At 40.7% G+C, this 234,232-nt stretch overlaps 5 protein-coding genes and 2 pseudogenes across 36 annotated transcripts; 4 read left to right on the top strand and 3 right to left on the bottom strand.

Annotated features, from left to right (window-relative positions):
* Positions 1-34,721: 34,721 nt before the first annotated feature.
* Positions 34,722-35,534, bottom strand: LOC147363479 (large ribosomal subunit protein uL30 pseudogene; annotated as a pseudogene).
* Positions 35,535-44,585: 9,051 nt separating this feature from the next.
* Positions 44,586-97,006, top strand: GALM (galactose mutarotase). 4 transcript variants are annotated; one of them, XR_015137198.1, is made up of 9 exons: positions 44,586-44,825; positions 53,333-53,487; positions 57,809-58,015; positions 63,631-63,712; positions 82,883-83,045; positions 84,653-88,754; positions 93,406-93,547; positions 95,010-95,184; positions 95,815-97,006. XR_015137198.1 is itself a non-coding variant. In XM_086327385.1 (8 exons), the coding sequence occupies exons 1-8, from the start codon at positions 44,636-44,638 to the stop codon at positions 95,890-95,892; spliced, it is 1,071 nt and encodes a 356-aa protein (XP_086183511.1). In that variant the 5' UTR covers positions 44,586-44,635; the 3' UTR covers positions 95,893-96,998. The 4 variants fall into 4 exon arrangements, 2 of the variants coding, with proteins under 2 accessions (XP_086183511.1, XP_086183510.1); XR_015137197.1 differs by lacking the exon at positions 84,653-88,754; XM_086327385.1 differs by lacking the exons at positions 82,883-83,045; positions 84,653-88,754 and adding an exon at positions 77,796-77,837 and having other exon boundaries at positions 95,815-96,998.
* A 10,295-nt stretch (positions 97,007-107,301) lies between these two features.
* On the bottom strand, positions 107,302-112,757 carry SRSF7 (serine and arginine rich splicing factor 7). 7 transcript variants are annotated; one of them, XR_015137200.1, is made up of 9 exons: positions 112,626-112,757; positions 111,405-111,585; positions 110,986-111,162; positions 110,698-110,804; positions 110,039-110,113; positions 109,842-109,952; positions 108,504-108,557; positions 107,921-107,956; positions 107,302-107,601 (listed from the first exon to the last, which is right to left on the bottom strand). XR_015137200.1 is itself a non-coding variant. In XM_086327386.1 (8 exons), the coding sequence occupies exons 1-8, from the start codon at positions 112,651-112,653 to the stop codon at positions 107,547-107,549; spliced, it is 717 nt and encodes a 238-aa protein (XP_086183512.1). In that variant the 5' UTR covers positions 112,654-112,757; the 3' UTR covers positions 107,302-107,546. The 7 variants fall into 7 exon arrangements, 4 of the variants coding, with proteins under 4 accessions (XP_086183512.1, XP_086183513.1, XP_086183514.1 ...); XR_015137201.1 differs by having other exon boundaries at positions 109,851-109,952; XR_015137202.1 differs by having other exon boundaries at positions 109,875-109,952.
* A 76-nt stretch (positions 112,758-112,833) lies between these two features.
* LOC147363476 (tetratricopeptide repeat protein 39B pseudogene) lies at positions 112,834-134,283 on the top strand (annotated as a pseudogene). Of its 3 annotated transcripts, none has more exons than XR_015137195.1 (3): positions 112,834-112,952; positions 113,116-113,238; positions 132,142-134,283. The product of XR_015137195.1 is annotated as a tetratricopeptide repeat protein 39B pseudogene, transcript variant X2 (transcript). The 3 variants fall into 3 exon arrangements; XR_015137196.1 differs by having other exon boundaries at positions 112,840-112,952; positions 113,116-113,260; XR_015137194.1 differs by having other exon boundaries at positions 112,840-113,238.
* Positions 134,284-148,720: 14,437 nt separating this feature from the next.
* Positions 148,721-152,585, top strand: GEMIN6 (gem nuclear organelle associated protein 6). 2 transcript variants are annotated; one of them, XM_086327390.1, is made up of 4 exons: positions 148,721-148,812; positions 149,047-149,149; positions 149,364-149,507; positions 151,936-152,585. In XM_086327390.1, exons 3-4 carry the CDS (start codon positions 149,383-149,385, stop codon positions 152,309-152,311), a joined length of 501 nt encoding a protein of 166 aa, XP_086183516.1. In that variant the 5' UTR covers positions 148,721-148,812; positions 149,047-149,149; positions 149,364-149,382; the 3' UTR covers positions 152,312-152,585. The 2 variants fall into 2 exon arrangements, with proteins under 2 accessions (XP_086183516.1, XP_086183517.1); XM_086327391.1 differs by lacking the exon at positions 149,047-149,149.
* Positions 152,586-165,379: 12,794 nt separating this feature from the next.
* DHX57 (DExH-box helicase 57) lies at positions 165,380-225,664 on the bottom strand. Of its 19 annotated transcripts, none has more exons than XR_015137188.1 (25): positions 225,636-225,664; positions 218,638-218,855; positions 212,987-213,145; positions 212,043-212,228; positions 210,131-210,969; positions 208,393-208,571; positions 206,799-206,920; positions 205,525-205,720; positions 204,857-204,981; positions 197,230-197,363; positions 196,275-196,329; positions 192,936-193,141; positions 189,248-189,364; positions 184,958-185,054; positions 183,733-183,906; positions 182,958-183,158; positions 181,540-181,816; positions 179,092-179,150; positions 177,519-177,614; positions 177,350-177,433; positions 174,761-174,898; positions 174,044-174,118; positions 172,068-172,202; positions 167,607-167,807; positions 165,380-166,013 (listed from the first exon to the last, which is right to left on the bottom strand). XR_015137188.1 is itself a non-coding variant. In XM_086327379.1 (24 exons), the coding sequence occupies exons 9-24, from the start codon at positions 204,882-204,884 to the stop codon at positions 165,870-165,872; spliced, it is 2,184 nt and encodes a 727-aa protein (XP_086183505.1). In that variant the 5' UTR covers positions 204,885-204,981; positions 205,525-205,720; positions 206,799-206,920; positions 208,393-208,571; positions 210,131-210,969; positions 212,043-212,228; positions 212,987-213,145; positions 218,638-218,855; positions 225,375-225,664; the 3' UTR covers positions 165,380-165,869. The 19 variants fall into 19 exon arrangements, 12 of the variants coding, with proteins under 12 accessions (XP_086183505.1, XP_086183497.1, XP_086183499.1 ...); XR_015137189.1 differs by having other exon boundaries at positions 165,534-166,013; positions 167,607-169,336; XR_015137187.1 differs by lacking the exon at positions 179,092-179,150 and having other exon boundaries at positions 167,607-169,336.
* MORN2 (MORN repeat containing 2) lies at positions 220,835-233,760 on the top strand. Its single transcript, XM_086328385.1, has 7 exons — positions 220,835-220,909; positions 222,414-222,528; positions 225,480-225,869; positions 230,136-230,186; positions 230,618-230,724; positions 231,730-231,866; positions 233,530-233,760. The coding sequence occupies exons 1-7, from the start codon at positions 220,835-220,837 to the stop codon at positions 233,630-233,632; spliced, it is 978 nt and encodes a 325-aa protein (XP_086184511.1). The 3' UTR covers positions 233,633-233,760.
* Positions 233,761-234,232: the final 472 nt, after the last annotated feature.

Here is a 234,232-nt window from a genome sequence, read left to right as displayed (position 1 = left end):
CAGTTCAGTTCAGTTCAGTTCAGTCGCTCAGTCATGTCTGACTCTTTTCGAACCCATGAATTGCAGCACGCCAGGCCTCCCTGTCCATCACCAACTCCTGGAGTTCACTCAAACTCATGTCCATTGAGTCGGTGATGCCATCCAACCATCTCATCCTCTGTCGTCACCTTCTCCTCCTGCCCCCAATCCCTCCCAGCATCAGAGTCTTTTCCAATGAGTCAACTCTTCGAATGAGGTGGCCAAAGTACTGGAGTTTCAGCTTTAGCGTCATTCCTTCCAAAGAACACCCAGAACTGATCTCCTTTAGAATGAATTGGTTGGATCTCCTTGCAGTCCAAGGGACTCTCAAGAGTCTTCTCCAACACCACAGTTCAAAAGTATCAATTCTTCGGCACTCAGCTTTCTTCACAGTCCAACTCTCACATCCGTACATGACTACTGGATAAACCATCAGATCAGATCAGATTAGTCGCTCAGTCGTGTCCGACTCTTTGCAACCCCATGAATCGCAGCATGCCAGGCCTCCCTGTCCATCACCAACTCCTGGAGTTCACTCAGACTCATGTCCATCGAGTCAGTGATGCCATCCAGCCATCTCATCCTCTGTCGTCCCCTTCTCCTCCTGCCCCCAATCCCTCCCAGCATCAGAGTCTTTTCCAATGAGTCAACTCTTCGCATGAGGTGGCCAAAGTACTGGAGTTTCAGCTTTAGCATCATTCCTTCCAAAGAAATCCCAGGGCTGATCTCCTTCAGAATGGACTGGTTGGATCTCCTTGCAGTCCAAGGGACTCTCAAGAGTCTTCTCCAACACCACAGTTCAAAAGCATCAATTCTTCAGCGCTCAGCCTTCTTCACAGTCCAACTCTCACATCCATACATGACCACTGGAAAAACCATAGCCTTGACTAGACGAACATTTGTTGGCATACTAATGTCTCTGCTTTTGAATATGGTCTCTAGGTTGGTCATAACTTTCCTTCCAAGGAGTAAGCATCTTTTAATTTCATGGCTGCAGTCACCATCTATAGTGATTTTGGAGCCCAGAAAAATAAAGTCTGACACTGTTTCCACTGTTTCCCCATCTATTTCCCATGAAGTGCTGGGACCAGATGCCATGATCTTCATTTTCTGAATGTTGAGCTTTAAGCCAACTTTTTCACTCTCCACTTTCACTTTCATCAAGAGGCTTTTGAGTTCCTCTTCACTTTCTGCCATAACTGCATATCTGAGGTTATTGATATTTCTCCCGGCAATCTTGATTCCAGCTTGTGTTTCTCCCAGTCCAGCATTTCTCATGATGTACTCTGCATATAAGTTAAATAAGCAGGGTGACAATATACAGCCTTGACGTACTCCTTTTCCTATTTGGAACCAGTCTATTGTTCCGTGTCCAGTTCTAACTGTTGCTTCCTGACCTGCATACAAATTTCTCAAGAGGCAGATCAGGTGGTCTGGTATTCCCATCTCTTTCAGAATTTTCCACAGTTGATTGTGATCCACACAGTCAAAGGCTTTGGCATAGTCACTAAAGCAGAAATAGATGTTTTTCTGGAACTCTCTTGCTTTTTCCATGATCCAGCGGATGTTGGCAATTGGATCTCTGGTTCCTCTGCCTTTTCTAAAACCAGCTTGAACATCAGGAAGTTCACGGTTCACATATTGCTGAAGCCTGGCTTGGAGAATTTTGAGCATTACTTTACTTGCATGTGAGATGAGTGCAATTGTGCAGTAGTTTGAGCATTCTTTGGCACTGCCTTTCTTTGGGATTGGAATGAAAACTGACCTTTTCCAGTCCTGTGGCCACTGCTGAGTTTTCCAAATTTGCTGGCATATTGAGTGCAGCACTTTCACAGCATCGTCTTTCAGGATTTGGAATAGCTCAACTGGAATTCCATCACCTCCACTAGCTTTGTTCGTAGTGATGCTTTCTAAGGCCCACTTGACTTCACATTCCAGGATGTCTGGCTCTAGGTCAGTGATCACACCATCGTGATTATCTGGGTCATGAAGATCTTTTTCATACAGTTCTTCTGTGTATTCTTGCCATCTCTGCTTCTGTTAGGTCCATACCATTTCTGTCCTTTATCGAGCTCATCTTTGCATGAAATGTTCCTTTGGTATCTCTGATTTTCTTGAAGAGATCCCTAGTCTTTCCCATTCTGTTGTTTTCCTCTATTTCTTTGCATTGATTGCTGAAGAAGGCTTTCTTATCTCTTCTTGCTATTTTTTGGAACTCTGCATTCAGATGTTTATATCTTTCCTTTTCTCCTTTGCTTTTCGCTTCTCTTCTTTTCACAACTATTTGTAAGGCCTCCCCAGACAGCCATTTTGCTTTTTTGCATTTCTTTTCTATGGAAATGGTCTTGATCCCTGTCTCCTGTACAATGTCATGAACCTCATTCCATAGTTCATCAGGCACTCTATCTATCAGATCTAGGCCCTTAAATCTATTTCTCACTTCCACTGTATAATCATAAGGGATTTGATTTAGGTCATACCTGAATGGTCTAGTGGTTTTCCCTACTTTCTTCAATTTAAGTCTGAATTTAGCAATAAGGAGTTCATGGTCTGAGCTACAGTCAGCTCCTGGTCTTGTTTTTGCTGACTGTATAGAGCTTCTCCATCTTTGGCTGCAAAGAATATAATCAATCTGATTTCGGTGTTGACCATCTGGTGATGTTCATGTATCGAGTCTTCTCTTGTGTTGTTGGAAGAGGGTGTTTGTTATGACCAGTGCATTTTCTTGGCAAAACTCTATTAGTCTTTGCCTTGCTTCATTCCGTATTCCAAGGCCAAATATGCGTTATTCCAGGTGTTTCTTGACTTCCTACTTTTGCATTCCAGTCCCCTATAATGAAAAGGACATCTTTTTTGGGTGTTAGTTCTAAAAGGTCTTGTAGGTCTTCACAGAACCGTTCAACTTCAGCTTCTTCAGCGTTACTGGTTGGGGCATAGAGCCTTGACTAGACGGACCTTTGTTGACAAAGTAATGTCTCTGCTTTTGAATATGCTATCTGGGTTGGTCATAACTTTCCTTCCAAGGAGTAAGTGTTTTTTAATTTCATGGCTGCAATCACCATCTGCAGTGATTTTGGAGCTCAGAAAAATAAAGTCTGACGCTGTTTCCACTGTTTCCCCATCTACTTCCCATGAAGTGATGGGACCAGATGCCATGATCTTCGTTTTCTAAATGTTGAGCCTTAAGCCAACTTTTTCACTCTCCACTTTCATTTTCATCAAGAGGCTTTTGAGTTCCTCTTTACTTTCTGCCAAAAGGGTTGTGTCATCTGCATATCTGAAGTTATTGATATTTCTCCCAGCAATCTTGATTCCAGCTTTTGCTTCTTCCAGCCCAGCATTTCTCATGATGTACTCTGCATATAAGTTAAATAAGCAGGGTGACAATATACAGCCTTGACGTACTCCTTTTCCTATTTGGAACCAGTCTGTTGTTCCATGTCCAGTTCTAACTGTTGCTTCTTGAACTGCATATAGGTTTCTCAAGAGGCAGGTCAGGTGGTCTGATATGCCCATCTCTTTCAGAATTTTCCACGGTTTACTGTGATCCACACAGTCAATTAATCTCTGAATTAATCTCCTGAGAATCTGAGAATTCTGTAAGGTCCCACAGAACACTGCCAGCTTTACATGGTCATAGGAACTTTTTTTTTTTTTTAAACAATTTGAGAGTGTTTTATGTATTATATATAACATGAAATACTGTTTAAAATCATTGTTACACCTTTGGAAAAATGATGTGTTCAGCTTACAAAATTATACAAAAATCAGTTGCCTTTCTATATACCAACAACAGAATATCTGAAAAAGAAATGAAAGAAATCTCATTTCTAAAAGCATTAAAAACAATAAAATAGTTAATAATACATTTAACTGAAGAGGTGAAAGATCTGTACACTGAAAACTATAAGACTTTGATGAAAGAAATTGAAAGACACAATTAAATGGAAAGATAATCTGTGTTCATGGATCAAAAAATTAATATTATTAAAATGTCCATACTACCCAAAGCCATATATAGCTTCAATGCAATCTCCATCAAAATTTCATTGATGTTTTTCATAGAAATAGAACAAATAATCAAAAATTTGTATGAACCACAAAATATCTTCAAAAGCCAAAGCAATCCTGGAAAGAAGAACAAAGCTGGAGAAATCACACATCCTTATTTCAAATGATATCACAAAGTTATAGTAATCAAAACAGTGTGGTACTACCATAAAAATGGACAACGGAACAGAATCAAGAGCCCCCTTCCCCACAAAATCATACATATATGGTCAACTAATGGGCTTCCCATGGGCTAGTGGTAACAAACCTGCCTGCCAATGAGGGAGAAATAAGGGATGCTGGTTTGATCCCTGAGTTGGGAAGATTCCCTGGACGTGGACATGGCAACCCACTCCAGTATTCTTGCCTGGAGAATCCCATGGACAGAGGAGCCTGGCAGGCTGCAGTTAATGTGGTGACAAAGAGTCAGATATGACTGAGGTGACTTAGCAAGCACATACCCACCAGCAACTAATAATTTACAAGGGAGCCAAGAATACTCAATGGGGAAAGGATAGTCTCTTCAGTAAATGGTGTTGGAAAACTGGATGCATGTGTGCTAAGTCACTTCAGTTGTGTCTGACTCTGTAACCCTATGGACTATAGTCTGCCAGGCTCCTCTGTCCACGGGATTCTCCAGACAAGAATACTGGAGTGGGTTGCCATGCCCTCCTCCAGGGGATCTTCCAAACCCAGGGATCAAACCTGCATCTCTATCTCTCCTGCATTGGCAGGCCAGTTCTTTACCACTACTGCTACCTGGGAAGCCCAGAAAACTGGATAATCTCATCCAAAGAATGAAGTTGGATTTGTATCTTCCACCAGTCACAAAATTAACTTGAAATAAATTAAAGACTTCCTGGAGAAAGGAATGGCTATGCAGATTAAAGACTTAAAGACAAGACCTGAAACCATAAAACTTCTAGAAGAAAACATAAGGACAAAGCTCTTTAACATTGGTCTTGGCAACGATTTTTTAGGTATGACACCAAAAGCACAAGCAACAGAAGCAAAAATAAACAAGTGGTACTACATCAAACTAAAAAGTTTTTGCACAGCAAAAGAAGCAATCAACAAAATGAAAAGGCAATTTATAGAGAAAATATCTGCAAACCATCTATCTAATAAGGGGTTAATATCCAAAAAATAAAAGGAACTAACACAACTCAATAGCCTATCCAAAAATTGTTTTAAATGGGCAGGAGATCTGAATAGACATTAAAAAAAAAAACATGCAAATAACCAACAAATACATGAAAAGATGCTGAACATCATCAGAGAAATGCAAATCAAAACCACAGTGAGATACCATACCTATTAGAATGATTATCAAAATGACAAGAGATTACAAGTAGGGACAAGGATATGGAGAAGAGAATCCTTATGCACTGTTGGTAGGAATGTAAACTAAAAAAGAAAGAAAGAAAAAAAAAAAAAAAAGCCACTATGGAAACCAGTAAGATTTGAGCTAAATAAAACTCCCCCTCCTACACAAAAAGGAAATTTAAGAACAGAGGGTTGTTAACAGGGACCCAAGAGTCAGGAAATAACATCAGGCATCAAGATGGACTTGAATCAAGAAATGGAAATCTGTTAGAGGCAGTACAAATGCCTGGAATTCATATGAGGGTATTTTTATGGTTAGTGCATCCCCATCTCTCTCTCTTCCTTAATATCATCTTCCTTCCTCAAGGTTTCTTGCTTCTTTCTCTGCATATCTTCTTCCTCTGTCTCATTCTTTTGTATGCCCCAGGCATTTGCTCTGCTTCTCCATGTGTGCATGGCCAAGTATAGTTGCCCCCTAGCCTGCAAATTTACTTGTTCTAAATTCAAGTGGTCATAATTCTAAACATTGGAAGAGGAAATCCAATTAACCTTGTCTTCTTCTCCTCTGATCCAATAGAATATGTCGTCAGGCAGTCACGTAATGCAAACATGAGTACAGGGCACACTCCTAGGGGAAGTTCTCAGAGAAGGCGGCTTGTGGTCTGGGCAGACTTCCCAAAAGGTTTATTCTCCAGCCCTTGAGGTTAGAGTAGAGCCATGGTCTTTCTGACTCTAGAGCCAGAATTAACTACCATGTTAATCTGAAAGAACGAAACAATATCTACTGGATTTCTACATTGTTAAAGTCACAGCAGGGGCTTCCCTTGTGGCTCACTGCTAAAGAATCCACCTGCCAATGCAGGAAACACGGGTTTGATCCTTGATTCAGGAGGAATTCCATATGCCTCAAAGCAGCTAAGCCCATGTGCCACAACTATTAAACCTGTGCTCTAGAGACCAGGAGCTGACTGTGGCTCAGACCATGAACTCCTTATTGCCAAATTCAGACTTAAATTGAAGAAAGTAGGGAAAACCACTAGACCATTCAGGTATGACCTAAATCAAATCCCTTATGATTATACAGTGGAAGTGAGAAATAGTTTTAAGGGCCTAGATCTGATAGATAGAGTGCCTGATGAACTATGGAATGAGGTTCATGACATTGTACAGGAGACAGGGATCAAGACCATTTCCATAGAAAAGAAATGCAAAAAAGCAAAATGGCTGTCTGGGGAGGCCTTACAAATAGTTGTGAAAAGAAGAGAAGCGAAAAGCAAAGGAGAAAAGGAAAGATATAAACATCTGAATGCAGAGTTCCAAAAAATAGCAAGAAGAGATAAGAAAGCCTTCTTCAGCAATCAATGCAAAGAAATAGAGGAAAACAACAGAATGGGAAAGACTAGGGATCTCTTCAAGAAAATCAGAGATACCAAAGGAACATTTCATGCAAAGATGAGCTCGATAAAGGACAGAAATGGTATGGACCTAACAGAAGCAGAGATGGCAAGAATACACAGAAGAACTGTATGAAAAAGATCTTCATGACCCAGATAATCACGATGGTGTGATCACTGACCTAGAGCCAGACATCCTGGAATGTGAAGTCAAGTGGGCCTTAGAAAGCATCACTACGAACAAAGCTAGTGGAGGTGATGGAATTCCAGTTGAGCTATTCCAAATCCTGAAAGACGATGCTGTGAAAGTGCTGCACTCAATATGCCAGCAAATTTGGAAAACTCAGCAGTGGCCACAGGACTGGAAAAGGTCAGTTTTCATTCCAATCCCAAAGAAAGGCAGTGCCAAAGAATGCTCAAACTACTGCACAATTGCACTCATCTCACATGCAAGTAAAGTAATGCTCAAAATTCTCCAAGCCAGGCTTCAGCAATATGTGAACCGTGAACTTCCTGATGTTCAAGCTGGTTTTAGAAAAGGCAGAGGAACCAGCGATCCAATTGCCAACATCCGCTGGATCATGGAAAAAGCAAGAGAGTTCCAGAAAAACATCTATGTCTGCTTTAGTGACTATGCCAAAGCCTTTGACTGTGTGGATCACAATCAACTGTGGAAAATTCTGAAAGAGATGGGAATACCAGACCACCTGATCTGCCTCTTGAGAAATTTGTATGCAGGTCAGGAAGCAACAGTTAGAACTGGACATGGAACAACAGACTGGTTCCAAATAGGAAAAGGAGTTTGTCAAGGCTGTATATTGTCACCCTGTTTATTTAACTTATATGCAGAGTACATCATGAGAAATGCTGGACTGGAAGAAACACAAGCTGTAATCAAGATTGCCAGGAGAAATACCAATAACCTCAGATATGCAGATGACACCACCCTTATAGCAGAAAGTCTTGAAGAGGAACTCAAAAGCCTCTTGATGACAGTGAGAGAGGAGAGTGAAAAAGTTGGCTTAAAGCTCAACATTCAGAAAATGAAGATCATGGCATCTGGTCCCATCACTTCATGGGAAATAGATGGGGAAACAGTGGAAACAGTGTCAGACTTTATTTTTCTGGGCTCCAAAATCACTGCAGATGGTGACTGCAGCCATGAAATTAAAAGACGCTTACTCCTTGGAAGGAAAGTTATGACCAACCTAGAGACCATATTCAAAAGCAGAGACATTACTCTGTCAACAGAGGTTCGTCTAGTCAAGGCTATGGTTTTTCCAGTGGTCATGTATGGATGTGAGAGTTGGACTGTGAAGAAGGCTGAGTGCCGAAGAATTGATGCTTTTGAACTGTGGTGTTGGAGAAGACTCTTGAGAGTCCCTTGGACTGCAAGGAGATCCAACCTTGAGTCCATTCTGAAGGAGATCAGCCCTGGGATTTCTTTGGAAGTAATGATGCTAAAGCTGAAACTCCAGTACTTTGGCAACCTCATGAGAAGAGTTGACTCATTGGAAAAGACTCTGATGCTGGGAGGGATTGGGGGCAGGAGGAGAAGGGGACGACAGAGGATGAGATGGCTGGATGGCATCACTGACTCGATGGACGTGAGTCTCAGTGAACTCTAGGAGTTGGTGATGGACAGGGGGGCCTGGTGTGCTGCGATTCACGGGGTCACAAAGAGTTGGACACGACTGAGCGACTGATCTGATCTGATCTGATCTGGAGCCCAGGAGCCGCAACTACTGGGCCCATGTGCCACAACTACTGAAGCCCCTGAACCCTGTAGACTGTGCTCTGCAGCAGAAGCCACTGCAATGAGAAGCCTGTGCACCATAATGAGAGGGCAGCCCCCACTCTCCACAGTCAGAGAAGGCCTACCAGCAGCAACAGAGACATGGCTTCGCTGGTGGCTCAGATGGTAAAGTGTCTGCCCTCAATGCAGGAGACCTGGGTTCAATCCCTGGATTGGAAAGATCTCCTGGAGGAAGAAATGACCCAGAGCAGCCAGAAATAAAATAGATAAGTAGAAGTTTTAAAAAAGATTTATTGTAAAGTTTTATGGTGTTAACTCAGGAACAAATAGACCAACAGAATAGATTAGGTAACACAGAAATAGATTTACACATGGAAATCTAATATATAATAGAACTGACATTGTAACAAGTTATAGAAATATGCATACAGTATGACTACATTGATAAAAAGAAGTTGAAAATAGACAAAATCAAGCAGTATATTATTTAGGGATTACCTGGTAAAACAATTTTAAAAAGTAAGAACCAAGATTCAAACTTTGACAATGCCAGGGCTTAGGAAGGATACGACTGGAGAGTTTCACACAGGTGTCATAAAAAATATTCTGTTTCTCAAATTGAATGAGGATACAGAGGTGTTCAATTTATTACAAAGTTTTATATTATAAAAATGTGCAACATATATTCTTTTGTTTGAGTATCTTTATATTTTTAATTTAGAAGGTCATCTGATCCTTTTTTTCTGAGTTCATTTTAAAAATCATTAGGTTAAAATTTGAAAATGCATAAATAATAAGGTTAAAGCATCAGTATTATATAAAATTCATATAAATTAATCAGATAAATATTGTGTTGGAAAAGGACAAGTCAAGAATAGACAAATTCAAACAAGAAGAGATATAAATAGCAGTTAAACACATGGGGTTAAAAAAAGAAAACAACTTCCATCAAACTAAATAGTAAAAAAAAAAACAACCCTAAAATTGGATATTTAAATACTATCATCTCTCAAAACAGTTTAAAAGTGTTTATACTCTTTGGTTAAATAATACCATCTACAGGAAGCTGTTCTATAGAAGTAATTCTTATATATCCACAAATATTTTCATTACAAAATGAATAATATTTACTGACTATTTATGCCATGTGCCAAGTATGGTGCTAAACCATATGAAACAGATAGTGTTATAATCCCCATCACAAACAGCTGAGTTGGGCTAAATCACTACTCAGATTACTCAGCCTGGAGGTACATGGGCCAGGATCCAAACCCAGGCAGTGTGCTTTTAGGGCCCATATTTTTAAGTGCCATGTTATACTATAGTATTGTTTCTAATTGTCAAAACAAAATATTTTTAATGATTCAATAACAGAGTGAGACAATTATTCATGGGGAAAAAAAGGAAAGAAAAAACTGAAAGCAACCTAACTGTCTAGTGAAAATTAAATAGCGAAAAAAAAAAAAAATCCAGTGAAAGTCAAATAGCAAAGTAAAGTATGGTATATTTATATGCAATAGGAGAAGGGAATTACTCAATTCAGAAATTTTCATACATGGAAAAAATGCATCTTAGAATGGAAGAAATGTGGTCTCATGATTCAGGCTAACTGTATCACTGTTAAACTAAAAATAGAATTCATACTAATGGTGAATTGATAATGTATAAACAAAGGATAGCACATTCTTATTTCTATTTTAATGTTAATAATATATTCACATTGTCCAAACATCAAACAAGTATAAAAATGTACACAGTAGAAAGTCTCACTCCCACTCAGTCCCAGATCTTTGGTTCCAATCCTTAACCATAGCACAAGTCATTGATTTTGGAAGTTTCTTGTTTAGACTTACAAAGAATTGTTTAGGGTAGAAGACAATGAGTATTCTTTGTCCTCTTACATTGTTTACATGAATAATAAAATACTATACACATTTTCCCAGCAACTTGATTTTTTCATTTAATGTATCTTGAAGATCTTTCTAAATCAATACAAAAAGCATGTACTCATTCTTTTTAATAACTGTGTAATATTCCAAAGTGTAATTATCTATTATTTAACAAGGCTTATACTAATTGACATTTATGCTGTTTCCAATTTTTCACTATTGCCCAAAAAGAATGTTGCATTGAATATTATTTCTTAGACACTATTTCTAGAATCATTATTAAAAATAGAATGCTGGATCCAAATGTATACCCACTTACAATTTTGAAGGATACTGCCAGTCCCTAATGGGCTAACATCATCATGCCTGTAAGTCTTTCTACCCAAGAACACAGTCTACCTTTCCATTTGTCCCAGGCCTCTTTTATGAAGGACAACAAATCTCAAACCCTTTACCTCTCAAAAAGCAGTATATACACAAAACTGTATACATTTCAGTTATCAAAAAAAAAAAAAAGAAGCAGCTTATGTCAACATTGATTAATCTATCAATGCAGATGAGATTATGGTTTATATGGGTTACCACTATATTCTTCTTAATCCTTTTCTGCATTTTTCAGTTCTTTATTTTGTTTTGTTACAATGAGCGTGACTTTTTTTTTTTTTTTTTTCTGGCTGTACCCTGAAGCTTGTGGGATCTTAGTTTCACAACCAGGGATTAAACCTGGGCCCTGGGAGTGAAAGTGCCAATCCTAACTACTGGGCCACCAGGGAATTCCCATGCTTACTTTTTGTTTGTTTGTTTTAATCTTTTGGTGGAGTCACACAGCATGTTGGATCTTAATTCTCCTTTCAGGGACCAAACCTCCAGCCTCTGCATTAGCAGTTCAGAGTCTTAACCACTGGACCACCAGGAAAATCCACTCATGATTACTTTTAAAATAGAAGTTTTATTAACCATCATCTGGCCCAGCTTTTGACCTTATGTCTGCCAAGATGAGACAAGTCAAGCAAAGAGTTTAAACGACAAGTCTGGGGTCATATTAAAGTATTCATCTTTGCTGGATGAAAGTTCAAATATTCTGCTTCCTAGTATGGGATTCCCCCCCACCCCCCACCCGGCCAGTTTCCATATCTTGCTGCTTCATTTGGCAACAATGAAGCTTTTAGTTACTTTCTAAAGTTTGGGAAAGGGCTTCCCTGGTGGCTTAGTGGTAAAATAATCCACCTGACAATACAAGAGACATCAATTTGATCTCTGGGGGGGAAGATTTCTCCTGGAGAAGGAAATGGCAACCCATTCCAGTATTCTTGTGTGGGAAATCCCATGAGCAAAGGAGCCTGGCGGGCTACGGTCCATGAGGTCCCAAAGAGTTGGACAGAACTTAGCAACTGAACACAAGCAAGGTTTGGGAAAGTGAGTTTCATACATTTAATTCAGCCATAAAGGACTGTTTTTAAGCTTGACTTAGTGCTGAATTTCTATACAACCTCAGGCAATATTTTAAACAGGCGGTCACCACATCCCAAGGACAAATGTCTCCCAAGAAGCCCTATTCATTACCATAATATTCCTGAAGATTAAGCTGAAGGCAGTTTAATCTGGCCAACTCCCACTCTTCTATCCTACATCTTCACTGCCCAAACATCTACTTGGATCTTCAAAATTAGTATCTAATCTGTACTACCAAAAGAAATAATTTTTAGGGCTTTTGCTTGGTGAAATCTGGCTCAATTTTGTGACCAATAAATACATTAGACATTGTTTGATAGAAAAGGTGAGGCATAGTAGAAGATACATAGTTTTCCAGAGGCCCAGAAAGGAAACACAAATTTTTAGTTATTTTAAATTTTTTTAATTAAAAAAATCTGAGTAGTCAATAACTTATCAAAATAATAAGATTTAGCATCAATCTTCAGGAAAAAGCATGATAAATCCAAGAATAATTGGCTCAGAACATTAGGCACTTGGAGATGAAATTGTAAAGTATCTAGATTAAGCAAATTTCCCCTTTGTCCTTACTGTGTAATAAATAGGTGACAAGTTCATGAACGATAACTTGTCATGAATGATAAGTAAGGAAAAAGCTATACCCTTGCTCTAAGCTTGACCTTTCTCAAAGCAGAATGTGGTTTTGCTAAAATAAGAGCAGAATCTATCAAAGTCATGCTATACTTGGTTGTTATCTTACAAAATGTGGCAGAAGCTTGGCCCTAAACCTATCAGCAGTGCTGACAATTCCACAGAAGAATTTGTTTAAGCACCATCACTACTGATGCATAATCTCATTTTAGGAAGCTTTATGGTCTTGGGAAACCACAGTTTAGACATGTATAATTTAATTTTCTATGGAACAGTTTAAACAATTTATGAAGAGAAAAATTCTAATATAGAAACTCATTGAAGAAAAAAATTTGCTGAAAGTTTCCTTTACGGGAAATTTCCTGTGTGGTGTAAATGATTTTACTCCCTTTGGTCTATTCTTACAAGATCTCTGTCTTTTTTTTTTTTTTAAAGACCAAAACCTTTTGAACTTTATATTTGGGGAAGAAAGGAAGAAAAGTCTTAAAATTTTAGCAGAAATAAGAAAGGACTATTCTCAATTTTGCTAGGGCTCATCCTAGGGAGAATTAAAAGCAGTTTTCTCTCCTGCTTTATAACTCTCTGTATCCTCTCCAAACTTAATTTGTTTTATACTTGTTCATATTGTTCTCCCTAGCCAAATTTCAAACACGGAAGCTTATAAATTCATAAGATGGTTTTCTTTTCCAAGGGATATTCACATTTTAAAAAACTTTCTAAAGACCAAAAGGAACATAACTCTTAATACTGGTGATTTAGAGACTGTAAGAGCCTGGTGTGGAAACAGCAGAGGCCCATAGCATTCCTGGCCATACATGCAGATTGGTTACATACACCACCTACTTAAGGTTAGTTCCAGATCCCCAAAATGCCCTAGGAAAAGAATCTTCATTACTTCTACCTCAAAACAGAGGGAGAAGGAAAATATTTAAGTGGATAGCATAAAGGTTTTATTTTTGGTCTTCAAAGAAAAAGATATTTTCAAACCATGGCTCCAAATCATGTTTCATTTAGAATTTCATTTAATACATTCAAAAATCTAACTATTAAAGGAAATGTATAAATTATTCATAAAAGTAAAAAAGGACATCTACCACACCTAATGTGTATCTCAGTACAAGAAATAATTAATCTTTCTAAATATAAATTTTCTTTTGAGGCAACCTGTCAGATCACTCAGTTTTCCTGGATCAGAAATAATGAAAACTTCTGCCTGCTACAACAGATTGTTAGAGTTTTATTCTCCCGATTTAAAACAATGAGGTGCATCTTGGACAGTTTTGTAAACTCCTCAGAGTAAAAAATGTACAAATAAAGAACATTAAGACAAAAGGTGGGACTTTCCTGCTTGAGTCCCGTGGTTAAGACTTCACCTTCCAAAGCAGCAGGTACAGGTTTGATTCCTGGTCAGGAACTAAGATCCCACATGTTTTGTGGTCAAAAAATCAAAACATGAAACATAAACAATATTGTAACAAATTCAATAATAAAGAATTATTTAATAAAGAATTTAATAAATAATTATTAAAAAATGGTCCACAATAAACTCTTGAATAAGTAAATAGGATATTTTTAGAAAAAGACAGAAGATAAATGAAGATTAGAAAATAAAGCCATAATGTGGTTAACACATAAAAGCCATGCCACAAAGCCAACTTTCCTGTTAATATGAGTGTACTGTATTGTTGGATTTGAGCTTCTGGCAGCCAAACAAGAGGAAACTTAAATCAGTTAGAAAACCAAAAGCCAAGTTAAAGTTCTAGTCACAGAGCCCAAGAAAACAGGACACAAATGTGGTCAGGTAGAACATCATATGTTTATTTGAGCTCTTCTATGAATCTGTTATCAAGGACCAAGATGTAGAATTGTAGCAGGGAGAATTCAGGATATACCTAGGAGAGAGCATGCCCTCAACTAAATCTGGTGGCTGGAGGAGATTCACAGACCATAGTCAGCAAGGGCTGGCCTCTGGGAGATACAATTGCGTCCTGGTTCATCCCCATCTAGCAGGAAAAACTGGATGTTCTAAGACCAAGGGCAATACCAGGAGTTCCTTACAAAAAAAAAAATGAATGAAAACATTTACGATACAGAATAAAGAAGACAGTGGAAAATATGAAAAGTGAACTTAAAGGATTCACGGCAAGTTTATGGTTGATAAGCACAGAGGGTGAGGCAGAGATGGAATGTGATGATGGGTGGGGATCCAAGGTACTAACTGTATTGGGGAATATTTTATTATTTACACAAAAATATACATAAAGACTAAAAACAAATATGTAAAAAATGCCAACCACTCTCAATTCTGGGAGGTGAGAAAACTTTATATTTATCTGTATTTTTAACTCAGCTTTGTGTTTTTCTTTTTCTTTTTTTTTTTTCTAATAGAAGAGATTGCAGTAGAGTGGTACATTGGTAAAGAATTCTTGGATAAAATGTTTTGAGGCAAACTGTAAAAAATGGACTCTAGAAGGCCTCAAGGGAGAATTGTCAGGGTCGAAGACTGAGGAGCTTTCTGTTTGGAAATAGTCCCTGTTCTTGAGAAGCTAGTTAGGGAGTTGTTTGGGGGGGGTGGTTTTGGTGAAAGTCACTCAATCATGTCCGACTCTTCGGGACCCCATGGACTATTCAGTCCATGGAATTTTCCAGGCCAGAATACTGGAGTGGGTAGCCTTTCCCTTCTACGGGGATCTTCCCAACACAGAGATAGAACCCAGGTCTCCCACATTGCAGGTGGATTCTTTACCAGCTGAGCCACAGAGGAAGCCCAAGAATACTAGAGTGGTAGTCTATCCCTTCTCCAGGGGATCTTCCCAACCCAGGAATTGAACTGGGGTCTCCTGCATTGCAAGCAGATTCTTTACCAACTGAGCTATGAGGGAAGCCCAATTAGGGGCATAAGAATTATCTATGTGAAACACCCAGACACCAAAACAGAGTCACACAGACTTAAAATTATATCACTTATTACTAATAAAAGAAAGCAAGAAGAAAGAAAGAAGGAAAGAAGGTGGGAGGAAGGGAGGATGGAAGAGAAAGAAAGAAAAGAAGAGAGGAAAGAGGAAGGAAGGAGAAAAGAAGAAAGGAAGGAAGAGAGAGGGGGGAGGAGAAGGAGGCAGGGAAAGAGGGAGACTGAAGAGAGAGCAGAGAAAAGGGAGATCAACATTTGTCCAGGTAACTCACTACTGGGCAGGATTATTATTCATCCTAGAACAGAAAGAAAAAAGAACAAGTCCACAACAGATGTTCCACATATCATCTTTCCAATATCATCTTTGAAAATAAGTTTTGTATTTTGAGGGACTTCTGCCCCGTAACGGTTGCCCTAGAAGGATACATGGCAAGTCTCTCACCCTGTAATTAAAATATACCTGAACACTTCCGGCTCTTTGGAGTGTCTATTTTTATGAGTACCTAGTTACAACAAAGGGGATCTCCCCCAATGGCTCAGTGGGTAAAGAATCTACCTGCAAATGCAGGAGACACAGGAGAGGGAGGTTCAATCCTTGGGTCAGGAAGACCCAAGATCCTGGAGAGGGAAATGGCAACCCACTCTCATATTTGTGCCTGGGAAATCCCATGGATAGAGGAACATGGTGGGCTACGATCAGGCCAAAGGGTCGCAAAGAGTTGGTACATAACTTAGTGAATAAGCAACAGTTATAACAAAAGTCCTCCCCATCATGTTCCTTAATCCTATTTGTATCAGCTCAAGTTCTTGATGTCATTTTTGTGTTGAGTCCTTTGCTTTTTAAGGATACTTTATTATCTTGATATCTTTGGGAACCATGTTATCGATTAGCAGCATGACACAGACACGTGGCAATAAATTCTGTTACCATAGCTGCAGAACTCATCTATGCTATAAAACTGCATTTAAAATTTTGTCTTTTCGAGTTTGAATGAACTATGATTCCATTATGATGGTAAAAAGCAAATCTATAAGGTAAGTATTCCCAAACACTCCCTCTATGATAAGATGGCCTCTTTTCCCCCTGAACTGTTGAGGACTGAGATCTGTTACCTGGTTTAAAACAACCTTAATGTGAGGTCAGAGTCAAATGCTGTAAGTCCTACAGATCAAAAAGCATAAAACCAAGCTGACCATATTCTTTGGGGGAAAAAAATATGCATATTTTCACTATAATTACTGTGTCTTAGTCCTTAATGAGATATGCCTTTTGCAGAGAAAATTTAAAAAGAAATGCTGATGCAGATAAAATGTTTACATGAAGAGGGAGAGAGGGAACTGGGGACCCTGACTCTGAAACTAAATAATGGTAAGTTGTAAGAGCTTCCAACAATTACTTAGTTCTTATGGAAAGTATTTACCATGGCAACCATGGCATCGAATTGTTCTTAAATAGTCCTGAGCTGTATACAATAAAAAAGGAAGCAGGAAAAAATTTGTCTACTAGACCTATGTTTGTTCAGTTTAGAGGCAGGTAGCCTACAGTAACCTGATAATACATGCATATTATTTGTGCACCATGCTTTCCTCTTTAAACAACACCTCATATATACCATTTTATAGATGTGCTTACGATGGTGCAATCAGTTTAATTATCCTGATCTCCTTTCTGACATTTCAGAAAGGACTCCCTGACTATTTAATTGTGAAATAATAGGTCTTTAGCAAACGGTAATGGAAGGGTCCCTCCTCTCGTAGGATTACTGAAAACGTTAAATTCTTGAAGCCCCTTCCATAACCACATGGCTTCTTCCAAATTTGATTTCATATTATAAATGAAAATATACATATTCTTAAGGAAATAATTTGAGGTATGGACAAAGATATCAGAACAAAGATATACAGTGCAGCACTAAAATAACCTGGATATTAGAGCAGGCCCTGGCTCTTTTATTCTTATTAGGGCAAGATAAGAATAAAGGAGTAAGGGCATGGACTCTGGAGCCAAATTGCCTGGTTTTAAATCCAGGCTATACCACTTCAAACTACCGCACAATTGCACTCATCTCACATGCTAGCAAAGTAATGCTCAAAATTCTCCAAGCCAGGCATCAACAGTACATGAACCGTAAACTTCCAGATGTTCAGGTTGGGTTGAGAAAAGGCAGAGGAACCAGAAAGCAAATTGCCAACATCCACTGGATCATCGAAAAAGCAAAAGGGTTCCAGAAAAACATCTACTTTATTGACTATGCCAGAGCCTTTGACTGTGTGGATCATAGCAAGCTGTGGAAAAGTCTTAAAGAAATAGGAAAACCAGACATCTGACCTGCCTCCTGAGAAATCTATGCAGGTCAAGAAGCAAATTAGAACTGGACATGGAACAACAGACTGGTTCCAAATTGGGAAAGGAGTACGTCAAGGCTGTATACTGTCACACTGCTTATTTAACTTATATGCAGAGTACATCATGTGAAATGCTGGGCTGGAAGAAGCACAGGCTGGAATCAAGATTGCTGGGAGAAATACCAATAACCTCAGACATGCAGATGACACCACCCTGATGGCAGAAAGCAAAGAAGAACTAAAGAGCCTCTTGATGAAAGTGAAAGAGGAGAGTGAAAAGTTGACTTAAAACTCAACATTCAGAAAACTAAGATCATGGCATCAGGTCCCATCACTTCATGGCAAACAGATGGGGAAACAATGGAAACACTGAGAGACTTTTTTGGGAGGTGGCTCCAAAATCACTGCAGATGGTGACTGCAGCCATGAAATTAAAAGACGCTTGCTCCTTGAAAGAAAAGCTGTGACCAACCTAGATAGCATATTAAAAAGCAGAAACATTACTTTACCAACAACAGTCTAGTCAAAGCTATGGTTTTTCCAGTAGTCATGTATGGATGTGAGAGTTGGACTATAAAGAAAGCTGCATGCTGAAGAATTGATGCTTTTGAACTGTGGTGTTGGAGAAGACTCTTAAGAGTCCCGTGGACTGCAAGGAAATCAGACCAGTCCATCCTAAAGGAAATCAGTCCTGAATATCCATTGGAAGGACTGATGCTGAAGCTGAAACTCCAATACTTTGGCCACCTGATGAGAAGAACTGACTCATTTGAAAAGGCCCTGATGTTGGGAAAGATTGAAGGCGGGAGGAGAAGGGGACGACAGAGGACAAGATGGTTGGATGGCATCACCAATGCAATGGACATGAGTTTGAGCAAGCTCTGGGAGTTGGTAATGGACAGGGAAGCCTGGTGTGCTGTAGTCCATGGGGTCGCAAAGAGTCGGACACGACTGAGTGACTGAACTGAAATGAACTGATACCACTTCCAGATGCTGTTTTGCTCCTATAGTCACTGATCTACCTATGTGTAATACTAAGATCTTTTTAGCTAAGGTCAGTAGAAAAGCAGGGTATTTGGGGATTATCTAATTTTTCTCTAATACTTTTTTCTTTTCTTCATATACTTTATATTTTTACTATGTCTGAACCAAAAATGACTTATTATAGATGCTATACATGATTTTGGAGCTTTCCCCTTTTGGTAAAATTTTGAGTTGGCAAAATTGACATTCCACTTTAAATTTATCTTCACAAAAAGAAGAAATTTCCCAAATGGCACTTTCTTGAATAATTCATGATATAAACAGAATTTCAAATAGCTCTTAAAGATTATTCTATTTAATCCATTTAATAATTTATTTAATTATTTTATTTAATAATTGCACAATTATTAAAATTATAATATAATCTCTCTTATTCTGACTTTTATTATTTTCATAAGGATTTACATTTATTCACTCAACAAAAATCTATTGTTCTTCCTACAAGTATCTAGCAAATGCACCCTTAATAGTTGTGTTAACTGTCCATCTGTTTCCCTATTCATTTAACTCCTGAAAAGTTCTTAATAATTCTCATGGAAAATGAATCTTGTACAATCATCATGAATTATTCTGGCATATTCCTCTTGCAATAATAAATACATTTTTTTATTTCAAAGACTGATAGAATTCCAATGTACAAAAACACACAAAGAGGTTTTTCACCCCAACTTATATCCACAAAGCTAAATTATATTTGAAAAGGAATTTCCAGATATTAAGAATAAATCCAAATTGCATGTCTTGTTCAAATAATTTGAATAGCTGCACTGATTAACTATAAAGTTAACTATAAGAGTATGTGAGCACTGATCACTCCTTGACCCCTGAACTGGGTGCCAGGAATGATCTGGAAGCAGGATTCAGCTCATTGGCCTTCCCCAAAACAAAGCTTATGCCAGTATTGTAGCTCTTCTTTCACTTTGAAAAGTTTAAAATATGCAGAAAACCTGATTTTGTTTAGGGATATTTGAGAACAAAATTCAACTGAATACATTTTAAAGATATTATCGGCTGTATTCAATAATTCACAAATCAGGCAGTATCCATGCTAGCAGATAGAAAGCAGCTCCAAGATGTTCCACAAAATGATTTTTATAGGCAGAAGGAAGCAAGAACAAGGAAGTTGTACTTGGCAAAAAGGCAGATTGGTTATTGAAAGGTTACTTTCTTTTCAGAGATGACAGGGGTCTCAGGTCATCTAACTAGTGCTGAGGGGATTCTTAATTGACTGATTTAAGATTTCATTTCAGGAGGAACTAAGTCTCATTTCAGAGACTGAGGCCTTAGCTTAATGACTCCACTTTGGGCCTGTTGTCTTGTTTTTAACAGGAATTACATGAATATGTATCACAATTACAAAGGCATGTCTGAGAGTAATAACCAAGTTCAAGTATGAATTTAGTTCTTTTGTGGGAAAAGTGAGGAAAGCAGTAGGTGAAAGATACACAGAAGCACCAGTCATATTTGTAGTATTTCATTTCTTAAACAAGATTTGAAACTTGATTTTTTATTATATTTTTCTCTACTTTTGGCATGCCTCAAAAATTTAATATTAATAAACAAAAGAAAAAAGTAGAGAATTAAAAAGTGTGCTTATCAAGAAGCCCATGTACAATTCTAGAAAGTGGCTCAGATGGTCGAGAATCTGCCTGCAACGTGGGAGTTTCAATCACTGGGTTGAAGGTCCCCTGGAGAAGGGAATGGCTACCCACTTCAGTATTCTTGCCTGGAGAATTCCATGGATAGAGGAGCCTGGTGGCCTTATTACATGGGATCACAAAGAGTCGGACATGACTGAACGACTAACACTTTCACTTTTTCAGGTACAGTTCTAGAAACCAGAAATATTACTTTCCTACTTATGAACTTTTTTCTGGCTTTGCCATGTGGCATGCAGGCTCCCCCATGCTTGGCTCCCCCATCAGGGATCTGAGCCCTTGCCGCCTGCAGTGGAAGTGCAGAATCTTAACAACTGGACCAGCAGAGAAGTCCTATGAACTTTTCAAACTGGAAAAAGATTTTTAAATTGGGATTTAACTTTCCTTCAGAGATGAAATTATTAGTTATTAAAGCATCCACTTAGCTGTTAATTTATTTAAGTCTCAAAAAAAATAAGACAAAAATAAACAGAAAGCTAACTTTTTAAATAGCAAACTGGTACAAAATGCCTTTCTGCTATAATGACAGGAATGCCTAAAGGGAAAAAGAAGCTAAGAGGAAGAGAAACGTGATAGCTTGATTGTGTCAGGGGTAAGTTCTCTACTTTCAGTGTAACATGACCCAATATCAAAAGCTGTCTCATTGAAATGTTTCCTCACTTTTGTTCAGGCAGTTTTTCATTTCTCAGTACTAACTGTCACAAATTTTCCGTTTCTCTCCACGGTTCCTCAAACCTCTGATCAGAAAGCCCTGGCCTAGAACATTTAGGTGATAGTTGTTTGCTCAGTACCTGCTTCATTTCCTGTTTTTTTCTCTCATCTAGATACACCAGGTACTAAGCAGAGCAGGATATGACAGTTAGAGGGAATGCTACAAACAATAATGAAAGCAGTTACTCCGAGTCTTAGGCCCATTTGCTCATTTTCATTTCAGCAGGTAAATGATATTATCTCTTGCAAATAACAAAAACAGGGACATGGGCTGTACCATGTCAGGGGACAAGAAAAGGCACCTGGCTCAGTTAGTACTTCCAGCCAGCAAATGTTTGGCCCCCCAAAGCCTTAGGGTTTGGTTTGGTTTTGTTTTTCTAATTAAACTCTTCCCACTACTGAGATTTTGCATTTGCATTATGAGTTTTGTAACTTTATATCTAATTTATATCTTTCTAAATCTCATCTTTATTTAAAAAAAAGGCTGAAATATAAGAAAGATAAGATTTAGAAAACAGTATGATTCTTTAGGACAAAATGAGAAAAGAGATGAGGTGCTTAAAAGTTCTGCTTCAACTGAGTGCAATACCGCATCAGTTCACACACACACACAACACACACACACACACACACACACACACACACAACTCTACTGTAGCAGATTAATTGGCTTGTGACATATTTAAATCAAATTACCTACCCCAAAGCTCGTTTTTACAGTGTTCCTACTGACTTTACAGCAGAAAATCACTCTTTAAAAATTTTTTGCTCTAAGAAAATTAGTGGTTGCCTAGGCCTGGGGGTGGAAATAAGAGTAAATGCTGCTGGGTAGGGGGTACTTTCTTTGATAGTAAAAATGTTCTGAGCTTAGATTTGGGTGGTGGTTGCACAACTCTGTGAATATACAACACCATCGAATTGTACACTTTAAATGGATGAACTTTATGGTTTTGAATTATCTCAATAAAGATTTTTTTTTTTAATCTGTTCTTGAGGAAGAATCTGGAAGAGAGAAGAGTGCCATAAAAAGAAGTTGCTTGGATATGAGTAATCTCTTTGCTAAAGCTTTAAGGCCAGGAAACAAAGGCCAGATCTGAGGTTTTTGATCCAATATATCCTAATATTTCACCATTTTCTTTCCCCATTTTTCAGCAAGATCCTTCTTCATAATTTATCATATGAATAATCTAACCCAATGGAGCCCTGTGATAGACTTTGGGGACTGACAGCCCATCAGCCAGTCAGAATGTCCTCTCCTCCTGCCCTTTTCCAATATAGGGGCTAGACAGCAAAATAAAATTGACTTTCTGTATTATGGGTTCTGTATCTGTGGATTCAGCATCCATGGATTCAACCAACCTCAGATTGGAAATATTCAAAACTGAAAAAGATTCTAGAAAGTCCCAGAAAGCAAAACTTGAATTTGGCACATGTTGCCAACTACTTACATAGCATTTACATTGTATGGACAACTGTTAACATAGCATTTACATGTATTAGGTATTATGAGTCATCTAGAGATGATTTAAAGTATCAGGGAGGATGTGAGTAGATTACGTGCCAGTATTACACCATTTTGTATAAGGGATTCAAGCATCCACAGATTTTGGTATCCAAAGAAGTCCTGGAACTAATCCCCCAATGACTATATTTCTTTTTCCATTTTTGCTGCTAGAAGCAACTACGTGACTTTGATCCAGTCAATACAGTGTAAGCAGAACTCTCTCATTTGAGATTTCCGGAGTTTTAGTTCCACATGAAAAGGGATAATTACAATTGGCAGAGCCCTTTTTTCTCTTCCTTCTTCTTCCTACCTAGAAAGCAGGCATGAGACCTGGGGATGCAACAGCCAGTTGGGGACATGAGGGGACAAGCATGAGAAAAAAACCCCATAAGCTAAGGAAGGTAGAGCAGAAACATTTGGTCCTTGTCAACGTTTGTCAGCCGCTGTACCAGTGCTGGATTGCTCAGCTCTGGATTTCTCATTATGTAAGAAAAAAAAAACCTGTTTTTTGTTCACCTACTATTACTTGTTGTTGCAAACAAGTAGTTTGTTGCTGTTGCTGTTCAGTCGCTTTTTAAAGGCACTTTTAAAAGTATAGTTTTCATTTATTTATTTTTGGCTGTGCTGGGTCTTCTCTGCTGTGTGGGCTCTTCTCTGGCTGTGGTAAGCGGGAGCTCCTGTCTAGTTGCAGTGCATGAGCTTCTTGTTGAGGTGGCTTCTCTTGTCGCGGGGCATGGGCTCTAGGGCACACAAGCTTCAGTCGTTGTGGCACACGAGCCTTGGTTGCCCCGGGGCATGTGGGATCTTCTTGGACCAGGGATCAAATCCGTGTCCCCTGCATTGGCAGGTGGATTCTTATCCACAGTACCACCAGAGAAGTCCCAAAATCACTTTAAACAAGTCAATTATTAGACTTTTCATATTTAAAAATTATCTAAATATTTCAGTCTCAAAGTGAGTTTATTTTAATGTCCAGGGGCTGCTTCTTGTACACAAAGAAGTCCATTTATAGTTAATCTGGGCTTAAATTCTTATACACTTTAATGAATTATACAAATTGGTATATACTTTATTGAATTACACAAAATTGTACAATTTTCCTTAAGCGTTTAAGTTTAATTCAAAATATTTTATCTTCCTTAAAAAGCTATTATGTGCCATACTACAGATCTATGCAAAAATAAAGAAAAAGAAAAGTTGTTTTACAGAGACACATTTGAGCTAGGTCTTAATGAAAGAAGAGAAAGTAAAATTCTATACAGAAGAATACATAAACTCAGAGGCATGAAAGCGTATGATGCGTTAGATGGGCGTGGGAAGCCAGAGCAAAGATGAGGCTAAAAAGCTAACTGAAGTCAAATTGTTCACTTTCATGTATCAGACAAAGCACACTAAAGTTTAAACTTTATCCTGCAGCAAACCGGAAGCTCTTAGAAGTTTTGAAGGGAGTAATGTGATTATGTGTGTATTTCAGAAAGAGAAAAAGCTTGGAGAAGGCCATAGAAGGCTAGTTGAAGACTATTGCACTATAACAAATGAGAGAGGATAAAGGTGATTAAAAACAACAAGAACAACAACAACAAAAAACCCTGTGCAGATCCTGCAGGAGATCCCAGGGCAGGAGGCCAATGGAGGATGAAGCAGAGGCTCAGTTGGGAGGAACTGAGAGGAGGCCAGGTCTGCAAGGGAGAGGGTCAGCGTTCCTAGGGAGCATTGCCTGGTCTGTTACGAGCCACGTTTTAACTATCTGAGAGTTTTGTTTTGTTTTTTTTGTTTGTTTGGTTTGTTTTAATAAAGAGAAACTGAACATACCTGTTAAATTAATTCAATGAGGCCATTACACTGAGGTGGCTCTAATGCCATGGGGCCCTATGTAAGCAAACTGAAATCTAAGCCTGTCAATGCCTCAATGTTAGGAAATTGAAACCTACAGGCAACCAATCACAAATAGCCAACTAGGTTTTGAGATATAGCCTATCAGGACCCTGGCGGACTGGTGGTTAAGGCTCCACGCCTTCATTGTGCAGGGCTTGGGTTTGATCCCAGGTCAGAGAATCAAGGCCTCAAAAGCTTCATGACACAGCCAAAATATGTGTGTGCATGTGTATATATATCCAATCAATAATTTCCTTACTTTGCTTCCACTTTTTTCTATAAAAGTATCTCTTCAGGCTCCTATTGGTGGAGTGTTCCTGACTATTTCTGATTTGGTGCTGCCCAATGGCAATCCTGGTGGCTCAGAGGTTAAAGTGTCTGCCTGCAATGCGGGAGACCTGGGTTTGATCCCTGGGTCGGGAAGATCCCCTGGAGAAGGAAATGGAAACCCACTCCAGTATTCTTGCCTGGAGAATCCCATGTATGGAGGAGCCTGGTGGGCTACAGTCCATGGGGTCATAAAGAGTTGGACACGACTGAGCGACTTTACCTTAATGGCAATCCATTTTTGCTCTAACAAACTCTTAAAAAGTTTTAAATGCTTCAGTTTCTATTTTAACATACCTGAAAGGTTTATTAAATTATTGGCATTGTTGTGCTTTAAACCAGATGGGATATTTAATTTATCATCACCACTACCAATAACTAACCAGTAGGTGGGAGCTCTAGAGAAGACCGCATCAGTAATGGACAAAATAGTAGGAAAAATCCATTTTATCTGCGTGACAAAGTTGAATTATACAACTCTGAATCAGAAGCCCACAAAAAAAGTCAAGTCAAAACTACAAATATTTGCTGTTTATGTGCTACACCACCCTGAATCTGTGGGACATCAGCAATTCGGTCATCAGAGGAAACTCCCACTTACGAAGCAAGTACATTTTGGGAGGGCTAGCCCTGACCCAAACTCTCCAGCTTTCTGCTCCAATCCATGCTTATCAAATGGTCCTTGATTATTAATCCATCATAAAGTTAGTCCATTCTAGAGACTGGCAGCGGAAAAGCATAACCTCCTTTTGAGGAAACAGCATGGGCTTTTGTTTTACACATCAGTGTCTTAACAGTGTAGCTGGTATTAGTCACCCTAAGCAGGATTCATCCTGGGGCTCTCAGTTCAGTTCAGTTCATTCGCTCAGTCATGTCTGACTCTTTGTGACCCCACGAACCACAGCACGCCAGGCCTCCCTGTCCATCACCAACTCCCGGAGTCTGCACAAACCCATGTCCGTTGAGTCAGTGATGCCATCCAACCATCTCATCCTCTGTCGTTCCCTTCTCCTCTTGCCCTCAATCTTTCCCAGCATCAGGGTCTTTTCAAATGACTCAACTCTTCGCATCAGGTGGCCAAAGTAGTGGAGTTTCAGCATCAACATCAGTCCTTCCAATGAACACCCAGGACTGATCTTTAGGATGGACTGGTTGGATCTCCTTGCAGTCCAAGGGACTCTCAAGAGTCCTCTCCAACACCACAGTTCAAAAGCATCAATTCTTCGACGCTCAGCTTTCTTCACAGTCCAACTCTCACATCCATACATGACCACTGGAAAAACCATAGCCTTGACTAGACGGACCTTTGTTGGCAAAGTAATGTCTCTGCTTTTCAATATGCTGTCTAGGTTGGTCATGACTTTCCTTCCAAGGAATAAGTGTCTTTTAATTTCATGGCTGCAATCACCATCTGCAGTGATTTTGGAGCCTAGAAAAATAAAGTCAGCCATTGTTTCCACTGTTTCCACTGTTTCCCCATCCATTTGTCATGAAGTGATGGGACCGAATGCCATGATCTTAGTTTTCTGAATGTTGAGCTTTAAGCCAACTTTTTCACTCTCCTCTTTCACTTTCATCAAAAGGCTCTTTAGTTCTTCTTCACTTTCTGCCATAAGGGTGATGTCATCTGCATATCTGAGGTTATTGATATTTCTCCCGGCAATCTTGATTCCAGCTTGTGCTTCCTCCAGCCCAGCGTTTCTCATGATGTACACTGCATATAAGTTAAATAAGCAGGGTGACAATATACAGCCTTGACGTACTCCTTTTCCTATTTGGAACCAGTCTGTTGTTTGTCCAGTTCTAACTGTTGCTTCCTGACCTCCATACAGGTTTCTCAAGAGGCAGGTCAGATGGTCTGGTATTCCCATCTCTTTCAGAATTTTCCACAGTTTATTGTGATTCACACTTCCATAGCATCATCTTTTAGGATTTGCCTGGGGCTCTAACGAGATGGATTTTCCTTAACACAACATTGTCATTCAACTGTCCTTCAATAGAGAGTTCCCTGGTGGCCTAGAGGTTAGGATTCAGGGCTTTCAACTGACAACGCCAGGTTCAATATCTGGTCAGGAAACTGAGATCCCACAAGCTGTGTGGCAAAGTAAACAAACAAACAAACAACAACAACAAAAACCTATACTTTAATTAGGAAAAAAAAGACTGAGTCTCTTGCCTGAAAGGCTGAGGACCAGACCTTGGACTCATGGGTGAATCCACACTCTGGTAACCACTTGTCCAGTTTCTCCTGGTGACACCACTGTTTCCCTGCCTTGCCCCTTCATCAATGTCATGTCACAGTGGGGATTCCCACTTGAGATGGAGAAGGACCTACACGGAAGTAGAACAGAGTCTGGCCAGATGTACATTTCCTCTAAGGTCCTGCACCTGTCCCACAACACACTCCAGGAGTGGTGGCCAAGCTGGCCACCCAGTCTCTCATCCCCAGTCTACTTCCTTCTGACCAACTCTTAAAAGTTCTGGCTGCTGACATTTAAACTCCTTCTCCTGCTTATATCCCCAACTGCTCCCCTTGGATTTGAACTTGGCTGACTCGAAAAGCCTTGGGTGACTCCCTAGCCTGTCTCCCTCTACCTCAACCATGAACTGAAGGGCTAGTCTCCCACTAGGCCTATTCTGGCTTTGCTGACAGGACTTAGATGCACAGAACTCTCCAGGACACACTCCTGGAACAACCTGGACTCAACCACGCTAGATGCAGCAAGAGATGTAACAATCCCAGCAATTTCCAGAACCCTTGGCTGGGCTCTTCTACCTCAGGGATTTGAGTTCAGCAAAAAGACAGGGAAACACTCATCAGGACTGGTGATTTCCCAGAGAGGTTCTGAGAAGGTAGCTATTCAGTTAGTAACATTTATAGGCAAAAGCGTTTCCTACTTGGCAGTCCAGGGCTGCTGTGTCAGCGTTGCCGCTTCCATAGCAATGATTATGGAGTGACTGACACTCGGTACTGTAGCGGCAACTCCAGCTCACAACTAAGTCACACCGGCTCAGCATGTTCCCTTTTAATTACTTACTATTCTGAGGTAGGACTTTCTTGGTGGCTCAGCCAGTAAAATCAATCCTAAAGGAAATCAATGGCACCCCACTCCAGTACTTTTGCCTAGAAAATCCCATGGACGGAGGAGCCTCATAGGCTGCAGTCCATGGGGTTTCGAAGAGTCGGACACGACTGAGCAACCTCACTTTCACTTTTCACGTTCATGCATTGGAGAAGGAAATGGCAACCCACTCCAGTGTTCTTGCCTGGAGAATCCCAGGGACGGGGGAGCCTGGTGGGCTGCCGTCTATGGGGTCGCACAGAGTTGGACACGACTGAAGCGACTTAGCAGCAGCAGCAGCAGCAAAGGAAATCAACCCTGCATATTTATTGGAAGGACTGGTGCTGAAGCTGAAGCTCAATGCTTTGGCCGACTGTTGCAAAGAGCTGACTCACTGGAAAAGACCTTGATTCTGAGGAAGGTGGAAGGCAGGAGGAGAAGAGGACAACAGAAGATGAGATGGTTGGATGGCATCACCGGCTCAATGGACATGAGTCTGAGCAAACTCTGGGAGATGATGAAGGACAGGGAAGCCTGGTGTGCTGCAGGCCATGGGGTCTCAAAGAGACACGACTTAGCAACTGAAGAACAACAAAGTCTGAGGTAGAAAGTGGGGCCAGGCAGGGCTGAGTTTGAGTACTAGCCATACATACTTGGCTGCATCTTCTCAAGTCTTGGTTTTCTCAGCCATGAAATTACATTACACTTCCCTCACAGGTAAACCACCTGAGAATGCCTAGCATGCACATACCTGACACAGCAGACACTGACCGATGTTAATTCTGATTCCTTTTTCTGAGATTCTGATTCTAGTCTGAGGCAGAATCTCCAGGATCCTAAAGATCAGCTTCACCTGAGAGTCCTTTGTACTCAGTTGTAATTCTTCCTTGTCTTTAAGTCAGGGGAAGGTGGTAACCTACAGTCAGACTTGGGGCTCTGACTGGACAGGCTTCTAGAAAGGAGTAGTGTTGGGGTTGGGGGTAAGACTAAAGGAAATGCTTACTCCCTGGCTTTCAAACTTCAGTGAGCGTGGGAATCATTTAGGGAGTTTATTAAAATACAGGGACTTCCCTGGTTAGGTCAATGGCTAAGATTCTGAGCCTCCACCTCAGGGGGCACAAGTTTGACCCCTGCTTGGGGAACTAAGGTCCTGCATGCACCAAAAAAAAAAAAAAAGAATAAATAAAAATACAGATACTCTGGTCCCTCCCTCAGTGACTGAGAGTCACTGAGAGTCAGATCCAGGAATCTACATTTTTAATACATTTCCCAGAATATTCTAACATGCACCAAAGTATGAGAATCACTGCCCTGTCTGGAAATTTCTCTTGTCTCCTTCTTGACCTAGTTATTCTGATAGACAGAGTGGGTGCTGGGGTCCAGTTGAGGGCCATGGTATTTAAAAAAAAAAAAAAATTGGTCTTTATCTCCAGTTCCTGGCACAAAGCTCCCAAATCCTTGGAATTTGAGTGATGAGTTTCTTGAGTAAGGAGTGTCTTGACTGATAAAGGTCTTATGCTAATAGTGATTAGTCTTATGCTAATAAGATAACCCTTGGAGGGGTTTGGTGGGGGGCTAGACAGCTTCAGGATGGGAACTGGTCACAAGAAAAATCAACCAAGTGATTAAAAGGGCTAGACTTTCCACCTCAGCCCCTGACTTCCTCTGGGAGGCAAAAGGGGTGGAGACTGAGTTCAGTCACCAATGGCCAGTAATCATGCCTAGCTAATATAACCTTGATTAAAAACCTAAAAAATAAGTTCCGTGAGCTTCCAGGTTGGTGAACACACTCATGTGGTGGGAAGACAGCATAACAGGAGAGAGCGTGAAAGTTCTGCACCAATCCCCACTCCTCAGCCCTATCCCCTATAACTTGCCCTGTGCATCTGTAGGGGAACCCAGTTGTCTCTTTGGCATGCAGAGTATATTGAACTGAAAACTATCAAGATCCAAGAGACCCAGGAAGAACTTTTGACCTTCCCCCTAACTGCCTAAGAATATATATAGAGGACTTGCTCCCGGAAGGGCACTATCACCACAGACACCTATAGTATAAAACTAGGTATGGTTGACAATAGCAAAGTCTGTCAAAACTCCTCCCTGGGTCCTAGTGCCTCTGCCTGGCCCAGCAAACATTTGTTTACTAACAAACATTGCTTGTCCACCTCCTGTCAGTTGTCTTCCTCCCTTTTGAAGTCCCAAACCACTAGCCCCAACATCCTCTTTTGTCTTGAACTGAAGATGGTGTGTAAGGTGAGGACTCTGGCCATTTTGGTGAGTTACTCAGCTTTCCTGGGTCTCTTCCAGGTATACATGTTATTACTTTTTGTTTCATTTTGTTCTGTTAATCTGTCTCAAGTCAATTTAATTCTTAGACTAATCAGAAGAACCTAGAAAGGTAAAGGAAATTTTTTTCCTTCTCTGACACATCTTTTTGGCGGTCCCTCATTTATATTCTTTGTAAGGAACTGGTAGACATAAGTTGAGGAGTTTTATGTCATTCTAGAATATTAACAATGCTGAGGGGAGCCCATGGGGACTCCCAGATTTGTAGTTAGCCAGCCAGAAGAGTGGGTTTCTCAGGTATCCCATTTGTAGCTGGTTTGAAGTAAGGGCAGTCACATGAGACTGAGCCCCTTAACTCATGGGATCTGACCCTAATTCTTGGTAGATAGGGTGGGAATTGAATTGCTGAGGACCCAATTAGTGTCATAGAATTGGTTGGCATGTGGAAAAACAACATACATTTAGTGCCAAAAGGGGTGTCAGAAAAAACCACTACATACATTCTGTCTCCTCCTGACTTCACCTGGCCCTTGCTTAACCACACTTCTTTACAGAATGTGCTTGAGCCCAGAAGAAACAGTCAATTCCGCTGCAATTCTCTGACCTAAATTCAGTGTTAACCTTTTGAAGAGGGTAAGAAGCGGGGCTAAAATTTTCTCTGTTCAAGCCTACCCAAAAGGAGGGCAGAATTTGCCTATCAGCTTCTGACGTAGACTGTAATCAGTAGCACACCCAGAAGACAGTCTCCAACAAGCCAGGGAGCAAAGGGCCTGCTCTACAACAGGGTACAAGCTCATTTACTGGAATCATCCATGGACTAGCTGACTGCCTTAACTCTGGCTGGACCCCACCTGAGCTGCTTCAAAACCTTTTGAACCTGGTCATTTGTGTCTGCCAGACCTCTTCCCTCTAACTAGATTCTCTGCCGCTGTTCCTTCTGGCTATTTTTCAGTGGTCAAGCCTTTCCTCAGGCCTCAAAGTTGCTGCAATAAACTTACTCAGCTATGTCCACTAGAATGTGCCCCAGGAGACCAGGTAAAGTCTTTTCTGATAAGCCTTCCTATCTTGGCCTCACCTCTGAAAGGCCTCCTGTGCTCCCAGAGTTTGATGTTAGAATGCTGTCCCCTCACTTCCTTGCCTTCTCTTCTCTCTTCCTCTTCCTGGAGAATCCACATAGTTTTATCAATCGATGCTACACCTCTTGGTACACCTGGTGGCATACCTGAAATCATTCAAAGGGGGCTCATTCCTAGTTTTTTTTTTTTTTTTTTTTAATATGTGATAATTTTTGACAAGGATTTCTTCTGCTATAACCCTGCTCAGGACAAAATTAACCTGGTCAATAATTGTCTTACCCACCTGTAGGGAGAGGGACACAGTCAATTTTGTAAGGGAGCTGATGGAGGCCTAATGTGCTGAAGTCCAAGTCGTATGAACTGGCCAAGTGCTTCTACTTTGAGCAGAGGCTCAAGTCTTCCGTGAAGGAGAAGCTTCCCTGGGACTAGAAGATTATACTCCAGAGTCACCATTATCTAGAGAAAAACACCTGCCAAATGCACAGTCATCCCAGGAACCTCAACTGAGTGTTACTAAGGAGAGTGCCAGGCAACTCCTAGTCAGCCTTAGGAAATTCTTTATTGTAACTATATTGGGTCAACACTGACTCTTGGAAATCTTTCCCTCCAACTTGGTTCTGTCTCCTCTTCCATGACAGAAATAGCCCTTGTCTGGGCCAACTGACTTGGAGTTTTCAATGTCTTTTATGGGAGACACTTATATGAGGGTTGGGGGGAAATTCTGTGTGGTTTGGGCTCTTCCTCAATCAATGAACACATCACCATCAAAATGGTTCCCAAACCTGTACCACCCACCTCTGGGCATAATAAACTTCTCCAGCTAGAACTCCTTCAGACCTTGCCACACTGATCCTATCCTTGGAGCCTCCAGAACCTTAATCACAAACATACCATTATCTAGAGTAAATTCTCTATCTTCTTCCAGACCCCTGAAAGTCATATGATTCCTTTGTCTTCTCACTTTGGGCAATGCCTTCAAAGTATGGGACTTGTAGTTTGTACTCATAGATTTCTGGCTGTGACCAGTACACACCCAAGCCACAGGCTCAGGTTATTATTATGAAGAAACAGTGGGAGGACTTCCCAGGTATCTTAGTGGTAAAGAATTGGCCAAGCAGGAGATCTGGGTTCCATCTCTGGGTTCACTCCAGTATTCTTGCCTGAGAAATTCCGTAGACAGAGGAGCCTGGCAGGCTACAGTCCACGGGGTCGCGAAGAGTCAGATACAACTTAGGGACTAAACCACATACACCACAATAGAATATCTAGAATAAAGTCTATACATTTCCCAACATATCCTAAAGTTTGATATGATTATATGAATGCATTCTGGCCAATGGGAGATGAAGGGAAGTGAAGTATACAACATTTAGTATGTGTCCTTAAAGGGAGGTGGCTCCCTTTTCTCCAGCAGTCCCTATCTCCTCTTCTCTACCCCAGTCCTCTATATGGGGACAAGGAAGCATACCTCATTAGCTAAGTGGACGTTAGGCCACACCCTACAGATGAAGCAACAGGTTAGAGGGAACCTAGGTCCCAGATGACCACATCAAGCAGAACTGCCATCCTAACCTTGGATGACCTGTTGAGACAAGCAATTGTGAGCCTGAGCATCCCTGAACACCCCTTTTGGGTATGCCAGCAGTGCAAGACTTGACTGCTCTTTAGCCAACCATTTTCTGAGTTGAATTTGCAATGAGCAGGCTCAAGAGATAAGGTATTATCTTCTCTCAAACAAAAAGCAGGCTTGCTCTCCCTCACTGTAAAAGTGGTAGATTCCAGTTGACTCTCAAACCCACTGGTCCTTTCATGCTGCCTCCATGGGTTTTGAAGGGCATGAGGAACCAATACCAACATAATGCCCATTCTGCTTGAATGCGGTAAGTAGCTAAATCTTTTGTCTCAGACCTAGGAATCTTGTATCTTCAACCAGCATCTGTGAAACAGTAATTCATTAACTTGCAAACAAAGTAAAATCCTAGAATCTCACTTACCTCCCTCAGGACTGTTTTTAGGAAAGAAGTCAATTTGTATCTCTTTTAAGCCACTATTGTTACATCTTGTTAGAAATTTATTATTTAAGCTGAGCCAAACATGATCTATCCAAAAGCAAGAAACTGTAATAGTGTTGGGACCTCTTGAACAAGTGGTATAGCAGATAGGAATTAAGAAAATGACACTATGTTTCCCGTGATGAGAAGATATGAAAGGGACTGAATCCAAGCTTACTGAATCAGCCTGGCAAAATCATGAGAGTGGATTTTCCACATTTTTTTGAGTAAGATAATCTTAAAAAAAAATTTTTTTTTTTTGGGCTGTGCCGCACAGCATCATAGTCCCCTCCCCACCATCAGGAATGAGGCCTGCACCTCCTGCAGTGGGAGGGTGGAGTCTTAACCACGGGACCACCAGAGAAATCCCTTAAAATGTTTTTTGAAAGCTATTTTATGCCAAGAATTATATACACCTGTGAGTTTTGACATAAGATTCCATGTCATGAGAAATGGAGTTCAGATAAACTTGGAGAGCAATTCCCTGATCTGACAAGGCAAGGATTAATATCCATCAGGCTAGACTGAATCTGAGCTAGCATTCTCTCTAGGATGTTCAGGGGTTCTCAACCTGTTAGGAACCAGGCCATACAGCAGGAGGTCAGTAGCAAGCTAAGTTTTGTCTGTATTTACAGTCGTTCCCCATCGCCCCCAGATGGGACCGTCTAGTTGCAGGAAAAGAAACTCAGGGCTCCCACTGATTCTGCAATATGGTGAGTTGCATAATTATTTCATTATATATTATAACATAATAACAGAAATAAAGAGCACAATAAATGTAAAGCTCTCAAATAATCTGTAAACCATTTTCCACTGCACCCCATTGGACTGTGAAAAAATTGTCTTCCAGAAAATTGTCTTCCACCAGTCCCTGGTGCTTTAAAATGTTGATAGCTCTTGTCCTTTGAATAGCAGCAGAGTAATTGACAATGTTGAGAAAGGTTCAAGCAGGGTTGCATCAATACCACATTAGTCAAGAGAAAAGGCAAAGATGAAACAAGAATAGATGTGAGGATGTGGCAACACCTGCTACTGAAACCACTGACAAAATGTTGAAAGTTCTTTTTTTTTTTTTTTATTTCTGCAACATTTTTAATCTGTAAACTGAACTTTTTATCATGCACAAAAGTCTGTGACATAGGCTTTCTTAGATTAGACCCAGTTTGGCCAACTGAAAATGGAAAGTCAGGATTGTTTTTTGTACAGGAAAATTTTCAATAAACCCAAGGAATGTTTTTCACAAGACACAGGCTGGACCGTAAGTTTTGCATCCAAGAAGCTAGGCTGTTGATTTGACTTAATCTTCTCGCACCAAGATTTGCAAAGGAAAGATAAAAGTCAACCAAGACAGTACATTTCAATTTGTTTCGATTGTTTATTAACCAGATTACAATAATAATCCTGGTAGATACCTTAGTTCATCCTTCTAATAAGCCTGTTGATCTGGTCTTCCCTATTGCCAGCATCTCCACCTTCTACAAAATGGGTGGTCTTTTTCTTCATTCCACCTCGTGGAGAAGACAATTTAAAGGGCCACAGGAAGTTGTTTGCTTCTTTGAAACGTTTTCCAACGGTATAGATCTCATGAATCAGATCCTCCATGCAGATGATTCCATATTTCCCAAGAGATCGAGCAATCAATGCGTTGTCTGTCAGGGCAATTCGCTTTTTGTCGATTTTGCCGTAACCACGCTTGTAAATCAATTCATTTACAGACTTCAGATTTGGGTACCCCCATGCAATGTATGGCTCCACAATTCTCAGCATGTTAATTGATGTCTTGTTGAGCTTCACAAAGGTGCCGTTGAAGATCTGCCGGAGGCGAAGGAGCTGCAGCACCTTTCGAACCTTTGGGCTCACACCATTGATACCTCTGATCCTGATGACAAACGCCAATTTGGGTTCCGCGGGTACATAGAAGTTACCGGCTTTTCGGCCATCCTAGCCATTCGAATTTCAGTTCTGTACATCTGCCTGTATTCCTTGTGGTAATGCTTAGCTTTTTCATAGATAAGCTTCCTCCTTGCCTTTCGAAGCATCTTTTGGGCAAACTTCTTTCTCAGTCGCTTGATCTTAAGCTCTGCGAAATTCTTCCGCTTTTTCTTAAGGGTTTCTGGCACAGCAGGAACCTTCTTTTTCTTCTCTTCTGCACCCTCCATGGTTCCAGCCGGGAAAGAGCAAAATGTCGAAAGTTCTTCATGAGAGACATGTATTCTTTTTTTTTTTTTTTAACTTTTCCTTTTTTTTTTTTAATTTTATTTTATTTTTAAACTTTACAATATTGTATTGGTTCTGCCATATATTGAAATGAATCCACCACAGGCATACACGTGTTCCCCATCCTGAACCCACCTCCATCCTCCCACCATCCCTCTGGCTCATCCCAGTGCACCAGCCCCAAGCATCCAGTATCATGCATCGAACCTGGACTGGCGACTCGTTTCATATATGATATTATACATATTTCAATGCCATTCTCCCAAATCATCTCACCCTCTCCCTCTCCCACAGAGTCCGAAAGACTGTTCTATACATCAGTGTCTCTTTTGCTGTCTCGTACACAGGGTTCTTGTTACCATCTTTCTAAATTCCATATATATGCATTACTATACTGTATTGGTGTTTTTCTTTCTGGCTTACTTCACTCTGTATAATAGGCTCCAGTTTCATCCACCTCATTAGAACTGATTCAAATGTATTCTTTTTAATGGCTGAGTAATACTCCATTGTGTATATGTACCACAGCTTTCTTATCCATTCATCTGTGATGGACATCTAGGTTGTTTCCATGTCCTGGCTATTATAAACAGTGCTGCAATGAACATTGGGGTACATGTGTCTCTTTCCCTTCTGGTTTCCTCAGTGTGTATGCCCAGCAGTGGGATTGCTGGATCATAAGGCAGTTCTATTTCCAGTTTTTTAAGGAATATCCACACTGTTTTCCATAGGAGACACGTATTTTGGTGTGTCAAAATATTCTAAATGCTTGAACTCTCTACAAGGACTCCCTATGTAGCTATTTTTTATTTCTAATTTCTAATACCCTAATGACATTACTCTTTTTGGTGAGGACATGTTGTTTTTGCCTGATCAGTATCCATTTTCTCTTTGGAAATAACATCCAGATTTTCCCTTAGGGAATAACCCCTCCCCACTCTCACAGTCCATATTCTTGGGTGAGCCTGACTCCACCTACCAACTACCAGTTAATCAGTTCAGAAGAGCACGTGACTGAGTGCGATTCAATACTGGGACTTTTGTTGATATTATTGGGAATGTGAAGTTTGCTTTATTCTAAGATTGTTGTGTGGGCTTCCCAGGTCACACTAGTGGTAAAGAACCTGTCTGCCAATGCAGGAGATGGAAGAGATGCGGGTTCGATCCCTGGGTCAGGAAGATCCCCTGGAGGAGGGCATGGCAACCCACTCCAGTATTCTTGCTTGGAGAATCCCACAGACAGATGGGCTACAGCTCATAGGGTCGAAAAGAGTCAGACATGACTGAATCAACTTCGCACACACGCAAGATTGGAATATAGGATGATATAAGCCTGGGGATACTAGAAATCATAGATAGAAAAGGAATGCTGAGACAAGGGCCAACATTGTGGAAAACAGAAACAAGAGGAAGAGAAATACCAGGTCCTAATGACGTAGTTTTAGTCCAGATCCAGCCATGCCTGAACATGCCTGAACATCTTTAGAGTTTTTGCTGTTAGTCAATAAATTCCCTTTTTTGCCTAAGCCAAGCTTGAGTTGGTTTATACTTTTCAGAAATAAAAAACATTCTGACTTTTGAGAGTATTGCTATCACAAAAGATTCCTAGAAGTAGCTACTTAGTCTGTATAAAAGAAAATAATGTGTTCAGGCTAGCTGTGGCCCCAGAATTTATATAAATAGGTGTTGTAGTTAAATCAGAGGGAATGGATGAGGGACTTGTTTTAAAGCTGCTTTACATAATTTGCTTAAACTTCTATTAGTCATATCAAAGAATGGGAGGAAGAAAAGACCCAACCAACCCTCCAGGCCAGTCCCTTGGCACCACCACTGACTCAAACTAAAGTGAAAGTGAAGTTGCTCAGTCGTGTCCAACTCTTTGCAACCCCACGGACTGTAGCCTAACAGGCTCCTCCGTCCATGGGATTTTCCGAGTAAAGATCAATCACCAAAGTTTACAGAGCACTATAGGGTTTAATCCATATCTGACTATCAGTGTTTACCAGGGGCATTTTGATAGAGTGCTCTGGATTCAAATCCTAGCTGTACAATTTACCAACCTAAATGACTCTAGACTAATGTCTTGAATGCTGGGATATCTAGTGTGCTTTATAAAATTTTGCATTTGACATAAATGATATGGGCTTCCCTGGTAGCTCAGTGGTAATGAATTCACCTGCCAATGCAGTAAAAGCCAGTTCAATCCCTGGATCAGAAAGATCCTCTAGAGAAGGAAATGGCAACCTACTCGAGTGTTCTTGCCTGGGAAATCCCATGGATAGAGGAATCTGGCAGGCTACAATCTACGGGATTGCAAAGAGTCAGACATGATTTAGCAACTAAACAACAACAATAAGTGATGTATCTGTATCCTTCTGCCACTGATCTTTTTCTCCCTTAAGTATCATAATTATGAAATACATGCTTGAGGTCCTGCGGAGCCTGTTATGCTTCATTTCCTTTTATGCTATATTCCATTATGGAATATGGATCTACCACAATATTTTTATTCCTTTGTCAATTGACAGACCTTACGTTGTTTCCAAATTCTCATTCTTTTGGGGCTTCCCTGGTGGTATAGTGGTTAAGACTTTGCCTTTCAATGCAGTGGGTGCAGGTTCTATTCCTGCTAAGATCCCACATACCGAATGGCCAAAAAAAAAAAACACATAAAACAGAAGCAATATTGTAACAAATTCAATAAAGACTTTATAAATTGTCCACATTAAAAAAAAAATCTTTAAAAAAAACAACAAAAATAAATTTTCACTTTTTTAGCAAATTTTCACTTTTATGCATACTACGGCCATAAATATTTTTGTGCCTATATGCAAAAGATCATCTATGGTATATTACAAGGAATATAATTGTTGGGTTATGGACCATTGATGAGTTATATGCAATTTGATTTTACTAGATATTGATGAGTTGTCCTCAAGAGTGGTTATATGAATTGAGACTTTCACCAGCTTTGTATTGATATAAGAGATGTTTCTCATCCTTTCTGGCACTCAAACATTCACTCAGCAAATATTTTTTAGTTATCTGCTAATCTGTCCTAGGTACTGGGATTTCCTGCTCTCTTGGAGCTTCATTTTCTTGGCAGGAGACATAATAACAAATAAAAAATGAATATATAAAGGGTCCAGAAGTGATGAGTGTCTTGTTTCCAAGGTCTTTGGGTGCCAAGGACTAGTTCTTCTCCTTGGGCCCTTCTTTAACTACAGTAAGTGAATACAATGCCATCTTGAACCTACTTTCAGAAACTGATTTTTTAAAACTTGTAATTACCATAAAATTAGAAGATGACTAGTTTATATTGATGTAATGTTTTAGAGTTCAGTTGGTGCTTTGGAATCCATGTTATCAGTTAACCATAATACTAGCAGCATATAAGGAAGTGGCCAAATGCCCCTATCTCTGTAGTCAAGCTGCCCAGGATCAAATCTTGGTTTCCTGGCTTATAATCACATGATCTTGCACAAGTTACTTTATCTCTCTAAGCCTCAATTTCTGTTTGAGATGATAGTGTTGACTCATAGGGGTGCTTAATGTGGTGCTCAGTAAATTTTTAACACTTTATTTACTATGCTATGCTATGCTAAGTCACTTCAGTCGTGTCTGACTCTGTGTGATCCCATAGACGGCAGCCCACCAGGCTCCCCCATCCCTGGGATTCTCCAGGCAAGAACACTGGAGTGGGTTGCCATTTCCTTCTCCAATGCATGAAAGTGAAAAGTGAAAGCGAAGTCGCTCAGTCGTGTCTGACTCTTAGAGACCCCATGGACTGCAGCTTACCAGGCTCCTCCATCCATGGGATTTTCCAGGCAAGAGTACTGGAGTGGGGTGCCATTGCCTTCTCTGACTTTATTTACTAGTGATCGATTAATAATTGGATGGGTCAATCATGTGATATTCCCATTTTATAGATGAGAAAACTGAGGCCCAGAGTGGCTGAATAAACTGCCCAGACAGTAAGTGCTGGTGCCTCATGAACTCAGGTTTTCTGGCACCAGCATGATAAAGAATGCACCTGCAATGCGTGAGACCTGGGTTGGATCCCTGGGTTGGGAAGATCCCCTGGAAGAGGGCATGGCAACCCACTCCAGTATTCTTGCCTGGAGAATCCCCATGGACAGAGGAGCCTGGCAGGCTACATCCATGTGGTAGCAAAGAGTCAGACACGACTGAGTGACAAAGCATAGCATATATGTATGTATATCAGGTATTCATTCAATAGTTATTTATTGAGCAGCTAAAATTGCCTGTCATTGGGCTTGGAGGCAGGAAATTCTAAAATATTCCCACTATGGTGGATCATCTTTGGGCAGGCCTGATCACAGCTATCTGAGGCCAGTCTCAGGACTTTGTTTCATCTGGCATTGACTAAATTCATGAATTGAATTTTGAAGATTTTTACTTACGTTTTTATGGAGGATAGAGATGAACATCACCTGACTTTAGATTGTAAATATCTTGAAAGCAAGGGTCATATTTTACCTACCAATGTACAATCAGCACTTAGCACAGTGCCCGGTATATATTCATTGACTATTTGATAAATGAACATGTCATACAGCAAAGTTTAATCTATCTTCCTCAACAACTTACCAGTCTCCATAATACATTCCCCAGCAGCTATTTCAAAATCGTTGATGAAATGGAGAGGAATTGAACTGTGAAGAAGCCTACCTCTCTTGAGCTTGATGCCATTCTCCCAGGTATGTGTGGCTTCCAGATTCAAGTAGTTTTCATCTGAAACCAAATATAGTGTTGTTTGGGTTACAAATATATATATATAAGTCAAAAATTGAAAAAAATGTTGCTCAGTCGTGTCCAACTCTTTGCAACTCCATGGACTGTATGTAGCCTACCAGGTTCCTTTGTCCATGGGGTTTTCCAGGAAAGAATACTGGAGTGGGTTGCCATTTCCTTCTCCAGGAAATCTTCCTGACCCAGGGATCGAACTCACGTCTCCTGCAATGTAGGCAGATGCTTTACCATCTGATCTACCAGGGAAGTCCCAAAAAATTGACTCAGGGAGCTAATAGTTGAGTAAAAAGTAACAACAACAAAATGTATTCATGGAGAGATAAGGAATGATCGAAGATAGTACATACTGAGTGTCTGATGAAAAGAAATGATAATAAACATTATTGGAATTCTGAGCAAGGAGAAAGGAAATAGGAGGGTGGTAATGTATCAGTCTGACTGAAAAGCTATTCTAGGTCTCCTTATTGACAAACTGTGAGGTATTGTGAGTTGGTTTTATTACTACATCGCAGAGAGTTTACTATCATATTTTTTTTTTCTTATTGGCCATGCTGCCCAACTTGTGGGATCTTGGCTCCTTGCCAGGGATCGAACCCAGGCTGTGTGAATGAAAGTGCAGAATCTTAACCACTGGATCACCAGGACTTTGGGGAGTTTGCTCTGCGTAGCAGCCTGTCAACAGCTTAAGGTTTTGGAGCCTTGATCTTCATGGGCTTAGGGTCTGATGGGCCCACTTCAGACCACCACTTCTACACTTCTGTGTAGAAGGAGGAGGTGGGGCCCAGAGACCAAGATTCCTCATTCCTGACCTCCTAGCACTCAGCTTTGGGGACTAACCTCCATCTGTGAAGAAAAACAGACCTTATACTTGACCTATTCTCCCTATACCTCACTCTCTGGTGGAAAGAAAAGGTATTCTCTGTAACTCCTCTTTGACATAACTATCACAATTCTTACACTCTTTGTCTCATAACCAAACCCTTAGCCTCTACCCTCCAAGTAAAAATAAATATCCCCTAAAACTTGACAGTGCTTCACTCTCAAAATTACTACTTTGTTTTTAACTCAATCCAACATTTGGGACGGAGAAGGCAATGGCAGCCCACTCCAGTACTCTTGCCTGGAAAATCCCATGGACGGAGGAGCCTGGTAGGCTGCAGTCCATGAGGTCGCTGAGAGTCGGACACGACTGAGCGACTTCACTTTCACTTTTCACTTTCATGCATTGGAGAAGGAAATGGCAACCCACTCCAGTGTTCTTGCCTGGAGAATTCCAGGGACGGGGGAGCCTGGTGGGCTGCCGTCTATGGGGTCGCACAGAGTCGGACACGACTGATGCGACTTAGCAGCAGCAGCAGCATTTGGGATGGAGAATATTTCTTTAGATTTAAATGGCTTCCTCTTCTTTTTAAGTTCACAGATATTCCTATAAAGTATTACTGTAGGACTAGGAAAATAAGACACTTTGGTAAGAAAAAATCAAGATTTGTGCCTGACAGCTGACTTAGCACAAAGTGGGACACTATGTTAAACCGTTCAAACCTAAAGGAAAATTGAGGCTGTTAGAGAGGCATCATGGTATGTTTCATTTTCTACCAAGCCAAGTTACAAGACACCCACAGTGATACTTGGCTTTGGCCATCCAAATGCATTTGTTTATTTCTGTGACAACATGAGCTTGGCAGAACATTGAGAACCGGTGGCTGAGAAAAGAAAATTTGGTCTTCTTGCTCACAGAAGAGATTCTAAGTCATCCTTGCTAATACAGCATTGCCAAAAGGGCTTATGTATGAATCAGACAAAAATGTTAAGTGGGCTGATGAGGGTGGCAGAGTTTATGAGAATTTCTGATGGAGCAGCACTAAGAGTGCCTAGCCATTATTGTGTAAGTGCAGTACAGTCTATAATTTGACTTGTTTGGGTCTTTTTGTTATTATATGTTATGCTTCACTGAAGCTTGTTGCAAGTTCTCTTTTTCCCTTTTCTATCAGAACTCCCTTGATTCATGAATGAGAATTGAGGCTTTGTGACAAGAATGTTAAATATTCCTTCAAACTACACAGACATGACTGAGAGACAGTTTTGTTTTATTAGCACTTGATTCCCAGAGCGTGATCCCAATTCTCCCAATTCCCTAGACATAGGTGTATTTTGGCCTTCACCATAGTCTAGCTGGCCTCCTAGGCTGCTGCTGCTGCTGCTGCTAACTCGCTTCAGTCGTGTCCGACTCTGTGTGACCCCATAGATGGCAGTCCACGAGGCTCCCCGGTTCATGGGATTCTCCAGGCAAGAACACTGGAGTGGGTTGCCATTTCCTTCTCCAATGCATGAAAGTGAAAAGTGAAAGTGAAGTCTCTCAGTTGTGTCCGACTCTTCGCAACCCCGTGGACTGCAGCCTACCAGGCTCCTCCGTCCTTGGGATTTTCCAGGCAAGAGTACTGGAGTGGGTTGCCATTGCCTTCTCCGAACTCAGTAGTAAAGAATCTGCCTGCCAAGCAGGAGACCCAGTTTCGGGAAGATACCCGGGAGAAGGAAATGGCAACCCGCTCCAGTATTCTTGCCTGAAGAATCACATGGACAGAGGAGCCTGGCAGGTCCTGGCAGCTACAGTCCATGGGGCCACAAAGAGCTGGACATGATTAAACAACTGATCACACATTGTCTAGCTGGATCCCCTCTGAAGTATCTAGAAACCAAAACAAAATCAGTATCAAGCAAAGATGAGATGAGTATATAGACAGTCAAGTAAAACATGTTGTTAGGATTCCAGAATCCTTCCCCTTCCTAGGCCCAGTACTGTCTGGACAGATTTAGCAAAGAAATACCAGGCCCCTGTATTTTATCTGACAATCCTAATAAGGCGTTTCATATCTCTATTCTAGTCCTCTGACATCAGTGGGGGAAGAAAAACCAAAACCATCTGAGATTAGTCATCAAAACCTGGAGCAATATTTCTCAAGGTCTGGTTCCAGATAGACTGCATTAAAATACCATGAGGAATCTGTGAGAAAAGGAGATTCCTGAGTTTCACCCTAGACTCACAGAATCAGAAACTCCAGGTATGGGCCTGGGGATATGTATTTTTTTAAATCTCTATAGATAATTCTGAGGCACATCAAAGCCTAACAATTATCCATGACCTCTGTCTCTTTTCAAGCAGTATATACTTAAAACATTTTTCTGCTTACGGAAAGGAGATAATAAAAGTACTGCGTGTTCACTCACTCAATTGGGTCTGATTTTTTTCAACCCTATGGACTGTAGTCCACCAGGCTCCTCTGTCCATGGAATTTTCCAGGCAACAATACTGGAGTAGGTTGCCATTTCCTTTTCCAAGGCATCTTTCTGACCCAAGGAACCTGCCTCTCCTTCATTGGCAGGCGGATTCTTTACCACTGAGTCACCTGGGAAGCAATCAAAGTACAGTATCTGACATTTATTAGGACCTTAATAAATATTCATCCTTAATCCCTTTTTAAAGGAACTTTGGATTTTAGGAATAAGAGTGGGTATATACCCAAGGTCCTTTCCCAGTTCCCTGAGGAAAAGAAAGTCAGAGACTGCCTCTATATAAACTATGTCCTAATCTCTACATGGGACCCTGTGCAGGCTGCTACTCCAGGCTGGTAGTCTGGAGAGCCTCTCCGCAGTGGCTCCAGCAGAAACACCTCAGAGTTGTTTGTGTGGGACAAACAGAATGGATCCTCAGTCAGTGTCCAGAGAAACCTGCAGTTATTTACCCCTTTTCTAAATTAGCTTTGTACTTCTTTCCCACTGGGTCAAAGAGTTAAAAATCAAAATTTCCCCCAAGATCTCCTCCCTTCACTATTCCTAATTCTCATCTCTTCATTTTTCAGCGTCTTATCTGAAAGTCAGCCACCATTAACGGATGTCTTTGCTTGTTGAGAACCTCGTGCCGGAAAAACGGTAGAACACTGCAGATTCAGGATTTCGGTTTAGAAGGACTACAGGCCCCAAAATGCAATTTCACATTCCAAAAACTACCATTCCCAACATGCAGTGCAGTCAGGGTTCCAAAAGAAAAGAACTGACTGGAAGTTGCCAGCCTAGCTGGAAACTTTGCCTTCCCTCAGGCAGAGGAATGATTTAGAGAAGTCCCAGAGGATATTTTTTGCAGGAGTGGTCACTCCCTAAATCCAGGCAAGAAAGGGGAGGAGTGTGAGCCGCGTCCCGCCCCTTCTCCAGTAAATTTCTGCGGCTACAGGTTTAGCGGCGGGAGTTCGAAGGACTTGGAGCAGCTGCACACCCTGAGCTCAGGATGGTTTCGGTGACCAGAGCCGTGTTTGGAGACCTGCCCCTGGGAGCAGGGACAGTGGAGAAGTTCCAGCTGCAGTCAGACCAGCTGAGAGTGGACATCATCTCCTGGGGCTGCACCATCACAGCCCTGGAGGTCAAAGACAGGCAGGGCAGAGCCTCAGATGTGGTGCTCGGCTTTGACGAGTTGGAAGGTGGGTTGAATTCCGCCCCGGGCTGCCGACGGGCAGTGCCGCGCACACTGCCCCACACCAGCAGCCAGGGATGCGGGGACCGAGAGGAAGTACCGAGCTTGTGACCGCTTGGATCCGGCTGACTCAGTGTGTTGTGATCCAGTGTTTGGGAAAAGACAAAGTGAATAGAAACTGCGTAGAACTTAGCTTCCGGTTATACATTCAGGCTTTGCCCTAATTAAAAAGTCAGTTGAGGGAAAGATAAAACTTCAGCAACCCTGGAGCGATCTTTGAACTGCCTGATCTCAGAGGGCGGGAAAGGAGACCTACAGGCTGGAGGGGGTGTGGCTCCCAGCTCTTTCTCTTGCCATTTCTGAAGAAGGGGAAAAAAAATCAAAGACGTGCGTCTTCTACTTACTTTCTGCTTAATCAGGTTCTCTTTGAGGTCTGGTTGTTTCAGAAATGCTCAGTAAGGTAAGCTCAGCGGGTGCAGAAGCTTATCTGCTTTAACTATGTACTGAAAGAACATGGAAGACCAACTTACTGTCAAGAAATGAGTCTCCTTATAACTGGGATGGATTTTATTTTGCAGGAATCCATGACAGCTAAGAACGTGTATTAATTCATGCATTCAATCATTGTTGATTCAGTTATCTCATTCCAGGAGACAGGTCCCCGCCCTCATGCAGCCTGCAGTTTAGATGTGGAGATATACCTTAGTCAAATAATGGCATAAACAAATAATTAAAACTGCAATTTCACTGGGGCAAAGGAAAATGTACATAGTGCTTGCTGTCTCTTGGCACACTGAATAGCTAGAGAGAAAAAGAGATCAAAATAAAGTTAGCAAAGGGCAACTGCTTGAGAATTAATTCTCTGCTCGGTGGTAAACGTGTGGACAAAATCTGTTAGAGAGGAGGTTTGAGGTTTTCCTTTAGGTGTGTGTCTTTCTGTCTGTTTGCTTCTTTAGCAACATAGCCCAGGATAGGAGGTCAACAGAAAACAGAATTGGTTTTCCCTTAGCAGACTGAAATTGGCTCTTCATTTCCTTAACAAAAATGTTTTCTAAATATTCCTGAGGATTCTATTCCTTGCCCTCTGGTTGGTTGTCTTTAACTACCTTGGAGCCTCCACAGCTTGGCTTGGAGAAGGTGTAGGTAACATTCAGCAGAATTTCTTTGGTAATTTCAGCAAGCCTATTATAGGAGACTCTGGTAGGAAGGTACAGGGACTGGGATAATCAGCTCCACTTTCCCCTTACTCTCTACATCCCTTTCAGTTTCTGGATATTCCTATCTCCTGTCTTCAGAGTCAGAAGGCAAGAGAGTTGACAAGTGGCAAAAGAGAATGCTTTAGACTCACTTTTGCTGAGTCATCTCTCTGTTAGCATAACCATTTGCTCAGTGGAAACAGAATCACAGAGATTACTTAACTGGTGCAAAATTGCCCGTGAGTCCAAGGAGAATTGGATACACACACTCATTTCTTACTAGTTTTAATTATTTTTTTAATTAATAATATTTATTTGCTTGTTTTACTGGGTCCTAGTTGTGGCACTCAGGATCTTCGATCTCTGTTGCAGCATGCAAACTCTTAGTTGCGTCATGTGGGGTGTATTTCCCGACCAGGGATCAAACCTGGGCCCCCTGTATTGGGAGCGTGGCGTCTTAGCCACTGGACCACCAGGAAAGTTCCTAATTTTAGTTCTGATATAAGAGTCACATGGATCTTAAAACAAAAGGCATCTTTGCACAGTTCATACGAAAAGTGTGCCATGATGATGATGTGGCACCTGGGAAGCACCAGATTCTTAGTAGGCATAGTGATAGTGAAGTCGCTCAGTCGTGTCCAGCTCTTTGCGACCCCATGGACAGTAGCCAACCAAGCTCCTCCGTCCATGGGGTTTTCCAGGCAAGAATACTGGAGTGGGTTCCCATTTCCTTCTCCAGGGGATCTTCCCGACCCAGGGATTGAACCTGGGTCTCCCGCATTGTAGGCAGATGAATTTTGTGAGTGCAGTAATGTTGAATACGTTATCTCTGTGAGTCTGAGTTTTGTGGGAGTCTAGGTGAAAGAAATCCACCCCAGGACTCTTGCCTGGAAAATCCCGTGGGCGGAGGAGCCTGGTAGGCTGCAGTCCATGGGGTCACTAAGAGTTGGACACGACAGAGTGACTTCACTCTGACTTTTCACTTTCATGCATTGGAGAAGTAAATGGCAACCCACTCCAGTGTTCTTGCCTGGAGAATCCCAAGGATGGGGGAGCCTGGTGGGCTGCCATCTATGGGGTCGCACAGAGTTGCACACGACTGAAGCGACTTAGCAGCAGCAGCAGCAGGAGGTGAAATAAAGTATTATCCCCAAATGTTCTTAAAAGGGAGAAAAAAAATAGATCCCCTTGGATTACAGTGATCTAGCTTTTATTGACTGTATTGCCCCCCACCCCATGTTATTAACATATCTTGAGAAAGTTAAATGGCATTCTTTTGTCGGCATCCATGACTGGGGCCACAAAATGCCAGGTCGAATTAAAGCATCTAAGGTATATTCTGCTGCTGCTGCTGCTAAGTTGCTTTAGTTGTGTCCAACTCTCTGCGACCCCATAGACGGCAGCCCACCAGGCTCCCCCGTCCCTGGGATTCTCCAGGCAAGAACACTGGAGTGGGTTGCCATTTCCTTCTCCAATGCATGAAAGTGAAAAGTGAAAGTGAGGTTGCTCAGTCGTGTCCGACTCTTCGCAACCCCATGGACTGCAGCCTACCAGGCTCCTCCATCCATGGGATTTTCCAGGCAAGAGTACTGGAGTGGGGTGCCATTGCCTTCTCCGAAAGTATATTCTAGATACTGAGAATTCCCTGGTGGTCCAGTAGTTAGGACTCCGAGCTTCTGTTCCACTGGAAGGGGCACAGATTCCATCCCTGGTCGGGGAACTAAGATCCTGCAAGCTGTGTGGCACATCAAAAAAAATAGTGAAGTATTCCAGGTGCTAGATTGAGAGAGACATTTTCAACCTTATGCTATAATTTAGATAATTTAATGGTTTATTTAAAAAGGAAAGCAAGCTATTTTCAAAAGACAAAGAAGTGTTTAGAATATCAAGTAAGACATTCTGTTATGTTCAGCCATCTTCAGGGATGAACTTCATATATGTCATTACAGGAAGGTTTCTGATATGTTTAGCCATCTTCAGGGTTGAACTTCATATATGTCGTTATGAGAGTTCAGTTCAGTTCAGTCACTCAGTCTTGTCCAACTCTGCGGCCCCAGGGACTGCAGCACACCAGGCTTCCCTGTCCATCACCAACTCCCAGAACCTACTCAAACTCATGTCCATTGAGTCGGTGATGCCATCCAACCATCTCATCCTCTATCGTCCCCTTCTCTCGCCTTCAATCTTTCCCAGCATCAGAGTCTTTTCCAGTGAGTCGGTCTTCTCATCAGGTGGCCAAAGTATTGGAGTTTCAGTTCCAGCATCAGTCCTTCCAATGAATATTCAGGACTGATCTCCTTTAGGATGGACTGGTTGGATCTCCTTGTAGTCCAAGGGACTCTCAAGAGTCTTCCCCAATGCTGCAGTTCTAAAGCATTAATTCTTCGGCACTCAGCTTTCTTTATGGTCCAACTCTCACATCCATACATGACTACTGGAAAAACCATAGCTTTGACTAGATGGACCTTTGTTGGAAAAGTAATGTCTCTGCTTTTTTTTTTTCTGCTTTTTAATATGCTGTTTTGGTCATAGCTTTTCTTCCAAGGAGCAAGCGTCTTTTAATTTCATGGCTGCAGTCACCATCTGCAGTGATTTTGGAGCACCCCCGCCCACCACTGCCCCCGACAAATAAAAGTCTCTCACTGTTTCCATGAAGTGATGGGACCAAATGCCATGATCTTAGTTTTCTGAATCTTGAGTTTTAAGCCAACTTTTTCATTCTCCTCTTTCACTTTCATCAAGAGGCTCTTTAGTTCTTCTTCACTTTCTGCCATAAGGGTGGTGTCATCTGCATATCTGACATTATTGATATTTCTCCTGGTAATCTTGATTCCAGCCTGTGCTTCATCCAGCCTGGCATTTCGCATGATGTACTCTGCATATAAGTTAAATAAGCAGGGTGACAATGTACATCCTTGACGTACTCCTTTTCCTATTTGGAACCATTCTGTTGTTCCATGTCCAGTTCTAACTGTTGCTTCTTGATCTGCATACAGATTTCTAAGAGGGCAGGTCAGGTGGTCTGGTATTCCCATATCTCTAAGAATTTTCCAAAGTTTGTGGTGATCCACACAGTCAAAGGCTTTGGTGTAGTCAATAAAGCAAAAGTAGATGTTTTTCTGGAACTCTTCCTTTTTCGATGATCCAGCAGATGTTGGCAATTTGATCTCTGGTTCCTCTGCCTTTTCTCAATCCAGCTTGAACATTTGCAAGTTCACGGTTCATGTGTTGTTGAAGCCTGGCTTGGAGAATTTTGAGCATTACTTTGCTAGCATGTGAGATGAGTGCAATTGTGCGGTAGTTTGAGCATTCTTTGGCATTGCCTTTCTTTGGGATTGGAATGAAAACTGACCTTTTCCAGTCCTGTGGCCACTGCTGAGTTTTCCAAATTTGCTGGCATACTGAGTGCAGCACTTTCCCAGCATCATCTTTTGGGATTTGAAAGAGCTCAACTGGAATTCCATCACCTCCACTAACTTTTTTCATAGTGATGCTTTCTAAGGCCCACTTGACTTGACATTCCAGGATGTCTGGCTCTAGGTCAGTGATCACATCATCATAATTATCTGGGTCATGAAGATCTCTTTTGTACAGTTCTGTGTATTCTTGCCACCTCTTCTTAATATCTTCTGCTTCTGTTAGGTTCATACCATTCTGTCCTTTATTGATCCCATCTTTGCATGAAATATTCCCTTGGTATCTCTCATTTTCTTGAAGAGATCTCTAGTCTTTCCCATTCTTTTGTTTCCCCCTATTTCTTTGCACTGATCACTGAGGAAGGCTTTCTTATCTCTCCATGGTATTCTTTGGAACTTTGCTTTCAAATGCGTATATCTTTGCTTTTCTCCTTTGCTTTTGGCATCTCGTCTTTTCACAACTATTTGTAAGGCCTCCTCAGACAGCTATTTTGCTTTTTTGCATTTCTTTTTCTTGGGGACGATCTTGGTCCCTACTCCTGTGCAGTGTCACAAACCTCCGTCCATAGTTCATCAGGCACTCTAACAGATCTAATTCCTTAAATCTATTTCTCACTTCCACTGTATAATCATAAGGGATTTGATTTAGGTCATACCTGAATGGTCTAGTGGTTTTCCCTACTTTCTTCAATTTAAGTCTGAATTTGGCAATAAGCAGTTCATGATCTGAACACAGTCAGCTCCTGGTCTTGTTTTTGCTGATTGTATAGAGCTTCTCCATTTTGGGTGCAAAGAATATAATCAATCTGATTTCGGTGTTGGCCATCTGGTGATGTCCATGTGTAGAGTCTTCTCTTGTATTGTTTGAAGAAGGTGTTTCACCACTTCCAATTTGCCTTGATTCATGGACCTAACATTCCAGGTTCTTATGCAATATTGCTCTTTACAGCATCGGACCTTGCTTCCATCACCAGTCACATCCACAACTGGGTGTTGGTTTTGCTTTGGCTCCATGTCTTCATTCTTTCTGGAGTTATTTCTCCACTGATCTCCAGTAGCATGTTGGGCACCTACTGATCTGGGGAGTTCGTCTTTCACTGTTCTATGTTTTTGCCTTTTCATACTGTTCATGGGGTTCTCAAAGCAAGAATACTGAAGTGGTTTGCCATTCCCTTCTCCAGTGAACCACATTTTGTCAGAACGCTCCACTATGACCGATCCATCTTGGGGGACCCTGCGTGGCATGGCTTATAGTTTCATCGAGTTAGACAAGGCTGTGGTCCATGTCATTAGATTGGTTAGTTTTCTGTGACTGTGGTTTTCAGTCTGTCTGCCCTCTGATGGGGGAGCCTGGTGGGCTGCCGTCTATGGGGTCGCACAGAGTCGGACATGACTGAAGTGACTTAGCAGCAGCAGCCCTCTGATGGAGAAGGATAAGAGGCTTATGGAAGCTTCCTAATGGGAGAGACTGACTGAGGAAACTGGGTCTTGTTCTGATGGGCGGGGCCACGCTCAGTAAATCTTTAATCCAATTTTCCGTTGATGGGTGCAGCTGTGTTCCCTCCCTGCTGTTTTCCTGGGGCCAAACTACTTAAGTTACTGACTAGATTAAACCAGCATTCTTGGCTTGACCTAGAAACTACCCTTTTTCATGGAAAATAGTATTTTCTGCATTTCAAAAACAATCTTCTTAGCCCTATTCAGACTTTGGGGGACTGTCACTTTCTGTCATTTTGATTTATTTAAAAGCTTAGTAATAAGGACTTACGATGTGGTCCAGTGGTTAAGAATCCACCTTCCAATGCATGAGACTCCGGTTCCATACGTGGTCAGGGAGCTAAGATCCCACATGCCACGGGGCAACTAAGCCCGAGCACCTCAAGGAGAGGCTCTTGTGCCGCAACTAGAGAAAGCCTGTGTGCTCCAACAAAAAGCTGCCATGCCACAACGAAGACACAATGCAGCTGGGAAAAAAAAAAAAAAAAACAACTTAGTAACATAAGAAAATAATATAAAATCCATTTGTTCTGAAGAGTTTCTCAGAGACAGTTAGGAGCAGTCATTTCTGCTATCCTTACCATTTAATCCTTAAAAACTTTTCATCTAAACCAAGGGTTGAACAGTGCTTCTTACTGGTGGGCTTATTAATTGTTGCCAGAAAGTGGTCCCTTCTGAGAGAATTCTTGCAAGTCCATGATGCAGCTTACTGTTGAATTTATCCTTGTCTCCAATGCCAAGCATGTGGCTGGCAACGAGTAGGGGCTTGGTGTACACCAGTTGAATGAATCAAGGTAGGAGTCAAAAGGAGATGTAGCTAAATGATTTTTGAACAGAAGTCCTGCTTTTCACATTTTCGAGATCCTGGAAAGCAAATGAAATTTGTTCCACGTTATATGTCATCAGGGAAAGGGAAATTTAAACAACGTTGAGACCTATTAGAATGGCCAAAGTCCAGAACAGTGACAGCACCAGATGCTGGCAAGCACATGGAGCAACAGGAACTCTCATTCGTTGCTGGGAATACAAAATGGTATAGCTACTTTGGGAGATAGTTGGCAGTTTCTTGCAAGATTAAACATACTCTTATCATATGATCCAGCAGTCACATTCCTTGGTATTTACTTAAACATACTCTTATCATATGATCCAGCAGTCACATTCCTTGGTATTTTACTCAAGGGAGTTAAAAATATATCTCCATACAAAAACCTCCATATGAATATTTGTAGTAGTTTTATCCATAATTGCCCAAACTTGGAAGCAACCAAGATGCCCTTCAATAGGTGAATGGATAAGTAAACTGTGGTACATCCAGACAACAGAATATTATGCTGTGCTAGAAAAAATCAGTCCACAAAAATATATGGAGCAACCTTAAATGCATGTTTCTAAGTGAAAGAAACCCATTTGAAAAGCATATGCACATATATACTCAAATATTAAAGGGAATACGCAGATCTACATAGGAGGGAATGCCCTGGCATTCCAGTGGTTAGGACTGTGAGTTTCCACTGCAGGAGGCACTCAGTTGATCCTAGGTCAAGGAACTGGTGGGGCTTCCCTTGTAGCTCAGTTAGTAAAGAATCTGCCTGCAATGCAAGAGACCCGAGTTCAGTTCCTCGGTTGGGAAAAATCCCCTGGAGAAGGAAATGGCAACCCACTCCAGTATTCTTGCCTGGAGAATCCCATGGACAGAGGAGCTTGGCAGGCTACAGTTCATGGGGTCTCAAGAGTCGGACACAACTTAGTGACTAAACCACCACCACCACCACCAGGGAGCTGGGATCCTGCAAGCCATGTTACGTGGCCAAAACAACAAGCAAAAGAAATAAACAATATAGATATACATAAGAATATAAATGGTGCACTTTCTGGTGGTCCAGTGGTTAAGAATCTGCCTGCCAGTGAAGGGGACATAGGTTGAGTTCTTCATCTGGGAAGGTTCCACATGCTGTGGGACAACTAAATCAGAGCACCACAGCTGCTGAAGCCTGCATGCCCTAGAGCCCAGCACCCATGCTCCTCAGCAAGGGAGGCCACTGCCATGAGAAGCTTGTGCACAGCAACCAGAGAGTAGCTCATGTGCAGCAACAAAGACCCAGTGCAGCCAAAAAAAACCCAATATTAACAGTCAGTGGTTCTCTCTAGTGATAAGATCAGGATGATTTAAGTTTCTTCTTTGTGCTTTAGTTTTTTAAAATGTTTGTAAAGAATATGAATTACTTTTGGAAAGGGGAAGGGTGGTGTGTAAAGAACACCAATTTTCCCTGCTTCCATGCACATGTGGTATGCCCATGTTGTTAATACTTACAGCTGCCCTTAGAAGGAAGTGGTGGGCAGCAGTGTGAGCCTCATCTTTAGCTTGAAGGTTTTAAAATCGCTGTCATCCCATATCCTTGCAGGGTACCTCCAAAAGCAGCCCTACTTTGGAGCTGTGGTTGGCAGGGTGGCCAACCGAATTGCCAAAGGAACGTTCACGTTGGATGGGAAGGAGTATAAACTAGCCATTAACAACGGGCCCAACAGCCTGCATGGAGGAGTCAAAGGGTTTGACAAGGTGAGTTGAAGTCATTGCACAGTGTCCTCACCTGGCACACCTCACTAAGTCCCTTCAAGCATGCCTTTGCAAGGCACAGCCCTAGGCCCTAGAGTCAATGCATGGTAAGGTGATCCAGGAAAGAGGCTGCTCTCATGAAGGAGATTGCTGGCTGTGTTCCAGGACCCACCTTTCTCTAGCCCATCTGACTATAGTAGGCAGGGGAGCCCCTGAGTGAAAGGATGACAACCTTTGACTTAGGAAAGACAGGGAATGAACGCCTGTCTCACAGTTTTGGGATCAGAGAGTTGACTTTAGGCAGAACAGAAAAGTGGATTAAAGACAATATGTACCACTTCCTGCACAAAGCATTTGCATATATTACCTCCCACCCTTATTAGAACCCCATATTATCACCAGATGAGAAATCTGAGGCCCTGAAAGGCCACACAACTCCTAAGTTGGGCTGCCTGACCCAAAGCCCTCATTCCTATATATACTACAATTGCTGGTGTCTGCCACAGCCACCTGCGTACCCCCAACCCAACACCCCGCTAGTATTGGTCTATGAGCTCTTCCCCCCGACCTTGACAGGCAGGTATCATGCTGCCCCATCCAGGCTACCCTTCCAGTGAAGGGGCTCACACCTCAAAATGACGTCAGATTCTCTCCAGTTCCCCCTTTCCACGTTAACTTCCATCCTGTAAATGAACCCCTGGAAAACCAGGTTAGGAAAATAAACTGATCAGACAGCTTCTCCCTGAGGTGGGAATGCCTGGCTTCCTGTTCTTTCCTAGCTGTGTGGGAGTCTGCAGGTTAACCTCAGCGATTGTCTTACTAGTCTAATTTTAGAGAGGTAATTTTGGTAGTTAGCTTTCCTTTAAATTGTACCACCCAGGTTATTTCCTAGAGAAAAGCCAGAGAAGACAGGAACATTTATGGCATGTTAAGAATCACAATTTCTTCTTTTCTACCTCCTAATCGCCACGTATCCTGCCGAAGGAAGTTGGTCACCCTGTTCTATCAGCATCCTGTCTGTGGCTTAGAGCCAGACAGCCCCATTACTTCCCCTTTCCTCCATGATGAAACTCCTCATGCCAGAGATGGCTGAAGGCAGAGGATGGCTTCTGTCCTGGCAGTATTAGGGCAGAGGGTCTCTGGAATACGCCAGGTCCATGGGCAAACCCCAACCAGAGGAAGTTAGGTTCAGCTCTGTTTGGCCAGGAGTCTTCAGAGGAGCCTCAGCACCTTGTTCTAGCTTCTTCCTGCTGCCACAGAGGTGTTACTTACAGGGTACTCCGTGTAGGAACAAACACAGAAAGATAGTGAGTGTTTATATCCTTCTCTGCCGTGTGTTTACTGAGCCTCTTCTGTGAACCAGGGAGCATAATAGGATGGGGGTTCCTGATACTCCAGTATAGTGAGCATCATGTAGTAAGTTACAAGAATAACAGTTATAGGCAACGAGCCACATGGTATAGATGCCAGAGGTGTGCTACAGGAACTGGTATTAATGGCAGCTAGGGAGGTTGGAGTTGAACTGTTCTTCAAGAAAATATAGCATGTCATTTAATAAGTGGATATTTGAGAGAGTGGCTGTGCAACAGCCCGCAGAGGGTGGGGAAAGACTCGGAATATAATCATGAAGCCATTGAAATTTTAGGACATGAGGTTTTCATGGAGCAACATGAGCAGTATCACATGAACTTTGCTTTCAGTTGTGTTTGATCTCAACAATTACTGCATAATTGTCGGTTTGCGGGTAATTGTTTTCTTATTTATACCAACACATTTTTTTAAAGATGAAATTTGAATAACCTGACAGGATTAGAAATGGTGTAAGTAGGCCTAGAGAAACAAATTTGGAAGTTTTCAGGAAAATTTGGAAACTACTGAGTCAGGGAAATTCTCCTGTGAATAAGACTTTCCACTTTATCTGATGATATTGACTTACACGAAAATCTTTCCATCGTGTCCTTTCTCTAAAGGAGAAAAACAAGGTAGCAAGTTAAGACCATTTTATTTCAAATATTTTATTTATAAAATTTCCCATTTGGGGGATTCCTTTTTCTTTCAGTTCAGTTCAGTTCAGTTCAGTCGCTCAGTAGTATCTGACATTTTGCGACCCAATGGACTGCAGCACGCCAGGCTTCCCTGTCCATCACCAACTCCCGGAGCTTGCTCAAACTCATGTCCATTGAGTCTGTGATGCCATCCAAACATCTCATCCTCTGTTGTCCCCTTCTCCTGCCTTGAATCTTTCCCAGCATTAGAGTCTTTTCCAATGTGTCAGTTCTTCACATCAGGTGCCCAAAGTATTGGAGTTTCAATTTCAGCATCAGTCCTTCCAATAAATATTCAGGACTGATTTCCTTTAGGATTGACTTTAATTGACCTTTTTCTTTAATCACACATATACCGGGTTTTATATTTCAAGTGTCTCAAAAGTTCACCATTTCCAGGAGATAATTAGGGTGTAAAATTAATTTTTTACCGAGGTCACTGAATTTGTTTCAAATACCAGCTGCTTTCACTGTAGGTGAAGGCAGAGACCTCCCTTCCTACCGGGCTCCACTTCCTGGCAAATGTAGTGTCAGTGAGAGATGCAGGCCATGTCAGGAGTGGGTAGGCAGAGCCTGGGCGCATGGGCCACTCTTATGGCCCACACAGGTTGCTGTCTTCCAAGTCTATTTGGAATGACAGTGTTTGGTCTCAACTCCGCCGTTGAAAACGAAGATTGGAATAAAACATTCACTGAAAGTAAGGCTGTGGAATAGTGTAGACTCTCAGGCTGTTTGAATCCTAGCTCTGTCACTCATTACATGTATGACTTTAAACAAGATATTTTTCCCTTTAAGTAACTGCATTAAGTGTGAAAGGGTTCTACTCCATCCTATAGAATGTGGGAGGCAGAGTTAACACCTCCCACATTAAGGCCAAGTTAACACCACTGTACTCAGTTTGTTTATCTGTAAAATGTGGGTAATAATATTAGTTGTACCCATATGAAATTGCCAGTGGGGGAAAAAAAAAATTGCCAGTGCACAACTGTTTTGACCTACAAAAATGGTAATTTTAGTTGGTTCAGCCAAATCCTTTTCAAATGGTTTATGTAAAGCACCAGGTCAGTGGCTAATGAGCACCCAACAAATGAAGGTCTCATGTCAGCAAAGATTCCCTTTACTAGTGATCCCAGGGCTCCCCAAAGGGACTGGAGGTCTCTGGCTACCTCATCCTCTGATGGTGTATGATAAGGAGGCAGGCTCTAGGATTAGATCACTTGATTCAATTCCAGCATTTTACTAGCTGTGTGGCCTGGAACAAGCAGTTTATCCTTTCTGAGCCTCTGCTCTCTCATCTTTAAATGAGGATAATGGTACCCACTTTAAGTCAGTCCTGAGACAGAAAAGATTGTGTGACGTTTCTAGCAAGTCCCTGGGCTCATAATGGGCACTTGATAAGGCATAGAAGATTATGTACACATTTCAGGTGTATAACATCGTGGTTCACAAGTTTTAAAGATTATATTCCATTTAAAGTTATTATAGGGTCTTCCCTGATGGTTCAGTAGTAAAGAATCCGCCTGCCAATGCAGGAGACCCAGGTTCAATCCCTGGTGCTGAAATATCCCACATGCTGCAGAGCTACTAAGCCCATGTGCCACAGCTACTGAGCTTGTGCTCTAGAGCCTGGGAACCACAGCTACTGAAGCCCGCATGCCTAGAGCCCATGCTCTGCGGCAAGAGAAGCCACCACAGTGAGAAGCCTACACTGTGCAACTAGAGAGTAGCCCCTACTCGCTGCAACTATAGAAAAGCCCATGCAACAATGAAGACCCAGTGCAGCCAAAAAAAAATTAACCTCTTCTCTAAATAAATAAAGTTACTATAAGTGAAAGTGAAAGTCACTCAGTCATGTCCAACTCTTTGTGACCCCATGGACTATACAGTCCATGGAATTCTCCAGGCCAGAATACTGGAGTAGGGAGCCTTCCCTTTCTCCAGGGGATCTTCCCAATTCGGGGATCAAACCCAGGTCTCCCACATTGCAGGCGGATTCTTTACCAGCTGAGCCACAAGGGAAGCTATTGGCTATATTCCCCATGCTGTATAATATATCCTTGTAGTTTATTTATTTTATACATAGATGTTTGTATGTTTAATCCTCTATCCTTACAGAAACCCCATTGGTAACACTAGTTTTTTCTATCTGTGAGTCTGCTTCTGTTTTGTTATCCTCACTAGTTTTATTTTTAAGGTTCTAAGCTGTCCTTAAATATTGCAATGTGGCATTTAGCTCGGCACTAGAGTGACTAAATAGCTTTGAAAACACTTTCTTCCAGGTCCTCTGGACCCCTCGGGTGCTGTCAAATGGTGTCGAGTTCTCACGGGTCAGTCCAGACGGTGAGGAAGGCTACCCTGGAGAGTTAAAAGTCTGGGTGACGTACACGCTGGATGGCGGCGAGCTTGTGGTCAACTATCGAGCACAGGCCAGTCAGACCACCCCAGTCAATCTGACCAATCATTCTTACTTCAACCTGGCAGGCCAGGTAAGTGAACTTGCCTCTGCTTACCTGCTGTAGTGTAAAGTGTCAGTTGCCTCTTCTCTCTTGCAATGAGCTTTGTGGATTGACCTGGGGGTGGTGGGGCTGTGACTGAAGAGACTAACCCACTAGGGAATTACTCTGGAGATGGGGTCGCCCTTGGAGTGAGGAACAGCACCCAGCAAAGCATCTGACTCGTAGTAGCTGCTCAACAAATGGAAATTATAGGGAAGGGAGTACATTAAATAGCTTGGCTGCCCACATGCTCAGACAGGTAAAACTAGCTATTTCAAGAACTCCCTCTCATCTGGGACTTCCCAGGTGGTCCAGTGGCTAAGACTCTTGAACTCCCAAAGCAGGGGTCCCAGGTTCGATCCCTGGTCAGGGAATTAGATCCCACATGCCAAAACTAAGAGTTCACATGCTGCAACTAAGAGTTTGCATGCCACAACTGAAGATCCTCCAGGCTTAGCCAAATAAATAAATAAAAATATTAAAAAAAAAAAAATACTCCCTCTCCTCTAACTGTGACAAGGGCTTACATTTGCTTCCCCTATTCCACTCCTCCCCCTCCCCTAAAAATTACTTCTAAGTAAGGCATTTTCTATATTGGATCCTTGGAAATGTACTTAGCCCAGCCCCTTTTAGGAAATGCTGCCAGTATTGGGGTGCTCCCACTGTACAAACCACCTAAGAGTGGTGGGAAGACACTGAGAGCCCCTCTTAGGTAATTATCCTTCTAAACTACCTCATTCCCCCCTACTGGTAATATTTTAGCTTATTGAGGAAGTTATTACATGACACAGAATAAAAGACTTAGCTAAACTCTAGATTCCGTCTATGACTTTCTCTTCATCTGAGAAGCTCATCATTGTTCACTATACTTGAATCACTTTGGCATGATTTCCTACCACAAAATGATGTTCACAGCCAGCTAGTAATACCTTGCATTTTTATACTTTTTAGGAGTTTGCTGATGGTCCTGCTGATTTTTTTCTAGAATCTTTTCAAATAGCATGAGCTACTTTGTTCTTACATAATTTCCAAAGCTCTTCCTTTGAAAATAAGAAAGGTGGTTCTTCACTTGCTCATTCCTTATGTTGAAGAACCATCCTTCTTGAGATCTTAAAGACAGACCAAAAAAAAAAAAAGACAAACATGCACAAGCCATAAAAGACTCTGCAGTCATAAGCATAAAACCCCACTTTCAAAAATAAGTTCAGAAGGAAACTTCACAGAAATAACACAAAATATTAATGGTATTATGTGGGTGGCAGATCATGGTGATTTTTCACTATTTTCCACATTTTTTTAACCAAGGGGGTGGTCTAAAGGAATAGATTCAGAAATAGAGAAATTCGGTGTGAAGTATTACATCTGCCTGTGTGTTCCAATGAAGGACACAAAATGGTTGTGTAAGGTTCACTAAGGCTCTTTCTGTTTACCCGAGAGGAGGACCCTCCTGACCAGAATTTTCCTACAAGGACTTGGAGGGACAGGTATTTCTAAATTTTTTTTTTTCCAGAGGCTGGATTGTTTCCCAGATCACAGATCCCACACAGAAAAGTGGTCAGGGCGAACTCCCTTGTGTGTGCTGTCTTAGTAAGTACAGCTCAGATCCACAGCCAGTAGCTCCAGGGGTGGGGGCCACCAGCCTTTGGAGCAGACACGTAAGAGTTGCTGGGCAGTTAATCAGCCTGGGGTCAAGGGGTCTCTGAATTTTCAGAACATCTCTTGCCCCACCAGAAAAGCATTATTGTGTGTTTTAAACCCTCCCCAGGAAAAATAGCTCAAAACTTAATATTTAAAGTAATCAACTCATCATATATATTTTCTTTTTGTTTGTCTTTTAAATTTAATTAGCAAACTTTTGTCCTACTTGGGGGGGTCAAGCTTTGACTCATCACTTCTAAGTTTGAGTGTTGAAGGCCTAGAGACAGGAAAGCATGGTGTTTTTCAAAGAATGGAAAAGGTATGTAGGTTGTAGATTAGTTGAGGTTTTTTTTTTTTTCTTTTGGCTGTTCCTTTCTTATCTAATGCAAAAGTGGGTGAACTTTAAAAAAACAAAACAAAACTGAAACTTTGCCTTAAGAGCTATGAAAGCAGGCCTGGGGCAATTTGAGATGAAAAGCAATAGTTATGGTTCTGGTATGTCTGTGTAGGTATGTGATCAAGGACCCAAATTCTTCCGTCATTCCATTCTGCTTTTTCAGTGTTACGGTTTTTGTCTTCAGGCTTATCCCCTCATAATTACAAAATGGTTGCCACAGCTCCATGAGTCACCTTTTCATATAGTCACATCCAGAGATTTTAAAAAATGGACCTCCTCTTTTTTTTCCATCTCTAATGTTCCATTTTTAAGAAGAAGCAAAACTTTTTCCAGAAGCTCCTCAACAGACTTTGCTCACATTTTGTTGGCCAGAGTGTGTCCTATGCTCTGCTTAACCTAATCACCAGCGAGGGAATTAGACAGTTTGCTCTCTGGGGCCCAGGTCGGGGTCCTATCCCTGAATATATCCTCATATAGGATGAATCAACTAGTCAGTGTTCTGCCAGGGGGAAAGGAGGGTGTTTGCTAATAATGGAGTTGAGATGGCTTTGGGTAGGAACCAACAGTGTCTATTTTGCTAGAGGTGATTAGAGCTGAATTAAGGTGGTGGTCATGGCAATGCACATAAAGGTCTTTAATGCCCCATCCAAGCCATAGTCAGCTCTCAATGATTAACATTATTAATACAAATAGTAGCAACCAAAGTTAATGAAAGCAAACACTGAACTCAGAGATGGGCCTCAGTTCTGTTTGTGAATCAGCATTCCTTGCCAAGTTTTCATCAGCCTGGAAAAGAAAATAATCCAACAGTAATAATCCACGAGAGGAGACATTGCATTATTCCAAGTAAGAGAGCCATAAACTGAAAAGCATGCTTTCTTTACTGAAGGAATGTTACTGCTGTTTAGTGACTCAACAATTAAGAGAGTGGGTGCTTAGTCAGTGTTCCTTTCTTTCTCCTCCCAGACTTCTTCTTAACATCTTGGACTCAGTTTATTGGTTTGTGATTTTCATATGGAATCATTTTCTTCCTGCCCTAGTATTTAAAAAAAAAAAGAAATAAAGGAATAAAAAATTAAAAAAATAAAATAAAAATAAAGAACAAACATGGATGAATAATTTTTAATTAAAAAAAAAAAAAAAGTAAAAGGAAATTCCCAAGACACTCTATTCAGAATAGTAAAAAAAAACTTCTGAAGCAACCCAAAAGTCTGTTAACAGGAGAACAGATAAACAAGTGGTATATTCATACAGTGGAATACTACTCAACCTTGAGGTGAGCATCAGACAAATAATTCGAGCCAAAGAAAGAGTCCCAAATTCTCTTCCTCAGTCCCAGGCACCTCTTCGGTGCTCTCGGTAGCCTGAGGCATGAGATGATGCCACAGGGAGAGTCACATGGGAGAGAGACCCTTCTAGGCTGTAACAGCTGTAGGCAGCCATGCAGGCCACTGCCATCTTGGACCTGCCTTCCCAGGTCAGATCAGGGTCGAAAGATGTGGCTAAGAAGGTGTGGGCAGAGGCCTCTGCTCCAGCCTTGTCTCCCACCCACTCCTACCCCCGACCGCTGGGACAAGCCAAGTGGATCCTAGTTCCTCAGAAACAGAACCTCTTGGTAGTGTAAATAAACTGGTGTCTGTCATGTGTAGACATCAATTCTCATGGCCTCTAAAATCTTGGCCTTTCTCCTCAGGATGACTCCATTTGATTGTGCGGCTGAGGCCATCTCACCATAGAGTCTGTTTTCAGTTTGTACCCAGAGCGCACACCTCTCTCTGCCTACGTCTCAGGAAACTGCAGAGCCTTCAATTTACCTCAGCTCAGGGTTTCTCGGCCTCAACACTGTTGACATTTTGGGCCAGATAATTCCTCGTTGTGGGGGTGGGGAGGCTGTCCTGGGCGCGGTCGGCTGTTTGACAGAATCCATGGCCTCTTCCAAGAACTGCTTCCCCAGGAGCATGACTGTCCCTGGTCGTGACAATTGAACATGTCTCAGGACAGCTGTGGGGCAAAATCATCCCCATTTGGAAACTACCGGTGTAGTTTATTTTGAGCATTCACTCAGCAAAGCCCTCAGCTGCTTTCCATCCCACATCTTTTGCTGCTGCTGCTGCTGCTAGCTAAGTCGCTTCAGTCGTGTCCAACTCTTTGCAACCCCATAGACGGCAGCCCACCAGGCTCCCCCGTCCCTGGGCTTCTCCAGGCAAGAACACTGGAGTGGCTTGCAGTTTCCTTCTCCAATGCATGAAAGTGAAAAGTGAAAGTGAAGTCACTCAGTCGTGTCCGACTTCTAGTGACCCCATGGACTGCAGCCTACCAGGCTCCTCCGTCAATGGGATTTTCCAGGCAAGAGTACTGGAGTGGGATGCCATTGCCTTCTCCGACATCTTTTGCTGGGAAGCTCTAAAACACTGCTCTTAGGGCTTCCCTGGTGCTCAGTGGTCAAGAATCTGCCTGCCAGTGCGTCAGACACAGGTTAGATCCCTGATCCGGAAAGATCCCACATGGTGCAGAGGAACTGAGCCTGTGCACCACAGCTGTTGAGCTTGTACTTTAGAGCCTCGGAACCACAGTACTGAGCTTGTGGGCCACAACTACTGAAGCCCGTGCACCCTAGAGCCTGTACTCTGCAACAAGAGAAGCCACAGCAGTGAGAAGCCCTTGTACTGCAACTAAAGAGTAGCCCCAACTCTGTGAAACTAGAGAAAAGCCCGTGCAGCAGTAAAGACCCAGCACAGCCATAAATAAATAAATAAATTTTTTAATTAACTAAAAATACTGCTGTTAAAATATAACCCTTCTTGTTAGAAGCACATATGTGTATTTTCCAGTTTGCGAGCACATTTGACTAAACTGTTCCCCATGAGAACCCTGGAGAGAATGGGTGCATCAGCCCAGTCTTATGCTGAAGGAAGTGAGATTCCAGGAGGTTTAGTGACTTCCCTGGGCCACTCACTGGGAGCCAGGATTAGACCCCAGGCCTTTCTGACCACCAACTAACACTTAATGTACCAGCCTTGGACTCTGCCAGGAGGGCAGGCTGTCTTTATGGAGGAGCTGGGACCCCAGTTCTGACTCCCAGTCTTCTGCTATGTGGCAGGGGGTGGGGGACTTCTGGGTGGGAACTAGGCCAGAGAAGTGGTGACATGGCCCACCCCGAGCGAGCCTACAGGCGATGCTTTGAACACCCAGCACCTGTGTGTTACAGGTCGCTGACCCTTGCTCTTCTCTTTGCCTGGCATGTGAAGAGTAGAAGAAACCCCTCTGCTAATAAGTGTAAACCCTAAAGGCTTTCAAACCACCATTGTCTCTCTGACTTTTCACTTTCATCATTCCATTCAGAAAAGTCATGCTGGGATCATCCTTGGAATCTTCTTTCAGATGTACCGGCTACTATTCTGAGCCCCTACCTACCTAACTTAAATGAACACATTAGTCATCCTCATCAGTCAAATGAGATTTCTGAAGTTTTCATCAATACTTGAAATCATTTCTGCAAGAGAAGTTGTAAAGCAAATATATAAGACTGAGCATTAAATCTTCATTTCTTTCTCTACTTTTTCTCTCCCAGGGTTCCCCAAATATATATGACCATGAAGTCACTATAGAAGCTGATGCTTTTTTGCCTGTGGATGAAGTCCTGATTCCTACAGGTTGGTGAATTTAAACCTTTTATAGGAATGCAGAACTGGGGTGCAGTGTGAGAAACATTAAAACTTCATTTCCCTAAATATATTTCCCCTGTTGGCCTGACACAGTGCTCATAGTTACCATAATTAGTCATTTATTTTGGGTAAGGTTGGGAGACCATGTAGTTAGATGCTCAAACCATGACAATATTGAGAGGGAAAGGGAATGCTGTTAATAATTAAGCCAGGCAACAGGCATACGCTGAGATAGTCCCAAACAACTGGGTCAGATGGTCATCCCAGCTGAGCTTTAGACTTCAGAAGGTCCCCACTAAACTGTTAATCTGTTATTTCTTAGCATCTTAGCAGAGGGGAATTTACCTAAGCATTACCCTACAAATGCAGAACCCTGATAGAACATGTCATGGTTTTTGACAGAGGAGGAAAAAGGTGGGATGGCTTGCATCTTGAGTAAGACAAATGCAGGTATATCACCTCTGAAATACAGGGGAATGGTATGGAAGGAGTCCTGATACTAGAAGGGAAGGTGAGGTGTTGCCAGAGAGGTATTTCATGGGTGTGTGTGTGTGTGTGTATCTGTGTGTTTGTGTGTGTCCTGGGTTAACTGAATTGAGGTCACTTTGGTTATTATTATTATTTGGGATCAAAAGTACCTTCGTTCAATAGGCAAATCCATAGAGACAGAAAGTCAATTAGTGGTTTCCCAGGGGCTGGGGACAGAGGAGAATGGGGAGTGATAATGAGTATGAGATTTCTTTGGGGGTGAAAGATTCTGGAATTGGATAGTGCTGATGGTTGCACAACCTTGTAAATATACTGATCATTGCTGAACTGTGCACTTTGAAATGATATATGAGTTACCTCAGTTTAAAAAAAGAAAGAAGAAACCTTGGTTCGTGTGTTATCTCCAGGATTGATGAGTGTAATTTTGTACTGGATCATATGTGTACCCCCATTTGGCTCCAGGGGACAGATGGATGACAACAAGATGACCTGCAGGGGTACTATTATCTGTGGCAGGTTATAGAAATTAACTTGGAGTAATCACCTCCAAAGCGATAGGTACATATTCTTACTGGGATTTTGTTAAAATCAGAGATAAGCTGAATGTTAAAAGCATCATCAAAGAAAGCTAAAATAAACAAAAGTAGAGGATGAAGGGAAGGCAGAGCAGAAGTCTAGAAAGACAAATGCTTTCTTCATCAGCTCCTCTGATTACAATTTTTTGGCATCACAGAGTTGAATGTTTTCCTGGCTCCAGGGTTTTTTTATATTTACCTTGGTCTGATCACATGTGTTATCTGATAAGGACGTGGCTTAATAGGTAGGCTTGAGGAAGCTGGCTCATCTTGTCCTAGAGGCAGAATTATTGCATTGGAACTCTTATATTGTGAGCTGCAAGGGAAAAATAGTGGCAGCTACTGTTTTGTGACTGATAAGTAAGAAAATGAGCTAAGTAGCTTATGAGCGAGGTGATGAAATAAGGGCATATTTCTTTCTGTATATTTGTAAAATTTTATGTTATCCTACTGAGTTTTGATCAGATGAAAATCACACACAAAAATGCATAATTCATGCCAGGTAAAGATTATTTGTCATGATTGTAAGAGATAATTGTGGCAAAGCACAATACAACTTAACGTGTAATCTAATTGACCACATAAAACTCATGTTCATCACAGTTCTGCACTGTAAGTAGCTTTAGGTCAAATTCTCCCCTCTGTACTAATCCTGGACGCCTGTGAAGCTGAGTAGGCTGTAAGAGCTCTGAACTTTCAGGAGGCAAGAGCCCAGGTTCCAGTCTTGGCTTGGCTATTGACTGGCTACGGGACCTTCAGTGCGTGTATAATGCTTTAATATTTAACCTCTTCAGACTCCTTTTTTTTTTTTTTTTTGCAAATAGGATGTTGAACTCAATCAGGGTTCATAAATTTTTATAAATCATACCCATAAATTTTATTTTAAAAAATTAGGGAAATTTATCTCAGGTTGCTCAGCTTTTCATTTTGCCAAGCTAGAAAGCTATTACAAATACAGAGCTATTAAAATTAATTGGGAATATATGCATATTATATTTTGATTTAAAAAATTTAACTGATTGGGATAATAATAAGAAGCAGAGTTAAATAGGCTACATTAAAAAAAAAAACTACCATTCATAGTCACCATTTTTCATAAAAGAAAATATATTAACACTACAAAAATGGGAAAAATTTAATCTTGGAATAAAGAAGGACCTTTTAAATTGAATTTGTCTTACTTTGTAAAAAAATGTGACAACTGATTATCCAAATCTATCTTAGTTTTCTGTGGAACAGTGGAAATTGTACCATGTATTCGTGATTGCCTGTGTACTCAGTTGCTTCAGTGTGTCTAACTCTTTGCAACCCCATGGACTGTAGCCCACCAGGCTCCTCTGTCCATGGGAATTTCCTAGCAAGAATACTGGAGTGGGTTGCCATGCCTTCCTCCAGGGGATCTTTCCTACCCAGGGATCAAACTTGTGTCTCCTGCATTGGCAGCCAGATTCTTTACCGCTGAGCCACCGAGGAAGCACCATACTCATGATTAAGAACCAACAATATGTCTATAAAGTCACTTGTAACTGTTACATTCTGTAATTCTATAAGGCTCTTAGTATAACATTTTACTACCATCTTCACCATCCTTCAAATTCATTAGAACTCTAGTACGTAAATAAGTTGCAACAACTTCAGAGCTCATGAAAAATTTGTAATTTTTTTTTACATAATCATACTTTAGCTGGTCCCTCATAGATTATATCTGTTTGCCCAGTGGCACTTAAACTGAAATTAAGGGATGTTTTCTTCCTTCTTTCTCAGAAATGCTTAAGAAACAACTATTGTTCCTTTGGAACTTCCTCCAAAAAGGGTGGTAACTTCTATTCTCCCCTTCAGTGATGTAAGATTTCACATGTCTGGCCCACTTTCAGCCAAGAAGAAATCTGTAGGAGCTCAGATTACATTTCTTTTTTAAACTTTTTATTTTATATTAGAGTATATCCAATTAACAATGTCGTGATAGTTTCAGGTGGACAGCAAAGTAACTCAGAATACATATAAATGTATCCATTCTCCCTTATCTGACTCTTAATATTGACCAAAAGCCCACAGGCAAGTGGCTTAAATGAGGCCAGTCCAAAGTCATTTGGTCATTCAGAAATGCCTCCCCAATTTTGGTAATGATGGTGGATTTTGAGGCTCTGTTTACCTGGCTCTGAAGATGATGGACTTCTAAGGATGAAGATTAAAAATTTCATGATAGTTTTTGTTTCTGTTCTGGGAGTGTTATATGGTTTAAACATTCACTGAAATATGTTTCTTCTTAGAAATAAATTTTTCTTGCCCAATATGTGCTTTTATTGCAACATGAAAAAAAAAAAAATGCCTCCCCAGTGTAGCTGGGCTCACCAGGAATTGACTGGTGGAGGAGTCAAGCCAGAATATTATCCACTAACCTGGAAAATAATGTCAAGATAGATATAATCCCTATGATAGAAGAGATGAGAATGAAATAAATCTTGGAAGGGCAAGTAGAATTTTGCCAGGTAGTGAGAAGGAGAAAGATGTTTTGGATGGAGATGGACAAGAATGGGCAGTGCAGGAAACAGCAAGACTGTCCCCGGGGCAGTGCTGGGCTTCTGAAGCATTCAGCACATGCTTTTGGTGGCAGAAAATTATGGATGGATCAATAGAGGTTTGTGGGGGCCAGGTCAGATCTGCACCAGGCTCTGCTATGGCTGCAGTCCTGGGTTGGCCTTGGATGACCCTAGGCTTGCCTGGGGTTCAAGGCCAATCCACCCAGGACAGACTCACAGGTGTACCAGGTATTCAGCCAGAACTGGGCTGCACTGAACCCCAAGCCCACTTCCTTGAGACATACTACAAGAAACCTGTGAGACCAGCCGCACTCATTAAGAGTTCTGGGAACTGATATACAGTAAGTAGAGACTGCAGTCGTGTTAAATTGAGGCAAAGGAAGATACTGTTTACCTGAGAGATGAGGTGAGGGTTTATAATAATCATGGCTGGCATTTCAGAGAGCACTTTATAAATAAAGAATCCATACCACAACCCTATAACCAGGTTCTGCTCATTTTTCTTATTTAATGGAGGTGGGAACTGTAACACAAGGAGTTTGAGTCATGTACCGAGGAGCACTCAGTTAAAGAGCAGTGGAAAGCTGGGGTTCAAACCCAGGCAGTCTGGTGTTAAAACTGAGGCAGGCTCTTAACTCGACCTGTATCCTACAAATGGTCAGATGTCAAAAAACATTCTGGGAGATTGGAAAGGAAGACAAGAGAGGGTGAAAAAAAGAAAAGTAAATTAATTTCTTGACTATATAGATAGCCAGGATCACCATATAGCCAAGAAACAGAAAGCTAGGAACTAAATAAATACAGCTTTGGATGGTTGTCAGTTCTCATTCTTCTGCCACCTTTTATACAGGTGGCCTTCCCGCTTCTCTCACCATTTTCCTTCCCGTTTCTCCTTTTTCTCAGTTTATTCTGTTTTTCTGCAAAGAAAACCAAAGACAAGTATTTGCACAAAATATCTACAAAGAAAAAAAAGGAGAGAGACAAAGATAGAGGCCAAGTCTCCATCTTTTGTGGCTGTTAATTTATATTTGTTTTTCAACTCCTTCATAAAGGCTGTAACCTGAGCTCTTAAGGGAAATGCTGATGCAGATCTAGACTTTGAGGGTGTTTTACCTTGGTTATAGACCCTCAATAAGTAACTTCTCAGGTAGTAGGAAAACCCATTGTATAGAAAGTAACACCTCTTACTGTACAGAAGTTGTAATACTATGGCTGAGCTACTCAGCAAAAAGGAACCTTCCCCCCGTGTATGTTTGGGGTAGAAGTAAAGTCCTGTCCTCCATTTTGTTCTTCTCAGTCTTACTGATGGGAGAAGGCAATGGCACCCCAGTCTAGGACTGTTGTCTGGAAAATCCCATGGATGGAGGAGCCTGGTAGGCTGAAGTCCATGGGGTCGCACAGAGTTGGACACGACTGAAGCGACTTAGCAGCAGCAGTCGCAGCAGTCTTACTGATTGGGTGTTATTACAGAGAGAGGAAAGGAATACCCTGACAGAGAATTTCAGGGAACCAAAGCAAGCATAATATGATGAGATCCCCTCATCTTAAACTTATAGCCACGTTTATTATTTTTCTCTAATTTTATTTTTGGCTCCACTGGGTTTCATTGCTGCATGAGGGCTTTATTCTAGCTGCAGAGCGTGTGCGTCTCATTGCAATGGCTTCTCTCGTTGCAGAGCAAGAGCTCTAGGGCACGAGGGCTTCAGTAGTTGTTGCGCACAGGCTTAGCTGCCCCACGACATGTGGAATCTTCCTAGACCAGAGATCAAACCCGTGTCCCTTGCATTGGCAGGTGGATTCTTAACCACTGGACCACCAGGGAAGTCCTATAGCTGCCTTTAGATCTCTACTACAGGCAGGGCATGAGGACCTCCAGCAGCCTTGGGTACCTGTTTTACTCCTGCCTTTCTTCCTGTTGACAGCTGAGGACATATAAAATGTCTTCAGCCCTTTCTGTCAGTAAAGCATGGAAGACAAGAGCCTGCCCTATGTGGCCTCTTCATTCTTCCCCTTTCTCTGCTCTGGTAGAAGGCTGTTCTTTTCCTCAAAGCCCACCAGAAATGCCCCAGCAAGTGTGAGGCCTGGTCCTTGCTCATAGGCACCTCTCTCCTGCACCAATACGTTTCTGCAAGGCTGAGAGCTCATTTCACCTGTAGACCAGGAGCAAAGCTGCAGCTCAGCTGTCAAAGCTGGGTTTGCATGTCAGCAGTAAGTGGAGCTTAGCTTCTTCTGATCAACTGCTTTTCTCCACTTCAAAAAAAAAAAAAGTGCAGCCCATATAGCATTTGCTACTGCTTAGGATGGGTGCATACTCTGTTACCTGAGGCATCTTCAGCTATTCTTGAGAATGTTTTTGATGTTGTTGTCAGGGCTGTCCCTGCAGTTTCCCAGAGGTGAAACTCCTAGAAGCTATTTACCAGGAAGAACAGGTGGAAGTCCACAAAGACCCAGCACTGACAGGTCAGATATTTAGCTTCAAGGCTTGAATCTGGTGTCCTGCCCTGTGGCAACAGGAAGAAACCGGTCCTTGGTGCCCTGCTTAGGTTCTGAGCCAGCTGAATGTGAGCAGGTGAGAAAATTCAGTCCTTCTTTTCTTCAGGGATTAATTCATTCCCAGGGTTGTAAATATTATATTTCATCCTTTTGCCTTACAGAACTGTGAGACTTGGAGGCGATCTGGGCCACTTGCCCAGCATGACTTTATGATGCATACAACCCAGTGCAGAACTAAGCATGTGTCTTTACAGGCATTTAAAGCACACAGCTTTTTTTTTTTTTTCTTCTAGTTTTGCTATTCTTTACTCGTAGTTGTAGATAAGGAATTAAATTAACAAAGTGAATGATTTGATTTGCCTCTTAAAGTAACATTAGTAAAGTCTCATCTTATTCTCTTCCTTGAGATGGATACTTTTCATTTTTATAAAATGAAATCCACCCTGTCCCCCAGCCCATCTGCGTTCACTTGCGGTTCTCGCTGCTCTCCATTTTTGAAAGCTCCTTCTAAAATTACATGAAAGCAACCCCATTTTGACAAAATTAGAACTGGTAGGAAAGGCTTACCACGAGGCTGCGGAGAGAAGCTCAGCAAGACGTTTGTATTTTATTTCAACCTCTCTGGGTTCAACCTACAATTCAGTTGATTTTATAATTACTTCCCTAGGGCAGGTCTGAGTCTCTGACCTGGAGAAATAACAAATCCCAAAGTAGTCTCCTGGTTCAAAGATAGTGCAAATGAAGACTGTTTTGATCTACGTGTTTTAATCTTTGCAGAGCTTCTTACAGAAAAATCCTTTGGACTTTATATAATTCTAAAGTAATGGGTATAGTATTAGTTTCAACCCTCCATCAATAGGTTTCCTCTTACTTTTTCATCCCACCTCCCTACCCCACTCAATATCATTGTCAGGTCCTACTGATTTTTTTTTTTTTTTAATAAGCTTAATCTTTTTTAGAGAAGTTTTATGTTCACAGCAAAATTGAACAGAAAGTACAGATATTTTCCATACTTTCTACTCCCATATATGCATGTTGCTGTTGTTTAGTCGCTAAGTTGTGTCCAACTTATTCAGTCCTGAATATTCATTGAAAGGATTGATGCTGAGGCTGAAACTCCAATGCTTTGGCCACCTGATGTGAAGAACTGACTCCTTGGAAAAGACCCTAATGCTGGGAAAGATTGAAGGCAGGAGGAGAAGGGGACGACAGAGGATGAGATGGTTGAATGGCATCACTGACTTGATGGACATGAGTTTGAGCAAGCTCTGGGAGTTGGTGATGGACAGGGAAGGCTCGCATGCTGCAGTCCTTGGGGTCACAAAGAGTCAGACACGACTGAGCAACTGAACTATGTCTGACTCTTTTGCGACCCCATGGACTGTAATCTGCCAGGTTCCCCTGTCCATAGGATTTCCCAGGCAAGAATACTGGAGCAGGTTGCCATTTCCTTCTTCAGGGAGTCTTCCTGACCCAGGGGTCAAACCTGTGTCTCCTACATTGGTAGGTGGATTCTTTACCACTGAGCCACCAGAGAAGCCCCACATAGGCATAGCCTCCCCGTTATCAACATCCTCCACCAGGATGGTGCATTTATTATAATTGATAAACCTAAACTGACACATCTTTATCACCCAACGTTCACAATTTACATCAGGGTTCATTTTTTTTTTTTGGCTGTGCCATGCATCTTGCAGGATCTTAGTTCCTGCAGTGGAAGCAGAGTCCTAACCACTGAACCACCAGGGAATTCCCTAGGGTTCACTCTTCGTGTGGTGTATTCAGTGGGTTTGGACAAGTGTATAATGACACGTATCCCTCATTATGGTATCATACAGGGTATACTCTAAAAATCCTCTGGACATAGTATTAGTTCCAACCATTCATCAGTATGCTTCCTCTTTCCTTTTCAGTCCCTCCTCCCACCTATCCCCATATTGTTAGTCACTAGGTCCTAATGATTTTTTAAAAATTGTATTCATTTATGGTTGTGCTGAGTCTTCATTGCTCCACACTGGCTTTCTCTAGTTGCCGAGAGGGGGCTACTCTCTCGCTGCAGTGTGCAGGCCTCTCGTTACAGTGGCTTCTCTTGCTGTGGAGTGTGGGCTAGGGCATGAGGGCTTTGGTGGTTGTGGCTCATGGGCTCAGTATTTGTAGGACATGGGCTTAGTCGCCTTGCTGCATGTGGGATCTTCCTGGACCAGGGATCAAACTCATTTCCCCTGCATTGGCCCGCCAGGGAAGTTCCAAGGTCTTGATGATTTTTAACAACAAAGTATTTCTTGAATCTGTCTCCTCAATATGTATTGTTGAGTCCTGGTGTAGGCTATCTTTTCTTCTCTAGATCAGTGCCTGGCTTGTATTACAAACTTCATAAATTGGGATCAGTGAAAGACCAAATGAATGCGGACAACAGTTCTCTAATCAGGGGGTGAAAAATCTCTCTAGATTTGTCCTCCATCTTGTTGCTAAAGTTATCTAACCAAAATGCAAATCTTACTTTATAATACTTTTCAGTTTAAAAAAAAGTTTTACGTGGCTCTCAGGCCAGACACCAGCTGCTTCCCCGGCGCATCGCCCACTGTGGCTCACTCATGCCCCTGTTTCAGAACCTCCCTCCCAACCACAGGGACCACCTTATAACCCCTCCTTGCTGCACAGACCCCCACTCTCTTCGAGCCCCACACTTCCTCCTTAGAAATATTTCCCCTACTTCCTGGAAACAGAGGATTCTTTGTTGCTCTGGGGGTTTTGTAATGACATAATCTGTTTCAGAGTTTGTGTGCCCAGGCTCCCTTATCTTCCTCTCCGTTAAGCCTACGTCTACCTCAGATGTTCTATCAGGATTTAGTAATAGATCCAAAGTAGGGAGCTAGAAGGGAGTTTCAGGCTGGGTTTCTTTGGCCTGAAGCTAGAAAACTTATCTATGCTAAACAGAAAAGTGAAACCAAGAAGTAGCCACCCTGCACATGCTGTCAATTACTGCTTCCCTTCCCCATCCCTGAGGCTCAGATGGTAAAGAATCTGCCTGCAATGCGGTGGACCTGGGTTCGATCCTTGGGTCAGGAAGATCGCCTGGAGAAGGGATAGACTACCACTCCAGTATTCTTGGGCCTCCCTGTAAGCGGAAAGCCAGAGCATGGTGTTCTGCTTGTTACCCTCAGCTATGCAATTCTGGAGACTAGCCCCTCCAGGTCCAAGTCTGGCCCCCAAGTTTCTCCTCCCATGCCCTGACACCAGATGATATCATGTACTAGGTGCCAGGTACAATACAGCCCCGGGGAAGGTAGAAGGCTGAGCAAATTAGGTATACCCAGGCTGTATGGAGAACATACAGCCATGGACATAGCACAGGGCGCATCCCCAAAGAAGTAAAGTGAAAGTGAAGTCACTCAGTCATGGTCAGTTCTTTGCAATCCCATGGACTGTAGCCTACCAGGCTCCTCTGTCTATGGAATTTTCCAGGCAAGAGTACTGGAGTGGGTTGCCATTTCTTTCTCCAGACTATCTTCCCCACCCAGGGATCGAATTCAGGTTTCCGGCATTTCAGGCAGACGCTTTACTATCAGAGTCACCAGGGAAGCCCCTAAATAAGGCTACAGTTTTATTTACCCTAGAGCTGTTTTGTCTATGACAGATCCCTCCTAGATGGTACTCAATGAAGTTCAACAACAGAAACTCCAAGGACCTCTCCTGGCAGCAACAATACCCCCGAGGGGATGTGTTACTGAAACCCACTCTATAAAATGGCCCCGGGAACAACTTTATGAGATCCAGAATAACTCCCAAAGCTACTCGTGTTCCCTACTAGAAAATATCACTGCTATAAGATTGGCAAGCATGAGCCAGCATGCTGAAAATTTGGCAGGAAGAAAGCTCAGAAATAGTGCTTGGCCAGACATTGTATAACTCCTCTGGAAAGTTCAGACTAACATCAAGTTAATTTGTCAGAAGGGGAGTCGTTTGCTAAAACTCTGACTACCACCCTTTGAAAGCTGATGGTTTAACAGCCACCCCTCTGCCCTCAGAGGTCTGGACAGAGGCCTGGCTCGAGTTTATACCTGGCACATAGCAGTCCTTAGAGGTCATTCTGAAGCAGATGAGAGGTAGCTGTGGGTCTGAGGCTAACTCAAGCGAGTTCTGAGAGCAGGCTTGTATTCAGTTCAGCTAACATTGGTAGACGGAGAAGGCAATGGCACCCCACTCCAGTACTCTTGCCTAGAAAATCCCATGGACAGAGGAGTCTGGTGGGCTACGGTCCATGGGTCACTAAGAGTCAGACATGACTGATCGACTTCACTTTCACTTTTCACTTTCATGCATTGGAGAAGGAAATGGCAACCCACTCCAGTGTCCTTGCCTGGAGAATCCCAGGGATAGGGGAGCCTGGTGGGCTACAGTCCATGCGGTCGCTAAGAGTCAGACACGACTGAGCGACTTCACTTTCACTTTTCACTTTCATGCATTGGAGAAGGAAATGGCAACCCACTCCAGTGTTCTTGCCTGGAGAATCCCAGGGACAGGGGAGCCTGGTGGGCCGCCGTCTGTGGGGTCGCACAGAGTTGGACACAACTGAAGCGACTTAGCAGCAACATTGGTAGAACACCTGCTGATTGCTGCTGATCAGCACCAGCTGATTCTCAGCTAGCCAGAGAAACACTGTGTGTGCTCTTGAGAAGCTCACAGGGAGTGGAGACTGATGTAGTCAGGGCAGTGGTAGCGGTGATGCCCATGGAACGAAGGGACCATAGAGGCAGGATTGGAAGAGGCGTTCTTGATATCACTCTGAGCTTTGAGAGGTGTGTCTGTGAGGGTCTGGCAACAAGGAGAGTAAGAGTACTAAGCACAAAAGGTGGGAGTGGGGGTGGACTGTTAAGTCAAAAGCTACAGAGACAGTTGGGCAGGGTGGAGGCTAGGGTGAGGCAATTTTATGGTGCAAAATGTAAGGCAGCACTCATTCTCAGGGCCATGAAGGTGCAAGGTCAGCACCCAAGAATGAGTGTCTCCTTAAGTTTTGAACCCTGGGTCCCTGATTGCATCACCCTGGTCCCAGCCTGGTATTTGAGTATAGTCATCATGGGCATTCTGTGCCATCCTAAGGAGCTAGGATTTTATCTTTCAATCCTGGAAGACTTTGAAGCATTTAAGTCAGGGGATGGACCTAGCAAGACTGGCATTTTACAAATATCACCCCAGCCACTGTCAGGGGTGGGGCTTGACTAGAGACAGAGTCTGATGAAGAGTCTATTTCAGTAGACCAAGCAAGAAATAAGGATGACCGCAACAAGTCAGATGGAAGAAGTGTAGTCTTACAATATTTAAGAGGTAAAACTTAGGAAGCCTGAATGACATGTAGTAAATGAGGAAGCAGGAAGGCTATAGGATGGCGTCTGGGTTTCTAGGGCAGCTCCCGGGCAGCAGAAATGGAGATATTAAGAGATATTAAGTAGCACAGGATAGAGGAGGAGGAGCTGGCACAGGGCTGGAATGAAGAAGGGGAAGGGCTGGGGGAACTGTGGATTTGGTCTCAGGGATATTTGAGGTTAAGATGCCTGGGGGGCAACCAGGTGGGGATGTCCAGCAAGGAGTTGGACGAATGGATACATTACGAGAGAAATGAGAGCAGGAATGTAATTCAGCATGTGTTTTGTAGATTAAGCCATACGGATTTCCCAGGGAGGAACCATAGACTGAGATGGTCAAGGGGTCTGAGGGCTGAACCCAGGGGAACTGGAGGCCACCACCAAACTTATTTAAAGTGCAAGAAAGACTCACACTAATGGCACTGAGAAGATGGTCAGAGGAAGAAGGCGAAAAAAAGAGAAAAGGTATCCATCTGTCTTGGACTGACCAGCCACATCAGTTTCCAGAGAAATGGGAACCTGGGCAGCATGCCTGGGCTGTAGTGGCTGTCACTGCTGCCCCTTTCTCAGATGTGAGGAGAGAAGCCAGACTGACAACTGGTGAGTAACTGGGAATGAGATGAGAGGGTCAGGGAATGTAGGCCAGCGAGTGGTTCCCAGCTAAGGCAATGTCTAGATACGGCATCTCGGGACCGCCCTAGAGATTCTTATTCATTTGCTCAAATGTAGAGCTGTAAATGCTGCCTAAGTGATCTCAGGAAGCCCCTGGTGTTGAATCTGCGTTCAAACAACTTGAAAAGAGGGAAGAGGGTGCTTCCCTAAGATGGAAATGCAGGATCAAGGAAGAGGAGGGTTTTGGTGGGAGAGGAGCAGAGCTGACTGAAGAGAAGTGAAATGTTTGCAAGTGCTGCTGAGAATCCAGGAGAGGACAGAGACTGTGAAATTGTGGTGGCCGCAGTTGGTTCTGGGGGTTCTCTCCATTTCTCTCGGTAGCTGGAGTCAGAAGCAGAGAAAGTGGACTGTGGGATGATCCCTCGGTGCATTTTGTCAGGAAGGAGGAGCAGGAGGAGGGGACAGGGCGTAAGGCTGGACAGCGAGGGTGTTACTGACCAAGTGGCTCAGGTCATAGACAGTGGGCCCGGGCAGGTGACAAAGGATGTGAGCGCCCTGACGGACACCCTGAAGACCAGGGGAACATGGCGGTGCTCAGGAGGAGAGCGGGTCTAGCAGGAAGGCAGTGGGTGAACTTCAGCGCAAATCCCGGATACCATCTGGATGGAAGTCTGGGGTGGAAAAATCCTCTGCATGAACAGGCCTCGCATGGGCCCATCTGTGGAGTGTAAAATTGCCTTCTCACCTGAAAACGTCATGTGATGGTGTTCGGCATTTTCTGCTTCAGATGGCATGGAATATCCAGAAGTAGTGCCCTCCTCCACTGTAAGTCAAGATCAAAAAGTTCTCAGTGGGGAAAAAAGAAAAAAACAGCAGTAGAATAAAGCTGTAAACTCAAAGCAATGGCAAAGGAAAGAGGAAAAAACCTGCAGCAGAGACAAGCTTTGAGGTTGTGTGATCTATGAAAATTTATAGAAATGTTACCTTAAAAAAAAAAATCCCAAGGTGCTTTGACTTGCCAACCACTGGAATGAAGTCCAAATTCACTCCGAGGCTGTTACTTTTAATTATCATTCTCTTTGTGTCATTTCCTAAAATAATAACGGGCATTCTAGAGATGATTTTGTCAAGATGGCTTAATTAGGTGTCAGATGAGTAGCTGTGCCCACAGGCCCCATTACAGCTGGCTTCCTTATGCAGATTTGACTGACTCTTCTGAACCCGACGGAAGACACAGACATCACTGGAGCAGCTTGGGCTGGAAGGCACAGCTGGGCCATCCCCATGGAGATCAGACTCCAGGTCTTCCTCCGGCCCCACCTTTTTTTTCTTTTTCTTTTGGAGACGAAAGCACAGCACACGTGAGCCTGGGTCTGTCTTAGATGGTTTCCACATCACTGTCTTTCACCTTTAAAGTGCACACGAGTCGCCTGGTGGACTTGGCAATGACTCTGACTTGGTGTGGGTGGAGCCTGTTTCTAACAAGCACCAGGCGATGCCTGCGCGGATGCTCCCTGGTCCATGCTTTGAGTAGCTGTTGAAAAGGCTCTACACCACTCTGTGTAACCTCCTGTAACTTTTGTTGCTTTCCTCACTTTGGGCACCTTTTTCTGCCCATTGACTCCTCTCCTTAACAATCCTGAGTCCTCCTGCTACCCCTTAGCTACCTCTATACCCCACTCTGCTCCAGGACTTCCCACGTCAATGCTTTTTTTTTTTTTTTTTTTTGGCTGCGCTGGGTCTTCATTGCTGCCCGCAGGCTCTCTCTAGTTGTGGTGAGCAGGGCCTACCTCTAGCTGCGATGCATGGTGCCTTCTTCTGTTGAGGGGCATGGGCTCTAGAGCACGCAGGCTTCAGTAGTTCTGGTGTGTGGGCTTTGCTGCCCTGCAGCGTGTGGAATCTTCCTGGACCAGGGGTCCCGCATTGCAGGGTGAATTCTCAACCACTGGACCACCAGGGAAGACCCTGGGCCTCTCTTACAAAAATCTTTTCTTTGTAGCTCATTCTGGAAAGAACTGCTCTCCGTCAATGGCTTCCTTAGGTAAGACAAGCTGAGATTTTTATTTAAAAAAAGAGGAAAGAGTTAACCAGAAATCACAGGGAGCCCCCGAAGGGAACAACTTTCTGCATTGTGTTTGTCTCATGGGCCATTGTACCTATAGCCCTGGGATGTCTCAGCTGGACAGGACCTTATCTTCTCCAACCACCACTCACCTGTCGAGTATTTGAATCTCAGAACCATAGGTTTTGCTGACACTGGGCAGGATGCTCACTGCCCATCCTGGACCAGCATGTCAGAAAGGCCTTCCTGATATTGAGCTGAAATCTGTCTACCTAGCGCTGACCCCCACCTGGCTTAGTCCTGGGCCTTGGGTCCCTAAAGAGCAGCCTCGTAACTTTAGCAGGCAGCTGTCCTGTCACCTCAAAGTCATTTCTTCTTGAGGCAGAACATCCTCAGGTCATCCTGTGATGCCTCTGCTGCAAATAGTAACAAGAACTGTCAACAACCTCATTACAGTCTTTACGTAACTTCCATTGAACTGACTGCCAACCACATCCTTAAAGTCATTTTCACACCTACTGTGGCTTAGCTACATCTCTTCTTGGTTGATAGTTCAGTCGCTAAGTCGTGTCCGACTCTTTGCAACCCAATGGACTGTAGCCCGCCAGGCTTCTCTGTCAATGGGATTCCCCAGGCAAGAATACTGGAGTGGGTTGCTGTTTCCTTCTCCAGGGGATCTTCACGACCCAGGGATCAAACCCATGTCTCCTGCATCACAAGCAGATTCTTTACTGCTGAGCTACCAGGGCAGCCCACATCTCTCCCTTAGTTGGTAATAATTGTACTAACTAGATTTAAGCTTTATGAGAGTTACTATAATATGATGGTTAAGAACCACCTGCTCTGGAACCGTACTGCCTGGCTATGAAGCACTGTACAAAGAACCATCTACATGTTACCTGTTACCATCACAACCATCATCACATCACTGTGCTGAGCACTTTCCCTGTATTAACTGTTCTTAATCCTCATGACAACTTCATGAGGGAGGGGCCACAGTGTCCCAGTTTCACTAGTGAGGAAATAGAACTTCAGATTGTTTTGTACCTAGGATTAAGAGTTGTAATCTAAATCTAGGTGGTATCCTTTGGTTTGGGTTTTTATTTTTCAGACACATGCAGGACTCACACATCTGTTCTTGTCCATAAATTTCATCCTGTCATCAGTGCTTTACCCCCCACTTTATACTTTCTTTTGGATTCCTGGTTCTGTTATCCCAAGCATATCTGCCTTCCAGCTTCATGCTCTCTGTCATCGTTTGAGAAAAACCTCCTGTATCTTCATCTAGATTAGCCACAGATCAGAGGCTGTTTGATGACTCCCTGCAGATTCTGCTCACTGAAGCCCGGATGCTTCATCCCTCCAAGCTCCCTGAGCCACAGGCCATGTGACCCAATTTGAGAAGCCAGTGGTTTATATTTGAATGCAACTGCATTTGGTTCCTGGGGAGCGTGCTTCCTCTTTCCTTTTATGTCTCCATTCTAGAATTCTTCCCAGGACAGAGAACTGCTCCCACATTTGTAGCATGTGAGGTTATCCTTGTGGGCAGGGACAGGTGCAAAGACAAGTAGAACTCCGGGTATGTAGGGCACTCTGTTGCAGAGAAGATAATGACCACCTCTTGCAGGTAGTGAGACTGGAGCGGCTGGCCCTGTGTTTCAAGGCTGCCTGCCTCGCTCCACTAGTACAAACACAGAACTGTGTTCAAACTAAGCCAAAGGAGGCTGAGCAGCTATAAGGGAACCAACATTTCTGTGTCAGGGGAGCTTGGGGCAGCAGATTCAGGATGAGGGAGACAGGCGTGTGCCTTGAAGCTTAGATGGTATATTTGTGTGGGGTGATTTGTGAGAAGGTGAAGCACTGATGGAGATCAGAGGGGCTAAATCCATTTCTTGTCATAAATGTCATAAAGCCATTTCTTGTCACAGCCACTGGGTCACCTGACCAGAAAGACTGGACTGGTTTCTCCCCGCCCCTTCACAGGTTCTGTTCTCTGACCTAGGCTGTTAACATAATTTAGCTCTCTGTGTTTAGTGACTATGTTTTCCATGGTGTAAGGACATCAGCCCACCTGTCCCTGCTGATCTTTTTGGGTTCCTGTGAACCATGACTGTGGAAGCCTTGTGACTCTTGGGGGAGAGCAGAAGGCCAGGGTTTTCCTGTGAGCCTGGGCTTCCTGGTCCCCCTTTGTAGTTGGAGCTTCTGAAGCAGCAAAACAAACATGCAGGAAAATTCTTCTGTCCCAATGTGTTCACCTTTTGAAATCCTCAAGCAAACCCCAAACACTGTATCTCTGTGTGGTCAGGTAGAAGGGCTGTCCCTCTCATGCCAGAGTAGTTAAGTGCCAAAGTCCATTGGATGCAGGAGGGTTTGGGAAGGTGGTCTTGACCTTCCTTTCAAGACCACCTTCCCAAACCCTCCTGGATCAATGTCCTCTGACCCTGGAAATGCACCTGCTCCTGGGCAGTAGGTCCCCCACCATGGGCCTGAAACGTACGGGGCAGGCAAAGGAGCCCCAGCCAGAGAAATGGACTCAATTCACTGGCCTTAGTGAATTGAGTCCTTGGTATGACCATGAATGGCTATTTAAAAGGGCTGGTTTTGACTCATCACAATCAGAAAAACACAGTAGTTAACACAGACTCAAACCTTGACTGCTTAGGCTTCAATTCTCACCAGCTCTGTGATGCTGAACAATGTATTTTACCTCTGCGGGCCTTATGTGTAAAGTGGAGGTAATAACTGGACCTACCTCATTGGTTGTGAAGATTTAATGAGGTAATATGTGTGAAGTGCATAGAACAGTTCCTGGAATTTAGTTAAGAGCTTAGTAAGTATTAGCTATTATTATGACCACCATCGGGAGAAGGCAATGGCACCCCACTCCAGTACTCTTGCCTAGGAAATCCCATGGACGGAGGAGCCTGGTACGCTACAGTCCATGGGGTCGTGAAGAGTCGGACACGACTGAGCGACTTCACTTTCAGTTTTCATTTTCATGCACTGGAGAAGGAAATGACAACCCACTCCCGTATTCTTGCCTGGAGAATCCCAGGGACAGAGGAGCCTGGTGGGCTGCCATCTATGGGGTCGCACAGAGTCGGACATGACTGACGTGACTTAGCAGCAGCAGCAGCATGACCACCATTGCCGGGGTCCAGCCCCGGCTGATCCAGGGTATTCGAAGGAGAGACGGCCTAGGCGACTATTTATATGCTAATTAGAGATATAAAGAATAATAGAATGAGGATAGCTCAGTAGGAAAATTCAGTGGAGAAAAGAGGCTGAGTAGCTTGGTTTACGCGGGAGACCAATAAAACTTCAAGACAAGAAGTTTGCACCACTTACGTAGGCCGCAGGCGCCCTCTCAAATAGCGGAAGGTGCCTCACCCTAGACACCTTCTCGAGTGGGTATTAGAAGCCCAGGCATAATTAGTAAGCATGGTGGGTTCCGCTCTCCAGATGGAGACTTCAGCCAGAATGTGAAAAGAATGTCATGGGGAGACCAAGCGTTGGTGAGCAAGGCCCGTAGCTTTATTTTCAACAGGGGTTTTTATACCCTAAGTTACACATAGAGGATAATAGGGGATGCAAAGTCAGCAGTCTTTGATTCTTATCAAAAACCAGGGTTTCTTTCCTGCAAATTTATCGTATACAAATGGTTTAGGTGATTTACATCATCTTCTGGCCAGAAGGCCTACTAACATTTTATGACTCTTGACAAGGACTTATCAACAAAGACTTATTTTCTCTAAGAGTAATTATTTTAAGGTTTGGTGCCATCTTCCGAAGATAAAACTGCATTCCTATAGGGCGGGTGTGTAATGGGTTTACAACAAAGGAAAGAATTTATTACCTTAAGGGTCTAAAGTTACTAACACCAAGGCCACTACTTATTTTTTCTACATACCAACTATTAATTAATACACATTCAAGGATACAATTCAGGGGATGTGAAAACTTGGCAACAAACATTGACTCATCAATGAAATCCCTTACTAGTCTTATTCTGACAGTTTCTAACTCTCTGAAAGGCTCTAAGCTATTTGAATATCTTAAGCTTCCCATGCCTCTCGAGGCTGGGAGACTGTAAACAATCGTATGCATAGCTGTAGGAGTCCGGGTAAACTTGTCAGGCGAGTTAGAGAGCCATCTGAGGGGTTTGGATTTAAACACTCCTAGTTGCCCAGGAACTTTATTAATTGGAGCTGTAAGTTAACTCTTTGACAGAGAGAGCGAGATGGTGGTAGGGGACAGCCCCCAGTAAAGTCAGAGGTGAGAGCACAAAGCAATAAAGTAGGCAGACTCTGGTTTTTTGGGGGAAAATGCTCGAGAATATCCGGGCGGACTCCTGAGGCTCGATCCCGCCTTTGCGTATGCCGAGCCTCCTTCCTCATGACCTTTGTCATGAGTGGAATGCCTCACTGGCTCCCGGCACACCATCATCATCATCATTGTCACCATTTACTGTGTGTTTAATATGTACCAGACACTCAGCTAAGCATATATACATACCTTAGCTCATTGAATTACCCTTTGAAATAGGTGTTATGCTTCAGTTAAGCCTCGTTTGGAAAAAATGGGCATTTGGAGAGGTCAGGTAACCTGCACAAAGTTAAACAGGTAAGTCATTGGTGGAGTCAACGTTTCTAGCAAGTTTCCCTAACTCCAAAGTCTATGCTGTTATGCTATGGTCCTATGCTACGGTCCCTAATAGCAACTATATTACTATTCCACCATTTTTTATAGCAAAGAAAGCTGGGATTTAAATCCAGGACTTTCTGACTCTAAAATCCATTCTGACATCTATTGAGTTTTCCCAGCAAGTGAACAGGATGCTCCTGAAGCCGGTAATAATAATTGGTGATGACTTTTGATATATCCTGTGACCAAGAGGACAGTTTGCTTAATCAGCTGTCATGGGGGCAATTTGCACTTTCTCAGATACATTATTTTCCTGCAGTTTCTCTGTGCTGTTGACTCGCTCAGATTAAGGCTAGCTTCTGTGTCCTTTCACATACTAGCTGTCCACGCTGCAAGAATATGGAGGAGTCATAAGCAGTCTGGAAGGAGGCCTGGTGTATTGCGCAAGACCTTTACGACGCTGCTACAGGAATCTGCCAGGAGACACTCAGGCTGCGTTTCTTGACTAAACACCTCAGGTTATGGGACTGCAACATTCCAAAGGTGCATTTTAGCGTCAGAGGGCAGCTTGTTTTGTGACAAGTAGTGGGATAGGCAGAAAATACTCACCAGGCTATATAGATCAGAGATTCTTAACCAGGCATGTATCACTGAACTTTGGAGGTTTTAGGAACATTGTGTGTGTGTGTGTGTGTGTGTGTGCATTTTCTTGCAGAGAGAGCCCATAACTTTTAGAATATTCTCAAAGGAGCCCATGATTCAGAGACACTTTAAAAAACCATTGTTTTAGACTAAAAAATCACTAAGAGAGAAAGTTTCAAAAAAGAGAAATCTTTTTTAATGAAAATGTCAGTGCTCTTTGGAGGAAGTAGTGTACTTTTCCTGTAGTATTAATAACTTAAAGACCATAATGAATAATTGTTCTGTTCTCTGTATTTCTGGAGTGTGTATGTGTGACAGACAGAGAGAGCACTGACTATATGCCAGGTGCTGGCCAAGAGGCACAACCCCCTTCATAGCATTCCCTCAGTTAAACGCCACAGTGCCGGGGACTTCCCTGCCAGCCAGTGTTAGGGCTCTGTGCTTTCACTGCCGAGGGCATGGGTTTGATCCCTGATTGGGGAACTGAGATCCTGCAATCTGCATGGTTCAGACAAAAACAAACAAACAAAAAGAAGAACAAAAAAAATCACAGTATCTGTATTTTGTAGATAACACTATTAGCTCCAATCTTATAAGTGGGGAAATTGAATTTTACAGAGGCAAAGAAATTTATGAAGGTCAGTTGGTAAGTCTGTCTAAATCCTAAGACATCTTACATAGATTCATAAGTCAATGTATAGGACAAATCATAGAAAATAATTTTTGAATAACATACTTAATTTTTTTTTACTCTTTATTTTTCAAAGGAGAAAAAATTATTAGAGAAAATTTCTTCCCACCTACCCTCCCCCCGCAAATTTTTCTAGATTTTCTTTTCTATTTTCTCAAAATGGTTTTTAATTGTTATTATAAACAGGAGTTACTTGTGCTGAGGACTGTCTGGAGGGATTCTGGTTTTCATTGTGCACTTATGTTACTGGGTTGTGTGAGATAAGCTAGAAAGGGGACCTGCCAAAAAGGAGAGGGCTAAAAAATGAATAAACATGAAGACCCAGTGACTCCTGCAGTGACCATCTGTTTATCTTCTCAGAGTCAGGCACTAGGGCCACCAGGAAGCAAAAAGAGTTATTTCAGATGATGGGAAGTTAAAAGCATGGAATTAAAATTCACCCCAGGTGAATTTTCTCAGTCAGGTACTGAGAAGAGCGTCCATGTCCAGATGTTATGCAGAACATCATTTCAGTAGTCAGCGTTCAGCCAGGAGCTCATGAGGACTAATTTACCTTCTGCTCTGTTTCTTAAGACTTTTGCCCCCAAAATTGTCAGAGCCAGGAGCCCATAGGATATGCATAACATAACTGTCTTGCCTTCACCCCAAATATGGACAACAAGAGTCCATTCCTGTGACAGATTTAATGCCTTGTGACAGAGATCTGCAATGTTAGAGAATCTTGTTTCCAATAATCAGATATACATCATCTTCTTGCAAGAATGGGGAGCGGTAGTTGCCAGAGTGACACTCGCGTGACCACTCTTGTCCTTCACAGGTGATGGTAGTCCTACGCCTTTGTCAAGTTAGCCAGTTCCGACTTACCTTTCAGGATCAGTCTTGGGACACATCTTTGGAAAACCTCTCCCAACCTCGCTGGCTGCACTAGCTGCTGCCGCTTCCTGCTCCATCAGGGTCCTCTGAACACCATACTCACTGCATCTGTCATACTCTCCTGTGAGTTTTTATCGTCCATCTCTTTCACCAGATTCTAAGTCCCATGAGGTCAGTTGTGGTTTTGTTTTAGTTTAATTAATTCATTAATTTGGCTGCCTTGGGTCTTAGTTGAAGCACTCGAGATGTTCATTGGGTCACGCGAGATCTTCTGTGGCTCTCAGACTCTCTGACTGTGGCATGTGGGCTCAGTGGTTTCAGCGTGCAGACTTAGTTGCTCCGCAGCATCTGGGATCTTAGTTCCCTAACCAGGGATCGAACCCACACATTATGAGGTAGATTCTTAACCACTGGACCACCAGGGAAGACCCCCTGAGGTCAGATTAATGCCTGGTACATAAAAGATACTCAAAAAAGAGTGAGCTAACAAATTTATATTTGCTTCTTCCCTATGCAAAAGTAATTGCAAGGGTTAGTGTTCTTAAGGCAGAATCATCTAAAGGGACTTCTGACTATGTAAAAATAGCAGGGAGGGATAAATTCACTTCCTGTCAGGACTTGTCAAGTGCCAAGAGGTGAAAACATCCCAAGGCGGTACACTAGTTATCTATTGCTCTATAACACTTTATGATCTCTCACTGCGGTCAGGAATTTAGACAGGGCATATCTTGTCTCTGCATATTGATGTCTAGGACCTCTGTTGGAAGATGAGAGAGCCAGGATGGGAATCATCAGAAGGCTCATTCACTTGCCTGTCTGGCAGTTGATGCTGACTGTTGGTTGGAGGCTGTCAGCCAAAATACCCCTTTTGACATGGCTTTTTGATGCAACTTGAGTTTCCTTAAAACTTGGCAGCCAGGCTCAAGAGCAGATGTTCTGAGGCAGACAGGACCAAGCCAAAGCCACTCTGTATTTAGAACCTGGCCTCAGAAATCACATAGCAGCACTTGTGCCACGTTCTATTGGTTAAGGCAGTTACAAAGGTCCATCCAGGCTTAAGGGAGGAAACAAGACTCCACCTCTCGGTGAAGGAGTGTCAGCATCACATTGTAAGTAGAGCCTGTGGGATGGATCTATCCTGGAGTGGCCATCTTTGAAAAATGCAGTATGCCACAGGCAGTCATGGGGAAAAGGCCAACTTCCTATAAGAATCACTCATTTGAGAGAAGAGATATGAATCAGACAGATGAGTTTCATGAAGGGTGACTTTTTCCTTTACTTCCAGAGAGCCGGCAATTATAACTCTATCAGGAATGCAGTAGAGGAAGATTTAAGGCCTTGTGACGGAGATCTGGAATGTTAGAGAGTCCTATTTCCACTGCTCAGGTCCACATTATCTTCTTGCAAGAATAAGGCAGCCATAGCTGCTACAGTGACACCCCCATGAGCTCTCTTTGTTGAGCTACTCCATAGACTTGACCTTATTCCTGGCTCACTGTCACTCCAACAACACTTGTCATAATTCTTAATTATTTTATTATCCGTATTGATGATACCATGACCTTTCAGCTTCTTGACATCCTCTTGCAATGATCTTGTCCTCCAAGCTTTGCAGCTACTCACTCCTGTGGTCTGTGGGTCATACCCCCGACTTTGTTACTACCTCTTATCGCTGCCTTCTATTATCATAATGTAAGATGTCTGTTTCAGCTTCACTAATTCTTCAGTGCTACAAGAACCTGTAGCACTGATCCCACCACCCTGTCACTGTTCCTCACCTCCTTCCCTACTAAGATCAAAAGTCCATTATTCGGATCACCCCTTTTCATATGCTCTCAATGCCCTTCCCCTCTCTTTGTGTTCTTGTGTTCTCCTAACAAAGCCCAACCCTGACTAGTCCTACCCCTCCATACTCTCTACCGTTGCCACCAAAAAGCTACTGTCTCACTCAGAATTCATGACAGCAACCTCAAGTGGGTCCTTAGTTGGGCTTGCAATCAGACTTTCCCTGAAATGGGGAAACAGAAGTACTGCCTCAGGCCACTCCCCTGTCCCAGAGCTATAACGCCATATCTTTGGGTCAGAGCCCGGCATCTGCCAGGCATTGCTGCTCAGACCTTAGCACACATCCAGCCTTATTCAGGATGGTAAGAAATCCTTATCAGAAAGCAGCTTCTTGGGGACTTTCCTGGTGGTCCAGTGGTTAAGATTTCATGCTTCAAATGCAGGGCACGCAGGTTCAGTCCCTGGTTGGGGCCCTAAGATCCCACATGCCTTTGGAGTGTGGCCCAAAGAAAAAGAAAACAGCTTCTCTCTGCTGACACCATAGCTTTCTGGTGGCTTCAAAACCGAAGTCTGGTGATGTGACATCCTCTCTGAAGGCACCCTTTTCATTTCCGCTTCATTTTATGTACACTCAGCGTTGCTGAGAGAGCTATTTTCATATCTCCTTCTACTCTTAGCACCAGAGCAGGAACTCACGTATGCGGATAAACAGAAATGAAAACAACTGCACATTCATTTTCCAAATTCTTAGAAAAAGCAAGAGTATTTGGGGATTAAGGGTGGGAGGGGCTGCAGCCAAGTCCATCCAAGGGGAGGTGAAAAGTGCCTGAGTAGCGGCCTGGAGACTCTGACACGATGGAGACGCGTCACCTTGGGCAGGTCCCTTTAGCTGTCTGGGTCCCAACCTCATCTGCAAAGCGAGGGGACTAGATGAGGTAATTCCTAAGGTTCTTTCTAAATCTTTCATTCTGACTTTGTCACAGGATGCTACAACATTCACAGTTGCCCGTTTTTTTATCTGTTTACTTGATTCATTCATCAGGTTTTCAATCAAGTAAAGACTCTGCTTAATGCTCAGAAGATACAAAAATCAGTAGGACACATACAGTCCCTGCTCTTTAGAGGCTCACATTCCCTATAGATATATAGCTTGATATAATCCTAGAGTTATGCCTTAATGTGATGAATGTTTGGGGGAAAGTATGTTCAAAGCAGGATGAACAAAGTCAAAAAGGGGGTTAGTTCTAGCTGTGGATGATATATTCCCTCACAGAGGAAATAGCATTGGAGAATAAGCATTCTTAAATACCCTAGTGGACTTTGCCAGAATGGTGTGGGGGGCCAGAAAGCTCATTCCAGTTATAAGAAAGAGTCCAAAGACATAGTGAATCTGGGAGACAAATACAAAAGTTTTCATATGCCTGACCACCAAGCACATGAGGGAGTGTGTCAGGGCATAAGGCTGGGAAAGATTCAATTAGAACCTTCTCTTTTTCTTCTTATTTAGCAAAAATCTCATTTTAGGATTATCCCCATTGTCTAATTTTTGAGTCAGGACTTCTCTGCTGTTCTTGAATTCTTACCCTCTCTAAGCTCTGCTTGTGTTATATATATATGTATTTCCTGAAATTTGGCCCATTTATTTATGCCATCTTCCTGAAAATGTTCAGGCATATCATTTATCAAATATTTCCATGTAATGTGGAGGGCAACAAATAATAGCAGCTTTGTTTTACAGAGAGAAAAACTAAAGTAAACACTGATTTGTAGATTGCACAGCATCAGGTTAATAGACATGAAAGGTGCCCTGGGGTGCTTCCTTCATGAAAATTCCATGACTTTCTTTTTTCTTTAAACTCAAGAAAAGTAAATAATCTTGACTGACCCAGGCAATCGTATGAGGACTATCTTAAAAGGGTTAGATTTTGAGTCAAATATGGCTTTAAGAAAGCACTAAATATTGTGAGCACCATTTAAAGTTAGGAAAGAAAGCAAAACATAAATGATCACTTGGAATATGTGTTGGTAAGATTAAAATCTTGTTGAACCCATGAAAACAGCTGCTTTTTTCCAGTCTAACTGTTGTCTTTTTTAAAGTTTGTGCGGGAGATGGTTGGTCACCCAGACTTCAGAGGACAGTCGTTACAGCCCGGTGGGGTCACTACCACCCAGGATTTGATGTTAGAGATCTGACAAGTTCAGCCCTCAGAACTGCTCAGGGTTTAGAGGACTTGACTGAACTCCATGTGGATGTCTGTACAGTAAGCTCTTTATATTGTGTCTCTAGCACCATCTACTGGGAAAAGAAGTGCCATTATTAGAATTACATTAGAAAGTGTCAGAAACCCAACTCAGGAAGCAGAGGAGAAAAGGGGAGGAAGGAGTTCAGAAGATTCTAAGAAACGGAGAATTGGATATATTATATTGAAGTTTCTTGTATACAGATGTAACCACTAAAACAAAAATACAAAGTTTCTAAATTATTAGGAACACACAAACACAGACCATATTGTAAAAGATTTTTTTTTAAAAAAAGCAACTAGAATTCATAAACACGCACCATAAAATACAGTGACAAACAAAGAACACTTAGAATATACATATGTCTTCTTAATGCATGCGTGCTAAGTTGCTTTAGTCGTGTCCAGGTCTTTGTGACCCTATGGACTGTAGCCCTACCAGGCTCCTCAGTCCATGGAATTCTCCAGGCAAGAATATTGGAGTGAGTTGCCATGCCTTCCTCCAGGGGATCTTACGTCCAATCCAAGTCGCTTATGTCTCTTATGTCTCCTGCATTGTCAGACAGCTTCTCTACCACCAGTGCCATCCAGGAAGTCCGTGCTGTCTTAATAGCCCCTATTAAACAGTCTCAGATTAAATCACACAAAAAACCCCAACAGAATGCCATGTACAAACCAAGTGATTAACTTGGTTTGAAAGGTTCAAAATATGAGCACTCAAAAGCAAACCAAGCAAGTGAAAGCCCAAGTAGCAGAGGGTCTCAATCTGAATATCAGAAAAGACTGATTTCAGGACAGAAAGCATTCGATTACATGAAGGAAGACACTTGGAAATGATAAAGGATGCAGTTCACAATGAAAGTTCACCCCAAAATGACTGTATCTAAGATCATGAAGAAAACCTCTAGCAGTTTCACAAAATACAATGCAGCCAATATTGACTTAGAAATGTTTTAACTCTTAATAATTCTTGGATCAAAAGAGAAGTCAAGGGACTTCTCCACACTTCAAATTCAAGAGCTGCAGGTTAGATCCCTGGTCAGGTAACTAAGATCCCATGTGCCAAGTGGTGTGGCGAAAAAAAAAAAAGGAAATAAAAAAAAATTTTTTTTTAAGGAAGCCAAACCCCAGAACTAGGGATATCAGAAAAATAATTATGTATAATGGAAATGTATACATAATATATAGGACTATATAGTAAATAAATAGTATAATATAAAATTATCTATAATGAAAATGCCTACATGTGCTATAATTAAAGTAATAGAAAATTTTAGCACTACTTATATGTTAATTAAAACTTGTGAAATTAAATGAATTATGCATCTAATACAAGATATTTGAAAAAAATTAAAAAATAAATACAAGAGAGCAAAAGAAAAATTAACAAAAATAAAAGAAATTATAATTTTGAAAAGAATCAGAAAAGGTAGTACATAAATCCAAGAGCCACTTCACTGAGGGGGAAAATAACCCCAAAAATAAATATAACAGTAGATAACCTATTCAGTCCACAGAATTAGATATGAGCAGAGGCAAATAATGACAGATGGATGGAACCGAAAGGATCATAAATTATTTCTTTCCTCAACTCTTCACAAATCAACATGAGAGTAATATAGATGAAATGGATAATTTTCTAGGAAAATATATAAATTTGTGATTGTGAGCCCCAAAAGAAACTTTAAATCGATTATCAGAGAAAGATGGAGAAAACTACAAGTGCAGTGGAGTTGTCTAATGAAATACGGGCGAACGTTCAGCAACAACCTCCGAGATAAATTGAGTGAAAAGTTCGGGGTGGAAACAGGCTGTGTTTTATGGATATGCACTTAGATGCTTGGGTATTCTTGTAGCATCTCTAGAAGGTACGTGAAAAACAAGTGACAGTGGTTGCTTCTGTTGAAAGAAGCTGGGTCTGTGGGGAACGGAAAAGAGGGAACTTCTTTGCACTACAGGGTATTACTTTGTACCTTTTACATCTGTCATCTTTTAAACTGATTACATGTGTACATATTACCTACTCAAGAATTTTTTTTGGAAAAGTAGAACCAAGACAAAGGAAATAAATGCTTTTAAAGGCTGTTTTCAAGAATACTACTTAACTTTTCCTAAAGCTGACTCTGGTAAGAAAAAGATTCTCTTGGTTGAACATGGACCCGAGACTCCGGAATGGTCTTGGCCAGGCCTCCCTGTCTCTCTCAGGTGCTTTGGACGCCAGGCCCCCTTGCAGCTCTGTGTGAACTCAAAGACCCTATTCCTCACACATCAGGAAGAATATATTTCTGAGCAGAAGCTCTGAGTTAAAAAAAAAAAAACCCTCTTTTTGCCCAAAGGCAGGACATCCCTGTTACTTGGTATTTAGGAACTCACAAAAGCGGAACCAAATGCTTTAAATGGCTAAAAGTCAGTTCTCTTTTTACCTATTTCATTTTTTTTAATGGTTAAGATACAAGTTCCTAATTTTTCTTAGCCTCTAAGATTCTAGCTCCACTTTGCATGGTATGTCTCTCAAAAAACAGACGAAACCAAGTTCCTAAAACATCTCCATCTGACCACATGAAAAGAAAAATGACAAGAAAAATGACTCACATCCTGAAAGAATATGTTAGACATCTAAAGTCTGTACTTACCTATAAAATATATTATAAAGTTCTGGGACAATACAAAACTTTTAAAAGGACTAAACTGTATCATTGTGTAAGGCTCTATCCCTTTCCGCTTTCCCTCTCAAGAAAGATTGGCCAGATTGCTTGGCCTGCTGCAGAGGAACCTAGGATTCCTTGTATTTGGGGAAAGAGCCTAGGGCCAGGGGCTTCTCACTGTTGAGCCATACTTCTAGGGTAAGATGGCAAAGACCTCTGCTGTTATCTGTTCCCAGGGTTTTCTAGCTGAGCTGCTCAGAGCCTGTACTGGCTTCACTCTAGCTTATATATATTTGTATTTGTAAATTTTTATTTACTTATTTTTGGTTGTGCTGGGTCTTCGTTGCTGCACACAGGCTTTCTCTAGTTGTGGCCTTGCATTGGCAGGTGGATTCTTAACCACTGGACCACCAGGGAAGTCCCTATATATATATATATATATATATATGTATTTTATGTTGTGTACAGTTGACCTTTGAACAATGAAGAGGTTAGGGGCACTAACCCTCCATGCAGTCGAAAATCCACCTATCACTTAACAGTTGGCCTTCCAAATCCAAGTATTCGACCAGTCAAGGACAGTGTGGTACTGTAATATTACTGAAAAAAATCCACATATAAGTCAACAAAAAACATTTCAAACCCATGTTTTTCAAGGGTCAACTATATATTTATTTTATGTCTGTGTGTGTTTATTGAACTCCCCTCTGAATATTAACAATAAATTCTGCAGGAATGGGGTAGGGGTTGAAAGTCAGTGATTTAGTCCAATTTATTCATTGCACTGATGAAAAACCCCAGGCCCAGAGAAGTGATTTCAGCTAATTTGGCTTAATCTCTTTCCTTATCTGAGGCAGGTTCTACCCTACTACTACTACTATTACTACTACTGCTTTTGCTGCTATTACTGATATGATAAACACACACAAATCACCTTGTACTTAAGCCGTTTTTCTCCATATCAGTTATTCTTCAAACTTCTTCACCCATTCAGCCTACTATGACCTCACCTAAAGTCTCAGCTCAACTGCTAAACTTTTATCCATGAAATCTCCCCAGTCTGCCACATCTAAGCCAACCCATTCACACCGCCTGTCTTCCTTCTTATAGCTGTGCCTCTGCTGGAACACTCTACACACTATGGTTATGAACTGCTTATATGTCCATTTCCTCCTTCAGGCTGCAAGCAGCTTAAAAAATATGTTCCATGTCTCATCTACGTGGCATCTCTGCCCATTAGAGTGCCTGGCATACAGTAGGTGTTGAATAAGTGTTGATCAATCAAAAGAGTGACTGAGTGAATGGCACCTAGTCCACTGCTTTGGCTTTGACACATTCCAGGAACATGCCTATGGGGGGAAGTTTCCCGCACATTCCCTGAGCTTTCTTAATGGAGCTAACTTCAAAATATTTGTGTACCTTGTTTGATGGCTTGGCCTAACATCTAAAGAACAGACCTGGAAGTTGGGGAAAGAATGAAAGTAATAAAGCAAAATGGCACAATATTCAGAAGAATGTAAAATCCATGTTACAGTCTTTTGGCAAACCCTGTCTAGAGGATTGTCTATTGAGAACTTCACTCTTTCCCTTGGATCTCTAGAAAATTCACCCACAAGATAATTCTGATTCCTCTTTTTACCCTTGAAGCCCAGACTTCTCCTTAGTGGTTTTAGTAGAGCAGAAGATATGAGCCCTGGGGTATCTCAGAACTAAAGCAAGAAATGTCAACAAGGTAACTGACTCAACAGTTAGGACAGCCTTTATCCACCTTATCCTTTAATGAAAATTAAGTGCTTCCTTGATTTTTGTACTTTTTTCCACACTTGAATGATTCTGAATTTTATCGTCTTGCAGTCAGTAACACCTTACAATTAAGGAAATCTAATAATTTATTCTTCTTAAGATCTGACTCCCACCTCCTTTACAAATTGAAATTAAGGCTGGGAGGGTAGAACCAGTAGGGTCTTCAGGGTATAAAGATTTTATTCAGGCATTTATCACTCTTTTTTTCTGCTTCTTCCCACCAGGAGAAATTGCTTCAGTGCAAGGAACGGCATTTGACCTGAGGAAGCCAGTGGAGCTTGGAAAACACCTGCAGGAGTTCCACGTGAATGGCTTTGACCACAATTTCTGTCTGAAGGGATCTAAAGAAAAGCGTTTCTGTGCACAGTAGGTACTTTTCATTTGCTGCCTCTGTTGGGAAGAGATCCCAACTCCTATTCGAGGAGCTTTTCCTCTGGCCCTATTAATGCCAGTTACTATGCTGCAGGGGACTGTCTCCCACAACTCAAGTGTCTTTTCAAAGCTCCTGTTCCACGGGTGACTTCATCCCCACCCTTCATCTGCCTTTATCCCTGCCTGGCATTCTGTCTCTTTGTCTCTTCTCTCCCCATCTCTCAGGCCTTTTTTTTCCCACTAGAAGTGCCAGTTTCTCCTGACTAAAGTCACCTCTGCTTTCCTTGAACTTCCAGAGTCCTTTGTCCTTTCTTGACTCATGATGTATGCTCTGCTTCCTTGCATGGAAGGCTGGAGGTTACGTTTCCCCTATAGCGCTCACCACCTCCAGCCTGTCTGATAGGCATCTGTGTCCACACTCTCCTTCTCACTAAATTCCGAGTACTTCACATCATCTCATCCTTGTGAATCCCTCCCTCTACCTTGACACCTAACACCATGCTTGGCACTAGCACATAATCAATATGTTTGTAGAACGGACGGACCTTAAATAAAGCAGAGAAAATGACTGAAGCTCTAATAGCAACAGAAAGAACTTCAAAAGCCTTCTCTCCCTCACAGCCCCAGCACCAACCCCAGGCGTGTTCCTCTAGCTCCTGCCCACTCTCCTCTGTGCCTCCTATTCACATCCCTCTCCAGACGGCCTCCACCTGAGGAGACCTCTCACCACTCCTGCCTTCTCTGGCTGTTCAGTCCCTGGCCTTTCTCTTTCTAAACATCTTTCCCTGAACCTCATTGTGGGATGTTTTACCTTGGTAAGGCTATGAGAGACCTAGCCTTATGTATATCCCTTTGACCCCAAATATAAGACCAAGTAGGTACTCTCTCCTCTGTAGAGGCTTTTCTTTTTTCAAAAAAAGGGAACAGTCTAGCAGCCTATTCTGGGGGGATAGCTGACTAAGGAGCCCCCTGCCTGCTCTAGCCCCAGGGCGGCAGGTAGTTTAACTTAGAAAAGCATCTCTTCTCTTTCAAAAGACATAACTGGTTGTCTTGTCAGACCAAGCAGAGAGCTCCAACTCCTTATGGGAAATTATTCCAGTCTCCCCCCAGAGCCCTAAAACTGCCTCTGTCCAGCCTGGCTCCCCTGACACACACAAACATATCTGACTAGGGTGAGTCGCTTTTGCCTTCCCCAGGGAAGCCAAGCTCAGAGTGGGAAGGTGCTATGGCGAATCCTCAAAACCACCTACTTAAAAAAAGAAAGCAAACCACCTACTTACACCTCCCCTGAGAGGCTGCGAGAATCTCCTACCATGCTGTTCTCATCTTTGTCTCTTCCATATCCTGCCTGGCTGTGTGGCTGGGTCTGACTCCTATCTCAAAGCTGCTTCCCAGCTTCTTCCTGTCTGCTTTTTCACCCTGGACCTCCGTATACGTGCTCTGGCTTTATCTCTAGGGTCCATCATGCTGGAAGCGGGCGGGTACTGGAAGTGTACACCACCCAACCTGGGGTCCAGTTTTACACGGGCAACTTCCTGGATGGCACGCTGAAGGGCAAGAGTGGAGCAGGCTACCCCAAGCACTCCGGATTCTGCCTTGAGACTCAGAGCTGGCCTGATGCAGTCAATCAGGTAAGTCCACAAGCCAGCTTGTTAGAGTGGTGGTATGTCCAAGGTCATACCAGATGACAGAGATCACAACACTCAAATCAGATCTGAATGATTCAAAAGTCTGTGTGTTCTCTTCTCCAAGTCAAGGTAAACATAGGAAATTCTTAGCCATGTTACTAACATGGCATTCATATGTTAAAAAAAAACTGTATTTTGTACCTTCAAAGCCTTTATTCAGTTTAACCTTTCTCCTTATGAATATTTACTCATTTTATACAACCACACTGTTAAGATGATCCTCCAAATCTTTTCATCCTTTCGCTTCCTCCTTTCTTTTCCAGCTATTGCCTAGAGTAATGCTCCTCAAAGTTCAAGCCCATTAATAAGACACTTGCAGCCTGCACCAGAATGTAAATCAACCCCTCTTCTTTCATTAAGAAAGTCTTGCTGTGACAAAGTGTGTTTCGTGATGTGGTTGATTTTTATCCTGGTTCGAGTTCATCTAATTGCAAACCAATAATAAATGGTTCTTACCCTGGCAACTGGTTCACATTAGAACTGGTCTGGAGACCAGTCCAGAAGCCATCCTGAGTGGTTAAGGGTGCAACCTGGGTTGGCAAGGTGTAACCTGTATTGTTTTCCTCTTCACAGCCTCACTTTCCGCCTGTGTTGCTGAAGCCTGGTGAGGAGTATGACCACACCACTTGGTTCAAGTTTTCTGTGGCCTAAGGAAATGTAAAGATATGTCCTGCTCCAAGGTCAGGCTGGGAGCCCCTTTAGCAGCCTGACTCTCCTATAAAGAGATGAGTTGAAGATTTAGAGGCTTTCAAAGTGATCCTGTGATTTAAAATCATACAAATGGTAGCAGTCAGGGTAGTCAGGTCTGAATATTGATTTCCTTCCCAAAGACTGGCTCTAGGCCAGGTCTAATGACCAGCTCTCCTCTCTGTGAAGTGAAGGGGACTCAACCACCAATGTCACCCATCATCTCAGCCTTGATCCTAGCCCAGAAGTGGCACCTGGGCTCCATGTGTTGGCTCCATCTGTCCATTCTGCCCCTTTCTTTTCTACTTTCCACCCTTTCTTTCTTTAATCCTACTCAATCCTTTTTTTCCCCCTCCTTCTCTAGCTCACATCACCTTGCCCTATGCATCCTATGGAGTTTTCAGGTCGCTTAGCTCATTCAGCCTGCTGGCAGAGGGAGCCTGTCTGCCTCAATAAGGCAACAGATGATGGAGACATGAGTCAGCTGAAGCTTACAGGGGATAAATGACTCACCTAAAGACACTGAACTAGGAAAAATTTTAACCAAGACTCTAAGTCGGGTTATTTGCATGAAAAACGTGCAAATTCAAGTCCCCTTCTTTGCCTCCACTCCAGTCTTCAGGAGCATCCCTAGCATCAACTGATGGGCACAGAGGAGTCTAACCCTTACTGTTAGCTAGCCTTTCTTCCCAAATTCAGTTTTATAAAAAGATGCGCGAGTCTGTTTGAGCTTTACAGGTAATGTGATTTAAGGTGCAAGATCAAAATGTCCAGAAAGAATCTGTAAATTTGATTCTCTGCCTTCACAGTTAACTGAGAAGGCCAGTTCAGCCAAGGCATAGGAAGGAAGTCACTGGAGACAGGAGCTATGTTAGTGTGAGGAGAGGGCCTTAACTGAGAGAACTACAAATTGCACTGGAGAGCACATGTGTTATGTAGACCAGCCTGGGCTTCCCACCTTTCCTAATTGAATCGTCAGTGATGGGTTTGGGTTGGTGGCTTTTAAAGAAATGTATCTTATACTATTATACACTAATAATCAGTTTAAATAAAATCAAAATCTGCACCTTCAAAAAAACTCCGTTTCTTCATTCTGTCAGGTGTGAACCTTTGGGAAATGGATCAAATATAAACCATGTGTTCTGGACTCTACTATGCTCTCCAGTCCCAGCCCTAGCTGGGAATACCATCTAACCAGCAGCCTGTGGAGCTTCCTCTATACTTCCCTTTCTCTTTGTTGTTCAGTTGCTAAGCTGAGTTTGACTCTCTGGGCCCATGGACTGTAGCACACCAAGCTACAGTATCCTCTCTAAGAGTACAGTATCCTCTACTATCTCCTGGAGTTTGCTCAAATTCATGTCCATTGAGTCGGTGATGCTATCTAATCACCTCATTCTCTGCCACCCCTTGAAAATACGGTTTATTTTTTAATTCACTTTGACATGAATTTTCTGAGCACTTTACAGTTCTCTCCTGCGTCTTTTAAGCAGTTCAAGAGGTGATGTCCAAGATGTAGTATGTTCCTTAGGAACATCACAAATCTCTTTGGGGAAAACAAGACTAACAGGAACAACTAGATGATGTAGAATTGCACCATGACAGAGCTGGGAGCCCTGACCACTGACTTTGCTCCTGCTTTTACTACATGGGCAGTCTAATTTCACTAGGCCTGTTTTCTCACCTCTGAGGCAAAGAGAATAGACTGTAATTATCTGGAGGATGAGTATAAGTCTGCAGGCAGAAACTAAAGCTGGCCACTAGTACAATTAATGTGAGGTGGTGAAAACAAACCATGGTATTATTTGGTATGGAAAATACCATATATTATAGAATTATTAAAAACTTGTTGAAAATGTAAGTATCTACTCAGATGCAACCCCCACCAAGAGTAAGTCTCCAGGTCCCCACAAGTCCATGCCTTCTTTACCATACAGCCCCCCCGCACCCACCCACGACCAAACTAGTGCTGTATTATTCTGAGTTCTGGTCTTTCATAGGTGAGCATAGTATTGACTTCAGTTCAATGATCTATGGATTCCTTTGTTTCAAATTCATGACACAAGTTCTTATCGCTGACTGAGATTTTCATTTTTCCAGTTCCCACCCATTTTGCCTAACAAGGTAAGATTTAACATTAAATAATTTGCACGATCATTGCTATAGTCTAAGATGCACGCTATGGACGTTGAACTGTTGTGACTGTTAGGTGACCAATGACAAGTTCAATCTCCAAAGACTAAAGGAAAGTAGCTAGCATTAATGAATAAATGGATCATTTGCAAAAAGTAGAACATGAAAAACTACCGCAGAAAACAGAAAGCACAGCATATACCCTGTTCCCTAGCCAGTTCCCATCACCAGTTACAACTGATAGCTGTTTAAAATGAAACAATGGAATCAGAAGTTTGCAATGGGCTTTTTAAAAACTATTTATTTGGTTGCTCCAGGTCTTGGTTGCATGTGGCATGTGGGATCTTTGATCTTTGTTGTGGCATGTGAACTCCTAGTTGTGGCATGTGGGATCCAGCTCCCTGGGCTATTTGGAGAGTTTGGACAGGACTGCAATCCTTTTCCAATCAAGGAATTTTTATCTTCTTTTAAGTTCCAGCTTCTTGAATTCAATTACTCAAATCATAATGTCTCAGATGATCTGGGTAGCACTGCCAGCTGTGGCTAAGTGAAGTCAGCAAACTCTCTCCTCAAAAAAAGCAACTATAATGTAGAAAACAACTGAGACAAAACAAGTTTGTCACTCTGGCAACTAACCCAAAACATACAAGGCATGTTTGTTTGAAAAACTGCTGAACTTTGAGTAGAAACTGTAAGATTTTGGCATCCTTGCCTGGGGCTGCTCCCATTCCCTTTACTTCCCCAGCTCACTTGCAGCGGAGCTTCTGCCAGGACGAAACAGAGCATGAAGACCAGGAGACTGCTACTGCTATGGTTTCGGGGATGGGAGGGTTCTCTCAGTTTGGAGTGGTAGGTGATATCCACACCCAACTGCTTTGTTAATAAAAATAGTGATCTTGGTGCTCTATAAGCAGGGAGGCTGATGGCTCTACTAGCCTGAGGTTGCAACTGTGGTTGGAACAAGCACACTTCTGGGTGATCAGAGGCTACACGTGCATAGCAAAGACCAGAGGGGGTCAAGCTATTCACACACACACTCCTGGCCAACTCTGATGCAGCAGGTACATGCAAAGGAAATTAAAAGGACTTAGCAAAAAGCAAAAACAAGAGTTGAAAAAATGTCTAAACACTGAATCCACTCCCTGCCTTCACACAGACCCATCAGCAGAGCACAGTAACCTGAGCTGAAACGTGTGAGCACTACTGCCCGGTTGCTGACCACTGAGCCAGCTATGCAGACGCAGGGCAACCCTACAAAGCTGAGCTTCAAAATACACACAAGAGTGTTCTTTTAGAAATAGCCAAAATGCAGAATAGAGATTATAAAAAAAGAACCAAGCAAAATTCTGAGGTTGAAAGGTATAATAACCAATGACAGTTCCAACTACAGAGGATCAGAAGCAGATTAAAAACGGCAGGGAACAAAGATAAATGAACCTGAAGACAGAAAAAATTTGAAAGCAAGAGGAAAAACATCTCGTCACTACAGGAGACCACCAATACAATTAACATCAGACTTTTTGCCTGCAACAGAGGGCAGGAGGCAGTAAAGGGCACAGTCAATGTGCTTAAACCCCCAAATTACCCTTCAAATGCAAAAGTGGGTTAAAAACATTTCCAGATAAAAAATCAGAAAACTCACTTCTAGCAAAACTACTTACAAGAAATACTAGAGGAAGTCTTCCTTTAATGCTGCAAGGGAATTAAGACAGTAACTCAATTCCATGGAAAAAAAGGAAAAATACCAGAAACGGTAATTTTTCTCATCTTTTCTTTAAAAGACAGAAGGTTGTATGAGGCAATACTTAAACACCATGCTTCTGAGTTTGTAACACATAATATAGCAAAAGGAGGGAAGTTTGGGAAAAGAAAATATACTGCAGCAAATTTCTGACTATTTGCTGACTATTAATCTGAAGGAGATTGTGATAAATTAAGATCCAGCTGTATAGTCAAAGCTATGGTTTTTCCAGTAGTCATGTATGGATGTGAGTTGGACCATAAAGCAAGCTGAGCGCTGAAGAATTGATGCTTTTGAACTATGGTGTTGGAGAAGACTCTAGAGAGTCCCTTGGACTGCATGGAGATCCAACCAGTCCATCCTAAAGGAAATCAGTCTTGAATATTCCTTAGAAGGACTCATGCTAAAGCTGAAACTCCAATACTTTGGCCACCTGATTTGAAGAACTGACTCACTGGAAAAGACCCTGATGCTGGAAAGATTGAAGGCGGGAAGAGAAGGGAACAACAGAGGATGAGATGGTTAGACGGCATCACTAACTTGATGGACCTGAGTTTGAGCAAGATCCAGGAGATGGTGAAGGACAGGGAAGCCTGGTGTGCTGCAGTTCATGGGGTCACAAAGAGTCGGACACAACTGTGTGACTGAACAGTAACAAGATATAACCACGTAGAAGATAACTAAAAAATGCAGTTTTAAAAAATCAAGAGGAATTTGAATAATACGCTAAAAAAATATTTAATACAAAATGGTAAAAAGATAGGAGACATACAGCAAACAACAAACCCCAAACATAAACCCAACCATACTAATAACAAGATCTAGAAACTAACTACAGTTGACCTTTGAAGTACCCCACCACCATGACAACCAAGTCAAAAATCCACATGTAACTACAGCCATCTGCATCTGTGGTTCTACATCTGCAAATCGTGTAGGTATACAGAATCTATTGAAAAAAATCTATTTTTTCAATAGATTCTGTATACCTACATGATTTGTGTAAGTGGGCCATGCTGGTCAAACGTTAGTCACTCAGTCGTGTCTGAGTCTTTGTGACTCCATGCACTGTAGGCCCACCAGACTCCTCTGTCCATGGAATTCTCCAGGCAAAAATACTGGAGTGGGTTGCCATTTCCTTCTCCAAGGGATCTTCCTGACCCAGGGATTGAACCTGGGTCTCCCGCATTGCAGGCAGATTCTTTACTGACTGAGCCATCAGGGAAGACCATGCTGGTGAAACCTGTGCTATTTAAGGGTCAACTGTATATGCACCAATAAGCTCAAAGTAAATAGATGAAAAAGATATACCATAAAAACAGTAACCATAAAATAGGTAGAGTGGCTATATTAATATCAGAAAAAAACTGATTTTTAAACAAGCAATATTTCTAGAGATATTTAACAATAAAACAATTAACACATCATGAAGCTATAACAATTATAAATGTATATGCATTAGAGCCTTAGATGCTTTGAAGGAATTATTGTGACCAGGGGCCATGTTTGGAGTTCAGTTAGTGTTGGACAAAACCCAAACACTTCTGATAAATAGCCCTTCAAATTTCTTGAACAGAATGTTACATTTTAAAAAAATGAGTATTTCTCTTGAGCACAGTGACCTCTAGTGGTACTAATATAAACTCCTTTTTCATAGAAAGGTTCCATTCCATAGGGTCAGTTGGTTAAAGGATCCTGCTGCTGCTAAGTCGCTTCAGTCGTGTCCAACTCTGTGGGACTCCATAGACGGCAGCCCACCAGGCTCCTCTGTCCCTGGGATTCTCCAGGCAAGAACACTGGAGTGGGTTGCCATTTCCTTCTCCAGTAAAGGATCCTAGAGGATGTATTGTAGAATCCTCCTTTGAATCACGTGTGCTGCTAACTTTGTTATGATAATAGCAGTAAGCCAGGCCAGTCTGTCTAATAATGTTATAGTGAAGTAGGAGCTGGCTAAAACTAACCCCTTCAGCAGTAGTTTTCAATTGTGGCATACAAGGGAGATTTTTTAGAATATTAGTGCTCAAGCTACCCTCAGCAATTTTGATTTCATTACACTGTTTTTAAAGCTCCCTGGGTGATCCTGATTTGTAACTAGGGATGAGAACCACTGGCCCTAGCATAAAGTAAAAGCTTTCCTTAGTAACGAGTCTCCACATTTGCTAATATTTTAAGTGCATTAGTGTGTTTAGCTAGAATTTACTCTCTAGCTTCAGGAAGCACTTCAAGATTGAGTCAGAGAAAACAATCTTCCCAGACCAAAAGTATGTCTTAAGACCCCAGAAACCAGACTGACAATCCTGGCACCATTATGTTGAAGACTAAATAGTTAAGAGAGATGTTGGGGTAAGATCTCGCAGGCCTTGTATCATGGCCAAAAAAAACCAAGAGGTAAGTGTAAATCAGGGATTTCCAAGTATTTTTGTAAAGGGCAAGAGATGAAATTAAGCTTTGTGGCACTTAATCTGTTGCAATTACTCAGCTCAGCCACTGTAACACAAAATGTCACAGGGTATCCATTCTTAGGCAAAGAACTCCTAACTTGTTGTAGGGGCCCAGGTACTCTGGTGATGGTCCTCTGGACAATGACCAAGACAAACAGACCTATCTCCCTTTACCTCTGCCACATCAATTATGTTTCTTTACAGCTAGATTTTTTGATCCTTGGCAGTGAAAAGGATTCACTTTCTAGAACCCAGATTTCTTGAAGGTATGTTATTAACCAAGATAAAAAGTCTTTTAATAGGATCACATCCAGCCTTCTTCAAGCTTCAGTCATAGATCCCAGGGAATCTAGAGGTGGATAAGACATAAACTTAGGCATCTGACTGTCATAAGAAATGGATGATTTGACCTTCCTTATGCAGGTTAGGCTGACTCACCTGGGTTCACCAGTTCTTGAAGAGGAGAGGAAATAAATTTGAACCTTTCCTAGCAGAGAATTTTCTGTACAGAAAATTTCTCTTTCTGACCAGAACTCTTAGCCTCTCAGTGTTAATCCAGGTTTGAGGCACAAACCTTGCATTAGAATTGCAGAGTAGAGCTGGGCATTCTAACAGCAGCCTAAGGATCTACATCCCCTGCAAGCAGATGCACACCGAAGTCTGACAGGCTACTAAACTGAAAGTATGGGCTTTTAATTGAAATGGTGATTAATTATAAAGACAGTTCTAATTTTAACAGATTACAATTCATTCACTCATCCATGAATTCATTCATCAGATATTTAAGTGTTAATAAGCACTAGGCAGTGAAGAAACAGAACAAGCTACCTGCTGTCACAAAGTGCCTTGCAATAGCATACGTGCAGAGAAGTAAACAGGCAATTCCAGTGTTCTACTATAGAGGTCAGTGTGTTGAGAGCAAGGGAACCTAAACCAGACTTGAATACATGACAATTTACAGAAGTTGGGGGAAAAACATGTATTTTACCGCAAAATTAAACTATGTTGAGATACCATGTTTCAACACAAGATTGGTAAAAATCAACGTTGACGGCCCATCATGTTGCTACACCATGTGTACCAAATGGGCAATGTTAGAGAGAAATAGGCTCTCCTATACATTTCCACCAGGGCAAACAGTACCAGCAAAAATATAAATGCACAGACCCTCTGACCCAGCAATTCAACTTCTAGGAATTACCCTAGATACATACACAGGGTTACACGTGTGACATACTGAGTAAAGTTATTCACTGCAGCACTGTAACAGTAATCAGAAACAACTCACATCCATGAATAGAAAACTGATTAAATTGCTATTACTTGTAGCTCAAAAACTCTCCAAGGAAAACAGGGAGTCCCTTCCAAGGCATACAAAGTCCTACACGATCTATAATCCTTCATCCTCCTTCCTAAACCATCTCTTCCTTCTATTCACTGCCTCTTGGCCTCCTAGCCTTCAACTCAAACTACTTTAGGCCTTTGCTGTACTGTGCCTCAGAAGTTGGTGTGGCTCTCACTTGCTCCAGTGTCACCATGAGGCCTTAGACCAGTCCTTACACAAAAGCAACCAATCCCCTATCCTTCTGTATCATTATTCTCTGTATCATTTATTACCCACCTGCTGTTTGCTCCTTTCCTTTCCAGAACTTTAGCTCAATGAAGATAGACTGTTCACTTCTATATTCCAAACCTAACAGTACCTGGAACACTGAAGGAGCACACAAGTTTAATGCATAAATTATGCAACATCCAAGCAACTTAATAGTATGCAACTTTAAAAAAGTGCCATTTTTACTTATGTAAAAGATCTCTAAAGATATTTAATGAGAAAAACAAGGCTTATGTATTTGTGTTAAGAGAAAAAAGGAGGGTCTCCTTGATGGCTCATTAGTAAAGAACCCGCCTGCCAATGCAGGGGACATGAGTTCGATCCCTGGTCCAGGAAGATCCCAAATGCAGCGGGGCAAGCCCATTGCTACAACTACTAAGCCTGCACTCTTGAGGCGCCATGAGAAGCCACTGCAACGAGAAGCACATGTACCACAACTAGAGGAGCTCCAACTTCCCGCAACCAGAGAAGGCCGGACTGCAGCAACCAAGACCTGCTGCTGCTGCTGCGTCGCTTCAGTTGTGTCCAACTCTGTGCGACCCCATAGACGGCAGCCCACCAGGCTCCTCCGTCCCTGGGATTCTCCAGGCAAGAACACTGGAGTGGGTTGCCATTTCCTTCTCCAAAGCATGAAAGTGGAAAGTGAAAGTGAAGTCGCTCAGTCATGCCTGACTCTTAGTGACCCCGTGGACTGTAGCCTAACAGGCTCCTCCGTCCATGGGATTTTCCAAGCAAGAGTACTGGAGTGGGGTGCCATTGCCTTCTCCCAACCAAGACCTAGCACAGCCATAAATAAATAATTCTTTTTAAAAAGAAAAAAGGAGAGTGGGACTTCCCTGGCGGTCCAATGGTTAGGACTCAGAGCTTTCACGGCCGGGTACCAGGTTCAATCAGTGATTAGGCAAAAAAGATTCCAGAAGCCACACAGTGCAGCCAAAAGAAGGAAAAAGTATCTCATGACAAATGACGACAATGGTTGCTTTTGGGGAGGTAACTGGGTGGCTCAGAACCTTCTTGCTATATACACCAAATCAAAGTGAAATGAAATGGAAAATAGGTTAGGCTAGCAGCCTGTGGGAAATGGGAAAAGCATTAGCTTTGGCAACTGGCCTTGAGGGTTGAAGAGTTATTTGGCTACTACATTCTGTGTTCTACAATTACCCTTCTATCCAGCATCTTTTCCCCATTAAGTCTGGAAAGAAAATAACCAAGTTATTAACACCAACACCAGCCAAGCCCCCATTATTTCTTCCTACTTTAACCATGCCTTCATCACAACTTCCCAGCTATAAAATTACATACACATCTTCTAGGCTATACAACCGTGCCCTGTAAAGGTCTCCAAGCAATTAATTGCTCAGAGCCAGATCTAGTGAATTCTTTGCTACTGTCCTTCACTGAAAACTCACTGCCAACATGTCAGCTTTACAGCTTTCAATTCCTACTTAGCTTACTATATCCTGGAAAACACTCTACTTTAAGATAGGCTACACAATGATGAAAATCACAATACCACACTATCATTCATTTAACCTAGTCACAAACCGCTATTATTTCAAGAACCCCTCAAATTTTCTTCTCAATGGAGGGGACATGGCAAAACACAGCATTGCACTGTGTCTTGATACTTAGCTGAGTTCAAAGCCTGAAGGAGAACTACAAAAGTGAGGTCCTAATGCATGCTTTACTTACTTTTACACCAGGAGTGCCAACCAAGTAGGTTCTATGTCCAAAGCACTGTGTCTGACATGTTCAATTAGCTACCAGGTTAATAATTTAGAGTTAAATATAAACCAGCATTTTTCAAATCAATCACACAATCCACTTAGCAGTCTCAACCTTGAAGTGTTTTTTTTTTAAAAGGTGCACCACACCAGCCAGTTCATCATTAAGATGAATAACAAATGTGGGTACAGAGTTGTCATGGCTACAAAAAAGGTGTTGACCTACATACCCTGTACTCCGTTTCTTTAAGGGTAAACAGAATTTTCTGTGCTTATTAAATTCATTTTTTGCCCCTAACCCCTCTTCCATATTTTTATCCTCTCACAACTAATCTCTAGGATGCTGCTAGTAATCCATCCCAAAGCTACAGAATTAATGACTCCTACTCTTGGCTCAGAACTCCCACTTCCACAAATTGAGTATCAGGACTGTTTATTCTCTGCAGATTTATTGTTGAGTTAACTTATCTTTATGTAATACAGAACAAGTAAAGCTGACCAAGTGCAACAAACAAGCCTGCTGATTACACATAGCTTTACGGCAACCATGTAATGCAGCCAGTTGTCAAAATTCCAAAAACAAAAACGTCCAAACTTTGAACATACTAATCATCATTCAAACCAGTAAATATGAGGCAGATCAGTATTCCCAACTGTACTGTTATCCAGTAATAGTTGGAAAGTGTCAGAAACAAGGACAGATAGTGGTGCCATCAGCACTAAAAAGAATTTTTTGCATCAAGGCTAGAGAATAAATACCTGGTAAAAGCTTGACCAGAAAACTCAAAATTAACTGTCACTACCCTATGATGCTTAAAGTCCAAATAAACATGTCTACTGGTGCTAATATTCTGAAGTCTATCAGATGCTGCCAAAAAGTGACTACAGCGAGGGGTTGCTAAATATAGGTTGAATTTACAGAACTGCTTTAGTCTCATTAACATTTCTGACATCTTTACTTTGCACCAGCCTGGCAAAATAAGATGGAAGTATGTTGGTTTTCAGGAACTGAAGAAACCTAACTTGGGAATTAATATCTGGGAATTAAAATCAGAAACCTAACTTGGGAATTAATATCTCTGCTCAGAATAAGGCAATTCATTTGAAGAGACAGAGGAGATTATCTAGGCTGGAAAATTTTGCAAAGCTGGTTTACATAAAGGTGTTTTGTTCCAAATTGAGACAATTCCTCTAACATGCAAAAGTTTTGATATAAAACTGGTTAATGTTTGAAAACAAAAGAACATTGAGTATAACTTTCTAGAATGGAGAGCTCTAATTTGATACCACCCCATCTAACAGCCTGATAACCTCTGGTAGGCTTTTGTAAAATCCAGCTTCTCCAGCATCAAGTCCACCTACTTCTTTCTTAGTTCCTGGTATGCTCACTTATAACAAGTCAGTGGTCCCTACGGCCTGACATAAGTTAGTCTTATTGATAACATCTAAGAATATCAGCTCTAAGAGAACTTAGGGACTTGTCTTGATGCATCATCCATGCTGTTTAGGGAGACCCAACTTGAATTCTTACCATCTGACCCAAAGCTCTAAGGGTAAAAAGTAATTTTCCAAATGTGTGTGTGTATATATATATATTTATTAATTATGGTTAAGACTTAACATCATTAACTTTAAATGTAGGTCTGCATGAATATGGTTAATACCAAGGTTGACTCCTGAAGCATACCAAATTAAGGAGTATTAATATTGAACACAAATCAAGAATCTAATTAGAAACATTTTATTTTAAATGTGCCAAATAAAAATCCACATTTTCAGACCATAGGATGTTAATACATTCAACAAAAATTTGTATTATCTTACTGCTGTAAATTTACAGAGTAATAGTCCAGATCCATTTTGATTAGATGGTTGAAATACCCTCCCTAAGTTACACTTTACAGACATCACGAATCCCTTATAATAATGTAAACAAAATAACTTTTCCCTAAAAGGTGAACTTGAGCACTTCAGTCCACTCTTTCAGGACTTGCACTTCTTCTCGGACTTCCTGATGGGGAACGACTAAAAAGAAAAAAATATTTAAGTTTGGAACCAATTAGTGTCTAACAAAACTCTTCTCGCATATATGTCAGGGTAAAACTAAAAAAAAAAAAAACCTGTTAGGTTTAACAGCCTCTTCACTAATTAATCTTACAAAACTTAGGTAAAGATAACTATTTGCTTTTTGGAGATTTTGGGGGGAGGTCATCTAAGAAACTCTATTTAGTATTTTAACATATAGCACCAATTCTCCAAAGAGCTCAGGGAAGTAGGCAGTAAGCAAAATTCTGCAGAGGCCACACTTGACAGTTAAGATATGGCAACAAATTATTTAGCTTACCTTCTTTTTGGAGATGGAGATCTGGACTTTGATCGGCTGTCAAAACATGAAAAGGTTGTGTTTTACTTTTATGTGAAAAGTACTATCCAACCCCTTCAGTTACAATACAATGAACCCCCAAAATGTCCTGAGCTTAAACTACACTGCAGTTAAACTGGAAAAGAAAAACCCTACCAATTTTTTGGCTAAAAGTCAATCTTCTAACACTTGTTCTTCATAAAATAATCTTTCATACTCTAAGCACAATGATCCCAGAATGCTTCTCCATACATCTATCAAATCCAACACAGGCCTCTTAATATAACCCCAAATTCACCAACTTTTCATTATAGCTTGGACATGACATAACCCCAAATTCACCAGCTTTTCACTACAGCTTGATATGCCCTTGCCTAGAAAGTCAGCCAGAACAGGCCACGTACAAAGCAAGTTATAAAGTTTGGTTTACTAATAAGGTAACTGTGTTCCTCCTCAGCTTACTTCTAAGCTCACAGCTAACAAATTGCAATAATTCAAAAACACTTTGAACTCTGGATATTGGTGCCATGTAACTAAAAGAGCATCAATGAGATTTTTACTCTACCTGCTTCTAGGCCGTGAAAGAGACCTGGATCTTGATCTCGACCTGGACCGGGATCTTAATAAAAGCAAACACATTTACACCAATTAGTCCACGGGAATAATTTCCTTAAATACCTTCTGAGCACCTTTGAAGGTAGGCTAGGAAGGGGCTAAAACTGTCCAAAATGCCCTATCAGTCTAAGACTGGACAAATACTTGGAACTACCATTTCAAAAATCTATCATGAGTTTCTGTACAGATGTACAATATTCTTAAACAGAGTGTAGTATCCAAGAGAAATTTGTGGTATTTGAGAAAACTGGTGTTAAAAGAAAAATATCAACCTCCTGAATGGAAACTTTGTTTAAGTTCAGTGAAAACTCCTATGACTGGGTAAAGCTGTGTTCATGGATCAACAAACTATCATGGTTCAGGACCATCAATCTGTAAAAAATGAGGCTGACATACACATCTTGAGGTCCTGTAACCAAGTTAAATGCATTTATCTGGAGTCCAAGTTTCTCAAACCTGGAATTTATAAAGACTATGCTATTACTGAGTAGCAATAATTCTCAGTAGCATTCCCTACCACTGACACGAGTAGCATTATCAATTCCTTTCATTATCTAGAATGTTATCCATTTCCATAACCTTTGAAAACAAAAAAATGCTGAGGGGTCTAATTTGATTTTTAACTTCTCAAGTTTCAGTGTCTAAACCAAATATCTGGTCAAACAAGCCACATTCAATCTATGTGTGAGTGATTGAGTGAGTGAGTGAAGTCGCTCAGTCGTGTCCGACTCTTTTCGACCCCATAGACTATAGCCTACCAGGCTCCTCCATGGGATCTTCCAGGCAAGAGTACTGGAGTGGGTTGCCATTTCCTTCTCCACAATCTATGTGTGTATTACCCTAAATTTCCAATGGTCTCAACCTTCAAAAAAAGAAAAACTTTAACTTGCTTCTAAATTTCTTTCTGGTTCTAATGGGCCTTTTTATCAGGGACCAAGTTAACTATCATCTTTTAGTGCTATTATCATTTGTCTATAAACTGACTTATGGGTAAATGAGAGTAGATCTAAACAGATATAAGCTGACATCAGAAGTTTTCAACATGTTTACCCAGAGTGTTCACTGGAATGATTTGAGGATTTATGCCTTAGACCTCCCTCTATCACCTCTGTAACACCCTTAAAATCTTTAGTTGGGCTTTTCTTCATTTGGACATGTTCACAGTCAACTTTTTTCCCAAATATCTTCTGAAGCATTCCATTTCAATTAGGTCCGTAAGATACTCCACCGCTGTCATTAAGACGGGACAATCCAAATACAAATAAGGGGGAAAAAAGGTGCTACATACTGGAAATACCTCGATCCTTTTATAGAACCAGACCTAGATCGTCTGAGTGAAGCTGATCTTGATCTACGAAGAGACACAGATCTTGATCGCCGAGGAGATGCTGACCTTGACCTAAACATTAAATCAAAGTAATTTCAATTTGATTCCAATTAAACTTCACCACTTCTTACAAGCTGAAGTTAAACAACATCTCTCACCTCCTTCCCCTGCTCCTGCTGCGTGAGCGAGAGTATCGTCTACCTCTGGATCTCGAATGTGATCTAGACCGTGACCTATTTTTCAAGTCAGAAAAAAACATAATATTAGATGGCAACTCCTTTTAGAGTCTGTGTGCCTCTGCTGAAACCAAATCTCAAAACTATTTAAATTTAGTGTCTCATTTGGAAATAAACTCTGGGCCTATTAGTTGTCGTTTTTTTTTTTTTTAAACTACCTAAAAAAAGATTTGTTAAAAGCTCAATTACATTTTAGATTAACATAATATAAAACACTATAATGTGTATTTAAAATAAACCTTGCAAGTTTGCAGGTCGACCCTCTTTGGCCCATGGTCTAGTAGATCTAGACGATCTAGAAGTATCTATAGCCGATCGCTGCATCTAGATGTTTTCTTCAATCTACACGACGATCAAACTGACAGCCAAATGAGCCAGGTGAGGCTTGATTGACGCAAGAAGATTTTTCTAGTTGGGAATGTGGTCAATCTGGTGTTCCTCTTTCTAAACCGGAGGGGCCCCCAATTGTAAGCCAAATTTACTGTTACGGCGATCACCGTCTCAAATTTTCTGCCCTTTAAAGAATAAGGTGAAGCTAGGTGTAGATGACTCGAGGGGATCTGGCCTCTTATGCTGATCACCTCAAGGTCTAGGAGGATCTTAATTGTCGGATTTGCAAGGCGCCTCAGCATGATATCATAAGGCTCGTGACATTCTGAATCAAGGCGACTGACTCAAACGAAGAAACCTGAAAGGTTTTGACCAGGTTGATTATTAATACATTAACATTTCTTTAATTAAACAAAAATTGTAAAATACACCTGTAACAATTAACATTCAAGTTTACAGAAAAATACTTTTGTGCCTTGCTAATAAAAAAGTTACTTGATTAACTAGTACACTAACCATTCCTTTATTAAAATAAATACCTGCTTCTTCTTCGGCGGCTATAGCGATGACAATCATAAGCATAATGTCCCTTTTCGCCACACTCATAGCATCTATCATTGGGATCAAAGGGACGTCGGGCAGGTGGTCTATCAAATCGAGATCTCCGAGGCATGCCTGTTGATAGTTCAACTCTCACTCGGGAACCACAAATAACCCTACAAAAAACAACAAAAAAACTGTAACGCTAAAAAAAAAAAAAAAAAAGTGAGCTCTATATTTAGAACCTTTCACTCTCTTTGCCCTCAGAAGCTCCAGCTATATCTTTGTAAGTCCTTCAAACGTCACTTTTGCTTTCAGTTCCTGTCTTCATAAAGCGATCAGCTAATTGTTTAAAAACTCCTCCAGACTACAGAATTCAAGCCTGGCACAGGAACATTCTCACCAAGTTCTCACTTACTTTCCATCCAGGCCTCGAACTGCATCTTCTGCATCTCTAGGGTCTTCAAATTCCACAAAGGCAAATCCTGGAGGATTTCTGGCAATCCACACAGTTCTCAAAGGCCCATAATAACTGAAAGCCCTTTCTAACTCTCCTTTGCCAGCACCAGTTCCCAGGTTACCAACATACACCTTGGTTTCTGTTTAAAAAACGCAAAGAAAAGAGCGCACGTTATGCAAATAATCTGGCCCAAGTTTGAATTCTTTGCTTAAATTCATCTTTAACAGTGCAAAACATATTTAATACTCTATCAAGGGCTAATTTTAGTCTTAAAACCAACGAAGTTCGTACATTTCTGAAAAGCTAAAGCGTACGACCAAGTTCTTAACATTCAATGGAGGCGGGGGGCCCGCGGGAAACCTCCAAATACGAGCACAGCAGCGTGGTAGGATACTCCGAGCCATGGGGCGGACTCCGCCCCGGTCCCGCCCCCGAGTCCCGGCAGCCCCAGGCACACCGAGAACGCGCGGGCCGGCGGCGGCAGCGGCGTCCTCGGTGAGCGGGCCCCAGCGGAAGGCGGACCGGGAGCGGGGCTGCGCCGACTCCAGTACTCTGCAGCAAGCGCCCCAAGCGCAAGCTCGCCCGTGACTCCAGCTCCCCGCCTCAGAAACGATAAACCGTGCTCAAAAAAGCCAAAAGAGGAAAACCAGCCGCCAGACTTAAAAATCACGCTTCCATTCCCACTCAGCAATCAGACCGTTTGACAAGAATGCGCAGCTCGAAACTGCCAGTTTTCTAAGTCTTAAATTCATCCTTTCTTTTACGGCTGCGACCACATCTGTCAGCTAAAGTGGCGGGAAAGCGCCAAAGAAATGCGCCACCATGGTCGTCAATGTGCGCAAAATGGCAGCCGAGGGCGGGGGGTGGGGGGGGGGAACGGGCGGGCAGGCGGGCGGCTCGAAGAAGGGCAACAACAAAACAGTGATCGAGGGCCTGGCTCGGGCAGGGCGGGAGACTAAGATGCCCAAGAACTGAAAGATACCCACCAGAGGCCTACCTCAGCCACCCGCTGTCCTCCCGCGATACCCCGCCGCCGCCGCCTCCAGCTTCGTATGGTGTGCGCCGAAGCCGCCATTACGCACGCGGAATAACCGTCTCCCAACCGCCGAGCCAACCTCACGACCTCTAAATACTCACTACACCTACAGCAACCTCCCTTACTGGCCCCCAGCCTCTTACCTCCTCCGTACCGCCCGTAGCGCGACATGATGACTGGCCTGCGAGCTGGGCTCTTTCAGCTCGCAGCGCCCAGAGAACGATCAACACAAAACCAACCAAACCGCCTCACTCGCCAACGGTCCCAGCGGCACTACGAGGAAGCGCCTGGGTTCGCGCTTATATATGCGGCGGCTGGGTTTCGTTGCGCATGCGTCATCACGACGTTCTGCGCGGCACAAAGGAGCTGGGCGGAAACAGCAGAGAAGCGGTGCGGAGGGAACTGATGGGGTGGAAACGCGAATCCTGGGCGGAGGGATACGTTTCCATGGCAACGCGGCGATCCAGTCTGTAAACCCTTGGCCCTTCCCCACGTTGTCCCGCCCCCTCCCCTCCCCCCTTTCCCTGTGTCCTCCTAATTTTCCTTCCCTCGGTCTCCACACCCCCCCCCCCCCCGCCTTCAGTTACCCACCCTCGCATCTAGGGACCCTTAGCTGTGGTAATCTTCCTTCAGGTGCACTCGACAGGCCTCATGAAAGGCTTTAAGATTTAACCGCTGATGTTGCTGCTGTCGCCTCCTTTCTGCTGGGGGACCTGACCTCGACTGCTACTAATTGATCTCTGGGGCTCGTCAGAGGTAATCGAGAGCTTGGGCCAGGGTGAGAACCCCCTAAATCCCGACATTCTGAGTAGTGGTCCTCAAAACCACCATGGGCCTCAAAAGGGGTGACGCCCCCCAAGGGACCGCCAGCCCTGAACCGACCCTTCTGCCTCTTTCGAACCGGCCACCAGTTTTCCCCAACACGGTCCGAGTTCTCGGAGTCAGGGGACAAAGAAGTAGAGGGTCCCCCCACCCACCTCCTTTTACTGAAATCGCGACATAACCCTAAATCCTTAAATCATTTGTGGTAGTGGCGATTCTGAAATCATTTGCATTTGACGCACAAAGTGATATCTGTGCCTCCTTTCTAGTGCTTTCTGCTTTGCACTGTAGTACCACATCTCATCCACTAATACTGTATCCTGAGGATGGGGAGTTCCTTAAGTCGTCTCTGAGTAAGCAGCCTTGCTGCTCAGTCATTCTATATATCAAATAAGTGAAAATCTTTTCTTTATTAGAATCGCTTAAAAATGCAGTTTCAATTTTATACAGTGTATTTGCCAGACACCAGCTCTATAAATACAAATTTCACTTTTTTACCATATATTTAAAAAAAGGCATTGCACTGTGAATACTTGGAATACATGAGTTGGAAATGTTCCACGAAACAAGAGGAAATTCTTAGGTATTTCTATTTTTTTTTTTTTCATCTGCTGTAACTTCACTTGGTATGTATAGATGTGGGATACACAGTACAGGAGAAAGGGGACTTAGTTAAATTAACATGTATTCAGGTAAATAAAAAATGAATTCTCTCACAGTAATGCTAAGAATTTACATTATTTCCATAACTTTTCAAATTATGGAAGGAATTGGTCTACCTCAAGAAAATCTTTAGTGAGAAAATAGAAGTTTCATCGTTTGTTATGTTTGTTCGCCCTTATTTTTTTGTTGTTATCTGCTTAACAGAGTTCTTCTTAAAAGTATTAACAATACCGATCCTTTACATACTCATTTATATATACTTTAAATAGAAAGAGCATAGGTACAAAGCATAGGTAATTTTAAAAAGATAGTGCTTATTCTACTGCATAGTTTCTCATAGACTTCAATAAATATTTTGGGGGCTTTGAATACAAAGTCTACTGTACAAAAGAATTTTTGAGCAAATAACAGTGTAAACAGTATGAAAAGAAGCGACTGTCCAACTTACAACAAACTGATTTCAAGCACATTAAAGGGAAAGGGGTAAACCTGGACTGGCTTGTCTGATTCTGTAACTAAGTCTCTCATTAGAGGAGGGACAATTCTAGGCTAGGCTTTGCTAACCTCATGGCCATGAAAAAATAACAGTCCTGAGTACTACTTTTGTACCCTGTTATATTGAAAACTTTCTTCTTTAAAAACAATTCTTTTCAACTAAATGTCAGTCCAATCAGGGAGATTTTTTTGTACAGTTCTTTTATTTCTACTGATTGTTTTTAAATCAGTTTCACATAAATTTCTTCCCTCTAGAATTCTGTATTAATTTAAGGTCAAATTCCCAGTTTCAATTTGAATGTAAACGTTAATTCAACAAATATTCTAATATTTCCTATATGACTTTTTAAAATCTTAAGTTTCTGTTGTTAAGTATTAATATTATTAGTTTATGAAGGGAGGGGTAATTCTTTTGAAAGCTGCAGCTTTCAAAATATATCTACATTCCTTAGATTCAGTGTTTCCAGAGAAACATTAGAGAAATATTCACCTTTTCTAATGGAAGGAAATATGAAAAGAGGATTTAATGTTGACTGCCTTATAATAAAATGAAGCAAAACAAAGGAATTAACCAGAAAAAAAGAAGTATTCACCTTTTATCTAACTTTATTTTTAGTTTCACTTTTAAGTCATTGTCATCATTTTACTTGAATGTGAAAACTTTAAAACAAGAAAAACAATTTTAGACCTTTTGCTACATGTATTACTTTTTAGTGAGAGATAATCTTTATTTTAGAATAGTGTTACCAACAGTGGTTCCGCCCACCCCCCCCCCCACCCCCTGCCAAGGCTTTCAGGATGTTAGTTCCCCCACCAGGGATTGAACCTGGGCCCTCAACAGTGAAAATGCAAAGTCGTAACCACTGGACCTCCAATATATTTATGTATGTTCTGTGTATATTTGTCCTGAGATGAATCCAAACAACTGTGTTCAATCACAACTTCCTTTTCTCAACATTTCATACTCGGCTATTCCTTCTGGAATATCTTAAAATTCTGGGAAGAAACAATTATTAGAGGCAGATTTATAAGTCTTTCATACTGTACATTAGCTAAGTACTAGACTGCAGTTAGTACTGAAGTACATAGGAGGGAGAGGAGAACAACAGAACAGCCAGGCTTCAGCAATACGTGAACCGTGAACTTCCTGATGTTCAAGCTGGTTTTAGAAAAGGCAGAGGAACCAGAGATCAAATTGCCAACATCCACTGGATCATCGAAAAAGGAAGAGAGTTCCAGAAAAACATCTATTTCTGCTTTATTGACTATGCCAAAGCCTTTGACTGTGTGGATCACAATCAACTGTGGAAAATTCTGAAAGAGATGGGAATACCAGACCACCTGACCTGCCTCTTGAGAAATCTGTATGCAGATCAGGAAGCAACAGTTAGAACTGGACATGGAACAACAGACTAGTTTCAAATAGGAAAAGGAGTACGTCAAGGCTGTATATTGTCACCCTGTTTATTTAACTTATATGCAGAGTACATCATGAGAAACGCTGGGCTGGAGGAAGCACAAGCTGGAATCAAGATTGCCGGGAGAAATATCAATAATCTCAAATATGCAGATGACACCACCCTTATGGCAGAAAGCAAAGAACTAAAGAGCCTCTTGATGAAAGTGGAAGAGGAGAGTGAAAAGGTTGGCTTAAAGCTCAACGTTCAGAAAACTAAGATCATGGCATCTGGTCCTATTACTTCATGGGAAATAGATGGGGAAACAGTGGAAACAGTGTCTGACTTTATTTTTCTGGGCTCCAAAATCACTGCAGATGGTGATTGCACCCATGAAATTAAAAGACACTTACTCTTTGGAAGGAAAGTTATGACCAACCTAGATAGCATATTCAAAAGCAGAGATATCACTTTGCCAACAAAGGTCCATCTAGTCAAGGCTATGGTTTTTCCAGTGGTCGTGTATGGGTGTGAGAGATGGACTGTGAAGAAGGCTGAGTGCCAAAGAATTGATGCTTTTGAACTGTGGTGTTGGAGAAGACTCTTGAGAGTCCCTTGGACTGCAAGGAGATCCAACCAGTCCATTCTGAAGGAGATCAGCCCTGGGATTTCTTTGGAAGGACTGATGCTAAAGCTGAAACTCTAATACTTTGGCCACCTCATGCAAAGAGTTGACTCATTGGAAAAGACTCTGATGCTGGGAGGGATTGGGGGCAGGAGGAGAAGGGGACGACAGAGGATGAGATGGCTGGATGGCATCACCAACTCGATGGACATGAGTTTGAGTGAACTCCGGGAGTTGGTGATGGACAGGGAGGCCTGGTGTGCTGCAATTCATGGGGTCGCAAAGAGTCAGACACGACTGACTGACTGAACTGAACTGAAGGAATAAATCCGGAAGAGGGAAGTTGTGATTCAAGAGTGCCCCACTGATACAAATACTACCTAAATGGATGGTTTAGGCATTTGGAGCAATCCAGGAAGAATGAGGCTTTCTGAGGAATGCCTCTTGTGTTAAAAAGTGTGAAACTATTAACTGTCATCAAGCCCTAAACCAATCACTTGTGTTGTTCCTTCTTTAAGAAAGACTATTAATGAAAGTGACTTGATCAGCTTAATGTCGTAATTAGAGCTAGACTAGCTTAGACTTGGACATGACTGAGCGACTTCAGTTTCACTTTTCACTTTCATGCATTGGAGAAGGAAATGGCAACCCACTCCAGTGTTCTTGCCTGGAGAATTCCAGGGACGGGGGAGCCTGGTGGGCTTCCGTCTATGGGGTCGCACAGAGTTGGACACGACTGAAGTGACTTAGCAGCAGCAGCAACTTAGACTTAGAGTTTAACACTTAGCACTATCTAAAAATTTAATATGATCTGGGCACTTGGACAAAATTGAAATTTCCACAAAGCCAGAGACAAAACTCTGAAACATGTGGTGACCATCCTTCAGTGGCCACTCCCAAGTTGTCTTTCTTCACTCAATGACTGCAGGAAGAGCAGTTGTCACTTTTCTTCTTTGACTGAATGCACATAGAGAAAAATCATCTGACACATATAACATGCAAAAATTCGAAAGGTTTTTCATGAAAAGTAAATCCCCAGGAATCCCAAAATCACACCCTGAAACATTCTTAAAGGTTCTATACAAAGGTATTTGCCTGTGGAATGGGGAGATAGGTGTTTGTGAGCAATGTGGAAATTGTCACTTTTATTACCAAATGTAGCCTTGGAGGCTAATTTCTATGAGATTAGGGAGTTATCGGGAGAAGGCAAGGGCACCCCACTCCAGTACTGTTGCCTGGAAAATCCCATGGATGGAGGAGCCTGGTGGGCTGCAGTCCATGGGGTTGCTAAGAGTCGGACACGACTGAGTGACTTCACTTTCACTTTCGACTTTCATGAATTGGAGAAGGAAATGGCAACCCACTCCAGTGTTCTTGCCTGAAGAATCCCATGGACGGAGAAGCCTGGTGGGCTGCCGTCTATGGGGTCGCACAGAGTTGGACACGACTGAAGTGACTTAGCAGCAGCAGCAGCAGCAGGGAGTTATCTGGTGGTCCTGTGGTTAGGACTTTCTCTTCCACTGCTGGGTTCGATCTCTGATTGGGGGACCAAGATCCTGCAAGCAGCACAGTCAAAAACATAAAATGAAACATTAAAAAAAAGATTTTAGGGACTTCCCTGTTGTTCCAGTGGCTAAGACTCCTCGTTCCCATTGCAGGGGGCCCAGTTGGATCCCTGGTCAGGGAACTAGATCCCACTTGCCTCAGTTTAGTGTTCGAATGCCACAACTAAAAGATCCTGCGTGCTGTATTTGGTGCAGTGAAATAAATTTTTAAAAACTTTTAAAAATGGATAAAATCTATTTCAAAGCTAATGGCAAATGGATGCATATGGTATAACTCTCAAATAGATAATTAAAGTAAGATTGTATATGAAAGAAATGCCTTGAAATTCAGAGGTAAGAGGACTTCTCTACCAGATCACTAGTCTAACCACCTCATTTTTCAAATGAGACTAAACCTAGAATTGCAGCGTGATGAGTGCAGTGGTTCCCAAATCCTACTACAAAGACGGTCCATCTGTCTGAGCTTGAATGAGAATGTCTCCAGTCTCAGAAAAATATAAATTATTGCCAACCACTCTTTCTTGGGGAAAACCATCCTTTATTTATTATGTCTATTTTTTTCTGTTGAAATATTCCTCCCATCATTTTTTAAAGTGAAAGAATGCTAAGAACTTAAAAAAAAAAATCTCATGTGTTTTCTTGATAGAAAAAGTGTGTCCTCTCTGTCCCCCAATTTTTTCAGACATATCTAGTTCTCCAAATTCAAGGATCCAGAATCTCTAGTAAAGAACAAAGCATGACTTGACCCAATAAAAAATAGAGAAAAAATCAGACAGTAAGAAATCAAAGTAAAAGCAGGGAAAATGTCTGTCCTTAATAAAAATGCAATTTAAAACAGCATGCTATTTCTATAAGGAGTGCAGCGAAATTGCCACTTAAACACACTAATGGGAATGCGAAATAATACATTTGAGGAGGTCAATTTGGCAATATGTTTTAAAATTATTAAGTTACATGTATATTTTGGACTAGTAATCTTACTTCCTGGAATTAACCATAGATGCACATAAAGATTTATCTGGAAAAATGTTGGTAAGATATTATCTTTTCAAAAGTTGCAAGTAATTTGAAAATCAAACATAAAGCATTGGTTAAATGTTGTTGTTCAGTTGCTAAGTCTTGTCTGACTCTTTGTGACCCCAAGGACAGCAGGCTTCCCTGTCCTTCACCATCTCCCAGAGTGTGCTCAGATTCGTGTTCATTGAGTTGGTGATGCTGTCTAACCATCTCATCCTTTGTTGCCCACTTCTTTTGCCTTCAGTTCTTTCCCAGCATCTGGATCTCTGCCAGTGTGTCAGCTCTTTGCATCACATGGCCAAAATATTGGAGCTTCAGCTTTAGCATCAGTCTTTCTAGTGAATATTCAGGATTGATTTCCTTTAGGATTGACTGCTTTAATCTTGCAGTCCAAGGGACTCTCAAGGGTCTTCTCCAGTACCACAGTTTGAAAGCATCAATTCTTCAGCGCTCAGCCATCTTTATGGTCCAGATCTCACATCCGTACATGACTGCTGGAAAAACCATAACTTTGACTAAATGCACCTTTGTCAGCAAAGTGATGTCTTTGATTTTTTAATACACTGTCTAGATTTATCATGGCTTTTCTTCCAAGGAGCAAGTGTCTTAATTTCATGGCCACCATCACTGTCTGCAGTGATTTTGGAGCCCAAGAAAATAAAATCTGTCACTGCTTCCACTTTTCCCCCATCAACAAACGTTCCCCCAACAAACGTTCCCCCATAACGTTTGTTATGAAGTTGATATGAGTGGATTCCATGATCTTAATTTTCTTAATGTTGAGTTTTAGGTCAGCTTTTTCACTCCCTCTATCACCTTCATCAAGAGATTCTTTAGTTCCTTTTCACCTGCTGCCATTAGAGTGGTGTCATTTGTATATCTGAGGTTGTTGATATTTCTCCTGGCAATCTTTCTGGGTTTTTTGTTTTGTTTTGTTTTGTTTTTATTGGCTGTGCTAGGTCTTTGTTACTGTGCAAGGACTTTCTCTAGTTGCCATGAGTGAGGTCTACTCTCTAGTTTGAGTGTGCGGGCTTCTCATTGCAACAGCTTCTGTGTTCAACTTCAGTTTTTTCGTCGTTAGTGGTTGGGGCATAGACTTGGATTACTGTGATATTGATGGTTTGCCTTGGAAATGAACAGAGATCATTCTGTCATTTTTGAGATTGCACCTAGGTACTGCATTTCAGACTCTTGTTGACTACGAGGGCTACTCCATTTCTTCTAAGGGATTCTTGCTCACAGTAATAGATACAATGGTCATCTGTATTAAATTCTCCCATTCCCATCCATTTTAGGTCACTGATTCCTAAGATGTCAATGTTTCACTCTTGCCATCTCCTGCTTGACCATGTCCAATATACCTTGATTCATAGACCTAACATTCCAGGTTCGTGTGCAGTATTGTTCTTGACAGCATTGTACTTTACTTTCACTACCAGACACATCCACAACTGAGCAGCATATCCACTTTGGCCCAGTTGCTTCATTCTTTCTGAAGCTATTAGTAATTGCCCTCCGCTCTTCCCTAGTAGCGTATGGAACACCTTCCAATCTGGGGGCTCATCTTTTGGTGTCATATCTTTCTACCTTATCATACTGTTTGTGGGGTTTTAGTGGCAGGAATACTGGAGTGGTTTGCCATTCCCTCCTCCAGTGGACCACGTTTTGTCAGAACTCTCTACTATGACGTGTCCATCTTGGGTGGCCCTGTATGGCATGGCTCATAACTTCATTGAGTTATGCTAACCAGTTCACCACAACAAGGCTGTGATCCATGAAGGGGTGATTAAATGCTATGGCACATAAATTGGTTACATATATTATGATCATGGACAGGGAGGCCTGGCGTGCTGCGATTCATGGGGTCGCAAAGAGTCGGACATGACTGAGCGACTGAACTGAACTGAACTGAACTGAATTATGACCATTAAGAACCACATTGTAGAATTCTTCAATGTCAGAAAAATGTTAATATTATGTAATTAAGTAAGAAAGCAGATTTCAAAATGATATGCATGCACAGAATAATTCTGGTTTTGTAAAAATAAATTATATTAATAAAGTAATTTAAGTTTTCTTGTTTTATTTTTCTGCATTTTACAATGTCCTATAATTTTTCTTTTTAAATTAAGAGGCTTGGAGACAAAGGAGTTCCAAGTTTGATCTGAGAATCACTGTTTAGTAGTTGTGTTAATTGGAACATGTGGCTCTACTTGTCATTCTAGGTTTAAGATTTTGCAAAAGAAAACATGGGTTTTAATGATGCTGTCTGTGGGTGCGTGGTATCATGAATGTAGTTTCCATGGTTTTGGTTATTTAAATTTTTTTTCTGTTACGACTGAATTGCTTCTAGTAAAAAATTGAATGTAATCTAAATACAAATAAATATAAATATTTTAAGTGGAAGTCGTAATGGAGGAATTAAACAGGATAGTTAATCTAGGGAGAATCTTGTGTTAGTATGTAACCTCCCACACTGTTAACTATGGTTGCCTCTGGGAAGTGAAATTTGGTTGAAGATAGAAAAGGGCCTTCATCATTTAACTGTACAGTGAGGTCTTCTGTATTGTTTGCAGGTTTTGTGTTTTTATAAACAAATATAATACTTTTGTAATAATGCTTCAACGTTATAATGTGCCCTTCTCCCACAATCTCTGCCGAATTTACTCAACTTTATCTTCCCTCTCGCCTCTAACCTCTTGATTTACTCTATGTGAGTTTATCACAGTATGAGATCCTCAAGGGCAGGGACTTTGTTTTACTCTCTGATGCATTCCTATTGTCTGGCATTGTGCCTGGCCTGTACAGCACTACATTCTCAATATTTCTGGAATTAATTAATTCTACTAAGAAACTATTTCACATGTTTGTTGCTCATTTAATATTTACAAAGCATTTCCCCTGTGGCTCAGCTGGTAAAGAATCCTCCTGCAATGTGGGAGACCTGGGTTTGATCCCTGGGTTGGGAAGATTCCCTGGAGAAGGGAAAGGCTTACCCATTCCAGTATTCTGGCCTGGAGAATTCCATGGACTGTATATTCCACGGGGTCGCAAAGAGTTGGACACGACTGAGAGACTTTCACATTGCATTATCTAACATTGCATAGATAGATATTTAGGTTCCAAATCTGAACCTCTGATTCTCAGTCCATAGAGATTTCTTCTGCACCGCACTGCCTTCCTAGAAGTAACTTGTTTTGGCTTTTTCTCAACTCTTTGAGAGTTGTAGTGAAACATTTATTTTACGTTATAAAAATCTGCTTGTGAAACCTGCAGATTACTACCATTTTACTGTGGGACACTGTTGGTATTTAAAGCAACAACAACAATAAAAACTACTATATTCTAGAATAGCTCTTTTTTTAAAACCATTTTTAAATTGAAGTATAATTGATATACAATATTATATAGGGAAAAGGTATACAATGTAGTGATTCACAATTTTTAAAGGTTAAGCTTCATTTATAGTTATTGTAAAACTGTATTGTATATTTCCCATGTTGTACAGAACATCCTTGTAGTTTATTTTATACCCTATAGTTTATACCTCTTAATCTCCTACTCCTATAATGCCCCCCTGCCTTTTCTCTCTTCACTGGTAACCACTAGTTTGTTCTCACTATCTATGAATCTGCTTCTTGTTTGTTATATTCACTAGTTTGTTATATTTTTTAGAGTCCACATTTAAGTGATAACATACAGTATTTGTCTTGCCATATCTGACGTTTCACTTAGCATTATGCCCTCCAAGTCCATCCATGTTGCTGCAGATGCAAAATTTCATTCTTTTTATGGCTAGTAGTATTCCAATTGGAGAAGGCAGTGGCACCCCACTCCAGTACTCTTGCCTGGAAAATCCCATGGACGGAGAGCCTGGTAGGCTGCAGACCATGGGGTCGCGAAGAGTCGGACACGACTGAGCGACTTCACTTTCACTTTTCCCTTTCATGCATTGGAGAAGGAAATGGCAACCCACTCCAGTGTTCTTGCCTGGAGAATCCCAGGGATGGGGGAGCCTGGTGGGCCGCCGTCTATGGGGTCACACAGAGTCGGACACGACTGAAGCGACTTAGCAGCAGCAGCAGCAGTATTCCAATGTGTATAAATATATGTATATACATATGTGTGCATACTCATTTGCTCATTTGTGTTCAACTTTTTGTGACCCCATGGAGTGTAGCCCACCAGGTTTCTCTGTCCATGGAATTTTCTAGGCAAGAATACTGGAGTGGGTTGCCATTTCCTACTCCAAGGAATCTTTCCTACCCAGGGATCAAACCCAGGTCTCCTACATTGTAGGCAGATTCTTTACCATCTGAGCCATCAAGGAAGCCTATATATACATACATATATATCACATCTTCTTTATCCATTCATCTATTGATGGACAGTTACATTGCTTCTATATCTTGGCAGTTGTAAATAATGCTGCTTTGAAAATCGGGGTGCATATATCTTTTTGAATTAGTACTTTTGGTTTTTTCTAGTGTATACCCAGGAGTGGAATTGCTGGATCATATGGTAGTTCTATTTTTAGTTTTTTTGGGAAACCTCCAGGCTGTTTTCCATAGTGGCTGCACTAATTTACATTCCCACCCGGGTTCCCTTTTTTTTTCTTAATATATATATTTTATTGAATATAGTTAACTTACAATGTTTCAGGTGCACAGCAAGATGATTCAGTTGTACATATACACATACAATATTTTTCAAATTATTTTCCATTATAGGTTATTATAAGATATTGACTATAGTTTCCTGTGCTATACACTAAACTTTTGTTGCTTGTTGCATATCCATTTTTTAAATTAGAATTTATCATTCTATTCATACTAAGTCAAACAAGTGGAATCAAGATGTCATAATTTTTTTAGGCAAAAACTCATAAGTTTTCTAAAATATATATGTTATACATATATATATATGTATACAAATATTTTTCTACTATGCTTGATAAAGGCTTGAGAAATAACATCAAAGAAAAGAAGAGATGGAGAAATTGGAAAACTTAAACTAAATGAAATGGGAGCACTGAATATGTAATAGAAAAAGTGAAGCTAGATAAAAGTAAAATATCATCATATAGTCCAGTTGCTTTTAAATATGGCTGCTCTTTAGAAATATATCTGGAGCTTTGGAGGAAAAAAAAAACAATATGTGGGCATTTGTATTTTTCAAAAAATTCGAAGATAATTCTGATATGCATCTGGGTTTAAAAAACTGATTACTGGTTTTTCTGTTAAATGGTAGTTTTGGTGATATAGAATGATGTTTACCAGCTTTCACAATCAAAAAGGATGATTATAATTTCAAGCCATAATGGGGGCATGGTTAACCTAACAATATAAAGTAATTATATACAATTTGGAGGGGGGGGCATCAAGCAGAGTGATGGTAAGTGGAAGTGCATACATGCACATGTTTTCATCTACCCAGCCAGTCTATGTCTTTTGGTTGGTGCATTTAATCCATTTACATTTAAGGTAATTATCAATATATACGATCCTATTACTCTTTTAATTGGGTTTATTTTATGTAGGTCTTTTTCTTCTCTTGTGCTTCCTGCTTTAGCATTTGTCATACAGCTGGTTTGGTGGTGCTGAATTCTCTTAATTTTTGCTTGTCTGGAAAGCTTTTGATTTCTCCATCAAATCTGAATGGAGAATAGTCAGACAAAAAGAGTAGAGCCAGACTCTACCCAGCCAAGTCTTGCTGGGTAGAGTATTCTCGGCTGTAGGTTCTTCCCTTTCATCACTTTAAATATATTGTGCCATTCCCTTCTGGTTTGTAGAGTTTGTTGAGAAATTAGCTGATAACCTGATGGGAGTTCTCTTGTATGTTATTTGTCGTTTTTCCCTTGTTGCTTTTAATATTTTATCTTTATCTTTAATTTTTGTCAGTTTGATTAATATGTGTTTCAGTGTGTTCCTCCTTGGGTTTATCCTGCTTGGGACTCTCTGTGCTTCTTGGACTTAGTTGACTATTTCCTTTGCCATGTGAGGGAAGTTTTCAGCTATTATAAAAATATTTTCTCAGGTCCTTTTTCACTCTCTTCTCCTTCTGGAACTCCTATAATGCGAATGTTGGTGTGCTTAATGTTGTCCCAGAAGTCTCTTAGGCTGTCTTCATTTTTTTTTGTTATTTTTTTTCCTATGTTTGGTTCTGTGGCAGTGATTTCCACCATTCTGTTCTCCAGGTCATTTATCCATTCTTCTGCCTCAGTTATTCTGCTATAGATTCCTCCTAGTATAGTATTCATCTCTGTTTATTTAGTCTTTAGTTATTCTAGGTCTTTTATAAGCATTTCTTGTATCTTCTCTGTTGTTTTCCCAAAATCCTGGATCATCTTCACTATCATTATTCTGAATTCTTTTTCTGGAAGGTTGCTTATCTCCACTTCATTTAGTTGTTTTTCTGGGGTTTTGTCTTTTCCCTTCATGTGGGACATAACTTTCTGCTTTTTCATCTCAATTACCTTCCTGTAATGTGGTTTTTGTTCTAGCCACTTTGGCATTGTGGTTCTTCTTGCTTTTTTTATCTGCCCTCTGATGGAGGAGGCTAAGAGACTTGAGTAAGCTTCCTGATGGTAGGGTCTGATGGGAAAACTGAGTCTTGCTGTGGTGGACAGGGCCTTCCTCAGTTCAGTTCAGTTCAGTCGCTCAGTCATGTCCAACTCTTTGCGACCCCATGAACTGCAGCATGCCAGGCCTCCCTGTCCATCACCAACTCCCAGAGTCCACCCAAACCCATGTCCATTGAGTCAGTGATGCCATCCAACCATCACATCCTCTGTCGCCCCCTTTTCCTTCTGTCCTCAATCTTTCCCAGCATCAGGGTTTTTTCCATTGAGTCAGCTCTTCGCATCAGGTGGCCTAAGTATTGAGCATTTCAGTTTCAACATCCATCCTTCCAATGAACACCCAGGACTGATCTGCTTTAGGATAGATTGGTTGGATCTCCTTGCAGTCCAAGGGACTCTCAAGAGTCTTCTCCAACACCACAGTTCAAAAGCATCAATTCTTCGGCGCTCAGCTTTCTTTATAGTCCAACTCTCACATCCATACATGACCACTGGAAAAACCACAGCCTTGGCTAGACGGACCTTTGTTGACAAAGTAATGTCTCTGCTTTTGAATATGCTGTCTAGGTGGTCATAACTTTCCTTCCAAGGAGTAAGCATCATTTAATTTAATGGGTGCAGTCACCATCTGCAATGATTTTGGAGCCCAGAAAAATAAAGTCAGCCACTGTTTCCCCATGTATTTGCCATGAAGTGATGGGACCAGATGCCATGATCTTAGTTTTCTGAATGTTGAGCTTTAAGCCAACTTTTTCACTCTCCACTTTCACTTTTATCAAGAGGCTCTTTAGTTCTTATTTGCTTTCTGCCATAAGGGTGGTGTCATCTGCATATCTGAGGTTATTGATATTTCTCCCGGCAATCTTGATTCCAGCTTGTGCTTCCTCCAGCCCAGCGTTTCTCATGATGTACTCTGCATATAAGTTAAATAAGCAGGGTGACAATATACAGCCTTGATGTACTCCTTTTCCTATTTGGAACCAGTCTGTTGTTCCATGTCCAGTTCTAACTGTTGCTTCCTGACCTGCATAAAGGTTTCTCAAGATGCCAGGTGGTCTGGTATTCCCATCTCTTTCAGAATTTTCCACAGTTGATTGTGATCCACACAGTCAAAGGCTTTGGCATAGTCAATAAAGCAGAAACAGATGTTTTTCTGGAACTCTTGCTTTTTTGATGATCTAGTGGATGTTGGCAATTTGATCTCTGGTTCCTCTGCCTTTTCTAAAACCAGCTTGAACATAGCTTTAATCAAATTATCTGCTGATGGGTTAGGTTGCACTCCCTCCCTGTTAGTTGTTTGGCCTGAGGCTACCCAGCCCTGGGGTGTAGGAGCTCTATGGTAGGGTTAGTGGCCACCTCCAAGAGGGCTTACGCCAAGGGGAACCTTCCCAGACTGCTGCTACCAGTGCCCCCTCCCTGTGATGAGCCCCTGCCAATTCATGGCTCCACAGGAGACCCTCCAACACTATCAGGTAGTTTTGGTTCAGTCTCCTGTGAGGTCACTGCTCCTTTCCTCTGGGTCTTGGTGTGGGCAAGATTTTGTTTGTGGCTTCCAAGCCTGGAGTCTCTGTTTCCCCCAGTCCTGTGCAAGTCCTATAATCAAATTCTGTTGGCCTTCAAGGTCAGATTCCTTGGGAATTCCCAGTCCCGTTTTTGGATCCCTTGGCTGGGAAGGCTGATGTGGCGTTCAGAACCTTCACAACAGTTGGAGAATTTCTTTGGCACTATTGTTCTCTAGTTTGTGGGTCACTCACCTGGTGGGTTTGAAATTTGATTTTGTGGTGATTGTGTCCCTCCTATCATCTCACTGAGGCTTCTTCTTTGTCTTTGGACATAGGGTATCTTTTTTTGGTGGGTTCCAGCACCCTCCTGTCTAGTTCAATAGCTAGTTGTGATTTTGGTGCTCTTGGAGGAGAAGATGAGTGCACATCCTTCTACTCAACCAACTTGAACAGGGTTCCCTTTTCTTTACATCCTCGGCAACATTTATCATTTATGTACTTTTTGATGATAGCCATTCTGACAAATCAAATGTGGTTTTGATTTGCATTTCCCTGATGGCTAATGATGTTGAGCATCTTTTCATGTGTGCGTGTTGGCCATCCGCATTTCCTCTCTGGAAAAATGTCTATTCATATCTTCTGTCCATTTTTAAAATTAGGTTGTTTGAGTTTGTTTGTTGTTGTGTTTTTGATGTTGAGTTGTATGAACTGTTTATATATGTGGGATATTAACCCCTTATCAGTCATACCACTTGCAAATATTTTCTGCCATTCAGTAAGTTGTCTTTTAGTATTGTCAGTGATTTCCTATGCTGTGCAAAAGCTTTTACATTTAATTAGGTTCCATTTGTTTATTTTTGGTTTTATTTCCTTTGCTCTTGGAGATAGCGCAAAAAAAATACTGCTACAATTTATGTCAAAGAGTGTTCTGCCTATGTTTTCTTCTAGGAGTTTTATGGTATCTGGTCTTATATTTAGGTATTTAGGTCTTTAATCCATTTTCAATTTATTTTTATATATGATGTAAGAGAATATTTTAATTTCATTCTTTTACATGTGGCTGTCTAGTTTTTCCAGCACCAGTTATTGAAGAGACTGCCTTTGTCTTCTTTGTATATTCTTCCTCCTTTGTCATAGATTAATTGACAGTAAGCCCACAGGTTTATTTCTGTGTTCTCTATTCTGTTCTCCATTGATCTATGTATCTGTTTTTGAGACAGTGCCATACTGTTTTCTTTTTAAATTTTATTGTTTGTTTATTTATTTATTTTTGGCTGCACTCATTGCAGCACATGGACTTTTTGTAGTTGTGGCAAGCAGAGGCTGCTCTCTAGTTTGTGGTGCATGGGCTTTTCATTGTGGTGGCTTCTCTTGTTGCAGAGCATGGGCTTTAGAGTGTGGGCTTAGTAGTTGTGGTGCAAGGGCTTAGTTGCCCCACAGCTGGTGGAGTTTTCCTGGACCAGGGATCAAATGCATGTCCCCTGTATTGGCAGGCAGATTCTTAACCACTGGACTGCAAGGGAGGTACAGTACTATACTGTTTTGATGACTGTATCTTTGTAGTATAGTCTGAAGTTGGGGGTGTGGATTCTTCCAGCTTTGTTCTTCTTAAGATTGTTTTGGCTATTTGGGGTCTTTTGTGTCTCCATTCAAATTTTAAAATTATTTGTTCTAAAAATTTTTTTTGTTCTATTTCTGTGAAAAATGCCGTAAGTATTTTGATAGGGATAGTACTTGAATCTATAGATTGCCTTGGGTAGTGTGGTCATTTTAGCAGTATTAATTCTTCCAATCCAAGAACACAGTATATCTTTCCATCAGTTTGTGTTGTCTTCAATTTCTTTCATCAGTGTTTCTGAGTATAGAGATATAAATATACCCTTCTTAGGTAGATTTATTCCTAGGTATTTTGTTCTTTTTAGTACAATGGTATATGGGAATTTTTTAAAATTTCTCTTTATGATAGTTCATTATTACTTAGAAAAGCAGCAGATTTCTATATATTAATTTTGTATCCTTCAGCTTTACTGAATTCATTGATGATCTTTGGTAATTTTCTGGTGGCATCTTTAAGATTTTCTATGTCTAGTATTATGTCATCTGTAAACAGTGACAGTTTTACTTCTTCCTTTCCAATTTGAATTCCTTTTATTTCTTTTTCTTCTCTGATTGCTATGGCTAGGATTTCCAGAACTATGTTGAATAAAAGTGGTGAGACTGGGCATCCTTGTCTTGTTCCTGAGTAAATGCTTTCAGCTTGTCACCATGGAGTATGATGTTAGTTGTAGATTTGTCATAATGGCCTTTATATGTTTATGCTATTGCCAGGTATCTGGTATTGGATTTGTTTCTCTGGAGAACTAATATAGTGTATTACACCATAAACAATTTTCCAAGTCATTAAATATTCTATAATCTTATAGATCTTATAGAATCTATTTGCATAGATTTTGATTGTATGGGTATCCTCTGTTGTAAGAAATTTAGATTATTTTCATTTTCATATTATAAATAATGCTGAAGTGTATACAACTAGTATAGATGCACATCCCTGACTATTTCTTTAGAATAATTCCATAAATGAAATGAGAGTCAGAGTATTAAAAAATATAAAAGTTTTAAAGCATGTTGCCAAATAACTCTCCAAAAGGGTTATAGCCATTTATACACCTCCCTAATTAACCTACAAGGGTATTTGATTCTCTACTTTCATTAATATTGGATGTTATCATATTTTTAACCTGCAAAGTTTGTTTTTTTTATGGATTTTTTTTCATTTGTATTTTGTTGATTTACAGTGAAATTGAACATTATGCTCACTGGCAATTTGTTTCTGTCCTTTGCTGATTTTTCTGTTGGAGTGTTTCTTCTATCTAATTGATTCATGGCAATTCTTACTATATTAAGAACTTTAGTTATTTGTATTCACTGTTAAAATTTTCGACTCTTACAGATTTTTTTCAGAACCATACATTTTTAATTGATATGTTCTTGACATAAAACATTGTGTAAGTTTATGGTTTACAGTAAGTTGATCTGATATATTTGGATATTGCAGTATGGTTACCACTGTAGAGTTAGCTAACACATCTATCATGTTACATAATTATCATTTCTATTTTGTGGTGAGAACAATTAAAATCTAGTCTCTCAGACACTTAGAAGTTTATAATACAATATTGTTGACTATAATCACTATGCTGTGCAGTAGATTTCCAGGATTTATTTATCTACTAGTTACAAGTTTATACATTTCTCCAGTTTCCCTATCTCCCAGCCTCTGATAACCACCATTCTACTCTCTGTTGCTGCAAGTTTAGCTTTTTCTTTTTATAAAAAAGTTTTTAAACGAAGTATTTACAGTGTTGTGTTAATTTCTGTTGTGCACCAAAGGAATTCTGTCCATAGGGTCACACAGAGTCGGACGCAACTGAAGCAATTTAGCATGCATGCACACAGCATATATGTGTGTGTGTGTGTGTTTATATATATGTATGTATATATGGCTTGTAGCCCATCAGTCTCTTCTGTCCATGGTATTCTCCAGGCAAGAATACTGGAGTGGATTGCTGTGCTCTCCTCCAGGGGGTCTTCCCGACCCAGAGATTGAACCCAAGTCTCTTATGTCTCCTGCATTGGCAGCTGGGTTCTTTACCAGTAGTACCACTTGGGAAGCCTATACATGTGCAGACCCCAGACTTCCAGTCCATTCCCCCAACTTCCCATCTTCTCCTTGGCAACCACAGTCTCTTCTCTATGTCTGTGAAGACTCTTAGAGTTTTAACAGCAATTGATTATTTCATTCTGAATTTATCTTAGTAAATCAGAAACTGTCATAGTCATATGATATTCATTTAGTTTAATGAGTAAGAGGCAGGCACTGTACTCTGTGATGAAGACAGACATGAAAGATGTGTTCAGAGCTGAGCCTTTTAGATAAATGTGTAATTAACTTAGCTTTACAATGAATAATGATAATAGTTGCTAATACTGAAGCATAACTAAACCTTAAGGTTTAAAAACAAGCAATTTAAGTAGAATCGTATCTTTGAGGCTGTTATATCCCTTTATTTATTTTTTTAATATATAACATATTTTCCCTATTTTCTCTTCCCACTATATAAAAATCTGTATCCCTTCTGCTTTTCTCTTTCTTTTCCTTTGATTATTCTCCTCTGTTTCATTTTCCCCTCCTGTCATTTAACATATAAAAACACAAAATTGAAGTACATTTTAACCTATGTTTCTAATTGTTGTAAAACATTGTGAAAATTACTATTGAAGCATTTTGCTTGCAGTTTCTTTTTTTTTGGCAGTTTCTATTTTTAAGAATAGATTAATTGGACCTATTGTATTATTATGAATATATTAAATAACTTGTTGTTTGGAATTGGTTTTCCATTGTGCCCACATCCACCCCACCTTCCTACCAAGATTTTATAGTAATGTTGTGATAAAAACTGTTGCATTTGAGTTTTTTTTCCTAATTGCAACAATGCAAGGAAATCTTTCTAATTTACACAGCACTTTCCATTCCAAAACCTTCTATAACTAACCATAATATTTTATCAAGACCTAGTTTTCTGTGAAAATATATGCAAGTACAGCAGTGGTACTAAGAATAACAGGTGTTGGGTTTTTAATTCTCATAATCTGTATTCTTTGGTCTGGACAACTTACCCTTTCCTCTAGTCTTAACTAGAAACATATTCAAATATATTTCTCTTTCCAGCCAGATTCTTGCCCCCAAGGTCTTCCTACAGAGAATTCATTATGTTTGTTCAGCAATCATTGTACATTTCTGCAACACAAATAAACAAAAGAATGATCTTATGAAAATGATAGATTGGAGGGATGGTTCCCAAAGGACCTCTTTGGTTTACAAAGGATTTGCTTCACAGTGTTCTAAAAGAGCATATTTTCTTTAGTATGTTCCACATGATTTTAACTAGGTAAATAAAATTATCTTTTTCCCCCCCTTTGTCTGACATAGATGAGAATATCTTGATACTGAACCTCACAGCTCTAAGTCTGCCTGCATTATAACAGCAAGACTTCAGGCCGTGGAAGAAGTGACCCCATTAGGAGATCAGGAACTACCCTCACTGAGGCCACACCTCTCTACTTCAGATACTTCACATCTCTAAAGTAGGGAAACGAATATGTCACTTACTCTGAATAAGAGAGACGATATGGAGCACGGGTTTACATCATTTAGTAAGGTAGTAAATAAGGAGGAGGACAAGTTTGAAGATGCCTATGAAATTATCCCTGCAGCAGCAACAATGGATTTAGTATCTTCCTTGGAAGAATGCACAACGGGATTGTATTTATTTCTAAATAACAGATTCTCTGATGCCATACATCTCATTTATCCATGGTCAAAAAACAGCATATACCATGCTGTAATCTATAGCATTCTTATGGTTGTCAAGGCCTTCTTGACTTTTGATCCACAGGATATAGAGATTGGGATGACTGCCACAAAGGAAGCTTTGAGAGTCTGTAACAATTTCCGAAGAAAATCTAGGATGATAAATTTTTCTCGTCTAGTTAGCAGGCAGGGAATAAAGGCTATTAAAGAAGAGGAATTGCATGCAGAAGTCTGCTATGCTGAGTGTTTGATCTTGAAATCCACTGTAATGTTTATACAAGATGACAGTATGCTTAGTTTTCTTAAAAGCGGGATCAACATTGGGTTAAGTTACCAAATATATAAAGACTGTCAGCAAGTGTTAACACAGATACCTGATTACCAAAGCAAAACCTACAGACACCTGGTTGGAGGCATAAAATTTGGACTTGGAGTATTCAACTTGTTATTATCACTTGTGCCACCAAGGACACTTAAACTACTCAATGTTGTTGGATATTCTGGCGATAGAGAGGTAGGCTTGACTTTGCTTAATGAGAGTGCATCTGAATCCCATATAAATAATATCTTTAGTGTTTTGATTCTACTGTTCTATTACAATTATCTCTCCATAGCTTTTAGTGTTGAAAGGAACCATAATTCTGCTGTGGAGAATCTCTTCCTAATCTCCCTTCAGAAATTTCCAAACTGTGTCATACTTAAATTTTTTCATGCACGTTTTAGTATGCTGAAAGGATATTTTAAACATGCCCAGTTAACATTAGAAGAGTGCATTTTTATTCAGAATGAATGGAATCAGCTTCATCACCTCTGTTACTGGGAACTCATGTGGTGCCACATTTTTCTGCTGGAATGGAAGCAGGCTTACCACTATGCCCATGTGCTGGTTCAAAACAGCAGGTGGTCCAAGTCAGTATATTCTTTCATGAAAGCTTCTCTACTAGCCGTGCTTCCTCCTGATTTTGCGAAATCAGTAAGTGAGGACATGAGCTCTCTCTTCCTAAGCGTGGATAGCCTGAGAATCAGAATTTTAGGAACTTCTGTGCCGATAGAAAAGTTTGTTGCTGAGAAGGGTCAGCGCTATGGGACAACTGCAGGCTGGTTTACAGCACAGCCCATTCTGGAACTTATGTATGCCTGGAGTGGTTTCCGAGTCATAAGCAAAAAGCTAGAGCTTATTTCAACCTGGCTATCAATCATTGACAAAGGAGAAGAACTTTTACAAGAAACTCCAAATAAAGAGTATGTCATAGATGACATAAGTTTATTAAATTTACTGAAAGGTCTGTGTCTGAAATACTTAGGGAAATATTCAATGGCTGAGTACTACTTTAGTCATGTCATTCAAAAGGAGAAATTGTTAAAATGTGACCACTATTTGGTGCCGTATTCTTACTATGAACTGGGAATTCTATACTATCTAAAAGGAGATTATGCCAGTGCAACAAAAACCCTAGAAAACATAAAAAATTACAAAGACTATTCCATGGAAGCCCGATTACAGTTTAGAGCTCACATAGCCCTTGAACAAATAGCTAAAGAAAAAGTTATTTAAACACAAGTGTGGTGGTTTTTTTATGAGTGAAATGTCTACTATCAGCTTGGTAATTAACAAGTAGAAAAATAATTTCTTTGTGGAAGAAATCCAAGAAGAGGCAACTGCTAAGAATCTGACCAGTAACAAGGAAGAAAGGAATTGGCCATTACTTTTTCCTCTTCCCTCCTCCATACCTATAAAATGGAATGTTTTAGACTGGCAAATGGAGTGATGCATATTCTTGAAAAAGGAAAGGTAAATGATGTACATTTTATTTTTTTTTAATTTTAATTGGAGGCTAATTACTTTACAATATTGTAGTGGTTTTTGCCATACACTGACATGAATCAGCTATGGGTGTATATGTGTCCCCCATCCTGAAGCCCCCTCCCACCTCCCTCTGCATCCCATCCCTCAGGGTCATCCCAGTGCACCAGCCCTGAGTGTCCTGTCTCATGTAGTGAACCTAGACTGGCAATCTGTTTCACATATGTAATATACATGTTTCAATGCTATTCTCTCAAATCATCTCTCCCTCACGTTCCCCCTAGAGTCCAAAAGTCTGTTCTTTACATCTTTGTCTCTTTTGCTGTATCGCATATAGGGTCATCATTATCATCTTTCTAAATTCCACATATATGCATCAATATACTGTACTGGTGTTTTTCTTTTTGACTTACTTCACTCTGTATAATAGGCTCCAGTTTCATCAATCTCATTAGAACTGATCCAAATGTGTTCTTTTTAACAGCTGAGAAATATTCCATTATATATATTTACCACAGCTTTCTTATCCATTCGTCTGCCAGAGGACATCTAGGTTGCTTTCATGTTCTAGCTATTGTAAACAGTGCTGCGATTAACACTGGGGTACTTGTGTCTCTTTCAATTCTGGTTTCCTCAGTGTGTATGCCCAACAGTGGGATTGCTGGGTCACATGGCAGTTCTATTTCCAGTTTTTTAAGGAATCTCCACACTGTTCTCCATAGTGGCTATATTAGTTTGCATTCCCACCAACAGTGTAAGAGGGTCCCCCTTTCTCCACACCCTCTCCAGCATTTATTGTTTGTAGACTTTTTGATAGCAGCCATTCTGACCGGCATGAATGTTACATCATTGTGGTTTTGATTTGCCTTTCTCTGATAATGAGTGATGTTGAGCATCTTTTCATGTGTTTGTTAGCCATCTGTATGTCTTCTTTGGAGAAATGTCTATTTAGTTCTTTGGCCCATTTTTTGATTGGGTTGATTATTTTTCTGGAATTCAGATGCATGAGCTGCTTAATTTTTGAGATTTTTTTGAGATTAATTCTTTGTCAGTTGTTTTGTTTGCTGTAATTTTCTCCCATTCTGAAGGCTGTCTTTTCACCTTGCTTAGAGTTTCCTTCGTTGTGCAAAAGCTTTTAAGTTTAATTAGCTCCCATTTGTTTATTTTTGCTTTTATTTACATTACTCTGGGAGGTGGGTCATAGAGAATCCTGCTATGATTTACGTCAGAGAGTGTTTTGCCAATATTTTCCTCTAGGAGTTTTATAGTTTCTGGTATTACATTTATATTTTTAATCCATTTTGAGTTTATTTTTGTGTATGGTATTAGAAAGTGTTCTAGTTTCATACACAAAAATAAACTCAAAATGGATTAAAGTGGTTGACTAGTTTTACGAATGGTTGACTGGTTTTCCCGGCACCACTTGTTAAAGAGATTGTCTTTTCTCCATTGTATATTCTTGCTTCCTTTGTCAAGGATAAGGTGTCCATAGGTGCGTAGATATATCTCTAGGCTTTCTATTTTGTTCCATTGATCTGTATTTCTGTCTTTGTGCCAGTACCATACTGTCTTGATGACTGTTGCTTTGTAGCATAGCCTGAAGTCAGGCAGGTTGATTCCTCCAGTTCCATTCTTTCTCAAGATTGCTTTGGCTATTCGAGGCTTTTTGTAATTCCATACAAATTGTGAAATTATTTGTTCTAATTCTCTGAAAAATATGTTGGTAGCTTGATACGGATTGCATTGAATCTATAGATTGCTTTGGGTAGTATACTCATTTTCACTATATTGATTCTTCCAATCCATGAACATGGTATATTTCTCCATCTATTTGTGTTATCTTTGATTTCTTTCATCAGTGTTTTATAGTTTTCTATATATATGTCTTTTGTTTCTTTAAGTAGATTTATTCCTAAGTATTTTATTCTTTTCTTTGCAATGGTGAATGGAATTGTTTCCTTAATTTCTCTGTTTCCTCATTGTTAGTGTATAGGAATGCAAGGGATTTCTGTGTGTTAATTTTATATCCTGAAACTTTACTGTATTCATTGATTAGCTCTAGTAATTTTCTGGTGGAGTCTTTAGGGTTTTCTATGTAGAGGATCATGTCATCTGCAAAGAGTAAGAGTTTTACTTCTTCTTTTCCAATCTGGATTCCTTTTATTTCTTTTTCTGCTCTGACTGCTGTGGCCAAAACTTCCAAAACTATGTTGAATAGCAGTGGTGAGAGTGAGCATCCTTGTCTTGTTCCTGACTTTAGGGGAAATGCTTTCAATTTTTCACCATTGAGGATAATGTTTGCTGTGGGTTTATCATATATGGCTTTTATTATGTTGAGGTATGTTCCTTCTATGCCTGATTTCTGGAGGGTTTTTATCATAAATGGATGTTGAATTTTGTTGAAGGCTTTCTCTGCATCTATTGAAATAACCATGTGATTTTAATCTTGTAATTTGTTAATGTGGTGTGTCACATTGATTGATTTGCAAATATTGAAGAATCCTTGCATCCCTGGGATAAAGCCCACTTGTTCATGATGTATGATCTTTTTAATATGTTGTTGGATCCTGTTTGCTAGATTTTTTTTTGAGGATTTTTGCATCTATGTTCATCAGTGATATTGGCCTGTAGTTTTCTTTTTTTGTGGCATCTTTGTCTGGTTTTGGTATTAGGATGATGGTGGCCTCATAAAGTGAGTTTGGAAGTTTACCTTCCTCTGCAATTTTCTGGAAGAGTTTGAGCAGGATAGGTGTTAGCTCTTCTCTAAATTTTTGGTAGAATTCAGCTGTGAAGCTGTCTGGTCCTGGGCTCTTGTTTGTTGGAAGATTTCTGATTATGGTTTCAATTTCTGTGCTTGTGATATATCTGTTAAGATTTTCTATTTCTTCCTGGTTCAGTTTTGGAAAGTTCTAAGAATTTGTCCATTTCTTCCAAGTTGTCCATTTTATTGGTATATAGTTGCTGATAGTAGTCCTTATGATCCTTTGTATTTCTGTGTTGTCTGTTGTGATTTCTCCATTTTCATTTCTAATTTTGTTGATTTGATTCTTATCCCTTTGTTTCTTGATGAGTCTGGCTAATGGTTTGTCTATTTTATCTTCTCAAAGAACCAGCTTTTAGCTTTGTTGATTTTTGCTACAGTCTCCTTTGTTTCTTTTGCATTTATTTCTGCCCTAATTTTTGTGATTTCTTTCCTTCTACTAACCCTACAGTTCAGTTCAGTTCAGTCGCTCAGTCGTGTCCAACTCTTTGCAATCCCATGAATCGCAGCACGCCAGGTCTCCCTGTCCATCACCACCTCCCGGATTTCACTCAAACTCATGTCCATGGAGTCAGTGATGCCATCCAGCCATCTCATCCTCTGTCGTCCCCTTCTCCTCCTGCCCCCAATCCCTCCTAGCATCAGAGTCTTTTCCAATGAGTCAACTCTTTGCATGAGGTGGCCAAAGTACTGGAGTTTCAGCTTTAGCATCATTCCTTCCAAAGAAATCCCAGGGTTGATGTCCTTCAGAATGGAGTGGTTGGATCTCCTTGCAGTCCAAGGGCCTCTCAAGTGTCTTCTCCAACACCACAGTTCAAAAGCATCAATTCTTTGGTGCTCAGCTTTCTTCACAGTCCAATTCTCACATCCATACATGACCACTGGAAAAACCATAGCCTTGACTAGATGGACCTTTGTTGGCAAAGTAATGTCTCTGCTTTTCAATATCCATAACTAGGTTGGTCATAACTTTCCTTCCAAAGAGTAAGCGTCTTTTAATTTCATGGCTGCAGTCACCATCTGCAGTGATTTTGGGTTCTTCATTTCTTCCTTTTCTAGTTGCTTTAGGTGTAGAGTTAGGTTATTTATTTGATTTCTCTCCTATTTCTTGAGGTAGGTTTATATTGCTATGAACCTTCCCCTTAGCACTGCTTTTACTGAATCCTATAGGTTTTGGGTTGTTGTGTTTTCATTTTCGTTCATTTCTATGTGTATTTTGATTTCTTCTGTGATTTGTTGGTTATTCAGAAGTGTGTTGTTTAGCCTCCGTATGTTTGTATTTTTAATAGTTTTTTTTCCTGTAGTTGACATCTAATCTTATCGCATTGTGATCAGAAAAGATGCTTGAGATGATTTCATTTTTTTTTTTTTAATTTACCAAGGCTAGATTTATGGCCCAGGATGTGATCTATCCTGGAGAACGTTCCGTGTGCACTTGAGAAAAAGGTGAACTTCATTGTTTTAGGGTGAAATGTCCTATAGATATCAATTAGGTCTAACTGGTCCATTGTATCATTTAAAGTTTGTGTTTCCTTGCTAATTTTCTGTTTAGTTGATCTATCCATAGATATGAGTGGGGTATTAAAGTCTCCCACTATTATTGTGTTACTGTTAATTTCCCCTTTCATATTTGTTAGCATTTGCCTTACATATTGTGGTGTTCCTATGTTGGGTGCATATATATTTATAATTGTTATATCTTCTTTTTGTGTGGATGCTTTGATCATTATGTAGTGTCCTTCTTTGTTTCTTTTCACAGCCTTTATTTCAAAGTCTATTTTCTCTGACATCAGTATTGCTACGCCTGCTTTCTTTTGGTCTCCATTTGAGTGAAATATCTTTTTCCAGCCTTTCACTTTCAGTCTGTATATGTCCCTAGGTTTGAGGTGGGTCTCTTGTAGACAGCATATATAGGGGTCTTGTTTTTGTATCCATTCACCCAGTCTTTGTCTTTTGGTTGGGGCATTCAACCCATTTACATTTAAAGGTAATTATTGATAAGTATGATCCCATTGCCATTTACTTTGTTGTTTTGGGTTTGAGTTTATAAACCTTTTCTGTGTTTCCTGTCTAGAGAAGATCCTTTAGCATTTGTTGAAGAGCTGATTTGGTGGTCCTGAATTCTCTCAGCTTTTGCTTGTCTGTAAAGCTTTTGATTTTTCCATCATATTTGAATGAGATCCTTGCTGGGTACAGTAATCTGGATTGTAGGTTTTTCTCTTTCATCACTTTAAGGATGTCCTGCCATTCCCTTCTGGTGTGAAGAGTTACTATTGAAAGATAAGCTGTTACCCTTGTGGGGATTCCCTTGTGGTTTATTTGTTGTCTTTCCCTTGCTGCTTTTAATATTTGTTCTTTGTGTTTGATCTTTGTTAATTTGATTAATATATGTCTTGGGGTGTTTTGCCTTGGGTTTATCCTATTTGGGACTCTCTGGGTTTCTTGGATCTCTGTGGCTATTTCCTTCCCCATTTTAGGGACGTTTTCAACTATTATCCCCTCAAGTATTTCTCATGGCCTTTCTTTTTGTCTTCTTCTTCTGGGACTTTCGAATGTTGGGGTGTTTACCATTGTCCCAGAGGTCTCTGAGGTTGTCCTCATTTCTTTTTTCCTCTCTGCTTCATTTATTTCTACTATTCTATCTTCCACCTCACTTATCCTATCTTCTGCCTCAGTTATTCTACCATTGGTTCCCTCCAGAGTGCTTTTGATCTCAGTTATTGCATTATTCATTATTGACTGACTCTTTTTTATTTTTTCTAGGTCCTTGTTAAACTTTTATTGCATCTTCTCAATCCTTGTCTCCAGACTATTTACCTATAACTCCATTTTGTTTTCAAATTTTTGGATCATTTTTACTATCATTATTCTGAATTCTTTGTCAGGTAGATTCCCTATCTTCTCCTCTTTTGTTTGGTTTAGTGTGCTTTTATCATGTTCCTTTACCTGCTGAATACTTCTCTGCCTTTTCATCTTATTTAGGTTGCTGTGTTTGGGGTGGCTTTTCTGTATGCTGGAAGTTTGTGGTTCCTCTTTATTGTGCACATTCCTCCTTGTGGGTGGGGTTGGCTGACTGGCTTTCAAGGTTTCATGGTTAGGGAAGCTTGTGTCAGTGTTCTGGTGGGTGGAGCTGGATCTCTTCTCTCTGGCGTGCAATGAAGTGTCCAGTAGTGAGTTTTGAGATGTCTGTGGGTTTGGTGTGACTTTTGGCCACCTGTATTTTTGTGCTCAGGTTATGTTCCTGCGTTGTTGGAGAATTAGCTTGGTATGTCTTGCTCTTAAACTTGTTGACTCTTGGGTGGAGCTTGGTTTCATTGTAGGTATGAAGGCTTTTGGATGAGCTCTTGTTGATTGTTGGTCCCTGGAGTCAGGAGTTTTCTGGTGTTCTCAAGTTTTGGATTTAGGCCTCCTGCCTCTGGCTTTCAGTCTTATTCTTATAAGAATAGCCTAAGACTTCTCCATTCATACAGCACTGATGGTAAACATCTAGGTTAATGGTGAAAAGATTCTCAGTGAGGGACTCCCAGAGAGGTTCACAGAGTTACATGAAGAAGAGAAGAGGGAGATGGGAGATAGAGGTGACCACGAGGAAAAGAGGGGGAATCAAAAGGGGAAGCAGTCTAGCCAGTAATCAATTCCCTATTTGCTCTCCACAGTCTGGAACACTCAGAGAGGTTCATGGAGTTCCATAGAGAAGAGAAGAGGAAGGAAGGCGATAGAGGTGACCAGGAGGAGAGGAGGAGGAGTCAAAAGGAGAGAAACCAATTAGCCTGTGATCAGTTCCCTAAGTTTTCTCCACAGCCTGGAACACCCAAAGAGATTCACAGAGTTAAGCAGAGAAGAGAAGGGGGAGGGAGGAAATAGAGGTGATTTGGGGGAGAAAAAGGAGAGTCAAAAAGGGAGAGAGCAATCAACCCAGTAATCACACTCCTAAGTAAAAATTGGTACTGAAGATTGGATTCTTAAAGGTATAGAATTGATAACAAATACCAAAAAGTAAAGATTAAAAATCTAGAATAGAGGTTAGACTCTCAAAAATACAATATTAACAAAACAAAACAATCACAAAAGTTATATAAAAAAATATGAAATTTGCTTTAAAAATAGGGTCTTTTTTTTTCAAAGTAATAGTAGGTTTTAAAAATGAAAAAGGAGTAATAAAGCACTTAAGAATCAAAAAATTATAATAGTAAAATATATCTAGGAATTTCTCTGGAGCTGTTGAGGGCAGTGTGTGGTCAATTCGGTTTCAGATAGTTCCTTGTTCCACCTTATACTTCTTGTCAAGGTCTATAGGTCCCTTCCAATGTAGCCAGTGGAAGGCTACATTAAAATCCTGGGTTTAATGTAGGGTTTTAATCTGTTGTACCTGTCCCTTCCAAAGCCGTTCTCTCTTCTTTGTTTGTTTTGGCTTCCTCTGTTTGCAAGTCTCTTCAGTGTCTAACTTTTGCTCTGACCCAAGAGGGCAACAAAGTGGTCATTTATTTAGGCACACTTGTTCAATTGTGCTGCGGAGAGGGAGGAACATGGCAAACAAGTATCACTGGCATGTGTGGGGAGTGCTTGCAGTGTCTGGGGCACACTGGTTTTGCCCCCGCTCACGGCATGTGTGCTTTCTCAGTCTACACTGCTCAGGCTCCAGGGTGCTCTGCAGGAACTGTCTAAAGAGGGCCCTGGGTTGTGTGCACTTCCCAGATCTACGCTGCTCAGGTTCAGGTTCTCAGGTACTCCACAAAGGCACAGACTTGGTTGGGCCTGCGTTTTGTGTCCTTCCCAGGTCCTAGCAGCTCAGGCAACCAGGTGTTTGGTGAGTGCACTCTCCCCAGGTGGGGTGGTGTGTCTTATCACCTCCCGGGTCCCAGCTGCTTGGTTTCCTGGGTGTGCAGCAGGAGCGCTGTCTCAAGTGTGCTATATGTCTCCTCTGGAGAGCTGATCTCTGGCTGCGACCTTCCTGGTGGACGTCAGCCATCCAGGATCCCAGGAAGACTTGGTTAGCATCTGGGAGCCTGCTCAAAGTTTGGTAGGGGATGCCTGTCTCTGGGGCCAAGTTTGCCCCTTGTCTTCTGGCTCTGGCTGTGACCCGCCTGCCTCCCTGCCTCCGGCGGGGGATGGGCCAGTCCGCTGCCAACTAGTTCTCCTCTGGTATTTGCTCAGTCCTTTGTTCAGTGAGCGGGGCCGGCAGTGTCTTAGGTTAGAGCTTTTCATGGGAAAATTCTCTCTTTCCTCTTTTTTTTTTTTTTTTTTTCTCTCTCTCTCTGGCTATCCCACAGTTTGGGTTGCTATCTCACATTAGCTCCCTCAGATTGCCCTCAAGGCATTCAGGCCCAGGCGTTAGCAGTGCCGCCCGTGCCTCCCTGTTCAGCCCCTGCTTGCTGGTGGTGGGACGTGAGCATCTGGGCTGTTTCTCCGCTGGGAGTTGCAGTTAGGCGTGTAATCTGTGGGTTTTATTTATTTATTTTTTTCCTCCCGGTTATGTTGCCCTCTGAGATTCCAAAACTCCTCACAGACCTGCCGGTGAGAGAGTTTCCTGGTATTTGGAAACTTCTCCTCTTTTAAGTTTCCCTCCCCAGGATGGGTATCCATCCCTAACTGTTTTACCTGATTCCTGATTTTTTATCTTTTATATTTTGTCCTACCTCCTTTTGAAGACAATGGGCTGCCTTTCTGGGTGCCTGGTGTCCTCCGCCAGCATTCAGAAGTTGTTTTGTGGTATTTGCTCAGCTTTCAAATGATCTTTTGATGAATTTGTAGGGGAGAAAGTGGTCTCCCTGTCCTATTCCTCCACTATCTTCTAACTCCGTGATGTACATTTTAAAACATACTGGCTCTCTTATAAGTAATAAATTTACCAATTAGGCAACATTTTTGAAAAGAAAAAAGTATTTTTTAAATATCTCACTGAATAATGTAGACAGCTCACAAATAAAATAGGGGAAGTAGCTATACTAGGAATCCCAGTGCCCTGTAAATGTTTTTATTTAATTATTAAAGAAAGAAAAAAGACTTTAAGATCTTGACATTTCAAAACAATGATGTACTGAATAGCATAGACTCTTGAATGGTTTTCCCTTGTACACAATTCTTTTTGTTGGTTTTTTATACCAGAGACTACATCTTCCCCTGTGTAATCAGTGCTTTATTTTATCCTTTTTCATTAGGAAGCTCAAATACGGGCTTATGATTTGCCACAAAAGAGGGAAGAAAGAGGCCTCCTTTCCACACACACATAAACCTTCTGAAAATTATTGAAGGAGGACAAGAGGATAAATTCACTGGATAGAAAAAAAGAAAAGACTAGGTTGTTTGCTGGAGAGTTTAGTTACTGCATAGCTTCCCTTTAGTTGCCCTCCATAAGGTATAATTCCTCTGAAGACCAGCTTTTCCACACCATTAAGCCACTTGCATCTATGCTGTTGCCACTGTTCATGAGCCACACTGAGAGTAAACAGCACCTGTAGGAATGGGGCTTCTTCTGGTTTTACCTGCTTTAAGGATAAAATCCTAACTTCCAAAATATTATATCTGACTGGGTATATCCTTCTTACAGTTACCCTTGGAGACAGAATTTGCTGGGAGAGTTTAGTTTGCTAGAACACGTGGGTGAAACACATTAACTTAGTACTTTGGGTGTCCAGACAACCAACTGGAGCACAATGGGAAGCTGGTATTTTAGAACACTTACTTTGAAAAGCATGTTCCTCACTAACTGAAAATAGGCTTTTAGGTGACAAATTATACTTGAGTTATTCCCTATTATTTAATTAGTATGATACAGTGGTTAAGAGGGCAGGCTTCGACCTGCCTGCCTGGGTTTGTATTCTAGCTCTGTCACTACCTAGCTAGGTGGCCTTGGGCTTTTGTGCCTCAGTTTCGTTAGCTGTAAAATAAGGATAGTGGTTTATATGTTCATTAAGATTGAGTTAATAGCATTTTTATTATTACTACTGCTACTATTAGTAAGGATAGTAATACACTGTAGTCTTCAGTGCAGTGGATTTAAATTACTTTCTTGAAAAAAGCAAAGGTCCCTTTGTTACCTGCTTTGCCAATTTAAAATTTGACCTATCAATTTGCTTTTTCTGTTCTTAGTTTATCTTGGTCCCTTATGAAGTAAGTAACTCTTTGCTTAAATTATTGTTTTCTGTTTTGTCCCAGATTTTCCCAAAGAACAGCAAATTTATTAATTGGCTAAACAAATCTATGCTGAATGCCTGTTATATGCAGGCATTGAACAAAGTTCTGAGACTATAAAGACAAAACAGGCTCTCTCTCTTGAGGATTTTATTAGGGAGATAAATTAGAAAAGGATTTTGTTGGGGGTGGAAACACTTGAAATAGTTGTTTAAACAGAAAGGAGTTTATTTGTCCCAAATAAAATAGGTAGTTCAGGTCTTCTGTGGATCTTTTTCTTTCTTTTATCTTTCTGTGTGGCATGTAGCTCTTATGTATATTTCCTCAGTGCAAAGTGGCCACCGCACATCCAGGCGGGCTGGAGGAGAAATGATCAAAGGATCAAAAAGGTTTTCGCCTCCTTAGGAGAATTTTCTGTTTTGTTTTGGAAGGGACAGCTTTCTTAGGTACTTCTGTGTATGTCTCACTGGCCAGAAGTATTCCTGTGGTCACTTTTACTGTCAAGGGAAGCTGAAGATTTTTAGCTTTCAAGCCTCATTAGGAGGTTGTGGGAAAGGATTGTTAAATGAACCAACCTACAGTAACTGCCAAAATATAAATATGAGTAACAACAAGCTATAAAATGGTATCAGAGGGCACAGTTGAAAAGGGGGCAAGGTGACAATGAGCTCTTGAAATCACCTGGAGAAGTCTGTATGGAGATCCAACTAGAAATCCTGCAACTGGCATTTCCTTGACATTGCTACTCACAGTCCTGTTTCTGGCCTTTAACTGGCCCAACAGTTGACTAGACACATTGAGACTGATTCTCACCAAACTCGCAAGAGATTAAGGTATAATTTACTCTGCTAATTTATTCATTTATCAGTAGGGACTATTCCAGAGTCAAAAACTCAAATTTCCTATAGGAATTAGGCAGGAAATGTTAAACACATGAATCAGTCAAGTGTGTAAAATAGTAAAAGTGGTGGAAACTAGTTGTAAAGAAGAGAGAAAACCTATCTGAAGGCTTTCAAATTAAAAGACAAAATTTAGGGACCTCCCTGGTGGTCCAGTGGTTAAGACTGCCATGTTTCCAGTGCAGAGGGCATGGGTTTAATCCCTGGCCAAGGAAGTAAGATCCCATGTGCCACATGGCACAGCCAAAGGAGCAGAGAATGTGAGAGAAAAGATGTCAACTGGAGATGAGAAGCTCCAGGGGGAACAAGGATAAGAGTTGACCAGGGAAAGGAAAAGCCACACCCTCTGAACTCACTGAGGACAAGATACAGGAGAGGGCCTGTCTGAGAACTTGTTTAGGTAATGGGCTTCGTTCAGTTTGCTAGAAGTCAGTGATTTGTATCAGCAAATCTGGTAATGAGCCTTTAGTTAGAAGACTAAAGGGAGAGGGGAGAGAAGGGAGGGAAGTGGCCCTGTCTCACTCATGGCTTTATTTTATTTTATTTTTCACTCATGGCTTTAAAGGGGCTAACTTGAGGGGTAAGCTTGAGGCTAGCAACTACCTGTAGAATTTTATGTATAGAAGATAGAGGCCAAAGTCTTTCATTCTGCAATATAGACACTAGGCTTAAAATGCACATGACCCATTGTCACAAATATCTCTTTGGGGCTGAGTTTTTAGGAATTCAAATATTTTCCTTCACATTACAATAACAATCGGAGAAGGCAATGGCACCCCACTCCAGTACTCTTGCCTGGAAAATCCCATGGATGGAGGAGCCTGGCGAGCTGCAGTCCATGGGGTCGCTAAGAGTCAGACACGACTGAGCGACTTCCTTTCCCTTTTCACTTTCATGCATTGGAGAAGGAAATGGCAACCCACTCCAGTGTTCTTGCCTGGAGAATCCCAGGGATGGGGGAGCCTGGTGGGCTGCCGTCTCTGGGGTCACACAGAGTCGGACATGACTGAAGTGACTTAGCAGCAGCAGCAGCACAATAACAATAATTACTATTTGTATTAGTTCTTTGTAGATTTATAGAGGACTTAGAGGTTAGATTAGATTTTGTAGATTAGATGGCAAAATATTATCTACAAAAGCCACCTTAATATCATAAGCCAATCATTCAGTGAGTGAAGGTTTGAAGTGAAGTGAAGTCGCTCAGTGTGTCCAACTCTTTGCAATCCCATGGACTGTAGTCTTCCAGGGTTCTCTGTCCATGGGATTTTCCAGGCAAGAGTACTGGAGTGGGTTTCCACTTCCTTCTCCAGGGGATCTTCCTGACCCAGGGATCGAACCCAGGTCTCCTGCATTGCAGGCAGACGCTTACCCTCTGAGCCACCAGGGAAGCCTGAGTGAAGGTTTGGGTAAGGACTATTTGAAATGATAATATTAGAAACAATACACTTCAAGGATTATATGGAACCCAAATCCCAAGTTGTGAGGGAAAAACTGGTTAACTGTTGGTGTTTCCTGTATTGTTTGACAGTCCTCTAACTCAGTTTTTTTAAATCTACATTTGCAGATTTGCAGGAACTCAAATTTACCACCTTGCACCATTTTTCAGGATCATAGTCTGGAAAAATTCTGGACCAGTCCAGAAGTCAACTAAGTACATGACCACAGATTTGTGATGGAAGCAAGTCCCTTGTGCTTTTCTATGTGGGCGTTAATTCAGCCCTATCCTAGGCTTTTCTTTCCAGCTTCTGTACCCTCCTCAGTTCAGTTCAATCGGTCAGTCATGTCCAACTCTTTGCAACCCCATGAACTGCAGCACGTCAGGGCCTCCCGGTCCATCAGCAACTCCCGGAGTCCACCCAAACCCATGTCCATTGTGTCGGTGATGGCATCCAACCATCTCATCCTCTGTCGTCCCCTTCTCCTGTCCTCAGTCTTTCCCAGCATCAGGGTCTTTTCCAATGAGTCAGCTCTTCACATCAGGTGAAGTGAAGTGAGGTTGCTCAGTCATGTCCGACTCTTTGCGACCCCATGGACTGTAGCCTTCCAGGTTCCTCCGTCCCTGGGATTCTCCAGGCAGGAATACTGGAGTGGGTTGCAATTTCCTTCTCCAGGAGATCTTCCCAACCCAGGGATCAAACCTGGGTCTCCCATATTGCAGGCAGACGCTTTACCATCTGAGCCACCGGGGAAGCTCTAAGTTTCAGCTTCAACATCAGTCCCTCCAATGAACACCCAGGACTGATCTCCTTTAGGATGGACTGGTTGGATCTCCTTGACAGTCCCTTGAGAGTCCAGGGGACTCTTAAGAGTCTTCTCCAACACCACAGTTCAAAAGCATCAATTCTTCAGCACTTAGCTTTCTTTATAGTCCAACTCTCACATCCATACATGACCACTGGAAAAACCATAGCCTGGACTAGATGGACCTTTGTTGGCAAAGTAATATCTCTGCTTTTTAATATGCTGTTTAGGTTGGTCATAAATGGCAACCCACTCCAGTACTCTTGCCTAGAAAATCCCATGGATGGAGGAGCTTGGTGCAGGCTACTGTCCATGGGGTCACAAAGAATCAGGCACAACTGAGCGACTTCACTTTCTTTCTTTCTTCTTTCTTTCTAGGTTGGTCATACCTTTCCTTCCAAGGAGCAAGCATTTTAATTTCATGGCTGCAGTCACCATCTGCAGTTATTTTGGAGCCCAGAAAAATAAAGTCTGACACTGTTTCCACTGTTTCCCCATGAAGTGATGGGACCAGATGCCACGATCTTAGTTTTCTAAATGTTGAGCTTTAAGCCAACTTTTTCCACTCTCCTCTTTCACTTTCATCAATAGGCTCTTAAGTTCCTCACTTTCTGCCATAAGGGTGGTGTCATCTGCATATCTGAGGTTATTGATATTTCTCCCAGCAATCTTGATTCCAACTTGTGCTTCCTCCAGCCTAGTGTTTCTCATGATGTACTCTGCATATAAGTTAAATAAGCAGGGTGACAATATACAGCCTTGACGTACTCATTTTCCTATTTAGAACCAGTCTGTTGTTTCATGTCCAGTTCTAACTGTTGCTTCCTGACCTGTATACAGGTTTCTCAAGAAGCAGGTCAGGTGGTTTGGTATTCCCATCTCTTGAAGAATTTTCCATAGTTTATTGTGATCCACACAGTCAAAGGCTTTGGCATCAGGACTGTAGCAAAGACACATCTCAAGAGTAGGCATCTTAACTGCCTTACCACAGGGCAAACAGGAAATACATTGGTTCTATATCTCTTCCCCAAGGCAATGTCACCTCACACTTACAGAGTTTTAGGATTTACATGAAAGATTGATTTATGGCAAAATTGGAATTCCATTTCTACTCCAGAGGAGGAAGTGGTACAAGTCTTTCTTCTTAAAATTTTTATTTTAAAATGTCCATCAGTAATGGCAGTGAATGGGGAGACCCTCGCGAACAAAGAAGCTTATTATTATTACAGAAAAAAATCTTATCCCCTGCCCACACCCTGCACCCTACTTTTATCATCCCAGGTCTCCGGACTCTCAGAGGTGTGACAAGGCCACGGACTACAAAACAGAGAATTCTGGGGGAAGGAAGTGACGACATGGAGCGAAGCACGCTGGGCTCCGGCGGTTTTAGCCCTAGCGATTCCTTCCTCCCAGCGTGGTTGAAGAGAATCGGGCGCTGCTAGGAGTTTTAACTGGTATTTTTCTCATTTGTCAGGATTACACGTTAATTATTACCTGGTTTGAGTACAGTCCTTAGTATCATGCGGCTGTGGGTCTCGGCTGCTGTCGCTTCGTTTACGCATCTCTGAACAAGTTTTTAGATGAAATTGTCACAGATCCGGGGCCCTCTCCCTGGCGGTATGCAGCGAAAACTTAGAGGGACTGGGTGGATATCAGAGGAGTTTTCTTTTTTCGGTTTTTGTTAATAGTGGTGTGGAGTGAGCTCATTTGTTGGAAGGAGAGCTGAGTGGGTTTGAGCATCTGCGGAGGTCGAAGCCAACGTCAAGGCGGTCTGGAATTGAGATTGGGAAGGTGAGATACAAGCGTGCCAGATAAATTACTCCAGACGCGTCCCCGCAGCAGCTCGTGGTCCCGTGGCTTTCAGACTGAATAGTAAAATTTAACTTTTTCTGGTATGGAAGATGATGCAAATCGCTGGTGTTCTCTACCTCTAGAATGGAAATTAGGGGTGAGACATTTCATTGGGGGGAACATATATATTAATCCTAACTGGTGGTTGTTTTAGATCTAGCCAGCTGGCAGCCATGAATGAATGGATGAAGAAAGGCCCCTTAGAATGGCAAGATTACACTTACAAAGCGGTCAGCGTAACAGCCAGTGACAAGGAGTATAAAGGATGGGTTTTAACCACAGACCCAGTCTCTGCCAAGTGAGTACGAGTCCTGCTTCCCTGAAATCACCCCCCTGCACTGCCTATATGTTATATCCATACCGAAGAAAAGTGAACTCACTCAGTCATGTCTGACTCTCTCTAGCCTACCAGGCTCCTCAGTGCATGCACTTCTCCAGGCAAGAGTACTGGAGTGGGTTGCCATTTCCTTCTCCAGGGGATCTTCCCGACCCAGGAATGGAACCCAGGTCTCCCGCATTGCAGGCAGACGCTTTACCGTCTGAGCCACCAAGGAAGCCATATCCATACTAAGAAAGCAGATAAATAAATGAAAGACTGATTATTCTCATATAAGTACTTAATTTCCTTTCAACCTAAATACTGTCAAACTGTAGATTTCCGTCAAACCAGCCAAGTTTGTAGAAATGAGACACTCCTTTTAATTACATTTTGTTGGAGAATTTCACATATACACAATTGTGAAGAGAGTAATATAATAAACACTAATCTTATTCCGCCTTCCAAATATTTTAAAGCCTATTACTGACTAAAGTTTGTTCATAAATCCTTAAATATATCTCTTAGCAGATTAGGACTCTTTAATAAATGTAACCACATACCATTATAACCACCTAACAAAAGTAATAGTAACTTTAATATTAGCTAATTCCTAGTTTGAGTTCAGGTTTTCCTGATTGTTTCCAAAGTATCTCTTTAATGTTGGCCTATCAACTTGTTGATATGTCTCTTTAAGAATCTTAATCTGTGACTGTACTTTCTCTTTGGTTTTCCATGTTATATTTTGTTGAAGAAATGGAGTCATTTGTCTTCAAATTGAACACACTGTGAATTTAGCTCATTGCATTATCATGGTGTAGTTTAACATGTTCTTTTACCGTTTGTATTTCTTATAAACTGGTATTCATATCTAGAGGTGTGATTAGGATCAGAATTATTTTTTGCAAGGCTACTTTAAAGGTAGTGATACACTCATACTTTATTTTGGGATGATTTTAGATTTACAGAAAAATTGCAAGGAAAGTACAGAGAGTACCTGTGTATCTAACTTCCCCTAATATTAGCAGTTTTCACAACCATCAAACATTTGTCAGAACTAAAAGTTTTCACTAAGTAAACTACAATCATTTGGATTTTATCAGTTTTTCCACTGATGGCCTTTTTATGGATTCCAAGCCAAGGATTTTCTGTTCTAGAATTCAGTCCAAGGTCCCACATTACATTTAATCACCGTGTCTCCTTAGTCTTCTCTGATATGTGGTAGTTTCTCAGTCCTTTTTTAATTGTTTTTCATGACCCTGACACTTTTGAAGAGTTTTGGTGAGGTATTTAACAGAATATCTCTCAATTTGGGTTTGTATGATGTTTTCTCATAGACTGGGATTATAGGTTTTGGGGGACAGTACCACAGAAATGAAATTCTATCATGTCACATTGCATCATATCATATCATATATATTGTATTTTAGTTAGGATTTTTGCATTTATATTCATAAGTGAGATTAGCTTATAATTTTATTTTTTAATCCTGTCCTCTGCTTTTGGTATCAGGGTTATATTAACCTCATTAACTGAGTTATGGCATAATCTCCCTTTTACAGTCCTTAGGAGAATTAGATTGGTTGGATTGGAAATGTTTGATTCTTGACAATTTTATAGAATTTTGTGGTAAAATTGGGCCTTTCCCCCTCTCAACCCCTGCCAGCCCCACACCCCCCCGCCCCTCACCCCCGCCATGGGATGGTTTTAAACTGGTTATTTCAGGTTTTTTTTTTTTTTTTTTTTAAGGTTATAGGACTATTTACATTCTCTCTCTTTCTTTTTGAGTCAGTAGTAGAAATTCATATTTTCTAGGAAGTTTTCTAAGTGTCAAAATTACTGGTTTAAATGTTTTTAATATTTTATACTATTATTTTTTGCTGCCTTATTCCTAATACTATTTATGTGTGCCTTCTTTCTCTTTTTATTAATCTTGCCTGAGTTTTGTGAAATTTATATACCCTTTTCAAAGAACCAGCTTTTGGCTTTGATGATCCTCTTACTGACTTGACTCTTCTGTTTTCTGTTTCATTAATTTTGTGCTGTGTTATTTCTTTGGTCTGCTCTGAAGGGGAGTTATTCATTTGTTTCCTAACTCTAAAAGTTAAATCTGTACTCTCTTCTTTCCTAATACATATTAAAACATTCATAACTTTTAAAGTAATGCTTTAACTACATCCCACAATGATTAGCTGGACAAAAGGTTTAGATGTTTAGGACCTTCAGAGAATTCATGTTAAACAAGTGAAAATATTTGGTGGTGAGAGTATTAATTTAAAGTGGAGAGAACATTCCCTATTGTTCTAGTGACCTGTTGGGGTTGATGCGCTCATTTCATTGCTTCCTTAGTTTTATGGGCCTTTAGGTTTTTCTTTTGCAACTGTGGTCTGAACTTATTTTTCCTCCAAAGTATTGTCCTCGTGAACTTCCTTGAAGATGGAAGCATGTCTGTGACTGGAATTATGGGACATGCTGTACAGACTGTTGAAATTGTGAATGAAGGGGACCATAGCGTGCGAGAGAAGCTGATGCATTTGTTCATGTCTGGAGACTGCAAAGCATACAGCCCTGAGGATCTGGAAAAGAGGAAGAACAGCCTGAAGAAATGGCTGGAGAAGAATCACATCCCCATCACCGAACAGAGAGATTCACGAAAGACTCTCTGTGTGGCTGGGGTCTTGACTATAGACCCACCATATGGTCCAGAAAATTGCAACAGTTCTAATGAGATTATTTTGTCCCGTGTTCAGGATCTTATTCAAGGACATCTTGAAGCTTCCCAATGAGAGGCTAAGAACTATGGATGTACTGATTGAAATAAGATTTCATATTTTTGAAAGTTCTTTGTTGTTTTAGGTAAAATCAAAGATGGGGATTATTGGTACTAATAAGTGAACTGGGCAAGGATGACATCTCAAACAAAATTAACTTGGGGACAACAGAATTACAAGAATCTCTTCTTTTGATGGGAATACACCTCCATTTCTATTAGGCAAGAAATGTATTTGGAAAAAGATGCAACATGTTAGATTCAATATAAAATGCTAAGGTAAAATCACAGTCTTGTTAACACTGCTTATTCTAACTAGATGTGTCTTTTTTTTTTTTAATTTTTATTGAGTTATAGTTAACATACCATACAATTCACTAGCTTTCCTTGCACAGTTCAGTGACTTTTGATGTATTTACCGTGTTGTGCAACTATCACCACAGGCATAGAGTTTTTTTTTTTTTTTTTTTTGGTGGTTGCATGACGTGTGGGATCTTAGTTCCCCGACCGGGGATTGAACTCTCACCCCCTGCATTGGAAGTGTGGAATCTTAACCACTGGGCCACTAGGGAAGTCCCTAGATGTCTCTTTTTTTAAAATGTCTATTAAAAAAATTTTTTTTAGTGTAATGATGAAATAGCTTTTGAATCAGAATGTATTCCTTTTTGGTTGAAACTTGAAAGTTTTGGTAAAATCTTAACACATAAGCCTTATAACTCTCAAAGCCTTAAAAGTGAACACTGGCTAATATATCTGAGGGAAAAGGTAAGTGTGACAAGTATTATGGCTGCTGAGGGGCTGTAAGGGACCGGTCTAGCTGCTGGTTTCCCTGGTAACTGATGAGGCAACCTGACATTAAATCTTGAATAAATAGGAGCCTCCTCCCTGCCGGGTGAGTGAGGGCTGCCGCCAGGTTATGCCTGCTATCCACCACACATGGTGGAGGTGTTGCTCTAGGACCTTGCTTCGGACATGTAAGATCCCTGTGTCCAATAAGCTTTTAATGTCTTTGTTGCTGTCTCTGGGCTCTTTCTGGTCCCAAGGCTGGGCATCCACAAGGCTTGTAGCCCAACAATTCACAAAGTAGCCAGGAGGCTAAGGGTACTCCTGTGACCACTGAGATGTAAGGACGGGGAATGAAAAGTTGTGGGGGATTGGGAGGAATCTCAGGGTGGCCATCCACTAGTGTGTGGAGCCCTGTGGCAGTTGACTAGCCATGAAAGATGGTTTCTGTCTTTTATTGCATTGATGATATCCTGTTAAATTCAGTCTCTTAGCAGTTTATAGAGCAGCCCCATGCCTGTGGCTCATCTGACTGACTGCAGGGGGATGGCTGGTGAACATAGACACAACACAAGGGATCTGAACTACCTACAAAGGACAGCATACCCCTGACCCACCACCTCTAAGCAATTACAGGCTTTAGGGATATTAACTTACGGAGAAGGCAATGGCAACCCACTCCAGGACTCTTGCCTGAAAAATCTCATGGATGGAGGAGGAGTCTGGTAGACTGCAGTCCATGTCTCAAAGTCGGACACGACTGAGCTACTTCACTTTCACTTTTCACTTTCATGCATTGGAGAAGGAAATGGCAACCCACTCCAGTGTTCTTGCCTGGAGAATCCCAGGGATGGCGGAGCCTGGTGGACTGCTGTCTGTGGGGTCGCACAGAGTCGGACACTACTGAAGCGACTTAGCAGCAGTAGCAGCAGCAGGGATATTAACTTAGGACATGAATTGGAATTGGACATGGCCAGTTACCTGGAAGAGTTTGGTACAGGTCTGTGCAATGGCAAAATAATCGGAGTCCCCTTGAGCTTCTGTTCCCAGCTATGGAAAGGGACAGAGCAGTGATGCAGTGTGCTGGAAGAGCAGCTACATGTAGTCTACAAAGTAGTATAACAGATGAGAGACATTATAAAATGCCTACTCAAGTTGTCGAGTAATGCAAAAACCACTATTTAGGATCTAGAAGAGCCGTGCATGACATACAGCACCGCCGTGGACATAATAGTGGCCAAGAAATCCACTTCATTGGCCATAAAGTTCAGATATGGGCCAGTGAAGATGACACACTGGCATTTCTACCCACCCTATGACCCCCCTGCTGCCAGGTTAGTTGAAAGGATGAGTGGATTGCTTCAACAACCAAGATAGGAAATTTCTGTACTTGTGGGCCCAGGAGGCTAACTCCAGCCTAGAAACTATAACTGAACATCCCAGAACAGTTGTCCCAGTGCTTATGCCGTGTTAACCCACAGGCAACTAGTCAACACCATCTGAGTTCAACTGTTTACCCCCAAAGGAACCATTGTCTACTACTGGTCAGGACAATAACTCACTTTTGCCCTTGCCACAATTTCTGCCTTCGGGAACATATTATTAAAGAAATGGCTCTGGAATTGGCAGGTAAGTCCCCTGTGGTTTGGGTAAGTCCCCTGTGGGGAATAGGATTAGAAAGGGACAGATTTCACCTGTCTTACACCTGCCCCACCTGAGAGGAAGGCAGGCATTTACTGGAGGAAGGCACCATTTATTATATTAACCTTACAATCTTCTGCCACCTTGCCTGTATTTGGCACAGTCTGTGGGGACTAAGGGTAGCTGAGCAGGATGAGGGTAGATTTGGCTAATGATCATGATCTCCCCTATATCGTGCCTGTTAAACATCTTGGCGTTTCACCTGTCTGAGCAGAGGGAGCTGCTCGCAGATTGGGAGGTATCAGTGACCTCTTTGCTGGGTCTACAGCAAGATGTCCTCCCTGGGACTTCCGTGAAAAATGGACCCAGGAAGTGCCTGGCTCCAAATTTACCCACGTCTTACACTTTTGATACTCTTCAGCTGCTGTTGTCTGTATTGCACTTGTTTTATTGGGTGGAGGTGCACCTCTACATACCTGACCCCAGGAATATCACATAAGAGAGGCAGACTTAAGGGGGTAAGGGTTGTGGAGTGTATGGTCAGGTCACTCAAGACGGCTGCCCTTTGCTGTCTGTACATCTGCTTGATGAGTCCCTGCTGCGCCTACACTGTGTTGGAACAAATGTGCTCGCCCTTGCCCCAGCCAGTGAGTGTTCTAATCCTTGGGCCAGAATGGCTCCATCTGCTAGTTTATTAATGGGAAACATCTGCCCTGATGATGGTTGTTAACCTGAGGGGCTGTAAGGGATGGGTCTCAGTTGCTGGTTTCCCTGGTAACTGAGCCAACGTGAGGTCAATTCCCCCTGTAAAAGGTAGTCTCCAACCACCTTTTAAAAGGTGGTCTTGCCCCCCCGCCCCGAGCCAAGACCGCCGCTATCACTGTGTCCTGCTCGCCACCTTGTCTGTCTGCCACATGTGATGGGTTGTTCCTCCAGGACTTTTCTTCAGGTGTGTAAACTCCCCCATCTATTAAACCAGTGATAGCTGTGTCGCTGTTTCCAGACTCCCTCTTTGGACTGACTCGGCAACTGCAAGGCTTGCACGCCTGTAGATACAGCCCAACTGGGACTTTTCAGGGGAATGTCTACAGTGACCCCAGGGTTCCCGCATCAGGTTAGAACCCGAGGATGGGTTAGCACACTTCAGGCCCTTAGCAGAATCCAGCCTGCTGCCTCTGTTTATTAAAGTTTTATTGGAACACAGCTATACCCACTGCTTTGTGTATTGTCTGTGGCTGTTGTTGAACCACAGTGGCAGAGTTGAGTATTGACAGAAATGATATGGATTGTATCTTCAGAAAAATATGGCTGTTTACAGAAAAGCTTGCCCTAGGAGAGCCTTGAACTAGCATGGTCCACCAGGGGTCAAGGAGGGTTTATGTCCCATCCATACAAAAGGAATCTTGTGCCTTTTGGAAGAAATACTTTAAAATACTTGGGTTTTAGGGGGTCTTTGGAAGCACTTTGATAACATAGCTAAATTACTTTCCTGCATGGTTGTCTAATATTAACAGGATGTATCCAAGTGCTTTTTGTACTTTTGCAAGCATCAGAATCAGCTGGAGGGCTTGCTAACACAGTTGGGAGTAGGGCCCAGCAGTCCAGTCTGACCTAGTAGGGGTCCAAGAGCTTGCATTTGTAACAAACTCCCAGATAATGGTAGCTACCTGTCCCAGATCAGATTACCCTTGCAAAAGCAGTTTAGAAGCCTGGGGGAACAGAAAGGCCTTCCCTCACAACTGTAGAGTTCCATCAGATTACCCTTGCAAAAGCAGTTTAGAAGCCTGGGGGAACAGAAGGGCCTTCCCTCACAACTGTAGAGTTCCAGAATCCTAAAAGTGAAATTTATCACATAGCCTTTCCCCTTCAAACCCTCAGATGTCTTTGGATAGGGGAAGGGGAATAAGAACAAATTAAATGGAAAAGATTCTGACAAAATGAGGGAGGTCTTGAAAAAAGACATATAGGAAATTATGCACAGTTGGTCAGGAGTGAACCTCGGCCCAGGGACAGGTGCACTGGTGTTGGCAGACTTACCTGCTGTCAGACTAATGAGCTGGGGACAGACTTTCTTGGCAGCTGAGTCCTCTGATTTGTTTGAAAATTTGCCTTGTGAGCCAAACCTGAGGATATGTGATTTGGCCCTGCCACGGAAACCTCTCTGCTTAGGGAGTTGGGCCAGCCAGTTCCTCAGTTCAAATTCCCCCTGAGGGTTTAACCTGCCTGTTTTTCATCCCTCTCCTGGTTCCAGATTCCCAGGGGGAGATCCTCCCCAAAGCCAGCTCCAGGGCAGTCTTTGAACACAACTGGTGTCAAGAATATTTTTCAGAACAAAAGGTTTTCAGGACTTTGAGTATCTTTCAGTCTTGGAGCAAACTTTCCAACCTCTGCCCTGTATCTTGCTATCCACTGTGCACTTGATTTCCTAAATCTCTCCTCCTAAATGTTATAGCTGAAATACACCTCCCATGAATTGTTTTCAATAAAATTAATGAAATTTGAAACATTCACAATTGTTTTGAGAACTAGAATTTTTATGATGCCTCTTGGAGTAGCTTCTAGAATGCTAGAGTCAAAGCTAAGGATTACTATAAATTTGGGGAGAAATCAGAGCAGTGAAGGACTATAATTACACATACTTAGGTGGGCTGCCGTCTATGGAGTCGCACAGAGTCAGACACGACAGAAGTGACTTAGCAGCAATGGCACCCCACTCCAGTACTCTTGCCTGGAAAATCCCATGGACAGAGGAGCCTGGTAGGCTGCAGTCCATGGGGTCGCTAGGAGTCGGACTCGACTGAGCGACTTCACTTTTCACTTTCATGCACTGGAGAAGGAAATAGCAACCCACTCCAGTGTTCTTGCCTGGAGAATCCCAGGGACGGGGGAGCCTGGTGGGCTGCCGTCTATGGGGTCACACAGAGTCGGACACGACTGATGCGACTTAGCAGCTTAGCAATTGCATCCACTGCCAAATACAATTGGTTTAAAAAAAACTACTTTGACGAAGGAGTAACATACAAAAAACTACATAGTGTATACAGCCTGATGAGTTGAAGAGAAGCATACACCCATGAAACCATCACCACAGTCTATGCCATAAACACATCTATCACCTCCAGCTTTTCCTGCCTTCATTATTACACCACTGGTTTTCATTTTTCAGTCATTAAAGGATTTCTTTATTAAAAATTATATCGTTATCAGACATGCTTTTTTACTTTTGCATACAATGTATATAGTTGTTTTTGTAGTTTTCATGATCTAAGGACAACACTGTACTGTGTTGATGGACTAAAACTTATTAAACATTTTCTTTTGATGTTCTTTTTGCTATCATAGTTTATGGTGCAAAGAATGTCTTCATATGTCTTGACTGCTGTTATCAAAAGCTAGTGCTTAGAAGGAACCTCCTGGTGGTCCAGTGCTTCTCTGTTGGTCTGTGCTTCCAGTGCAGGGGGCACAGGTTCGATCCCTGGTTAGGGAATTAGATCCCATGTGCCATAACCAAGACCGGGTGCAACCAAATGCTAAAAAAACCCCTCCAAAACTAGTGCTTAGAAATGAAAGTACAATACTCTTTAGTTTGTGTTACTTGACATCAACAACAATAATGTGTATACAAATTTCATTACACCCGTAGAGTATTAGTATTTTACTCAATTTTTATGACTGAACAGAAGATGGTGTTTTACAGTTGCTTTGTGTTTATTGACATTTCTCCATGTGTTTCCAGTATGGGTACTCTTTGAATCATATCTTAATTTTTTTTTTAATCTTTATTTTCAGAAAGTTATTTCCCCCCATATTCTCATCTTATTATAACTGTTTCTTTGTGTTTATTTTTATTCACATGGCTATATATTAATATGTTAATAAGCAACTTAATTGTACATGCATCGCTTTAACTTATTTGGATATAATTTTAGAGTTACAGAAAATACGCGAGAACAGGACAAAGAACTGTCCTGTATCCTTTATCCAGCAAATGTTAACATCTTGCCACATTTGCATTTTCTGTGCATGTGTGTTCATGTTTCTTCCTGAACTGTTTGAGAATAAACTGTGGATACAATGGAAATGTGAGAACATTTTAACCATGGTACAGTTATCAAAACTAATATTCATACAGTAGTATAATTTAATACAGACATTATCTAGATTTTGCCTATTGCTCAATGTTCACTATATCAAAAAACGACTTGTATTTGGATCATGTCCCTTTAGTTTCCTTTACTCTGGAGTAATTCCTCAATCTTTCTTTGACTTTCATGACATTGACATTTTTCAATATTGGCCAGTTATTTTGTGCAATATCCCTCAATTTGGGTTTCTCTGTTTCCCAGTGATCCATATCGGTGTGCATTTTTGGGAAAGGAAGACCCTGGAGATGATAGTGTATTCTTCTCAGTGCATCAGGAGGCATCCTGTGCTGATCTGGCCCATGTTTGTGATGTTAACCATGATCACTTGGTTAAGGTGGTGCTGTCATATTTTTCCACTGTAAAATCACTTCTTCTCCTTTGTAATCAAAGGCATCTTCATACATATTTCTAAAAGCTTCATTGAGATATTAACATAAAATTCATCCACCTCAAGGCATAATTCAGTGATTCGTTTATTTTGGTAAATTTAGTTGTGCAGCCATCATCACAATCTAATTTTTTTTTAAATTTCCATTGTCGCCACAAGACCCTCTGTCTCATTTGCAGTAGATTCCCATTCGCACTCTCCACCCCAGGCAATCACTGCTTTCTGTATCTATAGATTTGATTTTGGGGGGTATATTTCCTTTAAATGGAATCATACAATGTATAGTCTGTGTCCGACTGGCTCCATTTAAATTTACTCTGGTTAGAGAACTAGATCCTGCATTCCAAAACTAAGACCTGAAGTAGCCAAATAAAACATTTTTTAAAAATAACTTTACTCACTTGTATAATATTTAAGACTATATCTATTGTGTTGATGAACCACAACTTATTAAAATATTCCCCTAAATCCTGAATTTGATCTCCATGTTGTAGCATATATCAGTGGCTTCTTTTTATTACTGAATAATATTCCATTGTGAATATACTTACATTTTGCTTAATGGATATTTGGATTGTTTCCAGTTTGGGGCAATTATGAATAATGTTGCTGTGAACATTTGGGGCAAGTCTTTGGGCATATATTTTCGTATTTCTTGGGTGAAATACCTAGGAGTGGAGTTGCTAGGTTACGTGACAACTAACATTTTAGGAAACTGTCACACTATTTTCCAACATGGCTGCGCCATTTTACATTCTATAGTACCTGATTAAAATAAAATGGTTATATTGAAATTATGAGTATAAATGTGAGAGGAATTTCTGTAACCCCAGTATGGGTTTCAAATTAGCCATGTTAGTTATAAAATGGACAATCAGCCTTCTTGTTAACTAATCAGATTGCATGCTTCGATTAATCCAGTCTTAGCCATGCTTACTGTAGAAAAAGATGGTATAAAGATTTATGGGCTAGAAATAATGGGGACAGCTGAAGTTTAAATGGGAAAGAGCACAGGTGAATTTCAGAGACAGAAGAGTGGCATTAAGAGAAATGTCTAATTACAAGTTGTTTTATGCTGGGTCTGTAATTAGTGGGTTAGTTCCCTCACATGGGTAGTCCCTTGGTGCCCATGGTGTAGCATGGCCTCTGACTGTACATCTGTCTTTTAAAGTACACAACACATTTTTGACATTCAGTCTGGTCATCTTACTAATAATCAAGTCCTAAAACAAAACTGATTTTTTTTTTTTTCTGGTTCAAACTATGGGAGGTGGATTACTGAACATAGAAATTATAGTTCTGGTTAGGCTTCATGTTAGACTTAAACATTTTACAATCATAGACCTGTAGTGCTGTATACTCCCATCCCCCCTTTTATTAACCCAATTTGTGTTTTACTGTATTGGCCAAAGTCTACTAGATTGGACTCTGTTCAAATAATAGAAAGATAAGGGTACATGTGTTCATGTTTTAAACACCTTAATATGGACCTAAGTACGAAAACTAAATTTGGCAGTGGAGAGTGTTAGCAGTGTTAGTATCACATATAATTATATTAACTATAACATTTTCAAAAAGCATGTCTTGACTTTTCACATTTTCAAAATAAATGACTTAAAAATTTTTTTACGGTAGAACATCTTTTTAAAGGAAAAGTATCCCTACCTATCTGTGCATGACTTTGCCATTCTTACATACATTTACCTCAATTTCTCAAGTACTGTGTGTTTTTAATAAAATGATATACTCTTAAGCTCCTAGTCACACAGTGCATGTTTATTAGAGTTGATTTGGCAGAGATTTTGCTTTCGGTTAGTCCAAGTATACTTATATTTTTAAAGACGACTATGGGCATACTTTTGGAGAAGGAAATGGCAACCCACTCCAGTGTTCTTGTCTGGAGAATCCCATGGACGGAGAAGCCTGGTAGGTTGCAGTCCATGGGGTCGCACAGAGTCGGACACGACTGAAGCGACTTAGTAGTAGTAGTATGGGCATACTTTACATCTGACTAATAACTAATAGACTTTATAAGCAGTTACCTATCTCATGTTGTTTAGAATGGTTTTCTTTACCTTGGCACTGGCAATTTGAATGGGTGATTTTTTTTTTTTTGTTCAGGTGTCCTGTGCATGTAAGATATTTAGCAGCATCCTTAGCTTCTAACCACTAGTTGCCAGGGATACTCTTCCCCCTTCATATGTAACATCTCCAAATATTGCCAGGTGTCCCCTGGGGAGCAAAACTGCCCTAAGTTGAGAACCAGAGATTTTAAAATAAAAACTACATTTTCTTCCATGAGGAAACTTCTTTCGTTTTTGTACATATATTTGTTATAATTAATCAATCTCTCTGGACAAATAAAGTCTTACAACAAAAGTATCTGTTAACCTTTCTTTTTTTTTTTCCCTGTTAACCTTTCAAACTACACATTTGAAACCCAAGAATGGAATGAGACAAAACTTATTAAAAGCAGAAGTAAATGAATTAAATGAGTAATTTACTCATTTACTCATGAAGTAAATAAGTCTTTTTGGTTAAGTTAGCTTGTCTTTTAATTGTTGTAGAAAAACCAGGCAAGGATAGTTTCTTGATTAAAATCATTGAACATAAAAGGAAAATTAACTCCTTCAGATCATTTTTGGTAACAGCTAGGTTGGACGGAGGCAGCAGACACTTCATTTTCTATACATAAGGAATAATTTTTAAAAACTTCACTGTTTTGAAATGCTTCTGTTGAAATGTTAATTATTATATACTTTACCATTTTAAGCAATATTGTATTTGTAACATGTCAGGGTCATCATCCTAAATACCGCTTCTCATTGTTTGGTAGTTATGGGATTGGGCTGAATTTCCAAAGCCACCCCTGAGTGTTTGCTTTTCCAAACAAACCCCTCTTATGCTGGCTTTTGCTGCCATTTGTTTCTTTCCTAAAACACTGAAATAAGAGTTGAAAAAACCCAGTCCATTGATTCCAAGGCATCCTCTTCCCAGCTATCTCACTGGGGTGCTGTTTTCTGGCTTGTTTACCAGGCAGCTGGTTAGAACTGATTTGGGAGTAGAGCTGAGTGGCTCAAGTCGGGCATGGATGGGGCAAAGAGGCCAAACTGTGGGAAAAAGTTCAAATTTGGGCTGCTGTCCTGTGTATTTATGAAACATTGATTGTACTCTTTCCTAATGATTCACACACAGAGCTTCAGTTCCCCAAAAGAACTCTTTTTCTGCTCTTTGATGCAACAAATTATGAAAACAGATTTTAAAGCACCTTAAGGATCAGTGATTGGCTGCAAGTCATATTTAAGACCAGTCTTTGATATACCTTTTGCGTGGTAACTTAGAAATGGCAAGAAAAAGCTTCTCCATGTTAATGACCCACGGTGGTTAACTGTTCACTGTCACTGCAGTTTTAGACATGGAAGAAGCCTATCACTCTAGAAGGATCTGAACCTACTGCAGTGATAAAGAATTGTACTCATTGTTTAAGGCACTCTGTACCATGGAACTCAAATATTGACTGACACAGATTCACAATCAAGCTCTAATTTCTGAAAACAATATAGCTCACTTTGTACATATTAAGCAGATTTCTCCCTGCATTTGGGGGAAAATAAACCCTAGGAATTATGCTTATTTCTAGCATGATTTAGGAGGAAAGAGGCAGCCTCTGCCTAGGCTTGTTCGGGCATAATATGGCTGTGTGACCATACTCTCCTGTCCCTGGGAACCCCCAGGAATCCATTATTTATGTAGCAAGTGAGTGACACCCACAAGACACCCTCAGAGTGTGAAGCCCAAGCTCACCAGCTCTCAGTCCAGCAACTGAGACCACAACAGAGTGCTGTCCCCTGAGAGCCAGCCTGGGCTGCATCTGAAAACCACCCCTCAGTCCCAATTTGCTTACATTTGCTGTATTTTAATTTTACAAAGTACTTTTGTTCCTGACTAGGGTTCTTGGCCTCCTTAATCAGTAGAAGTTGACAAAAGGCCAGACTTGGGCGAGGCTTTGCAGGGCTCCTACTGCAGCAGGCGGTAACAGAAACAAGTCGGCTCCCTTGGTCACTCCCTGAGGAGGGGAGCACTGGTTCCTTAAACAGGGCGAGGGCAGGGGTGGATGCAGGGGTTAGGCCAGAGGGATGGCAAAGGTGGTCTGCCCACACCCTTGACAGTGCTGTGTGGGTTTTTGCTCTTTTTGCATCTTGTTCATAAGTTGCCCCACTGCCCATTTAGGCAGTTTTTAGTCCCTTACATATATATTTTTTTGTTACTTTGTTGCTCCAGGAGACGTTTGCCCAGGTACAAGCACTGCAGCAAAGAGCCCCAGACCCCAGCCTATCTCACTTTCATAGGCATTATTTTATGACAACCTCTCAGGGACACATTCACACCATTGCCTAGAAATAGAAAAAATTTTCATGCCTACAGATCCACAGTCTGCATGCTTTGATATAGTAAACTGCTCAGATAACAGAATGGGGAGGATAAAGACTAAAGTTCATTACTTCTCAGAGAGTTTGAGTTGTAACATTTAGATATGGAACTCCAGAAGGAAGAAGACAAAGCTAATGTTTTATCAACCTGACCGCCTCCCTAAGTGTTGAGCTATTTTCATTTCCTGAGAACTTCCCAGTTACATATTGGACAAAACAGCAGTGTGGGCTAATTCTGTAGCGAGAACTTCATTTAATATTGTTCCCTAACTAGATTCCTGTAAAATGAGTATTTGGGAAATCATTTACAGACTTCTCCATAAAATTAACGTTAAAAGCTGACCATCTTACTGGTGCTTGGAAATCCAGTTTCACCTTGAAATACTACTGCTTTCTGACTTGAATCACAAATAAAGAATCCAATTTCATTTATTTCAAAATTACAATGATGAGCTTAAGAAATTGTTTGGGGTGAGGATTTTCTTATAATGCCTTCAGTCAAGGCTTTCCAAACTTTTTCAGTCTGGCACATCTAGAGATTGATAGGATTTATGTTTTTTTTTTTTTTTTTTAATTGATATAGTTAATTTAAAATATTTCAAAGGTACAGCAAAGTGCTTCAGTTATACATATATTGAATATACTTTTTCATTCTTTTTCTTACAAGATATTGAATATAGTTCCCTGTGCCATACAGCAGTTCCTTGTTAACCTATTTTATACATAGTAGTATTTACATGTTAATCCCAAACTTTTAATTTCTTTCCCATCTCTCTACCTCCCACCCTGCCATACACTTTGATAACCATAAGTTTTCTATGCCTGTGAATCTGTTTTGTAAGTAAGTTTGTTTGAATCACCTATTTTTTTTTAGATTATACGTAAGTGATATCATATATGCCAGGGGCCCCTAACCTTCGGGATTTAATGCCTGATGATCTAAGGTGGGGCTGATACGCTTGAATCATCCCCAAACCATTCTCCCCTACTCGAGTCCATGGAAAAACTGTCTTCCATCAAACTAGTCTCTAATGCCAAAAAGGTCGGGGACCACGGACATATGTGACCATCTGGACAGTCTAGGAGGTTTCCTGGAAACTTAAAATAATAGCTTGAAAGGTGAACATCCTTCACTGAGGTGCTTTTGTTGAATTAGTGTGAATTCTGTCTGTAGTGGGAAACCTGTAGTAACTCTCTACCTGAGGGCTATACATACAAGAGTACGTCTTCCACTCATTTTTCTGGAATTCTTCTTGGACACTGAAAACTATCTAGCCAAGGTAAATGTATTCATATTTTTTTTAAAAAATGTGAGTGCCATATTAACCTAAGTGGTGACTGAAAATAAGCACTCTCATAGAAGGTATTTTTATGGCTATAAATCTGACACTAGCATGGCAACTTTCTCCATGAACCTGAACCATGCCAACTATGTTCTGAGAATACCAATAAAATTCCCCTTCAGGTAATGTGAAATGTGGCCCTTAGATCCGGGCGAGTTCAAAAGACAGAGTCAGACTCATAAATGGAAAACCCAAAAGAGAATGAAAACACCCAGGTTGTTCTGCTTTTAAGAATAAGAGTGTTACTGATAAAACCAGCTCACATTTTAATAACAAATAAGAACTCAACTTTTTTTAAGCTGAATTTTAATGAGTAAAAATAAACCCCTCACAAATGAAGTTTACATAATGACCTATGGCTGAAAATGAAGTTTTAATTTTTCTTGCTCACATGATTTTTTCCCTTCTGTTCTGATTTCTCTCAGTTGAGCTTTTATGACAGAAAAAAACAACTGGTATTTCTCCTCATGCCCCTCATCTCACTCTAATAAAAAGCAGGAGAAAAACAGAGATTAAAACCACTGTATTAAACGTTCACTTTTGTGTTATCAGATGAATTTCATTCATTCCAGGGCAGTCAGAGAGGAAAAAAAACAGGCAGGTTGGTTTTTAAGCTGTCTCACACTGACACTCCAAACTGTGCCAGGCAGGAGTGCCCACTGCTTGGTTAGCAACACTCAGTCTGGAAAACGTCCCTAAAGGCGTGTGTGGCTGCAGCTGACTCAGCAGAGCCTGCCCGGGCTCCTTCCCCAGCGGCCCCCACACCGCAGCTGGGTGTCGAAGTGCCGCTATTGGTTCCCAGCTGAGCAAGCAGGGGAGGAGTGAGCACTCTCCGCGACAGTCTTCACTGTGTGGTGACAAGTTTCACAATCATGCTGATGATCCGTGACCCTCGAGGACAGGTGCACAGATCTATGCTTGGGTTTTTTATCTTATCCTGGAGGAGCTGGTCAAGTTCACAACGAAGTTCCTTTACTAATTCTGCCACCTAAAATGAAAGTTGCGATGTAAGCAGTGCTTGGACCACCAGGGGAGAAAAGGTGGTTAAAGGAAATTCTCCAGTTGTGATGACCATTGTTCTAGGTCTCTGCTATTAATTCCATGGGGGGAGAATGAAACACTTTTTTTTTTCTTCCCCCTAAAAGTGCTTCTAAAGTTTCTTGATGCAATTATAGGAACATACAGCTCTGAAGTGTACACTGGGGACCAAGATTAAATCCAGAAACAGCTTTTATGCAATGTTCTGCATTTTAAAGCTTGGCCAACTTTTACAATTAGGTCTGAGAGGAGAAGCAGGAAAATTGAGAATTAAAAATGGCGGACATTAAACCAAACAATCTCTCTAACTTTGGAATTTTTATGCTTTGGTTGGTGAGGAGGTGGGGTGGGAGACAGCACCACATTGCTCGTGCTGATGTAGTGGCACTGTGGACATCTGGCCAACACCTGTCTGGCTCTTCCTCCACTGTGTGGCAACCTTGGAGTAGACACTCTGATCTAATCGGCTCATGCCGTGCACCAGAGTGAATGGTTCAGGGGATCCAGGCCTTAGAGGCCATGACATTCTGCAGTGACAGGAACCGGTTTAGAAGAAGAGGTGGGCTTTCAGGAAAGCAGCGTTCTGTCTCCACTCGTGGGCCATGTGTGCTGCATGGACGTGCAGGAGCTACAGCCATCCTATACCAGGGGCCAGCCGGGCTTTTGTCGTTAAGCAGTTGAATCAAACCAACCCTGCCTGGCCCTCCTGACCTGTACTGTTCCATGTGGCTAATCTCATGACACATGAAATGTGCCTGGTCTTAACTGAGATATACTGTGACTATAAAATACACACCAGATTTTGAAGACTTAGTATGAAAAAGAATATAAAAATCTCAATTTTTTACACTGATTACATGATATAATTAAAACTTTTAAATGTTTTATGCTATATAAAATATATTAAAATTGTGCTATATAAAATACATTAAAATTAATTTCACCTATTTACTTTTTTTAAATGTGGCTACTAGAAAAATTCTTAGGTATGTGTCACGTATATTTTTCCTAGCAGTGCTGCTTTAGACTTTAAAAGGGAATTCACTGGTGTATTTTACTGTAATGTTTGAATTGGTGTTTCTGCCCCCTGCAATAGGAGATTAGAAGATTTCCAACAGATGCAAATATTAAAATTTTTTCTTGAATATACGCTCCCTTAAATGTTTTCTAGAGACTCCATATACTGAATAATTTGAGACCTGAGAATAAAAACATTTAGACCCATTATCTTTTTTTAAAGGTGGCTGTAGAATCAGGGTAATTTTTACTTCTGCTCACCCATGTTTTCTTTGAATCTATATTTCTATAACAGAAAGCTCTAATACCTCACTCACAGCTTCTGTCCTTTCACACAACTGTCCCGGGCTTTCCCTCGCAGCGCACTTCTTCAGCTCTTACTACAGCTCCACCCCTGGCCTTACTTCAGCCTCGGTCTTGCTCAGTGTCCCCGGCACACGCATCATTCACTCTAAGGCAGCTCTGCTGTCCTTGTTCCCTGAAGGAATGCCCTGTATTTCATATTATCAGAGCCCCTATCCCTTACCTGATGGGAAGCAGCTGCAAAGCGGATCCAACCATCATCCAAGGAAACAACAAACTCTCCCTTTTGGAGCTGCACATTCACTTGGCCTCCTCCAAATAAGACCAGTGGGTACACAGACACCATGCTGCAGTCTCGGATGAACACGCGACTAGTTTTGATCTTCTCGTGGTATACCAGGTAGGGACTGTCAAAGTGTCTGACCTGGAACATGACAGTGATGTCACTGGTGACATACACAGAATCCCACCAGTCCCAGGGACTTACCTGTTACCTGTCCAGTGACTCCCCAGATGACCTTCAGCCTGTACCTTCCCCTGAGCGCTAGCCTTGTACTTGCAGCTGCCTATTGGATGTCTGCACCTGGACAGCTAAGAAGTATCTTGGACTTATGTTCAAGGGAACTCTCTGTTTTCCTATGCTTGTCGGGTTCACTATCTCAGTAAGTGAGACTCCCATTCACCTAGCTGCTCAAGCCCCAAATTTAGAAGCATCCTTGATTGCTTTCTCTCCCTCACTCTATCATCACTAAGTCCTGATGGTTCTATTTTCAAAATACACAATGAACTCTCCACTTCTACAGCCACCACCTCGTGCAAACCATCCTCTCATACAGAACACTGCAGTGGCTTGCTGTGTACTTGCCCCTTTGCATCCTCAGTTTCTTTTCCATACAGTGGCCACAGTGATCTTTTAAAAACCAGTTAGGGCTCAAAACCCTCCAGAGATTTTCCAAGGATAAAATCTCAGATCCTTACTGTGGATTACAAGGTCCCACATGTCCTGATCCTTGCCTGCTTGTCCCAGCTCTTCTGTCACCGCCGCCCCTGACCTTCCCCCTCATTTGCACTGGCTGCCTTCTCCTTCTTGCGTTTGCTGGAACACACCAAATGTGCTTTCATCTCATGGTCTTTGCACTTATTTCCCCGGCTTGGAAGGTTTTCTTCTTAGATACCTGCATGACTTGCCCTTTACTTCATTTAGGACCTGTCCAGTTGTTTCTCCTCAGGGCTCTTCCCTTACCACACTATGTAAAACAGCCCCTCTTGAGGGGGGAGGGGTAAATCAGGAATGTGAGATTAATAGATACCACTGTATATAAAAGACAACAAGGATTTACTGTATAGCACAGGGAACTATAGTCAATATATGTAGTAACCTGTAACAGAAATGCATCTGAAGCTATATACCTGATTTACAACATTGTGTTAATTTCAACTATAGTTAAAAACCCTCTCCTGTCACTCTCAATCTCTTATGGTTTTACTTTCTAACATCTGTTGTTCACCTGAGATTGTTTACTTATTTCTTGCCTGTCTTCCCCTCTAGAATGTAAGCTCCCTGAGGGCAGAGACTGTGTCTCCCTAGCTCATCAGCTGTCCTCCATGGCCTACAATGGTGCCTGGCACAGACCGGGTGGCAGGTACTGACTGGATGCATGGATGACTTAGATTTACTGCAGAAATGCCATGGTAAACTCAGGAGAGGAGTGGAGATAACTTGGGCCCCTGGTTTCTAAGTACACATGCAGTGGAGAGGGCAGATGATCTCCTAGTCCTCAGGCCCTTCTGTGCTTAAGGAGATATTTTTCATGCTTTGTTGACACTCCATTCAGTAGTTCCAGGGGTTGACCAGCCCTCACACTTCAAACTCTCTTCATTCTCTTTTCCTCCATCTCTTTATCAAGATGAAGCTTTGTTGAACATCTGCCTTCATGCTGGCGACGCACTGTGCTAGACGTGGAGAATGTGGAAATGAATAAAATTCAATTCCTGTCTTCAGGAATTTCAAAAGTCTATGAATGAGACATACCATAAACCATAAAAGAATGTGATAAGTGCAACAGTAGAAAAACGCATACTATACAGTGGTGGAACAGGAGTAAGAAGCAACTTGGAGAGGAGCACTGGGCTTGAAGGATAAGTAGGAGCCTGCCGGGGAATGAGAATGCCACTCCAGGCACAGAGAACAGTGCGTCCTGTGTCATGGCACTGGGAGATACTGTCGGTAGTCTGGTGTGGCCTGGAGCATAAAGAATGACAGCTGGGGTGGGGGGACATGGTCTAAGAAGGGGATAGATGTGAAAGGTTATAGGAGAGTTTACAGTAGACTCCACAGACGAAGAGTTTTAAACAACGGCTGTATATTGTCACCCTGCTTATTTAACTTACATGCAGAGTACATCATGAGAAACGCTGGACTGGGAGAAACACAAGCTGGAATCAAGATTGCTGGGAGAAATATCAATAACCTCAGATATGCAGATGACACCACCCTTATGCCAGAAAGTGAAGAGGAACTCAAAAGCCTCTTGATGAAAGTGAAAGTGGAGAGTGAAAAAGTTGGCTTAAAGCTCAACATTCAGAAAACGAAGATCATGGCATCCGGTCCCATCACTTCATGGGAAATAGATGGGGAAACAGTGTCAGACTTTATTTTTCTGGGCTCCAAAATCACTTCAGATGGTGACTGCAGCCATGAAATTAAAGACGCTTACTCCTTGGAAGGAAAGTTAAGACCAACCTAGATAGCACATTCAAAAGCAGAGACATTACTTTGCCAACAAAGGTTCGTCTAGTCAAGGCTATGGTTTTTCCAGTGGTCACGTATGGATGTGAGAGTTGGACTGTGAAGAAGGCTGAGCGCCGAAGAATTGATGCTTTTGAACTGTGGTGTTGGAGAAGACTCTTGAGAGTCCCTTGGACTCCAAGGAGATCCAACCAGTCTATTCTGAAGGACATCAGCCCTGGGATTTCTTTGGAAGGAATGATGCTAAAGCTGAAACTCCAGTACTTTGGCCATCTCATGCGAAGAGTTGACTCATTGGAAAAGACTCTGATGCTGGGAGGGACTGGGGGCAGGAGGAGAAGGGGACAACAGAGGATGCAATGGCTGGATGGCATCACTGACTCAATGGACGTGAGTCTGGGTGAACTCCGGGAGCTGGTGATGGACAGGGAAGCCTGGCGTGCTGCGGTTCATGGGGTCACAAAGAGTCGGACATGACTGAGCGACTGATCTGATCTGATCTGATCTGATGACATGAACAAAGGTGTGTTTTGTAAAGGTGGGCTTTCCTGGTGACTCAGACGGTAAAGAATCTGCCTGCAATGCAGCAGACCTGGGGTTCAAAAGACCCCTGGGGAAGGGAATGGTAGCCCTCTCCAGTATTCTTGCCTGGAGAATTCCATGGACAGAGGAGCCTGGTGGGCTAAGAGCCTGCGGTCCAAGAGGCCACAAAGAGGTGGACATGACTGAGCGACTAACACTCATGACATGATCAGAGATGTGCTTTGAAAAGGTGACTCTGGAAGCAGTAGTATAAAGGACTAGAGAGTGAGCACGGGACGTAAGATTAGTACTTCAGGCACGAGACAGATGTCTGGGGTCTGAACTGAGGACATGGCAGCAGGGACAAGAGAAGTGGGCAAATCTGAGATATGTCAAAAAGGTGGAATTACTGGGACCTGGTGACCAATCAGATTAGCATCAGGAGAAAAGAAGCAGGGTTTCTGTGACTCCAGGGTTCTGATTTGGTTCCATTTCACCAAGACAGGGAACACAGAGCAGTGAATTCAGAGATAATGAGTTTGGTTTTTCAGCTTTTGAGTTTGAGGCGACAAGAAGGCACCCAGATGGTGATTTCTAGCAAGAACTCAGAAAGAAACCAAGCACGAGAGAGATCTGGAGTCTGTGTCAACATGTAGGTGGCAGTTGGTGTGCTCTGGTGGTTCAGGAAGATTATGTGCCCTGCAGTAAGAACATAAGGACAGGGACAGAACCATGATTTCAGAGCAAGGGAGGAGAATCTAGTAAAGGAGCTAGAAGGGGATGATCAGGGAGACAGAAGTGATATTTCAGAAGCAAAAAACATTAAAGATAGTCTCAAGAGGTAGGGAGGTCAGCAGTGTCATATACTACATGAGTCAAGAATGATGAGAAGCTGGAAATTTGTTCCCAAGATTTGACAACTTGCAAGTTATTCATGACTTCTGATGAATTTAGTGGAGTGATGCGAGCAGAAGGCACCCAGCAAGAGGCTGAAGGAAGAGTGAGAGCTGAGAAGCCTGGATCAGAGAATAGGTCAAGGCCTCTTAAGGCACAGATAGAGGCAAAGGATTACATCACGACATTTTAAGTCACTTCTGCCAAGAAACAATTTTGTATCTGAAAGCAGGCTTAATAGTTCAATTTCCAGCACATCTGTGCTTATTCAACCTTCCCCAAGTCAGCACCTAAGGACAGCAAGTGACAGAACAAGGTTTGGGTGAATTAAGGGGCTGTTTCTCCCCCAGGACCTGCCACATGTAAAAACAGCTGACCCTTGAACAAAAAGGCTTTGAAGCATGTGGGTCCACTCAGATTTGGGTCTTTTCAGTAGCTAATACTACAGAACTACACCATCTGTGTTGGTTGAATCTGTGGGTGTGGAACCTGACTGTAAGTTTACCCAGCCATCCTGACCTGATAGTTCACCGATGAAGGGTGAATGTGTACGTATCCATCGTTCTTGGTGACAAACTTCAACTCATCTGATTTTGGCTGCATTCTGACAGCTCCGGTACTGGTCTTCTGAAATTTCCCCTCTGGGCTTTTCACCTAAATAATACATAGTTATGAGAAAAAAAATATATATGTCCTTCCATTGTAGGGTATATCCCGACACAAAACCAATCTTGCTTGAATGCCTTTGCTGTGTCTTCCCTCTCTCTTAGTTTCCTTTTGAAAGCAGTATAAGCATGCTTGCTTTCTTTTTCTACCCATGAAGAAGGGTGGATATAGGTGCGGTAGTCCTGGGTGACTACACACACCAGCCACGTTGGGGAGAAACCACGCTGATGTTTCAGCTGTGCACTGAGCATGGGGGACAGAGATCCTGCTGGCAACACTGGCCAGCAATCCGCTGACACTTCCCATGCCAGTCCAATACTTCCAAATGAATTTTTCAAAACAGTAAAAAAAAAAATTCTATGAATGAATAGATTGTTTCACTTGGAACAACTGAAAAGCTTATGTGCACACCCCCATATTCACTGTAGAAAGTAACAGGACTGTGTAACACAGGGGACAGTATTCAGTATCTTCTAATAACCTATAATGGAAAATAGTCTGAAAAATATACATAACTGAATCACTGTTCTACACCTAAAACTAACACAATACTCTTAATCAACTATACTTCAGTAAAAAATATACATATACTAGGAAAAATCTCTTGTAATCTCATGATTAAGAAATAACTGTATTTGAGAAACACTTTAGTTTTCTATTAGATTTTCATAATATAGAAATGGAGACAAACAAATGATATAAAATGTATACCAAAACTAATATAGGATCATTTTCTGTATTTTCCTAAAACATAGTTCTAAATTAGCACCTCACTATAATGACATATAATAATTTAATCAATAAATTCCCTATTATTGGAGTTTAGACCATTCATTCTAGTGCTGTTGATAATTGCAAACGTTCTCCTAGCTGTATCTTTACATAAATATGCAATTATTTTCTCATAATAAATCCTCAGAAATGAAACTGCTATCTAGAAAGGGTGTATCAACTTACACTCTTACCAAGAGTAGAAACATTCATTAAAAAAAATTATCAAATCACAATCACCCAAAGTCCACAGTTTACGTTAGGGCTCACTTTTGTTGTTGTGTATTCCAAGGGTTTGGACAAGTGTGACACATATCTATCATTATGGTATCATGCACAGTATTTTTACTGCCCTAAAAATCTTCTGTGTTAGGCTTATTCATCCTATCCAGCCCTGATTTTTTAATTGTCTCCATTGCTTTTATTTTAAAAAATCATTTGGAGAAGTTGCAAATGGTTTCAAAAGCATGCAAGCACTAAGCAAAACTAAGCCATAAATGAATCCACAGATCTCAACTGAGTATATAACAAAAAGTTAATGAGAAGTGCTTCAGTACTCTGACAAATTCACATTCTAAGTTTGACAGGGACGAGATGATCAAACCGCAAGTAAAAGTCCAACAAGTCCATTCAGGTATGGTTTCCAGAAGAGATCACAGACGTCCCATGGCAAAGCACTGACTTGATTTTGTTCTTATCTAATTTTAGTCCAGAGTAGAGGGCATAATGGGAGTTGTAGTAGAATCAGATTTCGACCTAACCCTAGGTTAGTTATGCACAGACGGGCTGACAGTGACATTTATGCCCATTTTGAGTTCTGGAGTGTCATGTCATAAGGATTAAAAAGGCACCTTATTTTATATAATGAATGTGTTTTGAAGATTCTATATCTAAACACATTTGGGGAACTGAAGGATTGGAAATATAAACTAAGTTTAAAAGGCTGTGTGTGTGTGTGTGTGTGTCTTTAGATGATTAATGTGAGTGTCTTAACTTACATCTCTCGGCTACAAATCAAACAAACAAGAAGTGGGAGGCCCAGGAAAACATTCTGTTACCTGCACTACATTTGGATACAGAGCAGCACACAGCATTGCTGATATCAACTTGGGGTTCTCAGCATTTGAGTTTGCCTGTGAGAGAAATACAGCATTAATCTTATAAATAATGTGGCTATTTCCATCCGTGCCTTGGAATTTACTATTATATTTCTTTTGACTTCTATCTTAAAATAATCTGAAAAATTATTTCTAAGAAAGCAATCTACTAGACTACATTCACACAGGACCCATTCCAAGAAGCCCATAATTACTTTCAAGATCTCTGCAAAGCAGTTATAAAGCCAGTGTTCCTAAGGATCAGTGGAGAGAAAGATTCTGGTTTGTGAGATGTTCCCAATTTCCAGAAAGTAACTGCACTGAGAGTGACATCAGGTTCATTTTGAATTGTTCTTCCTATAGTTAAATATAAAACTATCCTTGGTTTGGAAAAAAGGCTGGTCTGATTAATAAGACTTTATTGGAAAGTCTGTTCTATCTCTGATGGACTCACCAAAAATCAATGTAAATAAAACAAACATAGCAAAAGCAACAAGAAACAGGAAAACCCTTGTTTTTATGAGTGTTAGTTGACATTTGTGGAAAGAAGGAAATCAAGAATGCCACTAACCTATTGTTCCTAGGGCTTAAGTGAAGAAGGCCTACAGATATTCCTCAGGTAATAGACTAAGTATATGGTCATTAAAGAGAAATAAGAGCTAACTGCACACACTTTACCTCTTCTCCTGTGGCATCCAATATACCATCTCCTCCTCCTTGGGCTCTTTTCTCAATTTCCCTTGCTCGGAGTCCCTCCTTAACAAAGCCTATGTCCGATAACAGTTCAGTGAACTGTCGTTTCAGGCTTGCCATTTCCTGAAAAAAGTGGGGAAAGTCTTGAAGCAGAGACACTGACACATCAAAGGCAAGAATGACTACAAAAATGAATTACTTCAGTGGACAGTGGACTCATGGGTTTACCAGACAAGTATGAAGAATATCTTGTCTGTTCATTCCCAGAGGGCAGTTTTCACTTATACAAACCAGCAGACAGAGTAAAACTGTTACACAGAAATTCACAAATTTCAGAAAACCCAAAGAGTATTTAATTGTTAATGATGTTTAAAAAAAAATTGACCAGATTTTGCACAGGTCTGATTTTTTCTGGCAACACTTACAGCCAGAAATGTAGCTTACTGTGTTTGGAACCCTAACTCAAGGTGCTGTGACCCTGTTCATTTTTCCTACTTCCTTTCTGCTGGGGTCCTTATAGTGCCTTCTCTGAGCTTAAAGTGGTTGGTGTCCTCTCTCAATGGATGCAGAATACCCACTTCAGAAACGTTCCCTTTCTCTTATCCTGTGGACTTGCTGGCTCACATTTTCCCCTGGGAATAGGAATACTATTAAGTGGTTTAGATTTACACACTCTTTCTGTAGCTGAGCACAAGTGTGAGAATGAAAAGCACAAACCTGTTTTTGGCTTCTGTTCAAATATTGGCTGTCTATCAGACAACACAGAAGCAGATGACGCCAATCAAAGGAATGGAAAGCTAAGCAATGGTACTCTGTCTCTGATGACAATTTAAGTGTTTTCTTGGACTGTCTCAAGTACAGATGGATAACATGGCAAAAATACAATGGGATTCAAATATCCAAGAGTTCTATTTCACAACAAGCTTTTATTGATATCTTACTAGAACTAATTCTACACTCTAAGCTGGAATTTAGTGAAAAGAAGTAATGGATGAACCTCATAGATCACTGAAAAATCTAAATACAGCCTAAAGAAAAGATTAAATCTAGTAAATATACATAAATATAATTTAAAATACATGTTTTACATTTAAAAGTCTTAAGGACTCAAGGAAATATTTATTATTGTGCTTTACATATAAAATACCTTTAGACCAGTGGTTCTCAACCCTTGCAACATATGAAAATGACTTGTTGAATTCACAACAAGGAGAATAAACAGATGCTCAGGCCCTACCCCTAGAGATCCAGATGTAACTGGCCTGGGGTGGAATTTGGGCATTTTGCATTTTTTTTAAGCTTCCTCAGGTGAATCTAATGTGTGGCCGTGATCGAAAATCACTACTTTTGTTATACTTAGATTAAAGCCAGAGCCTCTATCTTCTCCAAATGTCTCTTTGTAGTACACCTAAAGGAAGAGTCAGACACGACTGAGCGACTTCACTTTCACTTTTCACTTTCATGCATTGGAGAAGGAAATGGCAACCCACTCCAATGTTCTTGCCTGGAGAATCCCAGGGATGGGGGAGCCTGGTGGGCTGCCGTCTATGGGGTTGCACAGAGTCGGACATGACTGAAGTGACTTAGCAGCAGCAGCAAAGGCAGAGAAGAAGGCAGGCAAATACTGGGATGTTTTTGAGGTCTCTTACTTCACTGTCAATAAACAAACTCATTCATTCATGCATTCAATGAATTTTACTGGGCATCAACTATGTTCTAAGTAACTCTTCTAGGCAGTGGAGATATAGAACTGAAGAAAACATAAAATCTCTGCTCTGACGGTCCTTATGGCAGAGAGGTAACTAGCTGTCAGGTATGAACATTAGTTTTGTGTTCTATTCCAAAACATCATCTAATATGGAAAGAAAGTCCTTCCACCTCCCTAGCCTCAAAATTTGAGTGACATGGAGGCTCTATAAGTATATACACCATTATTACTCTGGTTATATTTCATGCTACTATGGAAAGGGGCCTAAAATATTGTCACAACAGAAGACAGAGCCCTGTCTATTATTACACAAAAGATAATAAACCTTTCTTGTGTACTCATTGACAGAGTAGCCTCTGATGGACAGAAGAATTAATAAAGAAAATATGGTTCACCATTTGTTCTTTGGTTTTAGGGAGAAAGTAAGGGGTTTGTGGATGGTCATTGATCCCTTTGAGACTCAATGAAAGCTTTGTTCTCTTTCTCCAGAATAGTGCACGTATGTATAAGGGCATGACTTTGCAAACAATTTCAGGGGGTTATGGATCCAGGTTAAGGATGTTTGGTATAATCACTGAAAAGAGTGACTTCTAGTAAGCAGTAATCTTCAGAATGGCTACATTCCTGTAGCCTCCACGTAAGTTAAACACAGATTCACTGAGAAGAGGAAAAACAGGTGAATTGAAAGGTTCAGCACAGAAGGCCTGATGTCATAGTTCAAGAGTCTGTTTTACACAGCTGGTGAAGCCAAGCATATTCCAAAAGTAGTATTTTCAATGTCAAGGTAGGACAAGCAAGATAAAGCTGCAGCACCCTCTGGTGCACTACTAAATGAATGGACACAAATCTCCACAGAAACAGCTCACCTGAAGAACTCTTCCTGACAAGAAGTTTTGTCTGCAGTAATTATAACTTGCACGCATACCTTCTTTCATACTTAGCTGCCATCCCTAAATTTTGGAGAAAACCAAAATGTTATTCTGTCTTTAGTGCCAACTCTGGTAATAAACCTCAGCTATTCGATTATATACTTACCTTATATGCTCGTAGAAGGGCCAGATAATCACTGTTTGCAAATGCAAATTCTAGCTTTTTCTGGTTAGCTTCCTCTTTTTTATCCCAGGGAGATACCTAAAGGAAGAAAGCCAGGTTTGAAGGACACATTTTATCCAAGGTTTCAAGTGGCATTTTGCTACTGCTGAAGTCAGATGCTTGGAAAGTGTGTTGTGTGGGTCAGAGTACAAAGTGGGTGACTGGTTAAAAGTAATTATGGTGGTTAAGTGCCAAGCCAACAGTCCTAATTGTCTGTGTGAGTCCGTCTGCCCACTCAAAATGACCTCTCTTGGGTCTTTTACTTTCTAGTGGCAAGATGTCAAAGAGCCACTCATTCTAAAAGCTACATCTAAAATCCAAGATTCTGTTAACTCTGTGATACCTTCATTTTACAGACTCTTTTTCATCTTTTATACTTAAGTCTCCCCTGTTTCTATACCCATAATTCATGCTTTTTCCTCTTAAAAATACAGGTTCTCCTTTTCCCTAGAAGTTAGTGACATTAGCTGAGAACTTAATTTTCACTGCCTTCTTTCACTGTAATATACACACGCATCAATACAAGGTACACATGCATCAATACTAAAGGTACTCATGTATCGATACTAAAGGTACACATGTATCGATACTAAAGGTACACATGTATCGATACAAGGTACACATGCATCAATACTAAAGGCACTAGCATGTTGCACTGAGGCCCTAGTATCACACTGACAGTCGATCTAAACCAACTATGGTGCTTCTTTCTAAATTTGTATACCTGCACACCTTTATAGCTAACACAGTAATATTAAAATTTTATTTATTTCTACTTGAAAATAAAATTTCTTCTGTTTTAGGAAGGCTAGTGGGGAAAGGATTACAGTTGGGAATTAATATTATGCTTACAGAACCCAGCAAAGGACAGGTGTTCAGTTTTGGCTAAGGGTGACACCAGTATTTCTAATGAACAATTTCTATATCCCAGTAAAAGAAAACAGCCAATGAGAGGTTATTTAATTATGTGAGAATAGGCAGTGGAGGTCTTGCTCACATCAATACTGACTGCTGCTGAGTAAGCTACATCACCTAGTCTGGTCCTTGGTTTTGTTATCTGCTGTTAAATGAAGGGGCTGAACTAACATCTTTTTGTAGATCTGTGAATTTACAATTCCATGATGTATAACATTAAAATTGAAGAAAATTATTACATCTATCTATTCCCCTATCTATCTGAGATAAGCCCTGGTGAAAATAAAGGCAGAGTGACACTCTATCCAATAACAATAACAATAGTTCATTCTCAAGTCTACATGGAATACTTCTCAGGACAGAGCATATGCTTAGCCATAAAACAAAGATCATAATATGTTTTAAAGGACTAAAATAATACGAAGTATATTCTCTGACCACAACAGAATGAAATTAGAAGTCAGTAATAGGAAAAAATTGGGAAACTCATAGATGCATGGACATTAAACAACACATGCCTAAATAACCAATGAGTCATAGAAGAACTGAAAAGGGAAATTAGAAAATACTTGAAATGAATGAAAATGAAGACACAACATACCAAAACTTATGGGATGCAGCTAAAGCCGTCCGTAGAAGAAAATTTATAGCTGTATATTTCTATATTAAAAAAGAAGAAAGATCTCAAATCAATAACCTAACCTTTCACTTTAAGACACTGGGAAATGAACTAAAACTGAAACAAATGGAAGAAAATAAATCACAGAAATTAGTAAAATAGAGAACAGAAAAACGGTAGGGAAAATCAATGAAATCAAAAGCCGGTTCTCGGAAAAGATCAACAAAATTGACAAACCTTTAGGCAAGCTGATCAAGAAAAAAAGAGAAGGCTCAAATTACTAGAATCAGAAATGAAGAGGGACATTACTACCAGGCTCTCAGAAATAAAAAGGACTATAAAATACTATGAATGTTTGTATGTTAATAAGTTAGGTAATTTAGCTGAAATGGACAAATTCCTAGAAAAATGCAAATGACTCAAAAAGAAACATAATCTGAATATACCTATAACAAGTAAAGAGGTTGAATTAATTATTAAAAAAACTAACCACAAAGAAAAGCCCAAGTGACTTCACCACTGAATTATATCAAGCATTTAAAGAATTAATTCCTCACAAAATCTTCAAAAAAAAAAAAAAAAAGGTGGCAAGAACACTTTCCAAATTATTACGTGGCCAGTATTACTCTGATACCAAAGCCAGATAAAGACATCACAAGGAAGGAATACTACAGACCAGCATCTCTCATAAATGATATAAAAATCCTCAAAACACTAACAAAAAGAACAAAATTGGAGGACTCACACTTCCTGATTTCAAAACTTACTACAAAACTATTCAAGTTTTGTATTTTGAATTAAGACAGTGTGAAACTGGCATAAGTAAACATATAATTCAATGGAACAGAATTGAGAATCCAGAAATAAAACCATATATTTATGGTTAGTTGATTTTTTATAAGATGCAAAGACCATCCAATGGGGAAAGAATAGCCTTTTCAACAAATGGTGACGGGACAGCTGGATAGTCACATGCAGAAGAATGAAGTTGGACTCTTCACATTACATACAAAAGCTAGCTCAAAATGGAGTGAAAACCATAATGTAAGAGCTAAAACTATAAAAACTTTTAGGAAAAAATATACAGATAAATTTTCATTACTTTGGATTTGGCAATGAATTCTTAACCATTACAGCAACAGTTTGAGCAACAAAAAACTAAATAAACTGGAATTCATAAAAATAAAAACTTGTATTTCAAAGAACAGATCAAGAAAGTGAAAAAGGCAAACCACAGTACAGGAGAAAACATTTGCACATCATGTATCTGTTAAGGAACTTATATCCAGAATGTATAAAGAATGCTTACCTCAATAATAAAAGGACAAATAACCCAATTTAAAAATGGGCAAACTATCTGAAGACATTTCTTATCAGATATACAAATGGACAAGAAGAAAATGAAAAGATGTTTAATATCATTGGCCATTAGAGAAAAGATCAAAGACCACAAATTCACAGCATGTAGGATAGTTAAAAGAAAACTGTCAGATAATAGTAAGTGTTAGTAAGGATGTGGAGAAATTACAATCCTGATAAAATGCTGGTCAAGTGTAAAACGCAGCTACTCTAGAAGAGTCTGGAAGTTCCTCAGAAAGTTAAATAAACAGCTAGTATTTGACCAAATTATTTCACTCCTAGGTCTTACACCTAAGACAAATGAAAACATATGTTCACATAAAAACACGTACATGGAAGTTTATAGCCAAAGGTGGAAACAATCCCAAATGTCCTTCAAGTGCTGCACGGATAAACAAAATGTGGTACACCCACACAAAGGAATATTATTTGGCCATAAAAGGAATGAAGTACTGATACATACTATAACATAGATGAATCTTAAATGCATTATGCTAAGTGAAGAAGTTGATCACAGAACACTATATATTATTTCATTAATATGAAATGTCCAGAAGAGGCAAATCTATGAACACAGAAAACCAGCTGGTGGTTGCCTGGGGATGGAGGAGATGGGGAGATTGGAGGGAAATAGGAGAGTGATAAGTTTTTTATGAAGTGACAAAAACATTCTAAAACTGACTAGGGTGATGACTGCACGATACTAAAAACTACAGTGCACTTTAAATGGGTGAATTATATTTCAATAAAGCTGATAAAAATGTAGTCCAATGTATTATTGTTTTTTAAAATCATGCAGGGACACTTATTTTTTTTATTTTACTATAATGGGCAAGTAAAGGAGATACAGAAAAAGCATATTTATAAATAAGCTGGATCTCTAGTTCTTAATCTACTTGGGGCATGGATTTCTTTGAAGATCTGATAAAAGTTTTAGACATTGTGCCTTGAAAGAGTCACATATAATACACTCAGAGGAAAAATTTTAAGGGGCTCACATAACCGTGAAGCACCCCCATGGTTCCCTTAGACACTTATGGACTCAAGCTGAGATGAATGCTGTTTACTTACAAAAGGAGACTTAAAAGCTAAACTGGCAGCAATGGTGAGAGCAGGATCCAAACAGCGGAAGATAGATCCAAACAGCATTAGTTTGCCGATTCTCACATCTACAGGCAAAGAGGCCAAGTGATACCCTAGAGGGGTCAGTGTTTCGTCTGGAGTTAATGCTCCCAAGTCTCGTAATCGTATTTTTGAGGCACGGAGAGAATCAGCGTGTGGGGGTTCAATGAGCCGAGCGAACACAGACTGGAGATTATGAGTGCTAAACATCTCTAAAATTTTAATTCTGAAACAAGAAAACAAAACAATTGTCAAGTTTATTTCTGGTGGGATGACACAAAGAAGTAAGCTTCTGCCATGAATGAATAATAATTTATAATTTCCCAAATATATGCTTTTATAAACCAAACAATGTCAATTTAAATAAATTAAAAAAAAAAAACCTCTTATGTCCTGTACTTCTCCTACCAATAAATTGCAGAAACACTTTCAGATTCTGAAATTTACTGAGATTCAGAATATATTTCTCTCTATAAACTTCCAAAATACTTTTCTCTGTAACAGTGGATTCAAATCACAAAATAACACTGAAAGATCCACCTACTCTCTTTCCCACATCTGAAACTGCATAGCAATTGTTTATGAAATTAACGTGCATTGTGTCCTGCCTGTGGCAGCTCTTGAAAAGCTGTTTTTAAATTATGAATTTAGGTAATTTTCGAAAGAGAAAAATTTAATATGTAAAAAGCTTATTTTACTTACAATTCCTTTACATTTGTACTAATGTAATAGAAGGACCTCAAAATATACCAATTGGATAAAAGAAGAGCATAATATCTTTGTATAAGCAACTTTTTTCCCTTTGGGGTAACATTTTATGGGCATTCTCTCTCAAAATAATGACTTGGTCAAAGGGCATGGATAGCTTTAGAGTTCTTATATAATGCTATGCAAATTTTCAGAAAGGCTGAACCAAAGCTTTTCCAGCTTCAGTAACCTCAATTATTCATTCATTCGCTACATTCTATTTTATGATATTTGTTCTTGTTTGTTCACCAGGTAAATAATGGTGTTTCAAGTTGCTTTTGTTCACTTTGTTCTAATTGATAATGAGGGTGCAGATTTTCCCCTGTGATGATTTAATATTGGTGCTGCCCTAGCAGAAATTTCTTGGTAAGTTAGATTACTTTCTTGATTTATAAGTGTTATTCTTAAGCTCTATTTTAAGGCCATCCTCTGCAATGCAAGAAATCTTGATGTGAAGCAATATGGTAAAGGCAACACTGAAGAGCTCTTTGCAAATGAATGAGTTCGTCCAAGTGCATGCTTGGCAAAACATCTTGTACTAAAAAAAGAAAACATGGAACGTAGGGTGAGAAACACTGGGACCTTTCAGAAGCAGGACACGAGCGAGGACCAACGTGTACCTCAGACAGAGCTGTTCCAATGGCACTCTTTGTATTTCTGGTAGCTGCTGCTTTAGAAGTTGGTGATTGAAGTGATGGCTGGTGAATAAATGGAAGCAGACCCCAGACGCTACACGACCTGCTCGACCTTTTCTTTGCAGGGCATTGGCTTGAGAGACAAAAGTATCCTCTAAACTTTCCATCCCTTTGCTGGCATCATATCTATAAAGTAAAAGAAAAGGTAAAAAGGAGTTACTTTATAAAAATGTGGCCAAGATTTTATTTGGTATGGACAGATCAGATGAACTGCTCTACTTCTGTTGAAGGACAGCGTCCCCGCGTGTTCTGGGATAGTTGAGTGCTAAGTGTTCATTTAAATGGCTTCTTTAGTATATACCACATTCAGGTTTTTTATTCAACTTAAAAAAAATAACGTCCCATTCAATTTTTTTAAATGGGACGTTTTGATATATGCACACTTCGTGAAATGATTACCAATCTTTTGGTAATTAACATATCCATCACCTCCCATACCAATTCTTTTTACCATGTAAAGCATATGAATGAAAAAAGAAAAATAATTACTTCTAAGGTAAAATTTTAAACTTTCACCTCTATTTGGGAGGGAATGTAAGATTCATGGCCCTAGCTATAGAAACACTCATATATCTACAGAGTTTGCATAAAGATTTTTCAAACAGTAATCTACATAGCTTAATAGCATTAGCCTTTAACACCTGTGTTGCTCCAATTGCGGCATCTTTAGCCCCTCTTTTACATCACCAAAAGAGAATACCTCTTTTCTTTCATTTTCCCAGAATCAATGACATAGACAACATCATCGATGGTTATGGATGTCTCAGCAATATTGGTGGAAATTATAATCTTAGTTACACCCATAGGAGGTTTTACAAACACAGCCTGCTGCTCTTCACTGGATAAAGACGAATGAAGTGGGTGAATAACACATCTAAAAAAACAAAAAAACAAAAACATATTGAGTGTTCTAGCACAAAACACTGAAATCAGGTTATAATGGGTGGATTTCTATGAAAGCAATATGACTCCCAAAACGAGCAGCTTCTCTACAACCTGTCCTCAAGATCCAAGTCTTCTAAGTGAAAAGGCTTTTCCTGACCCTTACAAAGTACTTACTGAGTTCTATGAACTAAAAACCTTGCATCAACTTGGGAAAAACTGGAGTGTAATTCAGTAGTAAATAATTAATAAGAATAAATAGTTGATATTCTACAAGTAACCCAAGCCCAGCACACACTAACCAAACAAGAATTTTTTTTCCCTATGCTTAATTCCAGAGAGAGAGCGAGACAGTTGTGTATGCTAAGAAACTTCATTCTTCTATTTCTAGGGGGTGTTCATCTGTCAAGTAGCTGTCCCCTTAGTTATGAAGATATACCCAGAGTTTTCTGCTATTGGAAGAGGAACCACTGAAAATCATTTTTTCTCAAAATGGTAGTATTTCTTTGTTGTTATTAACACTGGCTTCTTTAATCCCTGGTATTTGGCAACTGAAATAGCAGTTGACCACTGAACAATCCAGGGATTAGGGAAAGCCAATCCTCTGTGCAGTCAAAAACCCACATATAATTTATAATCAGTCCTTTATTACGCAGTTCCTCTGTACCTGTGGTTCCGCATCCATGGATTTAACCAACTACAGATCATGCAGTACTACAGTATCTACCATTGACAAAAAAATCCATGTATAAATGGACCTGTGCAGTTGAAACCCATATTGTTCCAGGGTTAACTGTACATGCAATTTTGCTGAGATACTATGCTAAGTGAAGAGAAACATTTTTATATAATGGAATAGAGATATGAGTTGACTTCCTGAAACAAACTGCTTTGTGTATTCCCAGCTGGCATAAACAAACATATTCTTGAGGAGTGACACCAGGATCTAAAGAGGGTGATGACAGTCAAAGAGATCTTTCTGGTAATTCCTTTTCACATATAACTGCAGTAGATGATTAAGAATATAAAAAACAATTACTTACCGATTACTACGTCTATTGTTGAAAAGAGAATTAGACTGGAGCTGTTCATACAGCATTTTGATTTCTGCTAGTCCCGGTAAAAATACAAGTATAGCACCTGGGTATATAAAAAGAGTTGGACCATAAAAAGGCTAAGCCCTGAAGAATCGACACTTCTGAACTGTGGTGCTGGGGAAGGCTCTTCAGAGTCCTTTGGAATGCAAGGAGATCAAACCAGTCAATCCTAAACGAAATCAACCCTGAACATTCACTGAAGGACTGATGCTAAAACTGAAACTCCAATAATTTGGCCACCTGATGAGAAGAGCCGACTCATTGGAAAAGAACCTGATGCTGGGAAATTTTGAAGGCAAAAGGAGACGGGAACAATAGAGCATGAGATGGTTAGGTGGTTAGATAGCATCACAGACTCAATGGACATGAACTTGAGCAAACTCCAGAAGACAGTGAAGGACAGGGAAGCCTGGCTTGCTGCAGTCCATGGGGTTGCAAAGAGCCAGACACGACTTAGTGACTGAACAACAACGTATAAAAAGAATCAACCTGATAGATGCGAAAAAGAAAAACTATTATGGATTATAATTTTAAATGAAAATGTAATAATCTGAGACTTTTTCACCATCAATTTTCTCTTCTTTGTAAAGTGAAAGTCACTCAGTCATGTCCGACTCTTGTGACACCATGGACTGTAGCCAGCCAGGCTCCCCTGTCCATGGAATTTTCCAGGCAAGAATAATGGAGTGGGTTGCTATTTCCTACTCCATGTCTTTGTAAAGTCCCCGGGGAATTAAGTGGAAAACGAACTTGTAAAATATATTTTCTGACTTAATAACTAAAAAATGAATGAGGTATTTATCTTTCTAAAACAGAAAAAAATATGACGTGTAGAAAAATATAATGCCTTACATTACATAAGAATCATTAGCAAAGCTTTTTAAACATACTTCTTCAATGTACTGGCTCTGACATTCTCTTTCTATAGAAAGAGTCATCCTTCTAATCTTATAAGACAGGAAGACTCTTCTCTACATTACTAAGTAAAATCCATAAACATTTCACTGGAAATGAGAAAAAGGAGCTATAACTGGCCAACCAATCTGGTAATCTAAATTCAGATACATGTTGAAGAGGCCATACAGAAATTAACCATGCCATAAATATGTCTTATGGGTTTTAAAATTTTACATTGAAGATAATAAACAGTGATAACTGATTATAGTGTATTTCTGTGTTAAGAACAGTCACTCAGCAATAGACATGTTTTGTGCTTCATTCAGAGAGGAAACTGACACTCTTCAATAGCCCCTCCTTTAATCTCACAAATACTTATTGGGTACCTTTGTCAGCTCTGTGCTAGGTATAATGGAAGGTAAAACAAAGATCTACCTACAACGAACTCATGACCAATTATTTATCATGCTTATTCTCCCCACAAAATAAAAAAGGAAACTAAATTATTACAAAAATTGAAGTGAGAAGGACAAAAGACATCTTTCAGTGTTCATTCTAATACTTCATAGTTTACAAAGAATGTTCATACGGATTATCTCCATTTGATCCTCATAACCACCTGTTAAGAAGAGTATTAGTACCCTTAAGGTGACCAAGTCACACAGTCAGCTAACAGAGCTTAATAGGAAGGGTGTGCGAACACAAATATGGGGTTTCTGGTACCAGATCTATGCTCTTTCCATTACATACCCCATGCTTCACTCTATTAAAGTAACACAAAATTTAAGAGTGGTAAAATAATCTATATGTAATGGGAAAAAACTGTATATTTCTATGTGCCTTTGATCTGCTCTGCACTCATGGCTTGGCCATCAGTATCAAGGTTATCTTTAGTATTCACAATATGTCACCAACTGCCTAATCACTACATCAACTTTACTTTGAATTCAGATAACTTTCCAACATTTATTTTTGATTGCTATACTTTACTTTTTTCAATAATAGTCTTTTCCTTTGGGATGAAATAAGATATTTAATCCAGTGATAATGCATTAACCAACACTGGCTATTTGCCAAGAAGTGAGAAACAAGGCACTTCAATAATTCTGTGTGTTTCACATGTTTCTTTAGAAAATACCATTAATGATTAAAATCCAGGCAGAAGAGGGCAGTCACTAAACACTGTGTAAATGAAAAAGTTGGCTTAAAGCTCAACATTCAGAAAACGAAGATCATGGCATCTGGTCCCATCACTTCATGGGAAATAGATGGGGAAACAGTGGAAACAGTGTCAGACTTTATTTTGGGGGGCTCCAAAATCACTGCAGATGGTGACTGCAGCCATGAAATTAAAAGACGCTTACTCCTTGGAAGAAAAGTTATGACCAACCTAGATAGCATATTGAAAAGCAAAGACCTTTTTGCCTAAAGACCAATATGCCTAAAAGCATATTGCCAGCAAAGGTCCATTTAGGCAAGGCTATGGTTTTTCCTGTGGTCATGTATGGGTGTGAGAGTTGGACTGTGAAGAAAGCTGAGCACCAAAGAATTGATGCTTTTGAACTGTGGTATTAGAGAAGACTCTTGAGAATCCCTTGGACTGCAGGAGATCCAACCAGTCCATTCTAAAGGAGATCAGCCCTGGGATTTCTTTGGAGGGAATGATGCTGAAGCTGAAATTCCAGTACTCTGGCCACCTCATGTGAAGAGTTGACTCATTTGAAAAGACTCTGATGCTGGGAGGGATTGGGGGCAGGAGGAGAAGGGGATGACAGAGGATGAGATAGCTGGATGGCATCACTGACTCGATGGACGTGAGTCTCAGTGAGCTCCAGGAGTTGGTGATGGACAGGGAGGCCTGGCGTGCTGCGATTCATGGGGTCGCAAAGAGTTGGACAGGACTGAGCGACTGAACTGAACTGATTCATTCTTAAAGAGTTTATATTCTACTAAAGGAGACCATTAGTAAGCAGAACTACAATTTTGGATAGTGTTAAAAGTACTATAATAAAAATGAAACCCATTTTTGGGTATTATGATAGAGCGAGGGGAGAGACAACAGATAGGGTGGTCAGAGAAGACTTCTCTGAAGAGAAGACATTTGATGGAAACCTGACTGATGTGAAAGATCCAGTTATGAGATCTGGGGATTCATTCATCCTGGGGGTAAGGGGCTACAGATGAGGTAAGAGGGCCACTAAGAAGACAGTGAGCAAGGCAACAGTAGGGATTGCCCTGTGTTATTAACAGGAGGAGGAGGAGTAATAACAGTCATAATAATAATGATGATAAATAGACTAGCATAATTTTAATACTGTTAGGGGCAGTAGCTACTGGGCATTAATTATATACCAGGCACTGTGCTAAGTGTTTTATATATGGTTTCTTTTAATCCTCAAAATAGAGGATTTATTATTGTCTTTGTTTTACCATGGGGCTTCCCTGGTGGCGCAGAGGTTAAAGCATCTGCCTGCAATGTGGGAGACCTGGGTTCTATCCCTGGGTCAGGAAGATCCCCTGGAGAAGGAAATGGCAACCCACTCCAGTATTCTTGCCTGGAGAATCCCATGGACAGAAGAGTTTGTTGGGCTAAAGTCCATGGGTCGCAAAGAGTTGGACACGACTGAGCGACTTTACTTTCACTTTCACTTACTTTTCTTTACCACAAGGAGCCTGAGGCATAGAAAAGATAGGGGCTTTATCATCCAAGGTTACAGAGTAGACAACAGGAAGTTTAACAAATTCTCCAAAGTCTGTTCTCTTGACCCCATGGTCCTGTGGTCTCCAACTGTCGAGTCTTCATGTGACTCAAACACTCATTACCAGATTCCCATTTAGCCAGGGACTCCCAGATGGTGCAGTGGTAAAGAATCTTCCTGCCAATGAAGGAGATGCAAGAGATGTGGGTTTGATCCCTTGGTTGGGAAGACCCCCTGGAGGAGGAAATGGCAACCCACTCCAGTATTCTTGCCGGGAAAATTCCACAGACAGAGGAGCCTGGTGGGCTTCAGTTCAGGGGTTGCAAAGAGTTAGACATGACTGAGCGACTGAGCAGGCACGCACAGAGGCAAATGAGTGTTGAATACGCAGACACCTAGGCTTCTTTTTAGCCTTCTTCCTTTTGGATTTTGTATTGTTAATGTCCTTTTACTCAAGTGGGTAAAAGGTAAAATTTCCCCCTGAAAAATCTAATAAGGAAGTTTACAACAACTGGGGATGGAAAGGTGAAGAAAACTGGGGTGAGGGCTCCAGGAAGACAGGTTGTCCCCACAAACCCCCGTGTCAGGAAGGAGGGTCCCTGCCCTTGGCCGGCTCACGCTTAAGACAAACAACAGTTACCTGGAGGGTAGGAGTGCTTTCCGTCCACAATCCACTCTAACAAGGCCTCGATTAATTCAAGATTAACCTTTTCAAAATCCATAACGGACATTGTTTTGATGACTGATTTGCTAACTCCTGCAAGAAAGGTAAAAATAATAAAGATATTAATAGTTTCATGCCTTATTGAAGAAAACATGCCTGGGAACTAGGTGTATCTTGATTTAATAACACAGATGATGCACTGAAATGAACTTTTTTCCTTCAGTCTCTCAGAAAGTACAGGCTCACTAGAAGCACTTTGTTACCTGAAGAGCAGGCTCCTGGCCCTGCTTCAAAGGGCCAGAGAGGCAACTTTTTACTGTCTTCCTTCCTTCCCCTTTTATCTATCATGCATCTATTGACAGTTTAAGTTCTAGAAACAAGATTTAAAGTCAAATGTATTTCAGAAAACCCTTCCAGATTTAATCAAGTTGTGAGTCGTATCAGACAAAGTCCAGCTAACAGTAATTGTAAAAATAAAAGCACACAGACCACAGCTTTCAGCATCATTTTTACAACAGTGACTTTTAACTTTTAGATTCCTTTGAGAAAATCATAAAAGTTACAAATCTTCCCTGAAAAATACATGTGATTTTAATGGCTTCACCAACACCGCTGAAGTCTACCCACAGACCTCAGGTTAAGGGTCTACAATCTCCTTCTAATTCATATGAGTCCTAGTAAAAGACATAGTTCCTTATGTTGTACTATAAGCCTCTTTTTGAAACTATAAGCTCTTTTTTAAAAACAAACAGCAGGGACTTCCCTTGTGGCCCAGTGGCTAAGACTGCGCTCCCAATGCTCGGAGCCTGGGTTCCATCCCTGGTCAGGGAACTGCACCCCACATGCCATAACCAACAACTACCACAAAACAAAGTCCCAAACCAAACAAACGAGCAGCATAAACGGGGAGACTAACTCTCCAGAGATAGCTGCCCTTTCCTTTAGGTCTTTCTAATGACCCATCACCTGAAACAGAATCTAACCACAGCTAAATAACTGTAGTTGGTATCAAGGAAGGGAAGCTTCCTACATTTTGCTGAAAAGCTTGAAGAGAGGCAAAAGCCATTTTTAAACAACGCTGTTCTAACAGTGAACCGTATGTCGGTAAAAAATCAAACAAAGGAAGAAACAGGGTACACAAGCAAAGATGTGGATGGTATGGAAGGTAGAGCAGGAATCATTTTTATTTGCCAAGATTCCAAATAGCCAGACTTTTCCAAAAGGAGAACCAGTTAACTGGAAAAAAAGGGAAACGAAAAATATTTTTTTAATTAAAAAAAAGTTCAGCAGGGCTTACTAATCAATTATATATTTTAAAAGACTTATTATTCTCTTTCAAGGAGAAAAAGTTTTAAAAATTGAGCTAGGGAACAACATTTAATTTTCTGAAAGGTGAAAGGAAGCACTGAGATCAGCTAGATAGAAGTCTTCGTTTCAGAGGGAGAGGGAGACCAAGAGAACTTAAGAGACCGGCCCAGCATCACACAGAAAACAGCAGCAGAGCCAGGCTCCCGACCTCAAATCCTTAGAAAAGATTTCTCAGAGGCACTTTCGGAACTTCTGTGTCCCTGTGCTGGACATTAGAAGGACTGTGACTTAGATCCAGTCAAAATTCTTAAAGAAAACTCTGGAATTTCAAAAGAGAAACCAAAGAGAGTCCTGTTAACTAACGTAACAGAATAAGGAAATGGGAACTGTCAGCTGGTATGAAGTACAGAAAGAACAGAAACATTTGAGTCAGACATTCTCATCTGCCCGCACTAACTGACTGGCCCTATGCTGTTGATTTGTATTGTCTTATTTAATCTCCTAAATAACCACATTTTATAGCTACGGACACTAGCAATAGAGAGGATGAAGAACTTGCACCCAACTGGTTTTACGACAGCCTGGGGAGTTAAGTCCAGGTCTGTAAGACACAAGTCTGTGCTCTTAACCTCGCTTCCCAGGATGTCGGGAAGATGAAGTGAAATGTTTGGGAGCTATGTGAATCTTCCTGAACAGCAGAACAAATGGCTAATGCCCTAGCTCCTTTATGATCACCATTTCCCACGCAGGACTGAGTCTCTGGTGGAAGGAGGAAAAGGAAAGCTCACTTGCCTTTTCTGCTACAGAAGTAGCAAGGATCTGAGGCCCTTACACCTTGAAAGGTAAACAGTTTTTGGGGTTTTTTTTGGAAGGACCAAGAGGAGTTGTGGTGGCAATCCAGGGAAAAGAGAACAGGAAAAGCAGCTGAGACCTGTCTAGGCTTTAAAAAGAAGGCAAAAGTAGTTATCTTAGGATTGCTATGGATTCAGCCCAGCTGACATATGGAAGGCTATCTAGGAGCAAAGTTGGGTGGGATCTAGCGTGGGAGGAGAGAGTACCTCACAACACAGGTAAAAGCACTCAGCACCAGGTGGACCCTAAAAAAAGATTTTTTAGGCCCATTTTAGGTCATTTTCCAGGCCCACTGAATAATGTTAAAACTAGTAGGTGAAATTTTGAGGATATTTACACAGTTTCAAATCTCTCTCTACAACTGACTCATCAACTACCAAGGGAATAAATAACAACCACACAGAGAAGAAACACAGGCATCATCTTCACCAGTTGGTCAAAGCTAACACTGCCAGTAATGGGACAAGCCAACATCCTATCCTCCTGATAGGATGCACTGAGAACAAGGCTCAACATTATTTCTGTGGTTTTCTAACCAAAAACACATAACCTAAAATTATCCATCAGGCAACACTGGACAAATCCAAATGAAGGGACATTCTACAAAATACTTGGCCCAAAACTCTTTAAAAATGTAAATCATAAAAGAAAAATAAAGGCTGGCAAATTTTTCCAGATCAAAAGAAACTAAAGACACATGATGACTGAATGCAGTATGTAATCCTGGGTTGGATACTGTACCATTTAAAAAATAGCAATAAAGGACATTATTGAAATAATTGACAAAGTGAGAATATGGACTATGGATTAAACAGAAGTACCGTATTGTGTTAAATGTGTTCATTTTGATCATGCCTATTGTTGTGGAGTTTTTCTTTTGGCCGTACCACATGGCTTGCAGGATCTTAGTTCCCTGACCAGGCATGGAACCATGGGACCAGGGAAGGATCAAATCCTGCCCTAGAAGCGGTTCTGCTAAGTCCTAACCACTGGACTGCCAGGGAATTCCCATGTCCTATTGTTATGTAAGAGGATGCCCTTGTTCCTAGAAAATATATACTGAAATATTAGGGGTTAAAGAACATCATATCTGCAATTTACCCTCAAAACATTCAGGAAAAATATATATACGTGAACACAGGGCAAATGAAGCAAAATGTTAATAACTGGTGAATCAGGGTAAAGGATATAGGAGAGTTCACTGCAGTCCAGCAGACTTTTAATTCTAAATTTGAAATCACATCAAAATACAAAGTTACAAAATACTCAAGAATATAATTTATATTTTACCATCTCATTTTTCTGTAATGAACACATTTCTTTTATAATCAGAAAAAAACCCACTGGTAAATATAAATAATAATGACTTTAATATGTATTGGAACTGTTATTTTTCTATTATTGTGATGAACTAAAGACAAGATAACTATGAAACAAGAGCTATACTTTTCTTTTTCTGGTTACCTTTGGCATAACTGTAAAATTTCCCTAGGAAGCACATTACCTTGATAGCGGGCAAGGAGCTGTTTAAAATCTAATTGTTGATCTGGTACCGCATCTTTGACAGAATCCTGATCCTGGAGGTGCAGGGAGAGACGCAGGTCCTCCTCCACCTCCTCAAATGCGGTTCTGCTGCGCCTGGCCTTGAGCTTCTCCTTTGACATCTGTTTCATGGAGCGGGCGTATGGGCTCCCATCCTGCAACACATACCTGAGCAGGGACGACAAAGGAACGTGCGGATATGCATGTGGGTCTGTTGGTGAGGAATGACAACATTCACCTGTTTCACATCTCATTCAGCACAATGTTGCTCTGCTGCTGCTACTGCTAAGTCGCTTCAGTCGTGTCCGACTCTGTGGGACCCCATAGACGGCAGCCCACCAGGCTCCGCCGTCCCTGGGATTCTCCAGGCAAGAACACTGGAGTGGGTTGCCATTTCCTTCTCCAATGCATGAAAGTGAAAAGTGAAAGTGAAGTCACTCAGTCTTGCCCGACTCTTAGCAACCCCATGGACTGCAGCCTACCAGGCTCCTCCGTCCATGGGATTTTCCAGGCAAGAGTACTGGAGTGGGGTGCCATTGCCTTCTCCGGGGATAGGCTAAGAGGAAGAATTAAGTACACACACATGATGTCAATGCAGGGCTATTCCCCAAGGATAGCTGCCTCCTTCACGAGGCCCTGGGTCTTGGCTATTATGATGTGCTCATACACTAAGTCACTTCAGTAGTGTCCAACTCTTTGCAACCCTATGAACCATAGCCCACCAAGCTCCTCTGTCCATGGGATTCTCCAGGCAAGAATACTGGAGTGGGTTGCCATTTCCTTCTCCAATGCATGAAAGTGAAAAGTGAAAGTGAAGTCACTCAGTCTTGCCCGACTCTTAGCAACCCCATGGACTGCAGCCCACCAGGCTCCTCCGTCCATGGGATTTTCCAGGCAAGAGTACTGGAGTGGGCTGCCACTGCCTTCTCCGAATGTTGCTCTACTTCTGCCCAATTCACGGGCTATTCTTCCACCAGTCTAGGATTCCGTCATGCCCTACTTCTGGTGGAGAACACATTGAAATGCTTTTGGATCTGCTTTAAGATAATTTTGGGGGTAATGAGTTTGGAAAAGAGAAAAAGGACAGGGAAACTAAATGAAGGATAATTTCCCCAGAGGTTCACATTCAGTGGAAATAGGATACAGCCCACAACACAACTTTAATGAGCTCCCTAAGTATGATTATTGCACCATCAAGTTTGAAAACCACTGATCTAGCTAGGGTTGTTAGCCTGAGAATATTGCATCATTAAATAAACAAAGAATTAGGAGGGGGCTTATTAGAAACAGAAAGAGCAGAGAGAAGGAAAAAAAATTTAAGGTGTCAGGTGTGACAGGTGTTTTCATTCTGGAGTTCAGAGGTTAGGAATGAAGATACTGATCTGGGAGCTCTTGGCACAGCAGCAACAGCTGAAATCACAGCAGCAACAAATGAAATAAGCCTGAGAAGAAACAGTGCAAGGACAAAACTCTGGGAATCTGAAGGTCAAGGAATAGGAAAGAGATGCAAGGTCTTCCAAAAAGCAGAAATCTGCTGGCATCCAAGAGACATGATCATCCTCTATACAGTACCAAACTTAAACACACATCTTAACATCCACATCCACTGCAAACTCCTTGAAGGTAGAATGATAATAACAGCTAACACAAATATATAATTATATATTCTTTGAGCTATTTCAAATCCTGAAAGATGATGCTGTGAAAGTGCCGCACTCAATATGCCAGCAAATTGGGAAAACTCAGCAGTGGCCACAGGACTGGAAAAGGTCCGTTTTCATTCCAATCCCAAAGAAAGGCAATGCCAAAGAATGCTCAAACTACTGCACAATTGCACTCCTCTCACACGCTAGGAAAGTAATGCTCAAAATTCTCCAAGCCAGGCTTCAGCAATACGTGAACTGTGAACTTCCAGATGTTCAAGCTGGTTTTAGAAAAGGCAGAGGAACCAGAGATCAAATTGCCAACATCCGTTGGATCACTGAAAAAGCAAGAGAGTTCCAGAAAAACATCTATTTCTGCTTTATTGACTATGCCAAAGCCTTTGACTGTGTGGATCACAATAAACTGTGGAAAATTCTTCAAGAGATGGGAATACCAGACCACCTGATCTGCCTCTTGAGAAACCTATATGCAGGTCAGGAAGCAACAGTTAGAACTGGACATGGAACAACAGACTGGTTCCAAATAGGAAAAGGAGTACGTCAAGGCTGTATATTGTCACCCTGCTTATTTAACTTATACGCAGAGTACATCATGAGAAACGCTGGGCTGGAAGAAACACAAGCTGGAATCAAGATTGCCGGGAGAAATATCAATAACCTCAGATATGCAGATGATACCACCCTTATGGCAGAAAGTGAAGAGGAACTAAAAAGCCTGTTGATGAAAGTGAAAGAGGAGAGTTAAAAAGTTGGCTTAAAGCTCAACATTCAGAAAACGAAGATCATGGCATCCGGTCCCATCACTTCATGGGAAATAGATGGGGAAACAGTGGAAGCAGTGTCAGATTTTATTTTTTTGGGCTCCAAAATCACTGCAGATGGTGACTGCAGCCATGAAATTAAAAGACGCTTACTCCTTGGAAGGAAAGTTATGACCAACCTAGACAGCATATTGAAAAGCAGAGACATTACTTTGCCAACAAAGGTCCGTCTAGTCAAGGCTATGGTTTTTCCTGTGGTCATGTATGGATGTGAGAGTTGAACTGTGAAGAAAGCTGAGCGCCGAAGAATTGATGCTTTTGAACTGTGGTGTTGGAGAAGACTCTTGAGAGTCTCTTGGACTGCAAGGAGATCCAACATCCTAAAGGAGATCAGTCCTGGGTGTTCATTGGAAGGAATGATGCTGAAGCTGAAACTCCCGTACTTTGGCCATCTCATGCGAAGAGTTGACTCATTGGAAAAGACTCTGATGCTGGGAGGGATTGGGAGCAGGAAGAGAAGGGGACAACAGAGGATGAGATGGCTGGATGGCATCACTGACTCGATGGACATGAGTTTGAATGAACTCCGGGATTGGTGATGGACAGGGAGGCCTGGCGTGCTGCAATTCATGGGGTCACAAAGAGTCAGACACGACTGAGCAACTGAACTGAACTGAACTGAATACATAATATATTGCCTGTGAATTCAAACAATTTGAATAGTAAATATTTGCTGAAAGGGGAAAGCAAAATGCTAAAACTGAAAAATTAGAAGAAAAAATAACACATTTATCAGTATCTGGGCACAATGAGGTAAAATAGTTTTTTTGTTTTCAAGGACTTTCGTCAAACCTTAATAAATAATATCTTCCTTACCTTGTCACAGCAATTGCATCTTCCAGAAAAAACTGATCAACAGGAAATGTACGACCTAGAAAAACAAGAAGACAGAACAAGTAAGTCTCAGACTACCTGTTCAACTATCTTGAAATTATTTGTATATGTAAAATTTTCTTAAAATGAAGCTTGGCACAATAAGGTGCTATTTGCTCTGTGGTCTTAAAAGTATCCAAAAAACGCTTTTGATGATAAAAATTGGAAGGAGTAGATTCCCATTAATAAATAAAACACGTGTATAGTTGGAGAAATGATCATTTGTTAATAAGACGTTTACCTCTTTTAAAAAATCTGTTATACCCTTTCACCCTCTACCTCCTTTCTCACAGGGGACCTTGTAACAGTCAAAAATTGTATTCTAGATCAAGAATATAATTTCATCTTTAAGTCTACTGTTGATATCCTCTATAACTAGAATAAGTAGTAGTATTATCAGTATTTCCAAACTGTTCCTTTAGCAAGCCACTGCAGAAGGATAAGCCAAAAGCCCAAGGTGATAAATCAATCCCACAATGAGACTGAAAGCACCAAAAGAAGACACAGACTACCCAATTTCACTTACTCCCAGAGGGGGTCAATATCCAGAAATTTAGCAGAATTCATCAATGAACAAATATGCTATACATAGATACAACTTTCCTCTTTATGACAGATTACCATTATAAATTCACATTTTGATATTAAACACAACAGAATGCTAGAAATCCAACTACCTAGACTTTTTTTAAAGCACATATAAATTAAAATCTCCCAGCAAATGAATATAACATTACCTCTTTATTAATTTCATTATATGGTTATGATTTTGTTATAAACAAATCATTCTTCTCTAGAAGGAGGTATAAATACTTATTCATTTATATCTCAAATGAACTTTAAAATAATTGCATTTGCTTATTAGGACAATACTTATTTAATGATGCATTTTAATCACCTGGTATAGTGATAACTGGGCAGGAATTAAAATATTCTGAAAAGAGCTCAGCGTTTAAGGTTGCACTCATCAGAATAACTTGAAGAGTTGGTCTCTGCAACACAATGTCTTTCAAAACTAGTAGTAAGAAGTCACTAGAGGAAATAAAAGAAACACCTGAGGATCAAACAAATTTAACATATGAAAATTAATAAACTTTGACATATTTCAAGTAAGTATAATACCTATGTGAAAAAAACTTACAACACTCTGAGAAAGATGTATCGTGTTTCTAGATGTAAAGACTTAATGCTATCAATTTCCCATCAAATAAACTAAAATATGTGTAGTACCAATCAAAATACCAACAGGATTTATCATTACATTTGATAATTCTACCTCTTGATATCTATACGTACATAAAGAGGCATACACAATGATTTTCATTATAGCATAGTTTATAATAGTAAATCAATGGAAACTACTGAAATGTCTATCAATCAAAAAATGGTTAATTAAGACAGTATCATCCATTCTAAGGAAAAACATGAGGCAGATAAAAAGAATGGAGTGGAACTCTAGCTACAGACATGAAAACATCTCTAAGCCATACTGTTAGTGGAAAAAGAACCCACGCTGTAGAACGCTATGTACCACAGAACAGCAATGGCCTAACTGGTTTCCCCGGCCCTTGACCCCTTGAAATCTATTCTCAACATGGCAGACCAATAATTCTGTTCAAATGTAAACCTGACTGTTCCACTCTTCTGCTCAACATCCTTCAAATGACTTACCAAAGTTCTTACTAATGAGGCCCCAGAATCTGCAGCCCCACTACTCATTTCCTGTCACTCTTCCTCTTGTTCACTTGGCTTCAGCCACAACGTTCTCCCTGATGTCTTTGAGACATGGACCTCTGGTCCCCTGCATGTGTTATTAATGTGCCTAGAAAGGGCTTCTCCCAGATACTCACAGAGGTAAGCTCACTCAGTCACTTTCTTCAAATCTTGACTCAAAATGTGCCTTTTCAGCGAGGCCTTCCCTGGCCACCATGTTTAAAATTGCAAATGCTTTCATCCCTTGCATTTCATATTACCCTTTCTCTTCTTAGCACTTAACAAACATACCTTATATTTTACTTCTTTATCTTGCTCAATGTTGGGCTCTCTCACTAGAATGCAAGCTCTATGAGGACAGGGATTTTGGTTATTTTGTTCTATAAGATACTACTTTAGTACCTAGACCAATGCCTGGGACATAGCAGGTGCTCAATAAATGCTTGTTGATTTACTAAATGAATATATAATTAGTCAAAGAAAAAAAGGTCATGAAACAAAAGTACCTATTTCTCACAAAGCAAGCATATATGTTAATATTTATTACCAATTTGACTGTTGCCGTTATCTCTGGGGGGGATCAGGAATGGTTTGAGACTGTTACAGGGGACTTTGGCTTTATCTACATTGTTTCCATTTTTCATAAGAGTATATTCTTATACTACTTAGTTTTCTTTAATGAGCTAATTTAATTACATTTATGATTTTTCTGTTTCTATTTTAGGGAATAGGAAAATAATATAACAATAGGCAAGTGGTTAGGTATTCATTCAGTTGGCCAAAAACTTAATTTGGGTTTTTGGCCAACCCAATAATTTATGATATACCCATACATTAGAATTTCCTCATGCAATTATTAATAATAATTTCAAAGACAGTTCATGCTATTAAATATTAGATCAAAAACAGCACACACTATATAATCCCAATAGTGTTTATGGACACACATCTCTTTCCTAACTCCCACTATACTCCCAGAAGAAAACAGAACAAATTCTAACATGTAATTAGCCATTCTATAAGGGAAGATTTTCTTGACATTGCCTAAATGTGTTAAAATAATGTCTCTCCGATCAAAAAATTTATTAAAAATTTTAAATATAATTTTTCTCTATTCAACCTTTTATTTCTTAACTGATCTTAGTTCCTAGAATTCGCTATTTTCTGCCTTTTTCAGTCACTTATTCCCTACTTTTTGTTATAATTCCCCTACTTTTTCTTATAATTTCAACAGTCCATTCCCATAGATTGGTATTTGTAAATTCTCAAATCTCCCTTCTCCAGTGTGTTATTTATCTTTATTCAGAAACTGCTAATATTCTATATGTCACTGTGTGTGCTAAGTCACTTCAACTGTGTCCAACTCTTTGCAACCCTAAGAGCTGTAGCCCCGCCAGGCTCCCTGGTCCATGGGATTCTCCAGGCAAGAATACTGGAGTGGGCTGCCATGCCCTCCTCCAGGGGGTCTTCCTGACCAGGGACTGAACCCCGACTCCTGCACTGCAGGCAGATTCTCTACTGCTGAGCCACTAGGGAAGCCCCTGTATGTCACTAAGTTTTTATAAGGATCTTTTTCTGAGAACACGATTGCAGCCAGGAACCAGACCCAGTGCTACCCTCCAGTTTCTTTGAGTTTGTGGAAGCATAAATGTTATAAAACCCAGAGCTATTTTTTATGTTCAAAATAACTTCCCCTAAAATTTAAAAATTTATTTTCAGAATACAATCATTTAAATATTATTCTTTTGGTAGAATGCTTTGATTTCTTCTTCAGAGTTGTTCAGTGATTCTTAGTTCTTTTTTCAAATGTTCATTTTACCATTTAGTGGCAAACTGACACTATTTACCATTTACTCTCCCCACTGTTCCTCGAGTCTCTACAAAAAGATGATTTGCCCGTCAGACGCAGATTTTCAGTGCTTTCTACCCAGCTACGTAAAATTTATTCCTGTTTTGTTATAGGAATTCTTTTTATTTATTATTCTTAAAACAATGTTTTGGCTACACCATGCGGCTTGCAGGATCTCAGTGCCTCGTGTGTGTGCATGTGTGTGTTCAGTCGTGTCTGACTCTGTGATCCCCGTGGACTGCGTGTATGTCTGTGTTCAGTCGTGTCTGACTCTGTGACCCCGTGGACTGCGTGTATGTGTGTGTTCAGTCGTGTCTGACTCTGTGACCCCCGTGGACTGCGTGTATGTCTGTGTTCAGTCGTGTCTGACTCTGTGACCCCCGTGGACTGCATGTATGTCTGTGTTCAGTCGTGTCTGACTCTGTGACCCCCGTGGACTGCGTGTATGTGTGTGTTCAGTCGTGTTTGACTCTGTGACCTCCGTGGACTGCTGACCAGGGATCAAAACTGGGGACCCAGCAGTGAAAGTGCTGAGTACTGACCACTGCATCACCAGGGAATTCCCTGATCTATTCTTTTTATATAAAAATCCTTTTCTTTAGTTCTAAATTTCTTTATATTTCCTATTTATAACTAATCAGTGTTATTTAGTTTTTCTAACAGTCTTCTGGTTTTTTGTCTTCCCTGTTCAGTTCCTGAAAACTATTTCTCAGCAGTAGCTGGGACCTCTTTTCACATGTGTTTCTTTCTCCTTTTTAGTTTTACTATGATCTATTCTGGCTTCTCTGTCAACCCTTCAACTTAACTTAGATTTTTCTTCTTCTCAAGATACTTATAATAGTACAGTCCTTTTGGCAAAAGCCTCATTACTTTCACAGGATCATCTCTTTTTACCACTACTTTACTGCTTTAGAGCATGATCCACGTGACAAGATTGCCAGGAGAAATATCACCCTCAGACATGGCGATGATACCACTCAAATGACAGAAAGTGAAGAGGAGCTGAAGAGCCTCTTCAGCTCAGTTCACTTGCTCAGTTGTGTCCGACCCTTTGCAATCCCATGGACTGTAGCACGCCAGGCCTCCCTGTCCATCACCAATCCCAGAGCTTGCTCAAACTCATTTCCATCAAGTTGGTGATGCCATCCAACCCTCTCATCCTCTGTCGTCCCCTTCTCCTCCTGCCTTCAATCTTTCCTAGCACAGGGTCTTTTCCAGTGAGTCAGTTCTTCGCATCAGGTGGCCAAAGTTTTGGAGTTTCAGCTTCACCATCAGTCCTTCCAATGAATATTCAGGACTGATTTCCTTTAGGATGGACTGGTTGGATCTCCTTGCAGTACCAGGGACTCTTAAGAGTCTTCCCCAACACTACAGTTCAAAAGCATCAATTCTTTGGAGCTCAGCTTTTCTTATGGCCCAACTCTCACATCCATACATGACTACTGGAAAAACCATAGCTTTGACTAGATGGACCTCTGTTGGTAAAGTAATGTCTCTGCTTTTTAATATGCTGTTTAGGTTTGTCATAGCTTTTCTTCCAAGGAGCAAGCATCTCTTAATTTCATGGCTGCAGTCAGCATCTGCAGTGATGTTGGAGCCCCCAAAAATAAAGTCTCTCACTGTCTCCCCATCTATTTGCCATGAAGTGATGGGACCAGGTGCCATGATCTTAGTTTTCTCAATGTTGAGTTTTAAGCCAACTTTTTCACTCTTTATCAAGAGGCTCTTTAGTTCTTTGCTTTCTGCCATAAAGGTGGTGTCACCTGCGTATCTGTTATTGAAATTTCTCCCAGCAATCTTGATTCCAGCTTGTGCTTAATCCAGCCCAGCGTTTTTCATGATGCGTTTCTGCATAAAAGTTAAATAAGCAGGGTGACAATATACAGCCTTGACATACTCCTTTCCCAATTTGGAACCAGTCTGATGTTCCATGTCTAGTTCTAATTGTTGCTTCTTGACCTGCATAGAGATTTCTCAGGAGGCAGGTAAGGTGGTCTGGTATGCCCATCTCTTGAAGAATTTTCCACAGTTTGTTGTGATCCACACAAAGGGTTTGGCATAGTCAATAAAGCAGATGTTTTTCTGGGATCCTCTTGCTTTTTCAGTGACCCAATGGATGTTGGCAATTTGATCTCTGGTTTTTCTGCCTTTTCTAAATCCAGCGTGAACATCTAGAAGTTGATGGTTCACGTATTGTTGAAGCCTGGCTTGGAGAATTTTGAGCATTACTTTACTAGTGTGTGAGATGAGTGCAATTGTGTGGTACTTTGAACATTCTTTGGCATTGCCTTTCTTAGGGATTGGAATGAAAACAGACCTTTTCCAGTCCTGTGGCCACTGCTGAGTTTTCCAAATTTGCTGGCATATTGAGTGCAGCACTTTCACAGCATCATCTTTTAGGATTTGAAATAGCTCAACTGGAATTCCATCACCACCTAGCTTTGTTCATAGTGACGCTTCCTAAGGTCCAGTTGACGTCACATTCCAGGATGTCTGGCTCTAGGTGTGTGATCACACCATCATGGTTAGCTGGGTCATGAAGATCTTTTTTTGTATAGTTCTGTGTATTCTTGCCACCTTTTCTTAATATCTTCTGCTTCTGTTAGGTTCATACCATTTCTGTCCTTTATTGAGCCCATCTTTGCATGAAATGTTCCCTTGGTATCTCTAATTTTCTTGAAGAGATCTCTAGTCTTTCCCATTCATTGTTTTCCTCTATTTCTTTGCACTGATCACTGAGGAAGTCTTTCCTATCTCTCCTCGCTATTTTTTGGCACTCTGCACTCAAATGGGTATATCTTTCCTTTCCCCCTTTGCCTTTCACTTCTCTTCTTTTCTCAGCTATTTGTAAGGCCTCCTCAGACAACCATTTTACCTTTTTGCATTTGTTTTTCTTGGGGATGGCCTTGATCACTGCCTCCTGTACAATGTCAAGAACCTCCATGCATAGTTCTTCAGGCATTCTATCAGGTCTAATCCCTTGAATCTATTTGCCACTTCCAGTATAATTGTAAAGGATTTGATTTAGGTCATACATGAATGGTCTTGTGGTTTTCCCTACTTACTTCAATTTAAGTCTGAATAAGGTTGAAAGAAGAGAATAAAAAAGCTGGCTTAAAACTCAACATTCAAAAAACTAAGATCACGGCATCTGGTTGCATCACTTCATGGAAAATAGATGGGGAAAATTGGAAGCAGTGACAGATTTCCTCTTCTTGGGCTCTAAAATCACTGCAGATGGTGACTGCAACCATGAAATTAAAAGACGCCTGCTCCTTGGAAGAAAAGCTATGACAAACCTAGACAGCATGTAAAAAAACAAAGACATCACTTTGCCAACAAAGGTCCATATAGTTTTGGTTTTTCCAGAAGTCATGTAAGGATTTGACCATTGGACCATAAAAAAGGCTGAGCATTGAAGAATTGATGCCTTTGAATTGTGGTGCTGGAGAAGATTCTTGAGAGTCCCTTGGACTGCAAGGAGATCAAAGCAGTCAATCCTAAAGGAAATCAACCCTGAAAATTCATTGGAAGGACTGATTCTGAAGCTGAAATTCCAATACTTTGGCCACCTGATGAGAACAGCTGACTCACTGGAAAAGACCCTGATGCTGGGAAAGATTGAAGGCAAAAGAAAAGGGTGGCGGAGGATGAGATGGCTGGAGAGCATCATTGACTCAATGGACAAGAATCTAAGCAAACTCCAGGAGACACTGAGGGACAGGGGAGCCTGGCATGCTGCAGTCCATGGGGTCGCGGTGAGTCGGACACAAGTTAACAACCGAAAAACAACAACTACATGACAAACTATGATTGCCATCTATTGAATGGTCCTTCCTTTAAAAATATTGAGAATTTTTGTTTTATATTTCAAGCCTTTAATGACTTAATTCCATTAAAGTAAAATCCAAATGCTTTATTATTCACAGTGCATAGTTTCCTGCTTTTTTTAGCTGTCACCTTTCCTCTCATTTCACTACTGAAATGCTTTCAGCTTCACTGGCTTTCTCCCAGTTTTTAAACTCATGAAGCCCTTTACTACTGCAGAGTCTTTGCAAATGCCTGTCTTGCCCTCTTATGTCTCATGAGACTCCTTTCCATACTTCTGTTTTTAATTTAAATGTAATTGCTTCAGAGATATAATCTCTACTATCTCAAGGCTCTCTCCCCCTAAACACAGCTTCCTGTTTATTCCTTTATGGTACTTATTCCAATTTGTAGTTATTTACCTGCCCATTATTTGTTTTTCCTAGCAGACCATAAGAGATGAAGGGGAACCATGAGTTTGTTCACTATAGTATCCCCAGCAATTAATACGCCACCTGGCAGTTAATACAGGCTGAATAAATATGTGAATGAATATCAGAACTGAATGGGCTTCCCAGGTGGTGCTAGTGGTAAAGAATCTGGCTGCCGATGCAGGAGATTCAAGAGACATGGGTTCGATCCCTGGGTTGGGAAGTTCCCCTTGGAAAAGGGCATGGTAACCCACTCCAGTATTCTTGCCTGGAGAATTCCATGGACAGAGGAGACTGCCAGGCTACAGTGCATGGGGTTGCAAAGGGTCGGAAATGACTGAAGCAACTTAGCACTTAGCACATCAGGACTGAATGACTGACCAAATGAATAAAGAAGGAAGCACATACTGACTAATCCATCAGCTGCGACATACATTACACACGACACTCCTGCTAAGCACAGTGCCCAGCTCAGCAAGGTACCTCTTACTAGATGATGTCCATCTAACAGGATGACTCTTCCAGTGATAAACATGTGCTGCCTAGCATTTTCTGTGTTAGACCCTGAAGACCAGGAAAGCAGTTCCTCTTCTTTAACTTAGGCCTTTTCTATGGTAACCACCATTACTAGCCCTAAGGAACTGAACTGGAAGCAGAACAAAATTCGTTCAGCCTTGTCTCCATTCTATGTATGTGGGTGCTCATTTGGAAAATCTTTGTTTTACCTTTCTTCTGTCCTCTCATGAACTTCATCAACAATGATATGGGTGACTCCCTGCAGAGCTGTGTCTCCCTCCAGCCTTCTTAACAGCACTCCCGTGGTGCAGTATAACAACCTGGTGGCTGAGGACTTACACGTAAAAGGGCACAAAAACGTTAATGAAATTTTTGAGAAAAGGAAACACTCTCCCGGCAAAGCCATTTTTAATAGGTATAAAGAATATTGAACACACCAGCAGTTCCATTTAATATGAACCAAGAGACTAAATGCATAGTTTCTTGCTGGCAATAACAATAAAAGCCTTCCCACTTCAGATGAAAATTTTAGGACTCATAGAAAGCATTTAAAAATTATTATAAAACATAAAGATAACAGTGAATGATGAAACAAATTCTGAATTTATTCATTCTATATTTGATTAAATGGATTAAGCCCCAGTCTTAGGAGTAAAGCAGCACTTACTAGATCACTTCTGCCGACAAAGACAAGACGGTCTTTATAGAGGAAATTAAGTATAGCCCAATAACAGTTTAAACCAAAATATGTCTAAAAGGACTTCAGCCCTGTTGAAGTATATATATCATCTTGCCCGTGAATATCCAGACACCAATGGCTCTTTGTACTTTAAAAATTTGAACTTCTGTCATCAGGAAATAAGAAGAGCATACAAACCTTGACACTTTCTAACCGGATCTGGTATCCCACGGTCAGACCCACTCTTTCTGCCCTTTCTTTAGCAACGCGCTCAGCAACAGAGATGGCAGAGATTCGTCGGGGTTGGGTACAGATGATGTTAGCCACCTTCTCAGGGGGTCCATTCAGAGAATCATCCAGAATAAACTGTGGAATCTGTGTGGTTTTCCCACATCTGTATGTCAACAAGATGTAGGACAAGTAAGTCCTAAAATGAGGGTTTTCAAGTGCTACTTAACTGAAGAAGCAATCATACGCAATGAGGAAAGTTAAGAAAGCTAATTAGAATAAAAATTCAGCTTCATTTATCTTTCAAACCTACCTACTGACTTATTACCTACAGCTGATAACTCCTAGGAATTTGCACTGAGAATAACAAAGCAATCAAATAACAGTTTATTATTATTTGTAAAACTGGGACTATTGACTAAACAGTAGCTTAAGGTCTATAAATGCCTCCAGGAATGTGAACTCTACATATGAATCCCAGAGAAACAGGAGTATTATCTTATGATTATTAAAATACTTTGTTTTTCCCTGTTGGTGTGGCACTGCTTGACTATAAATAGACTGAAGTTAAAAAGACAAGAAACTGGGAGATACAAAGTTACTACTATATCTGTGAGTCTGGGCACAAATTAAATCGAAAACCCTTCAACACAGAAAGGGCAACCCACTCCAGTATTCTCCCCTGGAGAATCCCATGGACAGAGGAGCCCGGCAGGTTATAGTCCATGGGGTCGCAAGAGTCGGACACGACTTAATGACTAAACCACCAAATACAGAATTAAATTAAGCCTGCAGCTTGTCCCTGATAAATAGGTTTGGATAACACATGGAGAGTGTGAAAAAGAAACAGTAAGATACCCTAAGCTGTTCTTAAACAAAAGCTTTAAGGAATTCAGAATAAATTTAGATGAAGAGTTTCAAGCTAAATGGTTTGGAATTATTCTTCACATTTTTAAATAGGCCTTGTCAAAAGCCTTCCGCTAGGCATTTTGCCTTAAACTGACTCAAGGCAGCGGTGTACAAGGTCTATCAATTCCCAAATTTCTGAGTTTTGTTTGTTTTGAATTGGTTACAGTTGCCACCATGTTTGCCCCTGTGAGATATTATTTAATATTTGACAGGAAAAAGCACAAGTAACACCAGCTACTGTTTTTTCCTTTTTAAAAGAAGAACGAGTGGTGGTAGCCAGGGCACACACCATATTCACAGACGAAAGCTGCATTACAAACAGATTACATTCTTACCCAGTCATACCACTTACAACAAGCACCTGGTGCTTGCTCAATAATTTGAGAATGTTTTCTCTTTCTTCCCAAGCAGGGAGCGACTGTCTTTCTTGTAGAACTGACTGGAACTGTCTGGAGGCCTAATAAAACAAAAATAAAACATCAGTTTGGTTGCTCTGAATAACCTTTCACGAAGCTCTGAACATGGAATCCCGAAGTTAGACATACCTTTTCTGTCCTTTCTTCATCAGTTTGCTTAGGGATAGAAAGTGAGGATTTGTTGGGGGTGGGATGCTGGTCAGAAGACTGTTCAGAGAATCTGCCAGAATAAGCTGTGGAATCTGTGTGGCTTTCCTACGTCTGAATAAACTGAAGGATCTTAGGAAAAACCCCTCTTGCCTAGCACCTATCCAGCTCTTTCTGTAACAATCTCTATACCAGCACTATTCAACAGAACTTTCTGTGCTGGTGGTAATATTTGCATTGTCCAATATAGCAAAATGTGGCTACATGTGGCTATTGAGCATTTAAATAACATCAAGGAACTGAAATTTTTATTATACTTAATTTTAGTTAAACTTTAAATAGCTACACATGGCTAGAGGCTACCATATAGAACAGTGCAGCTCTACACAGCATCAGATTTTTATCCAAATCACCAACAGTTAAGAGCTCTCACTAAAGGGTTTTCAGTCAATCACCACATCTATATAACTCCCTTTGACATCTAATGGCCAATGCTATAAATGTTGTACTATAGGTCAAAACCGTGGATGTATTTTTGACTAATGTAAGGGATTTATATTAACATATACATTATCTATATATAATTTAATCATATAAATTTACCACTGTAAACACACACTCAAACTGAATGTGTAATTTTTAATTTCTACCATCTTATTATTTATGGTATGATTTTTTAATCCGACACTCTATGGGTGTTGCAGCATATATGTACTTGTGTTAATACAGTGTCAAAAATCAGAATCACAGAACTGTAAAGTTGGAAGAGCGCTTAGACAGCATCTAATCCAATCCCCAAACTGATTTAAGTAACTCGTCTTTATCCTACATCCAACTCTACCCTAACAGTTCACTTAATGAATTCTTTTAAAATAATCTTCATGTGAATGAGGTAAAACTATTGTTTTTTTTGAGGTAATGAGGTAAAACTATTGAACTTTGGAAACAGAATTAGCGTGAAACCTTGTGTTGCCTCTTAGCAGCTATGTGACCCTGGGTAAATGATTTATCCTGTGAGGCCTTGAAATAGGGTTAAGAGTCCCTCCTTACCCTTTTCTATACTGGTATTTCTAATGTAAGTCACAGAACTAATTTTTCTTTCACTTATCAGATTTCTATCACAGTACCAAAGCCACATGATTCTCAGAATATTTGGTATACACATGTTGCATTTTCATCAGGCATCAGATTTTCCAAAATTAGTTAGAACATGCATCCAAAGTTTGTGGTGGCATGCAGAAACTTTGACCAATCAGAGTAAAAGACTGAAAGTATACTATGGAGAGTAGCCAAAGCTTCCTAATTCCTAATCCCTTCATCCATACATTAGGGAGGCAATACTAGCCATTCTCTTAGAATACCCTACCTGTTTTATTCGGAACTGCTTGCAGATTTTGACATTTTCAGCATGTACTGATTTTGCCTGCCAGTCATATCTTTTGGAAATCTTTTTCTTAAGGTTGACATAGCTTTCATTCTCCACCATAACTGGTGCTGGACCTTCATCCTCATCTGTCTCCTCCTCAGGCTCTGATTCTTTTTCAACTTGAAGGGGATAAAAGGAAACGTTTTCGATATGGAGCCCTTTCTTTAGCAAAGGGGGAAAGTCACTATCTAACAAAGTAACAACAACAATCATAAAATAGAGAAAAAGTTAAAGCTTGAATAAAACAAACTCATTCATTTCCACACTACTACTTCTACTGCTAAAGAATTTAAAATGCATCTTCAAATAAACTTATAATCAAGTATAAATGGCTTTGCTTAAACCAAATTAAGAACAAAGAAAAGAAAATCATGGCATGCCTTGTTAATTAAGGAATTAAATATTTGCAGGTGTCCCTAAATTTCCATGACACAAAATAACCCAAATGACTATCAAATAATTAATCAATAAATAAAATGTGGTATGTCCATATAATGGAATATTATTCAGTAATTAAAAGGAATGAAGTACTGACACATGCTACAACATGGATGAACCTGGACAACATTATGTATGCTAAGTGAAAGACACCAATTACAAAAAGCCACGTATTTACTGTATGATTTCATTTCCACGAAATGTCCAGAAGAGGCAAATCCATAGGGACAGAATGTCGACTCATGGTTGTTAGGGCTTGTGGAAAGGGAGAAATGAGGAGTGACTTGCTAACATGTATGGCGTTTCTTTATGGGGTGATGAAAATGTCCCAGAATTAAACAGTGGTCATGGATGTGCAATTCTGTGATATACTAAAAATCACTGAATTGTACACTTCAAAAGGGTGAATTTCATGGTATGTAAATTATGTATTAATAAAGCTGTTATCCCCCCACCAAAATCCATGACACAAAGTTTGTCATTTCTTGAGGAATATATCAGAGTCCCATGTGCCAGAACTAGCTGCAAGCTGGCAGTAAGTCAAGCGGCAGGTGAATGAACCCAGCCAGCTGTCTAGCATCCACATCTTGGTGGTTTCATTGTTCTTTACCTGTTGATGTCTATCTAGGAACTCTTGGGAAATAATAAAAACTTGTTTCTCTGAATCCTATGGTGAACTTTGAAAGGGGGTAACTTCTGTAAAGCACATCTGGATCTGGAGAAAGCCACAGGCTTGTACAAACATTTCTCTATTTGAGGATTTAGGGATTCATAAAGAGAGCCCTGCCCTGATGAATTCTGGGGGTCTATCATGCTAAAAGCAGGAGAGTATGGACAGTGGTCCAGAAAGACAAGTATCTCTAAAAACTCATTTGAAAGTAATCCTATAGACAGTACCAGAAGTAATCACATGAAACCAAATGGATTAAATGAAGCAGATTTCCTGAAAGGATGCTTTAAGGTTCTTCCAGCCCTTACCTGCTAAAATGAGCTTATATACATCACTATAAACTTTTGACTGATTCAGTGAGCCAGAATACAGTGACAACTTGGCCTTACAATGAAAGTCAGGTCGCAGTTCAGGGGATTCTCATTCTTTTTTGGCCTTAAACTGAGGAGAATGACTTGCCTAAGATCACTGGAGATCCCAGATCAGCCCTCAAAACTTCTGATTTCTTTAATCCATCATTTCAAATGCCCCATTCCACAACACCCTCCACCAGGTCAGTGCCTTACGTACCTTCTGGAATTTGATTCGAAAAAAACGAATTACTTGGAATCACTGGTTTACGACAGACAGGATTATTTAGTCTGGTTCCAGGTGATACTGGCAGAAAGTTCACAGGAGGGACACTGTACTTGTGATGGGTATTTGTTAGTAACTTGGTTATTTCTGATTCTTCCTCTAAGAGGGTTATCAAAGAATATACAACAGGTTCTGAAGTTTCTGCAAATGTCAAGGCTTTGCCATAAAGGAACTCAGAAATATGTAAACGACAAGCCAGAGGTAGATTCTCATTGGTGGAATAAAATGCCACAAGGGGAGCTTGGTAGGGGTATTTGTGGTCTTTAGAAAATCGAATTTCAAGTTCATATAAAAAGGATGCATCTTCATTAGCATTTAGATGAGAATCATCTACATTTCTTTCGACTCTTCCGACAATTTGATTTGGGGGCACTTCATGTTTAAATTTGCACTTTGATCCAAATTTACAATTTCCTTTGAGGTAAAATTTGCAGACTTCAAGTGAAGCCTCCTGTGTATTTTTGGTACTTTCCTTTTGCTTGAATTTGCAGAATTTACTTGTCAAATACTCCAGTTCTAATCCAATGGTCCAGACTCTGTTTTGAATTCTTTCTATAAATTTTTCTCCACAGATTGACTTGAGAGCAAATGCCTCTTCCTGTCGCTGTTCCACACACTCTTCCAAGCTCATGTGTGCAACTGCCTCAGATATCTTCATCCTCTCTCCAAATGTCTCTGAAAAGCACTGGGTGAGCAGGCGTTCCAGTGATGCCCCCATGTCTCCATCGCAAATCCTCAGCGCTGCCTGACAGTGTTCAGTGTGGAAACCATACCTGCCACGTGTGAAACATGACAAAAAAGACTAATATCAAAAAGTAATATCAAACCACAGAGGAGAAATTCATTTAAATACATGTATGTGGGGCTTCCCTGGTGGCTCAGTGGTAAAGAATCCACCTGCCAATGCAGGAGACACGAGTTTGATCCCTGATCCAGTTAGATCCCACATGCTGTGGAGCAACTAAGCCGGTGTGCCACAACTATTGAGTCACAACTATCGAGCCTGTGCTCTAGAGCCCAGGAGCCACAACTACTGAGCCCATGAGCCCTACAGCCCATGCTCCACAACGAGAGAAGCCACTTCAGTGAGAAGCCCATGCACTGCAACTAGAGTAGCTTCCACTTCGCCACAACTAGAGAAAAGCCCACATAGCAATGAAGACCCAGTGCAGCCAAAAATAAATAAATAGATAAAACCATTAAAAAAACCCCAGAAAACCATACATGTGATGATATAAGTATAGAGAGGCACGGTCTGTATTCCGAAGAAGTCTCCCTGATAATACTAACTCCCCCTTCATCTACCTATCCTAAGAGAGAGGACACTGATACTATCAAGTACTGCTATGACCCACACCACAGGGAAGTATTACTACCAGAACCCACACCACAGGGAAGTATTACTGTTAGAGCCCACACCACAGGGAAGTATTACTGCCAGAGCCCACACCACAGGGAAGTATTACTGCCAGAACCCACACTACAGAGAAGTATTACTGCCACAACCCACACCACAGGGAAGTTATTACTGCCAGAGCCCACACCACAGGGAGGTATTGCTGCTAGAACCCACACTACAGAGAAGTATTACTGCCACAACCCACACCACAGGGAAGTATTACTGCTATGACCCATACCACAGGGAAGTATTACTGCTATGACCCACACTACAGGGAAGTATTACTTTTATGACCCACTCCACAGGGAAGTATTACTGCTATGACCCACACCACAGGGAAGTATTACTGCTAGAGCCTACACCACAGGGCAGTACTCAGGAAGAGGTAGTTGGGTTTACAACACGACTTCGTTTCCTTCAATCCTCCCGTAAGTGAAGAAAGCAAACCTGGAAAGTCTGTGCACTGCAAATGCTGAGACTGTAAATTCTGGGTTATGAGGCTCCACCAGGCCTGAGCCAGCGCATTCCAAAGGATCAGAGTCAGGAACAAGGGAAGCTTCTCGTCCAGGTGACCAGTACTGCTCGTCGTCATAATCAGGCTCATCATCTTCTTCTTCCCCAGAAACACCTCTTCTGGCAAAGTAACATTTTCATATATCATATATTAATTTCTACTTGCTTCAAAGAAAAATTTGGTAAGGGTCTAAGAATTCACAGAACCAAAGGACATAGGATCCTGACCACTACTGAGTGACTAATTTACTGACCTAATAACTTATATATTGGCAACTAATAGCACGTATTACTTGCCAGGCACTATGTTAAATGTTTTATATGTACTATCTCTTTAAAAATCTTCACAACAACCCAGTCAGATACTACTGGAATCTCCATTTTTTTCTTTCCCAGATGATCAACTAAAACTTGAAGAGACAATTAAAAACCAAAGATTACACTGTAAAGGACAACTGCTGCTGCTGCTGCGTCGCTTCAGTCGTGTCCGACTCTGTGTGACCCCATAGACGGCAGCCCACCAGGCTCCCCCGTCCCTGGGATTCTCCAGGCAAGAACACTGGAGTGGGTTGCCATTTCCTTCTCCAATGCATGAGAGTGAAAAGTGAAAGTGAAATCGCTCGGTCGTGCCCAACTCTTCATGACCCCATGGTCTGCAGCCTACCAGGCTCCTCCGTCCATGGGATTTTCCAGGCAAGAGTACTGGAGTGGCGTGCCGTTAGTTGCTGAATAATTATTCTTGTTATTTCTCTTGGCTCACTTTCAACTAGTTACACAGCCACAACACAATTAGTATTGACACAGTATTCCAAAGACACACAGGACCCTCATATTTTATCTTCCTCAATATAATAATTTATTCAAATATAATAATTTACTCAGATCCAGCATCCGCATCTTGTTCCTGCAAGTCTCGGAGAAGAGCTTTCACTTTTTCCTGATTCTCAGAAGTCATATGTAGAGTCTGCAGGGGCACTTTGGCTTCGGGTTTCCATTTGGGGCGTCCATCCCCTTTTCTCACGCTCCTGTTACTAGGTCTGCAAAGGACACAAGAACAAAATTACACACTTACTTGTTATCAGAATTTTTACACTCTCCTCAGGGTCTCCATACATACACAATATGACTGGACTGTCATGTATCTTACGAAAGGGGACATCAATGTGGAGACAGTCTCCATTTTCTACGGTATTTACTCAACTTCATTATATTCTAAATGCTGGGAAAAAATCTGATCAGATTCTTCACCATTAAATCCTGCTTCACTAACTCAAGAATCTTCTGGGGAAAGCAATGCTATGAGGACTCCTGCGCTAGTGGAGGAGTCATATTTCTTTCACGAGAAATATGCTATGTACAAAGAGTATATATATATCACGCTGAGGTATTTAATCTGAAAACAACTAAGATGACTATTAGGCCCTATTTTTTGAAATATTTAACTTTTTTACTTCCTGATTACAAACATAATAATACATGTTTACTGTAGAAAAATAGAGAACAAAGAACAGAAAACATCTTAACTAATATCATTCCTTTGCACATACATTTTTTATAAAATTATGCAGCATATGTAATTTTTTATAATTTGCTTTATTTCCTTATTAAAATCAAACTGGCATTTCCCCAAAATTAAACATTTTCCTACAACTTAATTTTTAAATTTTAAACACAGAGGGACTAGAATTTATTTCATTATTCACTATTTCACTAATCTCATTTTTGGAATTTAGACTTTTTAGAGACTCTTTTTAATATTTTAAAAAACAATGAATTCTAAAGTTTACCTTTACTCACAAAGTTTCTTTTCTTTTTTTCACTTGGCATGTTTCATTATAAATTTTCACAAATCTAGGGAAATGGTAGAAACTTCTCTGTACTGAATATCCAACATATTACTGAGACTTTGAAAAGAACCACACATTTACACTCTCTCAACTGGGTACCAAAGGAGAAAATAGAAGAAACTAGGGTTTTTAACCACATAATTCCAACTTCTGAAAGAAATGTTATCCAAAATTCATCATTTCCCCTTTTTGTTTCAAAAAATTTTTAATATATAAAAATCTATAGCATTTATTAAGATTCACCAGTAACTGTTAACACCTGCCATACTTATATGCACACACACATTTACGCCCTTATTTCCTCTCTATATGCACACACATATGCATATATATATATATATATGCTCCCCTATATATACACATGCATGTTCTAAACCATCTGCATGTAAGCTGCTGACAGCATATTCACTCGTAAATACTTCTGCATGTTATTTCCTAAGAATAGAGACAAACTTTTATATAACCATAATACTATTATCACTCACAAGATACTAATGATCTCATCTAATACATCATTTAATTTTATATTGATATCATCATGTCACGGCAAACAAATGGAGAAACAAAGGAAACAGTGACAGATTTTATTTTCTTGGGCTCCAAAATCACTGCAAATGGTGACTGCAGCCATGAAATTAAAAGATGCTTGCTCCTTGGAAGAAAAGCTATGGCCAACCTAGACGGAATACTAAAAAGCAGAGATGTTACTTTGCCAACAAAGGTCCATCTAGTTAAAGCTATGGTTTTTCTAGTAGTCAGGCATGGATGTGAGAGTTGGACCCTAAAGAAAGCTGAACACTGAAGAATTGATGCTTTTGAACTGTGGTGTTGGGGAAGACTCTTCAGAGTCCCTTGAACTGCAAGGAGATCCACCCAGTCCATCCTAAAGGAGATCAGTCCTGAATATTCATTGGAAGGACTGATGCTGAAGTTGAAACTCTAATACTTTGGCCACCTGATGTGAAGAACTGACTCATTGGAAAAGACCTTGATGCTGGGAAAGACTGAAGGCAGGAGGAGAAGGGGATGACAGAGGATGAGATGGTTGAATGGCATCACTGACTCAATGGACATGAGTTTGAGCAAACTCCAGGAGATAGTGAAGGACAGGGCAGTCTGGCATGCTGCAGTCCATGCGGCATAAAAAGTTGAACACGCTTAGCGACTGGACAACAAGGTATATCTGAACATGAGATGACTGATATAAACAGAACAGATGTTTCTGCTTTCCTTGTCCCTTTCATGGTGGCAGCAGATCTTTTGAGAAGGTGTCAGATATCTGACTTCACTTTAACTTTTCACTTTCATGCATTGGAGAAGGAAATGGCAATCCACTCCAGTGTTCTTGCCTGGAGAATCCCAGGGATGGCGGAGCCTGGGCTGCCATCTATGGGGTTGCACAGGGTCGGACACGACTGAAGCGACTTAGCAGCAACAGCAGATATCTGTGAGAATATATATCTGCCCCATAGAGAATTTCTGTATAATTCAATTCCATTATCTAAAATAGTTTTCTACCAAACAGCCCCAGGCTGAAGATTGACATAGTAACTAGACTAGCTATTCTGCAACTATCTTAAGACAACTTTGTCAACAACTGTGCTTTAATTTTCAAAGGTTATGTTAAAATCCCAATTCTTTTGATTACTCTGAAGAGTACACATTCCAAAGTATCCTTTTAAAAACTTGAATTTTGGGAATTCTCTGGCTGTCCAGTGGTTAGAACTCTGCATTTTCACTGCAGAAGGCCCAGGTTTGAGCTCTGGTAAGGGAACTAAGCCATACAGCAAGCCACACAGCTTGGCCATAAACCAACTAAACAAATAGCCACACACAAAGAAAAAAATCCCTTGGTTTCATGTGCTTATTTTTCCTACAATAAATCATTTTAGTAACTAAATTTGATCCTGCTGACAGAAAACAGATGAATGCATTCCTAAGGATCAGGGAGGAGTTCATTGCAAAAGGGCATGGGCGAGTTTTGAAGAACTGCTGGTTACAGAGATGACTGCATTTGTCAAATTTTAGGGTGAGTTTTACTGAATGTAAATTACACTTCAATAAACATGATTTTTAAAACTTAAAACAAAATCCTTATACTGGCCTATAAGATTCTACACAGCATAGCCTGTCGAATCTAACTGCCTAACACTTCCTTCCCATCCATGCTAGCCACATGGCTTCCTTGTCATTCCCTAAATCTTCTTAAAACTCCTGCCTCAGGAACTGTTCACTCGCTGTTCTGTCTCAAACGTTCTTCCCTCAGATAGAGTCATGGCTTACTCCTTCACTTTTTTCTTGTCCTGGCTCAAATGACACATCGAGAGAGAAGTCTTCCCTGATCACTCCACAGATAACAGTAAACACCAGCAATCCAGTTTGGCATTTTCTGTCCCTTTGTCCTTTATTTTCCTCCATAGTACTTACCACTTGACATATTATTACACCTTTGTCTACAGTTTTTGTATCTCAAACCTCCTTCTATGAACACCAGGGCAATATTTTATTCATTGTTGTAATTCTGGTCACTAAAACACAGTCTGGCTCATAGTAGGCACTAAGTCAATATTTCCTGTGTGAATGAACATCTAAGACCCTAAGAACCTATAAACTAAGTGTTTTAAGAAAGAACGGAGCTGCATCTAACTCAGCAGTCAGGTTCTTAGGTCAGCAGCTAATGTGAAAATGTAGCTTTAAATTATTCTGGAAGATTTCTTAAAAAGGAATCAAGTTTGAGATTGATATATAATCTCTTAGTATGTCCAAAAATGACCATTTTTTGTTTAGAATGGAAAAAAATGTAGATTCTCCGGTTGCATACCAAGCAAAGTATTTGGTTATGGTAGAGACTATGTATAAGAAATATATATTTAAGAAATACACATTAATATCACCTACTCAGTGCATCAAGAAGCTTAAACTATATACAGCACTTAGACATTGAGACTGACAGGAATGAGCACCTTCCTCTCTCATTATCCTGTTCATGGTGGAGTTCAGATTCATTTAGTGGCAAGTTTAACTACTTAAATACCATTTGTTCTTCTTTTTCTTTTTTTCCTGAACGCATACAATTGAATTCATTTAAATTAAAAGCATGTCTGATGCAGTTAAACTTCAGCACTCACCTATATTTCTAACCAATATTTAGCTGGTAATTATTCCCACAAGAGTGTGTGTATGCCTGTGTATATATACATATCTCTAAAGAAGTCTCTCTATCTCTAAAAATTTAAGTAAACGGCTTAAAGTGCAATTAGAAAAACAATGAGAATTTTATATTTATACTGCATAACATGCAGTAGAAAATCTTTACTTTCATTAAACATGTATTAGAATTATCAGAATTTATGCAAAGTGCATCACGTGAAATGCTGGGCTGGATGAATCATAATCTGAAATCAAGATTGCCAGGAGAAATATCAACAACCTCAGATAGGCAGATGATATCACTATTAATGGCAGAAAGTGAAGAGGAACTAAAGAGCCTTTGGATGAGGGTGAAAGAGGAGAATGAAAAAGCTGGCTTGAAACTCAACATTAAAAAAGCTAAGATCATGGCATCTGGTCCCATCACTTCATGACAAATAGAAGGGCAAATAGTGGAAGCAGTGATAGATTTTATTTTCTTGGGCTCCAAAATCACTGAGGACTGAAAGTAAAAGACACTTGCTCCTTGGAAGGAAAGCTCTGACAAACATAGAGAGTGTATTAAAAAGCAGAGACGTTACTTTGTTGACAAAGGTGGTCATGTACAGATGTGAGCTTTGGATCATAAAGAAGGCTGAGTGCCAAAGAATTGATGCTTTCAAAATGTGGTGCTGGAGATAACTCTTGAGAGTCCCTTGAACGGTAAGGAGACCAAATCAGTCAATTCTAAAGGAAATCAACCTTCAATATTCATTAGAAGAACTGATGGTGAAACTCTAATACTTGGCCACCTGATGTGAAGAGCTGACTCATTGGAAAAGACGCCAATGCTAGGTAAGATTGAAGGCAAAAGGAGAAGGGGGCAGCAAAGGATGAGATGGTTAGGTAGCATCACTGACTCAAAGGACATGAATTTGAGCAAACCCTGGGGGACAGTGGAGGACAGAAGAGCCTGGCATGCTGCAGTCCATGAGGTTGCCAAGAGTTGGACATGACTGAAGTGACTGAACAACAACAAAACAGCATTCACTAATTAAAAGTTGACTATGAGAGAAGCCTGGGCATGATATCTATCTCTGGTTATCACATTAAGCTTCAGTAAATATTTGGTTGATCAGTTGGAAAATAGATAATTCATCAACTAAACGGAAGGGATATAGCCAGATCTCATTTGGGGACCTTCAAACTACAATGCCTAAAAATACTTAATATAATTTTCAATTACCCTACCATTTCCAATATTTACTTTTCTGTAATACTGATTACAATAACAATATTACACTCAATTTACAGTGTCATATGGAAGTTAAAGTTAACTTCAGATTTCAATGCCCACCCTCTCCCAAAGGTGCTATTTACCATATGCTTTTAAAAAAATTCACAAAGCAGGGGACTGCAAGGCTTTAAAATAATAGGAAGAGTAACTTAGCCAGAATTACTTGGCATTCCCCTCTTTGTCTTAACCATCTTTTGTCCCATACATCAGGAATTGACACTGTTTTCATATTTGAACATTCAATGAGTATAATAACCTGGATGAATGCCTTGATTCACTGAAGATACAAAAGTCATCGCCATCATCCCAGATTCTACTTGATGCCTTTCTGTTGCCACCAACACCACCGCCACTGCTGCCACTCCCATGAGATTTACTAGCATGGCTCCTGCCTCCTCTTCCTCCTCTGGAAGACCCTTTTCCACCTCCTTTCCCTGGCTTGCCTTTCCTTCTTACTGAAGAACTCATTTTCACCTGCAAGAGAAAAAAGTAATACATACATTATAAAACCAGATAAGTATAATAATCCTTTGTTAGTCAAAGTTAAGGATATAGCCCATTTTAAAGAAAAAAAAGGAAAACTCACTCAAAGGGCCAGTTTAGAAGAAGCATTAATAAACTGCTTCACAAAAGATTTAGAAGCACATCTCCCCAGACTAATATTTAATAAGTTTCTTTGACACAGTTTCTTAACCAGGAGGTGCATCACAAACACATGGAGAAGTTTTCAGATCACACATGGGGTGTGTAGGGGTCCCATGCTACATTCTGATTTGGTTAGGTCTGGCACAGGGTTTAAAAACCCTAGAAGAAGAAGAAAGAAACAACCCTAGAAGAGATGTTTCATGTATTTCAATATATTATGTATTAATATATGATTTGATAAATAAAATTTATATTTACATATATATTTTTAGAAATAGCTCTGGCTAAGAGATTGTGCCTGGGGGGGAGTAAAAGTGTAAAACTCTTGTATGCAATCAAAGTTAAGATGCTATCAGCTTAAAGTAAAATGTTATAAGATGTCTTACATTAGCCTCACAACCAAAAAACAACCAAACAAAAACAACCAAACTAAAAATTACACATTAAAAATCTATAGTAAGACAGAAACTATAAAAGAATACAATTAAAAAAAAATTCTATAGTAGATATACAAAAGATGAGGAGGAAAAAAAAAAATCAAAGCATACCACTATAGAAAATCATCAAATCATAAAGGAAGACAGCAAGAGAGAAAGAAAGAAACAAAAGATCTTAAAAATGCTCAGGAAACAACAATATGGCAGTAAGTCCTTACTTATCAATAATTACTTTAAATGTAAATGGACTAAATTCTCCCATCAAAATACATAAAATAGTTGAATGGATAAAAAAAATAAGACTCAACTACATGCAGCCTGCAAGAGAATAGCTTCAGCTGCAAAGACACATAGACTGAAAGTGAAGGGCTGTAAAAGATAGTAAATGCACGAGGAAACGAAAAGAGAGCAGGGGTAGCTATACTCAGACAAAATAGCCTTTAAGTCAAACACTCTAACAATAGACAAAGAAGATCATTATACAATGATAAAGGGGTCAATTCATCAAGAGAATCTAACAATTACAAATATTTATGCTCCCAATATCAGAGCATCTAAATATATAAAGCAAATATTAACATAATTGAGAGGAAGTAGCCAGCAATACAATAAGAATAGGAGACTTTAACATCACACTTTCAACAATGGTCTGATCATCCAGAAAGATAATCATCCAGTAAAAGAAAAATTCAACTTGAACTATAACAGACATACACAGAACATTCCATTCAAAGCCACATGAAATATTTTTCAGGATAGATCATGTGTTAGGCCACAAAACAAGTCTTGACAACTTTAAAAGACTGTGAACAAATCAAACATCTTTTCTGATAACAACGGTATAAAACTAGAAATCAATAAAAGAAGGAAAACTGGAAAATTCATAAACGTATGGAAATTAAATAACATGCTCCTGAACAACCAGTGGGTCAAAGACAAAATCAAAAGGAAATTTTAAAATATCCTCAAACAACTGAAAATAAAAACATAACATACCAAAAATTATGGGATGCAGCAAAAGGAGTTCTCTAAGAGGGAAGTTTATCACAATAAATGTTTATGTTAAGAAAAAGAAATGATCTCAAATAAACAACCTAGATTTACATCTTAAGGAACCAGAAATAAAGAACAAACTAAGCTCAAACTAAGTCAACTAACTACACCCAAACTAAGTCCAAAGTTAGTAGTATGCGTAACAGGAACACCAGAAGAATAGGAGAGAGAGAAAGAAAAGAACAGAAAAAATATTTAAAGAAATAATGATAGAAGACTTATCAAATTTATTGAAAGACAATAACCTACACATACAGGAAGTTCTAAGGACTTCAAATAGGATAAACCCAGAGATCCATAAATAGACACAATATAAAAATGCTAAAAGTTAAAGACAAGAAGTCTTGCAAGCATTTAGAGAAAAACAACTTGTCACTTACAGATATAAACCCAGTAAGATCTGCTTTACAAAAAAATACTAATAGGAATTTGTTTAAGCTGAAGAAAGTGACCCTAGATGGTAATCTGAACTCACACACACACAAAAAGGAGCACCAGTAAAGCTAACTATGTAAATATAAAATAAAATCAACCCCCCCCAAACCTACCAAACAGTGTACATCCATATTTTCTTCTTTCTTCACATAACTGATTTAAAAAGAAACCGTATAAAATAATATGTATATGATGTAATAGTGGGTTTGTGATATGCAAAAATGTAATGTATTTGCTATAACAGAACAAAGCAGGTTGGTGGGAGCACAGATGGACTGGGTTAATAAAATGACTACAGATGGTAAAGTAATAACTATAACAATGTACAGTTGGGGATGCAACCTAAGGTTTCATTGACAGATGAATGGATAAAGAAAACATGGTATATATACACAATGGAATATTAGTCATGCTATGCTATGCTAAGTCGCTTCAGTCGTGTCCGACTCTGTGTGACCCCATAGACGGCAGCCACCAGGCTCCCCCGTCCCTGCGATTCTCCAGGCAAGAACACTGGAGTGGGTTGCCATTTCCTTCTCCAATGCATGAAAGTGAAAAGTGAAAGCGAAGTCGCTCAGTCGTGCCCGACTCTTAGCGACCCCATGGACTGCAGCCCACCAGGCTCCTCCATCCATGGGATTTTCCAGGCAAGAGTACTGGAGTGGGGTGCCATTGCCTTCTCCGATATTAGTCATAAGAAAGAATGAAATAATGCCATTAGCAACAATATGGATGGACCTAGAGATTATCATACTAAATGAAGTAACTCAGACAAAGACAAATACCATATGCTATTGCTTACATGTGGAACCTTTACTGCAAAAAGGAGGGGAAAGGCATACGGCTATACGGAAGTAACATTTCTATATATTATCAAAATTGAGTTAGTATAAATGGGAAGTTGACTCTGATATGTTAAGAGGTATATGACAAATCCTGGAGCAGTCACTAAAAAGTAAACCAAAAATTCAAAAAATGTAGTGAAAAAAAATCACTAAAGAAATTAAAATACTGCATTAGGAAATATTTATTGAATAATTTAATGCAAAAGAAAACAGTAAAGTAGGAACAGTGAAACAAAATAGACATGAGACATATTGACAACTAAAAGTAGAATGGAAAAAATAAATCCCACTATACCAAGAACAATATTAAATGTGAATGGATTAAACAATCCAATCAAAATACAAGTTATTAGTGAATAAAAACAAGATCCAAGTATATGCTGTCTATCACTTTAAATTCAAAGATACAAATAAATGAAAAGTAAAAGGATGGAAAAAGAGAAATCATGCAAACAAACCACAAGAAAGCTGCAGCAACTACGCTAATATCAAACAAAATAGACTTTAAAGCAAAAAAAAAATCTTGTTAGTGATAAAGAAGAACATTTCATAAAGATAAGAGAGTCAGTCCATGAGAAAGATGCAACAATTATAAATATACCGTACCTTTATAACAGAGCACCAAACACATCAACCAACAACTGACAGAAATGAACAGAGAAATACACAACATACAACAGCAGCAAACTGCAATGCCCACGTTCAGCTACGGTAAAAACACCCACACAGAAGGTCAGTAAGGAAACAGAAGACTTGAAACACAGTAAAAACCAACTGGACCTAAGAGACATCTACAGAAAATTCTACCCAACAAAAAATATACATTTTTCGTATGTGGACAAGGAAAATTTTCCAGGATAGACAATATACTAGCCTATAAAACAAACTTTAATAAATTTAAAAAGACAAAAATTTAAAAAGTATGTTTTGCAACCAAACTAAAATGAAATTTGAAATCAAAAGCAGGGAAATAACTGGGAAACCCACAAACATGCAGCAATTGGACTAGGTCTCTTGATATTCCTTTCTTCAAAATCCTTTATAATTATACATATTTATTGTTTCTTTGATGTTTATCTCCCGACCCTCCCCCAGCCCCCGAAAGCTCTCTGAAGGCAAGGAGTATATCCATGTTGATTACCGCTGTTCCTCTAACAGTGTATGGCATATAACAGGAATTCAATATGTATTTGAGGAATAGCTGAGGGTTGAATAAATTACTGATATGAGAATGGAGAGCCATTCATTTATTTATTCATGCCACAAATATTTATTGAACACTTATTAAGTGCTAGATTCTAGGGATACAACAGCAAAGACAACAAAATTCTTGCCTCATGAAGCTCATCCTCTAGAAATTAAGATGACAATAAACAAATATACAATATTAATTAAGTGCTATGAAGAAAAAAAACTGAGTCTTTTTGCAGATAGAGTGGTCAGGTAAGAGTGATCATCTTTCTGAGGTCATATTTGAGCAGACGTGAACATGCAGAAAATGAGTCATGAAATATTTGTAAAAAGAACATTCTAAGCAGAAGCAATAGTAGGTGAAAAGGCTCCAAGTCCAGAATAACATCTTCAATGCAGTGAGCTGAACAGTGAGTAGTCTTGTGGGTCTGCAATGTAGTATGCAAAGGAGATGAGGTCAGAGAGCAGAGATGGCCATATAAGCCCTAGGAAGAACTTTGAATTTTACTCTAAATATAATAGAAAGTCAATAGAGGGCAAAGGCAAAAGCTTGGTATGACTGACTTCGGTTCTAACAATTACTCTAGCTGCTATGTGAAGAATAAAATGACTGTAGGGAGGTGAGGAGAACCAGGAGGCCAGTTAGGAGACTACTGTAATTGTGCAGGTAGGAGATGAAATGCAAAACTAAGCAGTGAGTTGGACTGCGGAGGGAACAAGTACAGTTGAAAAGCAGCCATAGAGTCTCAGTGCATTTTAATGGTAGATGAATTAGATGAAAGGTATAAGAAGTGTCTAGAATTACTGTAAAATTTGAGGTCCTAGCTTAACTAGGTGAATAGGGGTTCTGTGCTCAGCCATGTGATCAGAATGGGAATGTGAAGTGAAGTGAAGTGAAGTGAAGTCGCTCAGTCGTGTCTGACTCTTTGCGACCCCATGGACTGTAGCCTACCAGGCTCCTCCGTCCATGAAATGTTCTAGGCAAGAGTACTGGAGTGGGTTGCCATTTCCTTCTCCAGGGGATCTTCCTGACCCAGGGATCGAACCTGGGTCTCCCGCATTGCGGGCAAACGCTTTACCATCTGAGCCACCAGGGAATGGACAGGAAATGATAGGGAGTGTCACAAGTTCAGAATGGATGTTACACTGGAGATGCCTTCTAGACATTCAAATAGAAATGTGTAGAACACAGTTGGAAATATAAGTCGGCATGGAGGGGAAAGATTATTTCAGTTAATTCTGTAAAATTCCTAGAAGGTAAATATTATTTTCTGTATTTTACAGAGGAGGAAACTAGAGTACAGATAAATTACACAACTTGTCCAATGTCACTACTATAGAAACAAACCCTGGAGCTAGGGTCTGAAATAATCCATTTGACTCCAAAGCTGAAATTCTCTCCCCCATACTTACCTTTCACCCCACAAACATGTACTTTGTATCTTCAATTCAAAATTTAATGTTAAGCCAGCCCTGCTTTGATTTGTGCCTGGGCCTTAATTTATAAAGGTGACTGAGTGCTGACACAGAGAGATTAATACCATCAAAAGAAAAAGTTTAACGTTACTTACAGCTCTCCTAAAAAGGAGAGGTCTGTCTGTTACCGTGGGCCACGCCAGGGAAGCACCTGTGTCAGGAGCAGGCAGAAAGGAGTAAGGAGAAGGCCACCCCGCATCCTTTCTTGGTTTTCCCATGGGAAAGAAGAGGCCAGGCAGGGAAACCAGCTTACCACTGGCTACTTTGAGTAACTCCCACAGGCTCTAAGGTCTAGGGCTTGTCCCTAGTTGCCTGGTACTTGGCCCTGGACTGATTTAGGGCAGGTGAACTACAGGCTTGGTAGTTAGACAAAGGAGGTTGTTGGAGCTAAGGCAGGCAGGATTGGTTGGTTTGCATATGAAAGGCATGCTGTCAGATTAATCGTTAATTTGCTAGCCCGGGGAATGGCAGTTTTTCCCTGGTCGGGCAGGCCCCATAAGACGCCAAAACATCAGAAATCCATTTAGCCTGGGAAGATCTCAACTATCTTTATTCACCGTGGACACGAGAACCTAAGTTTGGCTCCCAGGAACAGAATCACCAAGCTGGGCGCTGAAAACTGACCACAAACCATTACCCTCCCAGGCAAATCTCTGACTGACCCCATATATCCAGCTCCTTGCAGATACCCAGACCTGGTATCTTTCTTCCAGCATACACTGTAGCCAATTCTCTCCCCAAACAGCCACCAACTGGAAACGGAGCTAATATACAGGAAACGAGCCCGAGGCCCTCCAATTCAACCCTTTATCTCGCAGAATTCAGCTCCCCGGCCTCAGCTGTACAACCCTCAGCTGTCGACCCAGGCCAGGCCTGGTCACAGGCCTAGGATCCTGCTGCTCCAGACTCACCGGCCCCTGCCAGACAGGCTGGATCCCACCGGGCCGGGAGGCTCCTCAGACCCTGCCCACTGCGGGAGAGGCTGACGGTGGAAAGGTCCGCACACTGACCACCAGGGAGACGCGCGGACCACGCACACGGACACACATCCCTCGTCCTCGGAAGGGGCGACCGTCCCGGGTTTGTGGCGCTGCTTCCCGGGCCACCTGTTCGGACGTGGCGCCCAGCGGCCAAGGGCCCTGCCTGGGCGCTGCCTCCCACCCGGACCTTACCTGGAGCGGCTCCGCAGCGGCCCAGCTACAGCGGTACAGCCCTGGCGCCTTCTGATTGGTTCAACCTCGGCCCCCCCCCACCCCATATTCGCTTCCGGGTGAGAGGTGCCTGGTCGCCTAGCAACCATGTCGCACCCGGCGCTGAAGTACGGCTTCCTTTCCTCCAGGCCACGGAGCTGGCGGCCCAGGGAGAATCGCAGAGTCCAGAAAATCTCTCCCGCAGCCCTGTGTCAAGTGAGTGCCCCATCCTCTCAACGTCTCTTAAGCAGAACTTGCAGAGAGCCCCAGGAGCGGGAATCTGGAGACCTGGGTTCTAGCTGTCATTCGGCCGTCGATTCGCTGTTGTGACACATTAGGCCAGTGCCAGTGTACTGCCAGTCTGCACCTCTTAGGTTCCCTTCTTCTAGCTCTAACATTCCGAAGTTTCGGGTGTGGAACCATTTAAGGGCAATTGACACAGACACACTACAGTAGGGATAGACCAAGAGTGTTGTGGGGGGTCTAGGGATAGACCAACACCCCCCCCCACACACACACTTTCACAATCTATGGTAAGGATAGACCAACACACACACACACACACACACACACACACACTACAGTAGGGATAGGCCAAGAGTGGTGTGGGGGGTCCTAGAAGAGTCTGGGGATGAGGGGAAATATGAAAGGTTTGTCAGGTGATATCTCTGTTTTCCTTTATGCCTCTTTCTGGGAAAAATATTCAGCCTTGTATTCCAGTTCACTAATTTACTTTTCAACGGTTTTCATTCTGCTCTTCAGCCCTTCTAAGGTGGTATATTTCAACAGTTCAGTTTATTTCAGTCACTCACTTGTGTCCGACTCTTTGTGACCTCATGGACTGCAGCACGCCAGGCCTCCCTGTCCATCACCAACTCCCAGAGTTTACGCAAACTCATGTCCATTGAGTCAGTGATGCCATCCAGCCATCTCATCTTCTGTCGTCCCCTTCTCCTCCTGCCTTCAATTTTTCCCAGCATCAGGGTCTTTTCAAATGAATCAGCTCTTCCCATCAGATGGCCAAAGTATTGGAGTTTCAGCTTCAACATCAGTCCTTTCAATGAACACTCAGGACTGATCTCCTTTAGGATGGATTGGTTGGATCTCCTCGCACTCCAAGGAACTCTCAAGAGTCTTCCCCAACACCACACTTCAAAAGCATCAATTCTTCGGCGCTCAGCTTTCTTTATAGTCCAGCTCTCACATCCATACATGACCGCTGGAAAAACCATAGCCTTGACTAGATGTATCTTTATTGGCAAAGTAATGTCTCTGCTTTTTAATATGCTATCTAGGTTGGTCATAACTTCCCTTCCAAGGAGTAAGCGTCTTTTAATATCATGGCTGCAGTCACCATCTGCAGTGATTTTGGAGCCCAAAAAAATAAAGTTTCTCACTGTTGCCACTGTTTCCCCATTTATTTGCCATGAAGTGATGGGACCTGATGTCATGATCTTAGTTTTCTGAATGTTGAGCTTTAAACCAACTTTTTCACTCTCTTCTTTCACTTTCATCAGGAGGCTCTTTGGTTCTTCACTTTCTGCCATAAGGGTGGTATCATCTGCATAGCTGAGGTTTTTGATATTTCTCCCTGCAATCTTGATTCCAGCTTGTGTTTCATCCAGCCCAGTGTTTCTCATAATGTACTCTGCATATAAGTTAAATAAGCAGCGTTGACATACTCCTTTTCCTATTTGGAACCAATCTGTTGTTCCGTGTCCAGTTCTAACTGTTGCTTCCTGACCTGCATACAGATTTCTCAAGAGGCAGGTCAGGTGGTCTGGTATGCCCATCTCTTGAAGAATTTTCCACAGTGTATTGTGATCCACACAGTCAAAGGCTTTGGCATAGTCAATAAAGCAGAAATAAATGTTTTTTTGGAACTCTCTTACTTTTTCAATGATCCAGTGGATGTTGGCAATTTGATCTCTGGTTCCTCTGCCTTTTCTAAAACCAGCTTGAACATCTGGAAGTTCAAAGTTCATGTACTGTTGAAGCCTGGCTTGGAGAACTTTGGGCATTAGTTTACTAGCATGTGAGATGAGAGCAATTGTGCGGTAGTTTGAGCATTCTTTGGCATTGCCTTTCTTTGGGATTGGAATGAAAACTGACCTTTTCCAGTCCTGTGGTCACTGCTGAGTTTTCCCAATTTGCTGGCATATTGAGTGCGGCACTTTCACAGCATCATCTTTTAGGATTTGGAATAGCTCAACTGGAATTCCATCACCTCCACTAGCTTTGTTCATAGTGATGCTTCCTAAGGCCCACTTGACTTTGCATTCCAGGATGTCTGGCTCTAGGTGAGTGATCACATCATTGTGATTATCTGGGTCATGAAGATCTTTTTGTACAGTTCTTCTGTGTATTCTTGCCACCTCTTATTAATATCTTCTGCTTCTGTTAGGTCCATACCATTTCTGTCCTTTATTGATCCCATCTTTGCATGAAATGTTCTCTTGGTATCTCTGATTTTCTTGAAGAGGTCTCTAGTCTTCCCCATTCTATTGTTTTCTTCTATTTCTTTGCACTGATCACTGAGGAAGGCTTTCTTATCTCTCCTTGCTATTCTTTGGAACTCTGCATTCAAATGGGTATATCTTTCCTTTTCGCCTTTGCTTTTTGCTTCTCTTCTTTTCACAATTAAATTATTCATTTCCTAAATTGTTAATTATTTTTCATAAGTTTCTACTCCTGTCTCAAGGCTGCTGGACTCTCCCTTTTTGATGATGTTTAAGTCTTCTGCCTATTTTGTTTATTAACTCTGTTTCCTCAGAGGAGATGAGCTTCCAGCCTTTCATAACTGGCACTCAGGTTAGTATTCCAGTTGAAAAGATCAGTTCTCTTGTCCCACCCATAGAGATTCTGACTCAGTAGTGTGGAGTATCGGAGAAGGCATTGGCAACCCACTCCAGTACTCTTGCCTGGAAAACCCCATGGATGGAGGAGCCTGGTAGGGTGCAGTCCATGGGGTCGCTAAGAGTCAGACACGACTGAGTGACTTCCCTTTCACTTTTCACTTTCATGCATTGGAGAAGGAAATGGCAACCCATTCCAGTGTTCTTGCCTGGAGAATCCCAGGGATAGGGGAGCCTGGTGGGCTGCCGTCTATGGGGTCGCACAGAGTCGGACATGACTGAAGCGATGCAGCAGCAGCATTGTGGAGTAGGGCCTAGGAACTTGTAAAGCATCCTAAATGATTCTAGTGCATGGGCCACACTTTGAGTAACATTCTAATAGGCTGTTGTTCTAGAAGTTATAGTTTACTTATCATCTCCAATATATGTTTTCTTCAGTATTGGAAAAAATTAGTTTCTAAAGTTTTAATCCACTGAATGTCCCAGAGCTCTGAGGCATAGATTCCACTCCACCCCTGCCCCCCAGGCCTGTGGTTTTCTTTTTTCATTTTTAACCTGTTCTTCATTCCAATCTCATTCTGTTTGGACCCTACTCCTTCCCCCGCCTCTTCTCGCTTACTATCTTTTTTTTCTATTTCTTTCTACTGCCAATTCTGAGATTGCTCACTCTACCTTACCTCTGTGAAATAATCAATAGATCATATACCCAAGAGAAATAAAAACATATGCTCATACAAAAAATTATACATGAATGTTTATAGTAGCAGTATTCATAACAGCCAAAACTGGAAACAACTCAACTGACCATCAACTGATGAATGGATAAATAAACAAAATGTGTTATTTTTGTACCATGGACTATTCAGCAATAAAAAGTGATAAAATACTAATACATGCTGCAACATGGATCAAACTTGAAGCTGAGTGAAAGAAGCTACTCACAAAGGACCACATATCGTATGATTCCATTTCTATGAACTGTCTGGATTATGCCAGTTCATAGAGACAGATGATAGATTATTGTTTGCCAGGGTCTGGGGATGGGGTTGGATAGGTTTTAGGGTAATAGAGAGCAACTGATAATATGTACAGGATTTCTTTTGAGGGTGATTAAAATATCCTAAAATTAGATTGTGACAGTTATACAACTTGAGTATGCAAAAACAAATGAATTTTGTATACTTTTAAAGAGTAATTTTTGTGGTATGTGAATTATATATTAATACAGCTGTTAAAATAAACAAATAAAAATAGATCATCTAGACAAAATTATTTCCCCAGAACCCTACACTCGACTATGGAAATGCCAAGTAAACATGAATATAAAGTGAGTATCTGGTTGGCTCTTAAAGCAAATTTGTTATAGGTCTTATAACATAAAAATGTTTAAGTTTGAGACTTCCCTGTGGTCCGCTGATTAAGACTTCACCTTCCAATGCAGGGGATGTGGGTTTGATCCCTGGTTGGGAAGCTAAGATCCCACATGCCTCGTAGCCAAAAAACCAAAACATAGAACAGAAACAATATTGTAACAAATTCAATAAAGACTTTAAAAATTGTTCATATCAAAGAATAAAAAACTTTAAAAAATATGTTTATGTGATTTTTCTTAAATCTTTTAAAACAGCTCCAGAAGTATTTAAGATAAACTTTATATTTCCAAATGGAGACAAGTATGGTAAGCATACATTTCAATTACTTTTTCCTATATAGATTAAAATTAAATAGCTTAAGAGTGCAAAACTGAGACTGTCACACTTGATAAAAGTACTATTGAGATATTAACTCCATTAAATAAAATCACACAGAAATACTGATGGAGAGAAAAAAAGATACTAATGGAGGAACAGATTTTAAATCCTTAACTCTGAAGTGTAGACAGTGTGCCTTGGAAACCCGTGGGAGGGCCATAGCCATATGTCAGTCTTCCAGGCCCTTGAGTCAATGATTTAAAGGTCCATGGAGCGCCTCATCTCTGGTCTATTAGTTTTAGTTCTAGGAAAGCAGAGAGACCCACTGTGATGCAGTTTTGATTAAGCCTGAACATACTTTATTATTTAGCCAAACAGGGTTCTCGTTTATAATCTTCAGTATTTCTCTCTTACTTAGAGGGGGACTGTATAAGAACATCTTCTGGAGTCATTGAGAGAAATGGAATAGGTATTCATACCACTCCTAATGGGATTGTCTACACAGGAAGCTGGAAAGATGACAAGGTATTATTATTGTTTTGAATATTGACAGTGGATAAGTAACTCTGTTGGTTAAATGATTTCTGGCATTTCACCATTTCAAAAAACACGTATGAGTAAGCCATGCAATAAAAATAACAAATTATTATATTTAATATATATGAATATAAGGAATAGTATGAAACTCATTCAGAGAGCTGTCATCATCTTTCTCATTTCCTATTCGTTAAACAAACTAAACTCATTACAGAATTTTCTCAATTAATCCTTATAGCAGCCTAATGAGTTCAATATCATTAATATTGCTATTTTACAATTGAGGGAAATTAGGCTCAGATTCGGAGAAGGCAATGGCACCCCACTCCAGTACCTCTTGCTTGGAAAATCCCATGGACGGAGGAGCCTATTAGGCTGCAATCAATGGGGTCGCTAAGAGTCGGACACGACTGAGCGACTTCACTTTCACTTTTCACTTTCATGCATTGGAGAAGGAAATGGCAACCCACTCCAGTGTTCTTGCCTAGAGAATCCCAGGGACGGGGGAGCCTGGTGGGCTGCCGTCTATGGGGTCGCACAGAGTCGGACACGACTGAAGTGACAGCATAGCATAGGCTCAGATTTCTTGCCTAGCTAGTAAGTGATGAAAGAAAAATATGTTCTTGGGTCTGCTTGAATACAAATTTCTGTTCTTCACAACTTCTTTGTGCCATTTCTGGGCTAACTAAACTGGTTGGCCTTTAAGATTTTCGATATATTCAAGGTATCTTGAGGAGCCCTGTTATTATCATTATGGACCTGCAAGATGTTCAAGTGCCCCAGATCAGAAACACTGACTTTGTCAGCTTCACAGAGACAGACATAAAAAGGACAATGATAAAAATATTGTCTTATCATTGTGGAAATAAAGGGTGATGCAATGGTAGATTAAATAATAACTAAGTGGATGACAGACATATGTGTATACTTCTTAGAAATACACTAATGAAACTGAAGATTAGTTACTGAGGTCATTTCCTTTGGTACAAACAGATGAATGGTTTTGGAAGACTTGAGCATTTTTCAGGAGCAATATATGAAGGACACTTTAAGGACAATATGTTTCATGGACTGGGAACTTATACATTCCCAAATGGGGCAAAGTACACTGGAAATTTCAATGAAAACAGGTGAGTTTAAAATAAAAAGTCACTGTAGTCTAAAAGTTATTTTTCAGGCATATTTGCCTAAAAATTTAATGCTAAATTTCTTTTGTAATGTATTTAGTTAAAATATACTTACATTTTAGAAGAATTGTTGGGTTATCATTTTGGGGGAAAATGTTATGAGAGAGGCTAAGGCCATCATGAGCCTCCAAAACATATCATTCCTGCTGCTGCTGCTGCTAAGTCTCTTCAGTCATGTCCGACTCTGTGTGACCCCATAGACGGCAGCCCACCAGGCTCCCCTGTCCCTGGAATTCTCCAGGCAAGAACACTGGAGTAGGTTGCCATTTCCTTCTCCAATGCATGAAAGTGAAAAGTGAAAGTGAAGTTGCTCAGTTGTGTCCGACCCTCAGCGACCCCATGGACTGCAGCCTACCAGGCTCCGCCGTCCATGGGATTTTCCAGGCAAGAGTACTGAAGTGGGGTGCCATTGCCTTCTCTGATATCATTCCTAGTGATAATCTATTAGATTTTTTCATTTATTTTCTCTTGACTTCTTTATTCCTATGGAACTTTTTGCAGTCATATTAGAGAGGGAAAGTTTGTTGCAATTATTGAGAAAATTTAGGCCAAAAATTATTTTTGCTTGAAATATCTTGATAAGGTTTTTTTATAGTTTTAAATTTTATTTTATATTTTCTTCCAGTTTGAGATGTCATTCATATACAGCACTGTATAAATTCAAGGTATATAGCATAATGATTTGATTTACATATATCATCAAGTGATTACCACAATAAATTTAGTGAACATTCATCATCTCGCATTGATATAAAGTAATAAAAAAAGAAAAATATTTTTTTCTTGTGATGAGAACTAAGGATTTACTCTCTTAACTTTTATAAATAACATACAAAAGTGTTAATTATATTTATCGTCTTGTACATTACATTCCTAATACTTTATTTATCTTGTAACTGGAAATTTGCACCTTTTGACCACCTTCATCCAAATCTCCACCCCCACCCTCACACATCTTTATAAACTTAATCCTCACACCAGATATGTCATCCAGAGGTTTCGTGTTAATTTATAACTACCCCCTTATTATTTCCAGAATTAAAAATGCAACCTAATTGTTATGAAGTGGTTGATACATATTGAGGAGGGTAGAAAAGTGTTCACCTCTTCTGTTGCCAAGTCTGTGATGACAGCATATAAACTTTTCCCACTGATATTAATAAAGGGAGAAAACTCTAACCCATGGGATAAAGGTCTGTTTGGTTCTGTGAAGTGTATTTTCACCACTCCAAATAGTCCAGAAAACACCAGCATAGAGCATAGTATCTCAAACATAGTTGAAAATCAATAAACATCTGTTGAATAAATGAACTAAGTCAGATAACCAATATAAACTTTTCATTTTGTGACTGTTCTGGTTTTGTCTAAACTAAGCATATGTAATCCTAAAATCTTAGATGTAAAAATTTGTATAATGACAATGTTTGTTGGAATAGTAGTATTTTTTTTGTAGGATATAAAAACAGGATGTCAGATTTTAAATCAAAGTTTGAAAGCAGAATGATATAATTCTTCAGACATAGTATATAATATACTAGACAGTCTTATACCTGGACTGTAAATTTCTAGTCTTGTTAATGAATACACTTATTTTTTACTGTTGCAGGGTGGAAGGTGAAGGACAATATACTGATATCCAAGGACTAGAATGGTGTGGTAACTTTCATTTCACAGCTGCTCCAGGCCTCAGGCTAAAGCTCCATATGTAGATAGCCTACATTAAAGTTTTAATGTGGTAATTGCAGCTTTTACTTGTAAGGAAAACAACTAAATCTGTCATCTGAAATAACTCATACACTATCTATTTACTTTTGCCAATAAAACCATCAGTCATTTACACCTTTTTGAACTTTCTTTTGATCATCTTATAATTAATTTAAAATAAATTATGTGGTACTTCCCTAGTAGTCCAGTGGTTAAAACTCTGTACTGGTACTGTAGGGGGCGCAGGTTTGATCCCTGGTCAGGGAACTAAGATAGCACATGCCAAAAAAAAGAAAAAAAGAAAGAAAGAAAGAAAGAAATTATATGATTCAACTGAGAGTTTGTGTGTTCATTTTAATATAAACTATGCAGATCTTGACAAAGTCAGTTTCCAATCCTGACCTGAATTTTGTCATCTTTAAAAAGTATCAGATCAGATCAGTCGCTCAGTCGTGTCCGACTCTTTGCGACCCCATGAATCGCAGCACGCCAGGCCTCCCTGTCCATCACCAACTCCCGGAGTTCACTGAGACTCACGTCCATCGAGTCAGTGATGCCATCCAGCCATCTCATCCTCTGTTGTCCCCTTCTCCTCCTGCCCCCAA

This window comes from Bos grunniens, chromosome 11 (genome assembly GCF_055505025.1).
Source record: "Bos grunniens cultivar Pamir isolate PY7600 chromosome 11, Bosgru_T2T1.0, whole genome shotgun sequence".
In the NCBI taxonomy this organism is placed as follows: domain Eukaryota; kingdom Metazoa; phylum Chordata; class Mammalia; order Artiodactyla; family Bovidae; genus Bos; species Bos grunniens.
Note: the sequence above shows the minus strand (reverse complement) of the source record. Positions and strands in the feature narration are given on the sequence as shown.

Bases quoted from the DNA above. Each gene is read 5' to 3' on its own strand.
- GALM (XM_086327385.1), top strand. From the start codon at position 44,636: ATGGTTTCGGTGACCAGAGCCGTGTTTGGAGACCTGCCCCTGGGAGCA. The intron at 44,826-53,332 runs GTGGGTTGAATT...ATATCCTTGCAG, and splicing joins CGGCTTTGACGAGTTGGAAG to GGTACCTCCAAAAGCAGCCC. The intron at 63,713-77,795 runs GTTGGTGAATTT...TTTTCTTTGTAG, and splicing joins TGAAGTCCTGATTCCTACAG to CTCATTCTGGAAAGAACTGC.
- SRSF7 (XM_086327386.1), bottom strand. From the start codon at position 112,653: ATGTCGCGCTACGGGCGGTACGGAGGAG. The intron at 110,114-110,985 runs GTATTTATTTTA...CTTGAAAAATAG, and splicing joins AGCCGCCGAAGAAGAAGCAG to GTCACGGTCTAGATCACATT. The intron at 109,953-110,038 runs GTGAGAGATGTT...TTTAATGTTTAG, and splicing joins AGCAGGAGCAGGGGAAGGAG to GTCAAGGTCAGCATCTCCTC.
- GEMIN6 (XM_086327391.1), top strand. From the start codon at position 149,383: ATGAATGAATGGATGAAGAAAGGCCCCTTAGAATGGCAAGATTACACT. The intron at 149,508-151,935 runs GTGAGTACGAGT...TTTCCTCCAAAG, and splicing joins ACAGACCCAGTCTCTGCCAA to TATTGTCCTCGTGAACTTCC.
- DHX57 (XM_086327371.1), bottom strand. From the start codon at position 218,849: ATGAGTTCTTCAGTAAGAAGGAAAGGCAAGCCAGGGAAAGGAGGTGGA. The intron at 196,330-197,229 runs GTGATTAAAATG...TTGTTTTTCTAG, and splicing joins CCCAGTTATCACTATACCAG to GTCGTACATTTCCTGTTGAT. The intron at 183,159-183,732 runs GTATTCTCTTTT...TTTACTTTATAG, and splicing joins GGGAAAATGAAAGAAAAGAG to ATATGATGCCAGCAAAGGGA.
- MORN2 (XM_086328385.1), top strand. From the start codon at position 220,835: ATGCTAAAAGTTAAAGACAAGAAGTCTTGCAAGCATTTAGAGAAAAAC. The intron at 220,910-222,413 runs GTAAGATCTGCT...CCTTTATAACAG, and splicing joins CACTTACAGATATAAACCCA to AGCACCAAACACATCAACCA. The intron at 231,867-233,529 runs GTGAGTTTAAAA...TTACTGTTGCAG, and splicing joins GGAAATTTCAATGAAAACAG to GGTGGAAGGTGAAGGACAAT.